Source organism: Homo sapiens, chromosome 1, assembly GCF_000001405.40.
Source record: "Homo sapiens chromosome 1, GRCh38.p14 Primary Assembly".
NCBI lineage: Eukaryota > Metazoa > Chordata > Mammalia > Primates > Hominidae > Homo > Homo sapiens.
In genome coordinates this window covers 182,978,841-183,184,587 of record NC_000001.11, presented here as the reverse complement: position 1 = coordinate 183,184,587, position 205,747 = coordinate 182,978,841, and the positions used below count along the sequence as shown (strand labels likewise).

The 205,747-nt window shown below is 40.3% G+C and overlaps 1 protein-coding gene, 1 long non-coding RNA gene and 1 pseudogene across 2 annotated transcripts, besides 17 other annotated features; 2 read left to right on the top strand and 1 right to left on the bottom strand.

The window, feature by feature from the left end:
* Nucleotides 3,468-3,587: an enhancer, noted in NCBI's record as "active region_2211". NCBI's record gives its function as "activates an Ori minimal core promoter by ATAC-STARR-seq in GM12878 lymphoblastoid cells {active_cell/tissue: GM12878}" and the evidence as "EXISTENCE:reporter gene assay evidence [ECO:0000049][PMID:35858748]".
* Nucleotides 24,973-25,474: an enhancer, noted in NCBI's record as "H3K27ac hESC enhancer chr1:183128249-183128750 (GRCh37/hg19 assembly coordinates)". NCBI's record gives its function as "activates a minimal SCP1, AML or CMV promoter by ChIP-STARR-seq in primed H9 embryonic stem cells {active_cell/tissue: H9 hESC(primed)}" and the evidence as "EXISTENCE:reporter gene assay evidence [ECO:0000049][PMID:30033119]".
* Nucleotides 38,996-161,168, bottom strand: LAMC1 (laminin subunit gamma 1). The gene is made up of 28 exons (NM_002293.4): nucleotides 160,454-161,168; nucleotides 80,956-81,260; nucleotides 76,182-76,312; nucleotides 73,934-74,100; nucleotides 69,869-70,057; nucleotides 68,951-69,068; nucleotides 67,913-68,011; nucleotides 67,685-67,821; nucleotides 67,146-67,268; nucleotides 66,865-67,054; nucleotides 66,442-66,554; nucleotides 62,644-62,865; nucleotides 62,337-62,525; nucleotides 59,712-59,957; nucleotides 59,038-59,191; nucleotides 58,326-58,468; nucleotides 57,184-57,362; nucleotides 55,838-55,994; nucleotides 54,039-54,244; nucleotides 53,210-53,289; nucleotides 52,051-52,188; nucleotides 51,038-51,182; nucleotides 49,779-49,928; nucleotides 49,432-49,546; nucleotides 48,003-48,202; nucleotides 46,761-46,919; nucleotides 44,085-44,184; nucleotides 38,996-42,054 (listed from the first exon to the last, which is right to left on the bottom strand). The coding sequence occupies exons 1-28, from the start codon at nucleotides 160,869-160,871 to the stop codon at nucleotides 41,798-41,800; spliced, it is 4,830 nt and encodes a 1,609-aa protein (NP_002284.3). The 5' UTR covers nucleotides 160,872-161,168; the 3' UTR covers nucleotides 38,996-41,797.
* Nucleotides 43,318-46,186, top strand: LAMC1-AS1 (LAMC1 antisense RNA 1). Its single transcript, NR_149048.1, has 3 exons — nucleotides 43,318-43,446; nucleotides 43,619-43,777; nucleotides 46,008-46,186. It is a non-coding gene; the product is annotated as an LAMC1 antisense RNA 1 (long non-coding RNA).
* Nucleotides 110,040-110,334: a silencer, noted in NCBI's record as "tiled region #7713; HepG2 Repressive non-DNase unmatched - State 7:EnhWF". NCBI's record gives its function as "represses a minimal TATA promoter and a strong SV40 promoter by Sharpr-MPRA in HepG2 cells {active_cell/tissue: HepG2}" and the evidence as "EXISTENCE:reporter gene assay evidence [ECO:0000049][PMID:27701403]".
* Nucleotides 113,659-113,708: an enhancer, noted in NCBI's record as "active region_2210". NCBI's record gives its function as "activates an Ori minimal core promoter by ATAC-STARR-seq in GM12878 lymphoblastoid cells {active_cell/tissue: GM12878}" and the evidence as "EXISTENCE:reporter gene assay evidence [ECO:0000049][PMID:35858748]".
* Nucleotides 113,719-113,788: an enhancer, noted in NCBI's record as "active region_2209". NCBI's record gives its function as "activates an Ori minimal core promoter by ATAC-STARR-seq in GM12878 lymphoblastoid cells {active_cell/tissue: GM12878}" and the evidence as "EXISTENCE:reporter gene assay evidence [ECO:0000049][PMID:35858748]".
* Nucleotides 123,944-123,993: a silencer, noted in NCBI's record as "silent region_1627". NCBI's record gives its function as "represses an Ori minimal core promoter by ATAC-STARR-seq in GM12878 lymphoblastoid cells {active_cell/tissue: GM12878}" and the evidence as "EXISTENCE:reporter gene assay evidence [ECO:0000049][PMID:35858748]".
* Nucleotides 139,168-139,368: a silencer, noted in NCBI's record as "peak499 fragment used in MPRA reporter construct". NCBI's record gives its function as "represses an SCP1 promoter by STARR-seq MPRAs in K562 erythroleukemia cells {active_cell/tissue: K562}" and the evidence as "EXISTENCE:reporter gene assay evidence [ECO:0000049][PMID:32103011]".
* Nucleotides 160,252-160,805: an enhancer, noted in NCBI's record as "H3K27ac hESC enhancer chr1:182992918-182993471 (GRCh37/hg19 assembly coordinates)". NCBI's record gives its function as "activates a minimal SCP1, AML or CMV promoter by ChIP-STARR-seq in naive H9 embryonic stem cells {active_cell/tissue: H9 hESC(naive)}" and the evidence as "EXISTENCE:reporter gene assay evidence [ECO:0000049][PMID:30033119]".
* Nucleotides 160,252-160,899: a biological region, named in NCBI's record as "H3K27ac hESC enhancer GRCh37_chr1:182992918-182993471".
* Nucleotides 160,760-160,899: a silencer, noted in NCBI's record as "silent region_1626". NCBI's record gives its function as "represses an Ori minimal core promoter by ATAC-STARR-seq in GM12878 lymphoblastoid cells {active_cell/tissue: GM12878}" and the evidence as "EXISTENCE:reporter gene assay evidence [ECO:0000049][PMID:35858748]".
* Nucleotides 160,920-160,989: a silencer, noted in NCBI's record as "silent region_1625". NCBI's record gives its function as "represses an Ori minimal core promoter by ATAC-STARR-seq in GM12878 lymphoblastoid cells {active_cell/tissue: GM12878}" and the evidence as "EXISTENCE:reporter gene assay evidence [ECO:0000049][PMID:35858748]".
* Nucleotides 161,040-161,429: a silencer, noted in NCBI's record as "silent region_1624". NCBI's record gives its function as "represses an Ori minimal core promoter by ATAC-STARR-seq in GM12878 lymphoblastoid cells {active_cell/tissue: GM12878}" and the evidence as "EXISTENCE:reporter gene assay evidence [ECO:0000049][PMID:35858748]".
* Nucleotides 161,040-161,915: a biological region, named in NCBI's record as "H3K27ac hESC enhancer GRCh37_chr1:182991808-182992362".
* Nucleotides 161,361-161,915: an enhancer, noted in NCBI's record as "H3K27ac hESC enhancer chr1:182991808-182992362 (GRCh37/hg19 assembly coordinates)". NCBI's record gives its function as "activates a minimal SCP1, AML or CMV promoter by ChIP-STARR-seq in naive H9 embryonic stem cells {active_cell/tissue: H9 hESC(naive)}" and the evidence as "EXISTENCE:reporter gene assay evidence [ECO:0000049][PMID:30033119]".
* Nucleotides 161,460-161,849: a silencer, noted in NCBI's record as "silent region_1623". NCBI's record gives its function as "represses an Ori minimal core promoter by ATAC-STARR-seq in GM12878 lymphoblastoid cells {active_cell/tissue: GM12878}" and the evidence as "EXISTENCE:reporter gene assay evidence [ECO:0000049][PMID:35858748]".
* Nucleotides 161,916-162,471: an enhancer, noted in NCBI's record as "H3K27ac hESC enhancer chr1:182991252-182991807 (GRCh37/hg19 assembly coordinates)". NCBI's record gives its function as "activates a minimal SCP1, AML or CMV promoter by ChIP-STARR-seq in naive H9 embryonic stem cells {active_cell/tissue: H9 hESC(naive)}" and the evidence as "EXISTENCE:reporter gene assay evidence [ECO:0000049][PMID:30033119]".
* Nucleotides 163,209-163,708: an enhancer, noted in NCBI's record as "H3K4me1 hESC enhancer chr1:182990015-182990514 (GRCh37/hg19 assembly coordinates)". NCBI's record gives its function as "activates a minimal SCP1, AML or CMV promoter by ChIP-STARR-seq in naive H9 embryonic stem cells {active_cell/tissue: H9 hESC(naive)}" and the evidence as "EXISTENCE:reporter gene assay evidence [ECO:0000049][PMID:30033119]".
* RNU6-41P (RNA, U6 small nuclear 41, pseudogene) lies at nucleotides 202,270-202,375 on the top strand (annotated as a pseudogene).

The window sequence follows — 205,747 nt, the reverse complement described above, 5'->3', positions numbered from 1 at the left end:
TCCAAGGCTTGATTCTCTTCTACTCTGCCCAGGATTCAAACAAATTACACAAATATTCTTCTCTCTCAAAACTCAGAGTCTCCAGCTACAGCTAAGGTTTCAGTTCACAGAGACGGTATTTAGAATTTTCCCTTCTAGTCGCTGGTGCCTTGTGGAGGCTGAGGTCCTGTCCCTGAGTCCCATCTTTGTTGTGCAATTCACCACGGTCCTGCAGGAACAAGGAACAGGGCCCTACAAAATAAAGTCTTGAAGGAAGATTTCATTTTAGTGCAGATTGCTATAGTTTATTATATGTTAAAAGTTGGAACAGATGTTTTCATCTAGCATCATTTTGGGACAGTGATAATAGCAATACAAACACATAAGTAATGCTTACTATTTGCCAGTCGCTGTTGTAAATCCATTATCTCATTAAACTTTTAATCTTTAAAACAACTTTATGAATTAGGTGTACTGTTAATTTCCCCATTTTACAGACAAGAAAACACAGGCATGCGAAAGTCAGGTAACATGCTCAAAGTCACACTGCTAGTAAGTTGCAAAGCCAAGGTTCAAAACCAGGCCATATGACTCCACAATCCATTAGCTCTTTGTTACGTCAGATTAAAAAGTACCATAAAAAACAAAGACAAATTCACAACACTGAATGAATTCAACATGCAATCAAAAGTTATTTATCAATGACCATTATAACCTAGCCAGATTGTAGACTATTGGCCTACATCGATAAATTCAAGTCACAAAAGACTCTGAACAAATATTTCTAATTTTTCCCAAGATGTTAGTTCTGGAAGGACTGCCAGAGGTCATCTGGACCAGGGGCAGCAAATGGGCACAGGCCCCTGGGCACCAGACCCACCAGCAGCCTCTTTTATGTGAACAGTGCAGGATTTAAAACATATTTTTAAAATGTAAACGCCTTAAGGCAGGCACTCCCCAACTTTTCTCAGTTCCCACCTCTTCACATTGCCTTATTCTGGGCTTCTCCACACATCCAAACAACTGTCTGGCTCAGGCTTGACGCCCCTGCTCTGGCCTCATCCCTTACCTTGCTCAGGGACAATATCGACCCCTTTTACCAATCTGAGAATTCTTCTCTAGTGCATTCCTGAGGTTAAGAGAGTTCTAGTGGCCAAAAGTTGAGGCTTAGGCAGGTTCCCAGGGCCAAATCCTGGCTTCTATTCATCAAAGCAGTTACTTTGCTTTCTGTGATCCTTAGTTTCTTAATCTATAAAATGGAGATAATATTAAAACACTTACCTAGTAGGGTTATTAGAGTTAATGAATTATCTAGGGCTCAGAACAGCACCAGGCACATAATATGTACTATACAGATATAGCCATAATAAGAACAATAATTATTGTTTTAAAAATTATTATTATCTCTGAGTGAGCACTAATCATTTTTCTGTTGTTAAAATTACTAACAAACACCATATGAGAAAGATGAAATTTTTGCTTCAATCCATCTAATTAATTATTGAATCATTATTTTACAATTTTGTGGAACTCTTGGCCTAATCCAGGTTCATGCCCGTATTACCAATAATTACTTGGATGCTATTAATTATTTCATATTTTTGCTGCATATCTGGAAATTTCCTTCACATACAGATTTTCTTACCAAATGTTTCAATTTTTTTTTTTTTTTTTTGAGATGGAGTCTCACTCTGTCACCTAGGCCGAAGTGCAGTGGCACAGTCTCAGCTCACTGCAACCTCCACCTCCTGGGTTCAACCGATTCTCCTGCCTAAGCCTTCTGAGTAGCTGGGATTGGTGGCAGGTGCCACCATACGTGGCTAATTTTTGTGTTTTTTAATAGAGATGGGATTTCACCATGTTAGCCAGGCTGGTCTTGGACTCCTGACCTCAAGTGATCCTCCCGCCTCAGCCTCCCAAAGTGCTGGGATTACAGGCCTGAACCACTGTGCCCAGCCTGTTTCAAAATTTGTGAAACAGAGCAAGACTCTGTCTCAAAAAAAAAAAAATTGTGAATTTAAAACTTCACTTTCAGACAGGTAGGGATCTTACATTTCAAGGAAAAGGTAAAGGTAAAGATTTAAATGTATTCTTAGGATTACCTTTAATTAACACATGGCTTTTCAAAAAAGCAAAAACAAAAATCTATTTGCTTTTCCATATGGCCCAAATAAATATATATTTTTTCAAATCCAGACAAAAGTCAACTTAATACTACTCAGTAACAAAAAGGAATAAACTACTGATACATACACAGCATGGGTGAATCTCAAAGCATTGTGCTAAAACAAGCCAGGCACAAGAGCCCAGATACTACGTGATTCCATTTAAATGAATTCTAGAAAAGGTAAAACTACAAAGCAAGAAAGCAGATCAGTGGTTGCCAGGGACAGGGACTGACTGCAATGGGCCATGAGGATACTTCTGGAGGATGAAAGAAATATTACTGTGGTCAAAAGTAATCAATTGCTGGTGAGGCTCAGTGGCTCACACCTGTAATCCAGCACTTTGGAGGCTGAGGTGAGCAGATCACCTGAGGTTAGGAGTTTGAGACCAGCCTGGCCAACATGGTAAAATCCCATCTCTACTAAAAATACAAAAATTAGCCGGGACTGGTGGTGCACACCTGTAATCCCTGCTACTTGGGAGGCTGAGGCAGGAGAATCGTTTGAATCCGGGAGGCGGAGGTTGCAGTGAGCCGAGATCATGCCACTGCATTCTAGCCTGAGCGACAGAAAGAGACTCTGTATCAAAAAAAAAAAAAGAAAGAAAAAAGGCCAGGTGTGGTGGCTCACACCTGTAATCCCAGCACTTTGGGAGGCTGAGGCGCATGGATCACGAGGTCAGGAGATCGAGACCAACCTGGCTAACACGGTGAAACCCCGTCTCTACTAAAAAAAAAATACAAAAAAATTAGCCAGCCATGGTGGCAGGCGCCTGTAGTCCCAGCTACTTGGGAGGCTGAGGCAGGAGAATGCCATGAACCCAGGAGGCGGAACTTGCAGTGAGCCGAGATCGATCGTGCCACTGCACTCCAGCCTGGCCGACAGAGCGAGACTCTGTCTCCAAAAGAAAAAAAAACACAAAAAAAAACTCTATTGTACACTTAAAATTGGATTGTATACAAAATGTCTCAATAAACTGATATAAAAAAGAGAAAATCTCAAAAGAATATATTTCATAATTCAGATACTTTAATTCAAATGTGCAACCTCAAAGCAACCACTGGAAACATACCAGTGTTTGCATAAGTTGTGTGATAAAACCAGGCCTGACAAAACCATCTCTGCTGGTTTGGATCAGCACTAAGTGGCCAGCTCAGACCTTTGGGCAGAGACATCACCCAAGCATTGCAGGAGGAGCCCTCTTCTGGAAACCTGTTTTGGCAATTTACAAAAAGTAAAAGATGCTTTTTGAAATGTTTGCATAGGAGCATGAATTTTAAACCCATCTCAGACTTTTGTTCTAGAAAGTGAGCGCTTGAATTTTCATCTGATCCTCCCCAAATTTGTCCATTTAGAGTGTAACTCCTTGTGTTGGTGAGGATAATGCTCTACGTAGAAGTTCTCCAACCACAGAGCGGAAAAGGACTGGGGCATTCCCACCGGGTGTGGCCAGGAAGGCTGAGGCCCTGGAAGTCCCCTTTGTTCATTGTTGCTTTTGCAGCTCACAGTCATCACCCAGGGGACTTTTCTTTCTACAGTGCTGTATAAATCATTTCACAGAATGGTCATCTCCCCACCCAACCCCCCAAATAGAATTATAAGTAACATGTTGATTTTTCCCTTGAGTTCCATCATTACCTTAGTTTACTTTCAGAAGGAATGTCTGGCATGTCATCCTCTTTCAAACTCACTTATGATAAAAACTGAAGTACTGGCTGTTAACATGCCAGCAATGGACAGGGCTGTTGGTCCCAGTTCCCTGCCTTTTAAAAAATCTCCCCAGATAGTTCTAATTATGTCAGCATTCACATTACAATTTTAAATGTAAAATATAGCAATCAGGAAAAAAAAATTTTTTTAACTCCCCTTTGTTCTTAATTGGTAAAGGAAAATGTCCATAAATGGAAATGGTTCAGTGTTTCCTGGATCGTCTGGGTAAATTCTCTGAGGCTGGCCAGACTCCAGAAAACAATGTTCTCTGAAGCAAAACCCTGGCTGAAGTGGCAAGCTTCCATTTTATGCAGAAACATATGTGGTGTGCCCACAGCTAGTTTTCAGGGAGCGGTAGAGGCCAGACCAGAACTGAAGTAATGCCGTTTATTTATTAAAGGGACATGATCCTTTTTCTGTGGTTGGCTGATGGTACACCTGGGCCAGAGATGTGGTGGGAAATCAACACATGAAGAAGAACTTCATTTGCATCTTTTTTGGTGTAGCTATTATAGACAGAAATATTCAAATCAATTAATAGTTAAACAATACAAAAAAATGAGGCTGGATGTGGTGGCTGACGCTTGTAATCTCAGCACTTTGGGAGGCCAAGGTGGGTGGATCAGTTGAGATCAGGAGTTTGAGACCAGCCTGGCCAACACAATGAAACTCCGTCTCTACTAAAAATAAAAAAATAAAAAATAAATAACCCAGGCGTGGTGGCATGCACCTGTAGTCCCATCTACCTGGGAGGCTAAGGCAGGAGAATCACTTGAACCTAGGAGGCAGAGGTTACAGTGAGCCGAGATCACGCCACTACACTCCAACCTGGGCGACAGAGCGAGACTCCATCTCAGACAAAAAAAAAAAAAAAAATTGGGAAGGAGCACAGAGAAGAGGGGCATAAGCTGATAGAAAGCAAAATAGACACAGAAAAAAATCAGAACAAAACAGAGGACAAAAGATTCTGAGAGAGGGACATTTAGTAGATTTCAAGGCTGTGTCAGTTGTTGTGTTCCCTTAAACTGAAATTTGGGCATCCGTGCATCTGTGAAATGTTGATTAGTAGATGAAACATTGCCCATGGTTCCTCAACCATGCTTATGCTTGGACCATAGATATTCGAATTTGAATGAGAGGCAAAGGAGACCACTGCAGTGAAAATCTTGTCTCCATTGCAGTGGTGGGGGCCAGGGCTGTATCACATGCAGCCTTGACAAGATAAACTAGAAATGAGAGGTGGCTACCCTTAGATCAGAGATCCTACCTTTGCCTTTGTAAGGAAGAAATGAATTCAGGAAACAGTGTTTCTAAATGTATTTCTAAATTTAAATCTGAATTTTTCCACCTTTAATAATTTAAATTACAAAGTCTGAAAAACTCTATAGCATTTAGAAACCTGTCCTCTGCCTTTAAATGGGAAACTTTGGGTGTGTTTTCAATGTCTGATAATAATCTTGACAATTACAATACTAATAGCCAAACTGTAGTGAATATTCTGCATACGCCCAGCTCAGTGATGAGAGCCTTTATAGGGATTATGGAGTTCACTGTTCACCACCATCCCATGAAGCAGGTGTTATTATTATCCTCATTTTGAGGTTACCCAGGCTCCCACACAAATCCACACCGATACCTCTCTCTAGAATTATTATTCAACTACAATATAAAAACAAATTAAGCCACTCACTGAACAAATACGCTCTATAATTTAAAAAATCTTTCATAAAATATGACATGCCTGTTCCTTATAACATACACTGTATGTTCTATAGTCACCCCTCTGCAGCAGGTAAGCAATAAACAAGGTTTGGCTATTAGGGGTGCATTTTCCTTGTCATATTACCTTTGTTATTCTTCAGCATATGACAGCTTCGATTCTTATGCAACATCCTTTTATGTCATCCAATCAGATCTTGCATGGTTTTCTGTTGGTCTGATACCTTAATCCAGATATAAGAGTACGTTATTAAGTAATTCGATTCTTGAACGCCTTAGAACAACTGGAAGTTATTTTCGGCATAGTGATAATAGTCTGAGCTTGTGCAAGAGCTCAAGAATTTAGTAGCTATATCTCCGAACTCAGCTTTTCTAGGGCTGGGTTACACAGAAATCCCCAAACATTCCTGGGTGGTTCTTTTGCAGGAAACTTGCAGATTGGTTATTCCACTGCGCTCTAATGATGGAGAGAGCTACAAATAATCACAGAAAAATCTAGAGACCTTCCTCACTAACCTAAAAATTTCTCATAGTCTCAATATGTTTATTTAGATTAAGTAGGAAAATTAATTCAGTGATTCAGACAACTTAAACCAAAATGACACATTTGCCTCACCACCTGGCTGTTTTAGGTGAATTTATTTTAGGCCTGAATTATTTGGACAACTATTTCAGTGCTCTGTTTTTTATTATATGAATACAAAGTAAAACAAGGTTTAATTGTCATTGCTTTATCAAATTAACTAATGCCTTTGCTATTTTCTTTTCTCAGGGTCCTCTATTAATACAACCCTTATAATTTACTTCGAAAATTTCAGCTTAAGCAGAATATGGCTAAGTGGTTTTGCAACAAAATTGTTTATATGGAATTGAATACATCTATGTGCCTCAGGTAAACATAAAGTGGTGTGAAAGGAAAATAAATCATGGGACCCCCAAATCACTAAGCCAAAGGGAAGAGTCAAGCTGGGGACTGCATTACACAAACCTGCCTCCCATTTTGTTTCTAAATAAGATAGTTACAAAGATAAAAAAGCTACACACCTCTCTCACAATTTGCCCACTAGGAAATTCCTTGTGGGCCCCAAGATCAAGTTCTGTTGAATTTCACCCTGACAAGGTAAACTGATAGCTTATCTTTATGGGTACGGGACAAAGGACAGAACTTAAAGTTATCCCTCTACTCACCTGAGACAAATGTATATCTGATCACTTCCTCTGCCCTGTATTTTATCTTATGTAAAAATGCTGATTCGCTGAGCTAAAGGAATACATAAGTGACTATTCCTTTACCCACCCTTACATGTGAATGGCTAATCGAAGACTCAAAAGAATGCAACCGTTGGCCTCTTATCTATATACACCTTCAAAACATTCCTTCCTTTTTTCCTAATATCCGCCCTTTCCCCTTTAAATATTGAAGTTCTCAAAATCATTTTTGGAGAAAGGCATAGGTCTGTCTTCCAGGTGTAAGATGCCCTTAACTTTGGCTTCTAAACTTCTAAATTGATTGAGATTTGTCTAAGATACTTTTTGGTTTACAGTGGATTACACTTATGCTAAAAATTCTACACACACATGGATATGTATTACTTGAACTCTAGGTAGAAAATCTCCTTTTAAGAAAGATTTTGGGGGCTTTGGTTGATTCGGTTTTTTTGAGATGGAGTCTCACTCTGTTGCCCAGGCTGGAGTGCAGTGGTGTGATCTCGGCTTAGCTGGGACTACAGGTGCCCGCCACCACGTCCGGCTAATGTTTTGTATTTTTAGTAGAGATGGAGTTTCCCCGTGTTAGCCAGGGTGGTCTCGATCTCCTGATCTCAGGTGATGCGCCTGCCTCGGCCTCCCAAAGTGCTGGGATTACAGGCGTGAGCCACCGCGCCTAGCCAGTTGATTTGGTTTTTAGATTTTAATCTTGCACTCTCTCTCTCTCTCTCTCTCTCTCTCTATATATATATATATATATATATTTTTTTTTTTTTTTTTTTTGAGTTGGAGTCTTGCTCTGTCACCTAGGCTGGAGTGCAGTGGCGTGATCTCGGCTCACTGTAACCTCCGCCTCCCAGGTTCAAGCGATTCTTCTGCCTCAGCCTCCTGAGTAGCTGAGACTACAGGCGTGTGTGTCCAGCTAATTTTTTGTATTTTTAGTAGAGACGCGGTTTCACCATATTTGCCAGGATAATCTCGATCTCTGGACCTCATGATCTGCCCGCCTTGGCCTCCCAAAGTTCTGGGATTACAGGTGTGAGCCAACGCACCCAGCCTATTATCTTTTAAAAGGGGTGGGGCAGGGGGCGGCAATTCTAAATCTTTGGACCGTTTGAGGCCTGATGTAAAACCCATGTTAGAAGAAACTGTCTCATTGTTATCTGCGTGTTAATCTTTCTTGCTGGAAATTTCTGAAGAATTTTTATTAACTTGATAAATACATTTATTTTAATAAATATTATTTTAATGAACTTCCTCTTAGAACCAGATCTTGTCTAATCAGTCAACCACATTGTTGATTTTTCTTCTGGAATACAGACAGAGCTGAAACAGTGATAACAGAAAATGCCATGTTGATTCAGACCAATGTACCCTTACACCGAACCAAGCTGTATCTGACAGAAGCACCAGTGGATGTTTTGGGAGTGGGTTGCTCTCATTACACCAACTTCAGTGTTTAGGAAAACAGTCTAAAAGATCCTCATATTTTCTAATTCACATGCTATGGAATTATCATCCACAAATTTAACCAACTCTTTTAAATATTTTTAAAATATATTTTCTAGGTGTTGTTGGTCTGATAAATAAAATCAACTTTTATTATATTATTAATACAAGGACCTCACAATTGTTACTGGTTTTAGTGCTTTAGGATTTGCTAATCCTTTTTTCCAATCTCTTAAGGTTTTGTTAACTTTATCTATATGTTTCTTTGCCTTTCTGGCTGAAAAATCCTTTTAGACTCTTCTAGTAGCCTGTCCTGGCGATGATTTTTGTTTACTTTCCTTAGGAAGTTTCTAAGCTTTCCCATGTGTCTTGACAAAGAAAGATCAGATTGTAAAAATTTCTCACATTTGAATACACTTGTATACTGGGGCATAACTCTTTCTGATGGGGGTTGGGGGGAGTTCCAGACAGGTCACCTAGTATGATTAAGCCCAGTGCTGGCACCTGGCACAGGACAGTTCAGAGAGTGGGATTGGCAGAGCACTGAAATTCAGCACAGAGTTTCCCTTGCCATGCCATGCACCCTGGCACAGGCCTGCGTGCATCTAGAGGAAGGAAAACTTTTCTCTAATTGCTCTGCTTAGAGAGGCTCTCTTAACTTAATTTAATTTTTTATTTTTGTGGGTCCATACTAGGTATATATATTTATGAGGTACATGAGATACTTTGATACAGGCATGCAATGCGTAATAATCATGTCCTGGAAAATGAGGTATCCATCCCCTTAAACATTTGTCCTTTGTGTTACAAACAATTCAGTTATACTCTTTTATTTTTATTTTTTAATTTATTATTATTATTATTATTTTTTGAGACAAAGTCTTGCTCTGTCACCAGGCTGGAGTGCAGTGGTGTGATCTCAGCTCACTGCAACCTCCACCTCCTGGGTTCAAGGGATTCTCCTGCCTCAGCCTCCCAAGTAGCTGGGACTACAGGCGTGTGTCACCACACCAGGCTAATTTTTTGTATTTTTAGTAGAGATGGGGTTTCACCTTGTTGGCCAGGATGGTCTCGATCTCTTGACCTCATGATCCGCCCACCTCAGCCTCCCAAAGTCCTGGGATTACAGGTGTGAGGCACCACACCCGGCCACAGCTTTTTTTTTGTTTTTTTTTTTGTATCCATTAAACCTCCCCACTTTTCCTCCACCTCCTGCTACCCTTCCCAGCCTCTGGTAACCAATCTTCCACTCCCTATCTCCATGAGTTCAATTGTTTTGATTTTTAGCTCCTACAAATAAGTGAGAACGTGCGAAGTTTGCCTTTCTGTGCCTGGCTGATTTCACTTAACATATGACCTCCAGTTTCATCCATGTTGTTGTAGATGACAGGATCTCATTCTTTTTTATAGCTGAATAGTACTCCATTGTGTATATGTGCCACATTCTCTTTATCCATTCATTTGTTGATGAACACTTAGGTTGCTTCCAAATCTTGGCTATTGTGAACAGTGCTGCAAAAAACATGGGAGTGCAGATATTTCTTTGAAATACTGATTTCCTTTATTTCGGGGTATATATCTAGCAGTAGGATTTCTGGGTCATATGGTAGCTGTATTTTTAGTTTTTTGAGAAGCCCAAGAAGCACCTTTTTGCTAGCCTTCTGCCTGGAGGGGTCACATTTTCTATTTGCACCAAAGTGTCTGCTGAGCTTGCCATGGCCCTCCTCCTCAGCCATCAGCAGCAAATGAAAACCAAAGGATCAGTCTACATGACTTCTTGGTATGAAGCTGATAATTCAGATCCCATCATTTAATAATTCTAATTTGGATTGTTTTTAATATAATAAGACCAGTTTTCATTGAATTTCATATTTCACCTTTCTGCTTACTCCAGTTTTTATGACCTTTTCCAAAAGGTTTCTTTTTCTCTGCACTGATTTCATATTCAGCATCAACTTCAGTGAAATACCATCTGGAAGATTAAACCATGTATTACGTGTTCTAGGTAATTTGCAGTCATTGTAGAAAACATTGCTTACTATACCAATCTTTGGGGGATATCTCTTCCAGCACATTTTCCTCCATCCAAAAAAACAACCGCCTTTTTTCTCTAAGCAGTTCCGTATGTATAGCAAAATACTACCTCTAGTTCTGGGGTACTTAAAATTTTTAAATAATTTCTGGTGTGGAATCTTAGTAACTTTTTTGAATGTCTAAACAAATGACTGTTGTTCTATCTTATATGTAAATTTATTTATGCTCCCAAAGAGCCATTCTAGTGTGATCCTGTCTCCAGGAAACCATGCTTCCGTTTCCAGAGTAAGTTGCTTGCCTATGTTTATGAGAGATTCTATCAGCCTAACTCCCTATCTGTATAGCGGAGTTAGACAGATTCTCAGGCAGCTCTATCCAGTGAAAATTTCTGCAATGATGCAAATGTTCTATATTTTTGCTCCATAATAGGGTAGCCACCAGCCACATGTGTAATGTGAGTGAGGAGCTGAATTTTTAATTAATTAAATTTTAATTTTAATAGCCACTTGTGGCTAGTGACTACTGTATTGGACACTACAGGTCCAAGGCCTTCTCTGGAACCCTTTTCATGAATGGACATCACACTAGTCCCTCCTTCACAGTGATTGCTTGTAACAAAATACTGCTTCTTCTTGTCAGCAGTCCCACAGTTTCTCCCCCAAGTTCTTGTGAAATTATCTTACGTGTTACATAAATTCTTCTGACCCTGAATTTTCACTAGCAAATATTACAGGGTTTGTTTGTTTTTTTTAAATAGGGTCTCGCTCTGTCATCCAGGCTGGAGTGCAGTGGAGTGATCACAGCTCACTGTAGCCTCAGCCTCCTAGTTTTAGGTGATTCTCCCTCCTCAGCCTCCCAGATAGCTGGAACTACAGGTGCACGCCGCCACACCCAGCTAATTTTTGTATTTTTTGTAGAGATGAGGTTTCGCTATGTTGCCCAGGGTAGTCTCAAACTTCTAAGCTCAAGTGATCTGCCCACCTCGGCCTCCCAAAAGTGGTGGGAATACAGGTGTGAGTCACCGTGCTCAGCCAAATATCAGTTTTACGTTAATAAACCCCCGTAAACTAGATGCCTAGAACTTGGGAGTAAGTCCTTTGCTCTTTTAGTTTTACCTTCATGAGACTGACATTTGGAAAGTTGTGCATATTTTTGTTTCCACAATTGCAGGGCATTCACACTTGTCTAGGAAAGTTGTGCATATTTTTGTTTCCACAATTGCAGGGCATTCACACTTGTCTAGGAAAGTTGCTATATTTGAAGGGCATCCTGTGAAAAATGAAATGATTACAGTTTGTAAAATGTGTATCAGAAAAATGTGTTTAAATTTGCTTTCTAGTACATTCTTGAAAACTTAGTTATTATAATCATCTACAAATGGAATTTACCTACAAAAATGATCATCACAATTGCAGGTTTCGAAAGTATATAATCTTTTTAAAGAAAATAATATGATACAGGAAAGAGAAAAAAGTGCTTATAACCTGCCTTTTTTGGTGACTGTAGGCTAAATTATTTATATTAAAATTCTTTATAGTAAATTCTTTATATTAAAGTCTAACAGTAAAGTATTTTGCTGTGCTCATTCTTTTATTTCTTTGTCCAATGAATTTCTTGGATTATCTGCTATAAGCCAGCATTGTGGTAGACATTTGATAAATAATACAGTGCCACCCTACATAATCTATGGAAAAGGATGATAAGTCCTAGGCAAGAAGGGAACCAAAGGAAAAAATATGATTATGAGGTACAGTTTCAAGGCTTTTCCTGATAGAGTAAGTTTCATTGCAAGAGAACAATGAATTAACCACTTCAATCTTTCTTTCTTTTTTCTTTTCTTAAGACAGGGTCTCATTCTATCAGCCAAGCTGGAGTGCAGTAGCATGATCTCTGTTTACTGCAGCCTCAAACTTCCAGACTCAAGCAATCCTCCCACCTCAGCATCCCAGGCAGCTGGCACTACAGGCGCACACCATGAAGCCCAACTAATTTTTTAATTTTTTGTAGAGATGGGGTTTCACCATGTTGCGCAGGCTGGTCTCAAACTCCTGTGCTCAAGCAATCCACATGCCTTGGCCTCCCAAAGTGCTGGGATTACAGGCATGAGCCATTGTTTCCAGCCCCACTTTGATCTTTCTAATAAATGACTACTCAACTGTTAAGACTATAAATCAGCTTGATGAATAGTAAGGGATCTTAAATATTACTGTCTTTGGTATGCTGGGGACAGTTGGGCTTGTCAGAGAGTCCGTAGGCTGGGGACTCTTTCAATGGTACCCATTTTCTCATCTTCCTCAGAATAAAACCCAAAGTCATTCTGTGTCCTCTCAGGTCATATGTGATATGCCCTGCCCCACCTTTCCAACTCATCCTCTGCAGTTCTCTCTCCTCATCCTATCTGCTCCAGCCACTCTGGTCCCTCTGCTGTTTTCCAGACAATGAAGCAAACTCCACCTCCAAGCTCATCCCCACCTGAGGGTGCCTACAATCACATGCCACCTCCCACTCCTGCTTAGTTAGCCTCTATTCCTTTCCTTTGCTTTATGTTTTTTCTTATTACTTATCACCTCCTAACATAAGATTCATTATTTATTATTTGTCTCCCCCTATAGAATGTAAGTTTCATGATGGCAGGGACTTTGCATTATAGCAAGGCATGGAACAGTGCCTGCCTCTTAATAAGCCCTCAGTAATATCTTTTTGAATGAATAAATGATACATGTTTTGTACTTATTTTACAAGGTTGAATCACTCACCTTTCTATATCTAAGTTTAAACATTAGTATGAAGAGAGAAGTTATAACTTATTAAATTACCCCTTAAGGCTAGGCACGGTGGGTCACACCTGTAATCCCAGCACTTTGGGAGGCCGTGGTGGGCAGATCACCTGAGGTTGGAGTTTGAGACCAGCCTGGCCAACATGGTGAAACCCTGTCTCTACTAAAAGTACAAAAATTAGCCAGGTGTGGTGGCACACGCCTGTAATTCCAGCTACTTGGGAGGCTGAGGCAGGAGAATCACTTGAACCCAGGGGGCGGAGGTTGCAGTGAGCTGAGATCATGCCACTTCACTCCAGCCTAGGCAAAAGAGTGAGACTCCATCTCAAAAAAAAAAAAAAAAAGAGGGAGAGAATGTTAGGAAGATAATTAATGTTATTCAGATTTGACCTGCTGGAGGACAAACCATTCTAAAACTCAATTTTTTTATTTTATTGAAATAATCCCAAACCATACATTCATACAACTAAAATTAATATATAAGAGAATGGCATACAACTATAATAGAAATTGTGTAAGAACCAGTGAACCTCAAAATGAGATAATGCTGCCGGGCACAGTGGCTCACGCCTGTAATTCTAGCACTTTGGGAGGACTAAGCGGGTGGAACACCTGAAGTCAGGAGTTTGAGACCCACCTGGCCAACATGGTGAAACCCCGTTTCTACTAAAAATACAAAAATTAGCTGGGCATGGTGCACATGCCTGTGGTTGCAGCTACTCAGGAGGCTGAGGCAGGAGAATCGCTTGAACTCAGGAGGTGGAAGTTGCAGTGAGCCAAGATTGCGCTACTGCACTCCAGCCTGAATGACAGAGCAAGACTCCAACTCAAAAAAAAAAAATAGATAATGCTTATGCTGTTGTTTATAAATCATTCCTTATGTTTAGAGTGTGAAGATTAAGAAGGGAAGAGACTTGCACATAGACCAAGGGTGTTAATGGAAGGCAGAAAGAAAGTTAAAATCTTCAATGCCTCTTTGCATTCAAGTTCTTGGTCTCATTGCAGGGGAAGTGTCCACCGACCCAGGCATTCCACAATTCCATAAATTAAGGGTCATTTGATCAAAACTTCTGCTACACTTTAAAGGTTTCTCCCCTCCAAAACTCATGTTGAAATGTAATTGCCATTGTAATGGTATTAAGAGGTATGACCCATAAGAGGTGATTAGGTATTAAACCACCTCCATGGGGTCTATTTAATTCCCTTTTTAAAAAGGGCTTTTAGGAGTAGGTTATCTTTCTTGGCTCTTTTGCTCTTCTGCCATTTGAGGAAAGGTGTTCCTCCCTTCTGGGGTATGCAGCATTTAAGGCGCCATCTTGGAAATGGTGACCCAGACCTTACCAGGCACCAAATCTACCAGCACCTTGACCTTGAACTTCCCAGCCTCCAGAACTGTGAGAAATAAATTTCTGTTGTTTATAAATTACCCCATTTCAGGTATCTGTTATAACTGCACAAAACAAACGAAGATATCTTCACTGTCCCCTGGGAGACCCACATTCACCAATTTAGGCAGTTAAAAAGAGTCAGGGTAGTTTTTATTCCCTATTTTTCACATTCTTTTTTTTTTTTTTTGTGATGGGAAGGAAATTTTATGGCAGCAGGTGTTAACTAACTCACTTCAGTGTTTGCAAACTTTGAAAGCCATAAACTTATTTTTAAACTTTCCATCAGCTGGGATGCATTTATCTGCAAGTAACAGAAATCTCAACTGAAAATGTTATTTATAGCTGGACGCGGTGGCTCACGCCTGTAATCCCAGCACTTTGGGAGGCCGAGGTGGGCGGATCACGAGGTGAGGAGATTGAGACCATCCAGGCTAACATGATGAAACCCCGTCTGTACTAAAAAATACAAAAAATTAGCCGGGCATGGTGGTGGGCACCTGTAGTCCCAGCTACTCGGGAGGCTGAGGCAGGAGAATGGTGCAAACCTGGGAGGCGGAGCTTGCAGTGAGCTAAGATCGCGCCACTGCACTCCAGCCTGGGTGACAGAGTGATACTCCGTCTCAGGAAAAAAAAAAAAAAAAATTGGTATTTATAATAAGCACATTTATAGGCTTACATACGGAAAATTCTGAGGATGAGTGGAAAATAGAGTTAAATTACCCTGTAGTTCAATAATATCATCAAGAATACAAGTTCTATGTTTCTCTTCCATCGTCCACTTCATCTGAAGGCTTGTTCCCCTCATAGTTGTAGACTGGGTGCCAGTAGCAATTAAGGTTGGATGCTTCCTTATTTTTGTAAACAGGAGAGATCATACCCTTCTCCCTCAAACTCCAAACAAAAATCTTTCCTGATTGAGCCTATCATATGCCATCTCCAAACCTGTAATTATCACCAGGAAAAGGCTTTATGCTGATTAGTTTAAGCCTGGGTATCTTAATCACTGGCAAAAGGGATGGCATACTTATGATTGGCTTAAGTCAGAGGTCAGAAAACTATAGATGCAGGCCAAATCCTGCTTGCCAGATGTTTGGGGGAAGTTTTATTAAAACACAGTTACGTCTTCCTCTAAATATTGTCTGTGGCTACTTTTACAACAATGGCAGAATTCAATAGCTCCAACAAAGACCATGAAGTCCCAAAAGCCTCTACTATTTGCTATCTGGCCCTTTACAGAAAAAGTTTGCCAAGCCCTGGTTTACCTTAACATGGGTCTACTTTGGACCTATGTTTAATCCCCCAAACTATGATACTGCTACCCAGAGAGGGAAAGTTTGGACTCGGTGTGGATCTCCTCCCATGTCAACCTAAGGTTGCTTTTTCTTTTGTTATTTCCTAAGCAAAGCTGAAAAAGAACTGAGCACACAAACTTCAGAATGAAAGCCTTTACTTTTGTAAGTCCATTGACTGATCTGCATTTCTCTCTTACAGAGTGATGAGTATCTGTTCCTGACATTGATCTGTGTTCCAGTCTTGGCTGTATGTTGTTTTGTTGCACTGATTTGAAGTTATTTGTTAATTCCATGGAACCGGACTACCCAAACCATCTGCCAGATCTTCAACCCACCAACAGTGTTAGATGGAATTCCCCAGAGTCCTGCTGCAGTCATAGAAGAAACATCATCCCTAAAACCAGGGCACTGCTTTGCAATGCCTGTCAGTCAGTCTCAGGCAGAATGGCTCCTCTCCACGTTTACATCAATGATTTTCTTTTCTTTTCTTTTCTTTTTTTTTGAGATGGATTCCTGCTCTGTCAGCCCAGGCTGGAGTGCAATGGCACGATCTTGCCTCACTGCAACCTCCGCCTCCCAGGTTCAAGCGATTCTCCTGCCTTAGCCTCCCAAGTAGCTGGGATTACAGGCATGCACCACTACGCCCCGCTAATTTTTGTATTTTTAGTAGAAATGGGGTTTTGCCATGTTGGCCAGGCTGGTCTCTAATGCCTGACCTCAGGTGATCTGCCCACCTTGGCCTCCCAAAGTGCTGGGATTACAGACGTGAGGCACTGCACCCAGCCTCACATCAGTGATTTTCCAGGTAAGTGATTTCCTGTCCAAACAGCAATCTGAACTTTCTTTTAAAAATAGCTTTTCTCATTTACTTGTATTATGACAAATGCAATGAATGTCCATTGTGGAAACATTAGAAACACAGATAACCAAAAAAAAAAAAAAAAAAAATTGTTACCATCCCACACTCCCAGGGAACTTTAAAAGCAAACAATGTGTTCCGGAGGTGAAGTCTTCCCTCCAAGTGGTCTGAACTAGCTTTGACTTTTCCAGCAGGAAGTCATCATGGAAGATTTCATTTTTTAACCCCCTATATTTATGAAGTTACTGAATGGGCCTATTCCTTGACTAGCCTTTCTGAGAGTCTTTATTAAATTGTGAACTTTCTGACTGTTTAAAGAAATTTATGGAAAAGGGCAGGGTTTGAGAAGTTGCTATTTTTAATAACTTATTGTTATGTACATCTTTTAGAGTCTTATGTACATCTCTTTCAAACATGAAAGAGAACCTATTTCTCTTCATTTGGACTAGTACATCCAATTCCACCTCGTTTTGTAAATAAAAGGGAGCCAACTTTTCTGAAATGTAGGGTTGGGAAAGTATGCTCAGCTTCACAAATCCTCACTTAGGCACACCTGTGGGTTTACTAATGCTCATTATCGAAACCACTTGAAAATGCCCCAGTGCTGGTTTGTTTCCAAGACATCAGATGGGAACAACATTAGTTTTACAGCTAGAATTGACTATAGGATGGGATTCAGTATCATCCAGGTCCTGCGGTGATCGGAGTGTAGGATGTGGGCCAACGCTATAATTTTAACCAGGCCTTACTTCATAGAGTGGCACTTTTCCCCTGCTCCAAGCACCCACCTCCACATCTATTATTTCTTGATGGAGTCTACACAGTACAGCTGACATCATGGGTTGTAGTAAACTTGACCATTCTTAGACTAAGGATAATCCTGCTTAAAGAAAGTATGAGCCTCTGAATACCTGGAAGAGAAGTGAATGAGGGAGGGAAGTAGACCAATGACAAAGGTTAAAAGCACACTGGCTCTGGGGCCCAGGCTGTCTGAATTTGAATCCCAGCTCCATCCTTACAGGCAAGGGATCTTGGGCAAGGTCCTTAACTTCTCTAGGTCTCATCTTCTTCATGGATACAGTAATGCTAATAGAACCCTCCTATTCCATAGTGTTGGCTGCTGTGAAGGAGAAAGGCAATACATGGGCTACATATTACATAATACTATGTAAGTATTAGCCTTATCATTATGGGGGCAGGGCAGGGGAAGGGGGAAGCACATCCAGAACAGAGAAGCTGGGAGCTCTGAAACATACTTCTCTTCACAACATCGCCTGCTGCATGATCCATATTTACAGGGTTCCAACTACCCAGAACTGCGCAATTCATGATTAGACTTTCTGCATCAGGCTGACTCTGTGAAAGCAGGGGTGGCAGGTTGGGTGGGGTGGGTGGAGTGTTCTCTTTCAGTCAAGTAATTTTTTCCTTAAACAGGTTTTTTTTTTTTTTTTTTTTTTTTGCACAGCTATAAATTTACAGAAGATTGAGAATATAATGGAATTCCCATAAATGGCACATTCAGTTTCCCCTATTACTAGGGGAATTACTAGCATCCCACATTAGGAATTTGTTACCATTAACAAACCAATATTGGCACATTATTATTATTAAAGTTCATATTCTCGGCTGGTCATGGTGGCTCACACCTGTAATCCCAGCACTTTGGGAGGCTGAGGTGGATGGATCACGAGGTCAGGAGTTCAAGACCAGCCTGGCCAACATGGTGAAACCCTGTCTCTACTAAAAATACAAAAATTAGGTGGGCATGGTGGTACGCAACTGTAGTCCCAGCTACTCGGGAGGCTGAGGCAGATAATTGCTTGAACCCGGGAGGCAGAGGTTATGGTGAGCTAAGACTGTGCCACTGCACTCCAGCCTGGGCAACAGAGTGAGATTCCATCTCAAAAAAATAAATAAATAAATAAATAAAGTTCGTATTCTCTTCATATTTTCTTCAGTTTTTACCCAATGTCCTTTTTCTGTTCCGGGGTTCCATCCAGGATATCACGTTACACTTGGTTGTCACCTTAGACTCCTCGTGGCTGTGACAGTTTCTCAGACTGTCCGTGTTTTTTGACGGCCTTGATAGTTTGGAGGAGTAATGGGCAGGCGTTTTGTAGAACATCCTTCAGTTGAGGTTTGTCTGATGTTTTTCTCATGATTATAATAGAACAGGGTTACTAGTTTTGGTGAGGAAGACCACAGAGGCAAGTGCCATTTTCATTTCATTGTGTCAAGAGTACTTCCCACTGTTGGGGTTACTCTGGAGCCCCTGGGTGAAGTAGTTTGTAGTGTTGCCCATGGTAACATGACTCTCCCCGCCCTTTTCAATACTGTGCTCTGAGAGGAATTCGCTATGTGCTGCCCACACTTAAGGAGTGTGAGTTATCCTGCATCTCCTTGAGGGCAGAACATCTACATAAATTATTTGTAGTTCCTCTGTAAGGGAGATTTGTCTTTTCTCCTCAAGTAATTTTTCCCATCTAGTCTTTACTTGAATGAATTATTTTATTTTCACTGAACACCAACTAAAAAATAGTCTAAAGCCAATTCCCCCAAATTGATGGAATTTCCTGTAATTATTAGTATTTGGAGTGTTCTTAAGCCTGGGCATGGGGGAAATATGACAAAAACAAGGTTTCTAAAACCTGACTTAATCTTCTAGTTGAGTGTCACAGTGGGCAGATCCGGAATTAGTAATTCCTTGCTAACCCTATACGGAAAGGCCCGAAAATGAATAAGGACTTAAAAATAAAATGAGTGGGATGGTCAAAACCAATATAAATGAATTGCTGTGAGCCAAATGGAAAAGCATCCTTTGGCAAGTTTCAACCAGTTACCTCTGCATGCCCTGAGAATGTGCTTTTGGTGTTCCAGGCCACTGGGCGCCCTTTGTAGGCAGGCATCCTGCCCCTCCTCCAAAAGGAGGCAATCTCCTAAAACATGCCTCTCCTAAGACACAGATGTTCAGACTGTCCTAGAATTAACATGCTCTTAAAAATCATACACATACACACACCCTTTTATTATTATTATTATTATTATTTTTAGAATAAAAGCCATGTCTTAATTAGAATAATTTGCTGGGTAACCAAAAATCCACTTGAACTTTTCCTTGGAGAGACTCCTTCCTTGTAAAACTAAAAAGTATATGCTTTAGGGTTGCTCATTTGAAAGAAAATGGGAGAAGATTATTGTTGGATCAGCCTGTAGTTTTTATATCTGTTTGGTCAGATCAAAATTAGCCACCATTATCTTCACCCCATCAGTATATTTTTTTTCTCTGAAAGCAATTCAAACTTTGTTCCCAAAGCATGAACTTACAGACATAGGCTAGTGTTGTACATTTCTCCAAAGTTTGCCTCCAGAAGAAAAGACCTCTAATGTGCCAGCAGGTTCCTTGCACCCGCCCCCACCTTGGGTCAGGCACAGCCCAGTTGCAGCATTCCAAGGCTCTGACACATCTCCTTGGAAACCCACCCATTGCCTGGTATATAGCAACCTGCATTCCCCAGTGGTAGAGGCCTTGATTCCTGTCTTATCCTGTTCTTCTGTGCTTTCATACACATCTGAGGACAGGCCTTCATTTTGATCTATTATCTCAGGCCATTAAAATGAGCAGAAGGAAAAAAGTCCTTGAACAGCTCCAGTGTAATTGTGGTGAAGATTCTTAAAAAGAATTCTCATGGCCATTTCAGAGCCTCCTCAGTTTCCCCATTTCCTACAAATGCAGCAAATGGAGAACTGCCTTCATTACACAGAAAGTTCAGGGAAGAACATGTTGGTGTTGCAAGTGGTTTCTGGCCAACTATACCCCTGCTAACAGTATTTTTCTAAAGTATGGCACTTCATTTCCAGATTAGGCACACTCACACCTTCATTTAACAAATTAGGTGTCCTCAATGTGTCACCCACTATCTAAAGCATGATTATTATGATCTTTCTGGAAGATTTTGGATCTTGTTCATTCTTAACCATTATTTTTATTCAGCACTATAGTTAATACAGACAGTATAAGTCAAAGTTTTGCTCACCCTTTGCTCACTTGGAATTTTGGAAATCTTTGTTTATTTTTTTAAATGAGATTATTGATATGAGCTTATATTCTTGAGATATTTTTCTTTTAATTAACTCAATTGCTCAGCGGGGAGAGTGGTGGGTGGGATCCAGTCAATCTAAGGGCTTTGATTAATGTTTTATAGGTATGTAGTTTCCAAATTCTTTGCCTGCAGAGGTACACTAAAAGAATGCTAGTTTGCAGAATGCACATGGAACCACAAAAGGAAATACAGTAATCTGATATTTGGTTAGAGTAAATCAGATATCCCTATTTAAACCATTGGCTTTACAAAAATTACACAAGTGTACTTCATCAACCCCAAGCATGCACGCTAGTGTTCATGTGGGACTCAAACCCACCCTTTTGTATCAAGGAGTCTCATCAAGTGTCCATCATGTGTCTGTGTGCAGGATGCAAAGAGCCAGGACATCCATGAGTCACGATGTGTCATTCATGGCCTATGGGCTGACAAAGTGAATAAATATTTCGTTAGGCTTTATTTGAGAAATAAAACTTCAGGACAATGTACTGAAGTGGCTTCAACTGGGACAGGATTGAAAGAGAGAAAAGTGTGATTACTTAACCAAACAAATTATCTAGTAAAACACCTACTTCAGCTACTCACTACTGTGATCACATCTAGATGGTGCCATTTCAATCACGTGTACTTTTTCCACAACCTCAGTTTCAAGCACCCCGTCTCTAATCACCACCGTTGATTCTTGAAGCTCAGTCACTCGAGTGCCCAGACTTTAATAATATCTCAACCCTCTGGAGCCTACGATCCATTGAACCTGCCACCTTTGCACTTCTCCCACCTTCCTTTACCATCATAGCCCTCCTAACCCATTTTAAATTCCATGGTTAGTCATTAGAATCCATCCTTCACACACACCCACAACTTACTGCCTCACTTTGAATTCACGTTCATTAGCTTCAAGGGGTTCTTAATACTACCTGGCCATCAGATCCATTTCCCCAGTCCATTGGCTTTCCTGTTCTCCTCAAAGACCGTTTCACACTTTCCCTTTTTCTTCAAACCTTCCACTCTTCCTCCCCCATGTCACTCTGCTAATGATTTATTTCCTAAGACACACAAAAACCCAGAAGTACTCAGAAGAGAACTTCTACCACACACTTCTACAGCCACATCCCACAATTTGCCTACCTTCCCCATGATCACATATCCCATCTCAGGTCAACAGGAGGGCTCCTCCCTTGCCCTCATCAAGGACTGCACTCAGGGATTCTCTACCTGCATCGTTGGTTTTTTTCTTTCTTCTAGGATATTGCCCGCCTGCCTACAACATGCTGTTGGTTTTTCCTATCTCAAAAAAACAAAACGACTGCCTTGAACCCATGCTATACTTTAGCTTCTGCCCTATTTTTCTGCTCCCCTTTAGAGCAATACGAAAGAGTTGTCCATACTGACTCTCCCCAGTTTCTGTTCTCCTAGTCTCTCTTGAAACTGCTGCAATTAGGTTTCAAGAAACCTCTCCATGGCAATTAGGTTTTTGCCTCCATTATTCCAATGAAACTGCCTATACCTAGGTCTCCAGGGCCTTCCATGTTGTAAACTCAATGGCCAATTCTCAGCCATAATCTTCTTGGCTCTGACAGCATCATTTAACATAACTGATCATTTCTTTCTCCTTAAAACACTTTCTTTTCTTGGTTTCCAGGACATTGTGCTCATAAGGCTTTTCTCCATGAGGCATCTCCTTCTCAGTCTACTTTGCTGAATCCTTTTCTCTCCACCTCTTAACATAGAAGTGCCCCTTAAGGTAGAAGAAGCCACCAGAAGCTCAGGCCTTGAATCTCTTTTATGTCTACGCTCACTCCTTTGATTTTCCCACCTAGTTTCAAAGCTTTAAGCATATATGCTGATGACTTTCAAATTTATGTCTTCAGCCTGCTTGCACAGCTGTCCTGAACACTATGCTCATATATCTAACTGCATAATCGAAATCTCCATTTAGATGGGTAATTAATATCACCAATGTAATACATGCAGAGCTGAACTCCTGATGTTCTGTCCCCCTAGACCTCTTCTGCCTCAGTCTTCCATACCCTTGTTCAGTCCAAGAATCTTGAAGTCATTCTTGACTCTTTTCTTCCATAGAAAATCTTGCTGTCTTACTCTACCTTCAGATCATAATCAGAATTGGATCACTTCTCATCAACCTCCACTGTAATCACGTTGATTCCAGCCCCCCCTTGTCTTTTGCATGGATGATTGTCATTGCATCCCATCTCCTCGCCCTACTTTTGCCCTTGTCCCACTTTGGTCTACCTTAACACAACTGCCAGGAAACTCCTATTATAGTGTGACTCAGGTCATGTCATTCCTTGTTATAGAGGCATCCAGTGGCATTCTATCTCATTCTGAGTAAAAGCCAAAGTCTTTGGAATGGCCTCAAGAGCCAATACTATGTGTCCTGCCCCACCTCCCACCCCATGGGTCTCACTGTCCTCCTTCTCACACAGCCCCAGCCACGGGACCACTTCCACTGCAGGACCTTTTCCCTTGCTGGTGCCTCTGCCTGGAATGTGCTTTCTCTAGATATCTACATGGGTCCAGTCTTCAATTAAATGCCATTTTCTTAAAGAGGCTTTCTCTACCATCTTGTATAAATTTGTAAGCTCACCCTACCCCCAAACATGTTCTCTCTCCCTTCCCAGCTTTATTTTTCTTCATAGAACTTTCTCCCCTGGCTGGGCGCGGTGGCTCACTCCGGTAATCCCAGCATTTTGGGGGGCCAAGGTGGGCCGATCACGAGGTCAGGAGATCGAGACCATCCTGGCTAACACGGTGAAACCCCGTCTCTACTAAAAATACAAAAATTAGCCAGGCATGGTGGCGGGTTCCTGTAGTCCCAGCTACTCAGGAGGCTGAGGCAGGAGAATCACTTGAACCTGGGAGACAGAGGTTGCAGTCGGCTGGGATTGCGCCACTGCACTCCAGCCTGAGCGACAGAGCAAGACTCAGTCTCAAAAAAAAAAAAAAAAAAAAAAAAGAGTTTAGATCTTTCAACTCAATGAAATAGCATTGTTTTGGTTGTTGTTGCTGTTTTGTTTTGTTTTCATAAAAATAAAGCTAGCACCAAGTCCTGGCTGAAAAGTCGAGGTCTATGTTCTTGCTGTTCAGTTTGTGTTCTGTTTGGAGCAGGCTCGGGTCTGAGGGCAACCCCAAAACTACCATTTCTGATATGCAATGTGATGCGGGTGGAGGCAGATGGAATTCTCTTTTAAGAAGTGATCTTGGCCAGGCGCCGTGGCTCACGCCTGCAATCCCAGCACTTTGGGAGGCCCAGATGGGCGGATCATGGGGTCAGGAGATCGAGAGCATCCTGGCTAACACGGTGAAACCCCGTCTCTACTAAAAACACACAAAAAAATTAGCTGGGCGCGGTGGCGGGCGCCTGTAGTCCCAGCTACTCGGGAGGCTGAGGCAGGAGAAAGGCGTGAACCCGGGAGGCGGAGTTTGCAGTGAGCCGAGATCGTGCCACTGCACTCCAGCTTGGGCGACCGAGCGAGACTCCGCCTCAAAAAAAAAAAAGAAGTGATCTTTAAGAATTGAGCTTTGCCTCTTCCATTTTTGAGACTAAAAGGCTTAACTAAAAAGATACTGAAGGCTCCACCCAGTCAAGCCATTCATAGTTGCCCGGTGAACACATGCTTCAGGCGCTCTTTCTTCCTTTGGCAAAAGTCTGATTCTGTAGCCTCTGGCCATGTTCTGGAGGCGGGACACTCCCACTGGGAGCCACACCCGCCTTCATCATGCAGTGAGCACACCAAACAGGTTTGCCTGGCTAGACGGTGGCTGAGGTGTCTGCGGCAGAGGGAAGTACAGTCATGCACACGCCCAGTGACGGAGCCACTGATGGACACCTCCACATGAAGGAAGCAATTGCTCTGCTCTCCCCTGGCTTAAAATAAACAGAGTAACTGCACAAAGGTGGATTTCCTGTGCGAGGAGAGCAGGGCTCAGGGACCCCTTCCCAGCCCTGTGCTTGCTTTTGAAATCCTATATTCTTTTTTTTTTTTTAAAGAGGACTCCCAAATTGTACAAGCTTCAGGCCCCACAAAAACTTTGTTTGCCATGACTATACTAAATTTTGTATATTGTTTCATATACTTACCCATTTATGTGAAGTACTTTATAAGGTAGTGTTGTTCCCATTTACAGGAAACACAGGCAAGATTGAGAGATTTAACCTGAGATCACACACCTAAATTGTCCATGAACGGTGGCTGCCACTCAGTAGGGCCTAAGGTTTACTTGAACTTGTTTTGATGTCTTTTGGTATATTTACTGGTTGTCTGATTTCAAATGCATCTCCCACATTAAAAGACTTGGCTCGCTTTTATTTTATGTTCATGGAACCATGCAGAACAAACGTGCCAAGTCCTAGCAGTAGAGAGTAATGATGAACCCCAGGAAGCCCAGCCCATTCCACCATCTCTCAGCCTGTTCACATCTATGAAGAGAAATTGCCATTTAGGCCTGTAATCCCGGCTGCCTGGGAGACTGAAGCAGGAGAATCACTGGAACCCAGGAGGCAGAGGCTGCAGTGAGCCGAGATCGGGCCACTGCACTCCAACCTGGGTGACAGAGGGAGACTCCATCTCAAAAAAAAAAAAAAAAAAATTGCCATTTAGAAAATCGTGTGAAAAGTAGAGAAACTGATGGGGAACTAAAATACTTATGTTAAGTTTTTAAAAATCAGTATCAGTCGTATCAGTCTCCACCTAGTTTTTCAGAAGGCTTTTGTCTTCCATAGATGGAACATCTTGATTAATTAACCAAGTCAATGTTTATACAATGCTTAGAGTATCTCAGTTTCTTAAGAAACTCAGAGAAGAGTTAACATTCATTGTTTCTAACTCTGTGATGAGCACAGACACATTCTGAACTTCTCTCTTCCTAATTCAAAGAGGTTGCAACCTGTTTCCTAGCAAGGGCAGCTGAAAGTAAAGATAATGTCTGGTTGAGTTCAACATGCAGACACATAGGATATACAAATGGTGAAAGCTAACACCAGGGGGAAAATTGTTAAGAACCAGTACACTAGTTACTAGATATATTAGATGTGATGAATCACTTAGGTGAGGGGCTTATTAAACCCAGACTGTTCTGAATCCTTCCACCCCTACTGTCTGATTCAGTCGGTCTAGGGTGGGGTTTGACAATGCATTTCTAAGAGGTTCCCGGGCAAGACAGATGTTGCTGGGCCCAGAGCTTCACTTTGAGAACCACCACTCTTGGAGATGTTCTGCAGTCCACAATCCTGTGCAAATACAAACTTGGTCTTATTACCTATTCAACCCTCATAAAGCTCAGTGCAAGAGCATAATAAAGCCCTCAATAGTTTTTGACAGACCTTCCTTAGAATTTAGTAAGACACCAGTAGACTACCATTGGTATGCTTTTGATGTCAACATGGTAAGATCTTTATACTCTGGGCCCTGATTAATGACTAGGCACTTTAAAGCCTCAAATAAGCAACGAGAGCTTGAAATAACCAAAAACTTGCTATGTTGTCATTGGTTTTTGTGTGTGTGTGGTTTTTTGTTTGTTTGTTTGTTTTTTGAGACCGAGTCTCACTCTACCGCCCAGGCTGGAGTGCAGTGGCACAATCTCTGCTCACTGCAACCTCCACCTCCCAGGCTCAAGTGATTCTTCTGCCTCAACCTCCCGAGTAGCTGGGACTACAGGCGCCCGCCACCACGCCTGGCCAATTTTTTGTATTTTTAGTAGAGATGGGGTTTCACCATGTTGGCCAGGCTGGTCTCAAACTCCTGACCTCAGGTGATCCACCTGCCCTGGCCTCCCAAAGTGCTGGGATTACAGGCATGAGCCACTGTGCCTGGCCGTCACTGGTTTTATGAGAACAACATCACATTACAAGAGTGGCCAACATGATCAGCCAAAAACTAGAACATGGACAATGAGCATAGGGAGCATGAGTTCTCTCTGGGAATACAGACCACAGGGCTTGGTCTCCAGGACATCAATACACAGAGAGGAATGGATGAGAGGAAAACCAGAAAAACTCAACTTCTCAGTGGCATATCACTGAATCTCTGTCCATGCATTTTCATATCTGGATCAATGTCCCCAAGCTCATTTTCTAGATTATATTCTCTCCAACACAGCTAAAAATATACCCTTTCATACAAATACAATTTGTCCTTGAAAGACTTCTCATAATGAACAGTCTTGAACATTCATTATATACACATTGATTAGATAGACATAAATATAGATATATTTCCCTGTGCATTTTTAAATTAACATGCTCATGTATTTCTATTTTATGAAAATACATTTTCCTCTATTTTTGGTATACAGTAGTCTCCACTTATCCATGGGCTTGCTTTCTGTGGTTTCAGTTAACTTGCAGACAATCATGCTACAAAAATATTACATGGAAAATTCCAGAAGTAAATAATTCATTTTAAGTTGTGTGTTGTTCTGAGTAGCGTGATAAAATCTCGTGCCATCCTGCTTCGTCCCACCCAGTACATGCATCATCCCCTCGTATAGTATACCCACATCGTATATGCTACCCTGCCCCTTTGTCACGAAGTAGCCATCTCAGCAAATTGCAAATATAGTATATAATAGTGTTTGGTACTATCTATGGTTTCAGGCATCCACTGTGGGTCTTGGAACATATCCCTTGTGGATAAGGGGGTGACTACTCTACTGTTTTTCATGTTTTATTTTTTGCTGCCTTCTTGTCTTGTTTCATGAAATAGAAAAAAATTGTCTTTGTCACAGTGTAAAACCCATAGGTACCAGTAGGGTAGGCTACAAGAGCCATAGGTGTTCCAAAAGTATTTGTTGATAATGCATTTTTAAAAAGCAATCATCTATAGGGAAAGAAAAGGCCATGTCCCCTAAAGCCAATTAGTCTAATGAGCTATTTGCTTAACATTTCAGCATCACTTTTGAGAGTTTTACATCCATTTGAGCAACCTATTTTTTGTTATTTTTGTTGCTCTTGGTCAATGGCATTTTGAGAATTAAAGAAACCTATGTTTGCTTCTTGTCGAAACAGCTGATTCCAGGACTAAGGCAAGGAAGGTACAAGATTAGCCTGAAATGTCTTGATATACCGAAAGTAAAACAACACTCAAAGAATGACGGGGATGTATCAGAGGATCACAGGAGCCAGTCTAAAGATACTCCCAGCAGGCGGAGATTGCAGTGAGCTGAGATCGCACCACTGCACTCCAGCCTGGGCGACAGAGCGAGACTCTGTCTCAAAAAAAAAAAAAAAAAAAAAAAAAAAAAAAAAAAAAAAAAAAAAAAAAAGATACTCCCAGCAAAAGGAAATAATTAGCAGATTGAAGAGACAACCTACAGAATGGGAGGAAAACTTTGAAAAATATGCATCTGACAAGGGGTTAATATTCAGAAATTACAAGGAACTCAAACAACTCAATACCAAAAAAGCAAATATGGCTGACCCTTAAACAATGCAGGAGTTAGGGGTGCTGACCCCCATGCAGCCAAAAATTTGCATTTAACTTTTGACTCCCTCCAAACTTAACTACTAATAGCCTACTATTGACTGAAATCCTGAATGATAACATAAACAGTGAATTAACACATTTTGTATGTTACATATCCTCTATGATTACAATAGAGTACGCTAGAGAAAAATAAAACATTATTAAGAAAATCCTAAGGAAGAAAAAGCACATTTATAATACTGTACTGTATTTATGAATACCATAAATTTACATAATCTGTTTATAAGATGAATCATCTATCTGAAATGGTAGCAACTACAGCTGCAGACTTCGATCTACAGTACATGTCAAGCAATTCAACTTTCTCTTGTAACATCATGACTTTTCTTTGCTTCTTGGGAGCACTTCCAGTATCATTAGTGGCAGTTCATATGGGTCCAATGGCATTATTTAAGGTTTATGGTATTACACTAAACATGATGACAAAGATGTGGGAAGTGCAAGAGATCACTTTTTTCTGTGATACACAATTTACTGAAGAGATGAACAGTTCATGTGGAGATGATTAGTGTCATAGGGTGTTTTAAGCAGACACTCACAACACTTGTGCTCACAGCAAGAGCAACAGGAGGTGGCAATAAAATTATTACAGTAGTACAGTATGTACTGGGGTAAATTTTATGCAGTTATGATTTAATACTGCATCTTTATGTTTGTTTATGCTTCTCTTGACTGTAAATGGCACCACATACAGCCTGTGTTTGTGCGTGTAAATTGAAATAAATTTTAACTTGTTTTTGTTTTTGTTTGAGATGGAGTCTCACTCTGTCGCCTAGGCTAGAGTGCAGTGGCGCAATCTCTGCTCACTGCAACTTGCAACCTCTGGGTTCAAGCAATTCTCCTCCCTCAGCCTCCCGAGTAGCTGGGATTACAGGTGCCTGCCACTGCACCCGGTTAATTTTTGTATTTTTAGTAGAAACAGTGTTTCACCATCTTGGCCAGGCTGGTCTGGAACTCCTGACCTCGTGATCCACCTGCCTTGGCCTCCCAAAGTGCTGGGATTAGAGGCGTGAGCCACCACGCCCGGCCAACTTTTTTTTCTTTTTCTTTGAGACGGAGTTTTTGCTCTTGTTGTCCAGGCTGGAGTGCAGTGGTATGATCTTGGCTCACTGCAACCCCTGCCTCCTGGGTTCAAGCGATTCTCCTGCCTCAGCCTCCGGAGCAGCTGGGATTACAGGCATGCACCATCACACCCAGCTAATTTTGTTTGTATTTTTAGTAGAGACGGGGTTTTATCATTTTGGCCAGGCTGGTCTTGAACTCCTGACCTCAGGTGATCCGCCCTCCTTGGCCTCCCAAAGTGCTGGGATTACAGGTGTGAGCCACTGCATCTGGCCTTAACTTTTTATAACAGATTTGTGTATATCTTATGATAGTAAATGATAAAATAGATTAGTATCTACATATATCTTATGCATTCATGAGATACTTAACTTTTCCTTATTTTAAAAATATTTCTAGACTATGCAGTTAATCTGTGAGATTTTTCAAACTGCCACATACCTCCAAAGTATTTTCCAATGTTTCCAGTGCAAACCCATATTGCTCAAGGATCAACTGTAATCCAATTTATAATGGCAAAGGACTTGAGTAGACATTTCTCAAAAGAAGACATACAAATGACCAACAAGCACATAAAACATGTACTAATCACTAATCATCAAGGAAATGCAAGCCAAAACCACAGTGAGATATCACTTCACCCCAATTAGAATGGCAATTATCAAAAGGGCAAAAACGTAACAAATGATGTTGCGGATGTGGAGAAAAAGGAATCCTTACATACTGCTGGCAGGAACGTAAATTGGTATAGCCATTATGGAAAACAGCATGGAGATTCCTCAAAAGCTGAAAATAGAACTACCACATAATCCAGCAATCTCACTCCTGGGGCTATACTTTAAGGAAATAAAATCAGTATGTCAAAGACAAATCTGTACTTCCATGTTTATTGCAGTACTATTCACAATAGCCAAGATATGGAATTAACCAAAGTATCCAGCAATGAATGAAATGATAAATAAAATGTGGTATACAGTATATACACAATGGAATACTACTCAGTCATAAAACTAATGAAATCTTGTCGTTTTTGGCAACATGGATGAAGCTGGAGGACACTGTGTTAAATGAAATAAGCCAGGTAAAGAAAGACAAATACAGTATGATCTCACTCATTTGTGGAATCTAAAAAAGATAATCTCACAGAAGTATAGAGTAGAATTGTGGTTACCAGAATCTGGGGAGAGGAGAGAAGAGGGGCAGATGGGGAGAGATTGGTTAAGAGTACAAAATTACAGTTAGATGAGAGTAGGTTCTGGTGTTCTATAGCACAATAGGGTGACTCTAGTAAATTATATTATAGTGTATATTTCTAAATATCTAAATAACTAGAAAAGAGGGGGCTGAATGTTCTCACCACAAAGAAATGATGAATGTTTGAGGTGATGAATATGCTGAACACCATGATTTGATCATCATACATTGTACACATGTATCGAAACTTCCCTCTCTACCCCACAAATAATGTACAATTATTATGTGTCAATTAAAAACAAAATAAAAAGTGCTCCCACTGGTCAAATACGGGACAATTAGAAATCAAAATAAAAATCAAGAACAATATGTTGTACCCCATTAAATAAAATAAGACCCCATGAATCTAAAATAATATAAATATGTAAGTAAATGAATAAGGGAGAAGCAAAAGCTTTACCTCCAGCATAATGCCAATTAATATATGACATATAGGCTGGGCGTTGTGGCTCATACTTGTAATCCCAGCACTTTAGGGGGCCGAGGCGGGTGGATCACCAGGTCAGGAGTTCAAGACCAGCCTGGCCAAGATGGCGAAACCCCGTCTCTACTGAAAATACAAAAATTAGCCAGGCGTGGGGGTGGGCGCCTGTAATCCCAGCTACTTGGGAGGCGGAAGCAGAGAAATGCTTGAAATCGGGAGGCAGAGGTTGCAGTGAGCCGAGATTATGCCACTGCACTCCAGCCTGGGCGACAGACTCTATCTCAAAAACAAAACAAAACAAAACAGCAACAACAAAAAATGTATTAGAAAATCTCCATTTAGTAGCCATCATCACTGGATACAAAAACTGGTGGACAAAAATGTGGGGAGTAACAGGATATTTATATAGTCTCAGAATATCTTCTCACAAAATACACATTTATTACAAAAGGTAACAGAGTAACTTTACAATGGAGACCTGGAAGACACGACCCTAATCAAATCTCAAAGTTAACATTGCCAGTAATGACTTATGTGCCTCCTGATTCAGTCAATGTATTATTAAAAAGAATTCAGCATCACTTCTGTGATCTCCCTGCCAAAAGCTTATAATCTGAATCTAATCAAAAGAAAACATCAGACAAAGAAAATCGAGGCTCATTCTTCAAAATAACTACCCTTATTCTAAAAAAATGTCAATGTCATGAAATGCAAAGAAAGATCAGGAGCTAAAAGAAACAAAGGAGACAAGACAGCTGAACACAACACATGATCTTGGATCTTCTTTTGCTATAAAAGATATTATCGAGGCAAATGGTATATTAGTTTTCTACGGCAGTCATAACAAATTACCTAAAATTTAGTGGCTTAAAAGAACACAAAGGGCCAGATGTGGTAGCTCAATCCTGTAATCCCAGCACTTTGGGAGGCCGAGGCAGGTGGATCACCCGAGGTCAGGAGTTCGAGACCAGCCTGGCCAACATGGCAAAACCCCGTCTGTACTAAAAATACAAAAACTAGCCAGGCATGGTGGTATGCACCTGTAATCCCAGCTACCTGGGAGGCTGAGGCAGGAGAATCGCTTGAACTTGAGAGGCAGAGGTTGCCGTGAGCTGAGATCACACCACTGCACTCCAGCCTGGGCAACAAGAGTGAAACTCTGTCTCGAAAAAAAAAAAAAGAACATACATTTATTATTTTATGGTTCTGTGGGTTAAAAGTCAGATGGGGATCTCTGCGCTAAAATCGTGGTGTCAGCAGAGCTGCATTCTATCTGGAGGCTCTGGGGAAGACCCATTCCCTTGCCCTTCCCAGCTCCTAGAGGCTGCCCCACATTCCTTGGCTCGTGCCCCCTTCCTCCTCCTTCAAACCAGCAATGGTGCAGAGTCCTTCTTACATTGCATCACTCTGATGTCTTTTTCTGTCTTCCTCTTCTTTTTTTTTTTTCTTTTGAGATGGAGTCTTGCTCTGTCGTGCAGGCTGGCGTGCAGTGGCATGATCTCAGCTCACTGCCCTCAGCCTCCCGGGTTCAAGCAATTCTCCTGTCTCAGACTTCCGAGTAGCCGGGGCTACAGGCACACACCACTACGCCTGGATAATTTTTGTAATTTTAGTAGAGATGGGGTTTCCCCATGTTGGCCAGGTTGGTCTCAAACTCCTAACCTCAGGTGATCCACCCACCTCAGCCTCTCCAAGTGCTGGGATTATAGGAGTGAGCCACCGCGCTCAGCTTCTGTCTTCCTCTTCTTATTAGAAGAGCATTTTGATTACATTGGGCCCACCCAGATAGTCCAAATAATCTCTTTATTTTAAGGTCAGCTGATTTACAATTTAATTACATCAGTAACCTAATGCACTCACAAATTCTAGGAACTGAGAAGTGAACATCTTTGTTGGGGGCATTATTCTGTCTACCACATATAGTAAAATCTGAATAATGGCTGTAGATTAAAAATATTGTATCAATGTTAATTTCTTGATTTTAACAATTATACTATAATTATATAAGAAAGTTCTCTGTCTTTAGGGAATACACATTGAATTATGATGGGTAAAGGGGCATCACCTCTGCAACTTAAAACAGTTTTCTCTCCCTCTCATTTGTGGGAGCCAGAGAGAGAAAGGATAAAGCAATAGTAGTAAAATTTTGTATATACATATATATATATTTTTTTATACTTTAAGTTCTAGGGTACATGTGCACAACGTGCAGGTTTGTTACATATGTATACATGTGCCATGTTGGTGTGCTGCACCTATTAACCCGTCACCCACATTAGGTATATCTCCTAATGCTATCCCTCCCCGCTCCTCCCACCCCACAACAGGCCCCGGTGTGTGATGTTCCCCTTCCTGTGTCCATGTGTTCTCATTGTTCAGTTCCCACCTATGAGAACATGCAGTGTTTGGTTTTTTGTCCTTGCGATAGTTTGCTGAGAATGATGGTTTCCAGCTTCATCCATGTCCCTACAAAAGACATGAAAACACTGAGGGAATCTGGGTAAAAAAAAATGGGATTTTTTTGTACTACTCTTGCAATTTTTTCATAAGTCTGAAATTATGTCTTAATACAAAAAATTTAAAAACAAATCCTTCTAAGTAAGTTTCCTGTATCTAATAAATACTTAAATTTGTGACATATTGTGAATGCCATGTTTATTCAGATGGATATTTTAATATCTCTTTCTAAAACTTTAAGGGTATTTTATTAAGTTGCTTAATGTCATTATCTGCAATTAACTATGAATATATTATACATTGGGAAGTCTTGAGCATAATATAAAAGTAAAATCAATTATTTTGGACTTCAAATTCCTGTTGCCCCATAACTTGGGTATTAATGTCAAATATTCTGATTTTCTGCTTTAAAACCCAGTATTACTTTAAAAATGGAGCCTTAGAAAAAAAGATGTTTAAAAGTAGGCAAAAGACTGTACTTTAATTAATAGTACTGTACCAATGTTAATTTCTTAGTTTTAATAAATGTACCATAGTTATGTCACATGCTAATATTGGGGGAGGCTGGGTGAAGGGTATATGGGAACTCTCTGTACTACCTTTGTAAATCTTCTGCAAATCTAAAATTATTTCAAAATAAAAGGGTTTAAAAAGTAGAAAAGAGAAAAACAGTCTTTCATAAAAATACAAAACAATCTCATCATTTATAAAATGCTGTGATAATGGGACTTATTTGAAAGAAGAAAATTACAAAAACTGAGTAAAGTTATTAAAAAGCAAAAAGAATAGGGAAATGAAAATGGTGTAAAAATATTCCAAAGAGGGTTAAAATCTAGGTGAATTCCCTTATTAAGCAAAATTATCTAGGTGAACTAGCCTTAGGTGCCTTATCCTTGAGCCTAAGTAGGGAAAGGGAAAGAGAGGGAGAAACAAGGGCAGCGGGAGAGGGGTGTGAGCTGTGTGGTGTGTGAGGAGGAGAGGGGTGTGAGCTGTGTGGTGTGTGAGGAGAGGGGTGTGAACTGTGTGGTGTGTGAGGAGAGGGGTGTGAGCTGTGTGGTGTGTGAGGAGAGGGGTGTGAGCTGTGTGGTGTGTGAGGAGGAGAGGGGTGTGAGCTGTCTGGTGTGTGAGGAGGAGAGGGGTGTGGGCTGTGTGGTGTGTGAGGAGGAGGGGTGTGAGCTGTCTGGTGTGTGAGGAGAGGGGTGTGGGCTGTGTGGTGTGTGAGGAGAGGGGTGTGAGCTGTGTGGTGTGTGAGCAGGAGAGGGGTGGGGTGTGAGCTGTGTGGTGTGTGAGCAGGAGAGGGGTGTGAGCTGTGTGGTGTGTGAGGAGGAGAGGGGTGTGAGCTGTGTGGTGTGTGAGGAGGAGAGGGGTGTGAGCTGTCTGGTGTGTGAGGAGAGGGGTGTGGGCTGTGTGGTGTGTGAGGAGAGGGGTGTGAGCTGTGTGGTGTGTGAGGAGGAGAGGGGTGTGGGCTGTGTGGTGTGTGAGCAGGAGAGGGGTGTGAGCTGTGTGGTGTGTGAGGAGGGGTGTGGGCTGTGTGGTGTGTGAGGAGGACAGGGGTGTGGGCTGTGTGGTGTGTGAGGAGAGGGATGTGAGCTGTGTGGTGTGTGAGGAGAGGGGTGTGAGCTGTGTGGTGTGTGAGGAGAGGGGTGTGGGCTCTGTGGTGTGAGGAGGAGAGGGGTGTGAGCTGTGTGGTGTGAGGAGGAGAGGGGTGTGAGCTGTGTGGTGTGTGAGGAGAGGGGTGTGAGCTGTGTGGTGTGAGGAGAGGGGTGTGGGCTGTGTGGTGTGTGAGGAGGACAGGGGTGTGAGCTGTGTGGTGTGTGAGCAGGAGAGGTGCATGAGCTGTATGGTGTGTGTGGCCCAGGCTGCTTGAGGACAATCAGGTTCCACGTAATAATTCTGCCACTAAGTGGTTCCTTAATATTGGGTAAGTTGCTGATATATTTAAATCCTGCCTCACTCTCTCCAAAAAAGAGATTTGAGGCAGCTTATAATAAAATACAAGTATATTTCCTTCATAAAAGGAAAATTGATCCAAATCATGAGAGAGAATAAGGCAACGTGCTAAAACAGTGGTAAAGGTGGTGGAATAGCAAACCATGCTTTGAGTTTCCCCCTTGGCCAAATGAAGACTCTCTTCAAATGAGGGAGAAATGAAAGAAAATAATCACGAAAGTGCCTTAAAACATACAAGCTATCTTGATAATGCCAGTCCTTCCTAAGTCCTTCAGAAACTTAGAAGGCAGCCTATCTGAAATCAATGAGGCAAAACTCTCTCCGGCCAGGTCTGATCTCCTGTATCAGCCCAAGTGAGACAGCTCTGAGAGCAGACTGTCTGAGCCACAAACGATCAGCAAGTTGTAACACAAACCTCTCTGACCACGCCAAACATATAATCATTGAAATAACAGCTGTGCCTCCTGAGCCTTTATTCTGGACGCTAGCTCAGCAACCGAGGAATTTATAATCCACACTAGGACAGCATATCTCCCAGACATTTCTGCTCATGGCTGATTTGTGCTTACTCTGCAGTAACCCCAACACAGAGACCATGGTCAGGAGGAAAGAAATGTCCATGGAAAAAGTGGTGGGGATCAACAGAGAAGTGTAAGGAAAATTAGGACAGAATGTCCTAGAAGGCACTGAATATTCAGAAAGGAATTGGATTAGAAATTCTTAACATTAACAAAAGTAACATGGACAAAATTTGATGGCTGCATTTAGTTACTAGATGACAAAGGATCTCTGTATTAGGGCAGATACCATGGGATGGGCCTGAAAAGCATCGGTCTGAAGTTCAAGTGATTTTTTTTTGTTAGTAGCCAAGGTGAAAAGAATGATGGGAAGATGGAAGGGTTGTCTTCAAACCAGGCACGTTTCATGGAGGATCACTTAAATTGAGTTGGACTTACTCATGGGGACAATAGTGTAATAGAAGGTCACATTCTTGATCAAGTGCCTGATGCTTGACTTTTTATAGAAATAAGCAAACTATACTGAGTTAATCATAAATAATAACTTCATGGCCAGTATTAATTACGAGGCTTGCTAAAGTGCACATGCAAACAGGATAAAACACCAAATTAATTGGTTGATTGAAATTTACTGGGATGATTTCCAGGAATTAGAGAAAAAGGAAATTAATGCTGGGCTGCAGGAGGAACTGTATGGAAAACCTGCATTGGGAATGGTGGGTCTGAGGCTGGGAGCCAGGGCAATGGGCCTTGCAGACCAGATTGCACTAGCCAGTTGCTGACCACATGGCAGTGTATGTGGTGTGTGCTGTGCCATATAATGCAAGACTGTGGCTTTGCTTATCTTCCTGCAAACAAGAGGCCAATCCACACTTAGGTGGGAATGTTGAGAGAGCAGAACGCTGTTAGGAGTTGAGACAGTGCGTGAACAAACTGCCATAAGACTCCCTGTCTGTGCACAGTAGGAAAAAAGTAACAAGTATGGGAGCATAGGTGGAGAAAGGCTACCTTTTCACTATCATACAACCTGAGTGCCTAGTGTATGTCTCCTAGCCCCAAGGATAACATAAATAACACAGACCCTGATCTTTGGGGGTGGGAGCAAAGTGGGAGGGAAAGATTAGTGGCACCTAACTATAAAGATGTGTCCAAGGGCCATTCTAGAAGACAGAGCAAAGGTGGGAGAAGTGGTGGACACAAGAAGGACTGGCCAATCCCAACACAGGTGATACCTTGACCTTAGGCTTTACTGTACTGGGCAGAGGAAAGAAAGGACATTCAAGGCAGAGAGAGGAGTTAAGGCAAGGACATGGAGGTGTCATAAGTTTTGAAATGTTGATGTTTCTAATGTTTGAATTCCTAGTCGGGGCTTTTGGCTTTTCATTGGATTTAAAGAAAAATAATTCTCTTAAGTATGCATTTGACTTCTATTATTTAGAATTCATTCACTAATGTAGAACAAATACAGTCATTCTAGGAGACTCAATACAAATACAAGGCACTATATAGTTGATCATAGCTCCCTAGTGGAACCTTGGACAGATAACTTCCTAAAAAGCTTCGTATTTTTTACTCTACCTATTATTATTCATTTAAACCTGCTTAGTGTGGACAAAATTATCTGCCATTTAGAATTCTCTTGTTTCTGTTTTCATAATCTATGTGCCTGGAGAGATCTAATCTTTCCTTGGGCCTGTCCTTCCTTCCCTTATGAATGTATCCACCTGCTTTCCCACCTCCTCACCTTCCTGGGTGCCTGGGGTCTTCTTCAGGCATTCCATTTTGAGCTTAATGGAAGCGGAGCTGATGAGTTCAGGTGTATTAAGGGGCTAGGATGTTTATTTATGGAGTAAACCTCTGGGGATATTCTGAATCAGATTATGCTAGTAGCAACTTTTGAGAAACTGCTGTCCTGAAAATGACTGATGGAATAGGAGCAAAATTTTAAAATCTCACTTATCACTCTGACAGTAATGATAAAGGAGACATAGCTGCATCTGAATTAGTCCTACAAATGAGGGGAAATGGTCCTCAATAAAGGTTAAAAACAGGGCATGTAAGAAAGCTGTAATAGTACTAGTAATTAGTGCCCTCTAAAGCTTTCTCCGAGGAAGTCTAATGAGAGTAGTTCAGGTTCTTCTTTACAGGTATCATAGTTGTAACAATTCCTAAGATTGGGAAGGTGGCATGAAATCCACGGAGGCCCAGGGCAATAAACAGGGCATCAAAGAGTAAAGGGAAGGCCTTTGCAGGCCCAAAGCCTTCCTGCTGTCTCTGTAGCTCCCAAAGGCCTCACCTGGTCTCAGGTCACTTCAGATGGGTCCTCCCTCCAGAAAGAGTGAGGTAAATTCTAGTAAAATTACCCGATTCTAGCCTGTTAGTGCAGCACATTACTTACTTTTTATTAAATCATAGGCTTAAGAGCTTCTCATCATCTAAAGAAACTACCTTAAGCTAGACACGTGTGTATTGAGAGACAGACAACTTTTAACATACATCTGCTAATTTAGGATGTCCAACAAATCTTAGTTTTTTTTTTTTTTTTTGAGACGGAGTCTTGCTTTGTTGCCTCAGCTGGAGTGCAGTGGCATGATCTCAGCTCACTGCACTCCACCTCTCGGGTTCAAGCTATTCTCCTGCCTCAGCCTCCTGAGTAGCTAGGATTACAGGTACGCACCACCATGCTCAGTTATTTTTGTATTTTTAGTAGAGACTGGGTTTTACCATGTTGGTCAGGCTGGTCTCGAGCTCCTAACCTTAAGGGATCAGCCCACCTCGGCCTCCTAAAGTGTTGGGATTACAGGCATGAGCCACTGTGCCTGACTGTCAGTTGTCACTGAGTATTGAGGCTACACTGGGGTTCCAGTAAACTACAGCCCATAGGCGCATGGCCTGCAAAGCCTAAAACATTTACTATCTAGCTCTTTATAGAAAAAGTTCACCAACTTCCAGACTACACTGCAGTATCCCAACTTGAGAGAGGCATATATACATATATACATACATATATATATATATATAAAATGTATACTGAATTGTTCTCAAGAAAATAAGTCACCCAAAGAAGGTATTATGTATGGCTTTTCATTCATTATACCTTTTAAAACATCTTATGTCCCCAGTACCACACTCAGGCCACACCAAATATAAAGGGTTACAAATATTCAGATTTTATTATAAATAAAATACTGTTTTTCTTAAAACATAAAAATGCCAAGTGTTGCATTTTATTAACCACCCCGGAGAGCAAGGCTGTAGAGATTAAGGCAAACAGCTAAAGTGAAGGCACATATAAAAGGTCCACAGTTGGAATTCAAAGGAAAAAAATTCAGGGAAAAATAGCAGTATAATAATCCCTGTGTCAACCAGCATTCTGCAGCAGCCATCCTGTCAATTACATTACATAAAATACAGATAACTGGAGCTAGACAATAAAATAATGGCTGTGTTGCGGGAGTGTAATTAAGGTATCATCTTGTAAAGAACCTTTTATTTTAAAAAATAAAATTCTGCTTAAAAAATATACCACACAGGTGGAGGAGAAAAGCAAATAACAAAAAGAAAGTTAAAAGGAAACCAAACCAAACCACCCCATTGTGGCCTGAGACTTGCTGGAGTGAACTTCACCCAAACTAGCTTGGCAGTCAATCTTCAGTCCTCTTCTGCAACCTTGACCAAATGCATATGTTAGGATGTAGCCACTTAATGAAATGAACTAGCCAGGAAACAATGACGTGAAAACTTTGCAACAGCACGCCACATCTCCTGCCATAGTAGAAGAGGCCTGGGAGAAGCAGCAGAGTGAAAGCTCAGGAGTATATCGTCAAAACACTTGTGGTAAACTCTGGTATATCCCAAGCAGATGGAAACAGGAAGTGGGATCATCAAGAACTAAGTTACACCACCTCTCCCAGTCTACCCATCAGTAAGTAGCACTGTTCCTGATGCCCTAAGTGCTCAGTCAAAATGTACTCCCTTATAAAACTTACCTATCCAGCTCCAACAATTGCCAGAAAGGGCATTTCTCCCTCATTCCTGGCTAGTCCCACTGTGGCGTCAAAGATCCTCTTCAGCAAACTTTCCTAATCCTACCATAGCTTGTCAACCTGGCGTTCCTGCTCTGGAACATTGTAAAACCACCGTGCTGCAGGTTAGGATCATCAGGACTGCAATGGAAGAGGACCCAAGTTACCTCTTTACAGTGGCTGGGTGTGGAGGAAAGCAATTATATTAATTTTAGAGAATGGAGATGCTGCAAACACAAGGCACAATTCTTTGGAGTACAATCCAAAGAATTCTAGAAGGGAGGGAAGGAGGTATTCAGATACATTGTGCCAGTGAAGAGGAAAAATTGAGCAAAGTGAACAGAGTGTCATTCTAGAAATAGGACTAAGTATATTTACATAAATTCCTTATTCTATAATCATGATAAACAAAACACAAAACATTCACACAAAAATATAAATTTGAAATAATTAATAGCACCAGTGTGTCAGATAATAGTTTCTTTCCCCCCACCCCGCCCCTGCTACGCAAAGTACAAAGTTGCATAGTGTTAAAGGCTATATATGAATCTCAAAGGTGGGTTGGTAGGAGGAAGGGGGTGTGTGGCAGGGAACTGTCACACTGTGGTCTTAAAACCACAGAGCTGAGGATCAAAAGTTGAGAAGCCCACTAGGAAACTCCACGTAAGGGTCTTCCCTCTACACTTAGAGGGAAGGTTTAGAGTGGATTTAAATCACAAAGTGCAGGAACTCGATAGCGTTGGCAGCTGTGTGAAATACTGAGTGCAAGTATTTGCCACCAGGATTTGGCAAACAATGTTTTTTGAGGGATTCTGGAAGATGGAAACATCAGAAGAAAACTGGAGCTAAGGGTCAAATGTCTCATCTCTCCAACAGAAGAACAAATGGATACACGGGATTCTGACAGTACAAGCTGCCATCTAAGTTTTATCCCTTTGCTAGAAAAGACTAGGACGAGGAGGCTTGTTTTTCTTCTGTTTTGTCAAGACCTTAGGGATTAACTGTTCTCTGCCAGATACTTAACACTAGTTCCAAGACTAACTAATAAAAAAGCTGTAAGAATTAGTTTGATTTTGAAAACAAAATTTTAGTGGTTATCATATCCCTATTTCTTCTGTGTAAGTTCCATTTATAAGAATATCAAAAGATGTCTTTTGGTCTATTGGTGAGTGCAAGCTGCCCATCCAGATTTAAATTATCAGCTGCCCAAAGATCTGAAAAAAAGTTCATCTTCCTAGTCAATTATTAATATACTAGAAAAATCTTCAGCCATGTTCACCTGGAGACTTTTATAAATAATTGCATCCTGACCCACGGATGGCTCAGTGTCCTACACTCATAATAACTAAAAGCACTGATGGATGGCTACCGACATTCTAAATGACCAATACCTTTGGCACAGGATGTTTATTTCCTTTTGCTTAGAAGGAAGAGGGGTAGGAGATGCAGATGCATTTTCTTTATCCATGGACTGGATATACTGGCCATCACAATGCTACTGTTAGTAGCCAAACTTTTCCTTCATAGAAACAAGAGTACTGAGACTGAGGAGGTTCTGCTGGTATCGATGAGACAGGGGAGGGCTACTTGCTCTACCCCAGCATACATGGGCTCACACGATGTGCTTATGCCACTGTACAGTAACGTAGGATGCCACGTCCTCACGCAAATCAGAAGGGAAAGTGTGGGTAAGGTAGCAACGTGAATGGAAGAGACACTTTATTAGATAAAACCCTTTGTTCCCGATTCAGGATGTTTAATTTGCTTCTCTTTAAACTCTGTGACTTTTCCTGGTTCAAAAGGACAGTCATGGACAGCAGCAGAGGAGTGGGGGTCTGAAAAATGTAATCTTTGTGTCAAGGCACTCTGTGGCCTCACAACTGCCCCCCTGTCAGAGGGATGCTGCCTTCCAGCCCTAAAGACACTAGGGCTTTTCAATGGACGGGGTGTTGAAGCAGCCAGATGGTAAGGTCTTCCTGATGTCCTCCAGATTGCGAATGTCCTTCATGATCTCCTCGATATCTCGGTTATAGTCCATGATGGCAGCCTCCTGCTTCTTGGCTTCATTCTCCAGGTCAGACACTTTCCTATCAAGATCGCTGACCTTCATTTCATCTTTGGCTTTGTTTAGGGTGCCTTCAATCTCGTTTAGCTTATTCAGGTCCACTGTATCCAGCTGCCCTGGAGGGTCAGAAAGTACATAGAAGAGAACAGACATATTCAGTAAGAATGATCCCTTCACAAGTACCTGCACTAGACTCTAGGCCCAGCAGCTGCCATTCTGCACAGGCAGCCCGGCAAATGTGACTTGCAGATTGTTGATGTCACACAATGGTATAAAATATGCAAACCAAGTACAAATGCTGACCTAACCCAGCAGGGATGGGTCTGAGCATACAATTAATATAGAGCTGGATGTTTCTTTCTGAGACAATGGTTTTTGCAGAATGTTTCCTCAATGCACAGCTACCATGTTCTAGACCTTTGAGGGCCATCTGATAACATTTAATACCTTTTCCAGGTGTATACATGTAAACTCTATGTCATTTTAGTGCCATCAAAGATACACAAATCTCTAAGAACCCTAATCCCTCAGCTCTTAGAGAGATTCCAGGGAAGATGGGTCAGTTTTGAAGGTCACTTTCTGCTTTCAGGAGTTAGACACTATTAGGAGCCTTCCTATGGAAAATGGCCAGGAGTAAAATGCTGAAATAATTTCAGCAAGTCTTCACTTTAAGCTTAGCAAGAAAAAGAGGTTCTTTTGAAAGAAATGAGATGTTTCCATAACAAACAAAAGCAGACACAATAGACAGCATTTCATGCATACTTGACTTGATTAAAGTCTCACAAGACCATTTTACATCAGTGATTCTCAGATGTTAAATAATTTGCCCAAGTTTGCACAGCCTATAGGCAACAAAGCAAAGATACTAACCCAAGTCAGACTAATGTTAAAAGTCTGGCTGTTCCACAAAAAGCTTTCTCTTCTAGCTTACTTTCATTTTATATCCATCTGTTGGCACATAACTTATTCTTGACATTTGAGACCGATAAAAAATACCCCTGTAGCCCCCCACCAAAACAAAATGCACCAGTCTTTAAAGGCTGGCAAATTAAAATATAATGCCTTGCTACAAAGAGTCCTGGCTAGAGTGTTGACACTTTATAATGGAGTCTGGTGACAAAAGTGCATCTGTCCTAAAATGAAGCCTGCTCCCTAACACCCTATCAAACTGGATTAAAAGAAGGTTTCCGTATGCATAGATTTCCTTGAAAAATCAAGGTTTTTCTCTCTTTTGGCATGAAAGCTTTCCCCTCATCGGACTGTCCTTACTTAGCAAATGAAGAGAATTCCAGGCAGTAAAGTCATGACCAGTTTTAAGTGTTCTTTTTCGTTTTTTAAATTGAGACAGGGTTTCGCTCTGTTGCCCAGGGTGGAGTGCAGTGGCACGATAACAGCTCACTATCACCTCAAACTCAAGTGATGCACCTGCTTCAGTCTCCCGGGTAGCTAGGACTACAGGCGTGTAGCACCACACCCAGCTAATTTTTAAAATAATTTGAAGAGACGAGGTGAGATCTCGCTATGTTGCCTAGGCTGGTCTCAAACTCCTGGCCTCAAGCTATCCTCCTTGCATGGCTTCTTAAAGTACTGGGATTACCAGTGTGAGCCATCACACCCAGCCTGTGATTCTACTATTCTTTTATTCTACTATTGAAATCCTTTACTTTAAATCCCTTAAAGATACTGCCAGCAAGATGAGTTAAGAAAAATCACTGTTTAGTTGTACAATGATACTGGACCATAAATGCTACCCTAGCTGGCAATATATCTTCAAAATATAAAAAGAAACTCCTCAGACCACAGTGTTCTACTTAGGGCAAGGTCCACAGAAGGCACCTAGTAAGTACTTGTCACATTAACACAGCCTAAAGTCATGATTCAGGTCACACTGTAAAGCTGACAAATAATAAGTATGGTAAAGAAGCAAGTTGCTCTTAAAGACCCTGTCATGCAAGACAAACATTTATTTTATAAGGCTTTCAAAAATAAGCAACAGCAAAAGGAAATATTAATAATTTAATTAATGACTTAAAAGGGATTCATGTAAACCTATATCATCTGCTTTTGAGTCAACTGTACTATATCAGATCCTAAGAACAGTACAAAAGATTCAGAGACTGACAAAAATGACTCTATGGCTACGTACCCAGCTGCTCCAAGAGGTCATTAATAATGCTGAGGAGGCTAGTAACAGAGTTTTTGGCTTTTCTGGCATTGATCTCGGCTTCTTGAGCAGCCTGTGAAGCCTGTAAGGGAAAAATGAGGCAAAGAGTCTTGACTGTATGTTTTCATCTTCTTTAAATCTTTTTTCCCAATGACCCAACAAATCTAATTTCCAGATTTTCTTCCCTTTTCTAACTTAGGAAATTGAAACCTCTCATTGCTTTTTTTTTTTTTTTTTTTTGGTGGGGCTGCTGCATATCTTCATATTGAGGATGTTGGTATTTCTACTTCATCAAAGTTATGACTAGGCAGTCAGGATGCCTACACTCACTAACTCACTATATTTGTACTTCAAAAATTAATCTCCTTTTCTCACATTCTAACTCAATAATATATGGAGGTATATTCATAGTAAAGCCTATTAAGCAGAAACAAGTTATTTTTTAAGGATGATTATAGAAACTATGTTTCAGAACCAAAACATGTCCTTCAGGACACTCTTAGGGACTTATTAGAAATGTCCTATTCTTTGAAAATTTTCATAGTTAAGTAAAGCTCTTCTAGGAGTTCTCTTCTGTAAACTCCCCCTCCACATGCAATGACCCAGCCACAGTCCCCCTGACACACATACTCATTTATTGGGGCAATATAATTTACATTTTAAAAACCAAACAAAGGTAAATACACTTGGGAAATTCCATGAAACCTGAACAAATAACTGTGCATGAGTCATAGGAAACAGCAATGGAAGAGGAAGTGTCTAAATATCAGAAAACAGATGTTCTCACAAATAAATCTAGTTGAGATTTAAGTAAGTGGCTCTGAGCCTCTTACCACATAATTGTTTTTCCTAGTTTTGAGTAAGGACAACACAAACATTTTGGGATCAAAACAATGTGAAGATTTAAAAAAGAACAAGAAAGCAAGGCAGAAAAAACCTTCACAAATAAATGATTAATCTCTGTCCAAACGGCAGCTGTCCTTATTGAGCATCCACAAGCTTGTCTGCGAGTGTAAAAGGAGGGAGAAAGGACCCTGCCAGGGCCGGCCAAGAGCGATGCACCTGCATTTAACCTGTGGTCTCCAGCCTCCTCTTCCAAAAGAATGAAGCTATAAACCTTCATTCTTCTGGTTAAAAAATACAATACAGATTCAAATAATACTGGCCAAATGCTGGCCTTTCAGAATTGACAGAAATACAAATGAGATAGTGCATGTGAGGGTGGTTTGTTTCCTTAGAAGTTATTTACCAAAATAATAAAAGATCTTCTTTCACCCTTTGAACTAAACCAAAACCCTTTTTTGAAGCTCCTAAAGAATATACTGTTTTCTTTTTCAATATGCTTTAAATCTAATGTTTCTACAATCATATTAAAAATGAAATCCATATATGCTCAACATGTGAGAAACATCTATTTTTTTTATGGGAATTTTTGTTTTTTTGAGACGGAGTCTTCCTCTGTGGCCCAGGGTGGAGTGATCTTGGCTCATTACAACCTCCACCTCCCAAGTTCAAGCAATTCTCCTGCCTCAGCCTCCTATGTAGCTGGGGTAACAGGCACCCACCACCATGCCCAACTAATTTTTGTATTTTTAGTAGAGATAGCGTTTCACCATGTTGGCCAGGCTGGTCTCGAATTCCTGACCACAGGCGATCCACCCACCTCGGCCTCTCAAAGTGCTGGGATTACAGGAGTGAACCACTGCGCCCAGACACCTTTATGGGAATTTTTACTTGAGCCACACCATAACGGAGAAAATCAGGACAATCCAAACCAACATCCACCCCCCTACCTGTAAAAAGCATAATAAAATTAGGTGGTTGCACAGAGATAGTTTCCTTTATCACTTCCCTAGAGTTTTTACTGAGATTAACAGGCTTTGTACTTCTTTTTTCCATCCCAAGATGAAAATGACCCACACTGAGGGACTATGTTTTCTGGCAGCAGTGAACGACGGCCTCTTCTTTGCCACTGAAAGTGAGCAAGTAACCACAAGTTCGTGTATGTCATTACCGTGATTGCTACACCCAACTGGAAAAAGAATATTCCTACTGTGACTCCATTAAAGTCTTTTCAAAGCAAAATATAGCATAGAACAGAAAAATGGACCTTAGTTCTTCCTTGGGCCATCCATTGACAAGTCAATTTTGTTACAAATAGTACCTTGCATACACATTATCACAAAACGTGAAAAATTAAACTAGATGTAAGTTTCATATGTTTTGGTGGGGTGGTAGACAATGCCATCTTCAAAAATTTCTTATATACAAGAAACTTGTCTTTGTCTCTAAAGGTGCTGGGAGAACAAGAATAAGAAGAAAATTAACTTCATTGCATTCCTTTTTTATTAACATTTATGAATTACCCAGTGAAAAATATAAACACATACTTTTAATGTCCTAAAACCTCAAACGTGTAAAGCAATGTTTTACTTTTAACTGAGTAACTTTGGGACAGGACAATTGTGCAACAAAATTACCTGGCAGAAGATCCAAATTCTTTGTCTTCTATGTAAGCTACTAACCCAATTCTTGACGAGACAATGTGATGAAAAACAGAAGTCAATATAAAAAAGACTCTTCTCAACAAGTGGGGGATCTTTATTATTAAACACTGTTCACTTTCTGCCAATGAGCAAATATACCAAAACCTCTTACCATCCCTGCCATCATCATGTCCTGGTCAGCGTCATCTTGTTTTCTCTTTAGCTCTTTTTCTGCTTCCTGCAGTTGCTTCAACATATTGTTCACCTCATTATCCAGATCTGTAACTTCTGCAAAAGTTCTTTCAGCTTCTGCCTTGGTGCTGGTGGCATTCTAGGCACAAAAGAAAATTGTACTTTTTTTAAAAAAGCTTTCCTTTTTCTCAAGTATGCTCCCGCTCCTTTTATAATTTATAAAATGTCTTAAAAATATAATCCAGAAATAATAATATATTGATTTATACTATCTCATGACTTACATTATCAATTTGGGTTATAAATAATCATAAAAAAAATTACTACCCACATAATAACATTTTGTATTTTATCTAGCACTTTCATTTGTATCCTCTTCTTTAATCCTGGAAACTTCTGTTCTATTATTGCTATTTTTAGTTGGGGTCATACAGACAGCAAATGATAAACATTTAATGGCATACACTTTCTACGACATCATATTGATTAGATGCTTTCGCTGAGGTAAAATTTAAATTCAAAGCTAGCTTGGTTCATTCTTGGCAGTTCATCATAATGTACAAAAAGACCACAATCCTGAAATATGAGTATTTTATAAAATATAATTAATCCAAAAGCCAACTGTTCTAAGGAAACTAAGAGGTTTCTCTGATTCTTAAATACCTAATTCTAAAATTGCTCCAATCTCTCTTTTAAATAAAACAAACAGATTGACCTTGAAATAAGAGAAAGCCAAACTAAAAAACATTATTCTTGAAGATGACTTCAAAGAATCCTAGCAATGGCAGCTATGGGAAGTCTCTCCTAGGAGTGGCTTACATATGGCAATATACTTGAAAGGGGGACTTGAAAGTTATATTGATAAGGCACACTACATAGTATTGAAATAAATACCACCTGTCTAGGTCAAAGAAGAATGTTTATTTAGAAAAAGTCTGATTTTTTGTGGGAATGGGCTCTATAGACCTCTGAAGCCAGACCTCACACTGAGACATAGTAGAAATTTTAGAGTAAAGCACCCTTTTACTGAGTTCCCCTCCTCAATGTGGATACCTACTCTCATGCCTAGTCAAAAGAAAAAAAAAAAGACAAATATGGTTTAAGACAATTTTACTGAAGTTCAGGAAAAAAATCTGCAAGGGCTCTGAGGGTCTGGAAAGAAACTGGAAAGTGACCAGAGAAAGATATGGGCAGGGACTCTTGGAGAAGAGGAAACGCACACCTTTTGGACAGCGCTCGCGATCCTCTCCGCCTCATGGGCCTTGTTCTTGGCCTCTGTGGCATCCGCCGCAGCACTGCCCAGGGCCTGCTGGGCTTCTCTGGTCTTTTCATTGGCTTCAGTGATGGTCTGGTTGATGGCAGGAATCTTCCTTAGTGCCTCCTCTGCGGCCGTCTTGTTATCGTTCACACGCCTATCAAAATCTGAAACAAGTTCAAGGACACATTTGAGCTAAACTCCCAACAAGTAAAAAGGGGGCCTTTCAGGGAGTTCCAACTGGATTTTGTTTTATGAACAATGGAAGTCAGGGTAAAAAATGGAAGAGAGCATGGGCTGAAATTTTAGAAATTACACATCTCTACAGAATAGGTCTCCCAGTTAGTGTTATAGAAATGTTCCGTTTCTGGAAATAGAATTCTTACTTCAACAATGTGCTTTAAAATGCAGAGCGCTGAGCATCCCATTACCACTACCTCAACCATTATTAAAAGCTGCAATTTATTTAGTGTTTACTGTGTGTCGGGTACTGAGTTAAGAGCTTTGTGTCTTTGACATAAAATAGGCTGTATCATTTTTATAAGAAAATTGAGGATTAAAGAAGTTACATGACCTGTGGTGCAGGGTGCAGGGTTTTGAACCAAGGCCCACTGACACCAGAGTCCATATTTTGAACTACTACTTTTTTTTTTTTTTTTTTTGAGAGACAAGGTTTCACTCTGTCACCCTGGCTGGAATGCAGTGGCACAATCACTGCTTAGTGCAGCCTTGACCTCCTGAGCCCAAGGGATCCTCCCACCTCAGCCTCTCAAGTAGCTAGGACTACAGGTATGTGCCAGCATGCCCGGCTAATTAAAAAAAAAATTTTTTTTTATAGAGATGGGGTCTCACTATATTCCCCAGTGAGGAACTGGTGTTCAACTCCTGGCCTCCAGTGATCCTTCCTCCCGAAGTGTTGGGATTACAGGCCACCGTGCCTGGCCCATATTTTCAACTAGTACCCTGTAAAGCATCCTGTAAAGCTTCTCTATTTATAGAACCTATGACTGTTTTATCAGACAAGAATTCACAGTTGCTCAGTGAATTGGTCACATTTCTCTTCTATCTGGGGTGAAGAAAAAAAAACAACAACAAAGAATCAGATGCCACTGGCAGAGAAAATGAAAGATAATCTCCATTTACCTATATAAGTTCTCTAAATAGGCATCTTGGTTATGTGAGTTTGCCTAATAAGAAAACATCTTTAAAAAAAAATCCATACTGAAGTATGCAGGGATAAAATGACAGGAGCTCTGGGATTTCCCTTTGAAATACTTTAGCATAAAAAAAGTAGGGAGTTGGGGATGAAGTAATAAATATGGTAAAAGTCATGATTAAAAAAAAAAATCACTCTAGTGGCGGAAGCATTTGCCCCTGTTATCTCAGCCTTTTCTACCTTTCAGGTTGTTGAGAATGTCATTAGCTTCTTGTAAGGTATCCCGTCCCTTCTTTGCAGCTTCTTCAGCGAGGGCCTTGGCAGCATCAGCTCGGGCTAGGAGTTGGTCTGCGGTCTGCAAACACATGGCAGATGAGAGGATGAACCCTCAAAGCAAATCCCTTCTGTCTCCTGGACAGACAAGGCTCTCCAGAGGTGCCACCCTGAGACTTGCCAGCATAAAATCTGTTAGGCTGCTCTCTCAGCACTGGGGTCTGCTGTCTCTGAAAGTACGGCATCATCACAGACCCATTTGGACTGTTCAAATGTTGCCTCAAGAAATGAAGCGACCTGCAAATCAAACCAACCTGCTGTTCAGTCTTGCCTTTCTCCAGAAGGTTCTTGACTTCAAGTTCCTTCCCTCTCATATCTTCTCTGAGGTCCTCATAATCTTTTAATTTCTGGTCAATCAGTTGTTCCAGATTCTCAGCTTCCATCTTTATGTTATTTGCTTCATTCTGTGAAAAGCAAGTAAGATCACTACACTTTGGATAAAACATTTAAACTAATGAAAAGGTAGGCTTAGGAACTCTGTAACACCTAATACTCAATGATATTTTTAAAAGAACTGCACAGATCAAGATTTTATGGACTTTTTTAAAAAATGAGATATACTTTACACCCACTGAAGTTCACAGAATCCACATATAGTTTGATGAGTTTTGACAAATGCATTTCTGCATAACCAACACCCCAATCAAAATACAGATTTCCATCACCCAAGAAGCTCCCTTTTCTCCCTTTCCACCCGATCTCTACTCTACCTTTCCAACACTGTGCCTGCCATTGTTCTGATTTTTATCATCATAGACTAATTCTGCCTATTTTCTAATTATAAATATATAGAATCAGACAATCTGTACATATCTAAAGAGACCTAAACCTTTATGGTAAAAATCAAGTCAACACCTCAGATATAAGAAGTGAAACTTAGTAAACCTCAAGCTTAATGCAAAAAAAATACCATTTATACAGAGCTTGGAGTGAGAATCCATGATTAAGAGTACAGATATGAAATAAAATCCTACCAATTCCAAAATATTTTACCTGCCTCAGAACATCCTGCTATAGTCTTTTAATTAAACCATTCTCTCTTATTTCTCTCTAGGTCTCTACTAGACAGAGCCTGGGAGTAAATGTCTACATGTACTCTGCTTTAAGCAATTCAAATGTATTATTATAATTTGGATTTGCACTAAAGACTTAGGAGTGATTGTTCATATCATTAAAGTAGTCTTTGCTATTTAATGTTTACAATCACAGGATTCTTTACCTTGGTAAGTTTTTGTTTTTGTTTTTTTAAGAGATGGGGTCTCACTATGTTGACCAGGCTGGTCTTGAACTCCTGGCCTCAAGGAATCCTCCCACCTCAGCCTCCCAGGGTTGGCATTACAGGCATGAGCCACCACATCTGGCTACCTTGGTAAGTTCTATTAGCGTATGTGAAATAAGACTCAACTTTACCAGCGAGTCAGTGGGAGGACAGAGGGAGGTGCAGAGCAGTCGGCTCTCACATAGACTTGGGGGAGAGACGGGGTGGGGCTGTGCGTACAGGCTGCCCCCATACCTCCAGTGTCTCAGAGTCCAAAGGGCTCAGCTGAGCCACGCTGGCATAGATCTCCACAGCTTTGTCACCGGCCCTTTTGGCCTCCTCATGTACTCGGGCAGCTTGTTTTTCCAGATCCTGTGAGATGTTCTTCGCTTGTTCATACCTAAGACACAAATAATGTGGTTTAATGACAATCTTAGCTGCTTTTAGCATCTTAATGTTAACCAGATTAACATGATCATGTGATAATACGCCCAAAACCTCAAAGGAAATGCTACATTAAAATGCTTGCATTTTAATACCAACATTTTGCATATTTACATTTTCTTTTATCATTTCTATTTATAATGTATGGCTTGGCCGGGCACAGTGGCTCACGCCTGTAATCCCAGCACTTTGGGAGGCTGAGGTGAGCAGATCACTTCAGGTCAGGAGTTCAAAACCAGCCTGGCCAACATAGTGAAACCCCGTCTCTACTGAAAATACAAAAATTAGCTGGGTGTGGTGGCAGGCACCTGTAATCCCAGCTACTCAGGAGGCCGAGGCAGGAGAATCGCTTGAACCCGGGAGGCAGAGGATGCAGTGAGCCGAGATCGCGCCATTGCACTTTAGCCTGGGGGACAAGAGTGAGACTTCATCTCACAAAAACAACAAAAAAAAGAAAAAATTTTCTATAATGTATGGCTTACCATATACTTTCTTATTTCAGACACCCTTTAAAGATTTGTAGTTCAATTATGTTTCCTCTACTTACTCTATTATATTTTTTCTTCTTTATTTGTGCACAATTTTAAGTATCATGGCTCATCTTGTTACTATTCTCTGTAGTTACAGTAATTGAATCAAACCAAATCTCTGTGGCTTCACATGCCCTTCTCTACTTACTTTTCCATTTCAAAAGCATGATTAACAAAGGAAATCTTACTGCATGAATGTATGCCCTGAATGCACCAGCATTTAATTTTTCATTGAACTAGTGTTACTTACCAGAACACCTGAAGGGGTGTAAACCACTTTCAAATTATACTCACTTCCTATTAAGCTCTTCAATCTCAAATGCTGTTTGATTTTCTCCTGCCAGTGTCCTCAGAAGCAGGTTGTATGCCTCAGTTGACGTATCATTGGCTGTCTTTGCCACTCGAACAATGTCATCAGCTTCCTGTTTATGACTATACAGATAAAACAAAAAATAAGCCATGAAACAACCATCTGATAGGGACATAAGTAAAATTCAGGTAATGCTTACTTTATTATTATTATTATTATTATTATTATTTGAAATGGAGTCTCGCTCTGTCACCCAGGCTGGTGTGCAGTGGCGTGATCTTGGCTTATTGCAACCTCCGCCTCCCGGTTCAAGCAATTCTCCTACCTCAGTCTCCTGAGTAGCTGGTATTACACGCATACACACCATGCCCAGCTAATGCATCTTTAGTAGAGATGGGTTTCGCCATGTTGGCCAGGCTGGTCTCAAACTCCTGACCTTAGGTGATCCACCCGCCTTGGCCTCCCAAAGTGCTGGGATTACAGGCATGAGCCACTGCTCCCGGCCTACTTTATTATATGTACATATACTAACATGGGCAACAATTCTACAAATATTAGAAAACGTCATTCATTTGGAATTTTGTGATCATTTCAGTGGGGCTGAATTTATGAATAGCATTCTAAAACTGAGATGAGAATATTTTCCAAAAAAATTATTGGTATACATTTATAAGAGAAAATGTTTATAATTCTTCAGAAAAACTACTTTTAAATTTAATTATTTGAGAGTAATGTACATATAAAATTGTGTATGCCAGCAAGAAATCATTTACCTAGTTAAAAACAAATCCCATGCCTAATCTTTATTAACAACAATCTGCTAGTTTCATTCAGTTACTACAGTCTTAAATAAGTTAAAAATCTAAAAATATTATGGTTTTGAGAAATATAAATATGATTTGTCTTCAAACCATTGTATTCTAATATTCAAAGTGAATATTCTAATGTCAAAGTAAAAGGAAGAAAAGAGTATACACAGCTGATAATATCTTAGAAAAGAGAGCAAAGTGTGCAAAAGTGGGTTATGTAGAAAGTGTTTATGGGTTATGGGATAAGACAATACACACACACACACACACACACACACACACACCCCATAACAGAAGCCACAACTTAACCATTAAACAGGGATCTAGAAGTTACCGTTCAGCAAGCTTTCGAGCCTCTTCTGCCAAAAGAGTCATGTTGTTTGGGTCCCCTGTAGATTCTGGCTGAGTGACTGACTGCACAGGAAATAAAGCACTTATTCTCAAAGGACTGAATTATTTACATTTAATAAAGCAAGAGTCAAAACTAAATTTTTGTTAGAGGGCAAAAAGAATGCCTCTACCTTTTTTTTTTTTTTTTTTGAGATAGTTTCACTCTTGTTGCCCAGGCAGAAGGGCAATGGCACAATTTCAGTTCACCGCAACCTCTGCTTCCTGGGTTCAAGTGGTTCTCCTGCCTTAGCCTCCCAAGTAGCCGGGATTACAGGCATGCACCACCATACCCGGCTAATTTTGTATTTTTAGTAGAGACGGGGTTTCTCCATGTTGGTCAAGCTGGTCTCGAACTCTCGACCTCAGGTGATCCACCCGCCTCGGCCTCCCAAAGTGCTGGGATTACAGGCGTGAGCCACCGCGCCTGGCCCCAAGAATACCTCTTCTTATTTTCAGAGATCTTTATTTAATATCAGCACCCTTGATTGCAGATTCTATTTTCAGTAAAGGATAAAGGAAGATTAAACTGCCTAGTTCCATAGAAGGAACAAAGCTAGAGAAATAACCCAGATGTCCCTTGGTTTTTATCCAGTTTTTAATAACTGTTTCATGCCAACTATGAGCAATGTGGCTTTTCTGCCCCATATTTAGGGACAAATAAAAAGATGCATGGAGTCAATTTAGTTGAAGAAGCACTCCACTGCCAGTAACAGACTTGCTACAAACCCCAGGGGCCTCCCCCATCCCCACCTCAGACGTTTGCAATCACTTACCACATTGGCAGCAGCGACTTTTGCTTTCTCAAGTTCTCTGGATGCGATTTCAATCAACCGCTCTGTGTTCTCTACATGGGCACGCGCTTGTTCAGCCAAGTTTCCAGTCTCTTCAATGGTATTCCGGATATTCTGTAAACGGCTAATTTGGCTGGACAGAGTGTTATTCACTCTCTGTAGGCGATCCATCAAATTCTGGTCAACATCTAAAATGGTTTGCAGAAGAAAGTCTGTAAATTATCTGAAGAGGATCATATCATCTCACATGAAATCTGAGGCCCTATGTATCTCTACTCTTCTAAACATCGCAACTTTCTGCCAGGTTTCCACAAAGCCCCTGCCATAGCTGGACAGCCTTTACCACACCCAGTAGGTCCTTCACTGTGCACTCATCACACCTCCAACCGTGCGTCCATCTGTCCACTTGACTACGAACTCTTTCTTACTCACCACTATATCGCTGGTCTTATGCAGTGGTTGGCAAAGAGAAGACACCCAAGGAATGTTTAATGAAGGTGAGAATGACTGACTTTAATACCAGCACATGCAATTTAGTCATAAATCTACAATGTTGTTAAAAATGCTGCCAGCCCTAAAAGCCGAACATTTTTCAAAACCCAGAAAAAACTAGGTTTAAAACATAAGTTGAAGTATGACAAATTAAACTCATTTTGTATTTTAAACTAAATAGACTCTTTTGCCACCCCCATGTGCCAGCATATCAGTGTAATTTCTTTCAAACTGATCTCTGTTTTTGAATAGTTCTTCAAATTATTCTTTATTAATATGCTCATTCAACTTAAATCTCATACTCAGGTCCTAACAAATCAAAAGATAAATATAAGTCTGTTATTATTAAAACTCTCATGTATCATGAGGTTTTATTAATATATAAAAACCATTAAGTAAATTGACCAATTCATATTTCAGCATCATGCTCGGTGTTGGGGTCTAAATTTTCTAAGGAATGTGGGAAAAAAAAAAAAAGATGAGAAGTCAAAGGTAAGACCAATGAAGATGAATACAGGTTTGGAAAAAACCAACTTGGAACTTGGCTACCAAATGTATGTGCAGAGGTGACATTCTACAAACTCTTGCCTAACTATATATGGTGGTCCTGCTTGGAAGGTTACTCAATTATTTGATAATGTAAAAATTTTTTGGCTGGGCGCAGTGGCTCAAGCCTGTAATCCCAGCACTTTGGGAGGCTGAGGTGGGCAAATCACGAGGTCAGGAGATCGAGACCATCCTGGCTAACACGGTGAACCGCCATCTCTACTCAAAATACAAAAAAATTACCCCGGGCATGGTGGGCATGTGCCTGTAGTCCCAGGTACTTGGGAGGCTGAGGCAGGAGAATCACTTGAACCCAGGAGGTGGAGGTTGCAGTGAGCCAAGATCGCGCCACTGCACTCCAGCCTGGGCAACAGAGTGATTGTGGCTCAAAAAAAAAAAAAAAAAAAAAAAGCTTATGAAGACGCATGCCTTTAATGATTTTTAAAACTATTTTAATATTTTAAGACACCTTGTAATAGAACAGATTCATAAAATGCTTGAAATTTGAATATCGAATAGTTTTTTATTTGTTGGAAAATCACCCTATGCTTACTGTAGCTTAAAGCAGTAAATTTGTCAGGTTGCTTTTTGAATTAGTGTTTAAAAAATGAAATGATTTATAATCTATGAGTAGTTTAAAAACTGAGAAAGAATTTTATAAAACTATACTAACCTTGCTTTAGGAGCCACATCTAAAGATTGGTCCATCTCACAGAAGTCATGCACTGTTCAATCATGCGTACCTTTGACATCCTGGGCCTCACGAAGGAGGTCCATAACTTCCCTCTCTGCTTCCTTTAGTCTATCCTCGAAGGCTTGATCTGTCACCATCTCATCCCCAGTTCCAAGGTTTGCTATGAGACTCTCTAATTCCTGGAGCTTCACTCTATGATCAGCAACCTAAACATAAAGAAGAAAGAAAAGGGAAAGGTAGGACACACAAGTATTCCTGAAGAACTCAATCACACTTCCTGCAGGAATCATGGGCACTCCATGAATATGTAGTTCTTTTTTTTTTTTTTTAATTATTATTATACTTTAAGTTTTAGGATACATGTGCACAACATGCAGGTTTGTTACATATGTATACATGTGCCATGTTGGTGTGCTGCATGAATATGTAGTTCTATCCACTCCATGCATGTCTACTTCTGAAGAGAAGACGTGGCTAGTTTATTTTTCCAGCTTCAAAAAAAACCTTCAGAGCTGTTCCTTTGACTTTAAAGACTGTATGCTGATGAGTCTTAAGCTCTGACCTCTCCCTTGAGTGTCAGATTACCTTCGTGATACCTCCACTCAGCTCTCTGATAGGTATCTCAAACTTAACATCCAAAATTATACCTCTTACCTCTATTCTCTCTGAGGAATCTCCATCTCAGTAAATAAGGCCTCCAGCTACCTTAAGCAAAAAACCCAAGACACATCCTTATTCTTCTCTTTTCCTATCCTGTCCCCAAACACGCATATTTATCCAATCCAATTGAGGCTTCCCATTAAGCCCCATTCCTAACCATCATTCTTCACACATCAGTCAAGAGTGCTCCTCTTAAAATATAATCTGGATTTCCCAGATTTTAAGAGTTTCTTCAATGCATTCTTATTGGATTTGGGATAAAATCTAAACTTCTTACTATGGTCATCATGTTCCCATATAACCTGTCCGTACCAACCTCTCCCGTCTTAAAAAACAGAACACACCCTCTGCACTCAGCAGGCTCCAGCCACTCTCCAGCTTTCAGGCCTCTGTATACCAGGTTCCTTCTGCCTGGAACAAACCTACCATTACTTTTCACTCGGCTCATTCCTTTGTATCCATCAGATCTCACCTTAGATGAATTCTGTAGAGAGGCCTTACATAAAGTAGTTTCCCCCAGTTATTCTCCATTTGTATTCTTCCTGGCACTTATCTCAGTGTTTGTTTTGTTTATTTATTTATTTTTTATTATTTGCCTCCCAACTGGAACATAAGTCTTTAAGAACAGGGACCACATCTACCTTGTTCACCACTTTTTCTATAGAGATTAGTGCACAGTAAGTTGCCACTCAACGTCTGCTGGATGAATGAATGAATGCACTATTGACAGCTTACCTTATCCTTTACCAGCCGGTAACAAGCTGGACATTCCTGGCAGCCAGGCCAAGACCGATTGTAGAAATAGTTTTCTTCACACTGGTCACAGCGATTTCCCACAAAGCCTTCTCTGCATTCACAGCGACCATCATCTTTGCACTGAAGTGAAAGAGATCCCTCAGGATGACAGTCACAGGCTGCAGAATAAGGAGAAAATAATACATAATTAGCAAAAGAAGGAAGAGTATATCTCTTAATTCAGACTGATAACAATAAGCTGACTATAAGCTGACTATACTGTCATAATTTTTTTGAAAAACAGGACTATTTATGAGATCTTAAATGGCTAAGTCTGTTTAGCAGAGAAAACTGACATTTTTAAAAGTCAAAATGAGCTTTAAAGTAAAACGTGCAACCTTTGGGACACACTTCAGGTTACTTAGCAATTAGAGAAGTTATGAAACTATCAGTGCTCGTTTCATGCACTTCAAGGATTCATCTCTACCTTCAATTCTCCACTGTTTAATATTTCTCTAAGGAACTAGAAAACCCAAATGCTAATGCTTCTTTTGCATTATCTTATAGTTTGTTTATTCACTGTGTTCTCTGAACTGAGTCAATTACTTATGCTACATTCCACAGGAGAAATGAAGGAATTCAGAAAGCAAAAGCCAATCTGTTCTGAGGCCCAATTCCAGGCAAGTGTTTATGCCAAGGAGAAGCAGATGTTTACACGTAATCATACCAAAAGGGCCCCAAGGGTGGGAAGCAACTACAGCAAGTCAACAAACATGTTGTGAACAGAATCCTCCACTATTTCATTATCTGCACTAAGAATGCAATCAATAAAGAAGTTTCATGAACCACAGTGGGAAAGCTCAGTAATCAAAGGAAGACTTCCTTGGAAAAAATAAAAGATTGGAAAAAGGAAGCATCAGAAACGTTGTAAAAGAAAACATACAAAGAAACCAGAGAAGGCTTTGATCTGCAGAGTTTTAGAAATGGATAATATTCTTCAAATAAAGCATCTACGATGACTTAGGTACAGCCCTGACTATGAGTCAAGTGGCTAGACTGAGGCTGTCAAAGTCCTTTCTGGCCTTAAGACACTAACTGGAATTAGTGGAAGCTTAGAGTTGTATGCCACCAACACCCCTTACGTTTGCAGCCTTCAGGTCCAAACCCAAAGTGGTTGACCTCACAGCGCTCACAGTGCTGACCAGTGATGCCGGGCTGGCACTCACACTGGCCGGTGCGGATGTCACACTGCCCATTGGTGGAGCCCAAGGCATGGCAGTCACACCTGAAAATGAACACAGGACATTTCTCAGGCAAGAAAAACAGACTTTAAGCACAACTTTTTTTTTTTTTTAGTATAGCACTGATGTAATTTGTAACTTGTATCAGAAAACTGAATGGTAAGGGTTACTAAGATGGAATGTTAAGGGTTATTAAGCCCCTAAGGTTCAAGTAATTTTCATGAGTGCTATTCAGAACCTCTTTTCCTAACTTAACTGCTACCAGTGCTCTCCAGCCTGGGACTGTATGGACACTAAGTAGCAGCTTTGAAAACAGAAGTTCCCAGGCTGCAACCCTGAAGGGTCTGATTCTAAGTGCCTCAGAAAGGACCCGGCAATTTGTGCTTTTAAAAGGTTGCTCAGGTGATTCTGGCACAGCTGGGGCCACTGTGCTCCACTCCTTTCTTTCATTAGCTTTATTACAATTCTCCAGCACTGCCCCTGAAGGATGCCTTGCCTACATTAGGCGCTCCAGTAATTTCTGAACAGTCAATTATTAAATGTACTTATAAAAATTCATTTTTTATAACAGAAAAAGCAAAGATTACTTTCACCAAAGGCACCTATGTCTCACCTCTCACAGCCTTGCCCACTCTGCAGATTGTAGAATCCAGGGTCACAAGCACCACAGTCCTGGCCAGTCACGTGAGGCAAACATTCACACTGCCCCGTCACGGGGTTACAGCTGCTCTGCTGCTTCATGGTCCCATACAGATTGCAATTGCAGGCTAAGGCAGGAAGACAGAGATGGCAAAAGACACAAATCACCTGAGAGAAATACTAAAATATAAACAACCTAAAGAGATTCTTTAGACCTGTGTTGCCAGGTTGGTAGCTGCTGTCACATGTGGCTACTGAGCACTTTAAATGTGGCTGGTGAGTCTGAATTGAGATGTGCTATAAACGTGAGATACACACTGGATTTTGAAGGCTTAGCGTGAGAAAAAACATATATTTCATTAACAATTTTTATTGATTACTTATTGAAATCATATGTTGGATATATTAAATAAAATACATTAGTATTCATTTCACCTGTTTCTTTTTACAGGACCACAGGTGTCAGCCACCATGACTGTCCTTCTTTATACTTTTTTAATGTGGTGACTAGAAAATTTTAAAAGACAAAAGCGGTTCACAATGTATTTCTATTGGACTAAACAACTATACATATTTTAAGAGACACACAAGAATTCTCACAATAAAGGGGCATTTAGCTGTGACAGAATCTGATCAAAGGCTGATTACCTTTGCATTTGTCTGCTGGATTGGGAGCCAGGGGATTTCCAAAAAATCCGTCTTTGCACCGGTCACAATAGAAGCCAGCAGTGTTATAGATGCACTTCAGGCATTCTCCCGTCAAGCGATTGCAATTTCCAACTGCATTGGGATCGATGTTGTCACTGCACTGGCACAGGCGGCAAAGTCTCACAGGGCCGTTTCTACCCAGGGGGTCTCCAAAGTAGCCATCATCACAGAGCTCACATCTCTTACCTGGGGATGAGACAATCTGATGTTATGAAAGAAAGGCCTTAGACATTTTTGGTGCTAGATTACCACTGGCTACAGGTAATCTAGTGTAATCATCACATGAGAGAAGACATGGTGCAGTGGAGGGCAGAGGACCTGGGCTGCAGCCCTGGCACGGGGCCAGACCACCAGAGTGACCTTGAGCACATCTCTATTTCCTCACTAGACAGGAAGCACCTGGTCTGCCTACTTCACTTTAATTGTTGTGACAATCAACCCAAATCATGTATTAAAAGTGCTCGGTAAATGAGTCAAGCCCAAGGTTTATAAACTTCTCCAGTCTCAAAGGATGGCACATTCATATATGTTGTTTTGGCAGATGATATTAAAAGAGGTGAAGTGCCACTCTTGACACTGTAAGTTTCCCACACAACAGGGTGAGCAGAACCATTCTCTTAAAATGTAAGAGGCATGTGCTAATCCTTGTTAATCAGTATCAATTGGTACAGAATCAGGGCATGTTAGAAGAGAACTTAGAAATCATCAGTTGCTGACTGCTTGTATTAAATATTATAGCTCAGAGAACAGAGAGGATAAGTAATTTGCCTGCAACCAAAGAAGTGACAGGTAGAGAGGGAGAGCTAGAATCCAGAGCTCTTTCCACTCTACTACTCACTGCTCCTCATCCTTCCTTTTCCACTTTCCTACCTTGATTAGTTCAAGTTGGGCTCGTGATATCTTTGTAACCAGTAGGGCCTGAATTAGACTCAAATTTCTGGGAATCCGAGGTTTATTAATTCATTCAACAAGTATTTTCTGAGCATCTACTATATACCAGCACTGTTCTAGGTCATTAGGATGATGTGAACAAGGTGGACAAGGTCTCTGCTCTCATGAAGTGTATGCAGCGGTTGGTGAAGACCAATACACAGACATACAAATAAACAAGATTACTTCAGATAGGGATAAGCATAAAAAATTTAAACAAAATAGAGCAGCATGATGGGGTGAAGGTGAGGGCTACTTTATATTGGTGGGTAGGGAAAGCCTCTGTAAGAAGGAGACATTGGGATAGCAATGGAAAGACAGAGAAGAGACCAGCCAGGATAATATCCAAGGGAAGAAAGTTTCAGAAAAACAAGATAAGCCATGGAAGCAGTTCAAACCCATGTAGAAGCATGGAGGTCAGAGTAAAGGATTTGGTTTTAGTGTATCAAGAAGCTATTGGAGGGTTTAAAAGTGGTGTAATCTGAGGTACATTTTGAAAGGACCATTTTGGCTTTCATGTTGAGATTGGAGCCATTGTAGGGGAGCAGGTGAGGCAGGGAGAACAATTAGGCAATCCCAGGTGAGAGATAACAGAGGTTTGAACCAGGTTGGTGATAGTTGAAGTGGTGAAAAGTGGTCAGATCTGAGATAACATCAGTAAGATTTGCTGACTGTTTCTAGGACTTGAAAGGAAGATGAATCAAGTATAGGCCCTAAGGTTTCAGCTTGAGCAACTAGGCTAATGGCAGCATATTTACTAAGATGAACAAGACTGGAGGAGAAACAAAGGGTCGAAGAAAAAGGGAGGAAATCAAATATTTAACTTGGATTTGTTTAAATTTGAGTTCCTTTGGCTATGTGAATCAAAATCACAGCAGAAAATGGCTGACACAATCAAATCAGCACGGAGTGTAAGGAAACTGCGAGAAGAGTGCAGCACTTGAGATAGGCTCCATACCCTGGGCCTCAGGTGGTGGGTGGGGCAGCTAGCAGAACCTAAAGGCAAAAAGAGCTGTTTGGAGAAGGCCTACCAGGAGCTGATTTGGCTCATCAATGACGGATTTGAGGTCATCGATCCAGAGAACCCCATAGAGAAGGGGCCATGGGATAAATACTCTGTCCTCACCCTCCTCCTTCTCTGTGAGCTCCCATATGTGCTTTCTGCTGTCTGAATGCAAATGGAGCCTGACATTTGATGTAGTGCATGCAGGTCTCAGTCAGGGTGCAGAAAGGTGAACAGGGATGTGGAAAGGCAAGTGGAAGGCTTCTAGCCCACCATCCAAGTGGAAATGGCAAGTAGGTAGCTCAGGAGAGGTGCCAGGGCTGGAAATACAAACTTAGCTATCATAGATATAGAAAGGCTTTTGAAGCCTCAAGATGAGATTTGATCACCTAAAGGGGAGACGGTAGATCAAGGTGACATGAAAGCCCTTGGTTGACAGATGGAGACAATCAGGGGATACCCAAAAGAGAGATGGAAGGAAACAAGGAGAGTGAGCCTCAGCTTCCTATTAGGAAAACCATAACCACTGAAACTGAACCAAACACAAAGATCCAAAACAACTCCGAAGCCCCTTTCCCCTAGGTCTTTTTATAGAAGGGAACACTGAAAGCAGATGAAGCGAGCAGACTTACCAGTGGTGCCAGTAGGACAGTTGGTGCACACCACCTCCTTTGTCTTGGGAACAACAGCACAACTTGAACCTCCAGGACACGGACAGGGTTGGCAATCGGAGGAGGTGCCTGCAGTTGAATCTCCATAGTACCCATCACTGCACTTCTCACAGTGCGGGCCAGCCGTATTGTCTCTGCAGTTACAAACACCTATTTGGAAGGCAGGCGTGAGAAAACAGGCAAATGTACAAGTATATAAGACAATGAGCACTTTCTACACAATTGCTAAAGAGAAGTTAGGTCTAAGAGCTGCCAAAGATCATCTCACCTGTCTCAGGATCACAGGTCTCGCTGTGTCCATTGCAGGCGCAAAGCACACATGGACTGTATGGTCCAAGATTAGGAGTTTCTCTTCTGTAACCTGAGAGGCACATCTCACAAAACTGCCCTCCATATCCCACAGGACAGGTGCAGGACTCCACCCAAGTTGCAGGGACTCCAGGCCCAGGACGAGCACTTGCCAGGGTGACATCATCCAAATATCCAGCACCTGTGTATAGTGAGGAAAAGAAAATCACTGAACTGGCTTGTTTTCCAAACCTTGTGTAAAGTCAGTAACACTAAAAAGTAACTAGACCCCAAATTCCAGAGAAAATTAGCCATTTGCTTAACTGGGCTCTGATACACTAAACGAGATATCCACGTCTACACCCTGGAGAAGAGAATTAGAAAACAGCATTTAGAACAATCATGTGGTACTGAGTGCTAAGTATCTGGAGTGGTGGTATAGCAAACTTTTATTTTATTTATTAATTTATTTGTTTGTTTATATATATATTTATTTATTGAGATGGAGTCTCACTCCGTCTCCCAGGCTGGAGTGCAGTGGTGCAATCTCGACTCACTGCAATCTCCGCCTCCTGGGTTCAAGCAATTCTCCTGTCTCAGCCTCCCAAGCAGCTGGGATTACAGGCGCATGCCACCATGCCCGGCTAATTTTTGTATTTTTTTTTTTTAGAAGAGACAGGGTTTCACCATGTTGGCCAGGCTGGTCTCGAACTCCTGACCTTAGGTGATCAGCCCACCTTGGCCTCCCAAAGTGCTGGGATTACAGGCTTGAGCCACCATGCCCGGCCCAAACTAATTTTTTTTAAAACACACACATGTACCCCTAGATTTGCTGAATTTTACAGTCCCCACCAATGTGAAAAATGAAAAGCATCAGACAATCATTTGGAGTGAGAAGAGATATGAACAAGAGTGTGGGGGGAAAAGAAGAGTTTATGTCTACAGCCATTAAGGAGTGTTTTCATTCTTTTGCTACAAAAGCAGGCACTACAGAGTTCAAGGGTAAGACAGAAGGGAAAGCACCTGTCAACAGGTAATACTCAGGTTACATAATTTCTGCCCTCTGTAAAACAGCCAAAAAACCCCCCAAAAAACAAAAAACAAAAACTCTCAAGTAAAGTTCTAATACTCAGGGTTACTTCTGACAAGTATACAATTACTCCAAAGCTCAATGCTTTTCCATTTCTATAAGAAATCAGAGGAAACCTTATATTGCCTTAGACCAATGGTTCATCCAATCCAGTGGTGCCCCTGATACAAGCATCAACAGGAACATTTTATCAGAGAGGTATAGGCCTCAGTAACATCATCATATTTCCCTGTAATCTCCATTCCACTCTAGTGTTTTGCAGTCTTATGCTTAAAGCGTATTTTTCATGTTATGAAATAGCACTTGCTGTTTATAAAATTCATTTGAAAATTAACCACCTAAGGCTGAAGGACACCTCCATTACTACCCTAAATGTACTACTTTTAGTATGTTTACAGGTTTATCTTGCCTAGTTAGGTCATGAGATATGGCTTTATTGGTTACTGTGCTTCCAATTCTAAACATCCTTAAGTCTCCCCATTCTAAAAATACTTTCTTCAATCTTGTTCCTACTCCCAAATTATAGTCCATGTCTTTTCCTTATAGCCAAACTTCTTAACTGAACATTCTTTATTTTACTTACTCAACTTCAAATTACTTCTTAAAGCACTGTGATCTTTCAGTTTCAACACCACCCCGCCACCTTTTTTTTTTTTTTTTTTTTTTTGAGATAGATCCACTCTGTAAACTCAGGCTGGTGTGCAACGGCATGATCACAGCTCACTGCGAGCTTGACCTCTTGGGTTCATGCATCCTCCTGCCCTCAGCCTCCGAGGTAGCTAGGACCACAGGTGTGTGCCACCATGCCCAGCTAATTTTTTTGATTTATAGAGACAGAATCTTGCTATGTTGCCCAGGCTGCTCTTGAACACCTAGCCTCAAGCAATCCTCCTGCCTCAGCCTCCCAAAGTACTGGAATTACAGGCATGAGTTACCACGCCTGGACAGTTTTAACACTTCTTAAAAACAAAAACTCAGCAGTGATTAAGGAATCACCAATCCAAAACCCAACGATGCTAGCTTCCTAAACTTGTTAATTGTTTCTCTTTCTTAAAATTCTTTTTCTCCCTTGGCTCTTATTTATTTATTTTACTTTTTTTTCAGACAGGGTCACACTCATTGTCCAGGCTGGAGTGGAGTGGCACAATTACCACTCACTGCAGCCTTGACCTCCTGAGTGCACGTGATCCTCTCACCTCAGCCTCCAGAGAAGCTGGGACTACAGGCATGCACCACCATACTGTGCTAATTTTTGTACTTTTTAGTAGAGATGTGGTTTCGCCATGTTGCCCTTGGGTCTTAGAGCATGGACTTAACTGTTTCCAGGATTCCATCCTTCTTTTCCATCTATATTTTCTGTCATATTTCCAAGTTTAAAAATTATTGCCCATATGTTGACAACCTTCTAAATCTGGATCGCTAGTCCTAATCTCTTCCTAAGCCCCAGATTCATATTTCTAACTACTTATAAGCCATTTTTATCTGGATATTCATGCAGGCATTTCAAAAATCAACACATCTAAGCTGCAGATGCCTCTCCCAATACCACATCATCACTAACTCCACCTCCCCAAACAGCTGTACCTTGCTAGAGAAAAAGGTCCTTGTTTAAAACTTTTTTTTAAGAAAAAAAATTTTGACCGGGTGCAGGGGCTCATGCCTGTAATCCCAGCACTTTGGGAGGCCGAGGCAGGGGGATCACCTGAGGTCAGGAGTTTGAGATCAGCCTGGCCAATATGGTAAAACCCCATCTCTACTAAAAATACAAAAATTAGCTGGGTGTGGTGGGGCGTGCCGGTAATCCCAGCTACTTGGGAGGCTGAGCAGGAGAATCGCTTGAACCAGGAGGCGGAGGTTGCAGTGAGCCAAGATCATGCTATTGCACCACAGCCTGGGTGACAGAGCAAGACTCCGTCTCAAAAAAAAAAATTTTTAAGTCTTAAACTCTTGTTCACCAAAAATTATAACAAAATCATTCAATAATTTATGACTTTTAATAATTTAACCAATGGCTCAAATTATAAATTATAATTACACAACAGTAAATAAAAAGAAATGAAGATGAGGCAACTTGAGCCAGTAGAATTATAATCAGATTTTTTTTTTTTTTCTGAGACAGATTCTCATTCTGTCGCCCAGGCTGGAATGCAGTGGCATGAGCTCAGCTCACTGCAACCACTGCCTCCCGGGTTTAAGCGAATCTCATCCCTCAGCCACCCAAGTAGCTGGGATTACAGGCTTTTGCCACCCCACCTGGCTAATTTTTGTATTTTTAATAGAGACGGGGTTCCACCATGTTGGCCAGGCTGGTCTCAAACTCCTGGCCTCAAGTGATCTGCTCGCCTCAGCCTCCCAAAGTGCTAGGATTACAGGTGTAAGCAACTGCGCCTAGCCTATAATTAGGTTTTTTAGAAAATCTATTTATATACAATGTAACCTCAATTGACCTACTGATCAATTGAGTAATCAATTAGTAAATAATACTATTTACTAATTTTACCAAATTTTTTCCAGGTCCTTGAAAGCCGTTAAAAAATGCATTGTCTTTATATATAATTCATGTATAATGTGAGTTGTTATACACTTCTCAGTGTTATATTATTAGGAAAGAGAAACTTTTGCATTATCATGAATCTTTCTAACCAATCATCTTTTTAAACAACTCTCCTAAATTATATCATAACTTACTTCTCTCACTGTATGTCCCACGTATCTTGATAGAGGTCAAGTTGTTTAGGAGCTTCTGAAATTCAAAAGGGGTAAGAGCAGGCCTCCAAGGGTAATCTGTTGCTTCATGGAGCCTGGAGAGAAAGAAAGGGCCACATTAACCTCTGTAAGGACAATTCTGGATGTTGGGGAAATATTTCTTATTCATTTATGCCCCAACAATGCAATGCTCTAACAATCAAATCAAATAAAAAATAAGACTATTGGTTTGGTAGTACAATTGGAAAAGATAAAGGTAAAGAAAGGAAGGCTCCCTTTTACAAAATCACCACAATAACCCAGAAGTTTTTCTTTAAAATACATCTAGAGGCCAGTTAAACTTAAATAAAGACACCACTTTCACAATGTTCGTCAAGTCTCACTTTACAAAGAAGGCTATCTTACCTGAAGACATACTTCACAGTGGTCTCACTTGGATAGGAATTGCCCTGAGCGATCAAGGGTACAGATACTCTTAAGCCAGCTCCCTCAAGCACAAGGTCTTCTGCAGAGAGGCGAGTATCTCGCCTGTCCACTCGAAAGGAGAAGGAGAGGTTCTGACCATAACTCAACACCTGCTTGCCCAAGAACTTTGCTGGAATACAGACACAATGGTGGGCAAGAATGTGAGACTGAGACTAAACAGAGGCACACAGCAGGTCAGACTGCTTTCTAGCCTTACTTACCAGGAGCAATGAAGTACCGAGGAAAGTAGCTGTCTGAGATCACGGCGATATCTTGCCTCTCAGAGGACCACTCGAGAGATGCTTCAGAGCCATCTCTCTGTTCCGCACGCCACCCATCCTCATCTGCAGGTAGAGAAGGAAAACACAAGCACTTTACACTGTAAACATCCTGAATTCAGGTCCTCTATGTATCATAAAAATGTGTAAGACCACACCTTGTATACAGAAAGGCATCAATAAACCTTTTTGAATAAATGGATCCTACAACAGTACCAATATATGCTATACCACTCAAACTATATTTTACTTTATTACTATTTATATAACATTTGTAATCACCATTCATTGAGATAAATTCTAAAGCCAAAAGTACATTTTCATTAAATTAAAAGGCCAAACTACAAAAACTATGCATGCTAAATAATACAAAGTGTTGCCAACCATCAAAAAGCCCTCAAAGAGTCACTGATTTTATTTTTAAAAATATTTTAAGTGTAATCTCACAGTTCTAACAGGTTGGGGGATGAGGTCTAAATTACCAATCTGAAAGGTAGAGGAGATAGAATAAACACTGTAGCCAACAGCGTTTGTACAGACAGAAGAATGCCCAAAGCAGAAGCAGGGTGTGCAACCCCGAGGATTAGATGATTCCAGATTAAAAAATCCAGGTTTGCATCTGAAAAAGATTAAGACACAATCAGTTACTTTTTTTTTACTTGAAATATGGTAACAGAAAACACAATGCAGCTAGAGAAAGAATGCACTACCTTTCACAATTGAAGCCTTCGACATTGTCTTTGCAAACACATCTTCCTGTTTCAATATTACATTCATCTATGCTGCCAGAGGGATCACAAGAGCATGGCCTATTCAATGAAAAATGGATAAAACAATCAGAGAAGGGAGAAAACTTCCACTCTTCAAGTCAGCCCTTTGTTTTACATGTTAACAGATTTTTTTTTTTTTGAGACAGAGTCTCACACTGTCGCCCAGGATGGAGTGCAGTGGCGCCATCTCAGCTCACTGCAACCTCCGCCTCCAGGGTTCAAGAGATTCTCCTGCCTCAGCCTCCTGAGTAGCTGGGACTACAGGCGCACGCCACCACACCCAGCTAATTTTTGTATTTTTAGTAGAGACAGGGTTTCAAAATGTTGGCCAGGATGGTCTTGATCTCTTGACCTTGTGATCCGCCTGCCTCGGCTTCCCAAAGTGCTGGGATTACAGGCGTGAGCCACAGGCGCCCAGCCAACAGACTTTTTTAAAAGAAATACACATAGAACAAAATGGACCCTAAAGTCATTTTTTTTTTTTTTGAGACAGAGTCTCGCTCTGTCACCCACGCTGGAGTGCAGTGGCGCGATCTCGGCTCACTGCAAGCTCCACCTCCCAGGTTCACGCCATTCTCCTGCCTCAGCCTCCCGAGTAGCTGGGACTACTGCTGCCCGCCACCACGCCTGGCTAATTTTTTTTGTATTTTTAGTATAGACGGGGTTTCACCATGGTCTTGATCTCCTGACCTCGTGATCCAGCCACCTTGGCCTCCCAAAGTGTTGGGATTACAGGTGTGAGCCTAAAGTCATTTTTATATTTGGTTTCAGTTTAAGATAGTCATCCCATTAAAACTCTGCTTACTCTCTGTACAAGCCAAACCCCTTGTGGCTCACCATTACAGCTAGTCCTCAGTCTTGTTGACAATTATTACAGGAAAAATGTTTACCCTGCTGCCAATAAGCCATAAGATCTATTAATATGTGTTGACTATATATAGATTCTGCCCCCTTCTTCTGGCTTTGAAAATATTTTACCTGCATCCTGCTTCAGTGAGAGAATGGAATCCAGGCTGGCAACGGTCACATTTGTCCCCCATCACTCCTGGCTTACAGCTGCATCTGCCGTAACTATCACACTGTGTGCTTAGAGAGCCTAAAATGTAAAATGCCTATTGTCAAACAAAAATTCGGCCAGATACGTAAGTAAAATCAATGTGTTAAAGAAAGATAACTGGTAATTAAAAGCAATGCCTGAGAACCAGTATGCAATCTCCTGATGGTCACAAAGGTAATAAAAACCAAATTTTAAATCAGAACTTTCTCAAAATCATGACCCTTTAAGTCATGGCATTTTAAGTTTCTAGACACATGCTAAGATGAATTTACTCATCAATGTTGAAAATCACTTTGTACCCAATGAAACACTGCACACAAGATCAGTTACTTCTCTGTGGGTGATCACAGCCCCTTAAGGCCCATGTCTAGAATTTAAGTATATATAGGCCTAAATGACAAATATAAAGGTTAAACTCTTGAAGAATGGGCTAGACTAAGAATGCTGTGCATCTCTGTACACACGCAAACATGCTAAGAATATTTCAGCACTCTAAGGAGATTAGACTAAACAAAATCATCAACAAGGAAGAACTCACAAAGCAGTTAACCTTTTACAGTCAAAGTTCAAATTGTCTCTATGATCCTGCTGCTAATTATTTGCAGAACCATTACTCAGGCCACCACCCCCCTCTTACACACCAGAAACTCATCTGAAAGTTCAACTTGGTTAAAAAAGGTGGAGGCATGGGGTAGAGACAGATCTTGACTGATTTCTGTGTTACAATAATGTATACATCTCCACATTTAGTTGTCCAAATGCCTTGGAAACAAAGCTTTCCTTTCCGGGGGTCCACGGAACTATCATTTTGTCTTTCAATCCATCTTCCTGTCACTTACCCACAGGACTACAGTGGCATGAAGAGCAGGCTTCATTGTTGCCAAGGCGGAAGAAGTTCTCTCGGCACCTCTCACAGTGGGCGCCATCTGTGTTATCCTGGCAGTTGGTACAGTGGCCCCCATGGCCAGTGGAACGATAGAGTTCAGGGTCGAAGTAGCATTCCTGGGATCGACCATTGCAATCACAGGCTGTCAGTCAAAACACACGAGTTACATCAGATCTGGGTACCTTTAAGAAGAGCATTTTAAGACTTAAAACCAAACATAATTTCCCACATCTCTGAGACAGACAGATGGTGGTAGACTAAGAATGATTACCAGATGCACTGTTCATTAACAACAACAAGAAGGTCAGGTGCAGTGGCTCATGCCTATAATCCCAGCACTTTGGAAGGCTGAGGCAGGCAGATCACCTGAGGTCATGAGTTTGAGACCAGCCTGGCCAACACGGTGAAACCCCATCTCTACTAAAAATACAAAAAATTAGCCGGGTGTGGTAGCAGATGCCTGTAATCCCAGCCACTTGGTAGGCTGAGGCAAGAGAATCGCTTGAGCCTGAGAGGCGGAGGTTGCAGTGAGCTGAGATCACGCCACTGGGCACCAGCCTGGGCGACAAGAGCTAAAACTCTGTCTCAAAAACAAACAAACAAAAAACCACCACCAACAAAACCCAACAGGATGTCAATAAAGGGTATATACAGCCAGATGATAAAGAAATGTTCCTCCCTCTAAAAAACAGCACCATCGTAAGATACAAGGAATTCTCGTACTTAGAAAATAATCTGCCTCCAGGTAATTGTTCATATACAAGTAAAAGTCAAGTCAAATTATAATTCTCCTGAATCTTTAGCCTTTATTCTAGTATCAACTCCAAAAACAAAGTGCCATTTTATATGCAGGCTTCAATTTACCTTAACTTTTTAGGCCTCAGATGAGTCAAATACATTAAGACACTAACTTCCAAAGTGCCAGATTATTTATATATCTAGACTGGGGTAACTTGAGACATATGGGTCAAAATTAGTGCCACGACAGATGAAAGCAGAATTAAAAAGAAATCTAGATCCTCCAGAAACATCCATGTACAGGGAAGCCTCAACTCCAAATGGGTGATCTGTTAAGTAGCTATATTCCCTGCAGGGCACAACCATATTTCAAGACCAAGTATCTGTAGTCACAAAAATTCCTTACTATATTTATAATAAAAAGATTTTTTTCTGAGTTATTGATTCTTCCCAAAATGTAGACAGTATCTTGAAGAGTAAATAAAAAGAAGTTTTATTTGGTTTCAAATCGAACAGGATGTTGTTTAAAAAAAATATTCGAATACATCTTTTTTGGAATATATTTTTCTTTTTTAATGCAGACTTCTTCTAACCAAAATCATGAACACATTTTGATTTGTTTGTTTTTTGGAGACAGGGTCTCACTCTGGAGTGCAGTGGTGTCACCATAACTCATTGCAGCCTCAAATTCCTGAGCTCACGTGATCCTCCTCCTGCCTTAGCCTCCCAAGTAGCTGGGACTACAGGTGTGTGCCACTATACTCAGCTAATTTTTAAAAAATTTTTTGCAGAGACAAGGTCTTGCTCTGTTGCTCAGACTGGTCTCAAACTCCCAGGCTCAAGTGATCCTTCTGCCTCATCCTGCCACGTAGCTGGGAGTACAGGCACATGCCACCATGCCTTGCTAATTATTTTATTTTTTATTTTTGCAGAGACAGGGTTTCACTATATTGCCCAGGTTGGTCCCAAATGAGTCTCCCACCTTGGCCTCCCAAGTGCTGGGACTGCAAGTGTGAGCCACCATACTCAGCCCCTTTTGTTCTTTTTCTCTCTTTCTTATGATCAGTTATTTCATAGTACAGTATTACAACTGAAAACTTTTTTAGAAACTTGAGTTATTGCCACCAAAAATTAGAGTTTTGTTAAGTTAGTTTTAAAGTGCCCTTTTCCTTCCTTCATTAGCTATTTCTCTTCCCTCAAGACGCCCTAGCTTATCCCTCAATCCACCAAGCCCAACCCACCTGAAGATCTGATGTTCTGAGACGGTAAAGCAGAATAACACCACTGTCCACACTGTCCCAACCTACAGCTAAAGCAAATGCCATGGCTCCCTCCTTGAGAGAAGGTAGTTCTCTTCCCTAGCCCTAGCATCCTGACAATTAATGTAGTATTGTCACAACATCCAGAAATGTCACTCTTTGAAGTGTCACAGTGCTGAAGGGACCAACGAGAAAAGCAAATTGACTTAGTTCCTCATCAAAGTCCTTTAGCTACAGTACTCAGTTCATTTGCTAGAGGTGAATTGGCAATGTTTGGTTCTTTAAGTAACTTCCTGGATAGACTCAAAATACGACATTATTAAGCAGAATGCTTTTCAAGCACACATGTCCATTTATTTAGATGCCACATATTAGGAGTATTTCATTCTTGTACCAGCCTTTATTGTAGAGCTTCCAACACTGAATATTACAGTTCAGTAATGGAATTAAAGAAGGTCAAGCAAGTGCTTACAAATGTTAGAGGAGGCTGTAAATTTTACTTGCAAATCTTAGGATTTGTTGAAAAGATGAATAAGAAAATCTCCTCTCGGCAGTTCAGTGGAAACAGTAGTGAGTTAAGATAGTGGTCCCTTCTCGGGGTTTCTGCCAATAATTTTTTTGTTTGTTTTTGTTTTTTGAGACGGAGTCTCACTCTGTTGCCCAGGCTGGAGTGCAGTGGCGCAATCTTGACTCACTGCAACCTCCGCCTCCCAGGTTCAAGCAATTCTCCTGCCTCAGCTTCCCAAGTGAGTAGCTGTGATTACAGGCGTGCACCACCACACCTGGCTAATTTTTCTATTTTTAGTAGAGACGGGGTTTCACCATGTTGGCCAGGCTGGTCTCGAACTCCTGACCTCAGGTGATCCAACCCCATAGGCCTCCCAAATGCTGAGATTACAGGCGTTAGCCACCGTTCCCAGCCTCTGCCAATAATTTCTGCAAGTTAAGAGTATCTTCTTTTTCTCTTTATTCTTAACAGAATATGATAAACAATATTTGTAAGGACATAAGAAAAGTATTTCTGCTTTAAAATCATGATTAAAAGGTTCCTTTCTCCTGAGATTTCTTTCTCTATCTGTTCAGAATAAACCATGACATTATGAAGGGATAAACAATGTTTCAAGTTTTTTCATTTTACTTTTTTTTCATTTTTACCTTTTTCTAGGAATACTAGGACCTATTCTTCTTCCCAAAGCTACCCACCTCTCCAACAGGGGAGTGGGAAAATTCTCCCCGTTGTACTCTTCAGTGAGATAAAGAAAAAATAGTTTTGAGAAAAAATCTTGTGCGGCCAGGCGCAGTGGCTCCCACCTGTAATCCCAGCACTTTAGGAGGCCAAGGCAGGTGGATCACCTGAGGTCAGGAGTTCGAGACCAGCCTGGCCAACATGGTGAAACCCCGTCTCTACTAAAAACACAAAAGTTAGCTGGGCATGGTGGCATGCACCTGTAATCCCAGCTACTCAGGAGGCTGAGGCAAGACAATCACTTGAACCCAGGAGGTGGAAGTTGCAGTGAGTTGAGATCACTCACTCCAGCCTAGCTGACAGAGTGAGACTCAGTCTCAAAAAAAAAAAAAGAAAAGAAAAAAGAAATAATCTTGGAATGGCCCTCTTAGCCTAGAACTCATTATATTTGATACATGTTAATTACCTTGGATGCCTGAGCATTGATAAAAATAATAGTATTTTAAAGGGGAACAAATACGACTAGAGAAACCATATTCCGGAGTAGACTACACTGGCCCAGTATTTGGATCCAAACAAATTTCTAAACCTTGCAGATGCTGCTCCAACTCTGGGACATGTGTTCATGAAGGAAACACAAAACCCTCAGTTTGCCTTTACAGTGAATTGCCCTCATCTATGACTTTCCTCTGACTTGAATACTACTCAAATTACACAAAAAGCTGGCCTTTCAGAGCTTTCCTTTCAAGGAGGAATAAAAGAAAGTCACCCATTCCTTCTTCCACCCTTGGAAGTCCTTAAGACAACTGACAGACTGACGTCATGGGGCACTCACGCAGGCATTCACTGGCACTTTCCGCAGTTGCCCTCCTCCACGGCCGGTCATTGAAGAAAGGAAGACACTTTTCACAGTCTACTCCATATGTGTTATGTTTGCAATTACACACCAGCTTATCAAATTCGTTCTTCATACACTCGCTTGCGTGTCCATTACATTTACATCTGGGGAGAGAAGAGATACTCCAAAAAATGGAACAGCTGCAAAGTCCCAGAAATGCACACAGAAAAACTATGTACACAAAGAAGTAAGTTTTACCATTCAAAAGTGTAAACTGGGGAACTGAGCAAGATTAAGTAATGGATGTCTGAATTTTTAAGGATAAAAAAAATTAAACAAGGTAGCTTTACTTAACAGGGGTAGGGATTAACCAGGTATGAAAAGAAAGTCCCTAACAATTTCTGAGGCTACCTGTAGGATCAATTCCTGAAGTCAAACCTGTGTGTCAAGAGGTAGCAGAATATAGTGGTTCAGAAAAGCATGGACTCTGAAGCCAGGCTGCCTGGGTTTGAAACCCTTCCCTGTCACTTACCAGTGTAACTTAACCTCTGTGCCTCGCCTGTAAAACAGGGATGATGACAATGCCTATTTCATAAGGTTATTGGGAAGATCAAGGAGTGCTTTATTTATGTGCTCAGGATTGCAAAACCACAAAATAAGTTGATGAACATCAGCAATTATCTGCCATAATGATTTTAAAGTATTCCGACCTAAAGGTGGTGAGACACATTAGATACCTCACCCCCATATGGATGTTTGGTAGTCAGACTAATATCCCCTGAGGTTGTCTGGAGCAAGAATCCCTGAAAGATCCCCTAGATGCAAGTATGATAACAAATTAAGGACTCATGGAAATTCCCATCAATACTAATGTACACCATGGAGTCGTAATGTTCCCCTCACTTGCTTCCTTAATGACAGCAATCAGTCTCATAGCTTCAACTACCATTCACTGATACACTAAAATACTTCAGAATCATTGATAGTGTGGCAGGACAAGTCCCAAATTTAGATCTCCAGCTCTCATCTTCTCTCAAGCTCTTATCCTTGACTGCTGCACAAACTTTGATGTCCCCCATGACCTGAAATTTTACATATGTATAACCAAACTCTTCAGTTTAGCTCATCTTCTTTATTTTGTTAATGGTACCAACCATTCTCCTGATCACTAAATAAAAGGACCTTTGACTGAAGTCCTGGTAACATTTCCTTCACAATAAAATGCATCTATATGTTCCTTTCCATTCTGCTGCCACCAGCTTAATGTCATGTATTTGTTGCCTAATCCAGCATCATAACAGGAATATAAATTCCCTCAATTGTATACTATTTTTACCCTGTTTGCACATTAATCCTCCTGGCCCACTGTTTTCTTACCAGAGTCCTACTCCAAAAATTCTGCCTGATTTCTCATTGGGTACAGTTCCCATCAACTTTCACTAAGCACCAATCCCATACCGGAAACAATGTAAACAAAAATAAGTTTTCTGCTTTTGGGATCTCATGGTCTAACACAGGGGAGGTAAGTCCAAGATTCTTCACCTGCTGTTTAAGGTCTCTGGCCACGAAACTATCTTTCTGGTTTACAACTCTACAAATTTAAGAGATTTTCCTTCAGTTAAATGGGTTTATACTCTCCCGTCTCTAAACTTCTGCTTACAACATGTCCATCCTCTTGCATCCAACCAAGGCATCCTCTCCTTCCTTATCCAAAGCTTTCAAGACCCAGCTTAGATGCCATCTGCTTCTCTAGCCTGGCAGTTTTGGATCATTCTTGATATGTGGCATCTTTTCTACTGCTGCTTTATCTATTTTTTAAAAACAGGTGATTACAAGTATTTCAGTTTTCACATATTCATACATTGCCTACCCTGTTCATGTGTAAGATCCAAGAAGGTCAGGACTTCTCCGTAGGATAAGGTGAGTCTTACCCTTCCTCAAGTGCTTCACAGTGCCCTTGCACTTAAATTGTCAATAAGAATTCACTAAATGTGTGGATTTGACAAGGTTTTGGAAAACCTACATGCTTAGTTTCCAGAACAACAAGAAGATCTCACAGTGAAAATATCCTAGGCTGCTGTCTGTCTTTTCAGCTAAGCATTATCACACAGGAAGGACTGCCGCTCCTATTCTTGGTAAAGAAAACATCTAACAACGGTATTAACATAGTTGTAAACAAGTTGCTAGATTCACCTCTATGCAAAAGCTCCAAACACTTTCAAGACTAATTTAATAGTTTACTTACCTGCCACCTACAGCAAAATCAGAGATGGCATAATAATAGGACTTGAGAACTTTGGGATCGTTAAACACTTCATCTCCAAAAGTGTTCAGGCGATTAAGAGTTACTCTGATGTCAGTGGCAGTTACCCATTCCTGTCAGGAAGCAAAAATAGAAACATAAAAGAGAAGTGGAGGGACTGAAAATGATATAAATGTGACAAAATGTTCTAAATCACTAACTTATTATCATTTAACTTACGCCCTCTTTAGCACTAAATCTATTATAATACTCAATGACTTCTTTAATTTTCTAATATTTTTCTCCTTCTTGACTCTTCCCTTCTTTAATTTGTTACTTTACTACTCGGAGTCTCCAAAAACAAGGATAATAACTAATTTCTTTGCAAGGCTGCTGAGAGGCTTAAATAAAATATAATGTGCAGCATAAATTAGGGACTCGATACACATGCCCCTTCCCTCCATCCTGTATCTGGACCCCAAATCCAGTAAGGGATACCAGCTTAGAGCTCATGGGGCACCACATTTGGATCAGAGATGCTGGTCATTGCCTGCCCCTGTCCTTTTTTTTCTTTTTTTTTGAGATGGAGTCTCGTTCTGTCGCCCTGGCTGGAGTGCAGTGGCGTGATCTCAGCTCACTGCAAGCTCCACCTCTTGGGTTCACGCCATTCTCCTGCCTCAGCCTCCCGAGTAGCTGGGACTACAGGCGCCCGCCACCACGCCCAGCTAATTTTTTGTATTTTTAGTAGAGACAGGGTTTCACCGTGTTAGCCAGGATGGTCTCGATCTCCTGACCTCGTGATACACCCGCCTCGGCCTCCCAAAGTGCTGGGATTACAGGCGTGAGCCACCACGCCTGGCCACCCCTGCCCATTTTATAGCATCTATTCCTCCCTGCCAACCCAATCCCCTACTGACAGATCTGAGGGAGATGCTCAAGTACTCGCTAATAAATCATTACTTAGGCTTGAACCAATAGGATGTTGTCTGTGTTTGTCTTGACCCTCCCCACAATATCACCTTCTCTCTGAGGCCTTCCCTGGCCACCTTATCTAACATTGCTACCCCTACCCAACTCCCTATTTCCCACTCTCATTTTATTTACATTGTCTTTTTCCACACACACCTTCCCCTTCCCACCACACTGTAAGTACCACGAGGGCAGGAAATTTCTATTTTGTCCACTGCCATTTCCCTAGCATGCAGTAGGTATGCGAACTATTATTTGCTAAGTGAATGAATGAATTTGAAGAAACCATAACTTATCAAGTTGGTAGGTGTACCATAATGGCAGAGGACAAGCATGGGGGCTGTAGAGTTTTTCCCTAGGTTTTATGAGATCTAAGCCCTTACACTGAGCTAATTTTAGGCAGATGTTTACATGTGTGGTAGAATGCTATACTAATGATCCCAGTGAATCATGTCTGCTAGGGCCCACAACCAGTGCAGTCTCTTTCTCTGCTGACTCTAGGCTTGGGTGTGTGACTGGTTTCAGCCGAGGGTACATCAACAAATGTGACATAAGCAGAGGCTTGACAAGTACTTGTGCACAGGGACTCACCCTCCCAGATCACTTCCGCTGTGGTGTAAATCCTGGTCAAGCTTCCTGATGATAAAAGACCACAGGGAGACAGAGACCCAGGCCCCAGCTGACCTGTCAGGTGAGTGACCCAGGCTAACACAGAATCATGAGAAATCATAAATCACAGTTATCTAAAACCATTAGGTTTTGGGGTGGTGTATTACATATAACCACTCAAAGACAGCATTTCCATTTTAAGTCTTTCCTAGGGACTGCACAACAAAATCACCTTTGGAGACGTAACAAGCAAGTGCAGAGGTGCAGACATCTATGTTTTCAGAAGGCTCCAGGTGAGTCTGGGAGGCACAGCTCTGATTTGGAACCACTGCCTTAAGCCACACCAAATACCTGGCATATAGAACAACATGGAGAGCTCATAAAAGCTAATCTCCACAAAGCCTTCAAGTATAATTAGAAAGGAAAAGAGACGACGATTTCACCATATCCAAACTTGGAACTCCAATAACAACTCCTACTCATGGCCACAACAGTAGGAATCTTTTAGTCATCTGTAATGTAAATAGCTAAACATATTTCTGTGTTTAATGCTTATTATATCTTCTACAAGGCTTCGACCTTATCACAGCTCTCTTTGAATAAGAGCTTCTCAAAAAGCTAAGCCATTTTTTTTTCCTAATGGGCATCTTTAAAGAACAGACCCCGGAGCTAGACCCTGCAGGTTTTGAATTCCAGTTCTGCCACTTAAACTGTGTGATTTGGGGCAAGTTATGTCCTTTCTGGGCCTCTGATTCCTCATCTGTAAAATGGAGACAATAAAAGTATCTACCTTACAGGGTTACTGTGAGGGTTAACTGAGGTAGAAAATCAAAGGGCTTAGAACAGTGCTTGTCACATTATAGTATGCTATAGTAAGTGCTTTAATAAATGTAAATTATTACCATAAATCAACACATGCTTAGTAATACTTATAATATGGTGAAACCAAAAAGGGTCTCCTTCCCCATCTGGGAGATTACAGCTTCTGCAGGGAGGTTTAGGGAGCAATGAAGAGAGGAAGAGAGGCAAGAGTTCTCTCTCATTGTCAGATCAGCTAAAAGTCAAATTAGCTCAACCTCCTTGGCAACTGGGTATCAGAGACAGAGCTCTTACATCCAGAGACACGTAACTCATGTTACTGCATAATGAAACTGACTGACCACGTCTATGCAGATGCCCACAGCATTTTTTTTTTTAAATGCAAGGTCATAACCCATAGCATTTTTACCACACAGTCTCATTACCTCATATAGTCTCACTAGTTTCTACGGCATAAAGAGCAACAAACATCACAATTCTTACAGTTGGGGAAATGGCTCAAGACAGGCTGACTGGGTGTACAGTTAGCAAAGGTGCCAGAAAACCACAGTTACAACTTTGTATCACTGCATTTTCTACTGACTACACTGTTCTTTCTCTGTTCTTTCTATTGTTGCCTCATCAGGACAGGAAAATGCAATAATTTGCTGTAGGAAAGAAAGAAGTCTGGCAAATGTTTGCTAGCTGATCAACTTAAAGAGTATTTGTAGGTCACCTCTCCACTGGGCATTCGGTCTTCTGCTTTTTCTTTTCTTTTCTTTCTTTCTTTTTTTTTTTTTTTTTTTTTTGAGATGGAGTCTCACTCTGTTGCCCAGGCTGGAGTGCAGTGGCATGATCTTTGCTCACTGCAACCTCCACCTCCCGGGTTCAAGTGATTCTCCCGCCTCAGCCTCCCAGCCAGGGTAGCTGGGATTACAGGCACCTGCCACCATGCTTAACTAACTTTTTTTTTTTTTTTGTATTTTTAGTAGAGACAGGGTTTCACCATGTTGGCCAGGTGGGTTTTGAATGCCTGACCTCAAGTGATCCACCTGCCTCCGCCTCCCAAAGTGCTGGTATTACAGCCATGAGCCACTGCGCCTGGCCCTGCTTTTTCATCTATCAAAATCAGCTATTCTCTCGGCCATTTATTTTGAACACAACTTATCTCCATTGCAAGAAACACTTTTTTGCAAGGTGTTGGCAAGCACACTCATTGCTCACCATAACCTCAGAGTTTACCAACAGCTTTCACATTCATGCTTTCCCAGCAACTTACAGAAATACAATGGAAGGGGGGCAACTGAACCCACAGAAAAATATATTCTTATCTTTTGTCACTGTCCAAAACCATACAATTAGAAAGAGAGTCCCTGAACATAATAACGGTGAGAAAGAATAAGAAGATCCAAATTAGAAACCCTAGAAAAATGGGGTATTTCCTATTTAGAAATCACAATAGCTTTTCATATAATGTACACAGCATTTGAAAACCCATTATCAGACTTTCTTGTTTCAGTCAACTGACAAAGGCTATCCCCATGTGGTTGTTGACTTCAGCCACATGCAGCAGCATCTCCAATTCTGTGTTAAAGTGCTGAGTACAGCATGAGGCTCACCAGCTTTTCCATAATCAAATAGCCAGGACATATGAAAAGTTCACAGAAATATGAGCAACATAGAAGAATTCCGTATTATGGTGTATAAGGAATATGCATGTAGAATTCAGGAGAAAAAAGAAATCCTTCTCAAACAGGGAAAGGTTTCTATCACAATGTTTAAGTACAGTGCTATGGGTACCTAAATTAATATCCTGTTACTAACATCCATATCCTGTTACTAACATCATCCATTTTAGGTGATGAGGAGTTTCTTTAATGATCAGCAATCGTGCCAGACAAATCTAATCAAAATTTTCTTGTGTAAAAATGAAAGAAGATGGCATTCTTAAATATCTTGCTTCAACGGTTCCCCTTTGCTAATTTTAAAAAATACATTTTATTTTGTCAAATCAAAAAATAGGCAAGAAAAGATCCAAGAAATCTGGGTAATTAGGTCAAATGTTCTCTTCAAAAGGTCAGAAGGAAAATGTTTCCACCTCAGGTACAGAGACTAACGTTAAAATTGTTTGACTTTTTAAAAAATGTGTAAAGTTTACATCCCAGAATAGATCTGCAAGTGCATAAGAACAAACATCAACCAGGCAGCAGGAACAAAACTACTTTCCTTCACTTATTAATAGTACACAGAGAGCAGAATCAAGCTCTCTGTCTGTGTTGCTCAAGTATTCTACTCTGACCCCGTACCTCAGAAGTGGGACCACAAGCCCCACTACAATAATCTTCCCACACCTCGCATGTTGTAGAACTAGCTGGCTTCAGGCCAACCTGTGAGAATTTACCTGCAGCACAGGGCTATTGTCAAAGTTATAGGCGCTGGGCCTTCCTTCCAGGGTAGAAAAGGCCACGTTGCCCCCAGTGAGGGGAGAAATGTCACTGAATTCATCAGTACACAAGGCCTGCTGCTCGTCCCCTCCTGTCCTGATGAAGCCGCGGTTTGCCTTGGAGTAGGTGTTCTCACAGGAACCACTGTAGTACTGGTAAGGAATCCAGGGCCCGTCTTCCCGTGTGCGCTTGTAAATGGCAAAGCTCTCCGGGCGGCTGGTGTGGAACTTGAGACGCACATAGGTGATGTCAAAAGCTTTTCCTGTGGGACAAACACATCAAAGGTCATAAATCATACGTATGAAGCAAACAAATGCCCTCTATTCCCAGCTTAGTTTGGAACTTGACAAAGGATATAAATCTCCTTGTACACATCAAACCAAGAAGACAGGCTATTCTAAAACAGAAAACTACGTATTTTCCCCCAAAATGACAAACTGCAGTTGGGTCCATAAGTTGGCTCATAAAGGCCTGTCGTGATGTGCATTGTGGAAATGTTGTGTGCAATGAAAACTGGCGGCGTATGTTAGTACTGTACTTATACTATTAATTAAAACTAAAGTTGAATAAAAAGTACGTTTATTCTTAATGCTGGTACTTCAGCAAAAGCTTAATTAAAAGATACAAAAGCAAATATATGCTAACTTTCTAAATGGGTCTCCAGGCCCTTTAAGACTTTAAAAAAACCTCATTCTCTATTAACTGTAACGTTACTCTTGACGCAGAAAGAATATCATCAGCTCTATTCTTCTACTTATCTACCAAGTTAAGATACAGACATTTGAAGAAGGGAGGACAGTGTTTGAGAGATGTAGCAGGGAGTAGAATAAGAAAGAGGAAAAAAAATTCCTTCAGTGGATGAACAATGAAATGGGGGAAAAAAGACAAAGGGAGAAAGGAGGTTTAAAAAGGTTGTTTCAATATGTTCAAAAGAGAATATATGAGAAATGAGCTCTGAGCAGAGAGGAAAAGACAGCAGTCACTGGGGCAGACAGTTCCCTGCAAAAGCCAGAGTGTGGTCTTATGGTCAGGATGGCTTGGTTGCCAGCCAGTGTGTCTTCACATGGGTAAAATATAAAATCACCATTCATTCACACATTGGGTCTTGCTAACTCTAACAATATCTATACTTTGCTACTTCTATGTTATAGTGAAGATCCCAGTTTGGTCAACAAGAATTTGTTGGGCACAAATCTATGCTCAGCTCTATGCTATATACATCAGGGGACAGAATGTGTGAAGACACAGAGATCCCTGTATTCAAGGAGCTTACAGTTTTTTCTCCCTAAGCCAATTAATTCAAGAACCATCCCAACCCTCTCCTACAAAACCCACAGAACAGCAACTTCTGTGCTCTCAGAAGTGTTGAGGAGAGACTTCTGCCACTTTCACTTCCTCGTACCCACTAGTCCCTGAGAGACAAGGAGCGATTCCTCATGTGTGGCCTGGACCCCGCTTTGTCTCTCTCTGGCTGCCGGCTGGAGTCCCCCTCTCTCCTCTCCTGCACTCAGTGCAACACAGTGGGGCTCTGCCTCTGTGTGGGGTGGGGCCTGCCGCTGTCCTGCTGCTGGATCTGGGAGTAAGTGGGTGAGGTCAATTCAGGGAGGAAAAGAGCAGAAAGCCCATGCGAGCTATGTGTCCAGGCCACATTCTTCAACTGAGCGTTCTCTATAATAAAACTGACAGGATGAGCAATATCCGACTATTTCTCAACTGGCCCAGATCTTAGAGGAGGTTGGATTAACTGTCCCCCACATACATGAAACATACTTGCACACACATTAGCTTCAACATAAAGCCATGTGGCATAACAGAAAGAACACAGGATGGGGCATTTTGAGACCTGAGTTCAGGTCCTGACTCCCTCCTTTACTAACCATATGATTTCTGCTCTGCCATTTTCTCTTTGTAAAAATGAAGACAATCCCTGCCCCACCGACTTCAAGAGTTGTTGGAAGGTCAAACTAAGATCTACACATACTTGACTAATTGTAAAATTCTATACAAATATAAGGCATTACCACAATAGGGTTTATAAAGAAAATCCCTGAACTGGGATTCTGAATACGTTCACATAAAAGGACCTGACTGTTCCTGGTACAGTTACTAAAGGATACTATACAAACATGAATATTCTATCTAGGATGCAGTGCATTTTGCCTAGACACAAGTCACACAAATACAGTTTACACACTTTCTGTTAAAAGAATGCAAGTTTTACCTGTATCTCTTTGTTGCGTCAAAAATGTCAAGACATCACCTTTGAATGAGGGCGAGGTTATAGTACAGTATCTGTGGCATTCCAGAGACTCACTATCTAAGACATTACAGAATGGTTAAACAATGTAATTTTACTCATGAGTAGGTGGCCTCGACTGTTCAAAGGCTTGCTCACTAGTCTGTAGATTATAGATTATCCTTCTTTCTCTATTTTCTCTCTATCCTTCTGATATCTCATTGTTCTTTAGCAACCCAACGGCAGCAGACTGGGCCAAAGGAGAGAAGGTAAAATCAATCAAGGCATCCTGTGTTCCAATCAACATCTGTACTACAAAGCCACCCTCTGAAAGAACCAGGCATATGTCTCTTGCTGCAGCCACAGACACAGAGCCACAAGTAGCAAAATGTCCAGAAAGCAATTATGCTAGCATTAAACTCTGATGCAGTCTACTTGCAGGTGCTGGCCTGGCCTTGCTGGCACTGAGCTTCATTTGCAGGGCTACCTTTCTTATGCCAATCTACAGCCACAGCTGGAAATGAGGGAGCTCTGTGGCAGTCTGTATGGAGGCTCACACACCTCCATGACAAGAGAGTCACGTGCACCACCCTCAGAGTTGCAGTCAACCCAACGGCGCATACAGACAACTGCAATTTACAACTCATCATGAGATGACTCCATGACAGGGGAAGTACATCATGTTTGGAAAGCATGGAGAAGATCATCTAACCCAGATTTATGAGTTCAAGAAATGCTTCCTAGAGGAAGTGGCATCTAAATCCAAGACATGAGGAATGCTTAGAATGAGCTAAGCAAACAGGGACCCATCATCCAGGCACATGAAATGGCATGTATGAAAGCCCAGAGAACACAGAGGAGTGATCACCATAGGAATTAGAGTTGTCTAGGGTAGCTAGAACTACAGAAGTGGCTGGAGATGAGGCAAACAAGAAGCAGAGCACACCAGGCTACGGTCATGTTTAAGGAGCAACTTCAGCTTAAAGGCAATGGCCAGCCACTGAAGGCATTAAACCAGAAAATACATGATCAGGTTTGATTTTTTAGAAAGATCAGTGTGGAGATTAGGTTGGAAGGGACAGGAACGAAGATGGGGAGGTCAAGATGTGGCAGTAATCCAGGAGAGATGACAGAGGTTGAACTAAGAATGGGAACAGAGGAATGGAGAGAAATGAATGGACCTCAGTGAGGTGTAGGAAGCCGTTTTCAATAGTAACTTAGTAACTGATGTACTACAAAGGCGATAGGGAGCTGCTTTTGAAAGGCTCCTCAACTTGTCGCTGTTAGTACCCTGTTTCATTGTCAAAGCTGCTTTTTCCCATTCCATGAGGTGGAAGGATTAAGAATAACATTCAGTTTTCTAGTTTCAAATGAACCAAGTGGAGGGTAGTACTACTCACTGAAATAGAGAACAGAGAAGCGTGGGCAGGACTGGAGGCAGGCGCAGGGGCAGGATGGGAAGATGAATTCAGTTTCCGATACACTAGTTCTGGGATGCCTGCAGGTCAGTAGATGAGGAAATGTCTGTAGGGAGCTGGATGTGAGCAGTTTGACGGGCCAAGAGAGATGTCTGAGTTAGAGACAGAGACTTGGGACTCACTAGTATGCAGATGGACACTGGAGACTTGAGTACAGTTGAAGCATATGGAGCAAGTGTGTTCCGTGACAGCTGACTTCTGAGACCACCCTGAGGTGCACAAACATTCACAGCACACACAGAGGAAGATGACAGAGGAGGCTATGAGGGGGCAGCCAGAGGGAGGAAGGCAAGTAAAAGAATAAAAATGCCACAGAAGCCAAGGAAAGATGGTTTTGAGGAGGGAGGAATCAATGGGGTTCAAATCTGCTAGGAGAGTCAAGTAAGATAATGACTAAGAAGTATCCATCAGCTTCAAGCCACAGAGGTCACAGCTGCACCAAAAGCAGTGCCAGGGACAAGATGGCAGTGGTTGGAATTGAGAATGGGCCGGGCTCAGTAGCTAAGGCCTGTAATCCCAGTACTTTGGGAGGCCGAGGCAGGCAGATCACTTGAGGTCAGGAGTTCGAGACTAGCCTGGCCAACATGGTGAAACCCTGTCTCTCCTAAAAATTCAAAAAATTAGCCAGGCGTGGTGGTACGCGCCTGTAATCCCAGCTACTCAGGAGGATGAGGTGGGAGAATTGCTGGAACTCAGGAGGCGGAGGTTGCAGTGAGCCGAGATCGCGACATTGCACTCCAGCCTAGGCAACACAGCGAGACTCCCTTTCAAAAAAAAACAACAAAAACAAAGGAATTGAGAATAGACAGCAGGCAGACACAGTGAGTGTAGTTAATCTACCATGTAGTCTGCCTAAAGAAGAGGAGAAGGAGGGGAAGATGATATTTGGAAGGGTTACAGGGCCAAGGAAAGACTTTTCTTTTCTTTTTTGTTTTCTGATAGAGATGAACGTGTATTAAATGCTGTTGTATTTGAGTCAGCAGAGAGGGAAAGGTGAAAAATAGAAGCTGGAAAACAAGAATGGGATTCCATGTTTGTTGGGAGACTGGTTCTCTACAGAAGGAAACCTGCCTCTTTGCTCTCTGTCTGGGTGCATATGCAAAGTGACATTGTAGGTTTTAAGGGGCAGAAGTTAAAATTCGAGTTCTACTGATGACTTTTTTTCTGTGTAGTGAAAATCAAGGATACCTGCTCAAGACTGGCGGCAAAGACAGGGAGTAATGTTGGGTGGGGAATATTTGAACAGAGTGTAGAAACTTTATAATAGCCAATGTAAAGTCCAGCAAAGGTAGCTGACTAGAAAAAAGAAGGCTTACTGGGCAAAGACCAGGTGGCTGAGAGGAGAGCAGGAGGCCATGCCTTTGTACAAACATCTCTGTGGAGGTGTGATTTCTGCTGCAGCATTCAGCATCCCCTCTGCCAATGTAAAAGAAAGACAACAAGACAAGGGGAATAAAGTTGCTTCAAGGAATTTGGAATCCAGTCTGGATAAATAAGAAGGCAAATACAGAAAATGGAATAGAGGGGTCAAAGTGCGAGGTATGTGTGTTATCTGGAATTAACTACAACCAGAACTGGAACACTAAGGAGCTTTTTATTCTGTTAAATAGCTCTACCTGAGGGTTACCATGTCCTCTCTCTCACTATACTTCCCTACTCTGTCCATCCTACTCATTTCACAATTGACAAAGTAAGAAGATCCAGTTAACAGGTAGATGAATAGAAAACTGGACCAGGTCTTCTAATTTCCAGTCTGATGACACTACTAGATTATCAACATGCTGCGGGAGCAAGTGAAAGTAGACAGTATGGCTTTAAGGTAAAGTAGCCAAGCCAAATGATTAAGGAAAACAGTAAGTGCATTTCTGGATGTATTCCAGCAACTATTCAACCAGAACATCTTCCACTCCTCACCCCATGTTCACACACACGAAGACTAACCATGGATATACACACCACCAAAAAAATGTTTAGCTTCTGAGTGTTCTACTGCCCCTCTTCCTCCCCCTGCCATATCCCTTCCATAAACAAAAAACTCAAGGGCAGATGTTTAGAATGAAGCACACAAAATTAACCAATACTTCCTGCTCTAGATCCTACAGTTCATGCTGGTTGAGGGAATGAGAGGAGGGGAACAGGCCGCATCGACAATGAGAATCCAGCCTTTGTTCATGTGGGACCAAGCCAAGGAATTCTGCTTAAGCCTCCTACATGGTAAAGTATTTCTCATCTCTCTGAATAAGGGAGAAACTCTTCTTGTCTTAGAATTGGATTCAAGCACTGACTGCTGGGGAACATAAATGCTCCTCTGTTATGTGCTACTCAGAAAAATTCCATAAGGATCTTGTGAAACAACCTCCTTTAGAGTTTAGTAATGAATGACAATAGCCATATAGAATTTTACAAAATTGCAAAATGCCCTTCCACAGCTTGAATTAGAAAAAGAAAACTAGTTCATTCTAAAGTATCAAATTAGGAGTCACTGGTTCACTACTGGCTCTTATGTGTTAACTCTTTGGAAGTCAGAAAAGGAATGCTCTCCTTGAAGCCAGACTTGATTTTAGGCATATAAAACTTTAATAAAGTTGTAGCACAAAGTCAATTAGAGATGGGGTGTGTTTAGGCTACTAAATGGGATCTCCAAACAGTTAACACAAACAGTAGTCACAGAAAGCAACTATTTGAAAATGTTTTCAATTTTGTTAGCATAACTGCTGGCTGAAACAAGAGTTCCCAGGACAACATATCCAGCTGCAAACCAGCTGTTATTGTTCCACCTCAGCGGATGGATTGCACAAATAGAGCCTCACTGATTAAGACGACCCAAGGCCAACTTAATACTGACTGTGGGATCCTCAAGCAGACACAGGCAGATGATCGGAAGCACTACAGAACAACTAAGCACATAAGGAATATACCAAGATGGTCTGGTACAGTGCAGTCACTCCAGATGCTGAAAAACTCAGTCCTCATTATTGCCTGTTGAAGGGCTAGTTTCTATTGGCTAAAACTTATCTTCAAAATTGTTTGTTTTTAAAAACTTATTATCCTGTTCCTTTCCCCTAAATTTCTGTACTCCCTTTTCATGGCCTCCCCCTTGTCAATCGGTCAAATGCCAACAGTGCAAGAGGACAATCCCTTAGAAAGTATATTTAGATCAGCACAACTTAAAAATGCAGACAAATAACCTTTACAGTTTTGTATAAAATAGTAATTCCTAACTAAATTTATGACAACAAATGCAATGGAACTTACAATTTGAGAAAGTATCCCTTTCAAATGAATGAACAAAGGGCTTCAACAGTCATGTTTTCTGAGTACAGGCAATAAGCACTTCCTATCACACTTGGGCCATTGTTAATAACGGAAAGACACGCTAACTAAGATGAACAGAGATGGAATATGGAAAGTCTCAATTCTATGTTGCCACAGTGAAATATAACAAAGCAGGTAGGTAAAATAGAAGATATCATTTTAGAATTTTTTAAAGCTAACAGAATTCTGTATCAAAAGCTATTATAAAAATAATGGTATGATTATCACTATGGAGCTAAGAGGAAAACAAAAGTTCTGAAATAGACAGTATGATTTTGGAGAAGATAAATCCGTAATCTCTATGGAAATTAGATTTTTCGATGAAGTATCAAAATAAAGTTTAAGCCAAAAAGACAATTCTCTTTCCCTATCACCCTCAAAATACTACTTGGTGCTATGGTTAAATAAGATCACAGCACTAACCTAATGCAGAAGTTCTAAAAAATAAAAGCTTTCTGCTTGCATTGCCTAATTGCAATGCCCCAAAATGCCATATACACTTCAGTAAACTGGAGGGCCAAAATTGACTTATCATAGGAATTAAAATGTGATCATAAAACAGCCATTATATGCATACAGAGAGAATTCTTAACTGAACACTAGAATGTCAAACACCCTTGGAGAGTAATTTCAAATAAGTGCAAATCACTGTTAGAGGGTACAAACAATTTCCATTATCAAAACATACGATAAATTCATCCTAATCTGCACATCTTTGCCATTTTATTTGATATACTCACCAAAAAAGATTCCCAAGTGAAATTTTAAGCCAAGAACTGGGGAATATGCCTTATTAACCCAAACCCCATGCTTCCAAGACTCAATACCAGACCTAATTCATGGTGGTAGACTACAGGCATGAATAAGTCCTTGAGCTGGGCTAAAGGAACAAGGCCAATATTCACCCCCACTCGTGTAAGCTGAGGCAAAAAATCCACTCGCTCTGCTGAACAAAGATCCCACTACAGGGATTTGACTGACATGAGATTTAACGGAGTCACAAAGAAGGCAACTAAGTTAATTATAACACTAAAGAAATAAAAAGGCAATTAAATATAAGCTACATAAGCCCATATTTCAGAAATGTGTAATTGTTAAGATATGAAAAAGACACCATAATTGTGTGGGAAGCTATTTCTTGTTCTGTGATATTCATATACTATTGAAAGCTGGCTATAGTTTGGCTTTTATCTATAACAGAAGAGTGAAAAATAGTTTTTTTAAAAAGAGAAAATCTAATTAGAAAAACAAGATTCTAATACCTAGTCACGGTGGTATAGTAATAGACTAAGGTCAACTCCAATAATCCCACAAAGTCACAAAAAGTTGACCAATAGTTTACTTTTTCTATTCAACAACTATTTGCTAAGTGAACTTAAAAGTCCACTGTGATGTGCTATTTAAAATACTCTAATCCACCGGGCGCGGTGGCTCACACCTGTAGTCCCAGCACTTTGGGAGGCCAAGGCGGGAGATCACCTTAGTTTGGGAGTTGGAGACCAGCCTGATCAACATGGTGAAACCCCGTCTCTAGTAAAAATATAAAAATTAGCTGGGTGTGGTGGCAGGTGCCTGTAATCCTAGCTTCTCAGGAGGCTGAGGCAGGAGAATCACTTGAATCGGGAGGCAGAGGTTGCAGTGAGCTGAGATCGTGTTACTGTACTCCAGCTTGGGTGACAGAGCAAGGCTCCATCTCAAAAACGAAAAACAAAAAAACCCCTCCAATCCTTCATTTTGCTACAGTGCCTTTTATTCTTTAGTTTCATTCCTAATAAACTTGGTCCCTAATTCCCCTGATCATGTACTGTTTACATCTGTCCTTAAAAGAGGAAATAATTACAAATTACAAATACCATAAGATATCTTACATACTAAAATGGCTTTCTCAGTTTTCACAATTGCTTATTAATTTCTTACCACAGCCACCCATTAGGTCAAGGTTAACAGCTATGACTGGCCTTGATAATTGCTCAAGTCCAAATTCTTCCATTCATTCAACAAACATTTACTGAAAACCTACTATGTGTCAGTCCCTGTTCTAGGCACTGGGGATCAGCAGAGAATAAGACAAGGTCTCAACCTTGTAGAACTTACAGTAAAAGTAGGGAGCATGCTTGGGTAAGGAACAGATTTTAAAATAAAAATGAAAATTCTGTGTGTCAGATGACGGTGAAAAACGAAGTGGGAATAGAAAGTTTGTGGGGAGCCTATTTAATTCAGCATTATCAGAGATGGTCTCATGACATGGATAAGGTGAAATCTGAGCAGAGTCCTGAAGAAGTAAAACAGTGCAACATCTGGGGGAAGAGCATTCCAGGAATGGGAAGAGCATTCCAGGAATGGCAAGTGCAATACCCTGAGGCAGGCACATGCTGGCAAGTTCCAGGGAGTGGTGAGGAGGCCAGTGCGGCTGAAGCAGCAGTGAGTAAGGTGGAAAGGTATTAGGAGATGAGGTGAGAGAAGCTGAGAGGAGGAGGGAATGCCAACATGGAGGGCTCTGTAGATCACTGTAAGACTTGGTTTGTACTCTGAATAAGATGAGAACCCACTGGAGAGTTTTATACAAAGGAGTAACAGGCTCTAACTAGCATTTCAAAAGGATGACTGGTTGCTGTACTGACCAAAGACTACAGAAGGGATGACAGAGAAACAAGAAGATGAGTTAGATGAGTTTTGCAACAATCCAGCTAACAGATAATGGTATTTTGGACATATTTTGAGGGTGGAACAAACCACTTTTACTGATGAACTGGATGTGGGATGCAAGCTTTGGCTTATACAACTGGAATGATGAAGCAGCCATGGGGGGATGGAGAGTAAGAAACTGGGAGTTCAGTTTCAGATATACTAAGTTGAAGATACCCACGAAACCTCTAAGTGAAAATATCAATTCAGCAGGTAGGATATAAAAGTCTGGAGTTCAGGAAAAGGCTGCAGCAAGAGAGAGAAATCTGGAAGTCGTCAGCATACAGTTAGTATTCAAAGCCATGGGATTAGAGGAAAACAACTAGGGAATGGACATAGATAGATAAGAGGTACACAGACTGGGTCTCGGGACATACCAACTTTTAGCAATGGGGGAAATGGGGAGGACCCAGAAAAGGAGACTGGAGAGAAAAGCCACTGAAGTAGAAAGAATACCAAAAGAGTAGAATTCCAGAAGCCAAATTTTAAAAAGCTTCTTTTAAAAAGAAGAGAGTGACCAACTGAACTTTGTCATATACTCCTGAAATGCTAAGAAAGATAAAGACTGAGCATTGGCTACTGGATTTGGCAACCTGGAGGTGTGACCTTGAAGTGCTTTGTTAGAACTGACAGGAATGAAAGCCATAGAGAATGCTGGGCACAAGGGAAGGGGGCATTGGAGACAGGTAATAAAAACAATTTTCCAAGTAATTTTTCTTATTTTCTGTTAGAGACAGGGGAGAGCCCTAAATCGCCCAGGATGGAGTGCAATGGTACTATCATAGCTCACTGCAACACTGAACTCCTGGCCTCAAGCAATCCTCCCACCTGGGCCTCCCAAGGTGCTAGGATTATAGGCGTGAACCACTGCACCCAGCCCACTAAGTAATTTTTCTATAAAGAAATGAGGTGGTAGCTGAAGGGGGAAAGGGGTGTTCAAGAACAAATTGCTTTTTAAGATGGGAAGACATCATGTGTTGTGCTGATGGGAATGATCCAGTGTGGCAGCTGGATTTCTACTGAACAATGAGGACTTTCTCTGGTGGTTTGGAGTGGATTGGAGTGGGTCTAAGAGATGTGGAGAAAGAGAGCCCCTTTCATCCACAAAGACGTTCTCTAAAAAAGCCTTCCCAAAGATTTCCTAAAGAGAAAAGGCATAATATACATTTTCAGGATCACTGTAAGTATCCAGACTAAAAAGAGTTATCTGTACCCAAACAGTTCAAAACCCCCAGGCGCTCTAGAAGGCCCCTTTCCATTAGAGCCAGCCCAGGTCTATGTCTTCCTGTTATAGTAGTTCTCATAATCTGGCCCACAATAAGGTCCCAGACTGGCTATTAGAATCACCCACAGAGCTTTTGAAAATGCAAATTGTTGAGCCTCATCTCCACAAGTTTCATTTTGGTAGGTTTTGGGTGAGGTCCCAAACTCTGTATTTTTTTTTTTTCTTCTTAAACTTTATGGTCTGTGACAGCCCTTAGGAGATCCCGAGAACATGTGTCCCCAGACTCTGTATTTTTTTAAAGCACCATAGGCAATTTTTATGTACAATTACAGTTGAGAAATACTTCCCTACTGTAAACTCTTCTTCATCCTGGTTCTCATCCTTTGAAGATTCTAACAAAAGGCTTCTGTGGAATGAACTTAAGCTCTTCTGATTTTCATGTCAGACATTTTAATGTGCAATTTATTCCACGTGTCATCTGTAGGCATAGACAATAAACCAGAAAAGTAGCAGTCTTCTTTAAGACACACACAGATGTTAAAGTCAACAGGGGTACTCACTCCACATCCAAGTCTAGGGGTGACTGCACCCAGCTAAACCCAAACTCCCCAACATTTTCCTCCAAGCCAATTTCCTCTATCATTCGACTTGCATTCACAAGGCCCTAAAACCTAGGCAAGTAGAAATACACACTTGATTTTTAGAAAACCTACTTACTGCTGGGGATTTCACAGTGGTACCCTTTATAGGCAGGCACTGGTCAAGATTCCCTGTAAACCAAATTCCCCACCCTCTCTGGTGTCCATCCTTCCTTCCTATAATAAAATGATACAGGACCACCAGCAATTCTCGATGATAAGGGACACATCTGAAAGCAAAGAGTTAACTTCTGCTTCAGTACACTCAAAAAGATAAGAAAACACTGTTTCTTCTTTGTCTAGAAGCCTAGACTTGTTTAATCCCAGTCTGTGTCGGGTAATGTTGGCATTTTCAGGGAGGGTGTTACATTCTGTTGGCTACAGACTAGCATAGAAATATTTATTTTTCAGAGAAGAAATTTTAGGTATTTAAAAAATATACATTAAAAGGGGGGCTTAAGTACGAAGTGCCAGATGTTCATATAGTAATTAGAGAGGGAGGGGAAGGAGGAAGAGGAAGGGCAGAGGGAGGGAGGTAGGACACACTTTAAGTAGCTTAGAATCCAAGACAGAGACTGGCAAACCACAGCTGGAAGATCAAATCTAGCCCACCACCTATTTTTGTAAACAATGCTTTACACTGTTTATCGCTGCTTTTCTGGCTACAAGGGCAGGGTTGGGCAATTGTGGAGACCCTGCATGGCCAGCAAAGCCTAAAATATTAACTTAGTGGCCTCTCACAGAAAAAGTTTGGTGACCCACTCCAATCCAGATCTAAGAAATCAAAGAATACAAAAACAAAGATTTCTACTAAAACCTCTTCTTCTGCAGGGCATACTGTTTTAAAATTTTGTCCAAGGAAGTTTGAATTTTTTCTCTACTATCGTGAAAAAAAAGCAGAAGGAAGTCCATTCAGAAATTTTATAAGATTTAATTCCATTACATTTGATACCCCTAGAATTATCTATGATTTCACAGAAAGAAGCACTTTCTTTCTTAACAAGCAAAAAGATTAGCAGGTAGGGGAGGGGATGGAGATTTTGATGCATTTCAAAAAATGAAATCTGTAATAATAACCTTTAGCTCTTATACAGCTCACAAAAATGAACCAGTGAAGCAGAAAGACAAGGAAAACAACACTCTTGGAAAAAGTGACACCATTTTTCCAGCAGTGTCCCCTCCTATACCCACCCTCCCCCCACCAGGCAGAGGCTTAATAAGCAGCAGTTGCAGTGAAGGGGGGAAACTGATTACTCAAGTCAAACAGTAATCGTAGCTGGGACAGCAGGAAAAATGACATGTTGAAAACTGCAAATAAAGTGGAAAATGGAAGTAGATCTCATTTAGATATCTACAAGAACCTCCCTCCCTTGTCCTCTGGGTAGGAATTCAGTCCTTTGCACAAGGCCTCCTTGTACTTCTGCTCTTCTGAGCGGATGGACAATTTACATCACGCAAGTACCCTGCCAGCTGGCACTCTCTCTACAAGTGACTGATTGTGAGCAGATGCCTTCATAAGTATAAACGAATACACCCCCTTCTTCATTTTTCATTCATCCACCCTCTTTGCAGACGAGTAAGAATGTACACTCTACACACTTTCCTTTAGAAACCAAAGTTAGTGTTCTTCATATCCCTTCATCTCTCATGGGCTGTGCTTGAACTTGTGTTCCTGATTAAATTATACCTTCTACAAAATAGCTAAAATGTATGTAATCCCCCTGGACTACATGTAAATAATCTTGCAATCCTAGATGCATCTGCTTTTTTTTTTCTAATGACTGTTAAGAAATAAAATTACAACAAATTTAAAGGTCTTAATTGGCTTTTATTTGTGATTCCAGAATTGAGCAACATCTTACTCTATAAAATAGAATAAGTGTTCCAATGAGCTGAGCAGAGGAATTGGTTTTATAGACAAAAAAGTTCTGAGAAAAGCAGAAACAGAACAAAAAGCAGATTGACTGTTTCAAAAGTTACTTTCCTTTTAGGGTTAAAACAGAGGAGACTTCTTATCATGCCCAGGTAAACTGGGCCCCTTTTGACTGGTTGTTGTGAATCTTCTGGTTTGTTACTTAAACAAACCAGGCCTGTTTCAGAATTCAGTTTAATTATGTGGTACCTAGCATGAGCAACTCCATTCTAGTTTAGTCTGGTCTGCTGGGGCCTAGTCCAAGAGGCTAGTCTAAAACAATGGGCCCCCATAAACTTTATTTAATATGACTTAGATTAAAAACTATGTCCTAGAACAGCCTCAATTTAGAACATTTGATAATCTGCCACGACAAAGAATCATAACTTTCAATCAGAAGTCGATCTAAATTATTGGTGTATTTAGTGTTATAGATTAAATAGTCATTTTTTTAAAAGCTTCTTTCTAGTTAAATCACCTTCCCCGTAAAGCACATTATCATTTCAGAAACTTCTTTAAATTTATCTTTAATTGGAAAGTAGTAAAGAGTTTGGCAGATAAATATCAAATGTCCCTTTCCAATGAGGAGAAACTTTTTGCAATCACGCTTGAAACTGTTTTATAAATTATGTATATAGCATATTCAGTGAAGGTGTCTTGAGGGTAAGGAGATCACATGACAAATTATTTACATAGCATATTTCAGGTAGGTCAGTCAGGTTCCCAGTACTTCAAAAACATGGGCCCTTTAATCTGCTTTTCCCTTTACATTGAGAGCAAACATTAAACAGTGATATCAGAAGAAATGTTCTTCAATCCATTCTTTGCCGTATTTCAAACAGACAGCACTGCAGTTCTCCTCCATGGGAGTATTTCACATGCACCCACAATGGGACTTGTTCTACCTTTCTATTTACATTCTGGAGAACAGCCAAAGTCCTTTCTGGCTCTCTTTGATCTGATGCCAGAGACTTGGTATCCAACACCTACCTAGAAGAAATTCCCTTAGGAGCTCCCCATGACTAAAGAGGAGTTAGGAAGAAGATGGAAAGTATTCTATAAACCCACCCTATATCATTATCACTCCCCAGCTTAAGAATCTGTGCAGCTTACCTGATCTAATACACACTCCTCAGGCATGTTATCACAAGGCATCCATAAGTCTGGACAATTGTGCTTCATTTTCTATCTCCAAACTATATCCTACAGTTCTCTAATGTAAACTGAAACCTCTGTTCCAGTCTTGCCATCCCTATTATCCATATGCCACGTCTCACCTTTAAGCCATTCTCTAGTCTTCACCCCTTCCAAGCCCTATCCATCTTTCCAGATTTGGTTCAAGTTCCACCATATCCATCCATGCCACTTTCAACTTGTATTATCATCTTACTTTTCCGAACACATAGCACTTATTGTAATTCACTACTTGAGTATTTATTCTTTTGTGTTTCTTGCTCCAACAAGAGTTTAACTTATTCAAAAGCAAGGAATATATACTTTTGGGTATGCTCTATAATAGTGCTTTTCAAGCTTTTCTAACCATGACACAAGTAAAAAAGACACTTTATATTGCAACCTTGCACACATACATACACAATTGAAACTCAAGTTTGATAAAATAATACAATACTATCCATGATGCAATCTGATATTCTATTTTTCATTCCATTTGATTGAATATGCCGGTTATAGCTCACTAAATTGATTTTATGACATTAGGGAGCTGTGACCCACAATTTGAAAAACACTACAATCCCTAGGGCACTGTGCTTGGCACAAAACAAGTGCTCAATAAATATTTATTTACAGTAGACTGACTCATCTACCAAACAAAACAGGCTAGAATTCTAAAACAAGACGATATTTTCTGGATATTGACGTAGAGCTTATGATGATGCCTTTCAAGGCTTTCTTCCATATTTTAAAAACAGATCAACATTAAAAGAAAACCTTTGTATATGGCAGCCTTTAATAAGATCAAAGAAAATAGACCTTTCTGGTTGGGTGTGGTGGCTCATGCCTGTAATCCCAGCACTTTGGGAGGCGGATCACCTGAGGTCAGGAGTTCCAGACCAGCCTGACCAACATAGAGAAACCCCATCTCTACTAAAAATACAAAATTAGCTGGGCATGGTGAGGCATGCCTGTAATCCCAGCTACTTGGGAGGCTGAGGCAGGAGAATCGCTTGAACCTGGGAGGTGGAGGTTGTGGTGAGCCGACATCGCACCATTGCACTCCAGCCTGGGCAACAAGAGCAAAACTCCGTCTCAAAAAAAAAAAAAGGAAAGAAAAGAAAATAAATAAATGCCTTTTTCCTAAAGCTAAGTAGCAAAAATTTCATTAATCAACATGGCATCCCCCAAGAGGGAAAGAAGCCTCTAGTCCTCTATTGGGATCTTAGAGGAACTTAGGAACAGATCCCCTAAGTTCCTTTTAGCAGCTCTGGCTTTCCAGAAGAACTCCTTCAGCCATGAGCATGTGATAAGCTTTCATGGTAGTAGCAAGGATTTCCTTTCTGTGAGATAGATGGACTGAGGCCCAGTGTGTGGGGTTAGATTTCTACTAAAAAGAAGACATTTAGATAATTACTGTCTGATGCTCATGACACTTTTTTCATGGTATTATCAGTACCTGGAATTATCCCCTTTATTTTCTGCATGTTTTATTCACATGTCACACACATACACACATAAGAACGTAAGATTTTGAGGGCCCGGACTCATCCCCAGCTATCTCTTTATTTTGAGGTATGTTTTTGTTGTTGCCTTTTATAGGGAGAGAACTGTCTGACTTGTAAAATAAGCAGCAACCCAATAGAAGAACGAGAGTGAACCCAGGTGAGTCTGACTTGCTGTTTGGTTAATTCAGTCAATGATTCATTCAATTTACAAACATACCCTGAAATTTACTCAGTGCCAGGCAATAGGCTGAGTACTGAAGATACATAGATAAAATAAGGGTGAGTCCCTGCCCTAAAGGAATTCCATATGACAGATGAGATAAGATACAAATAATTAAGATACACAGTGAGAGAAGTATTGTACTAGGGAGTAAGGAGCAGCCATACCTCAATTTTCTTAAGTGTAAAATAAAGAGTTTATACAAGATGAACTTTAATGTATACATCTAGCTCCAAAGAGCTTGACTCTACCATCTTATCTGTTAGATTTCTGAAAATATCTCTATTACTAGATCTTTTCAATACTTTCCTTTCTCATAGTAATGTTCTAGAGAAATGCTAAAATGCCACAGGAACTGATTTTGCAAAGATGAAGGACATCAGAGACATGAAATATCAGCTGATTTCCAATCAAGTTCAGACTTAAGTAATTTTCTGACCCTCTACAATGCTTTTGCCAATATTCTGTACTCAGTCGAGTCCTATATGCCCAGCTGCAGGTAAGTTTGTGTTAAAATAATTTGCAATGAATAATAGAAGGTAAGGTTCTATTTTAAAGGCTTACAATTTTCTAATGATAGGGTTCTCAAATAGTTGTTTCCATCTTTGGAAGAAAAAAGATAACTCTTGATTTCTGTGTCTACAAAAGATGAAACAGTGCAATCTGCATGCTCCAAACAAACAATCCAGCATCTCTATCCACATCTAGCCACGAGGGACAAGTGACATGTAATGTTTTAGAATAAATTCTTTAGTAGCAAGAAAGGATGAATTCTCTGCTCTTGCTTCTATCACTTGAAAAGGTAAATGTCTGAATACCTTTGAAAATTAGCCCAATTTACAAAACAGTGGAACTAAACTGAACTCCCACCACTACTTGGCTCATTCATTCTTCCACAAGTTTGGAGCAAAGACCCCATTGACTTATGCATGTAGGAGGATTATAATCGCAACGCGGCCATATAAGCACATTGCTGCACAGTGATTCTGCACTGTTAAGTCAAGGCAGCCTTCACTAGATTTGTCTCCTTACTTTCCTTCTTTCCACAAAAATATAATTTCAAGTCTACTATATAGTATAATTGTGTAATTTAGCATAAATGAGGCCTGTATATACATATATTTATTTATTTATGGATATAGGCATTCCTGTTTTTATTGTCTGCTTATACTTAGTGCCCTTCAAGGGCTCCCCTAAAAGACCTAAGTGGACACAAATGTATGCTAAGGATCAAGCACTCCAAGTTCTTAAATGTCCAGTGATAAGTGAAAAAGAACAATATTAGTGTGAAAAATAAAAGGTATATGAGAAGGAGAAAAAGAGCTAAGTGGTAGAAAACAAGAGCAAAAGAATGGTATGAGGCTAAACCAATTATCACCAATTTTCCACACCTTTAGAATTTATAAAGCATATTTATAAACTTTTTAAGTGGCACTTACTTTCTAATTTAATTTTCAAGCAGTACTAAATGCCTACAGTAACGGAGCCTATAAGGACAAATGCATTCTCCCCGCCCCTTGAAAAGTATACAGCCGGGAATGCTGGCTTATGCCTGCAATCCTAGCATTTTGGGAGGCCAAGGCAGGCAGATCACCTGACCCCAAGTGTTCAAGACAAGCCTGGGCAACAATGGTAAAACCCCATCTCTACAGAAAAAAAAAACACAAAAATTAGCCAAGCATGGTGGCTTGCACCTGTGGTCCGAGCTCCTCAGGTGGCTAAGGTGGGAGGATCCCTTGAGCCTGGGAGGTCGAGGCTGCAGTGAGTCATATTCACACTACTGCACTCCAGCCTGGGTGATATAGCAAGATCCTGACTCAAAAAACAAAACAAACAAGAAAACAAACAAAAAATGGGGACAATTCAGTGAAACCACCAGTCAAGGAGCAACACAGAGCAGGGTGTACTAAGCCTTAGGAAAGGTACAAACAGCAAAAACTGAGCCCAAATGGATGATTTCATAAACTTTTTTTTTTTTTTTTGAGACAGAGTCTCACTCTGTTGCCCAGGCTGGAGGGCACTGGCGTGATCTCAGCTCACTGTAGCCTCCCACCTCCTAGGTTCAAGCAATTCCCATGCCTCAGCCTCCTGAGTAGCTGGGATTACAGGCACACACCACCACACCCGGCTAATTTTTGTAGTTTTAGTAGAGATGGGGTTTCACCATGTTGGCCAGGCTGGTCTCGAACTTCTGACCTCGTGATCCCAAAATGCTGGGATTACAGGCGTGAGCCACCATGCCCGGCCAAATTTACATTTCTTCCTCTGAATAAGTAATAAAATATGAATGGATGGTTTTGACACAATGGACCAATAAAATATACACCCTCAACTACATTTTCTTTCAGGGCTTCTCCTGACGTTTTCATAAATGAATTTTAAGAATATTCACATTGAGTAAAATGCCTAGCATTGTCTCTCTTAATGACACAATAAAAAAAGGATGCGTCGTAAGGAAACCACGGAGAATTTAAATGAATACATGTACAGATAGGGACAGAGTCTAGTTCTAAATACAATATATGCCTAATATAATGAAAGAATTTCTCCTCTAAGTTGTCCTTTCAGAAAAGGGAGAACTGTCTTATCTTCTAGTTCTTACAGAGCTTCCCAAGTACTTCATTTTAGACCACCAATTACTGTGGGGAAATCAAATTAGCTTAATATGACTTCAGATAATACAAGTTTCAGAAACTTATTTGGGATATGTAATCTAAAGTGTTTTGTTTCGTTTTCTTTTGCTTTTCTTAAGAGAAAAATAAATTAACCCAGGTTTATGTAGTCATTCTTAGTAGGTATGGCTTTAAAATTAAAAGTGCTGATGTTGTAAATAATATGCTTTTTTTTTTTTTTTCTTGAGACGGAGTCTTGCTCTGACGCCCAGGCTGGAGTGCGGCGGCGCGATCTTGGCTCACTGCAAGCTCCGCCTCCCGGGTTCACGCCATTCTCCTGCCTCAGCCTCCTGAGTAGCTGGGACTACGGGCGGCCCGCCACTGCGCCCAGCTAATTTTTTGTATTTTTTACTAGAGACAGGGTTTCACTTGGTCTCGATCTCCTGACCTTGTGATCCGCCCACCTCAGCCTCCCATAATGCTGGGATTACAGGCATGAGCCACAGCGCCCAGCCAATAATATGCTTTTTAAAGAATACTTTGAGGCAGGAGAGTGAGTAGTTATATTGTAAAGATCCCACATATAAACCAGTAAGAAAAACTATCCTAATGTTATGTAGATCAGTATGCATGGCTTGAGATAAAACTTCCAGTGACTTCCAGTGACAGCAATCTTACGCAAATTTAAAAAAGCACTGTATCACAATTTATTCATGAAAATTAATATAATATATGGGAAATTATGCTGATGATTTAAAAGTGACTTCAATAACTACTGATATCAAAGATGTATGTAAAAAAACTGGAATAAAATTGTCCCGTAAAATGTTAAGAATGTGGAAAACAATCCCAATTCTGTATATATGTGATTTAAAACATGTAAATGAATAAATATTTTAAATATACATCTGATTATTTCACCTATATTAAAATTTTTACACCTTCAAGTTGGCAAAAACCTTTTTAAAAAACTTCTAAAAGGAAAAATGATAAATAGCCTAATGTTTTACACATACTTATATAGTAAATTTCATGTTATGATTCAAAAGAAACAAGATGGTAGCCCAAATGGGATTCTGTGTGAGAATGACCTACATTTAACTGAGCAGTACCTATACCAAAGTTTCAGTCTCAGGACATACCAGCATACATCAGGTAGTATATGGGCAGCTGGCTGGCAACTCGTTCCGGTGTGATTCTTACTGTTTCTGGACATTAGCTACAATTCACCCAGATGGAAGGATGCCTTGCTTGAGATGCTTCCATCTGCTTGCCATTTTACTCTTACTTTACAAAAGAAAACTCAACTTTAAAGTTTAAAGTTGAGATCTACCTTTAAAGACAGATAGACCATCATCAACTCTAATCCTGTGGAATGAAAGAATATTTGTATATGGCAATAGTAGGGAATCTACCTTTGATGGTAACAGAATAATGTAAAAGAAAGCCCAACACTTCTCTTCTTTACCTGTCTTGCACCAATTCAAAAAGTTATTGATCTTTTTTCACTTCTTCCAAGTTCTCCCACCAGAACAAGTCACAGTTAAGGCCAAAAATATTGAAAGATTCAGTATCACAGACAGCAGAAGCATGAGCATTTCACTAACTTCACACAAGCTATGTTTTCTGAGGCCAGAGAACTCCTGCTCCACCATATCACAACATTACAAATGATGGTATTATCCACATCAAGGCTGAGGCTGGCAGAACCTCACAGGACACTACCCTGACCTTAAAGAGCAATGTCCAAAGTCACAGTTCTAACTTTGACTCCCAGCACTGGGATATGGTTGCCATACGGTTGACACTAATCCTAATAAACCCCCAATTAAGACATCTTTACAGGCCTAGTTACATGCCTAAAATGACAAAGATACTTTCATCACCAATACTAATATAATGAAAGCACATCAGTGCATAATCACATTAACAATATAACTCCATTTCCAGCAGTGATTCTAAAATGTAAGACACAGTATCTGGGTGGGCTGTGGTAATTTGGAGATGGGAAAACATTGGGAAGCCCTTGCCCTTCAACTCCTGCGTACACACACACCTATCACCAGTAACCTCCTTTACCATGACCCTTCATGGTCCTTTGCTTTACCGTGCTTCATGGTCCTTTGCCATAATGATATCTCCACAAGGAAATCATCAAAAATACATTTAACATTGCAATCTCTTTAGTATTCGAAAGCATTACTACTCTCATTCATTGCTTGTGGGAATGCAAAATGGTACAGCTACTTTGGAAGACAGTTTGGCAGTTTCTTCTAAACATACTCTTAGCATACAATTGCTGAATGGTATGATAAATGTATGGTAATCCATCCCTTGAATTTGCTCAACTGAGTTGAAAATGTATGTCCACACAAAAATATGTATACAGATGTGTTTATAGAAATTTTATTCACAATTGACAAAACTTGGAAGCAACCAGTATGTCCTTCAGTAATTGAATGGATAAATTGTGGTACATGCATACAATGGAATATTATCCAGTGATAAAAAGAATGAGCTATCACGCTACAAAAAGATACAGAGGAAACTTAAATGCATATAAGTAGATGAAAGAAGCCAATCTGAAAAGGCTACATAATATATTACTCCAACTATATGACATTCTGGGAAAGGAGACAGTAAAAGGGTCTGTGATTGCCTGGAGGTGGGGGAGGAGAGAAGGATGAAAGACAAAGCAGAGGATTGTTAGGGCAGTGAAACTATTTTGAATGATACTGTAACAGCACATATCATGAAACATTTGTCCAAATCCTTAGAATGCACAACACCAAGAGAGAGCCTAAACTATAGACTTTAGGGGATTATGACATGTTAATGTTTTATTGATTATAACAACTATGCCATTCTGATAGGAAATGTTGACAATTGCAGAGGCTATGTGTGTGGTGATCCAGGAAGGAAATATGTGGGACTTCTGCACTTTTGACTTAATTTTTCTGTGAACCTAAAAACACTCTAAAGATTTATTTATTTATTTATTTATTTATTTATTTATTTATTTATTTATTTATTTATTTTTGAGGCGGAGTCTCGCTCTGTTGCCCAGGCTGGAGTGTAGTGGCACAATCTCACCTCACTGTAGCTGGGACCATAGGTGTGTGCCACCATGCCCAGCTAATTTTTGCATTTTCAGTAGAGATGGGGTTTCACCACGTTGGCCAAGCTGGTCTCAAATTCCTGACCTCAAGTGATCCGTCTGCCTCAGCCTCCCAAAGTGCTGGGATTACAGGTGTGAGCCACCATGCCTGGCCATAAAGTTATTCATTTTTTAAACAGTATTACTAAATTTCATTTAAAACACTTGTTTTAGAAGCCAACTGAACTGTGTTATAGGCTTTCAAAGGCAGTTTACATTCAAAAGTATTAAAACCTGAGAACAGGCCGGGCGCGGTGGCTGACGCCTATAATCCCAGCACTTTTGGGAGGCCGATGCAGGCGGATCACGTGGTCAGGGGTTCAAGACCAGCCTGGCCAAGATAGTGAAATCCCATCTCTACTAAGAATATAAAAATTAGCCGGGCGTGGTGGCAGGCACCTGTAGTCCCAGCTACTTGGGAGGCTGAGGCAGAAGAACCGTTTGAAACCAGAAGATGGGGGTTGCAGTGAGCCAAGATCGCGCCAGCGCACTCCACCCTGGGCAACAAGAGCAAAACTCCGTCTCAAAAAAATAAATAAATAAAATACATTTAAAAAATATCTGAGAACATTAGTACTGCCAAACAGTTGTCCTAAGGCCAGCTGTTAGGTCCAAATCAGCAAAGCCAAGGACTGTGTTGAAAAAAAAAAAAACTAACTAAAAACTAAAACCTTACCACACAGTCTAACAACGTAAGTTTCTTGTTTAACACAGGATTTAAAACACTGGCATCAAACTATAATGGTTGAGATTTAACTAGCTACTGAGTATGGAAAAAAAAAACAGGAAGAAACAAAACCTCTGATCCCCAGCAGGTCTGACTCAACTCAGTGACCAATAAGTGGAGCTGGGGTTATTATCAATCATCCTAAGCCCCAAGGCTGCAGCTGAGGGAATCCTTAGCTTCCAGAGAAAGGGAGGTGACAAAAGTGGGGCTGATCCGCTGAAGACTCCAGTTATACCCACTACCTCACCCTGCCCCACCCCATCCTGCCACTTCAGAAGCTGCAGCTAAAACTAGTGTCCACATCTCCAAGTTTTGCACATGTATATTTCATCAGTGATCAGCTATCTGGATGTAGATAATCAATGATGAAGGACACAGCCTAGAAACTGTGATAACTTAAACAGCACTGTGGAAAAAATAGCTAGTACAATTTTTAAAAAGCAAAAAAAATTTTTTTTTCTTTTAAGACAGAGTCTGTGTTACCCAGGCTAAAGTGCAATGGCATAATCTCGGCTCACTGCAACCTCCGCTTCCCAGGTTCAAGCAATTCACCTGCCTCAGCCTCCAGAGTAGCTGGGATTACACATGTGCACCACCACACCCGGCTAATTTTTTGTATTTTTAGTAGAGATGGGGTTTCACCATGTTGCCAGCCTAGTCTCGAACTCCTGACCTCAGGTGATCCACCCATCTCGGCTCCTCAAAGTGCTGGGATTACAGGCATGAGCCACCACACCCATCCAAAAAAAACACGTTTTTGACATTGTCATGGATGGCATTATCATTACTCAATGAGATCATGAGTAACACTGTAAAACGACTACAGTAATAAAAACATTTATGTTTCTTTTTGGCAGAATTCTGTGTAATCTAATAATGCTTGTTAGTTATTTCAAGTAAAATCACCTGATCTACCGCTCTTCAAATTCAGAATTTTTATCAGTCCATTAAATGCTGATTAGGTTCTAGGGAACTGACTTGTGATAATCAAACTAATTTAAATACCATAAACAATCATATGTAAAATTTCAATGAAAGCTATTTTTGTTAAAACAATGGGAATAGATATCTGCACAGGACAAGTCCTCAAAGAAGACCAGATTAGAGGGCTGGGCACGTGCAGTGGCTCACACCTGTAATCCCAGCTACTTGGGAGGCTGAGGAAGGTGAATTGCCTCCCAGCACTTTGGGAGGCCAAGGCAGGCAGATCACTTGAGGTCAGGAGATCAAGACCAGCCTAGCCAACATAGTGAAACCCCGTCTCTACCAAAAAATACAAAAATTAGCTGGGTGTAGTGGCATGTGCCTGCAGTCCCAGCTACTTGGGAGGCTGAGGCAGGAGAATCGCTTGAACCTGGCAAGTGGAGGTTGCAGTGAGCTGAGATCACACCACTGCACTCCAGCCTGGGTGACAGAGTGAGACTCCATCTCAAAAAAAAAAAAAAAAAAAAAAAAAAAAAAAAAAAAAAAACCAGATTAGAGATCAGAAAGTTGCTTGATAAGCAGAGAATTGGAACAAATGAAAGTTGAACATTCTTAGGCAACAGTTCTATCAAATTATGGCAAACTGCCCTTCTGTAGCAATGGTTCTGTCTAAAAATAATGTCTAGTTGTCTAAAATTAGAGCACTCTCTCTCCCAGAGAGCAGGACAGAGATTAAAATTTTCACTCTTCACTCCTCCTTATTTCCAATATTCTTTTGTTTTTTAAGACAGAGTTTTGCTCTTGTTGCCCAGGCTGGAGTGCAAAGGTGCAATCTTGGCTCACCACAAACTCTGCCTCCTGGGTTCAAGCGATTCTCCTGCCTGGATTACAGGCATGCACCACCACGCCCAGCTAATTTTTTTGTATTTTTAGTAGAGATGGGATTTCTCCATGTTGGTCAGGCTGGTCTCGAACTTCTGACCTCAGGTGATCCGCCTGCCTCGGCCTCCCAAATTGCTGGGATTACAGAGGTGAGCCACCGTGCCCAGACTCAATATTCTTTATATGTTATTAAAGCTTCTATTATTACAATTTCTTACATGAATTACATGTCACGATCCCCTTCATCTCACAGTGTTGCCTTTAAACAACAACATAAGAATGAGTTAAAATTACTCCATCTATTTTTTTTTTTTTTGAGACGGAGTCTCACTCTGTCACCCAGGATGGAGTGCAGTGGCATGATCTTGGCTCACTGCAAGCTCCACCTCCCAGGTTCATGCCATTCTCCTACCTCAGCCTCCTGAGTAGCTGGGACTACAGGCGCCCACCACCACACCCGGCTAATTTTTTTGTATTTTTAGTAGAGACGAGGTTTCACCGTGTTAGCCAGGATGGTCTCGATTTCCTGACCTCGTGATCCACCGCCTCGGCCTCCCAAAGTGCTGGGATTACAGGCATGAGCCACCGCGCCTGACCAGCTCATCTGTTAAAGGTTTAGTTCCCTCCCTTGGCTCAAGATTTTGGGATATGAGGATCCTATCTTATTAACTGAGCTTTGGGCCTTAAGCACATTTAAAAAAGCAACTAACATTCCAATGTGATAAATATCTTTCCAGTTAACATCTTATCTCCAGATGCAGAAAACAACAGGATACATAACTAGTCAAGAATATCAAATATAATAAAATTCTTGTTGGGAGTAATCTTTCTGAACCAAAAGCTTTTATAAGTACACTAAAATGCAAACACACAAACACACACAAGCAAACAAAAAGCAAAACACAACTTTTAAGGGATAAGAAAAATATAATGTCAGGGTTGAATAAATTTAAGAGACAACTTATTGCCCCAAACACATGAGAGAGAAAACTGGTAAGAGCTAGTCATCAGTTTTATAACAGCACAATTCACAATCGCAAAATCGTGGAACCAACCCAAATGTCCATCAATCAATGAGTGAATAAAAAAACTGTGCTACTGTATATATATATATATATATACACAATGGCCATAAAAATACTATTCAGCCATAAAAAGGAATGAATTAACGGCATTTGCAGTGACCTGAATGAGACTGAAGACTCTTATTCTAAGTGAAGTAACTCAGGAATGGAAAACCAAACATCCTATGTTCTCACTGATATGTGGGAGCTAAGCTATGAGGATGCAAAAGCCTAAGAAAGATACAATAGACTTTGAGGACTTGATGGGAAGGATGGGAGGGGGGCAAGGGACAAAAGATTACAAATAGGGTGTGGTGTATAGTGCTCGCGTGCACCAAAATCTGACAAATCACCACTAAAGAACTTATTCATGTAACCAAACACCACCTGTACCCCAATAACCTATGGAAAAATTAAAAATTTGTTTGGAAAAAGAGCTAGTCATCAGAACAGCACTGAGAACAAGCAACAGGGAAGAGGATACAGGGAAAGGCATTCCTGCAAATAGCCAGCATTGTCTGCTATCATTAGTCTTCCCTCTCCAAAACGACTAACAGGATCACAATGTAAAATGAAAATGCTATATAATTATTCTCCTAGGTACTTCAAAGGAATCACTTCCCTAAGACTTTCACCAAGCATCCATGCTTTTCAAAAAAAAAGGAGAAATGCAGGGGCAAGTTGGGTTTGAGATTGTTTTCCTTTTAGGTCCTTTCTTCTGTTTTCTCTAAATTAGACAAAAGCAACCCACACTGTTCTCCAAAGTATCTCTTAATTACATCAGTTACCAAAATGAACTCATGAAACGCAATCTTGGCTACTTCAAGAGACCGCAGTGAAAAGTCACTAGGTAACAACTAAAATCAAGAGGTCCTTCTTTAAGTACCTGGGTATAAAGTTACACTATTTTTCTGTGTTTAAGTATTTAGGACAAGGTATTAGATGGTAAGGGGAGACACAGTGGGGTCTCTAAGAGATTTTTCTTCTGCATGTGTACAAATGTTTTGAGTGCCAGTGATTTTCTACACAAATGTATATCCAAGCTTCAATAACCAATGGTCAAACCTACAACATTAGACAGTATATCCACATGATGGACTGGCAACAAATGGCAGAAAAGAAGGAAAGCAAGTGGCAGACGGACTTTGTCTTGATGGGGGATTTGATGAAATATGGTCTGGGTACACTGTCTCTTCCTAAAGGGCTACAAAGGTAGGATATGCTGGTGTGAGGGGGAAGAACTAGGGAAGAGAAAATGGAGGCTAGCCCCTCCTGCCTTCTCACCCAGCTTGGTTCCACTGCTCCCCTGGGCTGATGGACAAAGATGGTAAAGAAGGATGAACAAACGGTCATGGAAAACATCGAAGGAGCAAAGTACAACTACTGAGGTGCTTTCCCTCAAGTTTCTCATTTTTCATCAAAAATCCCACTGCAGCACTCTTTTGTTCCTTACTGCTAACAATTAAAAATGACAAATCTCAATTAGACAAAATGTCCTTCTTCCCTACTCAGGGATAAAGGAAAACGAAAGGAAGCTGAAAGCATGAATATAAAGTGTGCCCAACAATAACAAAAAAAGCTTGGAAAGCACGCAAACTTCCAAAGGGTGATGGGATTCTTCATATCCATCCTTCTTTACTGTGGAGGCATAGTTACAGGTTTACTGTTGGAAAGGAATTGCTAAAGAAAAAAAAGTTCTCTCTGTACCCATTGCTATAAGATCTGGCAAAATGACAGAATGAGGTTTTATGAGCCATTGCTTATGACAGCTGCAGAAACATTTAGAGAAATTGACCAGACAACATAATGTCAAATCTACTGATTTCATATGTCCCAGAGTGCCAAGAAATTAAGAAACTGTTATTTTAATAGCTCTTATTCTTCCTCTCCACAAAGGAGGTGGCTGAAAGTCACAAACCAAACATTTCAAATACCCAGAACTCAAGGATCTGTTTGAAAGGAAATTAAGTTTTAAAAACTCTCCCAGAATATGAGAGTTTTGCTCCATCAAATGCTTGTGGCTACTCATTCCAATCACTCTACTATACAAACTAACACAACACTTGAAATGGGCTAACTCTAGAAAGTGTAAATTCCCTGTTTCTGAGAGAAGGAGTGGGGAGTCTGGATCATCAGTATCCAAAATGAGTAAACAAGAGGTCCCTTGAGATGTGGAGAAAATATTAAAAACACTATATTTAGTTTTGCCACATCCTTCTGAGCTATTTCCTATCCTTGTAATACATATATTACTATACCATATATGTGTATTATTTGTAAGTATAAATCAATTTACAGGCATTACAGGAGTATGCCAAGAAATATTTTACTACTAGCATGCTTAATCAAAGTTTAGAGACCACAGGACTGATAGCCACTTGGAACCCATGCTTGTAAAGAGATTAAAAACATCAGATACGCTGGGCGCGGTGGCTCATTCCTGTATCCCCAACACTTTGGGAGGCCAAGATGGGTGGATTGCTTGAGTCCAGGACTTTGAGACCAGCCTGGGCAACATGGCGAAACCCTGTCCTTGTAAAAATTAGCCAAGTGTGGTGGCGCACACCAGCAGTCTCAGCTACTTGGGGTTGAGGTGGGAGAATCATGTGAGCCTGGAGAGGTCGAGGCTGCAGTGGGCTGTGATCACACTACTACACTCCAGCCTGGGCAACAGGAGTAACACCCTGTCTCGAAAAAAAAAAAAAAAGCCCACATCAGACAGAACTCTGAGGTAACCCTTTTCTTTTTCATTCTTGCTCAAATGTATCTATAATTTTAATAATCTATCTTGGAAAATACTTTCCGTTAGACAAGAAAAATATAAGCAGTGGGCAAATCTTGTTTCAGTATAATTCTTTTAGTCTTAAGTGGGATTGAGGTTGTGTCTGAATTTGGGAGGAAGTAAAAACTAAATGAGATGAAGGCCAATATATATACCCAAGGTAGATAAATGGAAGAGGTTTCCGTTATGTCTATTCAGTTACCTAGTATTCAGGTAAAGTTTCATTTTTCTTTTTTGCAGCACTAAATAAAAAATTTCCAAGATTTTAAAAATAGACTCCAGTAATTCACAGTAAGATTGGGGATTAAAGGTATAAAACTAACAGATCAGAATGAAAAAGATAACTTTTTCTAACTCATAAAATGTCAAAAATCTCCCATAATAGAATAAAGAGAAAAGGTCTAGCTCTTCCTTCAGTAAGTACTTAGCCTCCTCTTCCTTTATAAAACCTGCAACTCAGGCTCAATATTACTGTACAATTATGTTCATACAGAAAATGTCTTCTCTTCCCCAGGTCCTTACAGACTGCAGCCTTTCACATGCTGACAGTGCCAGCTTTAGACCAGGACCCTGTCAAGAGTGGCAGAACACTTAGTAAACCACTACTAAGTGGCTTTATTGCTTTTGTCTTCTATTCATGTCCAAGGGTGCACACACTGTACGGTAAACTTTTATGATGTATTTTTTAGATAACAGCACTTATTTTACACATGCACATGTCACTCTTAGATTCCAAATACTCAGCATTTCCTGAGTTGTACGTCCCTAAAACTCAAGAGAATAAAAAGTGCTATTAAATTCACTGTTTTTTTGTATAAAAATACTCTATGAACAGAAACTTGTGAATACTTGGTGGCACTAACCTGTCAGTCTGTAAAAGATACATATGACTAATGTTACTATGTATTCCATTTGAATAATTGCATAATTTCATTTTTTTAGAACAGAAAAATAAAGAATATTTTCCATTTCACTTTATGAAGCTAGTATAACTTTGATACCAAATCAGATAAGGGAAAAAGGAGTAAGAAAAATTATAGGTCAACATGTGTAAATCCTGCAAATTAAACCCAGCAATGGATTTTTTTAGTTCCAGAATTACAAGGTTGTTTTCTAATCTATGTAATCTATGCCACTTTTTTGTTGTTTCCAGTGGCCTGATCTTCAAACTTGTCCTTTTTTCTGTTAAGCATACTAAACACAGCTGTAATTTCTATACCTGAAATTTGGGTATCTGCTTCTCTTGTCTATTATTTTGCTAGGTTTTCTTTCATTTATAGCCCTATTTTTTAATGTGCCTAACCATCTTTGACTATGTGCTGGACACTGTATTTTAAAACAGACATACACATATATATGAGTACTTTGAGGCCTAGTATCTTGCTCCAAAACAATGTTCACTTGCTTATACCAGACACCTGGGAGTAACACCAAACTGGCTTGACCTTAACACAAGTTCAAGGCTTGAGTGCCCACTGGGTTACCTAGGTGATGCAAAGCTGGCTCCAACTCTACTCACAGAATGGTGTATTTCTGTTTTCCCTTTACACAGATGATAAAAGCTTTTTAGAGAACAAGCTCAAAGGTTTGGGAGGTTATCAGACCACATATCTTTGAAAGGCCCTGAACTCTGACTCTGTCTCCCCATAAGCCTGCCAAAACCTTTGTTTTTATAGCTATTTCTTTCAGATTGGAAAAGGCATTTAAGGCTTACTTCTGTGGTTCCTAACTTCTCCTAGGTTTACATCCAGAAATCCCTACCTATTTTGTTAGCTGAGATTTTTTTCTTGTCCCACAGACAGACCATTCTAAAAAACCTAGCTGAATATCACCAGAGACAGAAGTAAATCCTCTCCAGCAACATATAGAAGTAAATTTAAAAAGCAAAACTTAAGTCTTAATGCTACTAAAACACCAAGCAATGATGTTACAATGATGTCCAGCTGACTCTGTCCTTTAATCCAGCAGTCCCCAACCTTTTTGGCACCAGGAACCGGTTTCAGGATGATTCAAGCACATTACATTTATTGTGCACTTTATTTCTATTATTATTACATTTGTAATATATAATGAAATAATTATGCAACTAACCATAAAGTAGAATCAGTGGGAGCCCTGAGCTTGTTTTCCTGCAACTAGACGGCCCCATCTGGGGGCAATGGGAGACAGTGACAGATCATCAGGCATTAGATTCTCATAAAGAGCACGCAACCTAGATCCCTCACATGCACATTTCACAACAGGGTTCATGCTCCTATGAGAATCTAATGCTGCAGCTGACCTGACAGAAGGCAGAGCTCAGGCCATAAGGCAAGCAACGGGGAGTGGCTATAAATACAAATAAAGCTTCGCTCGCTTGCCTGCTGCTCCCCTCCTGCTGTGCAGCCCAGTTCCTAACAGGCCACAGACTGGTACCGGTTCGTGGCCCAGGGGTTGGGGACCCCTGTTTTAACCTGCAATACCCAAAAGACATTCATTAATCACACCTCAATAGTCTCTCACAGCTCCCAGTAACAGCAACTTGGAAAAAGTCTCTTCCACCATTTCCCAGCTTCAATTGAGGCATTCGTTCTAGAAGTGACCACACCCATAAAGAAGGGTCTTTGCAAACGGAATACAATGTTGAAAATCTGAGGAAAGAGGGCTCTCTATGAAGCTGGCCTCTAAGGAAGCAGACAGATACATAAGTCAGACAGGACCCTTGGAGTTTAAGATATTCAAAGAGCTGTCTGCAGACCCTGCAACGAACACTTGAATTAAATGTCCCCATGCCTCATCGTCTTTGGAATGTGTTGTAACAAGATTTCATCCATACTCAGAAGCTCACTATGGTCACATTATGACAAACAGTGCCTCCAAATAGCAGACTTAAAAGAATTCAGAAAGTCAAACTACCTATGTGCTATTATTTGTTCTTAGCTCCAAATCAAACAGTTCCTTTAATTTTCAAAAGGTAACTTTTAAAATATGTTTCACAAGGCATAAAAATTCCCCATGTTCACCCAGATATGTGAACCATGACTAGGACCAATTAGCTTCTACTCTAAATACAATTTTTACTGCTCATGGTACTTGTATTTCTATAACATAACACTGCATTAGAGAATACAGAATCATTGTTTCAGAAGTTGACATCTGCAAACCTCTGGTCTCAACATTTTCGTCAACTGGACAGAATATAACCTTGTTTTCCATGTGTTTTGCCTGAACAAAGCTTACCCATCACATGCACCTTCTCCCTAAGGCACACACCTTCTTGTGTTTGGGAACTTAAGACGGCACTTCAGCACTATGCTTGAGGGTCATGTTAGGCAGTGAAATCACCAATAAAAAGGACAGAAATGGGGAAAATACGGCATTAAATAGGCTAAGAAAGTGATATTTATTTACAGCAGTGCAGCTGAAACAAGAAGGCAGAACATCACCTCCTTTTACTTCAGCTGAGCTGTGTGTGTTTCAGGGACTCAAATTTTTCACTGCTCTGCAGATGTCCCAAATGACCACAAACTACCATAAAGATTGATTTCTGTGGTTTCAAAGCTTAGCAAGCAGGCAAACATGCAAATATCAAACCTCCAAATAATGAGGCCGGAATGTAGAGTCACACATGAACCTCAAAGAGCTGTAGACTTGTCTTCCCAGGGCCCAGAAAAACAAAGACAGTACTATGCTTGCTATTATTCTGAATTACAGCTGTATCTGGACACAGCTTCAATTTTCAAGTGAGAAACTCCACAGGGTAATAGCTACAGAACACAGCATCAAGTATTTTCCTCCACCCACGTGTAGACAAAACATCCATACAGGCACAATCCCAAGTTACTCATTGTCTTCCTTTCTGCATCAATCACCAATTTCCTAAGTTGTCAACACACACACAAACACACACATACACACCAAGTTTCATATAGAGAGATGCTTCCTGGATCAGTCTTTAATGGGACTCAAAAAAAAAAAAACAAAAACAAAAAAAACCCAGCTTCCTGACATATAAAACATGATTTCCTAAACAGCAATCTTTAAAAGTGATGTTACTTTGTATAGCGACACAGCAGGTGGCAGGCTGTGATGAAACAGGAAATGAGAACAAATGTCTCCCACACACTCTTGCAGACCACCACAGGGAATACATCAGCACACAATCCTTCATATTTATCATCCAACCAACCATCGTCTGTAGGATTTCTCTTCTTTGAACTCATCCCTACCCACTGCTCAGTTACCCTTACCACCTGTCCAACAATTCTTTCCATATCAACAGAAGAAATTTGCCGAGGTTGACATTACAAGGGGAACTGAGAACTCCCATTTAAGATTTTGAGGAAGACCCTACTGAATTCAAGCAGGAAAAAAAAAATCCCTAAATTAAAGTTTATTTTCTCCTTAAGCCCCAAATAAAAAATATGAGTAAAGTTTTCCTAATTATTAACTAGATACAGCATTTATTCCATTTCTAGTTAAAAAATCTAATAGGAGCTCTTATCTCACCACCCTAGACATTAAATACAAATGGTAGTATATCCTTCAAATCACGGCCCAGATGACAAAGGAAGAACACACAGACATTACCATCACCCACAAAACTGGAAGTATCCCAGGAACATCTGGGCATCCACAAGGCATCCCAGTCATCCAACCTCTGTGACAGGCCAGAGAGATGCCTAAAGAGCCAGGACAGCAGAAGAGGTTCAGCTCTGAACCCCCAACAGAAGCACTAGTTGGTCCCTGTCCCTTTACTTAAAATCATAGCTATTCTAAAGATGGAAGGAATAGAGGAGTTCTCAAGCCTAACTACCTTGTTTATAGGTGAGGAAACAGGCCCAGAGACTAAATAATTTGCAAATATAACTAGTGAATCACAGATTGAACTTTATGACTAGGTATTTACCTTATAAAAGGGCTATGGAAGAATGATTTACTAGGCAATTATGATCAAGTCTAAGAATCTCTTACCTAATTCCACGCACATGCCACAATCTAGCCCATTCATTCATCTGTCCACTCACTCAATCTTTGAGTAATCATTTATGAAGAGACTGTGTGCCGGGCACTGTGCCATCTCAAACTACTTAAAATTATTCAACCGGGCCATTCTTTTTTCAGGCTTGGTGCCTTTGTCCACACTATCTACCTGGAATGCCCTCCCTATCTCTTTCAACACCCACTCCTACTTCAATGATGGTCCACTGGTGCTGGCTACCTGGAGAAGCATTCTAAAAACAGGCTCCTCAGAAAGCAGCACAAGATCAGCAAAGAGACCTGCCAGGGCCAGGGAGGTGCAAGGAGCACCCAGCTCTCCCCTCAGACTCAGCCGATGCTCCTTACTGCTGTTACCACACAACTGTGACATACCAGATGGTCTGGGCTGTATTTCTTTAAGTTGGGGGACTGACTGCATTACATTTCTAACTCCCAAAACAATCTGGTTGGATGCTACAAGAAGGAGGCATTCCCTGACACACTGGACACCCAGACCTCTCTTCAGGCTTTCTGTTTAACTTACCTTTCTCTCCCACAACAAATCCCACTGAAACAACAGAATAAATAGTATAATATACACCTCCAACTAGACTGTAATCTCCTTGAGGATAATGACTTAACTTTTACCTTTCCTGGATCTCCCAGTGCACAGACATAGGACATTACATTTTTTTAATAATTAAGTTTTACATATATTGATGAATAGCTAATCATTTCTCTAGGTTTTACATATATTGATGAACAGCTACTCATCTGTCTAACTTTAAACATGCATTAGCACAACAGTGATAATGAAACTCCCTATTTATTGTTCCCAGACATACACAAGGCTGTTTTGAAAATATGGCAAGAAACAAGTTAAAATGCTTATATGCCATATAAATGGACCCAGAGTCCTGACAATGAACCTAAAACCATTCACTGAGTTCAGATGTTGTTGTAATACACAATATAGCAGGTACAGTAGAGAGTCTGTAATATGAAGTTACATATTGAATTTTAAAACATATACTCCAGGCAGAATTCAACAGTGGAAAACTGTCTCCCACAAAACAAGTCCCTGGTGCCAAAAAGGTTGGGGACCACTGATATAAAGTATATACCTGTGTCACTTTTCTTTCTTTTTTTTTTGAGATGGAGTCTCGCTCTGTTGCCAGGCTGGAGTGCAGTGGCGCGATCTCGGCTCACTGCAACCTTCGCCTCCTGGGTTCAAGCGATTCTCCTGCCTCAGCCTCCCAAGTAGCTGGGACTACAGGCGCCCGCCACCATGCCCGGCTAATTTTTTGTGTTTTTAGTAGCAATGGGGTTTCACCATGTTAGCCAGGATGGTCTCAATCTCCTGACCTCATGGATCCACCCACCTCAGCCTTCCAAAGTGCTGGGATTACAGGCATGAGCTACCGTGCCCAGCCCATGTGTCACTTTTCTAAAAACCTAAAAAAGTCATGAATTGTGAAACACCTCTTGCCTTGAGTGCTGGATATGCAATTAGAGACCTGCAATAATTTGATATCTACTTCATAGAGTTCTTGTGAGGAAAATGAGCATAAAATATGCTTACACATAGTAGGTCCTCATTCAGTGGCTGCTGCTAACTTTCTTAACTAATTTGAAGAACATTAATATCCCTAAACCTTTCTGGTTTGGTTTTCTTCTTCATGCTCACCTAAATAATTAGTAATTTGCTTAGCACAACAAATGAGTACTAGCTTACTGTTTCTTACCTTAGACTGTAATATCCTATGCACTTGAAAATAATTAGTTTACATTTCAAATTCATTTCAGCATTGAGATTGTGTGTATTCTTTACACACACACATACACACACAAAAAAAAACAATACAAAATGGATAACCCATTAACATGTTACATCATCTCAGGCAATAAGATTGTAACAAAGGCCTTTTTTAAAAAAAAGAAATCCATTTTCAATTTGGTACTAAGAAACTCAGTACTACCAGATCCTTTTGATCTAGCCCCTAAGCCTCAGTAGGTCACTCACTAGGAAACAGGCCCTAAGCTCAACTCCCATTATGCTTTGGGAAGCTTGGGTTAATGGACTCCAATCCACTTATTTTCTGGGAGATTTATCCGAAGCCAACAACTATAAATGGTTAAGTCTCTTTTCACCATTCATTTTATTACAGAAGCACCCATGTGAAGCCCTCTAATAATAGATTTTCCAAAGTCCTTTCTGCTATCATGATACTCCCAATACTACAAATATTAAGGTCAATACTGACAAGCCAAAAATAAAAAAATTTTTAAATATATTGACAAGTGGCCAGGCGTGGTGGCTCACATCTGTAATCCCAGTACTTTGGGAGGCCAAGGCAGGTGGATAACGAGGTCAGGAGTTTGACACCAGCCTGGCCAATACAGTAAAACCCTATCTCTACTAAAACTACAAAAAAAAATAGCTGGATGTGGTGGCGTGCGCTTGTAGTCCCAGCTACTCAGGAGGCTGAGGCAGGAGAATTACTTGAACCTGGGAGGCAGAGGTTGCAGTGAGCCAAGATCCTGCCACTGCACTCCAGCCTGGGTGACAGAGCGAGACTCCGTCTCTCAAAAACAACAACAACAACAACAACAACAAAAATATATATGTATATCTATATATATAAGTACAGAACAGCCAATAGGAAACTACTACTGCCAACAAAGAAATGCAAAAAATACAATTTGCAGTTGTGTGGTCAACTTTAGGAGACACACTCATCGTTTTATTAAATTAAAATGAGTGCTTTAAAAATGCAATGACAAAAAAAGAATTCTAAACAAAACTGAAAAATTGTACAGATGAAAGATTTTTTTTAATTTCTGAAAAAAATCCCAGAGCTACTCAATAAATCATCAATAGTTAGACAAAGTCCTAGATTTAAAATCTGTAAGAATATGACTACTTTAAAGCTTTTCTAGAAAATATTGTTCCTTTTTAACAAACCCTGGTATCAAAACAAGAAATTAACCTTATAATGCACTCTTAGAATGTAATTAACTGTAATGCATAACTTCAGAAAAGCTATATACCAATGACTAAAACACAATAAACCAAACTTATTGGCCCAAGCTCTGTGGCAGATGCTTTTCTTTACATTTTTTTTTAAATTATACTTTAAGTTCTCAGATACATGTGCAGAATGTGCAGGTTTGTTACATAGGTACACAACATGTGCATGGTGGTTTGCTGCACCCATTAACCCATCAACCTGTCATCTACATTAGGTATTTCTCCTAATGCTATCCCTTCCCTAGCCCCCAACCCCCTGAAAGGCCCCAGTATGTGATGTTCCCCTCCCTGTGTCCATGTGTTCTCATTGTTCAACTCCCACTTATGAGTGAGAACATGCAGTGTTTGGTTTTCTGTTCCTGTGTTAGTTTGCTGAGAATGATGCTTTCCAGCTTCATCCATGTCCCTGCAAATGACATGAACTCATCCTTTTTTATGGCTGCATAGTATTCCATGGTGTTTATGTGCCACATTTCCTTTATCCAGTCTATCACTGACGGACATTTGGGTTGGTTCCAAGTCCTTGCTATTGTGAACAGTGCTGCAATAAACGTATGTGTGCATGTGTCTTTATAGTAGAATGATTTATAATCCTTTGGGTATATACCCAGTAATGGGATTGCTGAGTCAAATGGTATTTCTGGTTCTAGATCCTTGAGGAATCACCACACTGTCTTCCACAATGGTTGAACTAATTTACACTCCCATCAACAGTGTAAAAGCATTCCTATTTCCCCACATCCTCTCCAGCATGGCAGATGCTTTTCAGGATACCTCAGTTAACCTTCGTCCAACCCTCTGATGGCATAATGTCAATTGTCTCTTTTAGTTGTTCAATTACAACATTCTTAGAAAAAAGAACTCTAAAGTTGAGAATGCTAGATTTTGATTCAATTTTTCCCACAAACTACAGAAAGTACAGTACACTTGGTAAAAGGATATAGTTTAAAAGATATAAAGGGAAATAAAAAACTTTGTAATATAAACCTAAGCTTATAATGATAATCACTATGACAATAATGCGTTATCATGTATTAAATGCCACTATATGCCAGTCACTTCAGTGGGAGTTTTACAAGCATTCTCTCGCTTATTAAAGTAGCTTGATAAAGTAATACCTTATTTTATTAACATGGAAATTGAGACTCAAGTTCAAGAAACCTGACCAAAGTCACACAAACTGTAAATGGCATAGCTGGAATTTATTTGAACCCAAATCACCCAGCTGCAAATCACTGGCTCTTTCAATACCATTTGCCTCTCAAAGTAAACAACTACTTGTCATTCTTCTCAGAGCTCCAGACTTCCAAAGACATATTCACACTGAATCAAACTTAATTTTAAAATATTAATGTTTCAAAAATTATAATCAAAAATATACACGTGACAATTAATCTCATGTGTCATCTTGGCTAGGCTACGGTATCCAGCTGCTTGATCAAACACCAGTCTAGCCATTGCTTTTAAAGCATTTTTAGATGTGATTAACCTATTTAAATCAGTAGGCTCTGAGTAAAACAAATCCATAATATGGGTGGGCCTCATCCAATGTGTCATAGGCCTTAATAGCAGACTTAAGTTCCAGAAGAAGGAATTCTGCTTCCAAACTGCAACCTAGAAATTCTGGTTGAGTTTCCAGCTTTTGGACTCAAGATTGCAACATCAATTCTTATCCAAATTTGCAGCCTGCTGGCCTGCCCCACAGATTTTGGACTTGCCAGCCCCTACAATCACATAAGTCAATTACTTAAATCTCTTTCTATATATATACAGTCTCTGTCTCCCTCGCTATACATACAGTCATGCACTGCATAACAATGTTTCAGTCAAAGACGAACCACATATAAGATGGTGTTCCTATAAATTATAGTACCGTATTTTTACCGTACCTTTTCCTATCTTTTGGCATGTTTAGATACACAAATACAGCAGGTCCTTAAGTAGTGTCATTTTGTTCAACATTGTTTCATTCAACACTGTTCAGTTATAATGCTGATAAGAAAAAAAAAAATCAGTTCCCAGCCAGGGCCACTGTCTTTGTGGAGTTTGCACATTTTCCCCATGTGCACATCCCAAATATGTGCACTTTAGGTTAACTGGCATGTCTAGATGGTTCCAGTCTGAGTGAGCGTGGGTGTGTGTGAGTGCACCCTGCAGTGGAATGGCATCCTAGCAAAGTTGGTTCCTGAGCTGCTGGGATAGGCTCCAGCCACATATGACCCTAAACTAGAATAAGTCAGAAAATGAATACAAATTATTGTCAACTACAAATTCATTGAATAAACAGTAATCATATAAATGTATCATAATGAACGATACAGTACAAAAGTATGTGGTGACCTGCCATATTTGTTATTTTGTTTTGGTTTTTTGGTTTGTTTTTTAATTATATGGTAACAGGAGGTGCCCCTTACAATTTTTGCTTTACAAACTTCATTCCTTGATTTAACCCAACACCACTACGGCCACTGTTACTCATTGATTCACCAAAAATTGGGTAAAAATTGTCTTACTTGTTTTTATTAATCTTTTAAAAATATACATATAACTCATGCTTATTTCAAAGTTTAGTTTTAGAAGTGTTTATGTTTGGTTATGTTTTTGTGACCAGAAGCATATTGAAGCCAGTAAGTAAGGACTTACTATACTTACCAATGTGTTACAATGGCCTCCAGTATTCAATACAGTCACATGCTATACAGGTTTATAGCCTAGGACCAATAGGCCATCCCGTATGGCCTAGGTATGTAGTAGGCCCATACCATCGAAGTTTGTCTAAGTTCACCCTATGACATTCACACAATGACAAAATCACCTAACGAGCATTTCTCAGAACGTACTCCATTGTTAAGTAATGCATGACTATATATACATATATATAGAAGCACTTACATCATTACTGCCCTGTACCATGCTCCAATGCCAGAGAAAGCCTAAACACATCTGCCTGGCTGGTGCCTGTACTTGGTCATAGTTTAAGAGTCAATTCTACAATAATAAAGTTTACCCACTTTGCTTCACAATACCTAATACAGATTTCAAATTTCAGGTCTTTTTTATACTTAAAGCCTGTCAATAAAAATTTAAGTAATTTGTCATTCAAAGTAAATTATCATAACACAGAATGAACTACGTGCGAGGTAAACATTATCCAAAGGCAATGGAGGGATCCGTATCAATTACGATGGATGAGCAAGGTATTACAAAAATAAAATTAATAAAATTAAGAGCATTATCCTCACAAAACCACCTGGGGAAGATTTCAAGCAAAAGCACCCTCTGTATTTGATAAGTTCATCCGATGTATGAATTTGACTAAACTCTTTATAATGATTCAAATGGAATTGATGAGACAGATGTGTCTCTGTCTTCCTGTGTTTGTTTTTGTTTCTGCAGAAAAAATACATGGAAGATTTATAAGACATTACAGTGTACTGTTTAAAGCAATGATAGGAGAGAGCAGGAGAATAGCATGGCCCCTACAAAAGCAACTGCTGACACATGTTCTAGTGGTCAGTTAGAAACATCAGATGTCAGCATCTTCCAAATAGTAACAGACAACGCCATTTAGGCTGTCATTTTCACTAAGGTACCTTGGAAGTTCTCACTACCAGGGTATGTATACCCAATACATTACAACTCCAACTTCTAACTTATTTTCATTTGCTTTGTGGCAATGTGCAGATCTGAGTATTTCTAATGAGGTGTTTTAAAAATAAATCACTTTGGTTGATAAATTATGTCAATTAGCTCTGAAATAAAACTCATATGCATGAACTTGCCTATCTTGCTGAACAAGCTCCCATCTTACTACACTAAGGACTGCAGAAAAGTGTTCATTTAGACTCAACATGTAAAACAAAAGAAATTTGACTATTCTGGAACTTTGAGTAAAAAGCTGACAGCCTTTTTTGACTGTTCAAAGTAACATCTTAAAATATTACAAGGTACATTCAAAAACTGTTTTTCTGCCAAACAATGAATTTAATATTGGATGTGGAGGCATTCACTAACTCCCTTCCTGCCCTCAAAATGTACTTAACTGATAACTACTGTGGATGTCACTAAATATGATTAGTAATACTACTTTTTTTTATTATTATTTTTTGATACTGAGTCTTGCTCTATCTGCCCAGGCTGGAGTGCAGTGGTGTGATGCTGACTCACTGCAACTCTGCCTCCTGGGTTCAAACAATTCTTGAGCCTCATCCACCCAAGTAGCTGGGATTACAGGCATGCACCACCAAGCACAGCTAATTTTTTTGTGTTTTTAGTAGAGATGGGGTTTCGCCATATTGCCCAGGCAGGTCTCAAACTCCTGGCCTCAAATGATCTGCCCACCTCAGCCTCCCAAAGTGCTAGGATTACAGGCGTGAGCCACTGCACCCGGCCAGTAAATAAAAGTTTTTTATTTTTTTAGACAGAGTCTCGCTCTGTCACCCAGGCTGGAGCGTAGTGGTGCAATTCTGGCTCACTCCACCTCCTGGGTTCAAGTGATCCTCATGCCACAGCCTCCCGAGTAGCTGAGACTACAGGCACGCCCCACCACGCCCAGATAATTTTTATATTTTTAGTAGAGAAGGGGTTTTGCCATGTTGGCCAGGTGGTCTCGAACTCCTGACCTTAGGTGATCCATGCACCTCACCTAATACAACTTTAAAACAAAATTTCCTCCTATTTCTCAAGTTTTCTGCACCCATATAATCAAATGCTGCCCTGAAACTACAAGACAAACTATTTAAAAAGCTATTAAAGTTCCACATTGTAATTTTTATCATGTTCTGACAAGAAAATAGTATTGATGCAGCAAAAAAGCTATTAGAATCTTCGTATCTTTGAAACTTTGAACTTTTTTAATTTTGCAAACAAAATATATAGAAATAAGTTTTAAGATGAAACCAAGTGAAGATTGAAACATAGATTTCCACCTTAAATTTAACGTACCAAATACAATAAACGTATATAACTGAACACTATTCTTACCTGTTTTATATATTGGGAGTCTGATTTCATGGGATAAAGGATTCTGTTACTAAGAAGATCTGAGAACTGCTGTATGCAAACGTGCAGAGTCAACTGGCACTATAGTCAGAAAAAGACATAGGCTTCCTTCTCTGCCATGTCCCAATGACGTACAGTGAGAATTTAATTGCCCAAAGTCTTAATTGCCTTACTAGATTATTAATATTTACTTTATCAGGTATTATGAGCATTCAATATAAATGATGTCTGTGAAGCCCAAGACTGGACAGAATAGGCACTCATTAGTTATTCTCTTCTTATATGGCCTTACATGTGTGTATTCACCTCAACATTAAATGAAAATAAGAGACAGAATGTATTAACTAGAATCATTTAAATTTCAATGTACAAATTCACAGAGCAAAACTGATTTCTGATTAGAATTCCTTTTGACATTTTTCATAATCTATGAACAAAAGAACTTACAGTAATATCTCAAAGTAACATAAAACTTAAAAGATATAAGCACTTTTTAAAAAAGAAAAAAAGATATAGATGTTGTTTTCCAAAAAGCACTATCAACAACAACCATAACAAAATGTCAGGAAACCATGTTATAATGAGACTATAGGAACATCTTGTAAATGCCAAAGAATACTGACAAATTATTTCCCAACTTTCCTTCTGGGCTCACAGTCCTATACAGATGAGCCTAGGGGAAGAAAAAAAAAACACCAACCAAAAAATCTAAAGACAAAAATTAAAACTGAAAGAACTGTTCCTCTGACAAATCAGAGTAGAAAGTTCAGGATTTAGGCAGAGTTTTCACACACTAATAACCAAAGACTAAAATGGAAAGGACTTTATTTTTGAAGGGAGTATGGGGGCTGGGAACCTTGGCACACCAAAATGTGAGATATCTAAAAGTGAACTGGTTTGCCAGAGTTTTTGTGGTTTGCTGTTTTCAGTGTCTCTCCTTTTGCCTTTCTGATCGACATCACCCTAGTCCTATCCCTCATTAACTCACATCTGGATTGCTACAATAACTTAACCTACTACCATTATACTAATTTTCCTGCAACTCTGCTATCTAACCATGTCACTTCTGACAAAAAAACTAAAATGGCTACCCTTCCTAACACATCTCAATTGGTCAGCTTCATATTCAAAGCCTTTCATGAAGTGATCATATCTTCCTATCTCTATTTTACACAAACCTACTTCTCAACACGATATTTTCTCAAACTGTCTCATTCTTGCCATCACAATAGCACTGATTTTGCATCCATATTTTGCTCATACTGTTATATCAACTTAAGATAACTTCTCTACTTCTGCTTTTCACCCATTCATTCGGTCATATAAGCATCTAATAAGTGCCTACTGTGTGTCTGGCATCAACTTAGTGCTAAGAATACAAACATGATTAAGATCTAGCTCTTGTCCCCAGGGAATGTAATGATAATTATGAGTCAGACATGTAAACAAATCGTTAGGACACAGTGTAGTAAGCACTGTAATATTGTGTACAGGGTACTATGGAAACACAATAGGCGTAGTGAGTCACTGCAAGAGAAAGTAAGACATGAGGAGAGCCTGGTCCAAGAGACTGCACAGTAGAAATAAAGTTTGAATTGAGTCTTAAAGGATGGCAAATGCAGGACAGAGGGACAGGGTAAAGGGGTAATTGCTTTTTTTTTTTTTTTCTTTTTTGAGATGGGGTCTTGCTATGTAGCCCAGGCTGGCCTTGAACTCCTGGGCTCAAGCAATCCTCCTGCCTCAGCCTCCTGAGTAGCTGGAACTATTGGTGCATGCCATACTACTTAAGATGAAAATGAAAATGCATGTCATGTTCCAGGAACTGCCAGAGATACAGCACAAATGGATTGCAAGGAGCAAGTGGGAAAGGCACATTCACAAGGACTTAAAAGTCTAGCTACATGATGAGGGGCCAAGGGTGATTTCTAAGCAGACAGTGAGTGGCATGATCAGATGTGAGGTTTCTAAAGGCTTGCTTTGAAAGGACTCTCCTTTCAAAATCAACAGAGCCCTCCCTACTATCACAATCCTCACGTTTCCTTCCTTGCTCCCCTTCCCACTTCAGGTACCAGAACAATAACAGCTGCCATCATGGAACATGTGATGTCCCCTACACAGTGCCAGAAACTTCCAACGTGTCATCTCATTTAATCTTTACAACATCTCTATAATCAAGGAACCTACAGTCAGAGAAATTAAATTTCTTACTCTGATGCACGTAGTTTGTAAGTGGTAAATGAAATCCAAACCTAACTAACTTCAGATTCTGTGGTTTCCTACGAATATGCCACACACGATCCCAGCCTGAACTGCACTCTCCTCACCCTCTCACTATTCCACGTTTGTGTCCCCTCTGTTTTACCTATCTTATAATTTGCTCCGAGACCCAGTTCAATGTCCTGAGTGGCCACAAATTAGTTGTGGACTTACACTGAGCAAGTCACTTACCTTGGCTAGTTCCTTCACTGAAATTAGGTGGCCACTCAGATCATTTCCATTATCTCCTGTCACACAATCTGGGTTAGTTATTTTTATTATTGGGCCAGAGTTTTGCTCCTGTTGCCCATACTGGAGTAGAATGGCATGATCTTGGCTTACTGCAACCTCCACCTCCTGGGTTCAAGCAATTCTCCTGCCTCAGCCTTCCATGTAGCTGGGATTACAGAGTTATTAATACAAACCACAAATGCTGGTATATAACAGGGCAAGTGGGCTTATCCAGTCTGGGATGCCAAGTTCCACCATGATGTAATGTATTAATAACCCATCCATCAATATGTATTCAGAACATCTCTCAAACCAGGAAGCTGAGCCTGAGTTAATAACAGCATCAACAATGAAGCTTCTCCCTTATCTCTGAGTAGGTTTCTTATTTTGCTAATACAGCCTCCTCAAAGCATGGATGTTCTGCCTGTGAAGACCTGAGCTAGAGGCCACTTCACTACCAGATGAGTCTAAGAAAATACACACGCACTAGGCTGCAGGGAACACAATAGAAGCAACTGCCTATGCATAACAAAAACAGAGCCTGTCATATCATAGTCATCTTGCAAGAAAATCTTCTGTGAGACGTTTTTTCCCAAGGGGAGAAAATTTTACATGTTATAAAACAGAACAACATATAGATATTACCTTCCTTGAAGAGCCCTTGCTGCTTTGATTGCAGCTGACAGGCTTTTCCTTTAAAATACATGTAAACATGTAGGTAGCTTTTTGTTGGTGGCTTTTTGTGAATTTTTTTCTACCCCATTAATCACCTTCTTTCATGCTCCAGGGAAACCAAGTAGGTGGGCAAAAATTCCTGGATGTTTTTGGGAAGGTACTCACACCCACACCCACAGACAGAAGAAATATTTCAAGTCTACATAAACAGTCTTAGGAGATAATTTGGGTAACAAGAAACATTAGTATAAGTAAAGACAAAATATTTACATATTGAGACATAAGAAGACATTACAGAAAAATGGGAACCGTGTATAAGAACTAAAAAACTTAAACCTGAATCCTTTAAGATGTGTTTTCACACACCAGACTCCCAAATCACCAAATCCATCATTCTTCATTTCAGTGAGTATTTGCTGGAGACAGAAAACAATATGAATCTCTATTATCAAATAACTGTCTAGAAGAAACAAAACCAGACTTAAATATACACCTGCCAAGCAAATTGAAATAACCATAGATGGGTCTTTATCACAAAAAGCAATGATTTCAAGAAGCAGACACATATAAAGATGTACAAAATGCAAAGCATTGTAAAATTCAGTCACCCTCAATATCCTTATGTTACAGGTATGAAATAGAACAACTGACCAAAAACTAGCATCCACTCAACTACACAAGTCAGCAGGCTTAAGATAAAATCCTTAAATTGCCTCTAAGTACACTTCCAAGAACTTACTACATTTAGAACAGAAATGAAGTAGCCAATAGAGACGAACTTTTAGAAAACTACATCATAGACAAAAAATAAATATGAAAGAGAACCTCTTTTTAGAAGGATCAAATATACTCAATGACATAAACTGATGGTTTATTTTTAAAAAGAGATGAAGTCTGCTATTATCTGTCAAACAAGAGCAAATCCTTCTAAAGAGGACTTCCAATTGTGATTCAATTCCTTATGCATTGAACTGCACATAAAAATATATAATATGTTTAGTTAGAGCACATAATATTTATGTAAGAAGGAAAAAAAGAACATCTCAATAGAGATTAAATGAGCATGATATATATGACATATATTTTCAACTTCCCAACCCTTCAGGCTTAGGCTACAGTTTGACAGCTGTCAAAAAAAAAAGTATGACAGAGTCTTGCTCTGTCACCCAGGCTGGAGTGGAGTGGTGTGATCTTGGCTCACTGTAACCTCCCCGGGCTCAAGCAATTCTCCTGCCTCAGCCTCCTGAGTAGCTGGGATTACAGGCGCCCACCATCATGCCCGGCTAATTTTTGTATTTTTAGTGGAGACGGGGTTTCACCATGCTGGCCAACCTGGTCTCAAACTCCTGACCCCAGGTAATCCACCCACCTCGGGCTCCCAAAATGCGGAGATTACAGGCGTAAGCCACGGCACCCGGCCAGCTGTCAAACTTTTAAAATAAATTTCTATATGGTTTGGGATAGTCAGGAAGTTTTCAGAGAGTCAGGCAACCTAGTGAAACGAGAGACTGGCCTGCCTCATGAAATCTGCTTACCCATCAAAGATAGCAAAGGGAGTGGTAAGGAATGAGGGCTGACCAAATAAAGTCCCTCACCACATCCAGAAAGCTGTGAAACAGACATCATTGTGCCTTTGAAATATAAACGAATATACCTTCCACTACTAAATACCTTTTCTTGGAGAGGGTACAGGAGAGAACAAGGTAAGAACACCAATCTGTGTTTCTCTGAATCTGTTTCCTTTTAGTTCTTGTGGGGAAACAACACTTTAGAAAGCTCAAGAATCTCAATACGGATTGCATTTTCCTTATCCTTACAGCTTTTTAACAGCCCAAGTAGGCCCTGAAAGCGCAGACTCTTTTATGAAGCTCACAGTCCTCAAAGCTTTGCACACAGGAGATGCTTAGTAAATGTATGTTTATTAATTCATGTGTTACAATTTTAAAGAAAAGAGAATTACTCATATAGTATACCTACCAACTAAAGTAAAATAAAGCATACACCTTCTGAGCAGAGTACAAACCCAGAAGCAGCTCTCTGTCCCATGAAGTACAAGTCTGCATACATAATCTCCTATTTCCAGGTTTTGGTGTTTATTGTGGTGTTTGTTGTTTTACAGGCTTAAAAACAGAAACGGTACATAGGGTGGTGGAGAAAGCTCTAGTCTAGAAATGGGAAACCTGATCTTAAGCAATTGCTATCTCCCTGGACCTCAGCTTCCTCACCTGTATAATGAGCGTGGTCGACTAAATGACTTCCAAGGTCTACGAGGTCCCTTTATGCCCCCTCATGGACTAGTTAAGTGCCAAACAGGTATTACTGGAGAAATTCAGGACAGATCAATGAATTGGTGAACGGGGGGATGGGGGGAGGAGGGTGGAAGAACTCTTCAAGGATGAAGATGGCTCAGGTCAGGCCTTGAAAGACAGTGGGACGTGACTGGTGGATAATAAACACACCAGATTTGGTAAGGTCATACAGGGAAGAAACAGAAACTGGGAGCAAGAGGAGCCCATATATGGCAAGCGTCAAGTATCAGAGAAAATGAAAAGGAAGCAGAGGGTGGATCGACCATGGGGTGGGTGCTGCACTGGCTGCTCTATGTTCACCATTCTATTTAAACCTTACAATCCCATAAGGGAAACACTATGGCTCACTTTTAATACCTGAGGAAATTATGGAACTTTATATCCAAGGAGGCCTGACACATGGCAGCAGGCAGCTGAAGCATGGCTGGCCTGAGATCCATCTGCCTCCACAGCCCATGCTCTAACCACTGCACCACACTGCCCTTTCAGCAGCACTGGGCAGCAGCAGAGGGGACTGGGCCAGTTCTACTCCATCTTTACTAAAGAAAGAGGACTGAAATATAAAAATATAAAAATGCCACTTGATTCTTATTCCATACACAAGACACTTTTTAATCCAACAGTAACTCTATAATCTCTCTCTTCCAAAAGGTGTCCCCAGCTACACCCTCAATTTTATTAAGCTCATGAAAAATAATCATCAATTGTATGCTTGCTTTGCACCAAACACCACATAAACACTATTAATGCCTTTATTTCTTTTTTTTTTCTTTTTTTTGAGACGGAGTCTCCCTCTGTTGCCCAGGCTGAAGTGCAGTGGTGTGATCTCAGTTCACTGCAATCTCTGCCTCCCAGGTTCAAGCGATTATCCTGCCTCAGCCTCCCGAGTAGCTGCAACTACAGGTGCACGACACCATGCCCATCTCATTTTTGTATTTTTAGTACAGATGGGGTTTCACCATGTTGGCCAGGATGGTCTCAATCTCTTGACCTTGTGATCTGCCCGCCTTGGCCTCTCAAGATGCTGGGATTACAGGCATGAGCCACTGCACCCGGCCTAATGCCTTTATTTCATTTAATCCTCACATCAATCCTATAAAGTAGGTTTTTTTTTTTACACAATAGGGTATATTTTTACCCTAACTTTTTTTACAAATGAGAAAACTGAGGCTTCAAGAGGCTAAATTAGTCACCCTAAGCAGGTATCAAGTTCATAGCTGAGTCAATCCCTAGTAAGTGGTTATAAACATCTATCGCCACATTTCACACACTAGGAAGAGAAATGATAAAGAAAGGATGTGTCCGGGCGCGGTGGCTCATACCTGTAATCCCAGCACTTCCGGAGGCCAAGGCAGGTGGATCACCTGAGGTCAGGAGTTCGAGACCAGCCTGGCCAACATGGTGAAACCCCGTCTCTGCTAAAAATACAAAAAATTAGCCAGGCGCGGTGGCAGGCACCTGTAATCCCAGCTACTCGGGAGGCTGAGGCAGGAGAATCGCTTGAACCCGGGAGGTGGAGGTTGCAGTGAGCCGAGATTGCGTCACTGCACTCCAGCCTAGGCAACAAGAGCGAAACTCCATCTCAAAAAAAAAAAAAAAAAGATGCACAAAGTTCTCACTAATCAAAGGAATAAGATGGCAGAAGAAAAGGCAACACAATAGAGCACCAAGAACAAGGAATCCTGATACCATGAGGAACCACTGGCTTCCTGGCCTGCTCCTCTTCAGTAGAAGAAGGGGTCAAGTGGGAAAAGCCCCTAAGGCTCTAAGGTGGCTGTGGTCCTAGAAGTCTATGAATAATCAATGGCTTCCCTCTTAATCAAAGCCAAATGCTCCACATTGAGTTTTGTAGTCTCCAAGCCAGGAACTGTGTCTAGCATAAAGTAGACACTAAAGAAATAAAATGTCCTGTTTTTCACCTAAGTAAACTTCAGGCTGAGAAGCGACCTTGCAATATACGGGGTGGGTTAATCTTGAAACCCTAAGCAATCAGTTCATTAAAATGTCAAAAGACCTTATTTACCCCTGCTTTCTTCTCAATATAACAGAATATCAGTATCCTAGGGGCTGTGTTATAGTATCGTTGCCATTAGAATACTGGAAATGACCCCAAAATTTAGGAAAGAGTAACAAGTGATACCAGTCCCCAGAAGTTAAGGTTACAGCCACGTTGTATAGAAGGCATTTTATTCTGAGGCAGAGCACAGTGTGATTCAGAGAACAGCCTCTATAACCAGACCCTAGAGTGCACAGCCTGAATCCTCACAAATAGCTGTGTGGCTTCTATGCCTCGGCTTCCTCCTCCGTAAACTGGGAGAGTGCTCCATCCGCACTGGGTTGTGCTGAGGATTAAATTAATCTAAGAAAAGCACTCAACACCATGCATAGCACATAGTAGTTAATAAATGTTAGCTATTAAGTGCTGATATTAATGATGCTAGCCTTACAAATGCACCTGAAAATCAATGACTTTAAAATGAAATTGGAGGTGGCAGAACTATTCAGAACAACAAATCAACCCACCTCAATAGGCAGTACTGCTTGTTGAGAGAACATTCTGCAAAACACTAGTGATGACACTTAGAAAATAAAAAGCAACATTTGAGCAAAGACTATAGATTTCACCTATCTTAACACTTTTTCCCAATAATAAAACCTATCTTTGGCCAGGAGCAGTGGCTCACACCTGTAATCCTAGCACTTTGGGAGGCCGAGGCGGGTGGATTGCCTGAGCTCAGGAGTTTGAGACCAGCCTGGGCAACATGGTAAAACCCCGTCTCTACTAAAATACAAAAAATTAGCCAGGCATGATGGTGTGCGCCTGTAATCCCAGCTACTCAAGAGGCTGAAGCACAAGAATCGTTTGAGCCCAGGAGATGGAGGTTGCAGTGAGCCAAGTTCGTGCCACTGCACTCCAGCCTGGGCAACAGAGCAAGACTCTGTCAAAAAAAAAAAACCAAAACTATCTTTCATTATGAATGTTTTGGATTATACAAGATCTTCACAAAATGTAAATGTTCTGATCAGATTCAGCCACCAATGCAGTCTAAGAACACCAATTCTCTCAGGAGAGCTGATGAGACTCAGAATCAGACCCTTACCATTCAAGCAACTATTATGTAACTCAATACTTTTCAAACAACCCATTAGTTTGAAATGAAAAAAAAAAACACACACAAAAAACAGATCCAGATGAGCATTTTTAAAAAAGAATTAGAAGTGAATAGAAAATATCAGAGTATGATACAGGAAATAATGGTTAGACTTGCTTTGATAAACCTGTTTCAGCTATATGTACTGACTAGGTGGCAATACAAAATATATTTCTTATAATGGCTATAGTCGAAAATATCTGGGGAAAATATGATCTATTAAATATGGACACGGAAACCAAGTTTTTCAGCAAACTTTTCAAGTTTTTACATTTAACGCACTGGAAAACCCTAACAAGGGATTTGATTTATAGCATTTTTGTCCCATAAATTCAAACAAATAAATTCAGAATGACGGATCTCTCCCTCCTTGGACAGGAAACAGAAGTACAGAGAACTCCAACCAACACTAGGAAGAACAGAGTAATCGTTGTTTACATCTCTTCCCTCATTTACCTGTGTTTGGATAAGGAAACCCACATACCCTTAAGACAATAATTCTTTAAGTTCCCATTCTCTATGCACATCAATCCTAGAGAACATTAGTGTAGCTTTTTTCAGTAAGGGAGAAGAAAATGGAAATAAAGGGTTTTATTTAACCCAAATAATTTGATGAACACTCTTAAGCATTATGACTGAATAGAACCTTCTTTATTCTCAAGTTGCTTATAATTTACTAAGTGATATATTATTATAAGACACACACCCAAAAACCCAAGCAGGCTGTGCTTAAGGTGAGGGAGAGGAAGGGACATGAGCAGGAGGGATAAAGAGATGAAAATGTAAGAAAAAGAAAGTTAAGTGGCTGAGCATGGTGGCTCACACCTGTAATCCCAGCACTTTGGAAGGCTGAGGCAGGCGGATTACCTGAGGTCAGGAGTTAAGAGACCAGCCTGGCCAACATGGTGAAACTCCACCTCTACTAAAAATATAAAAATTAGCTGGGCGTGGTGGCGCATGCCTGTAATCCCAGCTACTCGGGAGGCTGAAGCATGAGAACTGCTTGAACCCAGGAGGCAGAGGTTGCATTGAGCCGAGATCATGCCACTGCACTCAGCCTGGGCGACAGAGTGAGACTGTGTCAAAAAAAAAAGAAAAGAAAGAACAAAAGAAAGATAGATAGATTAGCCTTTTAGTATGACCAGAATATCAATTAGCAGAGTTTGGGAGAGATGGGAAGAGGAATGGAAAGTAGGGTAATTGTGAAAGACAGAACAGAAAGAAAAAGGGATGAGAACACAAAAATGGATAGGTAGCTAGCCAACACATGCAACAAAACAGGGGAAGCAGAAGTGATGGTTACTCTTGGATACGCAGTGCAGAGCACCTTGAGTTGCAATCAGGGGGCTGTATGTTTTGACAGGTAACAAAAGGAATGATTTTTTTATCAGATGAACAAGCAGAAACCAATGAAAGGAATGATTTTTTATCAGAGAAATAAGCAGAAACCAAGAATATGAACATAGCTTGTTTTCCTACTGTTACATTTATGGCTCTCCTGGAGAACACCCTGAAGATGGATCCCTGCACCTGTCTTCCCTTCATTAGACACACAAGGATACTGACCAGAAGACAGTCTGCTCTCTCAGACACAAGATCCCTGTGATAACTTGGTTTGAAATTTCTGCCAGGCTTCAGTTAGAACTCAGAAATGCATAGCCTCGGGATATTTCTGGCTCCTCTCCCATGGCTCTCTAGTTAAAGCCAAAGAAAAGTGTAACTTCCTCTGGGTGTCTACAGGTTCTTCTAAGCAACCATTCCAGGAAGGAAAAAAGGCTGATTCCCCTTGGGAAGAGCAGCATAGGCACTCCAACTCAATAATCCCAGAGACTCAGTAAGTGTTCCAGTTATCTACTGCTGCACAACAAGCTACTCCAAAGCTCAGTGGCTTAAAACAACCACCATTTTTATCTCATGATTTTGAGAGTCAAGAATTTGGGAAGGGTTCAGCTGGATGATTCGTGTACTCCACACGGTATTGACTGAAGTCACACAGTGGTACTCAGCTGCCAGGTGGGCTCATCTGCCTGGTGCCTTGATGGGGATGGAGGAAAGGCTGGACAGAGCTAGGAATGCTCACCAGAAATGCCTGCTCATGTCCTGTCAAATATGGTGGTCTCAGGATAGTTGAACTTCTAGAAGGCAGTTCAGGATCCAAAAGGCAGGTGGAAGCTGCCCATCCTCTCAAAGGCTAAGCCTAGAACTGCCATATCATCACACATACTGTCCCATATTGGTTAAAGCAGTCACAGCCCAGTCCACACACAAAAGGAGGAGTGTCAAAGCATCTGTGGTCATCTTTAATCCATCATAACAATCAAAATCAGAGTTGCATCCTAGACAGCTGTGACTTATTAACTATTGAATATTGAAAAGTAAACACCTCAGATAAAAAAATAATTTGAAAGGAGAAGAGGAAAGGTAATTCTCAGAGGAACAGATATTCTCATAACCTGCTAACTCAGAATTTAGGACTGTAACATCTAAAGGCCTTAAAAATATCCACGTCTTTTAATTCAGTAATTCTTTTTTTTTTTTTTTTTTTTGAGATGGAGTTTCACTCCTGTTGCCCAGGCTGGAATGCAACAGCACGATCTTGGCTCATTGCAACCTCCACCTCCCAGGTTCAAGCGATTCTCCTGCCTCAGCCTCCCAGGTACCTGAGATAACAGGCATGCACCACCAGACTCAGCTAATTTTGTATTTTTAGTAGAGACGGGGTTTCACCATGTTGGTCAGGCTGGTCTCGAACTCCTGACCTCATGTGATCCACCAGCCTCAGCCTCCCAAAGTGCTGGGATTACAGGCGTGAGCCACCGAGCCTGGCCCAGTGATTCTATCTTTAAGAATCTGAGAGGCCAGGCACGGTGGCTCACGCCTGTAATCCCAGCACTTTGGGAGGCCGAGGCGGGCAGATCACGAGGTCAGGAGATCGAGACCATCCTGGCTAACGTGGTGAAACCCCTTCTCTACTAAAAATACAAAAAAATTAGCCAGGCATGGTAGCGGGTGCCTGTAGTCCCAGCTACTTGGGAGGCTGAGGCAGGAGAATGGCGTGAACCTGGGAGGTGGCGCTTGCAGTGAGCCGAGATCACGCCACTGCATTCCAGCCTGGGCGAGAGTGAGACTCTGTCTCAAAAAAAAAAAAAAAAAAAAGAATCTGAGAAAACAAGCAGAAACATTGATAAAGTGAGGTAAATATATCAAAGAACTATTACAACAGTCACAATGTAGAAGTAATTTCTAATAAGAGATAGGGTTAAATAGAGACAACACTATCTTTCAAAAGATGACTAAACAACATAATAAAAGCTCACATGGAGAGTACACAATATAACCAACACCAACTTTGAAATCTGATTGATAAAGGTCAACTGGCAGATAACACTACCTTGAGTGGGAACGACATCTTTAGCACATAAGATTCTAAGTGTATTATGCAAGGAGACTGAATTTGAAAAAAATAATGCACGGAAACACATGTGAAATGGTATCTACTACAGATTTGATTTACTATTGATGCTGCCCAAACTATTCCTATTATGCCCAGTTTAAAAAATAAAGAACACAATTGACACAAAGGAAGAAAATCCAGAATGATTTTTTTTTTTTGTTTTAGTTTGGTGAGAATGGGAGAGTATGGTATTTAAGGAGATAAGAAAACAGACACTTTTGGCTTGGCATGGTGGCTCACGCCTGTCATCCCAGCACTCTCAGAGGCCAAGGCAGGTGGATCACTTGGGGTCAGGAGTTTCAGACCAGCCTGGCCAACATGGTGAAACCCCGTCTCTACTAAAATTACAAAAATGAGCTGGGCATGGTGGCACATGCCTGTAATCCCAGCTACACGGGAGGCTGAGGCAGGAGAATTGCTTGAACCCGGGAAGCGGAGGTTGCAGTGAGCTGAGATCACACCACTGCACTTCAGCCTGGGCGACAGAGCTAAACTCCGTCTCAAAAACAAAAAAAAAAAACAAAAAAACCTTAAATTCAAAATTGGAGAAAATAGTTACAAGAAAATAAATCAAGAATATGGTATTGACACAACCTCTGTAGATAAACTTAAAAAATTAGATTTCTTTTACCACAATTATACAATTTTTTAAAAAGACTTCTGCCACAACTTATTCTAATACTGTAATTACAATCAGACCAGTATTAAAGTCTTTCCATTTCTGTATGTCTTCTCTACACCTGGGGATGCTATAGATGGCATTTTACCAAGAAAAATATTAAGATGATTCTGCTGAGAACTATTTAAAGAGCAGTTGTATACAACAAATATGAAGATTTAGTAAGAAAACTTGGAGAATTTGCTCCAAATTTAGTTTCTTCTATAAGAGTGGGAAAGTAGACTAGAAATATCAGCAAACATTTCTGGAGTACACATTAGATGCAAAGAACTATATTAATAATAAAGACAGGAAGAAATTCAAGATGTAGTCCCTGCCATCATATCTCCAGTTGGTGAGACAATATATATACCACAATGTTAATACTAGGTAACAACTTGGCTAAGAATCTGAATAGGAGGAAGTGATACCTGGTATTTTCGAGAGGGCTTTGGCTTCCTGTGTACAACAGAGCGGAAGGGAGAGAGAATATAGGGGCAGAAGACTATTTAAAAGACACGTGTGAGGATGAGGTGCTGTAAAGTGAAGATTTTCAAGCCCAACAGACACTCATGTCCCCAATACTATAACAAATATTTTAAAATGCTTCTCCTTTACCATCCCAAAATAAAACTCATAAATTATATAATCTACAACATATATAACTTACAAGTGGGGTGGGTGGTGTACATGTGTGTAGCTCTAACTATAACATAAAGCAGAAGTTAAAAGGAAATACACGCCTTTTAATAGGTAATAGCTCAGGGATTACTATACTAGAATGTATAACAAAGCTATCAGACATTTGTACTTATTTATAACAAGTTTATACTTTTAAAAACAGAATTGGATGTCATTCTGTACAAGGCATACAGGAAATGAAAGGATAGAGCTATAGGTGGACACTGCAATAAAAATCATTGTTGGGAAACGTAGCACCAGCAGATTTACCTGTATGTTTTAAGATAAAGAGGACATTTTAACTAAGTAGGTATAACAGGTCAGAACAAATTACACTGAGGGACAATGACGTATCTCTGCCAACTTTATCAGCATGTTTCCTTGTAAAATGTTCACTTACTCTTAGTGATTTCATTGTTCCGTAAGAAGAAACAAGGTAGACACAGTAATAGCTATTCACATTTAGGAAAAGATGGTTGAAAGCAAATTTCAAAATTTCAGCTACTATCAACACTTTTATTTACATTTGATATTTTAGAAAAAAAGAGGCTAAGAATATACAAATTGGTACACAGATTCACTCTGATTGCTAGAAAAGCAGACTGATTTACATATGTGTTGTATGGGCAACTTGAATATCATGAGAGGCAGCGTTGGCAGAGATGGGGCCTTCCGAATTGGTGAACTAACTCTCGGTAAGCTAAAAAAATATTTATATACATGGTGGTTGTATTCATGGGAAATTACATATAATAAAGTTATGAAAAAAACTGTTTATGTGTAAAGACAAAGTTATGTTCTAGGCTCAGGTATTTATAATCAGGTTTTTTAATAGCACAAATGTCCCGTGAGAAATCCAAAAGTTAGGCAGGATTTGGGCAATTCTTTGTTGTATGGGACTGTCTCCCATCCCCTCCAATTCCCCACAATCCCCTCCTGTCCACTAAATACCCCTACGGGGACAGTACCACACTCATTTGAGAACTACTTCTGTAGTGTTTACAGACAAATTACACATGGGTCTATCTATCCCCAAAACTTAAAAGACTCATATCTATCACATTTTACAAGACAACATTTTAACAAGGTCCCATACATTCAACACTCTTTGTTCCAAGTCTTTTAAATGCAATCCTTTCTCAGATGATAAATAAGGTTTCAGAGGGCGTTAGACAGTTTTGAAGAGAAAGAGACAAAAGAGCTTAAAATGCATGATCCACAGAATTGATATAAAAATATAAAGACTGACCTAAAATATCTCAGAAGCTTGAGAAATTTATCACACTCTGTAATTGAGTGATTTAGTTATGAAGAACAAAACAAAACCCAAGTCCCTCTATCAATGCTTCCTTGAGTTACCACTGGTTCAGTTTGCTTTGTTTTTTAGGGAAATACATGTATTAATCAAATCTCCAGTGAATTTTATGAATAGAAATGTTTCCATTTTCCAGATTACCACTTATTGCATCAAACAGTATGAACAGCAACTAATTTGGTAGCTAATTTTACCAAAAAGGTGAATAATATCTGTATACTACCTAATTTGATATTTTAGAGCTATTTTAATTAACTGAAACCTGTACCCAAAACATTTCTTAAAATGGCCTTACAGCAAAAGAAGTTGAAAACTAAGCTGAAAGAAACTGTTAGTATCATACCTCTTTACAAAAAAAGTGAGGTAGCTTACAGAAATAAATATTATGCAACAGAATTAAGAATGGCCTTCATAATTATAAAAGAGATAAACTTTAAAACATATCTCACCTATCAAATTAGCAGAGCTTTATAAAGGCATAATATTTAAGGGGAATTTTTTTAAATGTATTCTGTATATTGTTCTAATCAACAGAGAAAAAAGTAAAAGAGTTAAGGCTTGGTAAGGAGAAACAAAACTGTCATTATTACAGATGATGACTACCTACATATAAACCCAATAGAAGCTAAAGACAAATTATTAGAATAAAACAATTAAGCAAGTGGTTATAAGGTCAACACACACAAAAAAAGTTTTATTTTTATATACCAGTGACAAAAGAGTTAGAAAGTGTAATTCAGAAAAAATTATAATAGCAATAAAAAATAAAATGTATCTAGGAATAAATCCATCAGGAAAAGAGCAAGGCTCATGAGGAGAAAACTATTAAATATTATTGGAGTTAAACAGAGAAGATATAAATTATACCATGTTCATGGAGAAAAAAATCAATAATAAAGATGTCAATTCAATCCAAATGGATACACAAACTCAATGCAACTTCAATCGAGATGCAAACAGCTTACTGAGGAACTTGACAACCTGATTCTAAATTTTACATGGATAAGCACAGGCCTAAACATAGCTAAGATATTTCTAAAATAGAAGAATAAGTTGGAAAGGAAATTGTCCTAGCAGATAAAGACAATGCACATGAATCGACTCCAGATAAACTTAAATGTAGAAAGGCAAAACTTCAGAAGATCCTTAAAAGAAAATATAAGGAAAGACTTCTTACATAAGACTCAAAAGGGCTAACAGAAAAAGTACCCACAAATGTGATCGCATTAAAATTAAGACATTTTGTTCAAAAGATATCACAGAAAAAATGTAAAAGACAAATTATACACTGGACACACTGGAAGATAAGGAAAACACATAACTGACAAAGGATTAGTATAAAGAATATATGAAGAATTCTACAAATCAATAAGGGAAAGAAAACATGATGAGACATTTTGCGGAGAGGAAATATGAAAGACCAATAAACACATGAAAAGATACTCTCCTTTATAAATAAAACCACTAAGATACAATTTTATACCACCAAATGATCAAAATTTGAGAATTCTCACAATACCCAATGTGGATCAACAGGCCTATTAACACTGCTAGTTGAGCATCTAAACTAGCACGATCACTCTGGGAAACAATTTGCATTATTTTATAACATTGAAAAACTCATGTATTATGACCCAGCAACCCAGGTAGAGAGAATCTCACACATAGGCATCAGGAGACATGTGTGAGAATGCCCATAGAAGCGTTCTATTCGTAAAACAACAACAACAACAAAAAATCCATCAGCAGGATAATCAAAAGCTTAGGTGTAGTATAATCTTAACTAGACAGGAATGCAAATGAATGAACTACAGCTACACTTCAAAAATATACTGAACTTTTTTTTCAATTGGCAAGTTGCCAATTACCACATATAGAATACCATTTTTACAAAGCTCAAAAACAAACAATACATTGTTTAGGAATTACAAAACTATTTTCTTTTAAAAGCAAAAGACTAAAACATAAAATCCATGGTAGTAGATACCTGGGGTGAGGAAAATTGGAAGAAATGTCCCTAGAGTTACTAATCTACTTCATATGGAAACTTTTATTTCTACTCCATATTTATGTGCACTAAAACAGAATACTTGGCTGCATAAACAATTATCTATTTTACCTTGTATTGACTTGCAAGTACAAAACAATAATTCATACTAATCAACTGGCCATATACATTTAAAACAAAAAAAGCCAAAAAAAAAAAACCTACTGAGAAGATTCTAGTTGTTACTGGTGAGCACTTGGTAATTATTAGCCTAGGTGACAACAGAATTTCCTCTCTGAGAAATAATCCCTGGGTTCACTGGAAATCAGTATTAAGAATGTACAAGGGAAGTATTACATTTTAATAACCTTCAAATGACAAGAAGAAGGCTTTAGTGGATCTTTTTTTTTTTTTAAGCATTGAGACACCAACTTCATGACACTTTACAATTAATATAACAGAAACGTTTAAAAGTCTCAGTGTGAGAAAATCTGCTACCCTAAAAAAAGAAAGGTATTTAACTTGGCATTGTGGATCCTGGAAAGGAAGACAACGCTTCTTAAAAAGAAACAATTTTGTGGTTGGTTTCAGTTATTTTCCAGTTCTTAAAGGAAAGTTCAACAGAACAGACAGGTCTTCTATTACTACTGTCCACAAAAGGGGGATGTCTTAAATCTTGAGGAAATAGCTCCGTGGCCTTTCTCCAATGATTAGTGAACACAGCTCTTCCAAACACCCTTCCAAAGCCATGGCCTGGATATATTTTTTTAATTTAGTCCTAGGTTTCTCTGTCAGTTTAGAATTGAATCTTCTGATTCATCAAAAGAGCCAAAGAATATTTAAATGCCTATCGTTTTACGAGTCAAGTACCCAGCTCTAAGTTACTGACCTAATGGTTTAAAACACGGTTCCCACGCTGGGTGCATATGAAAATAAATAAACATAAAAAAGATTCCCAAAGAAGATGGTATGCTCAAGTGACCAATGAGTGATACAGTAAGCACTGCTGTGTCACACTTCTAAGATGTGGGGAAGAATTTATAGAGAAGGCATTTTTCTTCCAAAAGAAACTAGGACAGTAAAGCCCAGAGGACAACATGATGTATTTTGGGCAAAGGACTCTGCACAAATAAAGAGAATGAGTTTGACTTTAAAAAAATAAAAAAGAAAGATGTCAATTCAAGGAGACTGTAATCTTTTAGAAAGCAAAAACCAAGCTGACAGAACACAACAGGCAAAAGCAATCATTTATAACCATTTACACAGTCATCCTCAAAACTGAGTGACTAAAGATTCCTAGACACTGATTTACTAAGGATTAAAAAAAACTGGACAGAAAGTTAGTTGTGATAAGCAGGTAGGTAAACAGATAAAGAGCAGACAAGAAGGACACAGACATCGCCAAAATTATCTGCTTCTGAAAACAAGAACAACAGAATAACTTTCAATTCAAAATGTATCTCAAATGAAATGGCTTTAACATAGCCAGGTTTCTCACAAAACTATGCATGGTAGTAATGTCATTAAAAATGACATTGCCTTTCTAAAATGATTTTTAAAAGGCAACACCTTTTTACAAAAATCAATGAAGCAACAACAAAAATTGAACGGATGTCCCTAGAGGAATAGAAATACTTTTCTAATAGGTCACTTTTTATCAGAATTCAACCCTATTTCTTTTCTTCTTTTAAACATTTATGTAATGCCCTATCTGTAGTTCTAAATATTGTTACCATAATTTCATAATCCATTCACTCAAATTGTTAGAACATGTCAAAATTCACCCTTTCAATGAAATGAAATTTCCTATTAAACTTTATCTGCTTATTTAGATAACCAATTTACCAGATGCCTATTGTTCACATTTTTATATAGTCTTCAGTAGTTTTATCACTATCTGTAAAAGTGATATAACTTACGTAATCAAATGTGATATAAGTCCATAATCCTTCATCTGTGATTCTCAATTCAAAAAGCCCTAAACAGCAGGAGATTTTCATAATGTGTGACAACAATACATGACCTAGTGTGAGGCTATGATAGCCTTTCATCAGTCTGTTTCGTACGAATACATTTTACTGCAGATATATTCAATTGCTTGGAGATGGGGGTCCTGCTGAGGGTGTTATGTAACATACACCCATCTTCCTAAATCTACTAGATCATAAGCACCCCACTCTAAGTTGGACACCTAATTAATGGTTAAAACATGATTCACAGCTGCCTTCAATGAACTCGCAATGAAGAAAAAGATAAATATACATTTAAGAAGATTCCACAACAAAACTGTATATGTTCAAGCCACAAAAAGCACTGATTTATCACTTCTGGAACTCTCATTCCTAAAAGACATCTGGATTTTAAAACAGCTCTGATTGGTCTGTCACAGCTGAAGGTAAACACCATCAGCATCGTCAAGTGAATTCAGACAATGCCCATGTGGGATGTGCTCCTCCGAGGCAGATAGACATAGAGCCCATCAGTGTAAGTACACAACACCAAGAAGGTACAGTGGGATCTCAGTGCCAGGAGAGGGCTGGGGGTGTGAAAATGGAAAAGGTCAAAGAATAAACCAATTCTGTAAAGTCAGGGAGTGAAGGCTGTGCACTAAGAGCAGAATGAGTACACACCCTTTCTTCAGAGGCTCTTTTACTGAAAAGCTAAAGTTGTGAGGATCCACAGTGAGCGTGGTCCCTATTTTTCTATATCCACTCCCTACAACTGCCAGCCACAGAATGGGAACCTCTGAAGACTCTCCAGAAAGACCAGAACTTGGGAGAAACCAGACTCTTCAGCACAGGAGTTGGCATGGCAGAGCTGTCTGCCAAAAATCTGTTCTCTCCCCACCAACCCATCCATCACTGTAATAGATCTGTGGCCAGGCACAAGACCACCCAGCTAGACCCCATTTTCCAGCCTCTACTGTGTTTATGAGGTGGCCAAGTGACTAAGCTCTCTCTGGTGGCAGATAATACACTTTCAGGTGTTATGGCACTTTGGGGAGGTAAGATTTTCAAGTGTTAAGATTTAGGCACACACTCCTCAATATCTTCCCAATTGGAAAGCACAGGGGCCTATCACCCAGCCTCAACCAGGCACATAAGAATGATACCCTAAAGGATCCCAGATTATTTCCAGGAAACACTCATGAGTCCCTGAATGTCAGCGTGGAGAACTACCCTGCTGTCCTGAACCACTGACCTCAGAATTACCACCTGAAGGAGAAACAAACTTCAATGATTTAAAACTGGGTTTTTATTTACTTTATTACTTTATACTGGGGCTCTTTGATACAGTGACTTACTCTTCATCTAACAATGCTGGTGAGGAAACTATACCATGTACTAGCCATCCTATTCTGCCTGATCAATTTTAAAAACCCTATCTACAAGGCAAATTCCATCATGGGAAAACCTAAACAAAATTGCTGTTTCTTGCACTCATCTGCATTCTGTGTCCATAGCCTCAAAGAAATAGAAATTCACTCATTCAGCAAACTTTTTTGAACCCCTACTACCATATAAAAGGTATTATGCCGTACACTAGGGGCATAAAAGTCAGTGGGGTGGTGGAGGGGAAGCCAATGAAATCCTCCCTAGGTCAGGTCCTTTGTACTGCATGCTTTTTTACCCAGAACTTAAGCTCTAGGTCTTCTCTGCCCTGTCTCCGGTACTATGCAGTACCTTTTGTGTAACAGGTGCTTAATAAATCTTTGTAAATGAATGAATTAAGAAATCTATGGATTCGTCTTGTCTTTGATGAACTCAGCTAATGGGGGAAAGAGAGAAAACAATACAATATAGCACCCCTCACATCCTAGGTATGCAATATGCTTACTGGATTTTAGAAGTGAGTGGACGTATAAACATCAAATGACATAAAGGCAAGTGCTCTGGAGGGAACAGAGGAATTAGAAATTAGCAAAATCTTCTTGGAGGAGTTGAAATTTGTCAGGAGTTTTAAAGATGATTAGGAAGTAGCCAAAGGAAAAAACAGAAAAGTAAAGAGTCAAGAAAAAAATGTAGTAGTACCCACACGGTGGGAGCATGTTTACTATGAACAGTTTACCATGACTGAAATTAAAGGCAGGGGAATAAGATGCACAGAACTTGTACTCCTTTGAATACTATCACTTCCATTAATTAAGCCTGACACAGTACTCTTTTCTGTAGCATTTGCATCACCCCACTTGCTTAATATAAATTGCTATGAAACCAGAGCTCCCCCTTCTTTGACTTCCAGATTTAATTTTCATTTTTAAATCTAAAATCAGGATTTATTTGACTATTTCTGGTAAGTCATTTATCACATAAACAAGGAATCCCAAGGTCATAAGGAATCTTCACGGTCACCAGATCAACATTCTGGGAAGCATTTATTTTGATCTTCTATAGTCATATCTCCTTTGCAATCACATGGAATTTCTATCCTTCTCTCACGGCACTTCATGTTTTGTCTCAGAGAAAATTTGTTGATACACACATTCTTACTCTCCCACTGGACTGCATGCTCTTTAAGTGCAACCTACATTCTTCTTTATCTCATATTCCTCCAGTGCTCAATCATCAAAAGCTCTGCATAAAATCATCTTTTAATCCAATTCTGTCAGCTCTAGCAGCCTCTGTCAAGTCCCACCTATGTGCTCACCCCGGGTTACAGCCTCAGGGTTACCTTCAGTCAAGATGAGCTGCTCCAGCCTTTCTCCTGAAACCCAGTCAAGCCACAGGCAGAGCCTCTCTCCTCTTTTTAACACTAATGATGCCACATTATATCCTTTTTTTTCCCTCCACTTCTATTTTACGAAGATTTAATACCCTGATTTTTAAAAAATGGAACAAGTTCCAAATAAACAAACCAACTTGTTTGTAAGCTATGGAATATCTGTATTTCAGAAATTGTCAGATTTCCCAGCAGATGTTTGAAGCCTAGAATCATCAATAGCCTTTCCTGTCCCATCTTTTGTTCCTCTGACAAAGTTACTGTGCTTCCTTGAGACTTCCTGTTTGAATAACCACACACTTGGGTGTTCAAACTCCCATGTGTCCATTATTCACCATAAAAGGGACCTGAGGAAGTAACCAGGCAGTTGAACACAAAATGATGTATGAACAAAAACAGCTGTGTGTTAGCGGGAGGCACAAAAAGACAGCAGGGATCCAGGCAATGCTGTGAATTTCAAACACAAGTTCTCTTCAGTCAGGCATGGTTAAAAGGCTGCTGACTCAGAGCATCAGTTGCCCATTTCATAATTGAAAACCACTAGAGATGTGAAGAAGTCCGAATCTAGTTACATTCAGAGTCTCACCTCCAACACCACCCTCACCAACAGTCTCCCTCGAGGGAACAAAGCAGCCTCTCCTCTCACAGAAATGTCAATACCCACTCAAAGGTTTTTACCAAAAATTTAATACCTATTCTATTTCCCAATCCAAAAAGCAGATACCTACCTTTCCCCAGGGGTTCTAAAAGTAAAAACAGAGGAAAGCACAGATAGAGACAGACACAGCAGAACACATGAAAGACAGCACAGAAAACAAATCTGTACTACAAACATCTGGGAAGTATGTTAATTCCAGAATCAGTGTCCATCTTGAAATGGTCTGGATTCACCATTGACGTCTGTGCCAGGACATAAAAGCTCTAAAGTGGACATATGTTTAAAACCCAAACCTGATTAGAATGCCTACAAAACTGAATGATCCTGAAGTCTACCCAGGAGTTGATGCTATTTCAGGGCGTATGGCAAAAATGCTGAAAACAATAATAAACAACCCAGCAAGAGCCTCTAAAGCAATCCTGATAATAAACAAATTTTATTACAGCTGCATTACAGATGTTCCCACAAATGCTCATAATTTGTAGAATTCTAAGAATTTATAGTCTCCAATAGACTTTCTATCCCATGAACTTATCTAAAATACCACAAATTCAAAACTATGTATGGACTGCTCCGAAAGTTAATCCAAGACACTGAAGGCCACTGATCACGACCCTTTACCCAAGAAGGGGCAATCACATGACCAAAGCAATTCAAGTACACAATTGCTCTTTTGGTTTCTAACCCTCCCCCGACCCCACCACAATCTTTATCCTTAGTCCCTTGTTTATTCCCACCTCCAAAAGAACACAATTTCAATGAAAATTCCGGCATGCTCAGCTCTATCAGATCATGATCCAGAATTTTTTTAGAAAAAATTCTTTAAACTTAGTGGCATCAAAACAGATGATGTCACCAGCACCATCATAATAGGGGTATGATGGATGGGAACCACTGAAGAATGGTAGCACAGATGCACGAGTCTACAGGTAAAACTGCTCACCCAAGGCAACTACGCCTACCTTAAATTATTTGGTAAGAGATTAAATAAATTAAACCAGGACCTATCCCTAAAACTTTTTTTCTTTTTTTTTTATAGCTTAAATTTTCAACTCCAAAATTTTATGATTTTATTATTCTAGTTAGCCAAATATTTTTCAGAGTCCACGGATGTCTCTGTGGACATTCCAGAAAACTAAGAGTCTATTAAACTCCAAATCTTGATCTAACCATTTTACACTGTCAAATTATTTATTCCTTACAGTTTTTGATAATAAAATGGTCGAGGATTTTGAGAACATGTGGGCAGCAGATTCCTGCCTCTAATTGGGATTCGTGATGCCAGGGCAGGAAAATATCACTTCCCAGTCCCTGCCAGTGAAAACTCAAAAAAAGCTGTTCAGCTCATTTCATCATGCTGTCACTACCCTCTTTCTAAAAACTGCAAAACTCTTTTCTTGGAAATCATTATCCCTTCATTCTCTCTGAAGAAAGTTGATGGAAAAGTCCTGAGAAAACATTTATGCATTTATAGTTTACCAACTGACCAAAAACAAAACAAAACAAAAAACAGCAGAGAGAAGGGAGGACACTGAGGACATTTTAAGCCCAACACTCAGCCCTCCGGTGTAGCACAGGGTGCCACCCACTCTCCCTGTAAGAAAGGAAACTGAGCAAGGGCATTTAAAAATCATCTGTGGGCCAGGAGCAGTGGCTCACGCCTGTAACCCCAGGACTTTAGGTGGGTGACTCACCTGAGGTCAGGAGTTCGAGACCAGCCTGGCCAACATGGTAGAACCCCATCTTTATTAAAAATACAAAAATTAGCCAGGCATGGTGGCCCACGCGTGTAGTCCCAGCTACTCAGGAGGCTAAGGCAGGACAATTGCTTGAACCTGGGAGGCGGAGGTTGCAGTGAGCTGAGATCACACCACTGCACTCCAGCCTGGGCAACAGAGCAAGACTCTGTCTCAAAAAAAAAAAAAAAATACATACAATGTATACTAAACAGGTCTGTAAAGAAAGCAGAAAAGGCAGGGCAGTGATTCAGTAATACTTAGTATATTTAATCAGCCAACTTCAAACCTGTGAAGTTCTACTATAATAAGAGTTTTGACTTTTTTTAAAAAGGGGATAGGGCATGAGGGAGAAAAAAACAATCCTAGAATTTTAAGTTCTAGAAGTAGTGGTAGAGTGTGGTGGGCAAGCAAAAGAAAACACATTGTAAATACATGTCCTAATGGGAACGATGATCCCTTTCTTCAAAAATAAAGCCAAAAAAAATTAAGGTATCTAAGAGTCCTCTGATTGAACCTTAGCTCGGCAACACTCTGGGGAAACTAAAGAGAAAAGGAGGGAGGCAGAAAGAGAGAGAGGAAGAGGTAAAGAGAGACTTACAGATTTGCAAATTCACATACACAGACATCAAAGTGAATAGTATCACTTCTGAACCTGAATAATGTTAATACTGACAAAGAAAGCTCCTGGGACTACAGTAGCTAGCTATTCATCAATTAACAAAAGGTGGGTTAGACCTATTCAGTTAGCAAACTTTAACAACAAAACATACCATGTAAGGGTTAGAATTTACTTGGAGCAGAGAAGGAAAGAACTAGAATGTGAAGACAGACCAGGCAGCCTTATCTTTAATAATGTCAGATAAAGTAAGCAAGTGAACTAACTCAGCAATTCTCAACAACCAGAAAGAAGTCATGGATAAGGCAGAAAGGAGATAAGATGGTGGCATTCCCTGTATAAATGAAGCCACTGATCATCCCTCAGGAAATGAGGTAGGGTACACTTTTCCTGTCAGACACTGACAAAATCCAGGACCTCATCCTGAAATTCAATAAATTCCTTAGAAATTCCTAGAACCATTAACAACTGAATATCATGCAACTAGTTCAAGTACCCAAAACCTACAAGTCTTCCACTGAAAACAATCCTTTGGGGCCAGGTGCGGTGGCTCACGCCTGTAATCCCAGCACTTTGGGAGGCCAAGGCAGATGGATCACCTGAGGTCAGGAGTTCGAGGCCAGCCTGACCAACATGGCAAAACCCCATCTCTACTAAAAATACAAAAATTAGCCGGGCGTGGTGGTGGGTGCCTGTAATTCCAGCTACTCAGGAGGCTGAGACAGAAGAATTGCTTGAACCCAGGAGGTAGAGGTTGCAGTGAGCCAAGATCGTGCCACTGCACTCCAGCCTGGGCGACAAGAGTGAAACACCATCTAAAAAACAAAACAAAACAAAACAAAAAAAGAAAACAATCCTTTGTTCTTCACAAATAAGCGTAATGTGTTTTTTACAGAGGATCCAGTTAAAAGAATTCATTCAGCTGTGCGCAGTGGCTCACGTCTGTAATCTCAGCACTTTGGGAAGCCGAGGCGGGCGGATCACTTGAGGTCGGAGCCTGGCCAACATGGTGAACTCCCATCTCTACTAAAAATACAAAAATTAGCTGGGTGTGGTGGCACATGCCTGTAATCGCAGCTACTTGGGAGGCTGAGGCAGGAGAATCGCTTGAACCCAGGAGGCAGAGGTAGCAGTGTGCCGAGATCACGCCATTGCACTCCAGCCTGGGTGACAGAGCGAAACTCTTGTCTCAAAAAAAAAAAAAAAAAAAAAAAGACTGGCGTGGTGGCTCACGCCAGTAATCCCAGCACTTTGGGAGGCCAAGGCAGATGGCTCACCTAGTCAGGAGTTTGAGCCCAGCCTGGCTAACATGGCGAAACCCCATCTCTACTAAAAAATCCAAAAATCAGCTGGGCACAGTGGCAAGTGCCTGTAATCCCAGCTACTCGGGAGGCTGAGGCAGAAGAATCACTTGAAGCCGGGAGGCGGAAGTTGCAGTGAGCCAAGATTGCGCCATTGTACTCCAGCCTGGGAGATAGAGCAAGACGCTGTCTTAAAAAAAAAAAAAAAAAAAAGAATTCATTCAAGCACAAAGTGTGAGGGTAGTTTTCCAGGAAACATGGACACTGAAGAATGGTGGTCAGCACTCCCCAGCATTGGGAAAGGTGAGAATCATTTATATAGGAAAAATAGGGGAGTGGAACAGGATTACAACATTTTCTGCATAAGGCTAACATAGAGATACAAGATTTGATTGGTTACTATTATACTCTAAGGGGGTTGCTTAACACTCCATTGTAAAGCAGTAACAATCACAGGGGTCTCTACCTCCAGCTGCATTTAGTCTAGGTTTGAATAAAGAATAGGGTATCTGGTTACAGGTAACATCTCAACACAAAGGTCCCTAAGCAACAGTCACACACCAGAGAAGAAAAACAGCCATGTTATGTGACTCAGTCTCCAGGGCCTAACTTTTCCGCTTGGCATAATAAATTCAGAACGTGTAGAAATTTTCTTTTCACAGGTAGAGCATATTTTTTCTATCAACAGACACTGACAAAATCCAGGACCTCATTCTCAAATTCAATAAATTCCTTAGAAATTTCTAGAAGCATTAACAGCTAAATATCATACAACTAGTACATATGCCCAAAACCTAAAATTCTTCCACTGAAAACAATCCTCAGCTGGGCATGGTGGCTTACACCTGTAACCCCAGCACTTTGGGAGGCCAAGGCAGGAGGATTGCTCGAGGCCAGGAGTTCGGGTCCAGTCTGGACAACACAGAGAGACCCCATCTCTACAAAAAAATTAAATTAGCTAGGCATGGTGGCATATGCCTGTAGTCCTAGCTACTCAGGAGGCTGAGGTGGGAGGTTTGTTTGAGCCCAGGTGTTTGAGGCTGCAATGAAATAGGATCGTGCCACTGCACCCCAACCTGGATGACAGAGCAAGACCCTGTCTAAAACATATATATTTTTTTAATTAAAAAAAAAATCCTCTGTTCTTAAGTGTAAAGCCCTTTTAACAGAAGCAGTCGAAATCCAGAGATCCTAAAGCAGTGGTCTATCAGAGAAACAATGCTTAGTTCCTTAGCACTCTCATTTTACTCCTCAATTTGAGGTCTTTCTAGAATTCACTATCACTTACAGCAGGTCTGACCTAAAATGGCAGAGTGGCAAAAACATAATCTATGTACCACAGCAGGTCTGGATTTCAACCTACGCAACCTCAGAAAAGTCACTAGTCATATTATTCTTCCCCGGGGCTAACAATAGTTCTCAAGACTGAAGAATTCAAAGAGGTAACCAGGAGGCACTTGACAAAAGGTAATTTAGTTTCTTTTGTCACCCAGCTTTCAAGTTCTCCTCAGAATCCATCTGGCACGTCCTCATTGCTCCATGAATGGCAAATAATACCTTCACCATTATCTAACTACTTTTAGATCTTTATTCAAACAACTCAACCTTCCTGGAAACACCCTACACTCATGTCTATTACTTTTCTTCAAGATCCGGGAAGCTTTTCCGGGCTGACTTCAATCCCTACTCTTCAAAATGCTCTGTAGGTATTCTCCTAACAATTTAAAAAGTTTCAACTGGGCTGGGCGCGGTGGCTCACGCCTGTAATCCCAGCACTTTGGGAGGCCGAGGCGGGCAGATCACGAGGTCAGGAGTTCGAGACAAGCCTGATCAACATGGTAAAACCCCGACTCTACTAAAAATACAAAAATTAGCTGGGCATGGTGTCATGCACCTGTAGAGTCCCAGCTACTCAGGAGGCTGAGGCAGGAGAATCACTTGAACCCGGGAGGCGGAGGTTGCAGTGAGCTTAGATCATGCCACTGCACTCCAGCCTGGGCAACAGAGTGAGACTCCATCTCAGAAAAAAGTTTCAACTGAATTATTTTGCCTACAGGTCAATGTTTTTGTCTGATCTCAAATACATTACGAATAAATCTATCTTTAGGATATAAAAAGTATCTTCAACATCTATCATAACTCACACATCCCATACTATAATGTCTGAGTGAACCATTTTCTCCCCAGCAGTCTTATTTACATAAGTCCTTTGTCCACTAATTAGAATCAAAATGCAATAAGCTCATCTCATTTTAAGTGGGTAGATCTTTTCAGATCACTGGAAATATTTCATAGCTTTATAAGTTTCTCCAGCCAGGCACAGTGGCTCACGACTGTAATCCCAGCACTTTGGGAGGCCAAGGAGGGTGCATCACCTGAGGTCAGGAGTTCGAGACCAGCCTGGCCAACATGGTGAAACCCGATCTCTACTAAAAAAAATACAAAAAACCTAGCAGGGCATGGTGGTGTGTGTGCCTGTAATCCCAGCTACTCGGGAGGCTGAGACAGGAGAATCGCTTGAACCTGGGAGGTGGAGGTTGCAGTGAGCCAAGATCACGCCACTGCACTCTAGCCTGGGCAACAGAGTGAGACTCTGTCTCAAAAAAAAATAAAAGTTTCTCCAAGAAAGCCACATGATTCAAACTTCAGACTTTTTATTTCTAAAAGGCTCAATAAGAGAAAGCCATTACCTAGACCATGTTTAAATGAATGAAGATGGGGTCTTCCCATTATTTAAGTGATATGTGGAACATTTACATTTCACCATGGAAATTAAATAGCAAGTTACCTAAGCACCAGATATTGTGACCAAAGCATATGCCACACAAAGACATTCTTAAAGAATTCTCTAAACCTGCAGCAAAACCCACAGACTTACCATTTTACCACATCAAACGATGAAGCATCAACCAAAACCACTACCTGCTTAAAGTGAGGTGAGAACAGAGGACAGCTCTTCCCCAGGTTTCCCATGCTCCACTGCCTGAGGCGTCTACCAAGCTTGATTGTATGAGAGGGCTCTGCAGGTACTTCAATGAAAATGGGCTCATAACTCAATTAAAACCAGCCAGTTCACTGATTTGATCACTCAACAAATATCTGTTAATGTCTATTAATGCCAGCAACTTCTGGTACAGAGGAGAAAGACACTAAGAGAAATATATTTTAGATGATGAAGCCTCACATTGTGTTCTCTCCTAAGCCAAAAATCATATGAAAAACAAACAAAATCAACTATATTATAGTGTACTACAATTGGCTGAAAGTTTCTTAATTCATTTTTTTATTCAAGGAATAATTTACATATAATGAAGTATACAAATATTAAATGCATAGCTCTGAAATTTTACATATGTAAAATTTATTCTTGAGCTCCACCCAGCTCAAGAATAGAACACAAAATCAGAACTCTAAAGAAGATGGGAAAAAAAAGAGACTGGTCATTAACCATGTCTCTGAAAACAGACAGGTACCTGTATAGTCACTGCCACAAACAATCATTCTGGTTAGCAGAAACTTTCATATATACACAGTACTGTGATTTATCATCATGAAACAAAATTTACTGAGTCCTTAACTCTATATAAGGCCACGTACCAAATTCAAAAAAAGAAAAAAAAGAGGCCAGGCATGGTGACTCATGCCTATAATCCCAGCACTGTGGGAGGCCAAGGCAAGAGGATCACTTGAGCCTAGGAGGTCAAGGCTGCAGTGAGCTCTGACTGCACCGCTGCACTTCCAGCTTAGGCAACAGAGTGAGACTTTGTCTCTTTAAAAATAAAAAAAAAAGCAAGCAATGTGAAGAAGACTGATTTTGAATTACTATCTCCTCCAACTTTCAAAACAAAAAGATAAAATAACAAAAATCTAAAAATAAAAGAATCTAATGTTGCCCTCAATATAAGAGGAAGCGGCCACACACAGATGGAAACAAAGAGTAAAAGAAGGGAACTGAGGAAATGTAACTCCTAAAGTTCAAAAGAAATAAGGTAAATCCCCTTATTCATTTCCCAGCCTTACCATAAGATTCTTCTCCCACAAGAGATCTGAGGGTGCCATTGTCTAAGAAAGAGAGAAGTCTGCTTTATTTTATTTCATGAATATGTAGCTGTACCAGGCTGACTGGGCCCACGTATTTCGGGCTGGCCCCTAGAAGAGCACACACATAGAAAAGCAGACATACTTAATTAGTGCCACCCTAGTCTGGTGCAGTACTCTAAAATCTCAGGAATGTTTCTATAAATGGGTTTTCTGGTAACCCCATTAGCAAGCTGTCAATTTTAGACCCAAATGAGCAAACACCTAACTTTATATCACAAGAAAGGAGATGCTTGCAAATTCCAGCAGGGCCCTTTTACATATGTGTTTTTTTTTCTTTAATCTTTTTTTTTCTTATTTTTAAATTATTTTATTCTACTCTATTCTTCTCCACAGGGCAAGTTCTATCTTAAACAAGTCTTATAGCAAGCAACCAAGGCAAAGTAATAGGATCTGCACAAAATCATCTTGAAATTTTACACTTTCAAGCTGACAACTTGAAGAAACATTAATCCCATATTTTTAAAAACCTTCTCAGAAATTTTCAGCAGTAAAAATAAACAAACAGCTCTGCTCTAAACTTTAACACCTTTCCCTAAAACCCAAACAGAACAGTGGTACAGCTGTCAATAAAGTCCAGTAGGAAAAATGAACAAGTAAAGAAGCAGGGCCGGGTGTGGTGGCTCATGCCTGTAATCCCAGCACTTTGGGCAGCCACGACGGGCAGATCACCTGAGGTCGGGAGTTCAAAACCAGCCTGACCAACATGGTAAAACCCTGTCTCTACTAAAAATACAAAATTAGCTGGGTGTGGTGGCACATGTCTGTAATCCCAGCTACTCGGGAGGCTGAGGCAGAAGAATAGCTTGAACCCAGGAGGCAGAGGTTGCAGTGAGCCAAGATCGTGCCACTGCACTCCAGCCTGGGCGACAAGAGCGAAACTCGTCTCCAAAAAAAAAGAAAAAAAAGAAGCAACTGTTGCTGCTGCCTATTAACTTTAGATGAATATGTGGTTACTGCTCATCGGCCTAACCACTTTAATGTGGAATACACTGGGCTATACCGTACTCTACATTTACAGTCCTTTCACTATCCTAAAGAAACAGTATGCCTATCTTCTAAATCTACTCATGATGACTTCACTAAACTTAAAAGGATGCTATATACAACAAGCAAATATTTCATTGTAACCTTTCCCCTCAGCTGCTTAATAATTCCCTTTAAGAATCTATTTCAACAATGTACATGTGAATATATACATTTTATTTATTTAATTTTTGAGATAGGGTCTACGTCGTCCAGGCTGGGGTGTAGTGGGTATTCAACAGGCGCAATTATGGTGTACTACAGCCTCAAACTTCTTAGCTCGAATGATCCCTCTGCCTCAGCCTCCCAAGTAGCTGAAACTACAGAATATATATACTTTAAATAAAATTTGCTTATGTCCATTTTTAAAGGAAAAAAATACAAATTAACATTTCAGAAATACATATTCACATGTGAGAATTCATGAGTTTTCGCCTAAGATTTATCTAGGCTGCCTTCAAGTCACATAACAGTCTAATTTTTACCCAAAAAAGGACAGTCATAGGCCTTTCCAATTCCATACCAGTTCCATACCTTAGTACTTTTTTAAAAAATTTACAGAAATAAAACCACATACTACATTTAATATTAGCTATTACAGTGACATATATCTTATAAAATGGAGAGATGGCACTGATAAAAAATAAACACAAGCTCAAAAGTTTTGCTTTGAAGAATTTAAGTTAATGTTCAATGTTCTGGGAGTTTTATAATTCAGGCATTCATTTATTCACTCACTGTACATATATTTTTATGAACACTATGCCAGACAAGTGTCACTGGAGACAGAATGCCTCCAGCCTCCACCCAAACAGTCAGTGAAGTGAATCCTCTCTGTGCTTGCATCTCTCACTTAGGACTTACTATATAACATGAAAGTACTGCTCTAGAACAGAGGTCAACAAACCTGTGCTATGAGAGCCAGATAGTAAATACTTCAGCCTTTGTGGGCTGGGACATATGGAGTCTGTCGCTATTACTCAACTCTGCCCTTATTGTGCAAAAACAGCCACAGACAATGCTTTGTTACATGGGCTAAACTGTGCTCCAACAAAACTTTATGGGTAACTAAAATTTGAATTTCATGAAATTTTCACATGTCACAAAATATTATTCTTCTGATTTTTTCTAACCAATTAAAAATGTACAAACCATTCTTAGTTCACAGCCCATACAAAAATAGGCAGGACTGGACTGGACTTGGCTAAGAAGGCCATCATTTGCCTACCCCCAAATCGAGAGACATGGGTCTCTGCATCTACACCTCATCTAAGAATGAGGTCAGGGCAATGTCCCATGAATCACTACACATCCAGGAATTTGCATTGTTGCTAATACATAACAAGCAATTAACCAATATTAGTCATCTTTAACTGAACTAAAAGATTACTAAACCCCTGACTCGTCCTTCAAAAACTTCATGGTTTAAAGGTAGAAACAGACAAGTAAAGAAACAGATAATCCTATGTGATAGGGACTGTGATAAATACCTACAGGGTGGCGTCAGTGGGAGACTTAATCCAAGCCAGGGAGTGGGGCAGAAAGGGGAGAGAGAGAGAAACTGGGGAAGGAGTCCTAACACCTGGGAGAAGTGTTCCAAACCAAAGAACAGCCCTGTGAACACGTGAAGCAACAAAAAGGTCCAGATCCTAAGTACCCTGTACACCACGCCAAGGAGTTTGGACTTTATCATAAAACCTTGAGGAACCACTGCAGAATTTTTAGCTGCAAAATTGTATGATCAGATTTGCATTTTAGAATCATCACTCAGTCCAAAGGATGGCTGCCCAAATATAAAGGGCAAAACTGGAGGCAGAAAGCCCACCAGTTTATTTGGAGGCTGTGGCAACAATCCAGGTGAAATGCAATGGGAACTTACAGTAAGGAACTTACAGTAAGGCAGAGACAAAGAGGACGGAGAGAAAGATAAGCATTCAAGACACATAGTGTCTGGATATAGAAGGTAAGAGTAGAGTCTTGGACAGATTATAGTAACGATTGGTGGGAAAGAAACGGGTGAAGTTATAGCTACCCAGAACCGACCGACCACACAGCAGTGGATCCTATCTGTTCACCAGAGTAGTCTTTACTCATGAAGCCTGTCAAGCATGGTTCTTTCAGGAGAGACGTGGGCAACATCGGTTGAGAAACTCAGTGTTAGACAGCAGTGTAGTTCACTGAGATAGGGAATACCAAAAGAGCTTTGAGTTGGGTGAGACAACAAGGAGTGAATTTAGTTTTGAATATGGTCTCTGGACATCCCAAATTGACCATAACCAACAAGATTTTAGATCTGGAAAAAGAGCTGACTAGAAATACAACTTTAGAATTTACAAATTTACAAATGAAATTGCAAATAAAGCCTTGAGACAAACACGAGTTCATCCACGAAGCGTGAACAGCATGAAAAGAGAGGAATCTAGGAACATAAATAAAAAGAAGTATGCAGAAGAAAAAACAAGGAAAACCAAAGGAGTCTGGTATCTCTGAACCAGGGTATACATGAAATTTTAAAAGTGGCTTAGAATAAAGTAGACTTTCTTTCGAGAGACTCGTTAGAGAAGCTGCAAGCTGCAAGAACGAATGCAATCAACTAGGTAGTCAAAGACCTATCTCCCACATGACTTTAGGCAAATCACAACCTTAGGCATCTTTGCCTTCCTTGCGTTGTGAGAAATCTCATCAGTGATAAACTGGAGGCCTTATAAACTGTAAAATATTATATAGACACCCTTGATTTATTATTGTAATGCCATTATGAGTGTGTAAATTCCTAACAAAGTATAATCTTCTGAAGATAGGACCCTCAATCTTCTACATCTTTCTATCAGGTACAGTGGTATGTATTTCAAGAGTATTTTTTAAAATGTTTGCAGAATATCCGGCAATAACATGAGAATGTATGCACAGGAGGAAGGAGTGCATAGCAAAAGGCACACCCAATTTTCTAAAATTATTTAGAACTGAAATAGTCAAAACTTGATTCCTCCCACAAATGTGACCAATGACAAATGGAAGAGGTGGGGGGGGGGAGGAATGCCTTATAGCTCCAACTTCTCCCCTAATGTGTAAATTCTTTTTTGAATGCCCTTAGAATGGAGAAGGAATTTGGAGAAAAAGCAGTGAACTGTAGAACAGGAAAGCAGCCAACAGCAACTTTATAAAACTGTGTTCAACAACTGCTGGCCATTAAGGAAGAGCTCCTTAACTTCTCAAGTTGAAACCTGCAAAATGTAAATCAGGCCTTTGTGAGACAAACTAAAATAGTGTCCCCTCAGGGTGCACAAATACCACAGTGAAGTCACCACAGTGAGCTATTCCCTGACATAGTCAGAACCCACCTTGCAAAGGTTTTCCTGGGGGGAAAAATTGCCATTTGTTCCATGTTAAATACATACACACTCAGCAGAGGACCAAAGAGAATAAAAGGCAATAGCCTTATATATCAATTATTCTAACTTAAACACACAAAAAAGATATGCAGATGCAGATTTAAAAGCTTCATTTAATCACTATTGGTTCCTACAGTTTATGAGGAGCTTGGAAACTAATCTGGTTTCAGTGTTAATTTTAGGAGTTTCATAAACTTTGATTGGGTTGGTTTTATAAGCACTCTTTTCCTTAATCTAATTGTTTTTAGAAAGAGGAAAAGCTACCTTTCTCAAGATTAGGATCCTGTCTGCCAAGTTTCCATCCACAATGATTATCAAATTAATTAATGGGGCTGTTTGATAAAAGGCAAATCCTTAGCTACAATCTTAGTATCAACTACTACCCCACTGGTACTGATAAAAACTTACTATAACTTATAAGACATAAAACCCAAACTTTTTAACAGCAACTGAATAATCCATCCAGAAGTTGAAGGTGAAACAAAAAAGACTTCTTCTTAGAAAAGTGGCTGGTGGAGATTTCTCCCCACAACAAGCAGAAAGTGCAATTCTGGTTCCCATAGCAACTTTAACTCTTTTTATCCGAGGATGCACTGCACCCTGCACCCTGGATGACTGTGTATGGTGCTTAAGAGAGCGCTGTTTTCAGAATCAACACTGATTTTCCTGGCTTTTGTACAGCAAGTGATGATACAGGCACAATAATCAGATTTGTATTTGCCATCTGTTAAAATACGCCTCAGCCTCCCAAAAAGTATCAGTTAAAATGATCCTATAATTTTATATACACATGTGTATGCATGAAAAATTTCTAGAGGGTCATATTAATGTAAGAAATTGTGAAGGGTGGTCTCTAGGGCATGGAGCTTAGCAGCTAGTGATAAAGAAACTCACTTGTCATTACACTTACTGTTTGAATTTACAATGTCATGTTTCATTTTCATAATTTAAAAAAGTCAGTGCCAAAACACTTACATAACTACTTACATTTCTTATGTATGATTTGACTGCTTATTTTAAAGTTTACTGTATTTAAAGTTCAACATCAAAAGAAAGGCTAGAAAAGTGGTGGCTAGACCTAGTTCTTTCACACTACTCATTTCTAGCTTCACATGCTCTGTAATAGCAAAGCACAATATGCATCACTTGTTTAAGGGTATGTGAAATTTGAACTGGGAGGGAGATTTAATAGATGCACAAAACAGTCACGGTACTTTAATTCATGGGAAATAATTAGTTAGCTACAGCCCATGGAGTAACTGGAGTTGGGGAGTGAATATGCTAAACATCAAAACACACAGTGACACATGACACCTTGCCTACTTGTCATAAATTGTTGATCGAAACATACATGTATACATATAACCTTGTCATTAAAGGGGGGGGGAGGACAGAAAGAGAAACCTCAACCTCACTACACACAAACCTTTCCCCCTTCCCACCTCCTCCACTATGCATGATTTCTTCCAGGATGTCATTTCTGATCCAAGAACAAGTCAAGTATCCTAGTCAAGTTAGTTTAAACTAGAAGTTTAAAGTACATATTTTTACAGTTAATCACAATGCTTGTAAGAAAATACTTTAACTTTTAACTTACAAGTTTTAAACTCATAGTTTTATGAATTTCATTTAGCAAGAATATTACCAAAAGTTGAGGAAAATTTCAGCAAAACCAAGTCCAAGCATAAAACATTTCATAGTAAAAAGTGATGTTAGAGGTAAACTCTAAGATCTCTTTTGACCTTTTAATCAACCATGACCCAAAGTTAACATATCTGCCTCCCAGTGGGAGCAATCTAACGTAACTGATACTGGGTTACTCTACCGCATTATCTTTGCAACAGGGTAGTAATCACTGAGTAATCTATCTACCTCTGAAATCACCTTAAATAACCTTTAGCTACACAGTGCCTACAAGAGAAAATTCTGAGAGCCAAGATTGACAACCCCACCTTTATGTAAATAAGAGACTGTTGTTCAGTAATTGTCAATTGAATTTCAGGCATCTGAGATTTCAGACATCAGGCAACGCCTTTTCTTTGAAAATTTTAAAATCTGAAAATGAAAAAAATAAGACTTCAAGAGTATTCAAACTTGAACACAGAAACTTTAACAAGTCAAAAGTTAAACAGAAATACTTAGATACACATTTCAAAAATAATTTTGGCCAACTTAAAAAATATAACAGGAGAAAATAAAGAGCAATCTCACAGATCTTAGGAAATCCTCGGTCACTAGCTATGTCTTCAGAAAGGCACCTTTAAAAAACTGAACTCAGTGCACTTTACTTCTTCAATCCCTGAAAAACAGATACCTCATAGTATCATTTTATGAAATTATTTTCAAAATGTTTCATTTGTTTAATGACTCAACTGCAAATAAGATGTTAAATAATTCTGCTTTTCTAACACTTATTCCACACACAATAATTTAATCCCACTTTTCAAAGTACTTTTTGTTAAGTCCAATTCTTTCTCTGGAATCCTGATACTTACATAAAGTTTAGTGTACCGGAGAGCAGCAAAATCATGATCAAAAGAACCATTTGCCTACAACATGTTCCTTTCCAACACCCCTAAGTGATATTAGCCTTACAAAATTACCCTCCCTTGACAGAAGAATGGCTTGAGGCAGTCTGTTCTCTCTGGAAGTTCATTAGTACCAGCTACTGGTAATAATCAAGCCTTCCAAGGCAATGGGGAGTGAAGTGTTAAGTCAAACGTGTTTCTCACACATAGATTCCTCTGTTAAACACAATAATGAAACTTTCTGCCTATTTACGTATCTCAATGATGAAGAAAACCTTAGCTAGACCGAACATTATTTTTGGTGCTTCCAGATACATATGTCCATCCTCAATCCACTGCCCTGCCATGAAGTTTTCTACACATCCCTTTCCTGATTTCTGAAACATCACTTACACGTGTTTCTACAGTTGCTTTGAATGAAAGCAAAAGGGAAGACAGTAAAGGAGAGCCTTTTTACCCAGGGACAAGGCTATGCCCAGCAATTACAGTGAGTGCACTTCCTTTTGTTCATTCTGCACCAGGATTAGCAGTCAAATCGCTTTGTGGTTCTTAATTAAGGCTGAGCAGCTATAAAGAACAATAACTTCAAAAGTGAATTTATGTTTTAATTACACATAGGCAATATAGGCAGCGAAGGCATTTGCTCCCCTCAAATTCCCCCTTAACTCAACAGAGCAATCACCCTCAGCCCTGGAAGGACATCTAAACATTTTAAAGGCGAAAGTGTTTAAGGCGGACCTTCTTGTTTCCGATCCAAGAATGCGCTGTGATGACCTTGCTAGCAAAGAGAAAAGTGGGGATGGGAGTTTCTGATTAACGCTTCAGAAAAAAAAGGGGGAAATCACAATCCTAACAGCCGAAATGCAGAATAATCAGAGAGCCAGAATCCCGTTAAGTCAGAAAGAACAGGAAAGCAGAGAGACTCGTGCGGAACATCCTGGCCCTCACGGGATGTTAAAAGCAGTATCTATTTAAGAAGTTGGAGAAAGGAGTTTCTGTGTGGCCCATGCCGGGGAACAGAGAGCAAACACGCGGCCGTCTGCGCCCGTGAGGCCGGCCACTGGGACGGAGCCGGTCCGGGAGCTGGGCTGCTGGCGAGCAGTAGCAGGGGACGGGGCTGTCACCGCTTACCCAGGTGCAGCGTGAGGTTGATGGAGCTGGGGTACTGCACCCCGGCCAGCATGGTCTGGCTTTGCCACCAGGTGGTGTCGGCCTGGTTGTTGTAGTCGGTCAGGAAGGCTGCCCCGTGCTGCAGGTGGGGCTGCCCGGCGTCGCACAGGTGACAGGACTTGGTGACCCCGGTCACCCCGGTCTGCACACAGTATTCCTCGGGCGGAGTCCCACACGTGTTGGTGGCCACCACAGTCACGTTGAAGGCGGCGTTGACGAACTCGGGCATGCAGCGCTGCGGCCGCCCGCCCTCGTCCGTGCACTCGTCCATGGCTGCCTGGGCACAGCCCGCCGCGGCGGCCGCCGCCAGCACGGCCAGCACGGGCCAGAGCCGCCCCCGGGGCCGCAGGGCCGGCGCGGCCCGATGGCTCCCTCTCATCCCGCCGCCCGCACGCTGGGTCACGGCGAAGGCAAGGGCACCGGCGCGTTCCTCTCGCCTAGCGGCGTCCCCCGGAGGCCGCTTCGCTGCTTGAGCCTGGGGGCCCAGGGGCCTGACTCCGGCGCGGGCGGTGGCGGCGGCTCGCGCCGGAGAGACTGACGGGTGGGCGCCCCTAGCGAGGACCGCGCTGCTCGCCGACCACTGCCCCCGCGCGCCGCCTCCGCGCTTCCCTCACCTACCCCGGGAGCAGCCTGCACTCCGCGCCGACCCCCGACTTCCGAGCGCGTGCCCGAGTGCGCGCCCCCGGGGAGGAAGGAGCAGGGGGTGGGGTCGGCAGGGTGGGGTGGGGTCTGGGCGAGGAGAAAGCCCAACCCTGTCTCCTCTCAGCAACTCCCGCGGCCCCTGGGGCAACTCCCCGGCCCACCGCGCCCCATGGACTGCGCGTCCGCCCCGGCGACTCCAGGAGGCGGCGGGGGCGGGAGCAGCGGCGTCTCGCGCTCGGGCCCGCGGCGCGCGACCCGGGGGGAGGGGCGCGCGAGGTGGGCGGGGAGCCGGGGGAGGGGGTTGGGGGAGGGGAGGGGAGAGGAGGGGAGAGGAGGGGAGGGGAGAGGAGAGGAGGGGAGGGGAGGGCGGCTGGGTGGTGCATGCCGGGAGGGAAGGGCGGCCTCGCAGACCCGCTCCCCGCGCGGGAGTCGCTGGGGTCCTTGGGCTCCGCGGCCTGGGAGACTCCGGATTGCGGGAGGAGTCGGGGGAGGGCGCCTTAGAGGGGCGATGCCGGGTCAGGAGGTCGCTCGGGGTCGTCCCTGGGGCCTCGCGCCAATTTGGGCTGCGGCAAGAGGGTCCCCGCCCGGCCAGGTGTGGGTCCGAACCGGGAGCGCCCGCTGCTGCCCGGGGCCCCGCTCCAGCCCCTCCCGAACAGAGGTCCCGGGGCGTTCATGGGGCCGACACGGTCCCTGGAGAATCAGAAGGGCCTGGTCGCAGCAGCCAGATGAGTTTCGTGAAGCGATTTCCTGCCGCTGATTTAAAGTGTAACCAGTCGTTTTACCGGGGCAAGGAAGGAAGTGAAAAGGCTGGGAATGGAATGAATTTTTCCCTTGGGTACGCACGACCCACTGCGAAATTCTTCCACTGTGTTGTTTGTGTTCCTCGGCTTGCCTTTAAAAGACTCGAAATTATGTGGATTCTGACATCCTCCTTTTCGGGCCTGCTGAGTCACGGAATATTCTCAGTGCCAGAATGACTCAGTTCACAGAACCTGAGCCAGAAGATCATGAGTTTTAGTCCCGGAGCAGAACCTGGGCGCTTACCCAGTGCTGGATACGGCAAGCAGAGACCAGGGCAGGGAGGCAGCAGCTTGAAACCCTTGGCGTCCCCAAGCAGAGAGGATGCACATAGTGAATGACACGGATTTGTTTTGTTCTAGCTTTTCAGGAATTTAATGATAAAGTGCGGATAATAAGTACACCGCAAAAACAAAACAAAAAAACACATGCATAATTTCGGACCCAGTTGTCCCATTAAGATAGGCGTAATGGGAATCTGAAACAAGGAAATAAGTATATGTTAGGTGACTCTGGATAGTTAGGGTTAGTTAGACGCAGACTGCTGATTAGGAAAACCTTAAGGATAATGTTCTGGTAGGATGAAGAAGGGAGGGGAATCTAGGGTCTTGTTACACGGCTGAGCTTACTTAGCAAGTTATGTTCATCACTGTTCCGTTTATTTGATGAGATGGGTGGAGATTATGCATGGCTAAAGGTGCCTCATTCTTGGCACCTTCTCTTTGGGAGAATTAAGTTGTGGGGACTAATAATTTTTTAATCCTTTCATACATGAGTTGAAGCGAAATAAATACGTTCATTTACACCTAGAGGGGATTATATGCTCTCTCAGTCCTTCGTTGTACTTGAGGACAAACGTGGGCATATAGGACAAAAATAAGGATGTTAGTTGTGAATAAAGCTACAGATTTGTAATAAACTTGTTTATATTTTAATAAACATATTAGTGAATTTGCATTATTATACATTTTTAGTACTTTGTTATATAGTGGCCAAAGCGTGGGTCTCTATTTCCAACAATCAAAATAAAGACAAGGAGACCCCCAAAGGCTGTGAAATCAACATAAATGGGTTTGTCATTGCTGCCTTTTGAGTCCTAATGTCCAAGACTAACATCAAGATATTACTTATGCGAATTTTCCGTAACTTAATTACCAGAGCTTATCTGATATTTGTAAAGCACATAAAGAGACCTTGAATTAATCTCTCAATTCTCTTGCTTATGGAAATGTGTCACAGTGACAAACATCTATTTTGAAAAGAGGTAAAGTGTAACCAGCCAGTGGGCTTGATGATAAAAATTTTGCTCCGTTATTTGGATCTTGATTCAAACAAATCAACGGTTAAAACAAAATTTTTAAGACAATTTGAGAAATTTGAACACTAACCAGATGTTTGATGTTATCGACAAATTATTTTAGCCACCTAGAGATGCCACAGTCTACTAGACAGTATTTAAAGAAAAAAAGTGAAAGTGTGTAAGAATTTCTTTTACTGCAGGTTACCCTGTTTTTCAAAAAACTCCAGTCTTTTGAATGCACGTTCTTAAGTGCTTAGACATTTCATTATCAGCCGGGCGCGGTGGCTCACGCCTGTAATTCCAGCACTTTGGGAAGCCGAGGCAGGGGATTACTTGAGGCCAGGAGTTCGAGACCAGCCTAACCAATATGGTGAAACCCTGACACTACTAAAATTACAAAAATTAGCCGGGCCGGCTGGGGTCGTTGGCTCACGCCTGTAATCCCAGCACTTTGGAAGGCCGAGGCGGGTGGATTACTTGAAGTAAAGAGTTCTAGACCAGCCTAGCCAACATGGTGAAACCCCAACTCTACTAAAAAAATAAAAAAATTAGCTAGGCGTGGTGGCGCGTGCCTGTAATCCCAGCTACTTGGGCAGCTGAGGCAGGAGAATCCTTGAACCAGGGAGGCGGAGGTTGCAGTGAGCCAAGATCGCGCCACTGCACTCTAGCCTGGGCGACAGAGCAAGACTCTGTCTCAAAGGAAAAAAATCATCCCGGCGTTGTGTCCATGCCTGTAATCCCAGCTACTCGGGAGGCTGAGGCAGGAGAATTGCCTGAACCCAGGAGGCAGAGGTTGCAATGAGCGAGATTGCGCCACTGTACTCCATCCAGCCTGGGCGACAGAGTGAGAACCTGTCTCAAAAAAAAAAAGAAAAGAAAGAAAGAAAGAGAGAGGAATTCTATTATCTGAAAGACAGAGAGAAAAAGGAGGGATGGAGGGGGGAGGGGGAGGGGGAGGGGAGTTTCATTATCTACCAGACATGGTACTTAGAAGAAAAATGTGAACGGATGGGGAAAACTTTATTCAGGTCCCTCAAAAGATGATCTTAGTGCCCAATCATCAGTGTCTCTATGCAGCAACAAAGGCAGGATGAGGAAATGTAATTGTTTATTGTTTATTGTATGGGCAAGAGAGCTCCAATTAAAGAAAAAAAATGTGAAACTCCAGAGAAAAGAGATTTCTCCCTTCATAATCTATATAAATAATTTCAAGGAAGGATGTTGATTGGCTTGGCTTTGGTCACCTGGCATACCCCCAAAGCTAGGTAAATAGAATACCATGTGTGTGGTGTTTGGCAGCCCAACAGAAAACCATGGAATGTGGGAAAAGCAATTGAAAGGAAAGCTTGCTGTTACCAGAAGAGGGCAGGTTATAAGGCAGAAAAAACAACGGATGTCTACTACAGCAGGATTTAGAATGTGTGATATAATTAGAAAAATAATTTAAAAGTTTGCATTGACCTTTCCATTGCAACTTTGTCATTTTTTATATTTTTATAATTACCAATGCGTTTATTTTTCCAGTCCTTATTCTTTCTGACCTCATTTCCTTGTATTCTTCCCAAGCCTAAGCATCACTATACTATATGCTTTATCTTTTTATATTTAGAAATGCAACCTAAACATAATAATTATTAATAATGATTGACAATGTTAGCCTATATTTACATTCTATGTTACACTTTTCAAAATTACACTGAAGCAAAGAATGTTATCACCTATGCAGAGCTGAAGAAATTAAGGCTCAAAGAGATTAAGTAACCTCTGTAGACAAGTAGGAGGAAAGTCAGGCCAGGAACCTGCTCTTTCTGGCTCCCTGACCAATGCTGTTTCCTTTTCTGTTATGTCAACGTCATGATAGGAAAGAGGATAAGGGAAGAGCATTCTCACATTTCCAGGGTTTTTAGGTTATCAAATAAGAATTTAAAATTAGGTAAAAATTAATGTGATACTGGAAGAGAATGACAATATCCCTCTTCAAAGTTACAATGACTACACATGATGCTTTGTGTTAGGTTTATAGATCCTGCCTAGGTCCTTGGTACAAATCCAAGCAAAACAAGATAAGGTATCTTTCGTGGCGAGCTCAGGTAAAGACAGGATTCCTCTTGTATGAGGTAAAACCCTTCCTTCCCACCCAGCCCCATGCACCCAATTCTTTTTTTTTTTAACAGAATTGCCAAAACTCCTTTGTTTTGAAAAAAGATTTACTTTTCTAATAATAATCATACATATTTATGGAGTACATAATGATGTTTTGATACGTACAGTGTATATTCATCAAATGAGGGTGATTTGCATGTATGTCACCTCAAACATCTATCTTTTTTTTTAAGTCACCCACCCTGGAGTGCAGTGGCGCAAACACGGCTCACTGCAGCCTCCAACTCCAGGGCTCAAGCAATCCTCCCTCCTCAGCCTCCCGAGTAGCTGGGACCGCAGGCATGGGCCACCATGCCCAACCAATTTTTTTTTAATTTTAGTAAAGATGTGGTCTTACCTTGTTGCCCAGGCTGGTCTTGAACTTCTGGGCTCAAGCGATCCTCCTGCCTTGGCCTCCCAAAGGGCTGGGATTATGGGTGTGAGCCATAGTGCCCAGTCATCATTTCTTTGTGTTAAGAACATTCAATAGCCTCTCCTCTAGCTATTTAAAAATATATAATAAATTATTTTTAACTACAGTCAGCCTATAGTGCTATATGGAACACTAGAATTTATTTCTCCTAACTAGCTGTAATTTTATATATTTTAACCAATCTGCATCTATCCCCCATCCCAACTACCTTTCCCAGCCTCTAGTAACCACTATTCTGCTCTCTACTTCTACAAGATTAACTTTTTTAGCTTCCACATATGAGTGAGAACATGTGGTATTTGTCTTTCTGTTCCTGGCTTATTTCACTTAACATAATGTCCTCTAGGCTCATCCATGTTGCTATGAATGACAGAATTTCATTCTTTTTAATGATTGAATAGTATTCCATTGTGTGTGACTGTCTGTGTATACCACATTTTCTTTATTCATTCATCTGTTGATGGACAGGTAGGTAGATTCCATATCTTAGCTGTTGTGAGTAATGTTGCAGTAAACTTAGGGAACAGATGTATCTTTGGTGTACTGATTTCCTTTCTTTGAATATATATCCAGTAGTGGGATTGCCAGATCATATGATAGTTCTATTTGTAGTTCTCTGAAGAACTTCAATACTGTTCTCCATAATGACTGTACTTGTTTACATTCCTACCAGCAGTGTATAAGGGTTCCCCTGTTTTTACCCATGCATCCAATGCAAACTATCTTTATATCATGATACTAGTTTTAAAAGAGAGACAAAAGGACACATCCATAATTCATAATATTTAAACCAGAATTTTATTTATAACAATATACAAGTACAATAAAAAAGGAAGTATTTCCAAAAATGAGTAGCAAAGACCAACCTCACCCCTACCCAAAATTTTCCCATGAAGAAAAGAGAGAACTTCAAATCTCAAAAATCTTATTATTCCACTAACCAAATGCGAACTGTATCCCACTATAAAGAATAGAGATAAATAATCTTTTATATGTAGATAACATGTTTTTGTCATGGGAACTCAGAATTTCCTTAATAAGTTGTTGACCCTGACAGGATCAACTGATTACTCTTAGAAAGAAAGGGTAATTTTTTTTTTTTTTTTTGAGATGGAGTCTCACTGTGTCACCCAGGCTGGAGTGCAGTGGCGCGATCTTGGCTCACTGCAATCTCTGCTGCCCAGGTTCAAGCAGTTCTCCTGCCTCAGCCTCCTGAATAGCTGGGCACCTGCCACCGTGCCCAGCTAATTTTTGTAGTTTTTAGTAGAGTCGGGGTTTCACCATCTTGGCCAGGCTGATCTTAAACACCTGACCTCGTGATCCACCCCCTTCAGCTTCCCAAAGTGCTGGGACTACAGGCGTGAGCCACCGCGCCCGACCAAGTAATTCTTTTAAAACCAAAACTATTATTATTGGTAGTTTCCCCCAGAATTTAATTGCCTTATATTAAATAGTTTATTACCTCATTCCACTACGTTGGTATATATTGCAACAGATTTTTTTGGAGGGTGTACCTGGAAGTTATATTGTTCAAAATTAGAAGTTCACAGCTCTTTGAGTAAGATTCTTTTTTGGGCTGTGGTGGAATGTTATAACACCAGCTTTAAAAAAAAATTCCAGCTGAAATTATTATGGTCCTGGCACAGAACTTAACAGCCTCCATCTCTAGTTTATGTCTGTATTTGAGCAAATGTTAATTACTTTTTCTTCCCACCCAAATTGTGTTTATTGTAACAACCAAATTAAAGCAAGATTTTAAAACATTTCCCCCATAATTCTATGCACTAAAATGGCTTTTTCATTTATCAGAACTCTCTCCTAGTTCATATCATTCATTTGTTGTAATAGACATCTTTTATTGAAATTCAGCGTAGATATGGAAAAATACACAAGATCCAAGGGTATAGTTTGAAAGTCGGATGAGGGAATCACAAAGCGCATGCATCTGTGATCACTACCCAGGTCTAGAAATGAAATATTACCCTAACCCCAAAGCCCTGTCCATTGTACATTGCGTGGGAATGGCTTCTTTTGGTCAATATTAGGTTTTGACGTCAATTGATGTATGTGCAAAAATTCCTTATTTTTCTTTGTTGTATGCTATAATATTGTATAAATACACTACAAATTATTTATTCATTTTACTGTTGTTGGACATTTCAGTAGTTTCTAGTTTGAAACTATTCTGAAGAATGTTACTATGTTATTATCAACATTCTTACTTGTCTTTTGCAGACACGTTTTTTACACACACACATTTTTGGTGGGTATATACCTAGGAGTGGAATTGTTGGGTCATAGGGGTAGGCATATATTCAAATTTGGTAGACACTACCAAACTGTTTTCCAAATTAATTGTACCAATATTCGCTCCAATCAGCTGCATACAACAGTTGCTGTTTCGGCCGGGCGCGGTGGCTCACACCTGTAATCCCAGCACTTTGGGAGGCCAAGACGGGCAGATCAGGAGGTCAGGAGATCGAGACCATCTTGGCTAACATGGTGGAACCCCGTCTCTACTAAAAATACAAAAAATTAGCAGGGCGCGGTAGCGGGCGCCTGTAGTCCCAGCTGCTTGGGAGGCTGAGGCAGGAGAATGGCGTGAACCCGGGAGGCGGAGCTTGCAGTGAGCCGAGATAGCGCCACTGCAGTACGACCTGGGCGAAAGAGCGAGACTCCGTCTCAAAAAAAAAAAAGAGTTGCTGTTTCACCACATCCTCAACCATACTTGGTATTTTCGAGTGTTTTAAATTGTAGCTGTTCTAGGCTAATGTTATTTTGATATTGGCACAGAACTTGAGGTACTCTAACTCCAGTTTATATACATATTTTCACAAAAGATAAATTATGTGTATTATTGGATGTGTACTATATAATTTGTGGGTTTAATTTCTAATTCCTTGATTACTAATTCAACTGGCCTCCTTTTCATGTATTTATTAACCATTTGGGTATCTTGTTTTGTGCCACTTTATGTTTTTGCTAATTATTCTATTGAGTTGTCTTTCTCTTTCTTATTGATTTGTAGGGATTCTTTACATGTTTTGGATATAGTCCCCTTTTCTGGTGCTATGTGTTGCAAATGTCTTCTTTGTGGTTTGTCTTTTCCCTCTTTAATAGTGTTTCTCCTTTTGAAATTTTTATTATGAAAAAATTCAAACATAAGCAAAAGTGTTGATGGGAATGTAAGTTAGTTAAATCTCCATAGAACATATTATGGAGATTTCTCAAAGAATTAAAAATAGAACTACCATGCAACCCAGAAATCCCACTACTGGGTATCCACCCGAAGGAAAATAAATACTTTTATCAAAAAGTCTTCTGCACTAGTATGTTTATCACAGCACTAATCATGATAGTAAAGGCATGAAATCAACCTAAGTGTCCATTAACGATGGATTGGATAAAGAAAATATGGTGTGTGTACACTATGGAATACTACACAACCATAAAAAAAGAACAAAATCATGTCCTCTGCAGCAGCGTGGATGCAACTAGAGGCCATTATCCTAGTGAATTAATGCAGAAACAGAAAATCAAATACCACACGTACTCACCTATAAGTGGGAGCTAAACAATGGATGTCATATTCTAACCTATTGAGATGAAATCCTAGATAATGAATTTCAGCCATTTTTTCCTAACACATGCTAAAGGATATAGAGTTCCCTCTAAACACCACTTTAGCTGCATCTCATTACTTTTTTTTTTTTTTTTTTGACAGAGAGTCTCTCTCTGTCCTCCAGGGTGGAGTGCAGTGGCACGATCTCAGCTCACTGCAACCTCCACCTCCCAGGTTCAAGCAATTCTCATGCCTCAGCCTCCCAAGTAGCTGGGATTATAGGTGCGTGCCACCATGCCTGGCTAATTTTTTGTATTTTTAGTAGAGACAAGGTCTCACCATGTTGGCCAGGCTGGTCTCAAACTCCTGGCCTCAAAGTGATCTGCCCACCTCAGCCTCCCAAGGTGCTGGGATTACAGGCATGAGCTACTGCACCTGGCCACATCTCATGACTTTTGATGTGGCTTATTATTATTATTATTATTTCAGTTCAAAATATTTTCTAATTTTGGTTGCAATTTCTATTTTAGCCCATAGGTTACTTATATGTGTTGCTTAATTTCCAAACATTAGGAGATTTTCTAGTTATCTTTCTTAGTATACTGTTTGTTATTACTATATATTGTTATTTAAAAGTAAATAACTGGGACTCGATTTTCTTCCTTGCATGGATCATGGAGTCTGTCCTAGCTGTGCTTTAGAGAGATGAGAAGAAAGACTCAGTGGTTTGAACAAATTGGAAAAGGAGGGCTGGCACCAGAACCTGTCTGACCCACTACTCTGAGGAGCTACTATAGAAGTAGCAATGGTCTTTCAGTGGCAAAAAAGAATAATCAGAATCAATGCCTTGAAATTGAGTAGCAACCCCTGGTTCCTGGACTTACCATGATATGGGGACCTAAAAAAGGAAAGACATTCTTATAATAAGCAGGATAGATATTTGGAGTCATATTACTACTAAAAATATGTGACCTTAAGTTATTCTCCAAGCTAGTGAAACAGGAAATAATATTTTTCATTTGACAGCATACTTATCATTTCACACTGTGTTTGATATTTAGGAGACATATATATAATTTAGTCTCTCTAATGTGAAAATAATACCCATTGCTAATATTCACTCACCACTTACTGTATGTTGGGCACTCTTCTATGACTTTTGTCTCTATTATTTTAGTTAGTGCTCGTATTTGTTATTATCCCCATTTTCAGATGAAGAAACTAAAGTGCCGTGATTTTAAGTAGCTTCTCCAAGGTCATTCAGCTGCTGGTGAAGGCTGGATTCAAACTGGGGATGTCTGACATTAGAGTCAATGTTCTTACCCCTTATGTACAACAATAACAAATACTTATTTGGAGTTTGTAGCAATGACATTTTAAGTGCTCAGTGTATGTTAACTTATTTAATCATTGCAATAATCCTATGAGATATATAGTTTTAGTATCATCCCATTTTATAAGTGAGAAAACAGAGGCATAGGAAGATTTAGTAACTTAGGATTATACTGCTAATAAGTGGCAGAGCTGAGATTCAGACACGGGCAGTCTGGCTGCAGTCTCTGTCTTCACCATTACATAATACTGCCTCTCAAATTATATTGACTTATCAAAGACACAGCAAGTGTCAAACATCGGTTCATGTGTATGTTGTCATACTATCAGTCACAAATTAACATTCACCTAGGTTTGATATCTATGTCCAAAATAACAAAACATTAATCTTTGAATGGATGTTTTGCTAATAAATAATATCTTCATAAAGTTTTTTTGAATTTCTAAAATGTAAAAACATAATTTATAGGCATAATAGAAATAACCTACAAACAATAATGTTGATAAATATCATTAAACAAAAATACATGTATTCTCAGTTTGTATTCTGTGGCAAAAATGAATCACTGTTGTAGATAAGATCAGCTCAGGGAAATAAAAATTCAATTTCCATTAATTTATGCACACAGATTATTTCTTCCATGGCTGCAATCTGAATTATTAAAGTTAAAACTTAAACTTTAATGTTAAACCACTCAAGGACTTCATAAATATGCTGCGGAGACAAGGCTTATTCAATGTTAGTTCCACGGGAAGGAAAAAAGGGTCCATTTTTATCCAAGTCCAGAGACAGGATGGCCATACTCAAGTAAGCTTACTGGCAGCAAAGCCAAAGAATCCTCTCCCCAAACATCACATTTTAAAAACTGTTCAGCAAATTATACAGTCCTTCAATTGTAATGGAAAGTGGCTCACACCTGTAATCCTAGCACTTTGGGAGGCCGAATTGGGTGGATCACATGAGTCCAGGAATTTGAGACCAGCCTGGGCAACATGGCAAGACCCAGTCTCTACTAAAAATACAAAAAAAAAAAAAAATAGCTGGGCATAGTGGCGCATGCCTGTAGTCTCAGCTACTCGGAAGGCTAACGTGGGAGGATTGCTTGAGCCTGGGAAGCAAAGGTTGCAGTGAGCCAAGGTTGTGCCACTGCACTCCAGCCTGGGCAACAGAGTGAGACCCTGTCTCAAAAAATTTCTTTTTTAGTTTTTGAAAAAATTTTAAAATGTTAGTGTGCCAGGTATAAGACTTTAAATCCTTTATCCAATCATTTTTTTACTGCGGTAATGATAATTTCCTACTAACCTTTCACCTCTTGTCTTTGGTGTATGTTTACTATATCCATTTGTTATCCACACAGGATATGCTTTTCCAAAGCAAGGATTGCTACTGACTCAAACTGAATTTATGGAAAGGTCATTCCAGGAAGTAACTTGACATCAGAGAACTCACTGAATACAAGAATGACATTTTCATTCAAAGAGCTGGATGACTTTTTGGATGTCCAGTTTATACGAGCATCCACAGAATTTTTCAGGCATAAAGCACCCTTGTCTTATTTTTAATAGCATCTGAACATTTGTGCTAATGGAAGCATTGATCACTTATTCTGGAATGAGTTGTGGAAAGGACAATCTGAATAGAAAAGAATTCTGTGACATCATTGCAGCTTTAGCGAAGAAAATAATCCAGCCTATAAAGCAGGAATTCAGTATAATCACTACATAAGGCAAGTAAACAAAAAATATTTCAAAGGTTTTGAAACTTTAAGCCCAAAAATAAAATGATCACCCTCAAAGAATTCTTCTTAGTGTTTCACAAAATAAACAGCCCATGAACATTCAGCAAGATCAAAGCAAATTGCTAAATTTGGGGACATGATAATCAGCAAAATATTTTTAAAAGTAACTCCGTGACCGGGAACTCATGCCTGTAATCCCAGCAGTTTGGGAGGTCGAGGTGGGCAGATCACTTGAGGCCAGGAGTTTGAGATCAGCCTGGCCAACATGGTGAAACCCCTTCTCTACTAATAATACAAATATTAGCTGGGCATGGTGGTGCGTGCCTGTAATCGCAGCTACTCACTCAGGAGGCTGAGGTAGGAGAACCGCTTGAACCGGGGAGGCAGAGGTTGCAGTGAGCCAAGATTGTGCCACTGCACTCCAGCCTGGGTTACAGAGTGAGATTCTGTCTCAAAAAATAAATAAATAGATAGATAAAAGTAACTCCCTGGAAATTGGCACCATGGCAATAACCAACAGCCAGAAGTGCTTCAAGAAAAAAAAAAGAACTTCAAATTATTGTTATGGACTGAATGTTTCTGTCCCCTCCAAAATTCATACATCAAAGCCCCAACTCCTAATGTGATGGTATTTGTGAGAGGGAGATTTTGGGTGACAATTAGGGTTAGATGGGTGTTGCGGGAAGTCAGGGACCCCAAACAGAGGGACTGGCTGAAGCCATGGCAGAAGAACGTGGATTGTGAAGATTTCATGGACATGTATTAGTTCCCCAAATTGATACTTTTATTATTTCTTATGCCTGTCTTTACTGCAATCTCTAAGCATAAATTGTAAAGATTTCATGGACACTTATCACTTCCCCAGTCAATACCCTTGTGATTTCCTATGCCTGTCTTTACTTTAATCTCTTAATCCTGTCAGCTGAGGAAGATGTATGTCTCCTCAGGACCATGTGATAATTGCATTAACTGCATAAATTGTACAGCATGTGTGTTTGAGCAATATGAAATCTGGGCACCTTGAAAAAAGAACAGGATAACAGCGATTGTTCAGGGAATAAGAGAGATAACCTTAAACTCTGACCGCTGGTGAGCCGGGCGGAACAGAGCCATATTTCTCTTCTTTCAAAAGCAAATGGGAGAAATATCGCTGAATTCTTTTTCTCAGCAAGGAACATCCCTGGGAAAGAGAATATACGCCTGGGGGTGGGTCTCTGAACTGGCCCCCCTGGGCATGCCCATCTCTTATTGTCGAGACTGCAGGGGTGAAATAGACCCGTCTCCCATAGCGCTCCCAGGCTTATTAGGAAGAGGAAATTCCCGCCTAATAAGTTTTGGTCAGACCGGTTGATCTCAAAACCCTGTCTCCTGATAAGATGTTATCAATGACAATGGTGCCCGAAACTTCATTAGCAATTTTAATTTCGCCTCGGTCCTGTGGTCCTGTGATCTCGCCCTGCCTCCATTTGCCTTGTGATATTCTATTACCTTGTAAAGTACTTGATGTCTGTGACCCACACCTATTCACACACTCCCTCCCTTTGAAAATCCCTAATAAAAACTTGCTGGTTTTTGCAGCTTGTGGGGCAGCACGGAACCTACCGACATGTGATGTCTCCCCTGGATGCCCAGCTTTTAAATTTCTCTCTTTTGTACTCTATGCCTTTATTTCTCAAGCTGGCTGATGCTTAAGGAAAATAGAAAAGAACCTACGTGAATATCGGGACAGATTCCCCGATAGATGGGGCCATGAGGGAGGGGCCCTATTTTGATGAGATTAGTGCCCTTATAAAATGAGGCACCGGAGAGCTGGCTCTCTCCACCATGTGAGGACACAGTAAAAAGGAGGCTGTCTACAAACCAGGAAGAGAGCCCTCACCAGGAATCCAATTGGCTGGCACCCTTATCTTAGACTTCCAGCCTCCAGAACTGTGAGAAAATATGTTTCCGTGTTTAAACCACCCAGTCTATGGTACTTGATGTGGCAGCCCAAACTGACTAATACAATTGTTAAAAACTACCTTCCAGATTTCAGTAGACACAAAATGAACCAGCAACATCTCAGAGATTGTGACCCTTTGTGTGTACAAAAGATGAGCCCGCTTTTTTTCTAAATCAGTGTGGAAACTAAAAGTAAAAGTAAGTTATATCCTAAAATGCCAAAGTTTGTCATAATCCAGTAATCACTGCCCTCTAAAATACGCCATTAAAAGTAGCTCCTTAGTAACTCAGTAAAGTTCAAGTAATTAATCACAACAACAAAATGCCAAAATCCTGTGTGCCTATAGCTCTAAGGTATATTTCAGCTCTGAAATGCTATAATTTTATGTATTTGATATTTAATTTTAGTAATTATAAGAATGGATTTTCTTTGCCCAATGTGTATGACATTTGAACATTTTCATGGAGATTAGGTGTACAAACTAAGAATAGTACTTTTCCCTTATTTTGTGTATAGGATCATTTTAAGCAACAGGATAGCTTTACCATTATTCTGAAATACTGGAATATTTCTTATGCTGGAACTTCCTTCTTAAGACACTCATTATAAAGACATCATGCTGGGTATGGTGGCTCATGCCTGTAATCCCAGCACTTTGGGAGGCCATGGCAGGCGGATCACCTGAGGTCAGGAGAACAAGACCAGCCTGGCCAACATGGTGAAATTCCATCCCTACTAAAAATACAAAAATTAGCTGGCATGGTGGTGCATGCCTTTAGTCCCAGCTACTCAGGAGGCTGAGGTGAGAGAATTGCTTGAACCCGGGAGGCAGAGGTTGCAGTGAGCCGAGATCATGCCATTGTCCAGACTGGGTGACACAGTAAGACTCCTATCTCAATTTAAAAATTAAAAAAAAAAAAAAAAGGGCCGGGCAAGGTGGCTAATGCCTGTAATCCCAGCACTTTGAGAGGCCGAGGCAGGCAGATCACGAGGTCAGGAGATCAAGACCATCCTGGCCAACAAGATGAAACTCCGTCTCTACTAAAAATACAAAAAATTAGCTGGGCGTGGTGGTGCGTGCCTGTAATGCCAGCTACTCAGGAGGCTGAGGCAGGAGAATCGCTTGAACCAGGGAGTCAGAGGTTGCAGTGAGCTGAGATCACGCCACAGCACTCCAGCCTGACAGAGCGATACTCCGTCTCAAAAAAAAAAAAAAGACATCATATCAATGTCTCTTGAGCACATGAAAGAATCATTGTCATCAGGCTGTCCCCTTGATTGGTCTTATGCACCATCCTTAGTTATATAGTTACATGGCAGCACTGAGGCTACAGAGAATGGAGTGTTTCCCACTGCCACAGCAGAACTGCCAAGCAAGGAGTCCCTCTTAGCAGCAGAACAGGGCCATGACCAGTGACATACAAAGAATACATCTGCAGGTATGCCTGACTTCATTCAGATAGTATGTTTCTTATATTCCAGATTACCTGAAGTTAAAGACCAATTTTTTTTTTTTTTTTTTGAGACGAAGTCTCCCTCTGTCGCCCAGGCTAGAGTGCAGTGGCACGATCTTGGCTCACTGCAACGTCTGCCTCCTGGATTCAAGCAATTCTCTTGCCTCAGCCTCCCAAGTAGCTGGGATTACAGTTGCATGCCACCACACCCAGCTAATTTTTGTGTTTTTAGTAGAGACTAGTTTTACCATGTTGGCCAGGCTGGTCTTGAACTCCTGATCTCAGGTGATCCGCCCACCTTGGCCTCCCAAAGTGCTGGAATTACAAGTGTGAGCCACTGCGCCCGGCCAGATAAATCAAATCTTAACATTAACTTATTTCTAATAAGTAAATGCAATTTACCTCGGATATTGTGGGTTTTCAATACAATTTAAAAGAACATTAGAGAAACTTATTTTTCTTCTCCATTTTTGTTTTTAATGTGTCTTACATATATCAAAGTCCTGTTAAGTATGATTGACTGAGTTGTTACTTTGGGAGACTGAGGCAGGCAGATCACCTGAGGTCAGGAGTTTGAGGCCAGGCTGGCCAACATGGCGAAACCCTGTCTATACTAAAAATACAAAAATTAGCTGGGTGTGGTGGCACATGCCTGTAGTCCCTCCTACTCCGGAGACTAAAGCAGAAAAGTTGCTTGAGCCTGGGAGGTGGAGGTTGCAGTGAGCTGAGATCCTGTCACTGCACTTCAGCCTGGGTGACAGAGTGAGACTCTGTCTTAAATAAATAAATACATACATATATACATACATATATACATGAAAGTATGATTGACTGAGTTGTTAAAAAAAAATGAATCTTGGGATAGAGCCCAGCAAAATTAAGACAATGAACACCAAACACCTTGTACCTCTGACTCAAGCCTTAGAAGCCTCCCCAAAGTTCATTTCTCCCTCCAGGCAAAGCCAGGATCCATTCCAGTATCTGTCTGTTGAGAATTTCTCCCATCCAGCTTTCACTCTTACAAGCTAACTCTTGCCAATCCTTCAATAAAATCAGTGATCTCTAAATGCAGAACACCATGCTAAGTACCTGGAGGTTACAGGTATGAGGAGAGGGAAGAGTTTCCAAACAAATAGGGATCGTGGTTTCAACTGTAGGGGAATCTATAATTTAGTCTAGAAGATAGAGTATATAAGTGTAAAAATTATTCAAGCACATTTACAAAATAACAAAAGCTTAAGTCATATTATATAACTCAAATGTATAAAGCGGGTATGAATTAATATGCAAAGGGCTTCCACCCCCAATGAATGAGTGAATAAATCAGCCATGAATTAGAATTTTAAAGGTTGCAAGGATTGTGGGCTAGCATAAAGGAAAGGAAAGAGTGTTGCAAGTAAAAATATATGCTGATAAAATATTTCAGAATGTATGGAAAAATTCATACCTGCTTGAAGATATGTGGTTGCTTATCTATTCAGTAAACTCCTATTGACTATATACTATTTTCCCTGTATTCATTCATTCATTCATTCAACAAATACTTATTTACTGCCTGTTTTGTGTCAGAAGCTGGAAATATAGCAGTGAATAGGCAAGACAGGGCTATGCTATGCCCTGAACACACTTGAAATTTAATGAGGAGGACAAAAATTTAAATAAACAATTAAAATAAAGTAAGATGGCATATGATATAAGAAATACAGCCACTACTGGAAATTATTGAAAGGAATACTAAATGCTAAACAACTGGTAATTATTTAAGCATGGAAATAATATGATCATATTTGTAAATTTTAAAAAAACATTTATCTTATTGCAAAAAAAAATGAATCACAAAGAAGTAATAGAAGAGAGCTATTTAGACAGCTGGTCAGCAAAAGAAACAATTATCAGATTAAACAGACAACTCACAGAATGAGAGAAAATATTTGCAAACTGTGCATCCAACAAAGGACTAATATCCAGAATCTACAAGGAACTCAAACAAATCGGCAAGAAAAAAACAAATAATCCCATCAAAAATTGGGCAAATGACATGCATAGACACTTCTCAAAAGAAGATGTATAAATGGTCAACAAACATATGAAAAAGTTATTAACATCGCTAATCACAGAAATGCATATTAAAACCACAATGAGATACCACCTTACCCCAGCCAGAATGATCATTATTAAAAAGCTAAAAAACTGGTCAGGCACAGTGGCTCACGCCTGTAATCCCAGCACTTTGGGAGGCCAAGGCGGGCGGATCACCTGAGGTCAGGAGTTTGAGATCAGCCTGGCCAAAATGGTGAAACCCCGTCTCTGCTAAAAATACAAAAATTAGCTAGGCATGGTGGCGCACACCTGTAATCTCAGCTACTCGGGAGGCTGAGGCAGGAGAATCGCTTGAACCCAGAAGATGGAGGTTGCAGTGCACTGAGATCTCACCATTGCACTCCAGTCTGGGCTACAGAGTGACATTCCATCTCAACAACAAAAACAAAGTTTTCTTTCTTTTTTTTTTTTTTGAGACAGAGTCTTGCTCTGTTGCCCAGGCTGGAGTGCAGTGGCACAATCTCGGCTCACTGCAAGCTCCACCTCCCGGGTTCACGCCATTCTCCTGCCTCAGCCTCCCAAGTAGCTGGGACTACAGGTGCCCACCACCACGCCCAGCTAATTTTTTGTATTTTTAGTAGAGACGGGGTTTCACCGTGTTAGCCAGGATGGTCTCGATCTCCTGACCTCGTGATCTGCCCGCCTCGGCCTCCCAAAGTGCTAGGATTACAGGAGTGTGCCACCGCACCCAGCAGAAAAAAAAAAAGTTAAAAAACAATAAATGTTGACATGGGTGTGATGAAAAGGGAATGCTTATACACTGCTAGTGGGAATGTAAATTAGTACAACCTCCATGGAAAACAGTATGGAGATTTCTTAAAGAACTAAAAGTAGACCTACCATTCAATCCAGCAATTCCAATCCTGGGTATCTACCCAAAGGAAAAGAAGTCACATCGAAAAGACACTGCACACATATGTTTATCGCAGCACAATTCACAATTGCAAAGATATGGAACCAACCTAAGTGCCCATCAACCAATGAATGAATAAAGAAAATGTGGTCTGTATACACCATGGAATACTACTCAGCCATAAAAAGGAACACAATTACGTCTTTTGCAATGAATTGGGTGGAGCGGGAGGCCATTATTCTAAGTGAAGTAACTCAGGAGTGGAAAACCAAATACTGCATGTTCCCACTTATAAATAGGAGCTAAGCTATGGGTACCCAAAGGCATACTGGGTGGTATAATGGACTTTGAAGACTCAGAAAGGGAATGAGTGGGAGTGGAAAGAGGGATTTAAGAAAAAACTACATATTGGGTTTAATGTACACTACTCGGGTGACAGGTGCACTAAAATCTCAGACTTCACCCCTATACAATTCATCTGTGTCACCAAAAACCACTTATACCCCAAAAGCTATTGAAGTTAATATACATATATATTTACCTAATAATGTTACATATGTGTGTATAAAAAGAAAGCTTATATATGTGCATGTGTGTGTGTGTGTATATACATATATGTCTCTATATGTGTGTGTGTGTGTGTGTGTGTATATATATATATATAAATATAAAGAAAGCTGGTGGCTACCACTCCAGTAAGAGGTAGAAAGTGATGAATGAGAGAATGGAGAAACATGGCAAACTTAAGATATACTTGGGAGGTAGAATAAGAACCTCCAAGGTATTTTCTGGCTTTAGAAGCTTGAAAAGACGTAAGAAATATACTTCTATATTCTGGATTGAGTGACTGGGTTAGTGATGATGCCATTTACTGAGATTAGAAGCACTGGAAGGAGAACAGGTTTGGAAATTAAGTTTGAAGATGCAGAGTCCAGTTTTCAAGTTCAATTTTCTTTATAATACTGTGTTAGATGCTAAATAAGGTGTAGTGCCTGACCTTGGGGTTAACAATACAGAATAATATCCATTATTATAGTTTTGTAAAACAAAAGGCTAAATAGAGATATGTAGGATGTTGAGTTAGGCTGGTTAGGGGAGTTTACACTGCGGTAGTGAATAAACCCCAAAGTTCAGTGACTTAACCAACAAAAGTTTATTTCTTGCTTACATGAAGCCTAATGCAGGATCAGAGGACTTCCCAGAGCAGCTCCCTACATGTGGTCTGTTTAGGCCATTTCCATCTTGTGGTTTTACCATCCCATCACAAGACCTTTACACTTGCCAAGAGAAGAGAGAGTTGGAGGGTCATGCACCAACTCTTAGGTGTTTTGGATCAGAAGTGGCGCATCTCACTTCCACTCACAGCCCTTTGACCAGAAGAAGTCACATGGCCTTACCGCACTGGAAAGGAGCTGGCAAATGTGCAGCATCAAAAGACTCTATTCAATGAGGAGCAAGAATCTCTGCCACAAATATGAAATGGGAGTAGTTAATTATTTGAGGAGTCAAGACATCTTTCAGAGAGAGAGGCCACATTTGTGCTGGGAGTAAAGGAAGCCTTAGGATTGGTCATGTAATGAAGGCAGAGGAAGGACTGCAAGTTAAAGGAACATCACATACAAAAACACTGAAATATGTAAGAGCTGGATATGCTGGAGATGTCTGGGGAATGGTGAGAAGAAACTGACAGAGTAGAGGTTTTCAGGGAAGTAGAAGAAAATAGGTGATTATACAGATTGGGGAGAGCGCAGATATGCTAAAGAGGTTGTATTCTGATCTGTAGATGAGGGTGAGCCATTGGTGGTTTTTAGGCAAATAAATAACTTTATCAGGGGCAGTAAAACCATCTAGGAGATGGTCATATAGTCCAGAGAGGTGAGAGGCTCAACCTTTAGAAGAGGCCATGGAGGTTATAACAGATGTGTTATACATGTAGATATAGTAGATATATAAGTAGATATAATAAATATATCTACTTAGATGACAGAATGGGCGAATGAGTAAAACTAAAACCAGTAGCAAAAGAGGGTGAGGGAGAAGGAGCTGTGGAGAATAAATTTGAGGTTTCTAGCTTGGTCAGTTCAATGGATGGTGAAGCCATTAACAAAGGTAGGGAAAAAAGTCACGGGAACAGACTGAAGAGTAAAAATAACTCTTTCTGCAGCTAGAAATTCAAGCCTTTTGGATCATCCTTTGTTGAAGTTTGTTTACCAAGAACGAATCTATAACTATGTTGTAATAATATTTTTCTTAAAAAAAAATCCTTGCCTACAGAAACACTGGAAGAGTAGACTTTGTTATTAGCTAAAAGCACCTCCCTTCTTTGAGTCTTAGCCCAGTTTCTCTTGCCTACTGGATCCGATGTGCTCGGAGCATGGAAGCATCTGGAGCTGCCACATTTCCTCATTCAAGCCAAAACAAGTTAACTCATCTGTGGCTTATCTAATATCCGCCCTGTAGATCTCATGGGAGGATATAGCCCTTATTACTAAAATAATGTGTAGAAAACAAAAATAGCATAAATAGAAGTTTCTGAACATAATCTTTAGAGTTGACTTTCAAAATAACTTACTTACATAAAGTTAACATAAATTAATGTTTTGTGTTTAAGTGTTGCTTGGTTTTGACAAAGTATCTTTGCTGTATTTTTTGATATTCTTATGTGCATTAATTTAACTTTGAGGAAATCTTTTTCCTTTCTTTTTTTTTGTAAAAAAAAAAACAAAAAACTCCTAGATTCTCTTTTTTCCCCTACTGACTAACTCGTAGTAAGCCACTTGACCTTTTGACAATTAAGCCGTTGATTGTGAAACATGGATAATAATGTTTAACTCTCTTACCAGAGTAGTTTTGGGACTTACTCAATCAAAAGCTCTAAAATACTATAGTGCCCCTAGGTGCAATGTATTCATAGATACTAATTATGAATAATTACTGTCATTTCTTTGAATATAATAATTTATTGAGTCTTTATATTGAGTGGTCCTCTATTATATGCTACGGGCTAAAGATAAAAAGAGAAATAATATATAGTTCCTATCTTTAAGAAATTCTCCATTTTAGTAGAAAAGAGAAGCAGTAAGATCAAAAGGTGAAAATACAGAAGCACGATTCCACAATGAATTGTCAAGTGAATCACTAGAGAAAAAAAAAGTGAAAGAGAGAAAGAAAAAAATAAACAGAAAGCTTACCTGAGCTAGCTGTTCTAAAAAACTTCAAGACTCTTGGTTGACTCTTTTCACAACTGGTTAAGTTTTAGTAATTTCCTCAGCATTCCCTTGATGGCAAGTTGTTTGAGGCAAGGCATGTTTTTCAACTTAATATCTTATTTATCACAAGGAAGTAGTTAAGAGAGTTGGTCTTGGATCCAGACTACCTGTATTTAATTACTGGTGTGTGACCTTGAGCAAGCTTCTTAGTCACTATTAATGCCTCCATTCTTTCATTTGTAAAATGGGAATACAGGTAATAACAGCAACACCTCATAGAGTGATTGAGGACTAACCAAGTTGTACATGCAAAGTACTTAAAAGTGATTGGCATTTATTTAGCATTCAGTGTTAGCTATTATTATATATTATTATCTGCCACACCTCTTAGCACAGTGGTTTTTTTGTTTGTTTTGTTTTTGTTTTTGTTTTTCTTGAGACACCGTCTGGCTCACTGCAGCCTTGACTTCCTGGACTGAAGCAATGTTTCCCCACCTAAGCCCCCCAAGTAGCTAGGACCACAGGGTGCATCACCACACTTAGTTCATTTTTAAAATTTTGTGTAGAGACAGGTCTCACTGTGTTGCCCAGGCTGGTCTTGATCTCCTGGGCTCAAGCCATCCTCCTGCTTCAGCCTCCCAAAGTGCTGGGATTAGATGTTCCACCTCATCTGCTTCTGTGAGCCACGGTGAGCCACCATGCCCAGCCCTCAGCACAATGTTCTTCACATCGTAGATACATTCTCTTTGAATTACATTAGAAGGCACTTAGGCATAACCCAGAATTAGATATCAGATCTACTCAAATGTCACTGTTACTGACAAAGACAGACATAAAGTCTGGAAAGATTTCATCTCAGGGAGAAATGAGGAAAGAGATAAAAATTACGTGTGGACTATGGAAACAATTCTGCAGAACAAGAAGAAAGGAACAGTATTTTTTTTTTTTTTTTGAGATGGAGTCTTGCTTTATCACCAGGCTGGTGTGCAGTGTCGTGATCTCGGCTCACTGCAACCTCCACCTCTCAGGTTCAAGAGATCCTCCTGCCTCAACCTCTCAAGTTGCTGGGACTATAGGTGCATGCCACTACGCCCAGCTAATTTTTGTATTTTTAGTAGAGACAGGGTTTCACCATGTTGGCCAGGATGGTCTCAATCTCCTGACCTTGTGACCCGCCTGCCTCGGCCTTCGAAAGTGCTGAGATTACAGGCGTGAGCCACCATGCCCGGCCAGGAACAGTATTTTTAAAAGCCATTTGAGCAGGGACATTGCCAGGCTTATTGCCTCCCACACCAAGCTAATGTCCAGCACATAGTAGATTCTGGACATTAGCTAAACATTTGTGGACTGACAATCCAAAAGAAGAGAGTGAGATGAAACATACTTCAGAAAATCATCTAGAGCATTATTCAGAAGAAAATTTCTTTCTTTTTTTTGCCTTCTCCATAAAATTCCAGAAGACATATTCTCTATGAAATAGTATCAGCAAACAATAATGAAAAAAGGATGAGACATTGGTAGTCCAAGCACCTAGTGACAAAACACTTAAATTACCACCTGTGATTACTTTGAAGGAAGTGTCCATTGAAGGCAAGGCTCTAGGAGACATCATGTCTGCTGCAATATATCTTAAGTGAGGGCAAAAGCAGTCAAAAACTGTCAGGTGGGCTGGCTTTTTCTAAGTGCTAATTTTATCGTCCAAACCCTGGTGAATATGTGTGGCAATGGATTCTAAGGGTGTTAGATCAGGAGGCGGGCACATAATTTTAGACTAGGCTGAATTTCTCAATTGGCATGTGTCTATGAGAAATTCTGGAATCAGTGAGCTAACTCAAGCAGCTGAGAATAGTTATAATTGTTGGCTAGGATTTAACAGTGTCTTAAGCTGAGTTAAGTGGAGATAAGAGAAATTCCTTGGTATTATATGAAACAGTGATTCTCAACCCTGTGGACCTAACGCCCCCTTTTTGATAATTTTTTACAACACAACTTTTATTATTCTCAAATGAAATTCATAGTTAATATGACCTACCTATACCTTTGTTTAAATCAACATTAATATTCTAATTATAACATAGAGAAGAAATAAAAGGAAAGTATTAGTATTTCTACATATGAATTCTTAGGCACAACTCTACTAGAAGACACAGCAAAGTAGCCATGTGTTTGCATATATATGTGGAATCACTATGACTACAACAACTCCATATGCAGACTTATACAGATCTGTTGTTTTGAAGATAAAATTTTGCAGGCAGTATTGCAGTCAGTGATGCGATTTTTCCAAAATGATGAAACAACTCTTGATAAAGTTTTAAACAAAACATAGTAATAGCTGTATGCACATAATTCTTGCATTACAGAAAATTTAGTGTATATTAAAACCTTCCAAAAATGCTTTTCTGTTATATAGTAAATGGTGTTAAGTTCTAGGTTCAGATCATTATACAGATTTTTCACACAGAGTCATATCTGGGAGAACATTGAATCTTACGCAGGATGCAGGATAATTCTTTGTTGAGTCTGTCCCTTGAATTGGTATATGGAGTCTGATTTAAGACACCCCAATGGTCATGACCCCTCACCATAATACTGTTTCAAATCTAGAGCTCCTATCTTTTCCCAAAAAGAGCCTGTGTTACTTACTGAGAAAACTGTGCACTGGGGGAGGAGAAATAACTTTCAGGGATTAGTGGACACTGGCAGCTCTGGGCTGCTACGAATCTCTGAGATCCCAAAACATTATTATTACTAGTGGAATTTAACTTATAGGGGTCAGGTCATAAATAGAGTTGATCTTAAGTCCATCTCACAAGGGGTCTTGACACTTAAAAACCCACCTATGTTTACTCCCCTGATTCCAGAGTATAGAATTGGGATAGTATACTCAGCAGCTGGTAGAATTCTAGCATTAACACCCTAATTCAAGTAGTAACTGTTATTATGGTAGAAAGCGTCAAGTAGAAGGTCCCTCACAATCAAAACAGCAAATCAAAAGCAATGCTGCATTCCTGGAAGAATCATAGAAACTGGTGCTTGAAAGAGTTTAAAATACTTGAAATAAATGAAAGTAGTAATCCCCATCTTATCTACATTGAACTTGACATTGACTTTTGCTAAAGACAAATAGGTCTTGGCATTACAAGCTCTAGGAGACATCAGGAAGAGTTGACAATTGTAGCTATGATCTCTTCACTGGATCAAATCAACAAAATATCACATATTTTATATAGTTATTGATCTTATAAATGCACTTTTTCTCTACCTATAAGCTGAGAATACTAGAAATAGCCTACTTTCACTAACGAGGACAGCAGTACACTTTCACTATCTTGGTGGGCAGGTGTCATGTGTGCCAAAGAGTGGTAGATACATCTCATAAAAGTGCACAGTCCTGTCACCTCAGTAAAGTTTCTGGGATCCTAATTATTTGAGTCACATCAGGATATTCCCTCCAAAAGGAAAGATATCTTGATGCACCTTGCAAATCTACTTTGAGAAATACACAACACTTGGTGGGATTGTTTTCATTTGGAGTTAATGTGTGCCATCATTGGGTGTACTGCTCTGGCCTCTTTACCAAGTAACTGATAATGCCATTCATGTTGAGTAAGGCTTAGAGTAAGAGAAGCTGTCAGCTGGTCCCGGCTGCAATGAAAGTACCTGGTCCTTGAGTCCCAGAGGATACAATGGTGATTAAGGTATTCATGGTGAATTTAGAATGCTGTGTAGAAATCTGGGGCAGCTCTAAACAAGACAATCACATCAAAGCCCCTTTGGATTTTATCACAAAGACATTCTCTCCTCAATCTTCACCTGATAAAGACTATTCACATGGCCATAGGACACTAAATGATTAATCAGCCTGATTACTCATCACAAACAGGGTGCTTCTTCTCTAATCCACTATAGGGTAAAGTTGGGCATGACCTGTGCTTCATCATCCAGTGAAAGCAAAAACTGAGTTTCATCTGAAGTAGACCCTTAAAGCACAGTGGCTCACTCTTCCAATGCATCAGTTCATGCTGTACACTGGCTCCCTTCCCTTAATCCATGTATATGACTTCATGATTCAGTATCATTGGTTAATTGAGGAGGAAAAATTCAAGCCTGATTTACAGATGATTTTGGAATATATACTGGTGCTGGCAAGAAGTAGGCTGCTATGGAATTAGACCTCTGCCCGGAAGTGGCCCTGAAAGACAGTTCCCTTCCTGGTAAGAGGAACTTCAAGCAGCAATGTGGTTACCTGCCTGGAATGATGGAAGACCAAAGGCAAAAATAAACAATGATTTATGAGGCAGGCACGGTAGCTCACACCTGTAATCCCATCACTCTGGGAGGCTGAGGCAGGTGGATAGCTTGAGCCCAGGAATTTAAGACCAGCCTGGGCAACATGGTGAAACTGCTTCTCTACAAATAATACAAAAATTAGCTAGGCATGTTGGTGCACACCCATAGTCCCAGCTACTTGGGAGGCTAAGGTAGGAGGATCACTTGAGCCTGGGAAGTGGAGGTTGCAGGGAGCTGAGATCATGCCACTGCACTCTGGCCTAGGTGACAGAGCAAGACTCTGTGTCACAAAACAAATAGGCTGGGAGTGGTGGCTCACACCTGTAATCCCAGCACTTTGGGAGGCCAAGGTGGGTGGATCACCTGAGGTCAGGAGTTTGAGACCCACCTGACCAACATAGTGAAACCCTGTCTCTACTAAAAATACAAAATTAGCTGGATATGGTGGCACATGCCTGTAATCTTAGCTACTAGGGAGGCTGAGGCAGGAGAATCACTTGAGCCTAGGAGGCGGAGGTTGCAGTGAGCCGAGATCATGCCATTGCACTCCAGCTTGGGCAACAAGAGCGAAACTCCATCTCAAAACAAACAAACACACAATCCCCCCAAAAAACAACAACAACAACAGAACAACACCTAATGATTTATGGGCACTATCCAATGGTCAGGGACTTGGGAATAATGCTCATTGGAAGAATTAGTAACAAGGAGATTTGGGTAAACTATATATATGAGCTTCTCAGACTAAATTCAGAATGTGAGGTCATTATGTCCCATTTGAATGAGCTCCTAACTCTCTACCCTACCTTATAGAGAAATAATTAGGTGAAAAAGTGGACTTGCATAATGAATGTCAGTCAACTTTTTTCTCCAGCCTTCTAATGTTTAATGGGCACAAGTACAAATAAGCTATGATGGTAATAATGGAGATTATGTATGAGCTCAGCAAAATGGACTTCCCCTTATCAAAGTCGATTTCAGGATTGCTACTGCAAAGTACTTGTACAAAATAGGTTACAAATTAGTCTGGAAATACAGTGGCTTAAACAAAGCAAAAGTAATAGGAATGAAGTGTGATTCTCTCTCATATAAAAATGCCAGTAGGATAAGGAACTTAAATCAACAAGCAAAAAATAAATAACCCAATTAAAAAGTGGACAAAAGACATGAATAGATACTTCTCAAAAGAAGACATACAAGCACCCAACAAACCTATTAAAAATGCTGAACATCACTAACCATCAGAGAAATGCACGTCAAAACCACAATGAGATACCATCTCACACCAGTCAGAATGACTATTATGAAAAAGTAAAAAAATAACAGTTGCTGGTGAGGCTGCAGAGAAAAGGGAAGGCTCATACACTGTTGGTGGGAATGTAAATTACTTCAGCCACTATGGGAAGTGTTTGGAGATTTCTGAAAGAACTTAGAACTACCATTTGACCCAACAATCCTGTTACTGGGTGTATACTCAAAGGAAAATAAATCATTCTACCAAAAAAGACACATGCACTTATGTATTCATTGCAGCACTAGTCACAGTAGCAAAGACATGGAATCAACCTAGGTGCCCATCAACAGTGGACTGGATAAATAAAATGTGGTACATACATACCATGGAATACCATGCAGCCGTAAAGAAGAATAAAATCGTGGATGCAGCTGGAGGCCATTATCCTAAGTGAATTAATACAGGAACAGAAAACCAAATACTGCGTGTATTTACAAGTGGGAGCTAAACATTGGCTATACGTGGACATAGGAATGGGAAGAATAGACAATGGGGACCGCTAGAGGTGGGGCAGGGGCTGAAAAACTACCTATGGAACTATGTTCATTACCTGGTTGATGGGATCATTCATACCCCAAACCTCACCAACAGGCAATCAAACAATGTAACAAACCTGCACATGTATCCCCTAAATCTAAAATAAAAGTTGAAATTATTCTAAAAATTAAAATTAAATTAAAATCCCAGTAGGTAATCCAGGCTTTAGAGTTTTGGGGATCCTGATTCTTTCCGGCTTGCTTTTCTGTCATTTTCAAAATGCAATTTTCGTTTTGTGGTTGATGGCAGCTACTGTAGCTCCCACAATCAAGTCCACAGTTTAGCTGGCTAAAATCAAGAAAATAGGACGGGAGCCCACTACTTCCCCTTAAGGGCATGAACTGGAGATTACACATCCTGTTTCCTAGAATTTAATTTGTGAGGTCAAACTGCAAGTGAGGCTGGGAAACGTAGTTTTTATTTTGGGCAACCAAGTGGGCAGCTAAAAAACTCTACTATTGTATAACAGAGAAAGAATATTGTGAGAACAACCCATGCATCAATACTCAGTGACACACAAATCAGCACTAAGACCTTGAAATGTGGCACAGTCAGGGGCTAACAACATTTCCCATTATGGTGAAGGCAAAGGTAAGCATTTATTCTGAATATGGATTTCTCTTTACTACTTACCATGTTTCTGCCAGCAATACTACCTATGGGTTTACTGAATATCTTAATCCCCAACATAGTATTCCACACAACATTGCTTCTGTCCAAATAATTCATTTTACAGCAAAAGAAGCAAGAGTGACCTGATACTACTGAGATATACTTATCTCACCATGTATTCATTTTCCTAAAGCAGCTGAACTTACAGAATATAGAATGGACTGGTTAAGATTTGATTATCTCTGGCTGGTACAGTGGCTCACACCTGTAATCCCAACACTTTGGGAGGCCAAGGCTGGCAAATCACCTGAGGTCAGGAGTTTGAGACCAGCCTGGGCAACATGGTGAAACCCCGTCTCTACTAACAATACAAAAATTAGCCAGGCCTGTGGTGTGCGCCTGTAATCCCAGCTACTCGGGAGGCTGAGGCAGGAGAATCGCTTGAACCCAGGAGGCAGAGTTTGCAGTGAGCCGAGATCACACCGTTGCACTCCAGCCTGGGCAACAGAGCAAGACTGTCTCAAAAAAAAGAATCCATAGGGAGCCACAAAACAGGGGAACAGGGATCCACCGCAGGAAAATCATGCAGGAATGCCTTATTTTAACAGCTATACCTGAGGCCCACAGTGCAGTCAGTTGAGATGGGAGTAAAAGGATGGTGGATGCCATAATCTGAATGTTTGTATCCTTCAGAATTCATATGTTCAGCCTGGGCAACATGGTGAAACCCCGTCTCTGCCAAAAATGGAAAAATATTAGCTGGGCATGGTGGCATGTGCCTGTGGTCCCAGCTACAACAACAATATAAAACTTCTTTATCTTTGGAATTTATAAATTTTATTAGAATGTGTTCAAGTATACATATCTTTTTCAGTGCCTGACTGCATATCTATTTATAAACTTCTTTTTGTTGTTTATTTTTACTTCTCTTCCTTTTTTTGCCTTCTGCAACTCATGTTTTTAAATTACTTTCATCTATATTTTATGTGTTAACCTTTTTTCTTTTTTTCTTTTTTTTTTTTTGGGTTGGAGTCTCGCTCTGTCATCCAGGCTGGAGTGCAGTAATGCAATCTTGGCTCACTGCAACCTCCACCTCCCAGGTTCAAGTGATTCTCCTGCCTCAGCCTTCTGAGTAGCTGGGATTACAGGCGTGTGTCACCACACCCGGCTAATTTTTTTTTTTTTTTTTTTTTTTTTGGAGAGATGGGGTTTTGCCACTTTAGCCAGGCTGATTTCAAACTCCTGACCTCAGATGATCCCCCGCCTCGGCCCCCCAAATTGTTGGGATTATAGGCATGAGCCAGCACGCACGGCCTAATCTTTTCCTAATAATTTTCATCAGCCTGTTTGTTCTCCATTATGGGAAAACTGACCAAGACCTAATTTACACATTTAATTTTTCATAATTTGGTACTCATTCAGTTGCAGTCTATTTTAACTGGGTTTGTTTGTTATTTCTTGGGCCGGGCGTGGTGGCTCACGCCTGTAATCCTAACACTTTGGGAGGCCAAGGTGCGTGGATCACCTGAGGTCAGGAGTTCGAGACCAGCCTGACCTACATGGTGAAACCCCGTCTCTACTAAATATAAAAAAATTAGCCAGGAGTGGTGGTGCGTGTCTGTAATCCCAGCTACTTGGGAGACTGAGGCAGGAGAATTGCATGAACCCGGCAGGCGGAGGTTGCAGTGAGTCGTGATTGTGCCATTGCACTCCAGCCTGGGCAACAAGAGTGAAACTCCATCTCTAAATAAATAAATAAATAAATAAGAAATGTATTTCTTTCAAATTCTCAGATTGTTTCCTTTGAGCAGGAGTGGAGCCTGTGGTAGATTCTATCTCCCTGGAGTGAGTCTTCAAGCAGACTTCCTCCTTGTTGAGTGGTTTTGAGAGCAAGGCCAGGCATGTTTTCCTTGGGGCAGACCTGTGAAGAAGCTTCTTCCAAGGTGGGAGACTAACATTGTGGACCAGCCAGTTCTCATAGCAAGCAAAATGATATGAGTCAAAGCTATCCTCCTACCTCTCCCTACAGAAAATGGGGAAAGGTATACTGCTGACAGATAGGCCTTTCTTTCTTATGTTAGCTCAGTGAAGAGTCCTTGAGTCTTGAGATATCGAGGTGAGAGAGATCTTTATTTTCTAGAATAAGTCAAAACTTACCCATTTTATATTTGCCTAGGCTGTGTCTGTAGGGGGTTGGATAGGGAGGTGATCAAATGCCCATGCTTATGTTACCATCTTGGCTTCATCCGAGGAAGAATCTGCCCCATTACATGGTGTTAAGTAGAAAAGTGAAAAAGGAGGATGTGCAATTAGAAAAACAGTAACTATAATTTATTTTTACTTTTTTTATTGAAGTATTTTATATGCTATAAGGTACACAAAAGCTTAAATATATGGCCTGATTAATTTTTTACAAAGCGAGCACTCCTGTGTAACCACCATCCAGGTGAAAAGACTAAGAGTCCTGGCTGTCTTCTCTGTGGCTCTGGAAATCCAGCCATCAGACCAAAAGAATCTTGGGCTGGACTCCTGAATGATGACACTCCATGCAGGGGAAGAGGGTGGTACACATGGAGGAGCAGAGAGGAGCCAGACAGCGAGTGAAGACTTCTTGGAACTTCTAGCTCAGCATCTTGCTAAATGCAGCCGAGTGAGTGACCAAACCTTTGCTACACAGAGCACAAAAACTGCTCAGCTGAGTCCCACTTGAATACCTGACCTACAGAATTATAAGAGTTGTATTCTTTTTCTTTGTATCCATCATTTTATTCTGATACCATCTGAAACTCAGAGAAAAGTTGCAAATCCAGTACAAAGAAATTTTCTTTATATCATTTGAGAGTCAAGTTGCTAACTTGCCCCATAACTTGGAATAGATTATGAATTTATAACCACAGTACAACCATCAAAATCAGAAAATTAACACTTAAAATCTCCTTTACAGACAATGGAAGCAGCATAGAATCACCTGCTAAATTTACTTGTAACATCTCCTTAGACTCCTTCAGTACCAAACAATTCCTCAGTCTTTCTTGACCTCCAAGACCTTGATATTTTTGAGAATTACTGGCAAGTTATTTTGTAGAATGTTCTTCAATTTGGATTTGTCTGAGGGATCCTCATGAGTTCAGGTACTGAATCCTTGTCAGGAAGTAATGCTTTGTTCTTCCCGTCTCATCCTATCAGAGGGCAGAGAACTTAGATTTGTTCCATTTAACTCTGATTACTTGATTAACGTGATGTCTGCCAGGTTTCTCCACTTTACAGTTACTCTTTTTCCCTTTATAATTAATAAGTATTTTGTAAAGTGGTACTTTGAAACTATATAAAGTTTCACCAAAATTCAGTTTATTAATTTATGTTCCAAGCAGTGTTTATTTTCTTGTTAAAATAGTCCCCATTTGGGGCCAATGGAAACTTCCTTCAGATTGGCTTCTGTGTCCCTTTGACATACCTCCATCATTTTTTAAGTATTTTCTTTCTCAGTGGCACAAGAAAATGTTCCAGGGTGATCTTGTACCCTCCCTGTACCACCCTGGAATCAGCCATTTTTATAAGTAGTCCTGATGATTTTTTAGTGGAGAATAGTATTTAAGAGCCAACTTCTGGACACTTGGTGTACTCATTAGCACTGGGGAATTGCCATTCCAGGCCAGAATTAAGACATGCATGTATGTTATGTCTACATTTATTTTTATACATACTGAAATCCAGGGATTCATACTTATATCTCTAACTTCAATCCAACATAGAATGTTCATTCCACTTTTCTTCCTTCATGTATCTGTAACTCTCTTCTCTGACAATGAGGAACCTGGCACCCATCCATCATCATTAATATATTTTGTTGTTTGATTGATCTTCTGTTATGTAACCATCCTTTCACTGCCTCTGATGCATGTTTAGCTTGTTTAAGGAATAGCAATAAGGCCTGTATAGCAGGAGTGAGGGGAGCAAGAAGGAAGGTAGTATAAGATGAAATCAGCATTATATTTTCAACCTGAGGAAGCTGATTGAAAAAAAAGATAAAAGCATTATATCACTAGTATCCTAACAGTAAATCTTTGTTCTGATTCCAGAACAAAACAAAAATAGGTATCATATAAATGTCAGTTAAATTTAACTTAAATGAAGGGTGATTTTATACGTGGACTTTGTCTTCATACATATGCATTTTTTTCTGGTATTTTGTCTTTTGAACTACTTTTGTCTTATTCATCTTTGTATGCTTCATAATACACAGCAGGTACCCCATATATTTTTAATTATTTAATTCAAATTTAAAACTTTAATTTAAAAACATAATAAATTTAAATTTGTTTGTAAAAGCACAGCTGAATATTTTTATTTTCTAAATAGATATTGACTGAATTTTTCATAAAGGAAATAATGATTTGCAATATTTCAGAAGAAATGGGATTATTTTTATATATCTTAAGATTTTCTTTTTAAAGCAGTCTATTGTTTTAAACATGTAGCTTAGACTCTTAAAAATAACATTTCCTTCCCCTAAGTACCAATGTATTTATTTTTTCCTATTTGGCAAACATTGATCTGAAGCTTCCAAAGTTTACAATAGAACTGAAATCAACCCACACCATTCCCAAGAATTAAAATTAACATGGACTTTACTGTATTCATCGTTTTGGGTCTCTTTTCAGAACTATGTAATATCTTTTTCTAGAGTGTAACAATAGGGTCCAGTCAGGAAATGGAAACCCCTCTAAGACTTACAAACCAAGAGACTTAAATATGAGAAACGGATTCTGTAGATGATGGAGGAACTGAGAAGCTGCACTATCCCAGCGGGTAGTATAGCCACCGAGATAGTAGCAGGGACAATGCAGTGGGGAGCTCTTCCCAGAGTCTGGAGGCCAGGGTGCAACAGGGAACTAGCACCACAACTGGGACTGCCAGTGGGTGCTAGGACCCCGGAGGGAAGGAATGTCCAGTAGGAGCTGCAGCCACGGAGGAGGCACAGTGACTGCTGGAGATATCACCTGAAGCACCCTTTCTCCTACCTTCCAGTCTTTTGCCATTGCCTCCCATTTGGATGAACCTAAGCAGTTAGTAAGGAATCCCGGGAAACACAATTCTTGTGATGCAGAATAGAGCAGGGCAACAGAGAGAAAGGGAGATGAGAACAAATGGCAAATGTGGCACATTGAGTTATTGTGTTCCTTAGCTTTCCATACCCCTAGTATGATTAAGCAATGACTGGGACTGACCCCCAGTATGATTAAGCAATGACTGGGACTGACCCCCAGTATGATTAAGCAATGACTGGGACTGACCCCCAGTATGATTAAGCAATGACTGGGACTGATACTGGATACTAAGGACAAAAGGGAGAAAAAGCCGAAGGAGGCAACTAAAGAGAGGAATGTATGCAAGAAAAGAGAAAGAAGAAAAAGAAATTTCAAAAGAAATCAAAATAGAATTTTGTCCGGAGGCTTACCCTGCTGGTTAAAAACAAAATGAAAAATATACAATGTATACAGATAACTCTAGGGTGCTGTAGGAGACAGCAGATGACATAAAAACAAACCACTCATGGCATTTTTGCCATCCAATTAAAGTAACTTGTCTATCCAAATTTTCATGTCTGACATAGGGCATCCTCAGGGTCTTTGAATCCTCTACATCAAAATTATAAGGGTGGGGGTGGTGAGGAAGAAAATGCTAACATCTGTTTCTATTTCAAACACCAGTCATGTGACATGGGTTAAATGGCCTTATACCTATAGACAAATTATGAAGTAGGGAGCCCTGGAACAGATGGATAAATCTCAATATTTTTATGTTGGAATGAGGGAAGGTAAAGGACACTTTTGCAGCTTGCCACTTGAACCAGATTTTTCAAAATGGAGATCATTCATTTTCTACCAGAGAAATACCACATGTGGTAACAGTCCTAGGATTTAAAACTCAGAGTCAGTTCCTGGATAAATAAAGCAGCAATGTCTTCTCTCATTATAAGAATTTTATTTAGTTTCATTCATTTTTTAAAAAAAATTGCGGCAATCTCTTACATACTCTTTTGTAACCGCCAATTTCTACTTCCTAACAGATTAAAAGATCAATAACTTTTTTTTTGAGACAGAGTCTCTTTCTGTCACCCAGACTGGAGTTCAGTGGCGTGATCTCAGCTCACTGCAACCTCCGCCTCCCGAGTAGCTGACATTACAGGCGTGTGCCTACCTCCCGGCTAATTTTTATATTTTTTATATTTTTTATATTTTTACTAGAGATGGGGTTTCATCATGTTGGTCAGTCTGGTCTCAAACTCCTGACCTCAAATGACCCACCCGCCTTGGCCTCCCAAAGTGCTGGAATTATAGGCGTGAGCCACCATGCCCCACCAATAACTTTTTTATGTGATAAAATACTTTCCTACCTCATGGGGCAGGAGAAGGTAGACATTATAGCCCAGGTAAAGATTATATTTAAATTAATCTATTAATATATTGTGACTCAAATATTCGGTGGATATATGTTGCCAAGGAGACTTTTCCCTTAGTTTTAGAATGGTCTCTTAGATTTAGAATCTGCCTTTAAAAGTAAAGGAACTCTATCTTTTACTAGCTTTTTAATATATGGGATTCTAAGTGCCTATCCACTTGTCTGGATGTCTGCTCACCAGTTCTGTATCAGACTGACAGCAACTTGGGAGCATTGTGCTAATGTAGCCCAGTTCCTGGTACAATGCCTAGAATAAATTAAGGGTTCAATAAATATTTACTGGCTGGGCGTGGTGGCTCACGCCTATAATCCCAGCACTTTGGGAGGCTGAGGCGGGTGGATTGCTTGAGGTCAGGAGTTCGAGACCAGCCTGGCCAACATGGTGAAACCCCACCTCTACTAAAATACAAAATTAGCTGGACGAGGTGGCGGGCATCTGTAATTCCAGCTGCTAGGGAGGCTGAGGTAGGAGAATTGCTTGAACCCAGGAGGCAGAGGTTGCAGTGAGCTGAGATCATGCCACTGCACTTCAGCCGGGGTGACAGAGTGAGACTCTGTCTCAAAAATAAAAAATATAAATAAATAAATAAATATTTACTGAAGGAATGAATAAAGCATTTCACTGATGTCACTGGTAGAAAGTGAATTAACCAACAATTGAGTTCTTATAATGTGCCTGGTATTACACTAGATATTGGGGATGGAAGTAGAAATGAGGAGCAAAAGAAATATAATTAGAGTACAACTGAATTGGACAGAGAAAATATGTGCAGATATAAAGTAAATAAAAAGAATTAGATAAATCATTCAGTTGACTCTAGTAAGTAAAATTTTCTATTACGTTCAACAAGCATTTATAAAATTCCAAGTTCTAATAATGTCTTTTCTTAGTTTTTTACTTAGCCTACATGTTATTCTATTTGTATATATTCATTTAAAAATGTGTGTCCCACCTTCCAAAAACCTGGATTAACTGGTGTGATTTGTTCATTGAGTATAAGTCATGGCACATAAAACTCATTTCTTTTTTTCATAGCATTGCTAAGTTGATTGATTATAGGAAAGCTATAGACATAAGAATTTTTTCTCTAAGGACTTTGGCGCAGAAAATATTCTAGTGAATAAGATGGTTGAAAAATAGGAATGACAATAAATTTTAGGTGGACTTAAATCTAGCTGTAGAATGTGCCCAAACATGTGATTAATGGCTGAGGAGCAAGCTTGGAAAAGTCTCTCATCAACTTCCACAGGAATCTATTCAAGGCACTTTAATATTCAACAATCTTTATAAATGTCCCTAAGAATTTGGAGGAATGTTTGCCACTTTTAAGATGACACAAAGTTTATGAGGATGACAAAAACCTAGTTTTAAAGTGATTTCAATAGACTGAGATATTAAGCTACATTTTTTAAAAAGAAAGTTAGTAGTTCTAAATATAAAATCCCATATATATGTCTAAAAATAACTCACCATCATAGCCAGGGGAAGGCCTGGCTTGATAGAGATTAGGTTAAAAAAAAAAAAGCTACTAATATTCAGCCAGTAGAAGTTTGTTTGTTTGTTTGTTTTAAATGAAAAGGAATGCAGCAGCCACACTAATATTTTTTAAAGAATGCATTAGAAAAGAGGGAAAATAATTTGTTCTCTGTTGTTTTAGAAGCTAACACTAGGACTAACAAATTTATGAGAAAATAAGTGGGTTTTATTGTTGTTATTGTTGAATGTAATAAGACATTACTATAATTATAGCCATCCCAAAGTGGAATGGACTGGCTTGAGTGTAACTACTTGTCCTTCCTGAAAATATTTAAGCAGAAGCTATATGACCATTTATTGGGGAGACTAAAAATTTCAACTGTACCTTGTAGAAATTGGGTTAGCTAACATATTTAACTATTAAGCATCATTAAAGCTTGGAGCAGTGGCTTATGCCTGTAATCCCAGCTACTCAGGAGGCTGAGGTGGGAGAATAGCTTGAGGCCAGGAGTTTGAGGCTGCAGTGAACTGTATGATTGTACCTTTGTACTCCAGCTTGGGTAACAAAGTGAGACCCTGTCTGTTAAGGAAAAAAAAAAGCATCATTAAATAAAGCTTTATCTCACATGTGGTAATGTATTGCTTGGTCAAGCAAACTGATTTAAAGAGAAAGTTTCCAATGCTATAAAACCTTGCGGGACTGAGATCTGTGAGGAGGAGAAAAGCCATTGATTTTTAGGATTGCTTTTTCCCTTGATGTGCTTGTCACTTCTGAAAGTGGAAGCAGCAGCCAAAGGGTGCAATGCTTAGCAGAGTTTTCATTATTTCATGGTAAAAGAAAGACAAAAATTGGAATCCCAGGCCCAAGAAGGAGGAGGAGAAATCCCAGTAAGCACTAGGCTTTTGAATGAGACCTGACAGGCTCTATTCTGGAAGTAAAAGTAGATCAGAAAGAGACCAGACCTCAAAAAGGCTGAAGCCAAACAGTGAATAACCTTAAATCCTGAATAAATTAAACTGATCTTCCCTAGCTTACCTGTTTGTCAGGAGCAGAAGGAGATCACCTGTGGAAAAAGATAATGTCATCCAGAGCCTCAAAATTAATTTTTTGCATAATTTTTAATACACAATATCTGACACAGAATAATAAATAGCCAAACATACAAACCAAGAGAGGTGAGCTGGCATTTGAGGCTGCAATTTTCCATATTCAACTGGTTTTTTTGTTTGTTTGTTTGTTTTGGAGACGGAGTTTTGCTCTTGTTGCCCAGGCTGGAGTGCAATGGCGCGACCTTGGCTCACCGCAACCTCCGCCTCCCAGTTTCAAGCGATTCCCCTGCCTCAGCCTCCCGAGTAGCCGGGATCACAGGCATGTGCCACCACGCCCAGCTAATGTTTTTGTATTTTTAGTAGAGACGAGGTTTCTCCATGTTGGTCAGGATGGTCTCGAACTCCCAATCTCAGGTGATCCGCCCGCCTCGGCCTCCCAAAGTGCTGGGATTACAGGCGTGAGCCACTGCGCCCGGCCTCAACAGTTGATTTTAAAACCAAAATAGGAACTAAAAGTCTGCCCAAAATAAGAGATAAAAACAATAGAAAGAAAATCTCAGATGGAGAAATTTGGCAAAGAACTAAAAATAAATATAAAGAATCAAACGGAAATTCTAGAACTGAAAAAACCTGAAATTAAGAATTCAAAGGATGGATTTAACAACAGAATACATAAATGCAGACAGAATTAATGAGTTGAAATATAGGTCAGATGAAAGAGACAGATTGAAGATGGAGAGAATAAAAGAGGGGAAATACCAAAACAAGCATAAAAAACAAATAAGACTCACTAAAAATGTCTAACCTACATATAAGTGGAGATGCAGATGGAGAAGAGAGAGAAAATGGGCAGATGCAATATTTAAAGAGATAATGGGTGAGGATTTTCCAAAACTGATAAAAAAAATTGAGCCCTGTACAGGTTCAAGAAATATTGAGACTCTTAAACAAGATAAATACAAGACAATCACACCTAAGCACATCAGTGTATAACTGCTGAATCTCAAACACAAAGGGAAAAAAAATTTTTACAAAAGAAGTCAAATAAACTCAGATACCTGCAGTAGAGCAACAATGTGACTGACTACTCACTCACAAGAGAAACAATGAAAGCCATGAAACAGTGAATCGTATCTTCAAAATGATGGTGGGAAAACCTGCCAACCTAGACTTCTACATCCAGTAAAAATATACTTTAAAATAAATATTAAAGGCAGGCACAGTTGCTCACCTCTGTATTCTCAGCACTTTGGGAGGCCAAAGTGTGAGGATCATTTGAGTCCAGGAGTTTAAGATCAGCTTGGGCAACACAGCAAGACCTCATCTCTATAAAAACTAACCAACCAACCAACAACCAACCAAACAAACAAAACACTAAATAAACACTTTTTTTCAAATACAAAAAAACAAGAAACCAGCAGACAACACTAAAGGATGTTCTTGGTATAGAAGAAAAATTACCTAAGATAGAAACTTAAAAATGAGAGAACAAATGTAAGAATGGAAAGGGTAAATATTTCAAAAAATATAAATCAATATTGACTATATGAAATAATCATAATGCCTTGACGGGTTTAAAAATATAACTAAATTGACCAGGTGTGGTGGCTCATGACTGTAATCCCAACACTTTGGGAGGCCGAGACGGGTGGATCACGAGGTCAGGAGTTCAAGACCAGTCTGGCTAAGATGCTGAAACCCCATCTCTACTAAAAACACAAAAATTAGCCAGGCATGGTGGCATGCGCCTGTAATCCCAGCTACTCGGGAGGCTGAGGCAGGAGAATCGCTTGAACCTGGGTGGCAGAGGTTACAGTGAGCCGAGATCGCGCCACTGCACTCCAGCCTGGGCGACAGAGCAAGACTCCATCTCAAAAAATATAATAAAAAATAAAAATATATCTAAATTAAATTACATGATGATAGCAGCACATAGAGCAGTAAGAGGGAAAATGGAGATCAAGTGTTCTAAGTTCCTTCCACTGTTTAGGAAGAAGTAAAAGTGATAATTTGAATTAGACTTCAAAAGGTCAATAGTGACTCATCATCACTAATCATTGGAGAAATTCAAATCAAAACCACAATGAGCTACCCCTTTACATCTGTTAGAAAGACTATTATTAAAACAAAGACAAAAACCAGAAAATAGCAACTGTTGGTGAAGATGTAGAGAAACTGAAATCCTATATAAAATATACATAACATAAAATGTACTGTTTGAAACTTTTTTTTTTGAGATAGAGTCTTGCTCTGTTGCCCAGGCTGGAGTGCAGTGGCACTATCTCAGCTCACTGGACCATCCACCTTCTGGGTTCAAAGCAATTCTCCTGCCTCAGCCTCTCTGGTAGCTGGGATTACAGGTGCCCGCCACCACACCCAGTTGGTTTTTGTATTTTGGTAGAGATGGGGTTTTACTATGTTGGCCAGGCTGGTCTCCTCAAGAAATTCACTTGCCTCCGCCTCCCAAAGTGCTGGGATTACAGTCGTGAGTCACCACGCCCAGCCTGAACCATTTTTAAATGTACAACTCAGTGACATCAAGCACATTTACATTATTGTGCAACCATCACCATCACCTGTCTCTGGGATTTTTCATTTTTTCAATTTGAAACCCTGTACCAGTTAAACCGTAACTCTCCATCCCCACTCCCCGCTATCCTCTGTCAACCACCATTCTTCATTCTGTGTCGGTGAATTTGAATTGGAAATATAAAATGGTGTAGCTAATATGTAAAACAGTATGGAGGCTTCTAAAAAAATTAAACATAGAATTACCATATGATTCAACAATTCCACTTCTGGGTATATACCCTCAAGAATTAAAAACAGAAGTCTCAAAAAGTTATTTATACACCCATGTTCATTGCGGCATTATTGACATAAACCAAAAGGTGGAAGCCACCTAAATTTTCATTAACAGATAAATGGATCAGCAAAATGTCTATACATACAATGGAATATTATTCAGCCACAAGAAATAATATTCTGATCTATGCTACAACATGGATAAACCTTGAAGATATTATGTTAAATGAAATAAACCAGTCACAAAAGAGTATATGCTGTGTGCTTCCACTTAATATGAGGCACCTGGAGTAGTCAAATTCATGCAGACAGAACGAACAATGGTGGTTTTCAGGGGATAGGGGACTGGGGATAGAGAATTATGGTTTAACTGGTACAGTTTCAGATTAAGAAGATGAAAAATTCCGGAGGTAGAGAGTGATGATGGTTGCACAATAATGTGAATATGCTTGATGTTACTGAACTATTCATTTAAAAATGATCCAAAATGGCAAATTTTGTTATGTATATTTTACAACTTTTTTTTTTAGGAAAGTGAACAATGCACGTTGGAATCTATAGTGCAACTGCTAGAAGAATAGTAAAAGAATATATAACAAGCAAGCTATTCGAGGTGAAAAATCAAATAGAAAATGATTCCTTTTTACCTGTCTATGTACAATGCAATAAAAAGTTATTAATAAAAATGTATTCAGGTGAAAAATATACTGAAAATGTTCACTAAAATAATAGTAAAAATTGTGTGTTAGGGCATTAAGAGTGTATGAGATTTGTTGGCCTCAGTTGTCTAAATTCTCTATACTATGGCTATTGGCTCATAATATACTGCTTTGTCATAAAACCACCTCTATCATGTAAAAAATCTTGCTTAAAAAAGTGATTTACTGGCCGGGCGCGGTGGCTCACGCCTGTAATCCCAGCACTTTGGGAGGCCGAGACGGGCGGATCACGTGGTCAGGAGATCGAGACCATCCTGGCTAACACGGTGAAACCCCGTCTCTACTAAAAATACAAAAATTAGCCGGGCATGGTGGCGCGCGCCTGTAGTCCCAGCTACACGGGAGGCTGAGGCAGGAGAATGGCGCTTGCAGTGAGCCGAGATTGCGCCACTGCACTCCAGCCTGGGCGACAGAGCGAAACTCCGTCTCAAAAAAAAAAAAAAAAAAAAAAAAAAAAAGTGATTTACTGTTTCAAGTGGATATCAGATCTGAGCTGTTTGTGAGACAATTATTAAAAGAACCACTAATAGAAGTCACAGTTTCTATCAACTTAGAAATCTTTCAAAACAGAATATCTCTGGTTTTCCTAACCATGGTGTGGCACATGCTTCGCTATAGCAAGTTGTACTTAGGCATTTTAGATAAAAAGTAGGTAACTCATCTGGATAATTTACTCATAATATGTTCACTTTCAGCAAAAGCTTAACCAATATCTGATCAGTACTTGGATGAAAATTAAGTCCATGCATCAACACATTAGCTACAAAAGGACAAGTTCTTGTTGTGTCTAATATAAATTCTCTGTTAGTTTTCAGTTGCAGCACACAAAAAAAGTTCAGTTTGTTCTAGAACAAATTCTTCTCTGTAAAAAGGAAACTGAAAATGAGCAGGGCACTGTGGCTCATGCCTGTAATCCAGCACTTTGGGAGGCCAAGGCAGGCGAATTACTTGAGGTCAGGAGTTTGAGACCAGCCTGGGGCCAACATGATGAAATCTCGTCTCTACCGAAAATACAAAAATTAGTGCTCGCTTCGGCAGCACATATACTAAAATTGGAACGATACAGAGAAGATTAGCATGGCCCCTGTGCAAGGATGACATGCAAATTCGTGAAGCATTCCATATTTTTCAAATGGAAGAACATTCCATGCTCATGGGTAGGAAGAATCAATATCGTGAAAATGGCCATACTGCCCAAGGTAATTTACAGATTCAATGCCATCCCCATCAAGCTACCAATGACTTTCTTCACAGAATTGGAAAAAACTACTTTAAAGTTCACATGGAACCAAAAAAGAGCCCGCATCGCCAAGTCAATCCTAAGCCAAAAGAACAAAGCTGGAGGCATCACACTACCTGACTTCAAACTATACTACAATGCTACAGTAACCAAAACAGCATGGTACTGGTACCAAAACAGAGATATAGATCAATGGAACAGAACAGAGCCCTCAGAAATAACGCCACATACCTACAACTATCTGACCTTTGACAAACCTGAGAAAAACAAGCAATGGGGAAAGGATTCCCTATTTAATAAATGGTGCTGGGAAAACTGGCTAGCCATATGTAGAAAGCTGAAACTGGATCCCTTCCTTACACCTTATACAAAACTCAATTCAAGATGGATTAAAGACTTAAACGTTAGACCTAAAACCATAAAAACCCTAGAAGAAAACCTAGGCAATACCATTCAGGACATAGGCATGGGCAAGGACTTCATGTCTAAAACACCAAAAGCAATGGCAACAAAAGCCAAAATTGACAAATGGGATCTAATTCAACTAAAGAGCTTCTGCACAGCAAAAGAAACTACCATCAGAGTGAACAGGCAACCTACAGAATGGGAGAAAATTTTTGCAATCTACTCATCTGACAAAGGGCTAATATCCAGAATCTACAATGAACTCAAACAAATTTACAAGAAAAAAACAAACAACCCCATCAAAAAGTGGGCGAAGGACATGAACAGACACTTTTCAAGAGAAGACATTTATGCAGCCAAAAAACACATGAAAAAATGCACATTATCACTGGCCATCAGAGAAACGCAAATCAAAACCACAATGAGATACCATCTCACACCAGTTAGAATGGCAATCATTAAAAAGTCAGGAAACAACAGGTGCTGGAGAGGATGTGGAGAAATAGGAACACTTCTACACTGTTGGTGGGACTGTAAACTAGTTCAACCATTGTGGAAGTCAGTGTGGCGATTCCTCAGGGATCTAGAACTAGAAATACCATTTGACCCAGCCATCCCATTACTGGGTATATACCCAAAGGACTATAAATCATGCTGCTATAAAGACACATGCACATGTATGTTTATTGTGGCATTATTCACAATAGCAAAGACTTGGAACCAACCCAAATGTCCAACAATGATAGACTGGATTAAGAAAATGTGGCACATATACACCATGGAATGCTATGCAGCCATAAAAAATGATGAGTTCATGTCCTTTGTAGGGACGTGGATGAAATTGGAAATCATCATTCTCAGTAAACTATCGCAAGATCAGAAAACCAAACACCGCATATTCTCACTCATAGGTGGGAATTGAACAATGAGATCACATGGACACAGGAAGGGGAACATCACACTCTGGGGACTATTGTGGGGTGGGGGGAGGGGGGAGGGATAGCATTGGGAGATATACCTAATGCTAGATGACGAGTTAGTGGGTGCAGCACACCAGCATGGCACATGTATACATATGTAACTAACCTGCACAATGTGCACATGTACCCTAAAACTTAAAGTATAATAATAAAAAAAAAAAAAGAAAATACAAAAATTAGCCTGGCGTGGTAGTGTGTGCCTGTAATTCCAGCTACTCAGGAGGCTGAGACATGAGAATCGCTTGAACCCGGGAGGCAGAGGTTGCAGTGAAACGAGATCTCATCACTGCACTCCAGCCTGGGTGACCCAGTGAGGCTCTGTCTCAAAAAAAAAAAAAAGACTGAAAGTGACAATGAGCCATTATAGATTATTTAAAGTGTAGCATTTTATGGACTTTTTTTGTCTCTTCACTCTTTTAAAAAAAATTTTTCACCTGTAATCCCAGCACTTTGGGAGGCTGAGGCGGGTGGATCACAAGATCAGAAGTTCGAGACCAGGCTGGACAACATGGAGAAACCTCGTCTCTACTAAAAATACAAAAAATTAGCCCGGCGTGGTGGCGGGTGCCTATAATCCCAGTTACTCGGGAGGATGAGGCAGGAGAATTGCTTAAACCTGGGAGGCGGAGGTTGCAGTGAGCCGAGACCATGCCACCACACTCCAGCCTGGGTAACAGAGCAAGACTCTGTCTCAAAAAAAAAAAAAATTATTTTTAATTTGTGGGCACATAGATGTATATATTTGTGGGGTACATGAGATGTTTTGATATAGGCATGCAATGTGAAATAATCACATCATGGAGAACAGGGGTTCCATCCACTCAAGCATTTATCCTTTGTGTTACAAACAATCCGATTACACTCTTTCAGTTATTTTCAAATATATGGTTAAATTATTATTAACTATGGTCACCCTGTTGAACAATCAAATAGTATGTCTTATTCATTCTATTTTTTTTTGTATCCATTTCTCTCCTCAATCTAATTCCTTTCTCTTCTAATAATATGTTTTGATTTCACTTGAAAAGACAAAGTCTTCTTTTACTTGCCCAATCCAACAAAAGGATTGCTTGTAACACAAAGCTGTGTAAATTATTGGAGGAAAATGATAACTACCTAACAAATGATCTTGGGACAATTCGGTAATTCATGTATTTTTGAAAACTACTAGATCTCTACAGCAAATCTTTCACAAAAATCAGTTTCAGATGGGATTAAAGATTTCTATATGAAAGATAAAATCCTTTTTTTTTTTTTTTTTTGAGAGAGAGTCTTGCTCTGTGGTCCAGGCTGGAGTGCAATGGCGTGATCTCGGCTCACTGCAAACTTTGCCTGCCTCAGCCCCATGAGTAGCTGGGATTACAGGCGCATGCCACCACGCCTGGCTAATTTTTGTATTTTTAGTAGAGACAGGGTTTCACCATGTTGGTCAGGCTGGTCTCGAACTCCTGACCTCATGATCCGTCTGCCTTGGGCTCCCAAAGTGCTGGGATTACAGGCGTGAGCCACTGCACGCAGCTGAAAGGTAAAATCTTAAAACATTTAGAAGAAAATATAGAAGAAAATCTTTATGACCTTGAAAGGAGCAGGTTTTCTTAAACAAGACATAAACACCATAAATCACAAAGAAAAATATTGATAAATTTGACTATAAAAATTAAAGGCAGAGTGCAATGGCTCACGTCTGTAATCTCAGCACTTTGGGAAGCTGAGGTGGGCAGATTGCTTGAGCTCAAGAGTTGGAGACCAGTGTGGGCAACATGGCAAAAACCCAACTCTACAAAAAATACAAAAATTAGCTGGGCGTGGTGGCATGTGCTTGTAGTCCCAGCTACTCGGGAGGCTAAAGTGGGGAGAATGGCTTAAGCCCAGGAA

What these genes read in the sequence shown, in the direction of transcription:
- LAMC1 (NM_002293.4), bottom strand. Translation starts at nt 160,871, where the DNA reads ATGAGAGGGAGCCATCGGGCCGCGCCGGCCCTGCGGCCCCGGGGGCGG. An exon ending in CTCCTCTACCTTTCAGATTG is followed by an intron (nt 67,269 to 67,684) that starts GTAATTTAGACC and finishes CTCTACCTGCAG; the next exon opens with ATGAGGATGGGTGGCGTGCG. An exon ending in ACATGATGATGGCAGGGATG is followed by an intron (nt 44,185 to 46,760) that starts GTAAGAGGTTTT and finishes TTTCCCTTACAG; the next exon opens with GCTTCACAGGCTGCTCAAGA.